A 288358-nucleotide genomic window follows, 5' to 3' on the forward strand; every position below is an offset into this window, starting at 1 on the left:
GCCCAATCCAGAATAGAGGGAGGCGAAGGCCCACCAGGGCGCACTATGGCCGTCCTCCGTCGCCTCGGGAGTGGGGGAGGGGGGCGTCCGGCGGCACCACACGATTCCACTCTCCACCCCACCGCCACTTAGGTTGGGTCCACAGCTCGGCCGGTGCCTCCGCAGCCGGACAACTACCAGTGTCCCTAGTGCCCCCCACTTGCGGGTCTCAGCACACGAGCTCCAGTGCCGATCACACAGAGGAGACCTGACGAGTCTCCCCCCGCCAATAGGATAGCCCACAGGGGTGCCGCCACTAACAGCGCGGCTTTCCCGATCAGTCCGTGCGGCCACACTGGGACGCGAACGGTAACTTCCGGGCAGCCACCCTGATGTTGTTGCGTTCCGGGTCGGCTGCGACGCCACCCGGGTCCCCGGCTTTCCAGCAACTGAAGGCCCAAATTCTACGCGCCTACAGCTCCGGCTCTCCTCACTCCCGCGGACTCGGAGTCAGACCGATCGCCGCCGCCACCCTTCTGCCGCAGATATTTATCCTCAGCGCCACAGGATACAGTCAGGATAGGTTAGGCGAGGCTCGGGTCGCACGGAGCTATAGGCTCACGAGTCCATATTGTCTGGTCCCGTAGCTCCTCCAGTGATTTTATATTACTTTAAAACTACAGTTGGTCCTTGAAGCGTCCAGGTTCATGGACTGTGGAACCTTGTTTAGCCTTAATAGTATAATTATTAAAATGTGGCTAGTGTGTAAAATAAAGTATTGAGTGAACTCCCCTTCTGTGGTAAACTGTGCAGGTTTGAGCATAGTATTTAGTTAAAAACTGATAATCATCCTGGGGTTCATAAAATTAGAAATGTTCCTGTATTTTTGAGAGAAGTGTCAGAAGCGTTAGACAAACTGGTCAAGTCTAACATTAACAAACAAATACAAGCATCCGATTGGCGTTCAGATTATGTATTAATCTTAACCATCTAAATAAGAACATCATAGTGAACTGAGGAAGGTTTTTAGCACTCTGGAGCACAAGTGAAATTTTCAACATTTTGTTTTGCGGAGACAGGTGTCACCTACCTGGGACAGGTGTTGTGTGAGGGAAGTGTTAGACCTAAACAGAGTTTAGTTCAGGTTATACAGTTGGTACCAGCACCGAAGTGTAAGGATAAAGTTCGATCTTCCTTCTGGCTGGCATAATTGTATTTGAGATATGTTACACACTTTTCTGACAAAACATTCAACATAATGCAGTAATCAAAGAATAAAGTAAAATGTAAGTGGCCTGAAGAATTTAAATGGGATTTTAATGCCATAAAAAAGCAACTGTTCATATTAATGCCCCCAAAGAGTTTGATCTTAGGTTGAAGAACGTGGTTATCACAGATGCAAGTAACGAAGGAATTGGAACAATGTTAACCAAGTAGGAAAGTGAAGTGGAGTATCCATAATTGCATATGCCTCTAAGCCATTATCACCATCCGAGTACAAATATTCTGTGACAGAAAGAGAGTCCCTGGCATGTGTTTGGGCATTAGAACCCTTCAGAATTTTTATTTGGGGGAAATCATTCACACTAGGATATGATCATCAGCCCGTGGGGAAAATTTTAACAACGAAGGATATAGAAATGCATCTGCAAGAATAGCAAGTTTCTCAACGTGCAAGCCAGATTTTTATTACAAATTGGTATACGTGCCTGGTAAGGAGAACTTGATCGCAGATTTTCTGCATAGTTTACCGCTTCAGTTAAAGGAATGTGAAGATAAGTGGCAAACATATCATGTTGCCGTTGATCATGATGCTGATTTACCAGCTGTTCGTAAGGAGTGGGACGATAGCTAGAGGCAGGATAGTTTTTTAGGGGGAAAAAAAGTAATTTATCAAACAGGGTTCGCCTTGCATAGAATTGTTGGAGGATAATAATAAACCTTTTGGGAAGATATATCAGAATTGTCTATAGACAATAAGAACTTAATGAAGACGTCATAGAGTAGTATCACCAGAAGTTATGAAGAAAGAAGTTGTTTCTTCTTGAAAACAAAGGGTCATTTTGGCATTGTGCGTACTAAACAGTCAGTTAAGAAAATTACTGGTTGCCAAAGATGGATTTAATGGTGGAAAGAGCAGTATGGAATTGTGTTCATTGCGCTATGACTGACAAAACTCCATAGATATACATTGGGAGTGCCACAAAAGTTTGTAATTTCTCTCATGCACATGAACAAGGGAGTACCACAAAAGTTTGTAATTTCTCTCATGGACATGTCTACACATTGGCCTGTTGTCAAAGTAGAGGAAAACATGGATACCGATGTAGTATTAGAATTTTTGGATGAAGTTCTTAGAAAGGAAGGTATCCCATCAATCCTATTAAGCAATAATGGGGAGAAATTCAGTTTAAAAAAAATAAAGCCAACACGTATTTAGAGAGATTAGGGATTACGCACAAGGCTACATCATTGTACAATCACATTGCGAGGTTTAATTGAGTAGTGAACGGTACCATTCAAATTGCGATGTGTAGTAACAGAGATTGGGAAGTACAATTAGCAAAAATTGTATGGGCCTAGAGAGTGACTGAGAATTAAGGTGGGTATGTTCACTGTTTGTGAGTACGAGAGGTTGTCATTTTAGGACAACAATAACCCTGGCTGGTTGTATGAAGAGGGGGCGATTCTTAAGAAACAAGGAGGAGAATAAGTAAATGTAATGAAAACTGTAATATATTATGATGCTAGAGAGAAAGTGAAACATGGGTGTTTGAGTGTTGAGCAATGAGTGTGTATGAAGAAAAGAGGTAAGGTGTGTAAAGGGTAGTGTATGTTCTATGAACCTAAGGATGTTGTTGAAGTCTTGTTGAATACTGTTCCTTTAATTGATGGAATGTCGCTATGGGCAATGATGATTACTGGGAAGAACATGTAGAGAAAGCAAAGGGTAACCACTGGGATGATGACGAGGATGTTACAGAAACTCCTAGTGTGTTGGAAAGTGAAAGGATGAATAGAAGTTAACCTACAGAAGAAGTTGTGGGTGATTCCCATAGTTTGGGTCCAGGCATAGCCCATGCAGGTAAGAGTGGTGGGGTTTCGACATACGACGAGGGAACTTACATTAAAGAAAAGAAAACCATGGTTTTCTGTTTTTAAATTTAAGTTTCCTTTGTCGTCGTATGTCAACCCCCCCCCCCCCCCACCCCATCCCCCACCGCTCTTACATGTACGGGCCGCGCCTGTTTGGGTCTGGAATCTAGCAAAGTATTGATGCAGAACTATTGTCAAATGCAATTTTTGAACTTACAGACTAGAAAAGGTGTTTTGGGGTCTTACAGGTAATGGAAAAAATGAGAGTTGGAATCCTTGATGATACACATCCTGAAGTAAAAAAAACAAATGACAACTTGAACGAGAACTCCAGAGTTGAATTTTTATGTGACTAATGAAATGAGTTACACAGACCACACGGTACTGTTGGACGAATACCAAAAGGTTCAGAGAGCATCAAAGATGGTTAAAAGAGTACATCTGTGGTGTGTGGCTGGACTGCCAAAGATGGCGGATGCAACAATGTGAGCTCTGCCAACCGCCCCACAATCCATTCATAATAATCCGACAGCGGACTGCAGAAATTACCAGCCAAAGAACAGCACTGGTAGAGGGGCACCAACTACACTGCCATTTGCCATCCACTGACCCTGGCAGCTGCGTTCCAATTGTCAAAACTAGAGCGCAGCCTGTGTGGGATGATCGGCATGGCCGAGGAGAGTGCTGCGTGAAGAGGGGCAGTGGGACCTGCGCACCTCAGGACTCCGGGCGGAAGAGCAACACAAAACTTCACCGATCCGGGAGAGTGCCTGGCCATGACCTACCTAAACAGGAGCAGCACCAGTGCGCCTGCATGCAGCGGTCGATGACGACTTTTGAAAGTAGTGGGGCACATTCAATTTAAATCATTTTATAAAGAATGGATATGCTTACAATTTGTATTGCAGAGGTGATCGGGTGCATTCTATTTACAGGTACGTTTTATTTATATAGAATGTGAATCGGTCATCTCTGCAATACAAATTTAATTTTGGAAGCATATTGGGTGTACTAGCATTAAATAAATAAACCTAAAATAATATATTCATACGTTGATCATCTGATCTTCGCGATGCCAAGCAAAGATGTGCATGCTGGGAAATAGCATCCCAGCCAAGCACTGCTGTCATGCTGCTTTTTTTGTGTGAAATCTGTTTATTGGCATTTTGTCTTTTTTTAAATTCAACAATACAAAAGGCACTGAAGTACAATCAAAATGACTTTGCGATTGTTCATGGGCGGCACTACACGAACATCACGATTAACAAGGGCGTAAAGGCGGAACACGTAATCAGTCCGTATGCAGGATGTAAGCGCCCAGGCATGTCCTCTGTTTAGGAACAAGAGATTAATACACTTCCCCCCCCCAGCAAGGAAGGGGACAAGGTTTGCCTTCCCAACCCAACCCTAGATAAGAAACACGTGCAAAGGAACAAAACAGGTAACTGCGACTCTGTCACCAAAATACATTATCATCGTTTGCCCCTATTCCCGACCCCATCCAGTCCATGTCCCCCCTTCCCTCCGTTCCCACCATTAAACGCGCATGGCTCCTCACAAGGTGTTGTCTCGCCGCTGTGTCGCGCAGTGCTCAGGAGAGTGTGTCTGGTGCGGGCTCCCTGCGTCCCCACCCCTCTCGCCGGACGCGCCAGCTGAGCGCCCACCGTCCCCTCCTCCTCAGCGGCTCCCACCTCCTGTAGGGTGTTCAGCATGTGTTCCCACCTCTCCGCCCGCTGTCATGCTGCTTTTCATACCAAACAGCATAAGAGCAGTGCCAGGATTGGCTGGGTCAGAGAAACACAACACTCTGTTGGTGACCGAAGGGTTGTATCTATGCTCTTCCAGCTCCCAGGTAGTGTTTTTTTTTTTTTTTTTTTTTTAATTTGTTTTTATTGCAGAATTAGAAACAAGCCCTCCGTATAAGCCAATCAGTACACTCACAACAGCCCCCCCCCCCAAAAGGCGACAGTTAAATTGTACACAGCCATTCAGCCCACATCCCGGAGGCTGGGCGGCGCATCAGGATCACCCTCCCCAGGGAGACGTTCCCGTGTACTCCTGTCCCAGGTATTCGACCAGCTGCACCGTTCAGTACCTGCTTTTACTCCCCTAAACTCCCCCCTCCCATGCCCCAACCAGTAATCCCATAACTCACATGTAGGGACCAGCTACTGCCCACCTTCTATTTGATGCAGTCCAATCTTCGTCCCGCCAGGGTCCTCCCCCCGGGTCCCGCTAATACGACTACTCTTGTGCCTACCCATCTCCCGGGGGATCCACATTTCCGAGATCAGTCCTGAGTACTGTCCTACCAGTAGTCTGTGATGCTGTATCGGGTTACCTCCCTCACAACTCCCCCCCCCTCTCCCCCTTGGACTGCTGCTAGTGCGGGTACTCTAGGTCCATACTAAGTCTTGGGATCGCCACCTCTCAGGAATTATTCGTAATTGTTAGAGGTACATGGAATCTCCACTGACTATTGTTCCCCTTCATCCTCTTCCACCATGTAGTCACGCAACGCCTGAACCACCATCTTCCAAGCTCTCGCCATTTCCATACAACTCTCCTTGCCAAGCCTAGTGGCCTGCCGCATTCTGATAATGCCCTCACAGCCGGACCATTTCAACAGTTCATTCATCCATCTCCTTACCGAGGGGCCTTCTCTAGACTTCTAGTGCCAAGTTATTTCTCTCTGCGCTAACATGAGTCCCAGATCTATAAATTTGCTTGTAATTTTCGTTTTTTTGGTGTGAGGGAACCAGAGCAATAAACATGCTGCCATATCAAAGTCCACCTCCCTATCTGTCACCGCATTCAGGAGTTCCCCCACCGCCGGCCAGTACGTCCCTAATTTCGGACAACCCGATAACAAGTGATCCAGATCAACTTCAGGCGCCAGGCATCGCGGGCACATTGCATCGAGCACCCGGAAATATCGCTTGATCCTTTCCGGAGTCAGGTACGTCCTATGTACTATAAAGAAATGCACCTGTTGAAATCGTGCATTTCTCGTACCCTTCCACGTCTGCCTCAAGACTTGGCCCCAGACCGTGTCTGGTATAGGCTTGCCTATGCTATCCTCCCATCGTGACTTCAATGCCTGCAATGGTACGAGCCCCTCATTCAACATTCTCGTGTGGAGGCACGTTACTGCCTTAGTAGTGCCTGCGGCCATCACCACGTATTGACATGCCATGGTTACTTCCGGCTCTGCAAGCCCTACCCCCCAATGTTTTTGCATTGCCGTCACCACCGCCGCATGCAACAGAAAGGTGCCATCCGGCAAGCCAAACTGCTCCTGCAATGTGTGATAAGGAACCAACGCTCCATCAACATATAGGTCCCCCACCATCTGTAAACCCAACTCCTCCCATTCCAGAAGCCGGGACCAATCGCCCCCGTGCGGCAGCGCCGTCAGCATCCCCAGCGGTATCTCCGGTGCATACGGCCGGACTCTCCTCGCTCTTTTCAGACTCCTTTGCCAGCACATTTTAAGTGTTCTTTCCTCCACCGTTAGATCCCTGGAGTCTAGTTTTTGTTGCATGATTATATAAGAGAGGATGCACTTCTGGATACCTGTACCGCGGCCACTCTCTGGACCCCTGAATTCTCTAGCAACGTTCTGCGTAAGGATCTGCAGTTGCGCCGCCAGGTAATACAGTTCAAAGTCGGGGACTGCCATCCCCCCCTCAACCTTGGGCCTAATCAGAGTATCCAACGCCACTCTACGTCGGCCAGGGCCCCACAGGAAGCTAGTCACAAGCATCTTCAGTTCCCTAAAGATCCGCTGAGGGATCCAGATCGGTAGTGTCCTGAAGTAATAAAGCAGCCGCGGAAGCGCCACCATTTTCAGCAGTGCTACGCGGCCCAACACCGACAGAGGAAGGGAGGCCCAAAACGCCATGCTGCCCTTCAGTGCCCGAATGCAACGCCCTATATTCCCCTCCAAGAGGTCTGCGGCCCTGTGGTAAATGTGCACTCCCAGGTAGGTGAAGCCAGCGGGCTCCCACACTACCTCCCTCGCTAATGGTGGACAGGGCGTGCCCGCCCGCAAAGGGAATACACAGGTTTTTGTCCAGTTCACCTTAAGGCCGGACAACCGACCGAAACCAGCTAGCATATCCACCGCGCCCTCCAGGGATCTTTCAGCGTCCGCCAGGTACAACAGCAGATTATCAGCGTATAATGATATATAGTGCGATCTGGCCCCTGCGCTATCCCCCTGTACATGGTGCCCAACCTCGCCTGTGCCGCCAACGGCTCCATCGCCAAGGCAAACAGCAGTGGAGACAACGAGCAGCCCTGTCTCGTCCCTCTACAAACAGGGTAGGCCAAAGACACCAGCCGACCCAGGCGCACCCTTGCTCTCGCTGACGTGTAAAGCACCCTCGTCCAGCTCCGGAATCCCTCCCCGATCCCGAACTTCAGCAGCACTTCGTCTAGATATTCCCACTCAAGGCTGTCGAAAGCTTTTTCGACATCAACCGCCAACACCACTGAGTCAAGAGCCGAGGTCCCGGCACCATCCAAAATCCCGACCAACCGCCGTATATTCATAGAGGTATTCCTAGTCGGGATAAATCCCGCTTGGTCTCTGTGCACTAGTGCGGTCATGTGCGGCAGTAACCTAGTGGCCAGGATACGACTCAAGATCTTATAGTCCACCGTCAGCATAGACAAGGGTCGATAAGATGTCACACTCAACGCATCTTTGCCTGGTTTCAACAGAGGTACCACTAGTGCTTCTCTCATCGATTCCGGCAGGCAACCCAACTGCTTGGCCTCTGAATATACCTCCAGTAGTTTAGGTGCTAGGGTGTCCACAAAGGTGGCATAAAATTCTATCGGCAGGCCGTCCACCCCTGGGGTTTTATTTCGAGCCATCTGTTTAATAGCTACTCTCACCTCCGCTAGCGTTATGGGACCCCCCAGTTCCTTAGCCTCTCCGCTGTCCAGTACCGGTAACGGGATCAGGGCCAGATGGTCGCCTATGTCAGACCTCCCTGCTTCCAGATGGCATTCATAAAGGCCCCTGTAATAGGACTGAAAACACGCCAGAACTGCTGATTGCGAGTAGACTACCTCCCCCCCCCTCCTCCCTTATACTCAAGATCTGGCTCCCCCTAGGCTCTGGATCGGCCAGCCTGGCAAGGAGAGTGCCCACCTTATCACGTTCCTCATGCACCTTGACGTTGTATAGCTTATAGTCATAGCACCGCAGCCGTTCGGTCTCAGTCGCCACCACCTCCTTAGCTTCCACCAATCTCTCCTGCAGATCCGGCCGCTCAGGCCTCTCTCTTTCCAAGACCCGCAACTTCTCTTCCGCTTTCGTCAGATCATTCAAAACAGCCGTCCTCGCTGTCGAGAACCTGCCCATGCACACACCTCTCACCACCACCTTCATCGCATCCCATTCCACTGACCGTGACGAGGCAGAGCCCTCATTCTCTGCAAAGTAACGGTTAATGCCCTGCTGAACCGCATCACTGAACACCAGATCCTCCAACGTATCAGGCCTCAGCCGCCATGACGGGACTGCCGACCTAGCCTGTTGCCATTGCACTGACACCAATAAAGGATTATGATCTGATATGGTCCTAGTCAGATACTCGGTATGAGTCACCACCGGCGCCACGGCACCACTACACAGTACTGCATCCAGCCTAACATGCAGTTCATGTATTGCAGAAAAGTAGGAGTAATCTCGCATCTCAGGATGCTGCTCCCTCCACACATCAAGCAGTCCCCACTTCTCCTGCCAATCTCTCCTATGGGCCGCCAGCCTGCGTACCGGGGAGTCGATTAATGGGGGATGCGACCTATCCAATACCACATCAGTGATCGAGTTAAAGTCTCCCCCTAATAAAACCGGACCAGCAAGGAAGTAGGCCAGCGAATTCGTCAAGCTGTCAAAAAAACGGGCCTGATCGGAGTTGGGGGCATACACGCTACACAGGACCACCTCCCTACCATAGAGTCGTCCCTCGACAGCCACGTACCTGCCCTCAGGATCAACCCGCTGTGTCATGACTTGGAATGGTGTCCCCGCCCTTATCCATATTAAGGCCCCTCTGGCAAACGCCGAATATGTTGTGCCAAACACCTGACCCCGCCACCTCCGTTGTAAGGCTCCACACTCTTTCTTAGTCAAATGAGTCTCTTGAAGCATTGCTATATGCACTCCCTGCCTCACCAAGTATGCGTGCACCTTATGGCGTTTCACCATTGTCTGAAGCCCCCGGACATTCCACGTTATACATTTCACATTAGGTAACGACCCCATTATATCCGTTTCTATACCATAGCAACATCCAACAGTTGTTCCCCGCACCGCAGCAGTAACTTTTCCCTCCCCAACCCCCCCACAAGACACCCCGAACCCCACTCCCCAGGACAGGACCTAATAACCCAGCTTCAGCCCCGTTCCAAACCATCAAAACCACACACGTACACTAGTCTGCGGTCGTCACCACAGACGGCCTTAAGGGCCCTAAGAGGGTGATAGAACCCCGAACCAGGGTAGGCCGAGCTCCCACCCGGCGCCCTCCGTCCCATGCTGCCTTCACAACCCCATACCTGACAGTTCACCAAAAGTCCGGAGAGCCTGACCCCGTAGGCACCTCGGAGTGACTAAGTCCACCGAAACATTACTCATTAAACAGACCATCCGAGGTCTGTGGGGTGACTGCAGGTCCCTTCCCACTCCCTGTTTCCGATTCATCTTCTCCCGTTTTCTCTCCATCGTCTTCCGAGTCCGACCCCCCCGATGTTCTCTCCGGCTGTGACCCTGTGATGCTAGCCGTTGCAGCCAATGCCCCTTTCCTGTCCTCCGCCATCTTGGCGTCTCGCACGGCCCGCTGAAGCTTGTTCCGTGAGCGAATGCGCTGCGACTTTCTAACCCGGACCGGTTTTGGTCTTTCCCTCTCACTTCTGTTTGTACGGTCCGTTCCAGCCCGGTACAGTTCAAGCCACGACCATGCTTCATCCGGGGTTTGGAAAAAATGTGTCCTACCATCGAGGATGACCCGTAGTTTGGCAGGGAAGAGCAAGGAATACTGAATCCCCTCTTCCCTCAGTTCTTTTTTAATCGCTAGAAAGGACGCCCTGTTCTTCTGCACTTCCTGCGTATAATCCGGGAAGATCGTGACCTTGCTATTGTCCACTTGAAAGGGACCCTGACCTCTTGCTCTTTGAATCAAAAGATCCCGGTCCTTGTAGTGCAGTAGCTTCACCACCATCGGTCGGGGTGGTCGGCCCTCCAGGGGTGGCCTAGCCGGAACCCTATGCGCTCTTTCCAAGGAGAAGAAGGGGGAAAGCCCCTCCGGTGCCACCACCGTTTTAAACCAGTCCTCCATGTACGCCACCGCATCATCCTTTTCAACCTTTTCCGGAAGGCCCACCACCCTCACGTTACTCCTCCTGTTACGACTTTCCGCATCCTCCGCCCTTCGCTCCAGAGTCGCCAAGCGGCCAAGAATGTCCGTCAGTTTGTGCTCCGCCGTGACCACTGCAGGTTTCAGCTCCTGGAGTAACTGGTCTTGTTCCTTCCCCCTGTCCGAGAGCTTGGTATGGTCCGCTCTCAGTAAGCCCAACCCCGTCGCAACCTGCGCTATATCATGGTGTAGCGACTCCTTAGTCGCAGTAATCGCCTCCAGGATGGCATCAAGTCGTAGGTTCAACCGCTGTTCCGGCGTAGAGCCCTCCTGCGGGGTCCGGGTGCCGCCATTGCGATCCAGGGTAGCTGCGTCATCCTGTCCTTGAGGAGCATGCAGATCCCTGCCAAGAGCGGCCATCTTGAACGCTGCAGCTTCTGCACCCAGGCCTCTACCTATGGTCTCGCTTCCACTGGCAGTCCCACACAGCACACCACCAGTTGCGGCACGGTCCGATATACAATGTCTATACTGTACAGGGCTCCGCACTCACCATCACAAATCGATCATACCCTGTCCTCCTGTCGTCCGTCGTCCCAGAGGGCACTTTCAGAGTCCAACCACCCCCGGGAGTGCACAGCTGCAAGCCACGTGTTCGTCACCGCACCAGCAGGGACCCGGGCCCCCACCAGATCCAGCTGCCCGGACCAACAGTGCTTCCCTCCGCCTGTAGGCGGGACCCCCCAGAGCCGATCACGTCGGCCGTCCGACCCACAATAACACGGCCGGGCAATGGCGCAGTTCCAGCCCTCGCCCCACCTGTACTCCGCCTCCACTCTTATGTTGGCCCAGGCGGGGGGTGTCCACCGATGCTGCAGATTCCCTGTGGCCCCCTCCGGTATGCAGGGCACCTCAGTCACTCATCCGCCCTCAGATGTCGCTCCTTCCCCCGCCGGTCAGGGCTCCCAGCTGTGCCCGTATCGCGCTCGGCAGCACCACGGCACCAATGTCCTCTGCCCCCCCGCACCGTCGGCTCCACGAGCGGCCGGGTCCTCCTGCCCGCGTGAGTCCCCGCCGATGGCTCAGTTCAGTGCTCCTCTGTTGCGCTCCTCGCCAGCTACAAGCGCCGCCGCCTTCACTCAGCCCAGCCCGGTCCAGTCTCCAGGTCGGGGAGCGGGGGGGGGGAGGGGAAGCCGCACTCACCACCGCCGATGCATGGCGTCTGCACCCCTCTCTGTCGGCACCGGAGCTGCCCTCATTCGAGCCCCAACTCTCCTCGCTCTACCCGTCAGCCATCGGAGCAGCTCCGGGCACAATCCTCCTCTGACTCGCGCCGGAGCTTCACGCCGCCATCTTTCCTTTGTCCGCAGCTCAGCTCTTCCAGGGTCCGGGATCCGATCACCGCTCGTCTCCAGAGGTCCCGCCAGCAGCCAAAACTCTCTGCCCCACTCTACGATCGTCTCAGGTAGGAATTCACACCAGCAAAGGCGCTGTGGGCGGCAATTACAGGATTATAAGCGGGACTCGGCGCGGAGCTGCACGCTCACACAGCCATCCCGGTCGGCGTTCAAACCACGCCCCTCCAGCTCCCAGGTAGTGTTGATTATGGAAGCCTGAACTGCAGGCCCGGCTCCAGGAATTTTGATTTGGGTGGGCCGAGGGGGAATTTGGGTGGGACACTGCAGGCTCGATTTGTCGCATATATGTCTGGGCAGGCCTGCTTCAGGGCCCTCCTTTATCTCTTCTTAGTCTTTCAAGGCCCAGTAAAACGCACTCTTTTCCAAATCTCTTTCTAGATATTATCACTCTCAAAAAGTGTTTTGTCCATGTAAACTTCCATTGATGGGAAGAGGAGGTTTCTGAGGTGGGACTATCAGGCAAGTGACACATCTCGGGCTCCCTCTGTGCAAGCCTTCAGGGAGAATCCCTCTTCATTACTACCTCCACCTGACCCCGCACTCTGCAACGCTCCCTTACTGACTTGATTATCCACTACTCCTCTCCAGTGCACCTTATCTCACAGCTGACCTTGGGCCCCAGGCCATATCAGGCACCATCGGGCTCCACTTTCATTATTCCCAGTAAAATCATTAGTAAAATCACCTTCAAACTTAAAACATTGAATATAGCAGTGAATATAATTAGCATGCACTTTAAAGTATGTTCCACAGTAGCCCTTATGACCCGACTGCTAATTAAATAAACAAAAACAGAAAGGCCATGACAGGGCCAGCGTTAGCGCTGATGCGAAAGTCTTTTTTGGCGCCACACCAATAACCTCTTTCTCCATAAATACCTTTACACTACCACCTTCTAACAGTGCCCCTCATCCCTCCATGGCCCCCCTATTGACCTCCTCCTCAGATTCCCTCACTGCCACACGTGCCCCTCATCTTCCCATAGCCCCTCCCCCTCATGACCTCCTCCTCGGATTCCCTCACTGCCACCCTCCACCAGTGTCCCTCATCTCTTTCAAGTCCCTCCCCCAATTACCCTCTCAGATTCCCTCACTGCTACCCTCCACCAGTGCCCCTCATCTCTCCATAGCACCCCCCCACCCCTTGACCTCCTCCTCGGACTCCCTCACTGCCACCCTCCACTAGTGCCCCTCATCTCTCTGTAGTTTTTACATTTATTTATTTTTTTCCCCTCCACCCCATGACCTCTTCCTCGGATTCCCACACTGCCACCCTCCCCCAGCACCCCTCATCTCTCCGTAGTTCCCCCCACCCCGTGACCTCCCCATCAGACTCCCTCACTGCCACCCTCCACCAGTGCCCCTCATCTCCCTGTAGCCCCCCATTGACCTCCTCCTCGGATTCCCTCACTGCCACCCTCCTCTAGTGCCCCTCATCTCTCCATAGCTCCACCCCCACCCGTGACCTCCTCCTCGGATTCCCTCACTGCCACCCTCCACAGCACCCCTCATCTCTCCATAGCCCCCACACCCCTTGACCTCCTCCTCAGACTCCCTCACTACCACCCTCCACCAGTGCCCCTCATCTCTCCCAAGCCCCCCCTCCAACCCATGACCTCTTCCTCTGATTCCCTCACTGTCACCCTCCAACAGCGCCCCTCATCGCTCCATAGCCCCTCCCCCTATTGACCTCCTCCTTGGATTCCCTCACTGCCACCCTTCAACAGTGCCCCTCATCTTTACGTAGCCCCTCTCTTATATGCATTTCATGCGTTGTACAGCGCTACTCATATCAGTGTAGGGTGTCACAGTACTTTACATCACGCACACATTACACAGAGACAATGAATCATACAAGTATGTAAATCAGTCTACAGGGAATGTCACAGAAGCCAATGAGGATTACAAGGTGTATGAATCACATCATCCATACTGGTGGGCAGTATATTTTAAGATGGTTTGGTCTGGGAAATACAACCTTAGGATTTAAAGAGTATTCCATGGGGGTCAGCTTTACTGATAAAACTGTATATCTGCCCAAACATACTCATTTTAACAACATTAGAATAATGAAAGACTGACGAAGTTCTAACTGTATCACAAAACACATAAAAAGCGAAGTTCTAACTATACTATTCATTGTTGTGTTTCTATCTAGGACCCTAATTAGATATTCCCAATTTATGCCCTTGTATGGTTATAATAAATAATATCCTTATAAAGGCATAAGAATCATACCCATATTTAGTAATAACCCATGCAGTCCAAATACGGCAAGGCTACTCCCCTAGACTCCTAGAAAGTACAACGCGTTCTTTAAACAAACCAAGCCTCCAGCAGCCCGGGAAATCCCCCTGCTCTTGTTTTGATTTGCACAAGAACTCCTAGAGTCCAGAAAGAACTGTTAGTTCTTAGTGACGTCTAATGTCCAACCTTACGTCAAACCCGGCACCTTTCAGGTATAAATATACCAACATTGCCTTAAGCAAATACACGGTGGTTTGGAGCAGAGCGGCTATCTACTTGCCCGGAAGCCCAGCTGATGCGAGAGGTGAAGGAAGCCACCCCTCCCTTTTTAACGCACTGAGAAAGATGCTGTCTTTTTCTCCAGCCGAGAAAATTCCAGCTCCGGTGTTTCCAGTCAATCTTGCGGGTTGCTGGGATATCGAGTCCTGAGAAAGAGATACAAGACCTCCTACATTCTATTACCAAGGTACGGAGCTGACTAAACCCTTAAGAGAATTCTTGATTCAGATTCCTTGGCAAAAAACCAACTCAACTTAAACTGCAGCTTATTTACTCCTTCCCACGTATTAGGCTTAAGTCAGGTGCACCGGGGTAGGCGTATCTTAGAAGCACCAGTTGAGTACGTTAGTCAATGTTTTTATGTATGTATATATTTTATCCGTTTTAAAGTATCATATGGCTAAGAAACCATATCAATGCTTTTACAGTATTATTTTATAATACTCCTTTTACTGTACGCACTTTACTTTATGATAAGTATTGCAATTGTGGCAATTCATTTCTCTTGCATGAGAAAGAAGACTGCTCAATAAATAACACCTTTTATTGAAAACGTCCGTCTCTCTATTTCTCTGCACTCTGGTGAAACTAAGTATGCACGATTGACTGAGTGAAATAACCGTCTATTGTTTTCACACGACTCTAGAGATACACTCTTTATTCTGAGGGAGCAAAGTTGTCATGTTTATGCGGTTGTCAGAAACTAATCCCTTCTTGTCTAAATCCGGAGAATTAACTCTTTCCTGAACATTCGAGAAAGTTTCTAGTGACCTCTGAGCTAGCTGGCAAAACTAATTAAGTCTAATATAGTCAGAAGAGACCTAGTCAACCTCAGTCCTATGTCTACACTGCTGTTTATATTATTCCAATGCGCAGAGCCTATTGGGAATATAGGAACTGCACTACATGGCTCCCAACGTTTGGTAAGGCGATAATCTAACGCAAGACATTAGAGTAACTCAGTCGTGCTTTTTCACACAGACCCCTTTTCCCGTAAAAACTCCAATAGACGTCTGGAGTGGGTAAAAGGTTAAAATCCGCCGGAACTTAGTAGGAAGAGATTCCTATGTATAGTTTTTGGTTTAGTCAACGTTGAAGGATACAGTGTTCCAAAATAGTGTGCACCTAATCTTTGTTTCCTTGAAAACCTGCTCTGCAAACTCTCATTAAAACAATGTCAACTAACGGCGACAGCAACGAAACCGGTGAAGCTGCAGTAGATGCGAATCAACCGGGTTTCGATGTTACAGGGTTTAATGAAAATGAACCGGGTGCAATTATCATCCCGGCAAATGTAAGAAGGACTATAACTCTTAAACTTATAGCAAACGGACTGTCACCAAGAAGTGGTACAGTCATATTCGTGGTAGAGGCCCATGAATATCGGCAGACAGAGGTATTCTATTCATGGATAAACTTTCTAGCAGCAAACGCTGTAACACAAGACTTCCACTATTACAAAATAGAGGAACCTCCGGATGAATACACTCCTTTTGAGGACGTTGAAATTCCACTAACATACCAAGAGCACCTGCTCTGGTTTAAAGGCGCCCTAAAACATCAAAATCACATCACCAGGCTCGGTCCACTAGGTAGACCAGAAGCCACGTGGCCGGTACTATCCAGCTACACACCACAATCTGACATAGAAAAAATGTCAAGCGAAGAACTTTTAGTTAAAATAAAAGAATTAACAAAGGCATATAGAAAATTAGTTTAATTGGCAATGGACGATATAACATATCTCCAGAAATTGAAAGAAACAGATATAGCAGAACAACCATTTGAACTTGCCAGAATCATAGAAAAATCCTATGAAGAACTAGGTAGAGATAGTTTGGGTGGGAAACCAGTAAAACCCCAACTAACTGAAAATCCTGAAAAAACCTTTATTAAAAATAATCTAAATACTCCAAAAAAGAGTTGGGATGGTAATAAACAATCCACTCCCAGAGAAAAACGATTCCAGTCCAGAGGAAGGTCTCCTCAACGGAGAGAAAGATCTCCGGACCGAGGAAACAAGTCTCCCCAGAGGGAGCCCTCTGAGAAAAGATACAACCTTAGAGATAGGGATAAATTGAGAAAACCTGATAGATATCAAGATATTGATACATGTCCCTCTCGATCTTTTCAGACTTCCTCACAGATATCGGAAAGAAGAGGACGGTCAGAACACAAGGAAGAGCACGTCAAGTCCAAAGACAAGGAACCTGCTCATCAAAGAAAAAAATTACAATTTCCAAAAAAGAAGGTAGCAAGTATTAGAATAAAACATGACGAGGATACTGAGGACACAACTGAAAAACGGAGAGTGGGCCCAGACAATGTTAGACAGTGCAGCAGAAGTGACAATAGCTCGCAAGATCCTAATGAATCTTCTGGAGACAGTGGACACGAATGAATACATTCAGGTGGAAACTGCAGACACCAGGGTTAGCAAACCCCATAAGTTATACGAAATAACATTGCGTATAGAGGGGGACAAGACTAGGAAAGTAAGGGGTCTCTTTTGGGACAACCTTTCGAAAGGCTATGACATCCTGTTAGCTGAGAAAGAATGGCCACCAGAGTTTGTCAGGGAGTGCCCTCATGGCAAAGAAATGATTATGCCTGCCTTCTCAAATCATATTCCAATTCATAAAAAATACACATTTGCAAGAAAATGGGCAGTAGCCCAAGCTTCTGCATTATATAAAAATCATGTAGGATGGGATGAGGATTCTCCTCCTCACAAAATCCAGTTAAAAAATCAACCCACTGCACAAAGGCAGTACCCAGTTAAACAAGAAGCTAAAAAGCAAGTCAGGGAGATCTTAGATCAACTTGAATATCAGGGGGTGATTGAAACATGCACCTCACAAATGAACAATCCTTTGTTTCCTGTCTCCAAGCCAGACGATTCATATCGTCTAGTTTTGGACTACAGACACCTAAACTTCTGTTGCAAAACATTTGCAGTACAAAACTCACACAGTGCAGCACTAATGAATAACATCGTGCGCAAAAAATATAAAACGACATTAGATATCTCTAATGGATTCTTTTGTCAAAACATTGCACCTGAAAGCAGGTATTTGACCGCTTTCTCAATATTGGGGTCACAAAAACACTTCTGTCGACTCCCACAGGGATTCAAGAACAGCCCAGGATTATTCTCAGCAAGGGTAACAGAGTTACTACAAATATATGATGATGAGGCATTATCTTATGTCGATGACATCTATCTCACAGATGATGACCTGGAGACACACTTGAAAAGAGTGAACACCATAATACTTGGGTTCGCAGCTGAAGGGTACAAATTCAACTTTAAAAAGTCACGAATTGCTCATCTAACTGTCCTGTTTTTAGGATATGAATTATCAAGTGAAGGCAAAAGCCTAGCAGACAACTTCTTAGAGAAGTGTGCTGTACTCCAAGCTCCAAAAACGCTGAAGAACTTACAATCAATACTAGGTTTCCCGAATTTCGGAAGAACATACATTCTAAATTATGCAGAGAGGGTTAAACCTCTCTATGAATTAATAAAACCTGATTTCAAACCAATCAATTGGACTCAGAAACACACAGAAATTTTAAGATCATTACAAACAGACATGTTAGCTAAAACAAAATTGCAAACTCGCGAAAACATACGCAACCTTGTAATCCGAGTCATCCCAGGAAGATGCGGATTCACGTACCTAACCTCTAATGAGGGAGAAACGGTACCAATAGCTTACAAATCTCACTTGTACACACAAGCTGAAATGAAATTCAGTTCTACTGAAAAAATTCTAATAGCGGTTCAAACTGCTGTAGCAAAAGAAAGAGCCCAAGGCAGGAAGATAACTGTTTTAACAGCAGAATCAGCCCTTGAGGCATTAACAAGCCCACGCAATTTGAATGCTGTGGCATTAGATCCAAAATGGATACAATGGGAAAATTCTCTTGCTGCAGAAGACGTGAAATACTATTTTGACCCAAAAATGAAAAAACTAGAAGATCTAGAATATGAAGAAGAATATCTTCTGCCAATCGAAATTCTGCCTCTCGAACAGTACACATGTGTAATCTACATGGACAGAATTGCACAACATTACGATGTGGATAAAAAATCCTACAACGCAGCGTGCACGATTGTTAAAGGTCGCTGGCGCTTTGGTAAATTCAGACCGATAGTCACCAAAACTGAATCACTCAGAAACTGTTCAGCTCAGCGAGCTGAAATCAGATCTTTAAAGATGGCGCTTGAAAATGCTGATCGTGAATTCCCAACACTAATAGTGTGCGATTCGCATTTCTGCGTCAAATCTTACAATCATGACTTGCAGAACTGGGTTCAAAACGATTACAAAGATGACACAGGTGCCACAATAAAGCATAAAAAGCTTTGGGAACAGGTAGTTCTTTTGCAGAAAGAACTACGAAAGACTCACGTGATACATACACTGAGTCATCAACGTGATGGCGTTCACGTTGCAGGGAATTCATTGGCTAACAGAGCCACAGCGGAGGCGGTTCAACCGGCTTCCGTAGCCACAAAAAAGCGTTCTAAAAAACACATAGACGGAGAAACCAAGCTGGCGGTAAAAGTCTCATTAAAAGGCAACTATTCAGCATTATCTCTCGACTATCCACTCAATAATACATACATAATTGATGCAAACTCTGTTCCTTTTGCTCAAATCCCTGGAGTGGGGGATAGAGTAATTCCAAACACGAACAGGAGAATCTTCTTGATTGAATCAGCACACATGGGATTGGGTCTAAGGCACCAAGAGATCGTGAAATCTCTAAAAGAATTACAATCTGAATACTGGTGGCCGGGGATGAACCTGCAAAATTACAAATTTGCAAAGGATTGTCCTGACTGCAACAGAGATCGCAGTTGTGAACCGGACCAGACTACTGTCAGGACTCCTTTATTAGAAAGCATCAGGCTATCTATACGCAGAAATCCAGCCGGAGAGATGCGTTCCCATAAATATTAAGAATAGATTCACTTAAAATGTAGACACCAGCGCTCGGCTGACGCCTGAACTGTTATAAAAGATTTGCGAGTCTTTATCGGCACATACGCAATTGGCATGCTACATTCTGACCAGGGTCCTGCGTTTAGCTCTCGGGCTTACAAGGAGGCCATGGCCAGCATGGGCATTGCATTGCGGTACTCTTCTCCATTCCATCCTGAGGGAAATGCGGTAGTGGAAAGAAAAAACCGTGACATAAAGCAATCTATAACGGCGAGGGTATTTGGTTCGGGCGATGGGTGGGTCAAACATTTAACAAGTGTCCAACGTAGTCTTAACAATCTACCAAGAAATTCTCTAAAAGGTCTCACTCCCTACGAACTATTGTTCGGTACTAGAATGCACATTCAGGACTTAGATAGTCACACTTCAGTGGTAGAAGAAAAAGCCTTTGATATCAAAGACCGTTTGGCTGTTTTACAGGACTTAAATGAAACAAGAAGAAGTCTGAGTAATATGAAGTTAAAGCCAACAGCCACTGAAGAAAAACCACCTGTCCCAGCAAGACCTGTCTGGATTCCAAAGATTGGGGATCTGGTCAGAGAGAAGATCGCGGTGAAGAAGGAATTTGGGCCTTCTTACAGAAAAGCAGTACCTGTCTTAGCTGTCAGCGGAACAAGATCAGTAGTACTACCGCCCCTTGCTGGTAAAAAGGAGAACCGAGTTATATCCATCGACCTGGTAAAACCACAATCATGTGGCCAATAATAAGTAGTAGGCCCAGTGGACTCCCAAGAAATAGCAGAAGACCAAATTTTGCTACAATCCAAGAGGTTCAAACTGAGAGACTAATCACATTTGATAAACCTGCAGTGAATAAAAAAGGACTATGCAACAAAGCCATGGAACTTGTGCCTCTTGAAACCCAAATTGCAACAGTTCGTCAAGAAACACCAATCTACAACGATGTAGCCTCAGACTATGCTGATAAAACAAAGAATGATCCAAAGGCAATTGAAAATCCTGAAGCAATTCCAACAATTGACAGAACTGCATCTGGCTACTTCATCAATTTCGATGACTTTTCTGAAGATCCAAGCGAGCATGAAGAAACGCCAGCAACAAAAACTTTCAAAGACAAAGTGACTGAACTTTTTCACCAACTAAAAGAAACATATCTGATTTCACCATGGATTGAATTTTGGATTGTGTTAGGTGTACTTTTCCTCCTGCTTTGGCTCATCATGGTTTTATGTTTGGGTAGATTTATTGATGGAAAATATAGTACAATGGACACAGCAAGTCAGAACATCAACTTGGTCCTAAAGCCTCACACATCCTCTCATATCGAGAAAAGAGAACTGTCATCAGTGAACATCACAGCCAATCCAATACCCGGTGGGGTAGCATGGGAGAGAACTGATTATGAAATCTATGGCCCGATTGAGCTCTTGAAATATCCACACCAGTTTAACGTTTCCTTAAGTGACTTTGTGACACCAAGTACTTTCTCTGATGATTGGGACTTTGAAAACATTAATAATATGATGTCAGATTTAGTAATGTCAGCTAAATTCACAGAACATGATTATTTGCAGGGTTCATCAAATTATGAAGAGTTATATTGTTATAATCATTTTGGTGATCACTATTTGCATAAAACTGCTCAGCCTAGAAATGTTTTAACTTATAACCAATGGGAATATTGTCCAACTCTGCCAAAAGGCAGCTCAAAAACATTTTATGAGAAATTCCAATACTTCTCAGGGTTTAACAACAGGGATCCAGAAACGTTAAATAAGACAGGAATGAAAACAATGTTGACAAATACTAAATTGATTTATTCTGAAAGATTTTATGACAAAATGTCTACATTTGGTTTCGAATTTTGGAAAAACAACATTGAAACAAAAACCATCTGGGGTTCAAAAGACTGGCAGGTACAAGGCCTAGAAGCATTATTTAGGGCCTGCATGATCCCAGAACAAATAATATTTCTGAATGACACAATTCAACAAACTACTTGTCTTGGCCTAGCTAAGATAAAAGACTTAAATAAACCGTCTATTCCAAAGCCCATACCTAATAGTAATAGCACTACAGATGTGGAAATAGACGTATCCCATATTTTATACCAAAACAGAACAAATCCTGATTGGAAAAAATGGTTGATCTGGCCCACAGACACTAATAACTGTCAAGATAGATTCCTGAACAAAACACAGGGGTTCAAACAGAACAGGCCAGACCCAAGATACTCCCAGAGACAACATCCAGGGATAGTTACAACATACAGTGTAGGGAAACTATGCCTCGAATGGCTACAGAAATCCACACTGGCTGAAATTAAGCAACACTTGACTTTACTTAAAGACGGTGCTGACTTGCGAGATTTCATTATGGGACCTCGCAAACAGCGTCAAAAACGTTTCATAGCGGCCGGTATATACGCTGCATACAACGAAGCTTGGAAAGAAACACAAATTGAAACAGCAGAAAAAATAGGAGAAATTGATCGTATTAATTTGGAAAAATCACTTTCTGTAGTGGACAATGGGTTAATAACTCTGTCCTCCAGAATATATTCACTGGACAGCATTGTATCATCTGCTATTGATATAATAGAGCAGGACTTGCTAATGTTACAACATGGTCAGTCCCAATTGCGTTCTATTGTACAGCTTGGCTGGACGTGGCAAAATCTGCGTTCAGGCTACGTGCCATGGCGTTTAATCAACACAACGTCCTTATTCTCTACCTTTAACCTTACTGATAAACAAATCAGTTTGGCACACAAAGGAGCAGACTATACGATTCTGAGCATTGAAAAACGTGAGAGATTACCATTGACAATGTCAGAAAGACCTGTCATTGAATGGATAATACACGGAACAATTACAATTCCGATAACAAATTTCCAGTTTAAATATTGCCAAGAGTATATACCAGCAGGCCAGTATGAAAGGTTAGGTAAAGGATACATCAAATCAACCTGGGATTTACCTTACACACAGAAATGTTATAGTGAAGGAAAAAAGGAAGTATTCTTTAGTGGTAACCATTGTAAAAAATCACTAAGTGGTACACTTCTGTGTCAAGGTATTAACTTGCATGGAGCCTTCGAAGGGTCTTCAAACAACCTTTCATGTCACCTGCATGGCACTCCTGCAAAACAGATAGAGCCATTTTTCAGACAGCTTTCCAACGGCAGTTATGTTCTAATAAGTGACCACAGCTGTTCTGGCATGGTGCCAGGAAAACCCTATCTCGTAACCGTCACTTCCAGGGTCATTTGCTGTATGCAAGTATTGTATCCACACAGCAATCCAGACATGGAGGCTGCGTTATGGCCTTCTTTGAATATCTCTTCTATTCGAATTGATACTTTAAGCAGAATGAAATCCATTCTTTTACAGACAACTGTGCCTTTAACCTCGTCCAAAAAGACGTAGGATCTGCAAGTTGCAAGGATAGCGGCAGAGATACATTCCCTTTTATCAACAAATTGCCCTGTCCATTTCGTAGAAATGTTAAGTCAAATCTTAAACATGTCTGATACCAGTGGCATCGCACATGTATTTAAGACAGTTTTTTCGGGACTGTTAGCACCCTTTGAAACAGCTCTGGGCATTTTCCCGAATTTTGTCCATTTATTATTTGGCGGCCTGCCTCTTATTTTGGGACTCGTAGCAGGAATTTTATTTTTGATCCTTCTGCTCCGATATGGCAAGCCAAGCCACAGACAAGACTCCAGCAACGATGGGAGAAACGATCCTAGCTATACGCTACCGGGACCGCATCACTAAAGTCCTCGGATTAGCCCGGCTAAGAGATCTAAGTACAACTTGATTTCTTTCATTCAGACCAATCTGGCAAGATTGCATCTTACCTGTGCTTCGATGTATGCTATGCGGAGAAGAATGCGTATTGGACGTCAGTCTTACACTACCATCAGCAATACCAATGGATATAGATACCTTGCTAGGTCCGGTAACGACTCATGCATCGTGTTGTCCCCAGCGGCTACCTATTCTGATGACGGCATTCGTTGAGACTTCACCACTACGAGTAGGTGGCGGTGGAGTACGAGATGAAGGCAGGCCCACACAGGTACAACCTTCTGTGAGCATTGCTGATCCTGACATCGATGATAGCAATCATTCTCACATATGCACAATTTCGGCATTTTCGAACTTGGTTGAACTTTCACCTGATGTTGTAGACCAATTTTTTGCCAGCCTGTCTGATATGATGTTCTCCCCTGAACAACGAGAATAACTTTTAAAACAACGAGCACACAGCGTTCCCTGAACTCTGAATTCGGCCTTCAGTTTTGATAAACAAAAGCTACTGAAAACATTTGGAACTATTTTTTCCCCTGAAAGCGAAATTATTATTTTTTTCACTTCCAAAATATTTAGCACAGAGCTTCTATTTTAGGAACTCTAGAGACAATATTTTACCTCAGCCTCTAGCACATGTACAGCATTTGTATAAATATGTGATGAAATGGTCTCGACCTTCTTCTCTGTATACAGAGCCATTTCATGTGTAATTTTCGCAATTCATTCAGCTGATATATATATATGCATTTAACTGAATGATGACACTGCTTGAAAAGCGTACAGTACCAATACTCATTTTCATGTATTTACCATATACCATTTCAAATGCGAATTATGTATTTTGGGGTGGGTTGGAAAACACACATGCATCGTTATGTTTAATATTGCTTAGTTTTTAGTAATGATGGACATTAGTACGTGGAGAGGGTGTTGTGTTTCTATCTAGGACCCTAATTAGATATTCCCGATTTATGCCCTTGTATGGTTATACTAAATAATATCCTTATAAAGTCATAAGAATCATATCCATATTTAGTAATAGCCCATGCTGTCCAAATACGGCAAGGCTACTCCCCTAGACTCCTAGAAAGTACAAAGCGTTCTTTAAACAAACCAAGCCTCCAGCAGCCCGGGAAATCCCCCTGCTCTTGTTTTGATTTGCACAAGAACTCCTAGAGTCCAGAAAGAACTGTTAGTTCTTAGTGACGTCTTATGTCCAACCTTACGTCAAACCCGGCACCTTTCAGGTATAAATATACCAACGTTGCCTTAAGCAAACACACAGTGGTTTGGAGAAGAGCGGCTATCTACTTGCCCGGAAGCCCAGCTGATGTGAGAGCCGAAGGAAGCCGCCCCTCCCTTTTTGACACACTGAGAAAGACGCTGTCTTTTTCTCCAGCCGAGAAAATTCCAGCTCCGGTGTTTCCAGTCACCCTTGCGGGTTGCTGGGATATCGAGTCCTCCTACATTCTATTACCAAGGTACGGAGCTGACTAAACCCTTAAGAGAATTCTTGATTCAGATTCCTTGGCAAAAAACCAACTTAACTTAAACTGCAACTTATTTTCTCCTTCCCACGTATTAGGCTTAGGTCAGGTACACCGGGGTAGGCGTAGCTTAGAAGCACCAGTTGAGTACGTTAGTCAATGTTTTTATGTATGTATATATTTTATCCATTTTAAAGTATCATATGGCTAAGAAACCATATCAATGCTTTTACAGTATTATTTTATAAGACTCCTTTTACTGTACGCACTTTACTTTATGATAAGTATTGCAATTGTGGCAATTCATTTCTCTTGCATGAGAAAGAAGACTGCTCAATAAATAACACCTTTTATTGAAAACGCCCGTCTCTCTATTTCTCTGCACTCTGGTGAAACTAAGTATGCACGATTGACTGAGTGAAATAACCGTCTATTGTTTTCACACGACTCTAGAGATACACTCTTAATTCTGAGGGAGCAAAGTTGTCATGTTTATGTGGTTGTCAGAAACTAATCCCTTCTTGTCTAAATCCGAAGAGTTAACTCTTTCCTGAACATTCGAGAAAGTTTCTAGTGACCTCTGAGCTAGCTGGCAAAACTAATTAAGTCTAATATAGTCAGTAGAGACCTATTCGACCTCAGTCCTACGTCTACACTGCTGTTTATATTATTCCAATGCGCAGAGCCTATTGGGAATATAGGAACTACACTACATCATGTTTGTATGCTTCTCTTTGGTCACTGTCCTATGTTAGGATTGTACCTTCTGAACTGCAAGTAACACAAGGGTCTCTGTGACAGGCAGTAACCCACTGAGCTATCCACATAAAATACAGTTCATCTGCATTCAAAAACTACTAACAGACAAATGATTGCTCTCCAGCAGGATCATTAATCACCAGCGTTATCTGGGCATTTTGTATTGTCTTATTGTTGTCCTGCACCAGCCATGGTAATGATAAAAACTGTTTAAGTGAAGCACACACAAAGTATGTGTCCTGCTGGGCCTGTGCAGATTTAAAAAATAGGAATAAACAAACTTCTTTTCGCCTGAGCTGCATAGAAAAAGAAATATCCACGCAGCAGAACAATGGGCAAAGATGATCATTGTCAAAGAAATGATTTGTTGCCTTTCTCCAGTGGAGATGAAGGGGTAAAAAAATAAACAAAGCCTCCTTAACATGTAAATGGTCTTTTAAAGACCTGTTAAGTACTCGGGTGCGGCTGCGATAATCTCAAAAACTGTCTGTGTGTGCGCGCGCCCCAGGAAGCTGTCTCAGCCCAGCCGCATGCACACACAGACAGCCATTTGAGCCCAATGGCTTTGCGCGCCTGCCTTCAAACCCTCACTGGGAGGGCCAAGGCTCCTGTTTGGGTGGGCCTGGCCCACCCGCTAGAACCGGGCCTGAACTGCGCATGTCAAGCTGGCCACATCAAAAACACCAGCCAATATGACATGCTCAGTTCATTAATGCAGCCTCTCATTCAATCTTCGCAAAATTGCTCCATAGACCTGCACCTACCGTATAGGAACCAAATGAATGGGTGTATGGAGTCTGTTTGGGGTGTAGTGGCTCGCACTAGTGGGTCAGCGCCGCAACGCTCCTATGGATGAGCCGTCTCTGCCCGCATGGTGAATGCAGTGGGGCAGAGAGGAGGAGGCACGGTATCCGGAGACCACAGCTGAGAGACCTGGAGGTTATAGACTGTTTGAGTGTGGGCCCAAGGACCATGGGTCGGTGCTGAACCTGACTCGCACCACTTCTGAGGCAACAGACTTGCGCAGGGGGGCTGAACTGGAGGTGGGTCCTCTGCTCCCATTGCTGACCCTGATTGCCTGTCCCCATAGTGGGCCTGGGACTTCTGATGCCGGGCTCTCTCTGGGTGGTTTGGGAGGCTCATGACCCTGTTGGACTCTTCAGGGGCAGGTCTGGCTCAGGTCAATTGGCAACTGCTCTCCGGCTCCCCACTAGATAAGCTGAAATGGTGGCATCGGGACATCTGCCAGATGCTGCTGGCAGTGAGGTGTGCTGGAGCAGTGGTGTGATGCAGTCCTGTTTGGCTGCCATCTGGACATTGGCGGAGGCACCGCCTGAAAACTGGTTGGCTGTGCACAGATGCTGCTCCTCACCTGGGGGCCAGCAGCACACCAAAGGGGCCCGGATGGAGAGGGGGCCCTCCGAGATAGTTGCTGAGCCAAGGCTGGTGTCATGGCTGGACAGCACCACTAACTCCACCACCACAAGATGCTGCACACAGGAGAGTGCAGTTCGAACCCACTTGGCCCACAGAGAATGTTTTTCTTTTTTTTTAAAAATAAAATGTTATTGAAAATAACAACAAACAACAGAACATCTTTCACAAGGCAAAAATACAGTAATGGTGATCTTGAGTCCATGCGGGAGCAGCTCCGAACAGTACAGTATGTGCAGTATGGTTAAAAGCAGTAGCGGGGAGGGGGGGGGCAGCGAGGAAACAATGCAATATATACAGTCAATGCAAAACACTGGGAATGCCATTTAGGGGGACAAGGGAACATCAAGGGTAAAATCATGTGGGGGAGTACATATATTTCCACGATAAGCATTCCACTGTGACCAAATTCTGTTCCATTTGCTGGGTCTGCCCCGAGACAAATACACAGTCTTTTCCCTAAACATGCACCAGTCCATGTTCTCCTTCCACGCCAATACAGTGGGCGGCCTGTGGGAGCCCCATAGCTGTGCAATATCTCTCTTAGCAATCATGTTGCCGAGGGTCGCCCAGCCGATCTGCGCAGCATTATAATCATTCGGTTCCCACACATTCAAGAGACAGCGCCGGACCTCGGGTAGAAGCGGAACCCCCGTGACCCTCTCCATAGTTGCATGCACTCGGGACCAAAAATCCGCCACCTCGGAACATTTCCACAAAATGTGAAGGAAGGTGCCAATCACGCCGCAGCCACGCTTACACAGCCCATCCAAAGAATAACCCATTCGAACCAGACTCGGACCAGTGACATACACACGATGAAGGATCTTAAGTTGGACGAACCGAAGGCGGGCAGGTATGGCAACCTCTTTAGGCGAGGACAATGCAGATTGCCAGTCCTCGTCATCCAATTCCAATCCGTCGGCAAACCATAAAGCCCTGAGGCGCACAAGCAGGTCAATTCTAGTATTGGTCAGCTTCTTATAGATCAATGAAATCGTACTATCAGGTACATAGCCGTCCAGGATACGGTCCTCGAGAGGCGAGGATTCGGGAATAGCAGTCCCCACAGCAAAGACTGACAGCAGGGCATGACGTATCTGAGCGTATCTAAAGAATTCCCTGTCCCCAAGCTCGTATTCCATCTTGAGTACCTCAAAGGTCTTCACATTTCCCTTAGACCAGAGGTCGCCCACCTTGCGCCCACAGAGAATGTTGACGCTTGTCTGAGCCCCTGGGGTTGGACATAGCAGGAGAAACTGTCTTCTGCCTTGGCCACGAGTTTGGTCTAGCCCCATGTAGTTAGACACAAGGAAGAGATTTTTTCTGCGTACCTTCAAGGCTGACGCCGCCCAGGCCTGAACCCGTGCCATCATTCCCTCACTTCCTAGTGCCTACTGCAGACACACACTGCGCCTCGAGCCTTGGTCATGGGAAAAGACAAGTCAATACCACAAACCAGCCAGGGCCAAATTGATAAGTTCACAAATCCCACCTGGGGTCCTAAGGAGGACCTGCTTACCCTATTGTCCAACCGCAGCCCCCAGCGTAGCCACCCTCGGACTCAGCAGCTGCAGTCCTTCAGCTGATCCAGGACCCAAGAACGTCTCTGAAGGGGAAAATTGGAGAACTCGGTGTCGACCTCTCCCTTCTCCGGTAGGTTCTGTGGAACACAGTAGATAGGGTTATGGAGGGTGAGGGCCGCATGTTTGAAATAGAAGACAACATCCAGGCACTGCAGGAGCATGTCACGTAAGTATAGAAAACAGTCCGCACACTTGAGAGGCAGGCGGAGGATGCCTAAGGTCACTCCCGGCACAACAACATTCGCCTGGTGGCCTTTCCCGAGGGAGCGGAAGGGCCTAATCCCATGCACTTCTGTGCATGGCTGCAATCCTTGGTCCTGGTAAAAGAACTGTCCCATGTTTTCTAGTGAAGCAAGCCCATAGGTCCCTTGCCCCTTGGCCACCAACAGGAGCCTGCCTTACAGTCATATTTGCTGTGAAAACCTTTGACAGCCCGGATAGTGCATGACATTGGATTGATGAGCACCCAGAATGGCAGAGATGGGCCACGGACGGGTGGGGGTACCTCACACGCGGCATACCCCCCAGGGGCCTTGTTGCAGATGCCACACAGGAGTTGGAGAAAGAAGAGACATTGTTTCAAGGAAGCGGCGACTGGAGGGCCTGAGCAAAGACGGCCTTCGCCCAGGGTCATTGATCCAATAGCAACTGTGTCTGACAACCTATAACACACAGGACCCCCACTGCTCTATCTTTTTAGACACATGAACTGCTGATTGCTTTATTGTCATGTTTCCTTCTTGGTGAGGATTACCCACCCTGACTAGTCGTGGTTTGTAGCTGGGTTGTTCTCAGGAGGTATTAAAAGGGGTGTTGGCAGATAGGGATGGATTCATAGTTCAATTGCCCTTTTAGCAGTTGTACCTACCATTATCCGCGACAAATACTTCTAGTTTTTGAAATATATGGTGGGGGGAGAAGGAATTTCCACCACAGTCCAGCTACTTTACATTCCTCAGACAATGCCCTCAAGATCCACATAGTAAGATGCTGCAGATCCCTTCTGCCCGCTCTGCTTCATTTCACGCTAATCCCCCCCCCCCCACCCTTCCTTATAATCCAAAGAGACCTCCATTGTGATCATGGTCAGATTTGGCTACTCACCTGGAACATAAATGGTATCCTGGACAAGATAAAGAGAGGGGGAGTCCCTAAAGCTGTACGATGTATAGACTGCTGTATTGATGCTTATCCTTCAGGAAACTCACCTAATGGGCAACCGCTGTCCCATCCTATCCCATTCAGAGTTTTTGCAAGTATTGCACACAGGCTTTTACCCGAGGCTCTCCCGGACTTGCCATTTTGTTCAGCTCTACTACCTTCTTTCAGCAGTCATGTGTCCAGAGGGACAAATGGGGGAGATCCATGGCAGTCTCCGGTCTATTCAAGGCATACACATTTTCTTCTTCAGCGTTTACGCTCCACCCCCACTATCTGCAGAATTTCTTACAATTTTAGGAGAGATCCTGCTACAGCTCCCCAGGATGCTGCAGGTCTTGTGGGAGATCTTAACGGGGTAGGTGACCTGATGATAGACAGTCATCAAAAGTGAGGATACACCCAACCCACCCGACACCCCTTGTCACTTTCCTTTACAATAGGAAATTGACAGATGCTTGGTATCTCCATCATCCAGATGCTCTGAGTTACACCTAATACTCAGGTGCACAGAAGGCCTTCTACCAATTCGATTCCTTACTACTCCCTACCTCTGATTCAGCTACAATAGCAGGCACGACAATTCTGGCCATGAACCTGTCCAACTTTTCCCCAGTCAAGCTTACTCTATGGGTTGGACCGCCGCAGTCTAGGTCTGGATGGCGCAGCCATGCTTGGTCGCTTAAAGACCCTTAGGCGAAAGATCACTTTAGGGCAGTAATAAACCTCTAATCACATAATAAGGGGACTGTAACTTCCCCTGAGACTCTCTGGGAGGCAATTAAAGTCACACTGAGAGCAGTTGTTACCAATTATCAAATGGGTCAGAAGGACAGTTACTCGAGGTGGAAAATATTTATGCAGCGACCCCAATTCCGACCCTCCTTTGTAATATATCCTGTTGCCCCATTTCCCTATTAATATGGACGTGAAGATCTGGGAAAACCCTGACCAATCAACTGCTAAAGTTTGTGGGGTCCCTGGTCCACCCTGAACAGTCTGGATTCAAGCCTGGTCGGGCCACGCAACACAATATCCACTGGTTTCAGAATGCCCTGGCATTGGCGGCGATTGACTATTCACTCTCCTTCTTATAAGGAACTTTGGCTCCCGCTATATCAGCTTTGTCATGCTCCTACACACCAAACTCATGGCCCGAGTCTGGCTGGGGGTTTAGTGTCCCAGGCTTTCCCAGTCCAGCGAGGAACCTGGCAGGGACGCCCTCTGTCTCCACTGATCTTTGTGCTGGCCATTGGTGGAGTTGATGCGATGAACATGCAGGTGCAGGGATTTGAGTCGGTCCTGGAGTGTGAGACAAGGTTGCATTGTATGTGGATGATGTACTCAGCTTTTTGTCAGACCGCTTTGGAGAGTGCACCTGCCTGCTCATTAACATAGCCAAATCCCCTCTGAACCCATTAGGGGGTCGGAATCAACCTTTAACCTGGGTGGGGGACTTGCAGGTGTACACGGCCGGCTTCCAGTGCCTGGGAGTCTATATTACTGAAGACAGCAGGAGGGCCTGCAACAAAACCTTCCAACCCCATCTAACTAGAATACACAAAGATTTCAACTTTTGGTCCATGCTTCAGCTTTCACATATGGGGAGATCGGCAATCTATAAAATGGTCAGGCTCCCTCGTCTACTGTATGATCTTCAAAATAATCCCTACCCCATACCTTGGATTTTCTTTACCCATAGGAACGGGAAATTGTGCCTTTTTCTTAGGAACAGCGACTGTCCTGAATTGTGCCTGTTAATTGTTTTGAGACTACTTTTGATGGGGGACTGGCATTCTCTCATACTTTAGAGGTGCACACTTCGTGGTACTTAACAAGTGGTGGTTTGGAGACTCTGACACCCCTATGTACACCTCTGAGAGATGGGTCATGCATAGTACCCTGATTATCCACATTCTGTATGGAGGCCCACTCCTCCTGAATGCTTCCGCCGGCAACTAGGCTTACAAGTCGTACCGAGGGAAGAATAAAAGAGGCCTCTGGGGAGCAGCTCTACAACAATCCTCCTCCTCTTCCTCTACTTCCCTTCCCGCCAGAGTTGGTACATCAGAAAAGAAGTTCTAGATCTCCCATCTTAGAACATGTTGGTCCGGTTGGAGCTCGGGTGTCCCACTTTCTACAAGAATGGAGACTGATCACGTCCGATCGTTGAGTCTTAAATCTGTAGAGAATGGGCACGCCCTTCCCTTTTTGGAGTTTCCTCCTCCTTACCCTCCGCGCCAGGGTTGGTGCTCAGAGGACCACTTACTGCTTTTACAGCAGGAGGTTCTTACCTTGCTACAGAAAGGTGCGATAGAGGTGGTTCCGGAGCAGGAAGGGTTGCTACTCCCGGTATTTCCTGATCCTCAAAAAGGACAGTCGCTTGAGACTAATCTTGGACCTCAGGATTTTGAACCTTTACCTCAGACAGGAGAAGTCCAAAATGTTGACCTTGGCTCAGGTTCTTCTTGCGCTGCAACAGGAAGACTGGATGATGTCCATCGATCTACAGGATGAGTATTTTCATCTTCCCATCCTGAGGTCGCATATGAAGTATCTCCGTTCACTGTAGGGTCGCAACATTATCAGTTTGCGGTTCTTCCGTTCGGTCTTACTTCCGCACCTCGAGTCTTTACAAAGGTGATGGCGGTAATAGTGGCTCATCTCAAAAGGTATGGGTTTCCTGTTTTTCCCTACCTGGACGACTGGCTGTTGAAAGCTCAGTCTCCAGAATTGGTGTCGCACCACTTGCAGGTGACAGCTCATCTGTTGTTCAGATTAGGTTTCTCAATAAATGTACCCAAATCTCACCTGGTGCCTTCTCAGCGCAGCCGGTTCATAGGGGCACAACTGGACACTTCTGTGTATCGAGCTTACCCTCCTCCGCAGAGGATTCTCGACATTCAGGAAATGATTCATTTATTTCACGATGGAGCGGTTGTTCCAGTCCTGAAGGTTTGCTTCCTGCACTCTGTTGGTCAACCATGCACGCTGGCACATGAGGGCACTCCAGTGGTGCCTCCGCAGGCAGTGGTAGCAGCACAACGGAGATCTCGGGGAAAAGATCAGAATTTCCAGAGAAACTGCAGCGGAACTGACTTGGTGGAGTGTGCAGGGCAACCTGTCTCAAGGCAAGCCCTTTCAACTTCCTCGACCGGTGGACACAGTGATCACGGATGCCTCAACTCTAGGGTGTGAGGTTCCGTGGTTTTCAGGACCGGACTCCATTTTGTTTTGCGTTGTTCGAGATGCCATTTTGTGTTGCCCTCACGTAGGCCCTGGAAGTAAACGAACGAACGAAGTTGCATGGGCCTCGTTGTTCACGTACATATTAACTTGGCCTTTTCGACTTGCGAGTGAACTGCAAGAGGCTGACCCCGTCACCTAAAACTGACCCTTCCACGAAGCCAATTTCTTTAGCTGATCGTAATCTGGAAATCCAATCATTGTTCAGGATATCGTTAACTTTTAGTTTTTTGCACATATCTTATCCTACTCTACATCTGAATTGCTCTTTTCCTTATGTCTTTTCATTACATGGGTAGTGCTTTCAATTATGGGTTTGTCCGGCTTTTGGTAATCGAATTTGGGACAGTCCTAATAATTAACTTGTGGGTTGGTACGATGTAAAGTGAGCTCCTTGGAATGTAATAATGTATGTAAAATGTACTTGATTGGTCAGAATTTGCCGCAATGGGTGTGCATTCGTAATGGGTTGAAATTGTGCATAAAAGAAGATGTCTTGCTCTACGAAAATTGAGCAGTTTCCTGGGTTGTACACCGTGTTGTATTGCTTGGTTTACTGTTACTAGCTGCAGCTAATAAATTTGATCCCTGACGCCACCTAGAAGTATTCCGTGTCTCTGTTTGCCAAGACAGGTGAATCCGAAGACATCGGGTGTGTCCCTGGCACCGCTGGGTTTTAAGAAAACCCGGTTCTTCAGTTGGCGCCCAACGTTGGGCGACATCAAGCGGTACCGGTCCAAGCACGAGGATCGTGAGGAGCCACGTGAGAAAATTCTGGAGGTAGGCCGCCACTTCATCGACCCCAGTATGTCGACGTGGACCGAAGGTTTTTGCTGCGAGGCTTCCCGCTTTCCGACGGCTACGAAGGACTGCTAACCTGACTGTCGCCCTGTCTTGGACCCTTGATTGATCCTTTGTAGAGCGAGACGATAGACGGTTTTCTGGTGGCGTACACCGTGTTGTATTGCTTGGTTTACTGTTACTAGCTGCAGCTAATAAATTTGATCCCTGACGCCACCTAGAAGTATTCCGTGTCTCTGTTTGCCAAGACAGGTGAATCCGAAGACATCGGGTGTGTCCCTGGCACCGCTGGGTTTTAAGAAAACCCGGTTCTTCAGTTGGCGCCCAACGTTGGGCGACATCAAGCGGTACCGGTCCAAGCACGAGGATCGTGAGGAGCCACGTGAGAAAATTCTGGAGGTAGGCCGCCACTTCATCGACCCCAGTATGTCGACGTGGACCGAAGGTTTTTGCTGCGAGGCTTCCCGCTTTCCGACGGCTACGAAGGACTGCTAACCTGACTGTCGCCCTGTCTTGGACCCTTGATTGATCCTTTGTAGAGCGAGACGATAGACGGTTTTCTGGTGGCGTGACAGATATTTTGGTTAAGTATAAGTGGGTCGCTCCCACGAATTTGTTTGGTTCTTGGTATTGGTTTGATTCGGTTACTGCAGCAATCGAAGTCGAGGGGCTCGTATATTTGCGAGAGTATCGATAGTCGATAACCCCTTGAAGTTGGAAGCTAGATTAGTGAGCTATAAGATGCCTGGTCTTAGCAAGATTAGAAAATGGTTTAGTTGTGGTTGCAACAAGGATTCCCGACTAGAGGATTCGTGTCCGATATCTCCAGTTGGAACTCCAACTTATGAGCTCTATTCTAAACACGGAGTGGGTCCTATTACTTATAACGAAGTGTGGGTCCGCTATACTAGGAAAGATGGTGTCTTACGATGGCCCCAACATGGTAGTTTTGAATTAAATATTTTAGATAATTTGGAAGTTGCGCTATTTAAGAAGAAAGCCCGGCCAGCAATGTTTGACTCTTTCCGTCTCTGGTGAAAGGTAACCAAACACCGAGAAATTAAGCAAGCAAAAAGATATAAGAAAGATAAGAATATGGAGGGAGGAGCTTCGCGCGCAACCAAGATGGTCGCGTGAGCACAGGGCTCCCGGACCCTCGCCACCTCCACCGACTATCCTGACTTCTATCCTGATTTGGACGACGGGTTGTTACTGGCACAGCCCCACTGATCAATTATCCGTTTACAGACTTTGCTTTGGACGTTGGGAGCCGAAGATACGGATCTCTGACTTTTTCAGGCCTGCTCCATGGCACTGCCCCGGGCTCTGTTTTTCTGCCATCCGGACGGCAATTGAACAACAACGGACCGCCCGAGTCATATCGGCTCGGTCGTCTACTTTCGGTTTCGTTTCTCACCCAGGGGCCTCATTACTCTGCCTGAGTGGCTTGTTCCGACTGCCTCCCACCCTATTACTTCTCGGAACAGTGGCTCTGGTTCATTTGGTTCACTGCCTGGTGGAAGGCCCGTACTTCATCCTTCTCACTGATGCGGGTGACTAGGTTGTAGCCATTTTTACCCGATATCAGGCTTCCCTCCGGGGCTCCAGATCTAAAATGGCCACCAAGCCTGAAGGTGAAAAACGCAAGACCAAGCCGGGTGTCCGGGGGAATTCCGTGCAATCGAATGTCATGGATAGATATACCCTCACTAAGGGCTCTCCTGGAGGACCGACTAAATCCCCGACTATTGCTGCAGAAGAATCCTCGATTGGTGAGGACCTGTCGCTACGGGACGTCATGGGCGCCATCACTGCGATGAAGGCCACATTGGGACAACAATATGAGGCCCTGTCCCACAAACTGGACACTGTCGCTATTGATGTTAACTTGATCAGGGCTGACCTTGCAAAGACCAATGAAAGGGTTAAGTCCCTCGATCTTAAGACATCTAGCCTCACGACCGACGTCTCCGACCTACAGGCTGAGGTCGGTAACCTACGGACCGCCCAGGCCTACTTCTCTCGACGCCTGGAAGATTTCGAGAGCCGGGCCCGGCGGAATAACGTCCGCCTGATTGGTGTCCCGGAAACATTGGGGGCCTCTCCGGTGGACTTACTGGTGGAAGATGTTGTATTGATGTTGTATTGAACCATCTAGCACCCAAGGGCCTTAGTAAGTTCTTTGCTGTGGAATGTGCGCATAGGATCCCTGGAGACACGCCTAAGCCGGACGCTGCTCCGCGTCCCATCATCGCTCAGATTTTTAATTTTCGGGACAGAGATGCGATCCTGCAAGCGTCACGCCAGTCGGGTCCGACTGCCTTCGAGAATACTACAGTCAGTTTCTACCCAGACTTTACCCAGCAGGTCCAGAAGCAGCGACTTGGTTTCCAAGGAGTGAAGAAGAGGCTGAGAGACAGAGATATGAAATATGCTATGCTTTTCCCGGCCCGTCTACGTGTGGTGTATAAAGAGCGGCCATTCTTCTTCGACCATCCTGAGGCCGCAAGTGACTGGCTGGACTCGCTGCCTACGGGGCAGGAACATTCTGAGAACTTTGGACATTCCGGAGGTGCGGAAGGCGGCCCGGTGGAACAAGAATAGAGATCGGGATCGGCCCCCTTTCCATTGAATTGACTTTCAGCTGTGGTTTGATGCCATGATATTATTGCTTGCAAACGTTTCTTCATTTTGGGGGTGGGCGGGGGGTGGGTGGCCCTTCCTCCTCTAGGGTTCTTTTTGTAGATTAGTTGGGTACTGGGGCGACAGGCACACTGCAAGTTGGGGTGGCTTTTTAGTCTCACGCAGGGGTGCGGGGAGGGGGGTGAGATGTATGGTTTGTTTTGCGGAAAGGGGGGTTGAAGTTTAGGTTTCATGTTTATTCACAAGGCACAGTAATGTCGAGCTTCTATTGTACAGCGTTGCGCTGGGAGTGGGATGTGGGCGGGGCTGCATACTGGGATGGGGGGTAGGGGACTTCGACTGTTGTGTTGGAACGTCAACGGGTTGGGGGATAGGATTAAACGGGGAGTGGTGTTGCAACTGTTGAGACGTTTATCCCCTGATGTTGTTCTGTTCCAGGAGACGCACTTGCTCGGTAATACGTGCCATGCGTTGAATAGGCGTGGCTATTGTCTCCTGGCACACTCAGGTTTCACTTCTGGATCCAGGGGGGCGGGCATTTTGGTCCGGAACTCCCTCCCTCTTGTTATTGATGAGACCATCCTTGACGATAGGGGACGATATGCCGCCATTGTTGGGCGTTGGGAGGGGACGGTGATAACCCTGCTCTCTGTCTACATACCACCTGGCCTCCAGACTACTACCTATGCTGACCTAGGAAGGGTTATCCTGGGGTTCCCGGAGGGTCTGTTGGTGGTGGGCGGGGATTTTAACTCCGTAGTTTCGGGGCTGTGTGATCGCTATTCTCCCCGGGAACTTACAAAGGCTCAATCATGGTTAAGTGACTTCCTTGAGACTTTGGGGCTCACCGATTGTTGGCGCTTGCTTCACCCCGGGACTTCGCAGTACACCTTTCATTCTGGGGCACACGGCAGTCTCTCGAGACTCGACTATGTTCTGATGCCCTCTTCCCAGGCCTCCGCAATACGGGAGGTAAAGCATCTTGCTAGAGGTATATCAGATCACTCCCCGATATAGTTGGTGGTAGATGCGCAGCTGGGGACGGTGGGTCGTGTGGCCCCGATTAACCCCTGGTACCTCCGTGATCCCAAAGTTAGAGTAGAATTGATCAAGACGCTCGACCATTATTTTGCGGAAAATGTTGGCTCTGTATCCTCCTCGGTTTCATTGTGGGAGGCGTATAAAGCTGTTATCCGAGGCCAGGCCCTCTCCCTGATTAGTAACGTTAAGAGGAGTAGTCGAGAGGACATCGTCCGTATTGAGGGTGAAATTATGGCTCTGGAGGGAGAACTGGAGTCCGAGGTCACCCCAGATGGGTTACACCTATTGGGTCTTAAGCAATTTGAATATAGAGCGTTGGTCACGGATGCTGCGAAAGTGATGAGCAGGGAACAGCAGGGACGCCTGTATGATGTTGGTGATAAAGCAGGGAAACTGCTTGCCTGGCTGGATAAAAGGGAGAGTGCGAGTCGAGTGGTTCCTGTTATTGTGGATGTGAATGGTGTGAGTCACACTGATCCGGTTGCAATAGTTGAATGTTTTGCTGATTATTTCCAGGAAGTGTATTCCCCTGTGTCCGATAGACCTGAACAGGACTCCCACTTGCTTTTGCGCGATATTGCGCTCCCCTGTCTGTCGGATCCCGAGAGGGAATTTCTTGATGCGCCGCCTACGGTGGAGGAGGTTGCGATCGCTATCCGCTCTGTTCGTTCCGGGAAGGCCGCGGGCCCCAACGGGCTTCCTATTGAGCTCTACAAACTCCGCCCAGATACGATAGCCCCACATTTACGTTCGATGTTTCTAGAATCACTAGAGACAGGTTCCCTCCCTCCTGACCAGAGACTGGCGTCTATAGTGGTGATTCCTAAGGAGGGTAAGCCTCGTGATCGCTGCGCCTCCTTCCGGCCTATATCTCTGATCAACGCTGAACCGAAGATCCTGGCTAAATTGCTTGCTAATAGATTGGTCACTGTTATAGGCGACCTGGTTCATCCGGACCAATCTGGCTTTATACCGCGTCGCAATACTGCGCTTAACCTCATGCGATTGCATGGCGTTCTCGCGCGAGCGGGAACGTTGCGTGAACCGGCCGTTTTGGCGTCTTTGGATGCCACTATGGCGTTTGATACGCTAGAATGGCCATACTTATGGGCGGTCCTTGCTAAATTTGGTTTCGGTTCGGCCTTCATTAACTGGGTGAAATTGCTTTACACCGACCCCTTGGCTCAAGTGGTTGTGAACGGTCGAGTTTCTGCTTCCTTTGCGCTTGGTAGGGGTACGCGCCAGGGCTGTCCTTTGTCTCCTCTTTTGTTTGCCCTTGCCTTGGAGGCACTGGCGGCCTGGTTAAGGTGGGAGCCGTCCTTGAAGGGCATTAGATGGACTCCGGAATTTGAAGACCGCATATCCTTATATGCGGATGATATTCTGCTATATCTTACTTCACCGCGAAAATCATTGATAGTCCTCTTTGACGTATTGACCTCGTTCCGCAAGAACTCTGGCCTCGTCATTAACTGGTCGAAGTCCTGTGTCTATGTTCTTTCGGGAGACACTCCTATTTTGCCCCGCGGCTGTCCCATTACAGTAGTGCGGGAGGGATTTCAATATCTGGGAATCTTTATTACCCTGAACCCAGGACTTCGATATGAACGCAATTTGCTACCTCCTCTCCAGCGCCTCCGTGCCGATGTCCTTGCTTGGAGTAGACTCCCTCTCTCTCCCCTCGGAAGGGCGGCGTTGTTCAAGATGATGTCGCTACCCCGATTCCTCTACGCGTTGCAAAACACACGAGACGCCGTGCCTGCTAGTTATTTCCGAGAGATTGAAAGTTTACAGAGACAATTGGTGTGGGGGGGCCGCTCTCGTATTGCTATTGCGAAACTGACGCTTCCGTGGTATGATGGCGGTGTCGCACTCCCTGATATTCGCCGATATTACTGGGCGTCTCAGTTAGGGGCTATTAATCACTGTACCTACGCTCCTTCGCCGAACCCGGCCTTTGAGATGGATAAATGGCTGCTGCCTGGCGGAGATTACAATAGGGCTCTCTATTCTAGATCTGCCGGTAGGACTCTCACGGGCCCGACTAGGACGGCAGTCCAGGTCTGGCATCGCACCACGGTGGCTCTAGGTTGGGCTGATAGGTTGACCCGTGCGACTCCGTTGTACGCATCGGATACACTTGGGTCCCTTTGGCGGTCGAAGGGTTTTGACAGGTGGGATGTGATCGGTATTAGCAGGGTGAATGACGTGTGGACCAAGGGGAGAGTTAAGACGTTTGATGAGCTGAGAACTGAATATGATTTGAATGATAGGGAATTTTTTCGGTACGTGCAAATTCGACATGCGGTCATGTCAGTCTTTCCCTTGGGTACGGATGTACCGGAGGCGTCCCCGCTCGAAGATAGGATATTGGATGGGTACGTTCCTGATAGCACGATCTCGCTTATATATAAAAAATTGATCAACTCCAGGGCTGATCTCTTGTGTCACCTTCGAGAGGTGTGGACTAGCGATGGGCTGGAACTTGATGATGAAGACTGGCAGGCTGCGATCTCCTCCCCTAAGGAAGTGGCGATCCCGGCGCGCCTCCGGTTTGTCCAGCTTAAGATTCTACACAGGGTGTATGTGACCGGTCCTCGTCTTGTACGCATGGGCTTTTCTGTTGATGGACTGTGCCGGCGTGGCTGTGGTCTCGTGGGAACGTTTCTCCACATCATTTGGGAGTGTCCTGTAGTGATGCGATACTGGTCTCGTGTGCATGAAGTTATGAGTGAGGTTACGGGTGTGCGGTCGAGGCCTGAGGCGAGGCGATGTTTGCTGAATGTTTGGGAACCGAATGATTACAGTGTGGCGCAAATTCGTTGGGTGACCTTAGGAAATATGATTGCCAAGAGAGACATTGCCCAACTATGGGGTGCCCAGAGATCGCCGACAGTTCCGCTATGGGAACAGAACTTGGACTGGTGTATGTTCAGGGAAAAAACGGTGTATATCTCCCGGGGCACGCCCCTGAAATGGGGGAAGATATGGACTCAATGGAATGTGTATCGTGGTGAGATATGTACTCACCCCCTTCCAGCACTTGATATTGAACCACTGTCTCCCCAACCCAATGTTTCCTCCACGCAGACTTGACATATTTGATTGCCTCTGGTCCCTCTGCCCCCCACTCATAAGAGATGTCGTTACCTCCTCTTTGAAATGTACTTCCCGCCCCCCCACACGCTGTAATGCTGTGATGTGAGTACTGCCTTGTGTCTGTTTTTTGTTTCTGTTTCTGTTTTTTGTAACTTTATATTTAATAAAAAGTTAAAAAAAAAAAAAAGAAAGATAAGAATATGTCAGTACTACAAGCTGCTAGGCAGTTTAAGGAAGATGCAGAAGAGCGTGTGAGTGAAGTCTCAGATAGACAGCGTTGCATGGCCATAGATAAATGTTATCCGGCCTTGCCGTCTTCTCCTCCGAAAGTGATTGAAGACCTTGAAAAAGATCCTTTGATCTCTCATTTACTGAGATTGCCACCTCCTTATGTGCAGGGTGCTACTGCGCCTCCATTACCCCCGGTTGTTCCACCCTTTGTTGTTCAACCTCCTGCTGTTGTTAAGCCACCCGTTGTTCCACAGATGGTTCTCCCTTCTACCGTGCAACCCACTCTAGGGTCGCCAGCCATGCTATCAGCTTTGCCTCAAACTCCTTTGTCTTCTACTTCTGAATCTTCGACTTCTACTGTTTTTGCTTCCTACACCTCTTTTGCCTTAGAATACTTATTCTCCTGTTCTTATGTCTACTTCTTCTCCTTCTGCTCGAAAACGAATGACTGAAACTGTTGTTAATTTGTTGTCTCCATTGTTTGGGTCACTGAATATGAATGACCCCTGTTTCGGAATGTAAGCAGAGTCGTAGTCAGCTTCCTAGTTCCGAGGAACGGACAGTGTTGGATTTGTTGGCTCGTAGGTGGATTATAAATGCTTCGAGGTATGATTTGCCAGCGGTTATGGATGTTTTCTTTCAGTGGGAACCGCCTAAGCAAAGGTATGTTTTTGATGTGATGTGTACTTTTCTGCGTCAGGAAAGGGAGGATAATGAGTTGGGTCCGATTCCGCAGGATGTGCTCGCTGTTCAGTCAGACTTTGCTAAAGGGATGATAGTGGAATCTGATATTACAGATGCCGTAGAGACGATACTTGCTTTCAGATCTAGACTTCCGTCTCAGACATTGTACGAACCCGATTCCTCTGTTAGGAGAAAAGCGAGACAGTATCCCATGAGAGAAGTTCCTCCTGTATGGAAGGAAGCAGTTCAGGCTGATGCCGGTCCTAATATTGTTGCCGCTCCGGCTCATTTTCAGCGAGTATGGGTACATGTCCCTTTGAAGAGAGCAGAGGTCTTGGCTCTTAAGCAGACCTTACCTGATCCTCGTAAGAATCCTGCTGGTTATTACAAAGAGTTGTCTCAGACAGTAGATGCGTGTATTATGAATTTAGCCAACATTGATATGTTGATGGGTAATGTAGTCCCTCAACCTTTGTGGGCGAAGATTCGTCATGAGAATCATGCGCAAGAGTTAGGAGATACGTGGGCGAATATTGTTGCTGCGGATGGTCGACAGGAGGGAGGTGCTAAACCTGATCCTTTAGTTGCAGAATTACCAGGTAGAATTATTAATTTAATGAAAACGATGATGCCCGTGTTACGAGTGAATTCGGATAAGTTAGCAGCATGTAAGCAGAAGAAAGACGAGAGTGTGTCTGACTTCTTCACTAGGTTTGAAGAGACGTTTATCGATCATAGTGGTCAGGATATGAGTACGGAAGGTGGGCAAAGATTATTTGTGGACAAATTTGTCTTTAATTTGCTTCCAGAAATATCGAATAAGTTGAAGGACTCTGTGAGCTCATGGGCTGTTTCTTCGTCGGCCCAGATATTGGCTACTGCACAATATTACGAGAATAGGGATAAAGACGAGAAGGATAAAGCGGAGAAGAAAACTAAAGATTTAATGACGAAAGTCCTTTTACAGCAAGCTTATCGGCCTCATACGAATCAGCCTCAGTTTCAGCAACCTCCACAATTTCAGAGATTGTTACAGAAGCCTGAGCCCTATGCTCCACGATTCTTTCCTGGTCCTAATCAGTGTGCTTATTGCAGAGAGGAAGGTCATTTCAAGAATAGTTGCCCGGCTTTGTTACAGCGTGCGAATGGTGCGTCTGGTCAGAGAGGTCGTGGTGGTTTCCAGCAAGCCCCTAGGGGTAGGGGACTTGGTGTGTTTCCCCAAAATGAGCGTTCCTCTTCCCTTCAGAATTCTGCGAATTATTTTGACAGACAGAATGCTTCGAGTGGTCAGTCTGCCCAGTACTATGTTGAGGATTATTGTGTTGAAGGTGAGTGTGTTGGTTATAATGATAACTAGGACAGCCATGGACAAAGCGAGGGAGTAGTGTCAGCTCCAGTAGATCAGAGTGGATCTTATGTCGAAGTGATTACATCAGGTGTGGTAGAACCTTTTCTTTTGGATACTGGTACGATGAAGAGTTCTATTATGCACTCTAAACTTCCTGGCGCACCTTTGTCTGGCTTGACCAATGTTTCAGTAGGATTTTTAGGCGCCCCAGTTCGTAATCCGGTTTCTAGTCCTTTGTCCCTTTCCATTGGCCCTTGTGAATTGGAAGCTCCACTTATTCTAACGACTGGTTGTGGTGAGAATCTGTTGGGTTTGGACTTGTTGAAAAGATTGTATGCAACACTACATTGTTCTCCTTCGGGAGTACATCTTACTTTAGGTAAGAAAGTGATTTCTCCAATGTATTTGTCTAAAGATTGTCTTCCACTGGAATTGCGTTCGCTTCCTGATACGCTTTGGGCTACGGATCCAAATGATGTTGGCCTTTTGCAAATTCCACCATATGTTGTTACACTCAAGTCGAATGCTAGGCTGCCTCGTATTCCACAATACAAGATCTCGAGCGATGGAGAGCGAGCTCTTTTGGCGATTGTCTATGATCTGGTTGAGAAGGGTGTAGTTGAAGAAACAAGAGGAAATGTGGGCAATAGCCCTGTTTTACCTGTCCTTAACCGTACTGATGTTTCTAAGCCACCTGTGTATAGGTTTGTGATCGACCTTCGAGAGGTTAACAAGATTGTTGTGCCACAGTTTCCTGTTGTCCCTGATATCACTGCTTTGTTGACGTTGATTCCTGCTTCGGCAGCTTGATTTTCTGTCATTGACCTGAAGAATGCTTTCTTCAGCATTCCGATTGCCGAGGAGAGTAGAGATATTTTTGGATTCTCTTTAGGAGGACGAAGCTTCCGGTTTGAGAGAGCTCCCCAAGGTTATTGTGAAAGTCCCTCAATCTATAGTCAGGCGTTGAAAACTCAGCTTGATGGTATTGTGTTGCCTTCTGGTGCGACTCTTATTCAGTATGTTGACGATCTTTTGGTTGCTGCTGATGATGAAGAAATTTGTAAAGAGGCTACTCTTTCTTTGTAATGTACTTGTCTGACCTTCATCATAAAGTGTCACCTTCGAAGCTACAATATTGCCGCCAAGAAGTGACCTACTTAGGTCATCTCTTGTCGAAGGAGGGACGGAGATTGACCCCAGAACGAATTCAAGCGATTGCTCAAATGAGTGTGCCAGCTACACAGAGAGAAGTACGTGCTTTTTTGGGTATTACTTCGTATTGTAGACAGTGGATCCTGAATTTTTCTCTTCTTGCGAAACCTCTGTTGGCATTGACTCTTAAGGATACCCCATATCCTCTTCCTTGGTCTGATGAATGTCAGAAAAGTTTTTCTGAATTACGTGATGCATTGTGTTCGGCTCCAGTGTTGGGTACTCCAGACTATAGCAAGCCTTTCACGTTGTATGTACACGAGAGAGAAGGTTGTGCGTTGTTAGTGTTGACACAGTGTTTTGGAGACAAGCAACGTCCATGTGCGTATTTTTCAGCGACGTTAGATCCGGTACCTAAAGCGTTGCCGAGTTGTCTGAGAGCTACAGCGGCAGCTTCTGTTTCTATCCGACAGTCTGCTGGTTTGGTATTGGATAATACGTTGATTGTGATGGTCCCACATGCAGTGGATACCTTATTAAACAGGACCAAAACACAGCATCTTACTAGTGCACGTCTGTCAGGTTATGAGCTGACACTGTTGGCTAGCCATGTTCATATCAAGAGATGTAATGTGTTGAATCCAGCTACGTTGTTGCCGATCTCTACAGAGACGGACGCTCAAGAACAGCATGATTGTTTTCTTCGTACAGAGGAAGAAATGAAGGCTAGAGTAGATCTAAAAGATACTCCTCTTACGAATGTTGATGGTACCCTATGGGTTGATGGTTCGTGCTTTAAGCTTCCGAATGGTGAAACGACTGCAGCGTATGCGGTTACAACTTTGCATACAGTTGTTGAGACAGCACGCATAGCACAGAATTCTGCACAAGCAGCAGAGTTGATTGCACTGACTAGAGCGTGTATATTGTCAGTAGGAAAGCGAGTGAATGTTTATACTGATAGCCAGTATGCGTTTGGTGTTGCCCATAGTTTTGGGCGTTTGTGGAGAGAACGAGGGTTCCTTACTTCCCATGGCACTAAAATTCAGCATGGGCAGTTAGTGAATGAACTTTTGGAATCGCTTACTCTCCCAAAGCAGATTGCAATTGTGAAGTGTAGTGCGCATAAGAAAGTTGTGGATGATGTAGGTCGTGGTAATGCATTTGCGGATGAAGTTGCGAAGGAAACGGCGAAAGACATGATGAGCTGTATGTATGTTGCAGGCCCCGCAAGATGGGTCATGGCAGGTGGAATGTGTGAAGACACAATAAAAAGCGTGAAGATTATTCAGGCTGAAGCGACTGAGAAAGAAGTGAGTACGTGGAGAGAGAGTATGGGTATGTTGGATTCGACAGGTTGTTGGGTTGAGTTGTCGGAGCACCAGCGATGGTTGTTGCCAGATGCGTATGTGCTCCTAGTGGTTACTATGGCTCATGGAATGGCTCACATAAGTTCGAAGGGAATATGCAAGTTGTTGGCTCCAGTATGGCAGAATGCTGGAATTCCGAAATGTGCTGAGAATGTGGTGAAGCATTGTATGATTTGTCTGAAATATAATCCTGGTAAGGGAACTCCAACTCCAGCTGGTCATTTTGCTCCTCCGACGTATGTGTTTGAGGTGATACAGTTAGATTACATTCACATGGAGAGATGCAACAATCTGAAGTACGTTCTTGTGGTTGTTTGCGCCTTTTCTAGATGGATAGAGGCTTACCCCCTAAAGGATAATACTGTCTTGTCTACAGCTAAGGTTTTGCTCAGAGAGTACTTCCCTAGATTTGGATTGCCGAGAATTGTATGGTCGGACAATGGAAGTGAATTTGTGGGTCGAATCATGAAGAATGTGTGTTCTGGATTGGGCATAAATCAGAAGTTTCACGCTGCGAATCACCCCCAGTCAGCTGGACTTGTTGAGTGCTATAATGGCACGCTTAAACTGAAGTTAGCTAAGATTTAAGCGAGCACTGGTCTTACATGGCCGGATGCCTTGCCGTTGGCTCTTTTGTCAACAAGGACGACTGTGTATTCTTGAGTGGGGCTTAGTCCGTATGAAATTGTGTTTGGTCGTCCAGCAAATGTGTGGAATGTGCCTCGTCCCAAGAAGTATAGTGAAATCGAGTACCCTATGTTGGTGGATTATTTACATGACTTGACTGCTAAATTGTGTGTTCTCCACCAACAGGTCTATGACAGTTTGCCGACAGCTACTACAGATCCAGGGCACGCGATCCAACCTGGACACTATATTTTGATAAAGAACTTTCAACGGACCAAGAATTTGGAACCAAAATGGACTGGTCCTTATTTGGTGTTGTTGGCAACTAGAACTGCTGTTAGAGTAGCCGGCAAAAAGAACTGGGTGCATGCCACCCACTGTAAAAAAGTTCCTTGGCCTTTACCATATGATCAGTGGGTAAGAGAGGGAATTGCTGATTCAGACTGGGAGAAAGTCCCTAGATTCGTACCATTTAGCGATGCTCATTGGATATGGACTCAGTCAGAATGTGCAGATGATAATGTTCTTCAAGCTGCTGTGCCGCCGCATCTGAGAATCGACACGACGAATCCAGAACTTTTGTTTCGAGATGAGACTGTGCCTGGTAAAGAACGCTACGATCTAAGACCACGAAAGACTGTACATATGGACAAATAAAGTGGAAACTGGATTTTTTTTTATATATAGTGAATTACACCTTGTCAGATCAAGAAACTTTTTTGCTTTTTCCTTTTTCGAGTCACCATCCGGACTCAGCTGCAGGGTCGCGGTACAGCCTTAAGGGGTGAACCGCGTATTGACACAAGGTCTGTGGTTCAGGGTCGTTAGTACGATCTTGGCGCACACTTAAGTGAAGAAGGTAATAACCGTGAGCAGCACGTTAGAGGATGGAGTTTTTTTAGTCTGATGAGAGTGTTAGGAAAGTTGATTCTAAAGTGAGAATATGTATATTGGTTCGTAGCAAATGTTTTTTGATACTGTGTTTTCTGATGCTTTTGAACATTACGTTAGCATGTGTGGGTTGGATTTTCTATGTCACACAACAGACGCTTGCATCTACGTCCCAACCTACTCTTTCTTTTCCTACTGTTTCTTCACATGAGTTTTATACGTTACCTGAACATGAACAGACACGAAGATCAGAATTTGTGAACAATTCGTTTATACAGATGTTGCACCAGCATCAGCTAGTCATAAATACTACGAATTGTTGAGTTTGTGGTCTTATGCCACATACAACAGATAAGGGAATGCCGTATTTGGTTTTGCCTTTTTCGTCTAATGGGTCAGTATGGGCACTCCAAGCAATGTTTATCTATGCGAATGAAGCATCTCCAGTGCGTTCCGTTAAGGATAACGTGAGTAATAATGCTTTGATACGGGGAATCGTCGATATGATTAGAGATATTGATGCGTATAATGCTATTCCCAAAGATGAGGTACGAGCATATGTTGGTTGGAACAAGACGAGATATAGTATTAGCTTGTCTGAGAAAGAGAGACAGAAAAGGTCTCCTCCGATTTGGATTGTACCCCATCGAGGTCATTTTTGTCTGCAAGGTAATGGCCAGAATCCGAGAGCTCAGCTTGGAAAGAGTGTGTGTATTCACACCTATATCTATACGTCCCAGAAATCTCCTCCGTTCGTGCCAGCCAAAGGCACGTATTTTGTTTGTTACGACAGAGCAAATACATGGTTGCCATCTGATTTTTCAGGCACATGTTATGTAGCATTTTTGCTTCCCCCTACATACACAGCTGCTTTCGATTACCATAGGACAAGATTTGGTAGAGGTATTATCGATGCGAAAGATACTGTCGCACAAGAAGTTGGAGACTTCAAGGGTTTCCTACCCTTTTGGGGTCCTATGGCTAATAGTAGAAATATTCGTCAGCTTACGAGAGTGGTTGAGGCCACTATAAATGAGACTGCAGGTGCCCTTAGTAATATTACAGCTGAGCTTCAAGCGGATCGCCTTATGACATTACAGAACTGTTTGTTTTAGATATTATACTCGCAGATAGAGGTGGGGTATGCAAATTGATCGGATCTAGTTGTTGCGTTTTCATACCAGATAATGCCCCGACAGTGTACCAAGCCATCTTGAAGTTGTATAAGTCTGCTGAATCTATACATGTAGACGAAGAGAACTGGTCGTTGATAGGATGGTTTTGGGAACTGCTGTCCAAATGGGGATGGAAGATTCTGATGTTTTTTGATATGGCTTTAGCGATCCTTTTCTCGTGTTGCTTATGCATCCAGTGTGGTCCGCCATTTGTGGCCTTTGTGCTACGATCTGTGTGAAGAGACCCATTCCGAGAGAAGTGATAGAGAATAAGATGATGTTACAGCAACACCTTGATGATCTGATGAGAATAGATATAGACCTGGATTCAGATTGACGTGAGTTTGGGTTATTGCCTACGTAATGGCAAAAGGAGGGGCTGAGGTTCCGTGGTTTTCGGGACCGGACTCCATTTTGTTTTGCGTTGTTCGAGACGCCATTTTGTGTTGCCCTCACGTAGGCCGTGGAAGTAAACGAACAAACGAAGTTGCATGGGCCTCGTTGTTCACGTACATATTAACTTGGCCTTTTCGACTTGCGAGTGAACTGCAAGATGCTGACCCCGTCACCTGAAACTGACCCTTCCACGAAGCCAATTTCTTTAGCTGATCGTAATCTGGAAATCCAATCATTGTTCAGGATATCGTTAACTTTTAGTTTTTTTCACATATCTTATCCTACTCTACATCTAAATTGCTCTTTTCCTTATGTCTTTTCATTACATGGGTAGTGCTTTCAATTATGGGTTTGTCCGGCTTTTGGTAATCGAATTTGGGACAGTCCTAATAATTAACTTGTGGGTTGGTACGATGTAAAGTGAGCTCCTTGGAATGTAATAATGTATGTAAAATGTACTTGATTGGTCAGAATTTGCCGCAATGGGTGTGCATTCGTAATGGGTTGAAATTGTGCATAAAAGAAGATGTCTTGCTCTACGAAAATTGAGCAATTTCCTGGGTTGTACACCGTGTTGTATTGCTTGGTTTACTGTTACTAGCTGCAGCTAATAAATTCGATCTCTGACGCCACCTAGAAGTATTCCGTGTCTCTGTTTGCCAAGACAGGTGAATCCGAAGACATCGGGTGTGTCCCTGGCACCGCTGGGTTTTAAGAAAACCCGGTTCTTCAGGTGGGGTGCTCATCTGGAGCACCTGGAGGTCAAAGGTCTTTGGTCTCCAGAGGAAAGGTTGCTTCATATCAACCTGTTGGAATTGTGGGCGATACGTTTGGCACTAAAGGCTTTCCTTCCTTCCCTTCGCGGTCCGTCGGTTCAGGTCATGACGGACAACACTACCGCGATGTGGTACATCAACAAACAGGGAGGTGTAGGGTCGTATCGTCTCTGTTGAGAGGCTCTGCGACTCTGGTCTTGGGCTCAGGGCCATCGGATTTGTGTGTTTGCAAATCATCTGGCCAATGTGCTGAACTTTCGTACAGACAGTTACTCGGCCGATCACAAGTGGTAGCTTCATCCGGATGTGGTCCATCGCATCTTTCAGATGTAGTGGTGTCCTCGGTTGGACCTGTTTGCCACTCACGAGAACGCACACTGCCCGTTGTTCCGCAATCTCCAGTATCCGATGCAGGGAGTGTTGGGGAATGCGTTTCAGATAGATTGGAGCTCACAACTCCTTTACTCATTTCCTCCCATACCCTTGATTCCTCGGGTTCTGAGGAAGATTCGCCAAGACCGGGCCCAAGTTATATTGATTGCACAGGATTGGCCAAGATGGGTAAGGTACACAGATCTTCTTCACCTCTCATCGCACCCTCTGCTCCGTCTCCCTCTCAGGGCAGACCTCCTCTCGCAGTCGGAGTGGCATGTTCTACACCCCACCTCCAGAGCTTGCACCTTCATTCCTGGAGATTGAACGGGGCAACCTGAGTTCTTTCTCTCTCCCTCTGGATATAGTGGATGTTATTTATCTTCCAGGCGACACGCCACTAAGTCTGTTTACTCTTCCAGATGGTCCAGGTTTGTTAAGTGGTGCGGAGAGAGAGACATTGACCCTTTGAAGGCCCGTTTGTCTAATATTCTGGAGTTTTCACTTTCTTTGGCACAGCAAGGTTGTACTGTAGCCACTGTTAAGGGCTATTTGTCTGCTTTGTCGGCCTTTCTATGTTTGCCGGACCATCGATCTTTATTTAAGTCCTCCATTGTCATGAGGTTCATTAAGGGCCTTACAAATAAGTTCCCTCTCACACCTTTTATTATCCCTCAGTGGGATTTGAATCTTGTTCTTACCTTTTTAATGGGTTCTCCGTTTGAGCCTCTTCATACTTGCCCGTTGAGGCTTCTTTCTTTTAAAACGTTTTTTAGGTTTCGCCTATTATCATTCGCTTGCGAATGTAATAGGCCAAAATTCAAGGGCTTGATCGACTAGTGAAACCACTGCGGTTTCTTCACAGTGCATGTGAGGTCACGTGACAACAAAAGCGGGTCACGTGACCACACAAGCACGCGCATCTCCCTAATCCGCCTGCCTCCCCTCGCTCGCATTCCCGCCCCCCCCCACCAGGCTCTCCCGCGCCCATCCGGCTTCCCTCCCACACTTCTCCTCCCCTCGCTCGCATTCCCAGGCTCTCCCGCCCCCATCTGGCTTCCCTCCCACACTTCTCCCCCTTACTTGCTACCTTTACCTTAACGCTATCTCCTGTGATTAGTTAAATAATACCCGCACATATATGCTATGTGTTTGTGCACGGCAAACACTACGCCACCAGACCCAGAGTCAATAGCATAGAAGTGGAAAGCTTTCGCTCCGGTGCGGGACGTCTTGAGCCCCAGCCCAGTGTACTCTGTCAGATTGCCCGCACTGAAAACATTGAAGTGTCTAACTCACCTAGACTCCCGACCCATCACTGCCACCGCAAACGCCTGTCGGACGTCTGCAACTCTTCCCTCAACTGCGGCGTGAAGCAACCAGGCTCACGGAAAAGAAGCTGCAAACCCCACAGTGAGAAATGTCGTCATTGCAGCGGCCATCTTGGAGTATGCTTTTAATTCGCCGCTCAAAGAGAACACGTTCCAACAGCATTTCCTATGTTAGTAATATAATATCAATTAGTTTGTATGCACATACCGAAATGTATACAAATCGTTCTCTTCCACCTAAAAGAAATTGAAAATGTGTTTCGCTTTCGTTTATTTTCTGTTGAAATAGACGGAATCACTTAATGCAATCGCTTTTGTATTATAGAATCATTTTTATCTTGAGGCTTATTAGTTCTTTATTCCAAAACACTATTGTATCATGGCAGCTAGAATTGCAGGAGACTTTTAGGCGTCATTTTTAGGTTGCGATTTTGTCTTTCTTTTATTTCCATAGGGACTGATTCCGTTCGAAAGATGGTCGCCACGCACCCTGCGTCAATACGTAATAGAAATTCTTTTAAAAAATATTAAGAGTGGGTCAAACTTGTTTTTCGAGTCTCTTTCTACCGCCTTTCCTTCCTTTATTTCTCCTCCATTCAACAAGTCCTTCTTTCCATTTCTTCCAGTATGCTATCTTCCCATGATTGTTTCCATTCTCCCATCTGCAATTAATTTCTTATTTTCTTCTCTTCATTATGTTGTTCATAATTTGGCTTCCTGATGTTTTTTCCTCTTATGATTTTAACTCAACCTTTTTTATTTGTTTCCTTTCTTTTTTCTTTGCACAATGCCTCCACTCTTTTTACATTATTACCTACTCCTTTAATTTATATATTTTCTTGTGCTTATTACTGTTTCTTTCGCCTGCGCTTGTTTGGGCGATCTTTTAGCGCCTTCCGTGTCCTGTTTTCTCGAGTGTGTTTGAGACAGTTTTCAGTTTTCTCCACCTCTCTAGTGCGGAGATAACCAGTTACCCAGACTTGTTAAAGAGACCGGATTGCCCTTGTGTGCGGCAGCACTGTGCCCTGAGCTGTCTGAAGTTCCAAGACACGTGACGTTGCACCCCTCAGCAGCCCCTGGAGGGAACGGAAGGGTATTTCTATACACGTATCTGTCGATCTGTCCATCACTTCTGCTTCCTGTCTATCCGTTTTATCTGTTACCGTCTCTCTGACGTATGTTTTTCTGACTGACGCTTGCTATATCGTTTTTCAAATTTTCTGCTTCTTTTGTGTCTGTCCCTTTAGCTCCCTGTTGTTTATCCTGTCTTTCAGTTTGTTCAATCTTTTAACTACCGGTCTTTTCATGTACCTGTCTGTCATTTATTTGTTTGTTGTTTTTCTTTTTCCTCTCAAGTGGCTGTTTACCTGCCGGGTATCTCACCGTTTGCATGCTTCTCTGTATAGGTGTTTACTTGTCTGACTGTTTACTAGGTTATCCGTCTAATTGTTTGCCTGCCCGTCATCCGACTGTCCGTCGGTCTGTCTGTTCCTGTTCCTCTACCCAGTTATGTTTGTCAACCCATGTATACTTGTCTGCCTTTCCAGTGAATTGTACTGTCTACACGTGTAACTGCTTGTCTAACGTACACTAATCAGTGTGACAGTCCGTTTATGTGCATTCACGGATAACCTAATATTTCTGCATATGAGTCCGATATCGCTTCATCTGCCTGTTCGCTGTGCACGCACCTGTGCCATTTCTCTCATGTAATTTTATTGTGCCGCTATAGCTCTACTGTGTCACCATCTATCTATTTGCAAACATTCAAAATTATAGATAGATAAAATGATAGAGACAAAAAGAAAGCTGTGTTTTATGTATTGACCCTGTACTTATATGTGCATTTGTTTGTGTAATCCATTTCTTCTTGGACTGTGTTGGTGGTATCGGAGCGAATCTTAAACCACCATACACCGAGCGATGTGCCTGTCACTGTTTACTATTTCATTTCGACACGTTGAAGCTCTGTGGTCCTGGGACCTGACCAGCATTCGTTTATCTTCGGCAGGCAGCTCCGTGACAGGGGACGGCTCCACTCCACCGCGTACCTCGTCCTTCCTCAGTTGAAAATGAAAACAAGCACTGGCGTTGCCAATAGGTTTCGCATTTGGAAAGTTGGAGCTATTGGTTTTGTAAATGACATTTTATATTTATATATCGTTATTGGCATTGTCAATAACAATATATAAATATAAAATGTCATTTACAAAACCAATAGATCCAACTTTCCAAATGCGAAACCTATTGGCAACGCCAGTGCTTGTCTTGATTGCCATTACCTCGGCTAGGAGGGTAAGTGAGCTTCAGGCTCTTAGTTACAAATCTCCTTTCCTGACCATTCATGCGGATAAGTTGGTTCTAAGGACCAACGCTGCTTTTCTTCCCAAGGTGGTTACCCCTTTTCATATGGGACAGTCCATTACTTTACCCACCTTCTATCCGCCCCCTCACCCTTCCAAGGAGGAGTAGAGACTGCATTGTTTGGACCCTAAGAGAGCTGTCAGCTTTTATTTGGATTGGGCAAGAGATCTGAGGCTGGACGATCAGCTCTATGTGGGCTATGTTGAGAAGATGAAAGGCAAGGCTGTGCACAAGAGGACTCTTTCCAGGTGGATTATCTTGTGCATCAAGATTTGATACGCCCTGGCCAAGAAGGACCCTCCTGAAGGTATCAGAGCTCATTCCACCAGAGCTAAGTCTACTTCTTCTGCTTTGGCTAAAGGTGTTCCTGTTCTTGATATCTGTAAAGCAGCAACGTGGGCCTCCCTCCACACCTTTGCAAAGCATTACTGCTTGGACTCTGAAGTTAGGAGTGATGGCCATTTTGCTCCTTTTGTTTTGCAAGATTTTTTTGGTCTAGTCAGGTGGACACCCTCCTCCAGGAGAGGTACGGCTTTGGGAGTCTATTCATAAGGTGAGGAATCCACAGGCAGAAGTATCCATCAGAAGAACAAGTTACTTACCTTCTGTAACGCTTTTTCTGGTGGATATAGTCTCTGGCTGTGGATTCCTCACTGTCCCGCCAGGCTCCCCGTTGTCCACCTGTTTCTACCATTTTTTTTAATTTTAATCATGTTTATATTTTAATAATGAGAAATGCTTATTCTGTTGCTATTCTTTATGCCTTTATTGATTATGCATTTGTGTGATTCAATATATGTGTATATATATTTGTTATGCTATGTATATATTTGAAAATGTGTTGGTCCGCCCGCACGGAAAAAGTGGGTGGAACTGACGTCAGCACGCCAACGAAGTCCTTTTGTGGCTCCGATGACGTCATAGGGTGTCGCAAGAGGAGCCTACCTATTGTGACGTCTTCGTCGACGTTGGAGAGCTAGGAAAGAAATTCCACCGAATGCTGGTGCAGGGGGTATTCATAAGGTGAGGAATCCACAGGCACATACTGTATCCACCAGAAAAAGCGTTACCAAAGGTAAGTAACTTGTTCCTCTGTGTCATAGTGGCATGAGGACCTAGGGCCCAAGACACCGCAATGACGACTAGAGGTTCTGACCCGTGTGCTGGCCGCCTGAAGCTCGGAAGTTCTGCGTCGGGGGAGAGTGTAGCCCATATCTAGTGCACTCTACTGCGACAGCTGCCCGCAGTCATGAGCAGTGACCGGTTACCATCTGGGCATGAGGTGAGCCCAGGGTAGACTAATGTGCAGCAGGCGAGAAAGACATCCGTAATGGGAGGTGAAGCATCACTATGAGCACAGAGCTAGAGCCTCGGGTTGACAACTTGCGCGACTTCTGCATTTGCAACAGCCACAGTGGGTGAGAAAATTGCACTCACGTCTCTGGCCCAAGCACTCACGAAAGCAGCCCCTGCAACTCATCAAGACAAGTCGACAGCGGTTCAGTGGCCTGGGAGAGACACGCTGACTGCTTGCACTAAAGGTAGTCTTCCCCTCAGGAGGTGAGCGTGGCACAGCCTGCCAAAAGCTGCGGGGCCTGTGAGAGGTGCCTGCAGGGTAAGAGAAGCAGTGACAGCTCCACCTAGAGTCCTCTTGAGGCACCGAGACCGGCAGAGGCAGTGTAAGGAAATAAATGAAGCGACCTCTACGAATTGTAACCGCAGAAATAAACAAAAGATAAATGCACACATGCCCACGCTAGCACAGCACAGAGCCCCGCATGGGAGAGGGACAGCAACGCCTATTTGGGCAGATCGGTGCTGCAGCCCCAACAGCTCCAGAACAACTGCAGAAGATCAGCGCCGAAGCCTTGTGCACTGCAGTGTCACCTAGTGTCCATGTGGAGTTACCACACCAGTGAACAGTGTTCATGGAAACAACCCGCAGCACAGGGAAGACTACTGCGGCCTACAGTTAATATGGAAGTATACCTGTTTGATGTGAAGGTGGCAGCCCCTACTGCAGTGTTCCCCCCGCCTGCAGTCTCAGCCCCTGCCTGTGTCCAAACAAATTGGAGGTACCCCTGTAATCTGTGGCAGGGAGGGGGGTATAGCAATAGGACAAAGTTGGAATCCCTGGCTTTGTGTGATCACTATCACCAATAACCAAGAGTTTTCTTAGTGGGCCAGGTCTAGTTTCAGGCAAACAATAGTATATGTTTTTCGCATATTGGACTAATTATTTCACTTTAGGCAAGATCTAAAAATAAACAGTTGAACCCATAAATTTTTCTACACAGACGAAAATATCAATCAAACAATTTTTTAAGTGATAAAAAAAGATCTTAAATTTTATTATTACACTCCCAAATTGGGTTACAATCTAAAAGGTTATACCACACATATAAAAACCATAATGAAATTCATAAGTCAAAGTTAAAACAGTAGTCGACGCAGCGTTTCGGTGCTTTTTTTCTTTGTGACACCTTCTTCAGGACTTTTAAAAACAATTGACTCCAATAGCTCTACAAATAAAATAAAGATATTTCAGTTTCATTTCTGTGCACAAAAATCAACCTACTTGCCTAGTCTCAAATGTCAGTTCATTATGTAGATATAATCTACGTGGCCACATTCATCAGAATTAGAACTATTACTTTATCTTCAAGAACACCAAATTACAAATATCTTGTGAATGCCCTGTGTAAAATTGTGCTTATATAAAGACTCAATAACAGAGTATTCCATTACGCTTCATGGTACATATATAAGGACCCAATGTATGGCTTATTCACTCTACCTGTTTTATGTAAGCGATTGGTTGCAAAAAGAATTGCTTTCCACGAAGTTTCAGCATATATTGTTAGTAGCCCAGGCACCTCAGGTTTCCTTGAGCTCTGTAATTAGTCAATATAGAACCAAGGTTCAGTAATGGTATTCTGAGTATAATTTCTAGTGCTACTAATGACCGGATCTACATTAGTATCCTGTTACCTTTCTTTTGGAACAATGTGCTCTTCTGGTTACACGGAGGAGCCACCGTAGAATGATGATAAAAAGGAGCTTTTTTTGATTTATGAGCCTGGAATATGCAAAGAATATTTGTTAAGTAAAATAACCAGTCTAAGTGGTTGTTATTCTACTCAGTGCATGATGCAATATACTAACCTTTTTTGTAGGTAAAGGTTACTTCATTGGCAGAGCTTAACTTCTGCTCGTTTGGTCTATAAAGGTTTCTTCACGTTTTGTTATGGAAGCCACTCTGTACCGGAGATAAAAGGACCATATCTGGTTTTAATTTTCTAACTTTTTAAGCATGAGGATATAAACATACTCATTTGTTTTGTTAACATTGCACGGGTGCGCAGATTATTGTTCAATAAATAAAACCACTATCCCGAATTATCATTGTTAATGCGTGTGCCCCTTCTTTCTATTGAGTCCAATTATATAGACTTGCTTGTTCCCTTTCACGCAGGCTGTTAGAGTTTAAAGGCTAAGGGTTTAAGTGCTCGATCCCTGCCTCGTGCTCAATCCCTAAGGTTGGGGTCTTTTAGTTGTAATTCCCTATCGCTGGGTTTGTTCTTACCTTTAGGTCGGGTTTCGGCCTCCCTGCTCCTCCGTGTTCGCGTCTTCTTTGGGATTCGAAGAGTCCCGTTTGGACGCTCTACCGGTACTTTTAAAGGTCTATGGTCACTTTTAACCCGGAAGTGATTTTCTTATTAATGATATCGAGTCTTGTAAACTCATGAAAAATAAATATATAAGTTTTATTAATTGTTAACATTGTTGAATGTTGAAACAACATCATTTTTTATATATAACGATGCTTGACACTAAAACGAGCACGAAGAAAACCGGAAGTTAATATCACTCGGTATTCTCATAAGTATACAATCATTTTTCGCGCCCCCCAATTATTTAGATTTATTATACATGGACCGTAACGTTTGATCTTCGCTTTCTAATTTAACCAAGTTCTATATTTATCATCTATGGTATTAATGAATACATTTTACGTGTCGGCCATCTTGGAATGGGCTAATGTTACCGAGTCGATCTCGAAGTGTCGGTTTGAATTTAGTTTCTAAATAACATTCCATGTATTCTCTGAATTACACTCATGTTTCTATTGGTGCCTCTCTACTCACTTGCAAAACATACACATGCTCGAGTAAATAAACACATTTTTAACAAAGTAATTCGCCATATATTGACATTTACAGATCTTGATACTTTTACAATGTCTGTTACTGGTACACGTCATCAATTCTCGAGTATCAGGAAAGAAATACATTTACATATAGTCACAATACCGTGTTTCATCATTATTCAGTGTATACACATTATATTATCACGTGCTTCATTTCAGCTTCATATTTGTACTGTGTATCATCTTAATTTTCCTAACCCCAGATCTTTATTAGTTTATGCACATGTGAAGATAGAGCCTCTATCTAGGTGTTTTTATGTTCTAACTCCCTGTTATATTGCGACATCGTATTCTTCAATATTTAACCCATGACATACAGATTTCTACAATCATGGGTTCTGTGCCATGAGGAGAAAACCCCTCGCAGTCTACTTGTTGAAGACTGACCCTGTATTTGTCATGGGGAAGAGTGGAAATCAAACAGAATCTGACATCAATACAGAAGTTCTAAATGATCAGAGGATTAATCTTTAATTTATAGAATTAATCTCTCCCATTCCTCCCTATTGTTTAAACCGGTGCGGAAAGAGTTGAATAGGGACATGTAGAACTGTTCTCTTTTCTTTCTTTTGTTATCTACATTCCCGCCTCGGGTATTGTGTGTGATGGCCTCTAATACACACCATTTTAAATCTTCTATTTTATGTTTGTGTGTTAGCCAATGTTCTACCAGGGGGGCCGATTTCTTTTGGGTTCTGATGGCAGATTTATGTTCAGTAATTCTGGTTCTTACTTCTCTCGCAGTTTCACCTACATATGCTTTATTACATGGGCATAGGATCATATAAATAAGATTTTTAGTTCTACAGTTCACAAAGTTATTAATTTTATGTTCTACTCCATTGTACCGGACAATTTTGTCTTTCATTAACGATTCACAGTTTGAACACATGTTGCAGGCAAAGTTCCCAACGGGGAACGGAGTATTATTAATGGTATTTTGATTGTTCCGGGTCTGTTCTTTGAACGTGTGGACCAAGCTGTTTCTGATTGTTTTATTTCTCCTGAAGCTAAACATAGGTTTAGGGATCTTTTCACCTGGTCTATCATTCAGTAACATCCAGTTCCTATTTATAATGTTTTTAATTTTATTGCTGGCTGTACTATAATTGGTTACGAAAATGAGTTTATCTCGAGTCTTGTCTTTGGTGTTTTTGTCATCACATTTCTCAAACAGTGAATCTCTATTAAAGTATTTTGCGCGTTTGTATGCTCGTTTGATAAGGCTCTTTGGATAGCCTCTCTGTCTAAGTTTGTCTGATAGGACATCCGCATGTTTATTAAAATCTCGCATACTTGTGCAGTTTCTTCTGATGCGCAAATACTGCCCAAAGGGTATATTATCCTTTTGGCTGCTAGGGTGGTTACTTTTATAGTGTAATAGTGTGTTTCGATCGGTCGGTTTTGTATAGAGATCAACTTCTAAGGTACCACCATTTGATCTTATATTGATGTCCAAGAATTCTATTACCTCTTTGTTATAATTAGATGTAAACCTCAGGTTTTTGTCTCCTAGGTTTAACCATGTAATGAAATCGTTGAGCAACTCTATTGTGCCAGACCAGATAAAAAAAATATCATCGATAAATCTCGACCAGTGTGCAATATTTTCGCTAAACGGAGCCAATTCATTAAAAATATGCTTATCTTCGAATGCCGCTACATAAAGGCAAGCTAGACTCGGGGCACAGGTGGCCCCCATGCTGGTGCCTTTGGTTTGTTTATAAAAATCATTTTTGAATAAAAAAATATTATTTTTTAAAATAATTTTAGCACAGTCTACAATAAATGTAGCATGATGATTTAAATCTGCCGAATCTGTTTTTAAGAGGCCCTCTAACATCTCGATGGTGTCGTCTTGCGGGATATGTGTATAGAGGGCCTCTATATCTAGAGTCACCAGCCATTGTGTGGTCCTATCGTATGCTAAGCCTTCAATTTTCTGAATCATACAGGTTGTATCTTTTATGTAAGCTTTCTGCCTAGTTACGATAGGTTGCAAAAATCTATCAATATATTTGCTCAAAGGTTCAGTCACAGAATTGATTGATGACACTATGGGCCTCATGGGTGGGTTGATCATACTCTTGTGAACTTTTGGAAGCCCATATAGGGCAGGAATTATTGGTGCTTCGTTCTTTAAAAATTTATATTCATCTGTGCAGATGATCTCATCTTCTCTGGCGTAATCAAGGAGAGTATTAACCTTCTTCACCAGGGTGTTCCATTCAGATCTACTGGAGGAACAATAGTGTTCTTTATTGTTAAGTAGAGCCCTCATTTTATTGTCATAATCGTCAGAATTCATAAGGACAATACTCCCTCCTTTGTCTCCTGGTTTGACTGTTAGGAGATCATTATTTTCAAGGTTTTTTAAGGCCGTTCTTTCAAGTGGACTTAGATTATTTATACCCCTTAAGGGGTGGGTTAAAAGTTCTGCAATATTGCTTTCAACTACTTTTTCAAAAAGGTCTACCTGTTTATTGACCATCCCGATATTGGGAGTCCAAGTGGATTTTGCTTTAAGCCCAGACTTGTTCAATACATTCTCCTTTGGAGGTTTATCTCTAAAAAAATCTTGTAATCTGATTTTCCTAAAAAACCCCTGTAGGTCTCTTTCTAGGTTGTATTTATTGATTTTACTACTGATTGCGAAACCTAAGCCCTTCTCTAAGACTTCTTTCTCTGTTTCTGTCAGGACAGTGTCAGAGAGATTAATAATAGCCGCCTTGTGGTTTAGTCCCATTTCGGTTGGCTTCTGGTATAGTACCTCTTCTGTTGTTGAGGTTGAGGGAAGGACTTCCCTCTCCCCCTGCCTCTCGATTGGTTTTGCTGATTTTGGTGGTTCCCTCGACCACGTTGGCCTAAAAAAGATAGTGATTCTCTACTCGGTGTTGATGTGGATTCACCTCCTTTTGTTCTGTCTGTTGTTTTGTCTTGTTCAGAATCTGTACTCATGTACGAAGAATCTGACCAAGTTACGCGTTTTTTTGGGTATGTGCGCCAAGCTTGTTGCCCCTGCTTTCTATATGGGTAGTTTTCTCTTGGTCGGTCAAAGAAATCTTTCTGGGTGTAAGGATAAACAGTTTCAGTGTTATAATTAGTAACATCTTTGTTGAATTTGGTCATTTTCTTACTGAATAGATAATCCTTATAACCTGAGACATCATTTTGAATTTCTTCTAATTTTTTCTTGGCGTCTTCTAATACTGTAGTGTCTAGTTTGGCTTCTAAATCTGCTATTTCTTGTCTCTCAATGATTAAGATGGAGTTCGCTGTTTCGATTATTAGCAACATCCAATCCCTGCTACATCTATTGGCAATCAGGGTCCAATTTTCTATAAAACCTGGGTGTCGAATAAATACACCGGGTTCATTCCTCACTTGGAGCCCACTAGGAATTATACCCTTTCTTAGGTAATCAATCAGAAAGTCAGCGTGTAACTCTGTGCGTATCAGTTTCTTCTTGTTATTCCATAATTCCCTCCATTGTTCCTCATCATTATTGGTACTTGAGGTTGCAGTGTAATTTTTAGATGTGCCATTCACAATCTTATTAAACTCTTCTTCTGAGAACCCTTTGGTTTTTAAGGCATCCATATTTGAGAATTAATTGGATGCACTCAATGGGCTAATACCCAAGACGTATAGGTCTGTAATCAGAACGAAGCCTCCCAGCTAACAAGCTGTACAGTAAATGTGTCCAAACAAATTGGAGGTACCCCTGTAATCTGTGGCAGGGAGGGGGGTATAGCAATAGGACAAAGTTGGAATCCCTGGCTTTGTGTGATCACTATCACCAATAACCGAGAGTTTTCTTAGTGGGCCAGGTCTAGTTTCAGACAAACAATAGTATATGTTTTTCGCATATTGGACTAATTATTTCACTTTAGGCAAGATCTAAAAATAAACAGTTGAACCCATAAATTTTTCTACACAGACGAAAATATCAATCAAACAATTTTTTAAGTGATAAAAAAAGATCTTAAATTTTATTATTACACTCCAAAATTGGGTTACAATCTAAAAGGTTATACCACACATATAAAAACCATAATGAAATTCATAAGTCAAAGTTAAAACAGTAGTCGACGCAGCGTTTCGGTGCTCTTTTTCTTTGTGACACCTTCTTCAGGACTTTTAAAAACAATTGACTCCAATAGCTCTACAAATAAAATAAAGATATTTCAGTTTCATTTCTGTGCACAAAAATCAACCTACTTGCCTAGTCTCAAATGTCAGTTCATTATGTAGATATAATCTACTTGGCCACATTCATCAGAATTAGAACTATTACTTTATCTTCAAGAACACCAAATTACAAATATCTTGTGAATGCCCTGTGTAAAATTGTGCTTATATAAAGACTCAATAACAGAGTATTCCATTACGCTTCATGGTACATATATAAGGACCCAATGTATGGCTTATTCACTCTACCTGTTTTATGTAAGCGATTGGTTGCAAAAAGAATTGCTTTCCACGAAGTTTCAGCATATATTGTTAGTAGCCCAGGCACCTCAGGTTTCCTTGAGCTCTGTAATTAGTCAATATAGAACCAAGGTTCAGTAATGGTATTCTGAGTATAATTTCTAGTGCTACTAATGACCGGATCTACATTAGTATCCTGTTACCTTTCTTTTGGAACAATGTGCTCTTCTGGTTACACGGAGGAGCCACCGTAGAATGATGATAAAAAGGAGCTTTTTTTGATTTATGAGCCTGGAATATGCAAAGAATATTTGTTAAGTAAAATAACCAGTCTAAGTGGTTGTTATTCTACTCAGTGCATGATGCAATATACTAACCTTTTTTGTAGGTAAAGGTTACTTCATTGGCAGAGCTTAACTTCTGCTCGTTTGGTCTATAAAGGTTTCTTCACGTTTTGTTATGGAAGCCACTCTGTACCGGAGATAAAAGGACCATATCTGGTTTTAATTTTCTAACTTTTTAAGCATGAGGATATAAACATACTCATTTGTTTTGTTAACATTGCACGGGTGCGCAGATTATTGTTCAATAAATAAAACCACTATCCCGAATTATCATTGTTAATGCGTGTGCCCCTTCTTTCTATTGAGTCCGATTATATAGACTTGCACACAATGGCTGGTGACTCTAGATATAGAGGCCCTCTATACAAATATCCCGCAAGACGACACCATCGAGATGTTAGAGGGCCTCTTAAAAACAGATTCGGCAGATTTAAATCATCATGCTACATTTATTGTAGACTGTGCTAAAATTATTTTAAAAAATAATATTTTTTTATTCAAAAATGATTTTTATAAACAAACCAAAGGCACCAGCATGGGGGCCACCTGTGCCCGAGTCTAGCTTGCCTTTATGTAGCGGCATTCGAAGATAAGCATATTTTTAATGAATTGGCTCCGTTTAGCGAAAATATTGCACACTGGTCGAGATTTATCGATGATATTTTTTTTATCTGGTCTGGCACAATAGAGTTGCTCAACGATTTCATTACATGGTTAAACCTAGGAGACAAAAACCTGAGGTTTACATCTAATTATAACAAAGAGGTAATAGAATTCTTGGACATCAATATAAGATCAAATGGTGGTACCTTAGAAGTTGATCTCTATACAAAACCGACCGATCGAAACACACTATTACACTATAAAAGTAACCACCCTAGCAGCCAAAAGGATAATATACCCTTTGGGCAGTATTTGCGCATCAGAAGAAACTGCACAAGTATGCGAGATTTTAATAAACATGCGGATGTCCTATCAGACAAACTTAGACAGAGAGGCTATCCAAAGAGCCTTATCAAACGAGCATACAAACGTGCAAAATACTTTAATAGAGATTCACTGTTTGAGAAATGTGATGACAAAAACACCAAAGACAAGACTCGAGATAAACTCATTTTCGTAACCAATTATAGTACAGCCAGCAATAAAATTAAAAACATTATAAATAGGAACTGGATGTTACTGAATGATAGACCAGGTGAAAAGATCCCTAAACCTATGTTTAGCTTCAGGAGAAATAAAACAATCAGAAACAGCTTGGTCCACACGTTCAAAGAACAGACCCGGAACAATCAAAATACCATTAATAATACTCCGTTCCCCGTTGGGAACTTTGCCTGCAACATGTGTTCAAACTGTGAATCGTTAATGAAAGACAAAATTGTCCGGTACAATGGAGTAGAACATAAAATTAATAACTTTGTGAACTGTAGAACTAAAAATCTTATTTATATGATCCTATGCCCATGTAATAAAGCATATGTAGGTGAAACTGCGAGAGAAGTAAGAACCAGAATTACTGAACATAAATCTGCCATCAGAACCCAAAAGAAATCGGCCCCCCTGGTAGAACATTGGCTAACACACAAACATAAAATAGAAGATTTAAAATGGTGTGTATTAGAGGCCATCACACACAATACCCGAGGCGGGAATGTAGATAACAAAAGAAAGAAAAGAGAACAGTTCTACATGTCCCTATTCAACTCTTTCCGCACCGGTTTAAACAATAGGGAGGAATGGGAGAGATTAATTCTATAAATTAAAGATTAATCCTCTGATCATTTAGAACTTCTGTATTGATGTCAGATTCTGTTTGATTTCCACTCTTCCCCATGACAAATACAGGGTCAGTCTTCAACAAGTAGACTGCGAGGGGTTTTCTCCTCATGGCACAGAACCCATGATTGTAGAAATCTGTATGTCATGGGTTAAATATTGAAGAATACGATGTCGCAATATAACAGGGAGTTAGAACATAAAAACACCTAGATAGAGGCTCTATCTTCACATGTGCATAAACTAATAAAGATCTGGGGTTAGGAAAATTAAGATGATACACAGTACAAATATGAAGCTGAAATGAAGCACGTGATAATATAATGTGTATACACTGAATAATGATGAAACACGGTATTGTGACTATATGTAAATGTATTTCTTTCCTGATACTCGAGAATTGATGACGTGTACCAGTAACAGACATTGTAAAAGTATCAAGATCTGTAAATGTCAATATATGGCGAATTACTTTGTTAAAAATGTGTTTATTTACTCGAGCATGTGTATGTTTTGCAAGTGAGTAGAGAGGCACCAATAGAAACATGAGTGTAATTCAGAGAATACATGGAATGTTATTTAGAAACTAAATTCAAACCGACACTTCGAGATCGACTCGGTAACATTAGCCCATTCCAAGATGGCCGACACGTAAAATGTATTCATTAATACCATAGATGATAAATATAGAACTTGGTTAAATTAGAAAGCGAAGATCAAACGTTACGGTCCATGTATAATAAATCTAAATAATTGGGGGGCGCGAAAAATGATTGTATACTTATGAGAATACCGAGTGATATTAACTTCCGGTTTTCTTCGTGCTCGTTTTAGTGTCAAGCATCGTTATATATAAAAAATGATGTTGTTTCAACATTCAACAATGTTAACAATTAATAAAACTTATATATTTATTTTTCATGAGTTTACAAGACTCGATATCATTAATAAGAAAATCACTTCCGGGTTAAAAGTGACCATAGACCTTTAAAAGTACCGGTAGAGCGTCCAAACGGGACTCTTCGAATCCCAAAGAAGACGCGAACACGGAGGAGCAGGGAGGCCGAAACCCGACCTAAAGGTAAGAACAAACCCAGCGATAGGGAATTACAACTAAAAGACCCCAACCTTAGGGATTGAGCACGAGGCAGGGATCGAGCACTTAAACCCTTAGCCTTTAAACTCTAACAGCCTGCGTGAAAGGGAACAAGCAAGTCTATATAATCGGACTCAATAGAAAGAAGGGGCACACGCATTAACAATGATAATTCGGGATAGTGGTTTTATTTATTGAACAATAATCTGCGCACCCGTGCAATGTTAACAAAACAAATGAGTATGTTTATATCCTCATGCTTAAAAAGTTAGAAAATTAAAACCAGATATGGTCCTTTTATCTCCGGTACAGAGTGGCTTCCATAACAAAACGTGAAGAAACCTTTATAGACCAAACGAGCAGAAGTTAAGCTCTGCCAATGAAGTAACCTTTACCTACAAAAAAGGTTAGTATATTGCATCATGCACTGAGTAGAATAACAACCACTTAGACTGGTTATTTTACTTAACAAATATTCTTTGCATATTCCAGGCTCATAAATCAAAAAAAGCTCCTTTTTATCATCATTCTACGGTGGCTCCTCCGTGTAACCAGAAGAGCACATTGTTCCAAAAGAAAGGTAACAGGATACTAATGTAGATCCGGTCATTAGTAGCACTAGAAATTATACTCAGAATACCATTACTGAACCTTGGTTCTATATTGACTAATTACAGAGCTCAAGGAAACCTGAGGTGCCTGGGCTACTAACAATATATGCTGAAACTTCGTGGAAAGCAATTCTTTTTGCAACCAATCGCTTACATAAAACAGGTAGAGTGAATAAGCCATACATTGGGTCCTTATATATGTACCATGAAGCGTAATGGAATACTCTGTTATTGAGTCTTTATATAAGCACAATTTTACACAGGGCATTCACAAGATATTTGTAATTTGGTGTTCTTGAAGATAAAGTAATAGTTCTAATTCTGATGAATGTGGCCAAGTAGATTATATCTACATAATGAACTGACATTTGAGACTAGGCAAGTAGGTTGATTTTTGTGCACAGAAATGAAACTGAAATATCTTTATTTTATTTGTAGAGCTATTGGAGTCAATTGTTTTTAAAAGTCCTGAAGAAGGTGTCACAAAGAAAAAAAGCACCGAAACGCTGCGTCGACTACTGTTTTAACTTTGACTTATGAATTTCATTATGGTTTTTATATGTGTGGTATAACCTTTTAGATTGTAACCCAATTTGGGAGTGTAATAATAAAATTTAAGATCTTTTTTTATCACTTAAAAAATTGTTTGATTGATATTTTCGTCTGTGTAGAAAAATTTATGGGTTCAACTGTTTATTTTTAGATCTTGCCTAAAGTGAAATAATTAGTCCAATATGCGAAAAACATATACTATTGTTTGTCTGAAACTAGACCTGGCCCACTAAGAAAACTCTCGGTTATTGGTGATAGTGATCACACAAAGCCAGGGATTCCAACTTTGTCCTATTGCTCAGCCCCTGCCTGGCCTGTGGGTGCAATAGGAGTGCCGCTGCAGGGCTAAAAGGATGATGCTACCAAAAGACTGTAGCGCATGGGAGGAGTAGCGCGGCCCCGCAGTGTCAGCAAAGCTACCTTGGACTGAGAGGAAGGGTGGCTGAGGAACCACCTAACAGCTGCCCTTTAAGATGCACAATTAAGTGCCCTGCGGGGTGCACCTGGGGTAAGAGAAGGAATCTCACTCAGCAGCCCGCCTGGGCGAAAGCTGTGGCCTGCTTTCAAAGAATGGAAAGTAGCTGCAGCGCTACTTAGTTGCAGTTACCCCACACGTCATGGCATTTCAGTGAAGCATAGCAAGTCTAAGGAAACTACCCCCACAATAGGCAAGCCTAGAGGAAAAGTGTGAAGTGCTTGAGAGGCTCTGCCGCACCGGACAAAACTAAGGAAATTATGGCCTGCAGTGCCCTAGTATGAACTGCCCTGCTCTAGGTTAAGGGGAGAGACTGTTAATCCCCGCACAGAGCTCCAAGGAGCCCAAAGCTGCCCCAGCCAAGGTAGCGACACTAAAAGGCAGCTGAACTCAAAGCAGCGAAGCATAAGGACAGGCATTGCCTAAGAAGAAAAGGAGTAGGGCAGAACAAGCTACTGAATGACAGGCTCCCAGAGAAGGCTCAAGATGCATTGGCCTGAGAAAAGAGGCCATCTGCAGAAAAAGACTGTTTGACAGCCCCTGAAAGTAGAGAGCCCTCAGAGAAAATGGAAAGGGGAAGGAACATGGTCACACCAGTCACCCACCCCAGCACCGAATGGCCACTGTTGACCCGTCATTGAGCATGTCACACGGAATGACCGACCCTGCCCAGCACGTCCGCACTTAGGCTGGACCAGGTGCTGCGATGGCGTAGCCTCAAGGTGCAAGCACTAAGCCCTCAAGCGAAGAAGGGAGGAAGGAAGAGACATGACCCTCCATCCATGGAGCAGAGCACCAAGCAGATCCCTGAGAGAGGGACAGGAGCTGTGACAGGTTCATGAGGAAGTGCAAGAGTCAAGTCCTATTATCTGGACCGGACCTGTGAAAGGCCATGGAGCAGATCCCTGAGATAGAGACAAGACCTGTGAGAGGTCCATGAGTAAGTGAAAGAGCAAAGTCTTATTGTCATGTCCGGAACTGTGAGAGACTGCAATGGAAGAAGTAAATCAGGACGTGACCTAGGAGGTCTCTGTGAAGAGAGCACCACAGCTTGGTCAGAAGAGCTGAGGTGAAGAGAGTGGCAAGAGGTCACATTACCACGTCACAAAGAAAAGAAAAGAGGAGGAGAAGAGAGTGTCATGATGCCACGTCACAAGAAACAATGATGAGCAGAAGAGTGTCATAATGCCACAGAACCACATTGGAAAGAAAATGAAAGAAGAGAGAAAAGTGTGTGATTAGACCCATCACACAGATTACTTACAGTCATCAGTGAGTGTCATTGTTGTCAAGTGCATCACTAGAACCACGTAAGGAGCACTGTACATCTAGAGTGGAGCCCGATGCCTGCGAAACACCCTGAGAGTAACAAGGCATCCCTGGCTCTGTTAGAGACTGGCCACTTTGAAACCATCTGTTCGACTCTGTGTACCTGAGACCTCCTGAAGAGAGAAAACTCGGCCATTGTACCATCCACCCATGGGGTTGCTTGAGTGACTTGGACGTGGCCCTGTTGGGAGTTCTGCTCGACCCCTTGCCGTAGCCTAAGTGAGCCCCACACAGCCCATGCAGTCCTATGGCAATGCAGGGGCAAGGTCCTTGAGGCAATTCGGGTGTGAGGGAATCCCGGCAAGAGAGATGCGTCTGCAGCCGCTCCACAACAGGCCACGGGAGGCACTGAGGTCACAGAGGGATATTGGTAGTCCAAAGACTAACTGGAAGATTCCTAGTGTATCCGAGTCCTGATAGCAAGAGCACACAGACCCTGAGACAACAACCCTTTGTGGCTAAACGAGTGACTTGTATGTGGTCCTGTTAGCAGTAAATGTAAATGTAGGTATACTTATATAGCGCAACCTGTCACCACAAAGGGCATCCTGGCGCTTGCCTAGGGAACCCGTCCTGGTATTCCCCTGTGAGAAGCCCCGACAGGGTGTCCACAGGGTGAAAGTCAGGCATCCCGCCGCGAGGGGCCGTTGTGGAGATTAAGCAAGCTATTGCCCAGAGTCGCAGAGTGTGAACCCGTGAGTCGAGGAGGCACCGGGACGAGAATTATCGAGTCCGTGGAATTTTTAGCCCAAGACCCGCCGGGGCGGGGAATTGAACCCTGGTCCAGGACCGATCTCAGATTCCAGGTCTGCCGCCTCTAACCCCTGAGCCACACTTCTCCTCCTCAACGACCCCTTTGCATGGCCTATGAGAGGCCCCAAACAGCCCACACAGTCCCGTGGCAGCTCAGTGAAAAGGACTTCAAGGAAATTCCCATTTGAGAGAGTCCTGGCATGATAGAGAATTCTGAAGCTGCCCCATCAATGAGTACCGGGCAGCATCAAGGCCTTCGAGGAAGACTCCCATCCATCGCAATGTCGTCCTCTGTCTTTGAGGGCTTGCCATCCATGGATCTAGGGCACCTTCAAAGAGTTCTCTGCAGTGGACTCCTCCTCTACCACTCCTGATGCATTGCTCAGTTTGAACTGTTTTGAATCCATTCAAAAACATGAGCGCAGGCGGAATCAAACAACGTTGCACAGAGGGACTGTGACCCCACAGACAGAGGAGTGAGAGAAGCTTAGACTTCATCCACATCGCACTCCTGCCCATCTGGCATCTGGCAGCGGTGTAACGAAACTTGAGGAACCTCCTCTGCAAAGTGCATGGAGGGGGGCCCCCACGCTCAGGACGCAGTCAGAAGCTCTCAGCTGCCACCCTTGCACAGTGCCTGAGGGGACTGTAAAGTGCTTACATTTAATTACATGTAACTTTTCTATGTCTATTGTGAAGCATCATATGTATTCCACGGCGCGCACCTCTTGAAGAGTGTTTCTCTTCAAAGGTGCATCGCTCGTGGTAAATGTTTCCTTGTGAGCTCCAACTGCTGAATATGATATTCAGCAGTTGGACTTCTGATGAAGCAGACGTGCTCCAGTATTTATGCTGCCATCTTACTAAGAATAAATTAACCTATTGAATTTCAACCTACGCTTCAACTTCTTCATTTCTTGGAACTTAATGAAAGTATATACTTCACATCTTGGCGACGAGGGAAAATGCAGCTTTTTACCAATTTTGTACGATCTGCAACAACGAAAACTGGAATCTCACCGCTTCTGAAGATCCAGCGGAGTAATACTCACGAAACTCCGGAGAAAATAAACTAATGGACAAATCAGAGGTGAATTTCTTACGTTTTCAAGCGTTTGGGAAAATTATTGGCTTGATTCACTGTCACTCATGACGCGCAGAGCAACGTCACATTGATAGGCTCGAACGCTGGAAGAGAACGTGCCGCGTCATCACGTATTGAAACGTGATCACGTCTAGGCGGCCATTTTAATGTCCATAAACAAGCTGTTTCCATAGCAACAGCTCTACGATCGAGATCGGATCAGAAGACAGCTGTTTTCTTCAACGAAACACATGTCCGTGTGTAAGTTTCTATTAAATTAACGGAGAGCGAAGTTAATTTACATAATAAGCTCCAATTTGAAAGAAATTATTCATTTTTTTTTTTAAAAAGAAGAAGTTTCTTAACATTTCATTAATTCTTATAAAATGATTTAACAGAAAAGAACAAGAAGGAGAACTTAACGAACAGAAACAAAGACTAGAGGTACAGTTATCACTTATCCTTATATTTATTTAACAGTAAAAAAAAAATCAATTTTATTGAATTTATTTTGGATAACATGGCAACGAGTCAGCAAATTATCAATTTAAATCACTTTCTTCCCACACCTGGTAAACCTAAGGAAGCATGGAAGTTGTGGTTTAAATTTTTTGAAAGTTACTTAATTGCAATAGGTGCAGATGAATACTCAACTAAAAGGAAATTAGCCATCTTATATAGTCACTTGGGAAGTGCAGGACGAGAAACATTTGATAATCTTCCGCCTTCTTTACCTCCTCCTGGAAATGGAGATGGATGGAATGAGTACACTGATGCAATTTTGAGACTTAATAAAAAGTTCCTAGAGCAACCCAGTGTCATGTTAGAGCGTTTCAAAATTATGAGAAGAAAACAGGAACAACATGAATCTGTGGAAGAATTCATATCTGCTCTCAGTAATTTAGCTGCAGACTGCAATTTTGGTTCATATCTAGATACTGTACTCAGAGATCAGTTTGTTTATAAATGCGATCATAAGAAGATTCAAAAGAGGATCTTGAGTTGCCGTGACCCTTCCCTGTCTGACATGGCAAAAAGTGTGGAAAGGTCTATTGTCTCATCGAGATGCATTTCTGAAGGGGTTGTTCCATCTGCACAAAATGATATACACGTCAATGCTATTTACTCCAAAAACAAAATTGCAAAACCTCTTCAAAAGAAGACTATTTCATTTAGCTAAAGATGTGGATCAAAAACACATCTTGGTAACAGCCCAGTTTGTCTTGCACTGGGCAAGAGGTGCACTTTTTGCAATAAAATGGGACACATGCATACTGTTTGTAGAAACAAAAGAACCCTTCAAGTTAGTGCCATATCCTCTTTGGAGAATGTTGATGTTGCTTCTCTTGATTCCTCCTTAGAAGATATTAACATGAATACTGTTGAATTTAATGCTCTTAATGTACATTCCAATGTTTTAGATAAGAAAGAGATACTATCCATTGACTTGGTTGAAACATCACCTAATAGTTGTCCTGTAAAAAATCCAACTTGTGAGGTTTTACTTGATCATTGTATCCTAGACATGATGGCGGATTCGGGAGCACCTGTTACTATTATTTCTGATATCCTATTCAATACACACTGGTCCTCGAATGTACATTTACTACCCTTAGACATTATCCCGAAAGCGTATGGTGGTAAAGACATTGAGATGTTGTGCTATTTTTTGACAAAAATGTCATGCTTGGGTAGATGTACGAATACAAAAGTCTATGTAGCCATTGATGGTAAGCCTATAGTTGGATGGCAGGATCTTGCGAATATGGGACTCAAATTAGTTCCGGGTTCGGATTCTCCTGTCCAGATAAGTGATGTTCCCATTTCAACTGTGGATAGTATTGAAAAAACAGTGATTCACAACATAATTTCTGAGTTTCCAGATGTTTTTACCAATTCTGTTCGAAAAATCTGGAATTTTGAACACCTCATTAGACTCAAGCCTAATGCCATTCCAGTGATTCATAAGTTAAGGAATATTCCACTCAATGTCAGAGATGATTTGAAAAAGGTTTTGGAAAACATGGTGTCTGAAGGCATCATTGAGTCAACAGATTCATCACTTTGGGTCAGTCCAATTGTAGTGGTTAAAAAAAAGGACTCCAGTATTCGCTAATGTGCGGATCTTCGTTCTTTAAATCAGAACATAATTGTTGACTGCCATCCATTACCGAAAATTCAGGACTTACTTACTGGTATTTCTGGGTCTGGATTCTTTACACTTCTTGACCTCAGAAGTGCCTATCACCAGATTCCACTCACTAAGTGCTCGTCAGAATTTACTACATTTATCACTCCGTTCTGAGCATTCAGATATTTAAGACTTTCCTTCGGATTGGCATCCGCAGCGAGTGTCTTTCAGAAATTTATGGACACCATTTTAGATAATATTGAATGTGTCCAAACATACCAGGATGATGTTTTGATACATTCCAAAACCAAAAGTGAACATCTCCAAACTCTGAGGAAAGTTTTATCACGCTTCAGAGATGTTGGAATAACCCCAGGAGAAAAGAAAGTACATTTTTTGTAAAATAATTAAATTATCTTGGATACTCAATTTCGGCTGAGGGAATTAAACCTAAGCTCTCTCTTACTCAGGCTATATCAAATGTTGCCGTTCCTAAAGATAAAGATTCCTTGAAATCTTTTTTAGGTGTGGCGGAATATTATTCCAGTTTCATTCAAAATTATTCTCATCTTGTCCAACCTCTCTGCGTCCTTTTAAAAAAAGATGTAAAGTTTTTGTGGTCCCAAGAGTCAGACTGTGCATTTAATCTTGTGAAGAGAGTTATTGTAGAGGCTCCAGCCCTATCTTCTTTTACTCCAGGATTAAAATGCACCATTTCTATGGAAGCTAGCCAGAAGGGTCTAGTAGCAGTACTCTGCCAATGGAATGGTTCTAAAGAAAACACCATTGGTTTTACATCGAGATCTTTGAGTGGTGCTGAGTCCAACTATAGCACCATTGAAAGAGAAGCCCTTGCCTGCTCTTGGGCTGTGGAAAAGTTTAAAACGTACATTTGGGGCTCACATTTTACACTCCTGAGTGATCATAAACCCTTGTTACATCTCCTTAATGGTAATGGCACAGGGAAGGCATCCTCCAGGCTTATAAGAATTCTTTCAAAGCTCCATGAATACAATTTTACCATACAACATATATCAGGAGGTAATAATTTGAGAGCTGATGCTCTTTCAAGATTGCCATTAGAAGATAATGATAATGAAAATATTGACGACATAGAATGTTTTGTAGCTTCAATAGAGGAGTTGGTTCTTTCACCTTTTTCCATTTCAGAATCTGATTGGGTCAAAAGTTACTCTGATGACACGATTTTGATGGCGGTTAAGAACATGGTCATTTCAGGCTGGCCAAAGCTAAGTTCTCTACCTGCATCCCTGAAACTTTATGCACACATATCTGATGAACTTTCCATTGTTAAGGATGTACTTTTATGGGGTGATCAATGTATTCCTCCTTTGAATTTAAAAAAGAAAATCTTTCAAGCAGCTCATCAAGGTCACCTTGGTGTTGGAGGCACATCAAGGAAATTGAAAGAACACTTTTGGTGGCCAGGCCTTGACAAGGATGTTGCACTGTGGATAAGTTCCTGTGACACATGTTTAGTATCAGACAAACACTGGAAGACTCAACATCTACCCTTAGATAATGTTCCTTTACCAGAAGAAGCTTGGGATAAATTAGCCATTGATTTTGCGGGACCATTTGAAATATTGTCTTCTGATAAACGTTATATCATTTTGCTTATTGATTATCACTCAAAATGGGTTGAGTTTGAATTCTGTGAAAGTCCTAATTCACTTACAGTTATTAATTTTTTGAAGAAAGTTTTTCTTTCAGAGGGTTCTCCAAAGGAAATTGTAAGTGACAATGCATCTCATTTTTGTTCTTCTATTGTGCAAGAATTTTTAAAGTTACATGATATAAAACATCTCAGAGTGGCACTCTACTCACCTTCATCTAACGGTTTAATTGAACGGATGAATAGATTCATCAAAGAAGGCATACAAACGGCTATTTCTTGTAATGCGAATGTAGAGGACTTTCTTAAAAATATATATGGTCTTATTTGGTTACCCCTCACTCCACAACAGGTATTTCCCCCTTTAGATTGCTTAAAAAAAGGAATCCCAACAGGAATATTTGTCCATCCTGGATTAAGGACTGAAGTGTAAACAATAAGCCATGCATAGCTTGTCCTGATAAAGACGTTATTAAGAACAATGTGTCACACCAACAAGAGGTTCAAAAGAGAAATTTTGATTCCAAAGTCATTCCTTCCTTACAAACCTTCAGGGTTGGTGATTGGGTCATGGTTAAAACTCATGACAGAGTCAACAAGCATTTACAATGCAATGGTTTTGCCTTTGTTTAAGTTAGAGCTATTGGCATTGCTTTTGACACTCTGCACTCTGAAGCTCCACTCTGAAGCTCCACTCTGAAGCTCCACTCTGCTATAGAACATAGAATGAGTGCATTTGTTGTACTTTGTTAAATTATATTTGCATAGTAACATTTATGTTGTTTGTAAATAATAATGCAAAGACAAGATAAGGTTTAACTTTTTTATTTAAGTAAACATATTTATTATTGTATGTAAGCAAATTAAACTGTACTGAAAATACTTTTACATTTTGTATGAAACGTAATTTAGTTATGTTTTTTTAGTTCCATTTACAGTAAAGTTTTGTGTACTTTTTTTCAACTTATGGAAATATATCTTGTACAAGCCACTTTTAGATGGATGCAGGCAGCTGCTTTGAAACTTCTTTAAACAACATATACAATGATGTGAAGGTCTTAGAATGCGATTGCATGTATTGTTGGATAACATCAATAAGGCACTTGAGGATGTCACACCGAACCATGCATAAGTACAATATTGCACAGTGACGTTACTAGTTTGTAAAAACCATAACTTCTGAAGAATCCGAAGATTGATGTATAAAATGTTGCATGGATGAATAATGTATGTGTGAAAAGGTGTGTGGATGTGTAAAGGATGGATGGATGTATGGAAGGATGAAAGTGTGGATGGATGCAGGATGGATTGTTGAAAGTGTGAATGGATGAAATGTTGGACGGAAGGACGGATAAAAGAGAATGTAGTTGTATGGATGTATAAAATGTTGCATGGATGAATGATGTATGGATGTGTGAAAAGGTGGTGTGATGAATGATGGGTGGATGGATGAAAGTGTGGGTGAATTGATGTATAGATGAAATGATGGATGTATGGAGGATGGGTGGAAGAATGAAAGGATGGATAGTTAAAGTTGCATGGATGTATGATGCATGTGTGAAAAGCTAGGTGGATAAATAATGTGTGGCTGGATGGATGTGTTGATGTGTGTATAGATTGTGGAATGAAATTTTAAGATGAATGTTGAAAATGTTGCATGGATGAATGATTGATAGTTGAGAAAGTTGTTGGACAAATGATGAGTGAATGGATAGAAGGGTGGATGTGTAAATGATGTATGGATGGAAAGCTGAAAGTGTGGATGGATGTATTGTTAGTAGAATGAAATGGTAGATGAATGTGATGGATGGATGTGTTGAATTTTATGTGGCTGTATGATGGGTGTATGGATTGAAGGGTGGTTGAGTAAAGGATGGATGTATGGAAATGTGGAAGTGTGGCTGGATGAAGGATGGATGAATAAAAGTGTGTATGAAAGGATGCATGGAAGGATAAAAGGGTGGTTGGAAGGACGGATGTAAGAAAAGGTGGATGTATGGATGTATAAAATGTTGCATGGATGAATGATGTATTGATGTATGAAAATGTGTTGTGATGAATGATGGGTGGGTGGATGAAAGTGTGGGTGGATGGATGTATAGATGAAACGTAGGATGGATGGTAGAGTGAAACTATGAATAGTTAAAATGTTGCATGTATGTATGATGTATGTGTGAAAATGTAGGATGCTAAATGATGTGTTGCTGGCTGGATGCGTTGATGTGTATATACATTGGAGACTGAAATTTCCAGATGGATGTTGAATCTGTTGCATGGATGAATGATGTATTGTTGAAAAGGTGGGTGGCCGAATGATGAGTGGATGGATGGGAGGGTGGATGTTTCAAGGATGGATGTATGGATGTAAAGCTGAAAGGGTGTGAATCTATTGTTATTAGAATGAAATGTTAGATTGATGTATTAATAAAAATGTTGCATGAATGATGAATGTATGTGTGAAATTGTAGGTGGCTGTATGATTGTTGGATGTATTGAAGTGTGGCTGAGAAAGTATGGATGGAAAGATGCAAGTGTGGATGGATGAATGAAAGTGTGGATGAAAGGATGTCTTGTAGCATAATAGGGTGGATGAATGGATTAAAACGTGGCTGGATGTATGGTTGGATAAAATATTGCATGGATGAATGATGTATGAAAAGGTGGTGGGATGAATGATGGGTGGCTGGATGTAAGTGTGGGCGTATGAGCATTATCACGTGAGTAGCAGTTGTAATGAATGTGGGATATGTTTTTATTTTCCCATTCTTTAAAAAGGAATAAGACAGATGAATTTGCTACAGAACATAGCATTGCATGTTCCAGCTTCTTAAAAAAAAAGAATATTGTGCACAGTAACATTTTGTGCATTTTCCTTAATTTGCTATAGAACATAGAATGAGTGCATTTGTTATCGTTTCTTTCAACTAAATTTGCACAGTAACATATTTTATGAATTTTGTAACTAATAATGCACAGAGAAGATACTGTTTGAAAATGTTATTTAAGTAAATATATTGACTATTATTGTATGAAAGCAAAATAAAATTTAATAAATACTGTTTCTTTTTTTATGAACCCTAATTTGAATATTTGTTTTTTTTACTTCCATTTACAGTAAAGTATTGTGTCCTTTTTTTCAACTTATGAAAATATATTTTGGACAAGGCACTGTTAGATGGATGCAGGCAGTTGCTTAGAAACTTCTTTAAACAACATATACAATGAAGTCAAGGTCTTAGAAAGTGATTTCACGTTTTGTTGTAAAACATCAATAAGGCATTTTAGGATGCCACAGAACTATGCATAGGAACTAGAGCAGGAGTAAATAAAATAGAAAGACTGCTGGCAAAATCATGAATGAGATGCAGAGTAAATGCAAGAGAGAGTAAATGCAAGAGAGAGGAAAGGCAAGAATGCAAAATTGAAAGGGAAGGCAAGAGAAGGAGATGTATATATGTTGCATGTGCTGTCTCAGTATCTAAGCATTTGCTGCAGGATGTGGAAGAAGATATAGGGTGTGTGCAGAGACGTATGAACAAAGTCTTGGTTATAAGTTTTCCTTTAGGTTTGACCTCTCTTGATTACGACCTCACCAGTGCAGCTTTCATCTCCAAACTAAATTAAATGTTGTTTATGAGGCAAACTTTTGTGTATAACTATCCAGCAAAGAATGCCCAGTACAGACAGGAAGAACAAAGTCTTAGTTATAAGTTTTCCTTTAGCTTTGACCTCTCTCCTGATTACGACCTCACCAGTGCTGCTTTCATCTCCAAACTAAATTAAATGTTGTTTATGAGGCAAAGTTTTGTGTATAACTATCTAGCAAAGAATGCCCAGTACAGACAGGAAGTACTACCCAAAAATGTCTAAAGTAAAATAAGTTTTAAGTATGAACGTACCGTGTTGAATGAACGAATTTGAAAGATGTGTCCTCGATGGGGCAGTTGCACCAAATGGCAAATTTTTTGTCCTGTAAAAGTAAAATATACTGTTAGCAAAAGATTGAAAGAGTGAGGACATTTGTGTGAAGTATATTAGAAGTTGTAAATAGAGAATTAGAAGCACTAAGAGAGAGCAGAAAGGAGAGAGATATAGAGGAGAGCGATAAAGTAATTGAAAAAAGGAAGAGAGAGTGCAAGAGAGAACGGGAGGAACTAGATTTTGCCAAAAGAACGTGAAGGGTATATAAAGAAGAAAAGCACAAGAGTGTGAAAGTAAGATGGGTAGAGTGTGCAAAATTGAGAGAAATAAAGAAGGAATACAAAAGAGCGAGATATAAGGAGGAGAGAAAGAAGGAGGGTGGAAAGTGTATGGAAGAAGAGAGGGGCAAAAGGTTAAGATATCAAGAGAGTGAGAGAAATAAAGATAGAAGGAATAGGAAAAGAGAAGGTAAAAGAGATAAGCATAATAGATAAGTCGGGAGATAGCAAGCAGAAGGGGGAGGACGCAAAAAATAGAGAGCAGGAGAGAGAAGAAAAGGATGGGTAAAAGTGAGAGCTGAATAGAGAGGGAGTAAAAGAAAGTGTGCATGATAGAAGGAAAGAAGATTAAAACAGGAGAGAGAAGGTATAAGAGAGGGCATGTAAAAAAGAGGGAGAAGAGAAGAAGAAAGAAAGTAGGTGTAATAGTGAGGGAAGAATAGAGCAGGAGTAAATAAAAGAGAAAGAGTGATGGCAAAATGGGAAAGGAGATGCAGAGTAAATGCAAAAGAGATAAAGGCAAAAATGCAAAATTGAACTGGAAGTCAAGAGAGTGAGATGTATGTATGTTGCATGTGCTAGCTTAGTATGTAAGCATTTGCTGCCGGGACCTGTAAAGAAGGTGGGGATGAATATATAGGGTGAGGGCAGAAGAGTGAGGATGCAGGAAAGAGAAAGAGAGCAAAAGAAAGAGAAAGTAGGAGAAAAGGAGAAGAATAATGCGAGAGTGAAAGAAAGTAAAATAAATAAAGTATTAACATACCGTGTTTATATAACGAATTTCAAATTGTGTAGTCGATGGGTCAGTTGCAACAAACGTCTACTTTTTTACCCTATAAAACAAAAATAGCATTAGCAAAATATTATGAGTGCAGGCAAAAAAAGCAGTGATTTTCTCATGCAAACTGTGCAAATTGAATCTTAGGTAAAGCTTTGCGTATTAGCGATTAATGCGTTGTAATGTAATAGTATGGCAATTATTTGCGTCACGTTACTGGTTTGTATGTGCCTTTAAAAATATAGAAATCCGCGTATGCACGTAGTGAAAATAAAACAAGGAATGTTGTCAGTGTTTGATTTAATTTCTCGCATCGTGCAAAGCAGTTTGTGAACTAAAGTTGTAACTGAACATATATATATATATATGTGTGTGTGAAAGATTAGTCTTACCTAAAGAACTGAAATAGATTAACCAAAAACATGGTGAAATTGGCCAAATGTATATACAACACAATTTAATTGTAAAGTGATACGTATTCTTACTGCAAATTAGTTTCACAGAAAGGCATACTTACATGCGCAAACATTTTCATCCTAAATGCACAGTTTGCAAACATTTATATCGTAAATGTACCTATTGGCGATGTATGAAAAAGAACTCAAAGGCATTAAACAAAAACATGGGGAAATTGGGGAAATTGGGCAAATGTATATGCAAGACAATTTAAATCTAAAGTGATACGTATTATTACTGATTTGTTTGCGCGTATAAAAACTGAAAAATGTGCTCGTAATACCGCTGCTCAAAAGAACAGATTACTTTCACAGAAAGGCCTGAACTTACATGCGCAAACATTTTCATCCTAAATGCACATTTTGCCCATGTATAACTTTGCACTGAAAGTCGTCGTGTCTCACCTTACCCTAACTGTTCTTTATGCTCTCAGTAAATGTAACGGGCCTTCATGCTCTGACTAAATCTAGTGTTGCGACAAACACATGCTTGTGCTCATCTAACTCTCATCCCTACGATTTGAGCATATTAAATAAAAAAGGAAACAAATTACTTTCACAGAAAGGGCTAAACTTACATGCGCAAACATTTTCCTCCTTTATGCAGTTTACCGATGTATAACTTTGCACTGAAAGTCGTCGTGTCTCACCTTATCCTAACTGTTCTTTATGCTCTCAGTAAATGTAACGGGCCTTCATGCAATGACTAAATCTAGTGTTGCGACAAACACATGCTTGTGCTCATCTAACTCTCAGCCCTACGATTTGAGCATATGAAATAAAATCTGGCATCGCACAAACAAGGCATCCAAAATGTACATAATGACGAATTGCATTAAACAGCAAGGCCTTACAAAGTAAGCATGTGTTCGAATTTTCAAAGGCCATGAATAAAGTAGACATGCGCAAACATTTATATCGTAAATCTACCTACATTTTTCTCCTAAATGCACAGTTTGCCGATGTATAACTTTGCACTGAAACTCGTCGGTCTCACCTTATCCTAACTGTTCTTTATGCTCTCAGTATAAAATCTGGGACAAATGACTTTCACAGAAATGGCGAAACTTACATGCGCAAACATTTTCCTCTTAAATGCTGAGTTTGCCGATGTATAACTTTGCACTGAAAGTCGTCGTGTCTCACCTTATCCTAACTGTTCTTTATGCTCTCAGTAAATGTAACGGGCCTTCATGCAATGACTAAATCTAGTGTTGCGACAAACACATGCTTGTGCTCAGCTAACTTTCAGCCCTACGATTTGAGCATATTAACTAAAAAAGGGGACAAATTACTTTCACAGAAAGGGCTAAACTTACATGCGCAAACATTTTCCTCATAAATGCAGTTTGCCGATGTATAACTTTGCACTGAAAGTCGTCGTGTCTCACCTTATCCTAACTGTTCTTTATGCTCTCAGTAAATGTAACGGCCCTTCATGCTCTGACTAAATCGAGTGTTGCGCCAAACACATGCTTGTGCTCAGTTAACTCTCAGCCCTACGATTTGAGCATATGAACTAAAATCTGGCATCGCACAAACAAGGCATCCAAAATGTACATAATGAGGAATTGGATTAAACAGCAAGGCCTTACAAAGTAAGCATGTGTTCTAATTTTCAAAGGCCATGAATAAAGTAGACATGCGCAAAAATTTATATCGTAAATCTACCTACATTTTTCTCCTAAATGCACAGTTTCCCGATGTATAACTTTGCACTGAAACTCGTCGGTCTCACCTTATCCTAACTGTTCTTTATGCTCTCAGTAAATGTAACAGGCCTTCATGCTTTGACTAAATGTAGTGTTGCGACAAATACATGCTTGTGGTCAGCTAACTCAGCCCCACGATTTCTGCATATAAAAAAAAATGTGGCATCGCACAAACAAGGCATCCAAAATGTACATAATGGCGAATTTGAATAAACAGAGGTCCTTACAATGTAAGCATTTGTTTGAATTTGAAAAGTTCATGAATAAAGGAGACATGCGACAACATTCATATCGTAAATGTACCTATTGGCGATGTACCAAAAAGTACTCAAACGCATTAAACAAAAACATGGTGAAATTGGACAAACGTATAGGCAACACAATTTAATTCTAAAGTCATTCATATTATTACTGCTTTGTTTGCGTGTGTAAAACTGCAAATTGTGGTCGTAATACCGCTGCTCAAAAGGACAAATTACTTTCACAGACAGGCAAGTAACTTACAGTTTATGTCGAAAGGCTCCAGTCCGCTGTCTCGAAGTATACCTCCTGAGATCGGTCGAGAAATCGAGAGGCTCCAGTCCACTGTCTCGAAGTATACCTTCTGAGCTCGCTCGAAGAAATGTTTCTTTCCGTGGCTGTAGTCCTTTACATACTGTGGAAGACAAAAAACGCAGTTAGTTCATTAAATAACAAAAGACTTGCAAAGTTTGTTGTTAAGAACATGTAGGTGAGATGTTGTTTAGGATGTTGCTGTCTCGACATATGTAAATTGCTGATAGGAGGCTGTCTGGCCGAATGAAAAGGTCGTGGATGCTGTGACTCGTTAGAGTACTTAGTGGCTATGTGCGACTTTAGCCGATCTTGAATATCAAAGCTTAGTGGTAGACGAGTTGGCGCCACGCTGCCTGCAAATACAAAAAGAAGTGCTGGTGAATATCATTTTGTTAAAGTAGAAAAACACGATAGCTCTTTGCAATAATTCCCTACACAGAAAGCACACGATATAAAATAAATATTAAAGTAAGCATAATAGAATTACGAGTGCCACCCATCCGTCTAATACCTGCAAGGAAAAGAAAATAGATGTATTTAAAAATATAGAGCATTCAAAGAAACAAAACAGTTTTATTTTACAAAAGACAAAATCTATTCAATCTCTTACATGAAAAGCCTTGCACCATGAAGACAGCGAGCCAAAGATCACAAAAGACACCAGCAAAGGCACCAAGCAGTTGAGGCGATACGAAAGTACGTACCTAAAAAAGAAGCCGAAAAGAGAGATTAATATCGAACATGTTAAATAGCTTACTTGCACCACGAACAAAGCGCACGTAGGCAACGTCCGAACATATAAAGGAAACACGAGAGAGCTGCAAAACAAAAATATATTCCAAGATTAGAAGCAAAGGAGCATGAAGTTACCTGTAACAAAACAGTAATTACATAACAAAGTATGTACTACGAGTCGCACTTACCTGAATAGTCAGGGCAAGATCACCATACAAAATGGCGAACAAATACACATGAGCTCCACTTATTACTTTGGAAAAAAAACAAAATCACCTACCTGAAAGTCCTTGCACCACGAAAACAGCGAGTCAAAGATGACAAAACAAAATGGCTAACGGAAATAGTTACCCCCACCACGCCGCCGACAGATTCCTGCAAATAAAGGAAAAGAAATGAAGTCAGAAATTACTTTTGAAACGTAAAAAACACTCCGGGTATTCGAAAGTGACAGTAATTGTTTAGTTACAAAACACATCGCTTACCTGAAAGTCGTCACGCCACGGATGAGACCAGACAGGGAAACACTAGAGAGAACAGGCCAAAAAAGAAACATCAGAAGAACATAAACCAAATAGCCCGAACACCTGTTACGTTAAATCTACAACACCTGTAAGAAAATACAAATTACATTCGAATCTATCTACACCGAGTCGCAGTAATACATGACCACAGCGCTTACCTTAAAGTCGTTCGTCCACGGGGAATGAAACCCGACACGTCACGGCAGGCTACACGGAAACACTAGAGAGAACAGCCCAAAAAAGAAACATTAAAAGAATATCAACCAAAAAGGCTGAACACCTGTAAAAGAAATACTAATTACATTACAATTTAAATCGCGTACCTGAAATCCCTTGGACCAAGGAGACGGAGACAGACAGCCAAAGATCCCATGACAAAATGGCGACCGGAAATCGTTCCCACGCCGCCGCCGTTCAATTCCTGCAAAGAAAGGAAGATACATAAACTCAAAAATACCTTTTCCAAGTTAAAAAACTCCCGGGCATTGAAAAGGGACAGTCATTTGTTACAAAACACAACATGGCTTACCTGCAAGTCGTCACGCCACGAATGAGACCCTACACAAAAACACAAAAGAGACAATCCCAAAAAAGAAATACATTACAATATAAACAAAACAGGCTGAACACATAAAAGAAATTACAATGACATACAAATGCCAATCGCATACCTGAAATTCATCGTACCACGGAGACAGACACCGAGCGAAGCAAGAATCCAAAGACAAAATGGCGACCGGAAACCGTGACCACGCCGCGACGCCGAAAAATACCTGCAAAGAAAGTTAGAAAAATTAATTCTAAAAAACGCTTTTCAAAGTTACAAAAACTCAGAGTCATTAAAAAGAGACAGTCATTTATTAATTACAAAACACACCATCGCTTACCTGTAAGTCGTCACGCCACGAAGGAGACCCGACACGGAAACATTAGAGAGAACAGGCCCAAAAAATAACTACATTACAATATAAACACAAGAGACTGAACACATATAAAAAATTACAATGACATAAAAATGTAAATTAAAAAACACACCATCGCTTACCTGCAAGTCGTCACGCCACGAAGGAGACCCGACACAAAAACACTAGAGAGAACAGGCCCCAAAAATAAATACATAACAATATAAACAAAATAGACTGAATACATATAAAATAAATTACAATGACATAAAAATGTAAATCGCATACCTGAAATCCATCGTACCACGAAGCCAGACACCGAGCGCAAAATGGCGACCGGAAACCGTGACCACGCCCAGATACCGGGACCACGCAGCGACGCCGAAAAAAACCTGCAAAAGAAGTGAGATAAATAAATTCTAAAAAAAGCTTTACAAAGTTACAAAAACTCAGTCATTAAAAAGAGACAGTCATTTATTAATTACAACACACACCATCGCTTACCTGCAAGTCGTCACGCCACGAAGGCGACCCAACACGGAAACATTAAAGAGAACAGGCCCAAAAAATAAATACATTACAATAAAAACAGAATAGGCTGAACACATAAAAGAAATTACAGCGACATAAAAATGTAAATTAAAAAACACACCATCGCTTACCTGCAAGTCGTCACGCCACGGAGGAGACCCGACACGGAAACATTAGAGAGAACAAGCGCAAAATATATAAAACAAATAGGCTAAAGACTGTAGAACACATAAAACAAATTACAATTACATACAAATTTAAATCGCGTACCTGAAATCCATCGTACCACGAAGCCAGACACCGAGCGCAAAATGGCGACCGGAAACCGTGACCACGCCCAAAACCGTGACCACGCCGCGACGCCGAAAAATACCTGCAACGAAATTGAGAAATTAATTTCTAAAACACTTTGCAAAGTTATAAAAAGTAGAACACATAAAACAAATTACAATTACATACAAATTTAAATCGCGTACCTGAAATCCATCGTACCACGAAGACAGACACCGAGCGCAAAATGGCGACCGGAAAGCGTGACCACGCCCAAAACCGGGACCACGCAGCGACGCCGAAAAAAACCTGCAAAAGTGAGATAAATTAATTCTAAAAAAAGCTTTACAAAGTTACAAAAACTCACAGTCATTAAAAAGAGACAGTCATTTATTAATTACAACACACACCATCGCTTACCTGCAAGTCGTCACGCCACGAAGGCGACCCGACACGGAAACATTAGAGAGAACAGGCCCAAAAAATAAATACATTACAATAAAAACAGAATAGGCTGAACACATAAAAGAAATTACAGCGACATAAAAATGTAAATTAAAAAACACACCATCGCTTACCTGCAAGTCGTCACGCCACGGAGGAGACCCGACACGGAAACATTAGAGAGAACAGGCGCAAAATATATAAAACAAATAAGACAGTCATTTATATTACAAAAGACCCCTTCGCTTACCTGCAAGAAATCCCTTGGAGCACGGAGACGGAGACAGACAGCGAGCCAAGGATCCCGACCGGAAATTGTTCCCCCCACCGGGCCGTCCCAAATACCTGCATAAAAGACCAACAAAAAATACGTGATTAAACATTTCGGATGGGGCATTGAAAAAAGACAGTCATTTATATTACAAAAGCCCCCATCGCTTACCTGCAAGAAATCCCTTGGAGCACGGAGACGGAGACAGACAGCGAGCCAAGGATCCCGACCGGAAATTGTTCCCCCCACCGGGCCGTCCCAAATACCTGCAGAAAAGAACAACAAAAAATACGTGATTAAACATTTCGGCTGGGGCATTCAAAAAAGACAGTCATTTACATTACAAAAGCACCCATCGCTTACCTGCAAGAAATCCCTTGGAGCACGGAGACGGAGACAGACAGCGAGCCAAGGATCCCGACCGGAAATTGTTCCCCCCACCGGGCCGTCGCAAAATACCTGCAGAGAACAACAACAAAAAAAAGTGATTAAACATTTCGGATGGGGCATTCAAAAGAGACAGTCATTTATTTTACAAAAGACACCATCGCTTACCTGCAATTTGTTCCGACACAGACAAACAAACCCGACACGTCAGCAAAACAGGTCCCGGCAACCTGCAGAGAACAACAAAAAAAAAAAACGTGATTAAACATTTCGGCTGGGGCATTCAAAACAGACAGTCATTTATTTTACAAAAGACACCATCGCTTACCTGCAATTTGTTCCGCCACACACAAAGAAACCCGACACGTCAGCAAAGGCAGGTCCCGGCAATGCCGGACCAGACTCGGGGGCGTTCCCGGCGTCGCGTGACGTCGGCAAAAGCCAAAGAATGTCGGGAACGCCCCCGTGTCTGGTCCGGCATTGACGGACAGGCCCCTCGTCCAATGGCAAGGCTCCATTTACGGAGCCAGCCAATCAATGACGAGGGCCGACCCAAAGCCACACTACAGTTCTCATCAGGTTTTCGCCTGCGCGAAAAAGCTGCGCAGAGCGCAGCTTTCGCCAGGCAAAACCTAAAAAGGGTACGTCAAAGTTTTCTCTTCGTACTCAAGTTCTCAAAGTTTCCAAGGGTACACTTTTTCTTGATAAAAAGGGGTAGTGGAACAAGCGAGTAATTGTCAAACTTACTCTTGAACAGGCCAACAGGGTGTTTAAAACTAAACACTTTGATGACAATTCTTCCTGTTCTTATTTTCCTTTGGGAACCTCTTCGGATGATATTTCTGAACCTGTTTCACAAACCATTCACACTTTAAATGACACATCCTCTATCTGTTTTGAGCATGAAGTTGATTCTCAGGTTGTTTCCAGCCAATCCACTTCCCCTTCTACCACTTCAACCAGAGTACATAGAAATTGTTCTTATCCTTCACGATTTAAGGATTACTATTTATCTTAATTTTATTTTTCTGTATTTCTTTATTTTCATTTCTATTTTCAATGTATCTTACTTGTTTGTATAAAAGGGGAGAAGAGGTAAAGTGCTTACATTTAATTACATGTAACTTTTCTATGTCTATTGTGAAGCATCATATGTATTCCACAGCGCGCACCTCTTGAAGAGTGTTTCTCTTCAAAGGTGCATCGCTCGTGGTAAATGTTTCCTTGTGAGCTCCAACTGCTGAATATGATATTCAGCAGTTGGACTTCTGATGAAGCAGACGTGCTCCAGTATTTTTGCTGCCATCTTACTAAGAATAAATTAACCTATTGAATTTCAACCTACGCTTCAACTTCTTCATTTCTTGGAACTTAATGAAAGTATATACTTCATAGGGACCCCCTGGATCTCAGGGTCCCCCCGCAACGTGGGAGTTTGGGGGGCCGCCTCACCACTGGAGGTGCGGGGCTGTTGTTACGCCACTGTCATCTGTGAAACCAAGGGTGCGTGCTGTGAGGCCAGGTGTGACCAGCTGCACCTATTTGCTGATCCTGTATGATCCTGAAGAGACTCAGTGGTGCTTTGTTTTGTTGTTTCTTCTTTACCACAGATTGACTTGTTTGTTTCCTTTCAATAAAGTTTAGGAGGGATGTAACATCCTGTGAGACACGTTCTAGTGTTCCGACATACGCCCTATGTATCCAGCCACACCCCGAGGGCTGGCTTCCATGACCCATCCATCACATATGTCGACGGGCAGGTGACCCTGCAAATAAAAGGGGCTGTGCGCACGTGCCCTGGGCCAGATCCAGTCACCATAACCAATGCCTCTGTGTCGTTATTGTAGTGGCATGAGGGCCTAGGGCCTAAGACACCTCAATGATGAGGGCCAGCAAGCACACTAGCAGAAGTGGGGTGCGGGAACCAGGCAACGATCGATCCGCAAAAGAGGGGGGCTGGTGCGATACTTGAGGAAGCTATTTATTTTTTGCCTTGTAACCAAGAAAAAGTATTTAGAGAAAGTTCAAGTTCAAGTTTAACATTTGTATAGCGCACTACTCACCCAGAGGGTCTCAAGGCGCTTGAGGGAGGGGGGAACTTTACTTATTGAATATCCAAGTTTTTAGTTGTTTTCTGAAGGATAGGTGGTTCTGTGTAAGGCGGAGGTGGGTGGGGAGAGAATTCCAGGTTTTGTCCGCTAAGTAGGAGAAGGATCTTCCCCCCATGGTGGATCTATGGATGCGTGGAATTGCCGCGAGGGCTTGATTGGACGATCGTAGTTGTCGGGTGGGGGTGTAAAAGGAAAGGCGAGTGTTGAGGCATTCGGGTCCTAGGTCGTAGAGGGCTTTGTGTGCGTGGGTGAGGAGACGGAATATTATTCTCTTGTTGACGGGGAGCCAGTGGAGGTCTTTCAGGTGGCCGGAAATGTGAGCTTGGCGGGGGATGTCTAGTATGAGTCTGGCTGAGGCGTTTTGGATGCGTTGGAGTTTTTTCTGTAGTTTGGCTGTGGTTCCGGCGTAAAGGGTGTTTCCGTAGTCCAGTCGGCTTGTGACCAGTGCGTGGGTGACCATCTTTCTTGTTTCGGTGGTGATCCAACGGAAGATTTTTTTGAGCATACGTAGGATGTTGAAGCATGATGATGAGACGGCGTTGACTTGTCTGGTCATCGAGAGGGAGGAGTCCAGGATGAAGCCTAGGTTACGAGCGTGGTCCGTGGGTATGGGTGCGTTTCCCAGGGCCGGTGGCCACCATGAGTCGTCCCAGGCGGAGGGGGATGATCCTAAGATGAGGACTTCCGTTTTGTCCGAGTTTAGTTTTAAACGGCTGATCTTCATCCACTCGGCTACTTCTTTCATTCCTTCGTGTAGGTTGGTTTTGGCGGTGTTTGGGTCTTTGGTGAGGGAGAGGATCAGCTGGGTGTCGTCTGCGTAGGAAATGATGTTGAGGTTGGGTTGGCGCGCGATGGATGCGAGGGGACTCATGTATACGTTGAAGAGGGTGGGACTGAGTGATGATCCTTGTGGTACGCCGCAGATAACTTCGGTGGCCTCTGATCTAAAAGGGGGGAGGCGGACTCTCTGGGTTCTTCCGGCGAGGAACGAGGTGATCCAGTCCAATGCTTTTCCTTGTATTCCGACGTTGCTGAGGCGTTGTATAAGGGTGCTATGACAGACTGTGTCGAAGGCTGCGGAGAGGTCAAGTAGGATGAGGGCAGTTGTTTCTCCGTTGTCCAGTAGTGTTCGAATGTCGTCTGTTGCTGCGATGAGTGCGGTTTCGGTGCTGTGTTTGGTTCGGAAGCCGGACTGTGAAGGGTCCAGGGATTTGTTGGATTCGAGGAAGGCGGCGAGCTGACTGTTGACGGCTTTCTCAATGACTTTGCCAGGGAATGGGAGGAGCGAAATGGGGCGGTAGTTCTTAAGTTCAGTGGGGTCTGCTGTGGGTTTCTTCAGGAGGGCGCTGAGTTCGGCATGTTTCCAGCTTTCCGGGAAGGTAGCGGAGTTGAGGGAGCAGTTGATGATGTCTCGGAGATGGGGTGCGATAATGGAGTTTGCTTTGTTGAAAATGTGGTGGGGACATGGGTCGGTTGGCGATCCTGAGTGGATGAAGTTCATCAGGCGGATGGTGTCTTCAGTGGTGATTGGGTTCCAGGCGCAAAGGTTGTTGGGGGGGGGGGGGTTTGGTTCGGAAGTGGGTGGGGTGGGCTGGTCTCCGGACTGGTTTTCAAAGCTGTTATGTATGTCGGCGATTTTGTTGTGGAAGAATGAGGCTAGGGAGTCGCAGAGGTCTTGAGAGGGAGTGATGTCGTTGGTGCCGGCGGTATGGTTGGTAAATTCTTTGACGATGTTGAATAGTTCCTTGCTGTTGTGTGCGTTGTTGTCTAGTCGATCCTTGAATGCTGATTTCTTGGTGGATCGGATCACTTGGTGGTGTTTGCGGGTAGCGTTTTTGAAGGTTGCCAGGTTGTCAATGGTTGGGTTTTTTCGCCAGGCTTTCTCGAGGGTGCGACAGATCTTCTTGGATTTCTTAAGGTCATCGTTGAACCAGGGGGCTTTTTTGCTACCTTGCATGATTTGATGGTTTTTCAAGGGTGCTAGTTCGTCAGCGCTGTGGGTGATCCAATGTGTGAGGTTGGTGGCTGCAAGGTTTGGGTCCGATGATATAGCAGGAGGGTTTTGGTGAAGCGATGTGAAGAGCTGGTCGGTGGTAATTTTGTTCCAGTTTCTGCGGGGGATTGGTTGAGGGTGGTTGTGGGTCGTAGTCTTTTTGTAGTTGAAGTGAACGCAGCTGTGGTCCGTCCAATGGAGAGCTGTGGTGTGATTGAAGGAGATGTGCTTGCTAGAGGTGAAGATTGGGTCGAGCGTGTGTCCGGCATAGTGGGTGGGGGTGTCGACAAGTTGTTTGAGTCCGAGAGTGGCGAGGTTGTCCAGAAGGGTGGTGGGGTTGTTGTCGTTTTTCTTTTCCAAGTGGAAGTTGAGGTCTCCCAGTAGAATGTAGTCCTCAGAGGGGAGGGCGTGTGGGCTGATGAAGTCAGTAATGTCTTCGCTGAATTGTGTGCGGGGTCCTGGTGGTCTGTAGATGAGGGTGCCTCTGAGTGTGGTCTTGGGGTTGGTGTGGATCTGGAAGTGAAGGTGTTAGGCGGCTGCGAGGTTATCGTCGGAACTGGACGTGATGCGGATGGTGTTCTTGTGGACGATGGCGATGCCTCCTCCTGTTTGGTTGATGCGGTCCTTTCGGATGATCTTGTAGCCGTCCGGGATGGCTATGGCGATGTCGGGCGCTGATGAGGCGTTCATCCAAGTTTCTGTAAGAAAGGCGACGTCTGGTGATGTTGTGTCGAGTAGGTTCCAAAGGTCAATGGCGTGTCTGTGGACCGAGCGGGTGTTGAGCAGGATGCACTTCAGGTGGTTAGTGTCGGAACTCTGTTTGGAGTTTGTGGATTTGGTGTGGGTTTTGGTGCAGTCGAACTTGCAAGAGTGGCAAGTGAAGGGTCCATGGGTGTGTCCTGGGGTGGCTTGGTGGCAGTTTGGGAGTCGGCCGGGGTTAAGTGTTGAGAGGGTTGCGGCGTCGTACGTTAAGCGGGTGGAGTTGGGATTGCGGGGACCAGGGGGCCTGGCGCTGGGCGCGGTCCAGGCGCGGACGGGCGTAGACGGGCTTACCTTTGGCGCGCCTTCGGCGCGCATGGGGCGCTTCCGCTGCGCGCAAGTGCATCTGACATAAGTGGATAGTGGGGGGGGTGGAGCGAGGGAGGGTCAGCTGGTAGGCGGGAGCGGGGAGGAGAGACTGGCCAATAGTCACAACAACAAAATGGCAGTACAAACAGAAAGCGAAACAGGGGCACAGCCGGAATAGCGCTATGATCCGGGCAGTGGTAGCGGCACAATCAGGCACAAATAATATTGCAGGTGATGCGAGCAGTCTAACAATGATTATTAAAAACCAATGAGCAAAGTACATTTAACAATTATCAGCAAAGCGCTACGATGCCAGGCACTACGAAAATGATTTCAGGCAATGCGAACTCAGTTAGTAATTATCACCAAGCGCTACGATACCAGGCTGCAAGGCGGAGTGTAAGGCGGAGTGTAGCGCTGCAAATTCTGGATGGTCAGGGAGCGTGGGGAGCGACCGCTTCGGAGCGAGCAAAGACGTTCACAGCGCTAGTCCAGATGGGACGAGCCTTCTGTATCAGTGGGAAAGCATCAACATGAAACCGTACTGTGTTTATTTTTATGGACAGTGCTTTATCCATGTCTTAAATGTTTAAATTCCAATAAAATATGTTATATTAAAAAAGTACATATTAAACGCCTCATCTGTTGTTTGCCACCCGGGAGAGGAGAGAAGAAGGACTCACGGACCCCCGGGCGGACCTGTTGCCCTTATCTTTCCAGATACCACTGCTCCCGTCACCCGTTACCGCTCGCTGCACCCGCTTCGCGGGTGCCGCTTCGCGGGTTGCAGCGAGGGGCCAGGCTGAAAGGCTGTCTGCTGATTGAGGAGGCGGCAAGGAGGAAGGCGTGCACAAGCAGGGACTCGAAAGACCAGGAGTCCCTGCGACGCTCAGGTGCGCACGGCCGCGCCCCCAGCGAGACACGCCCCCCGCCCAACCAAGAACTAAAAGGCGTGTGTTTCCTCTTGCCTGTGGGACGCCTCATCTGTTGTTTGCCACCCGGGAGAGGAGAGGAGAAGGACTCACGGACCCCCGGGCGGACCTGTTGCCCTTATCTTTCCAGATACCGCTGCTCCCGTCACCCGTTACCGCTCGCCGCACCCGCTTTGCGGGTGCCGCTTTGCGGGTGCCGCTTCGCGGGTTGCAGCGAGGGGCCAGGCTGAAAGGCTGTCTGCTGATTGAGGAGGCGGCAAGGAGGAAGGCGTGCACAAGCAGGGACTCGAAAGACCAGGAGTCCCTGCGACGCTCAGGTGCGCACGGCCGCGCCCCCAGCGAGACACGCCCCCCCGCCCACAACGGCCACTATTTAATTGGATCCTTGTCGCACAGCGGGACGCGTGCGGGACGCCGAGCGAAGCCCGGGCAAAGGGCGGGCAGTCCGTGGCAGTCAGGGGCTGACAGGGGCTGGGCTGGGCCAGGTCCCCAACATCTTCTATACTGGCCCTGAATGGTACCGTGACATTTAAAACAAGGCACAACACGACCATGTCCACTCGCTCAGGGAAACCTCTTAGGGCTGGAGGAGAAGGGGCTGGGGGGAATCCAATGATAGGAACTATGGATAGGTTTATAACAAGAGTAGCGGCAGTCATAGAGAAGGAGATTGCAATGACGGAACGTCGACTCTCCGGGGATCTTTTTCCAGCTAGACGATCCTCTCTTGGCCCCGCAGCCAAGGCCTTGTCACCCCCCACAGTTACGGCCCCACCACCACTCATTGTAGTAGTGCCTGAGCATTCCTGGGTGTCCGAAATAAGTGAAAGTATTGATAGGTTAGAGATTTTAGCAGCACAGTCAACACCAGGTGTTGTTAGTGATGAAGCTATGGGAGGGTCCGACTCACCTTCATTTTCTTTTGTCACTACCCAAAACTCCCCGTTGCCAGACCCTGCTCCTCCGGTGGGTACCACAAAGCCTTGCGTGTTTCAGGGTGCTTCGAAACGTGCCAAGAGGAAAAGAGTTGCGAGTACCGTAAAGGTAGCCACCCCACACTTTACAAGCGTTCCAGGAAACAATGGTTAAGGGCCACAGGTGCAAAATTAGGTAATGGTCAGAGCCCAGAGCATATGGATGGGTTAGGAGAACCCCTATCCCAGGAAACGGGACTCGACATTAATGACAAGCTACTACCAACCCAAGTCCCAGTTTCCTTGGAACAATTCGTCAATGCGCTTAACCACTCATTGACACCGCTCATACACCAAATAAAGAGGGTGGAGGATAGAGTAAATAGTCTTGAGCAGTCGACTCTCGATAACTTCTTTTCACTTAAATCTCTGATTAAACAACAGACTAGGAATAGTCAGGACCCCACAAGTGGCAAGTTGGGAAAAGGAGCAGCTGTTGCAGCTGCCCTGCCACAGGACCTAGTCCCGCAGAAGATGGTGTCTTTAACAGAACCAAGTGTGGCAGCAACTCTTATTAATATTGCCCCATCCACGGCCAAACCAGGTCCTGTCCCACATTCTAATCCACCGCAAGGGAACCTCACTAACGTCCCTAAAGTGCAAAAGTTAGCAACGCAACCAAAACCTCCAATGGGTGGGTGCAATCCTAATTCTAAACTTAAGCATTTACCCTTAAATAGCGCCAAAACAAAGGGAGACGGGGTAGTTCCATCAGTTAATCCTGCCAAAACCCAATCGGCAGTTTCTGCTTCAGCTGCACCTGCCCTGAAGAGATTGCCTCGTATTCCCAACACTGATCTCCCCCCGGATTGTCACCCTTATGTCGCTGTATTGGTGAAGGTTCCACCCTTGAAAGATAACCTACTGGAGACCCAACAGGCTTTAAAAAACAAATGCATCCACTGGCTAAAAACAAATAAACCCCTCCCTGCGGGCGTAGATGGACTAATCCTCGGTGTCCGTAGGGTGAGCTGGGTTGGGAAGAGCAAGAAGCAGCTGGAGGGGGACTGCGTCATTATCAACTTCCAGGATAATAGAGTGGCCAGATTGATTTGCAGCCAAGATCAAGCGGTGGGAGGCACTGGGGTTAGTGCAGTGGACTTGACTTATTTCTACCCGAGGCCTGTAAGCCACACCATTTTTAGGCCTGTGTCGGGGGAAATGAGCAATGGTGCTATTGGTGGAACAAATGGTATGCTCGAGCCCCTTTTCTATCCACAGACTGGGTGGCTTGGCCAAAATTGTGGCCTTATGAGCCACTGACTTGAGGCAGCGGGAGGCCTTGAAAGGGGGTATTTGGGCAAACCCTCACACGCTACTGCAATGTTATCTATCTCTCCCCCTCTTAATGAAACCCAAACTACACCACCGGCGACTTTGGACCATTTGGGGGACCAAGTCTCTAGTGATTATCGGGGAGTATTGCCAGGTTCGGATGGGGCGGCTCCATGCCAAGAGATAGTTTCCCGCGACGCTCTTGCTGTGACGGACCAACTCCTAAAGGTCCTCAGCTGGAACGTTGCAGGAATAACTAGAAAACTGGCATTACCCGACTGGAATGCACTAGTAGAAGAGTATTCCATATGCATTTTTCAGGAGACATGGAGCAGGGAGCCAGTACATAGGTGGGGTACTCCGCTTATGCCATTCCAGCTGTTTCCCCAGATTCAGGTCGAGGACGACCTTCGGGGGGACTTCTCATCTGGGTAGCTTCATCCCTTAATTGTAGGGTAGTAGAAACTAAGACCAATAGCCCAGACTTGCTTAACATCACATTGAAAGATGTCAGGGGCCGCGCTGTTTTGAATATATTTAATGTATATGCCCGCGGCACCAAGGGGGGGAGGCAGTCACCTACAATTGCACTGCTGGAGGACTTGTTAGGGGCAACGCCATATAAAACCTGCAGCTTGGTTGCAGGCGATGTCAATTGTACGTTCGAGCCTTTGGGCTCGGACGTCACCCAGGACCAGGATGAGGAGGATGGTAGAAGGGGGATACCAGTCCTAGAGCTGCCCCCGATCAAAAAATGGTCAGAGGTGGCATTGCAGCTAAATGCCCTCAGTATAGAGCATGGCCTTAGGGCAGAGGTCTTCAAACTTTTTGATGCCGAGACCCCCTTGTAAAACCTTTTTAGGCGTAAGGACCCCCTTCCGACAAAAGATTCTAGAAACTGGTACTGCTCATCATAAACAACTATCGACAACCATAAATGCGCCTGTTAGACCTCATCACATCCATCCATCCATCATTCATCCACCCACACTTCCACACATCCATCCATCCTTCATCCATCCACCCTTTCATCCTTCCATCCATACATCCATCCTTCCTTTCATCCTTCCATCCATACATCCATCCTTTACCTATCCACCCATCCATCCACACACCCACCTTTTCACACATCCATCCATCCATCATTCATCCATGAAACCTTTTATCCATCCATACATCCATCATCCATCCACCCTTTCATCCTTCCATCCATACATCCATCCTTTACCTATCCACCCGTCCATCCATCCACCCATCATTCTTCCACCCACCTTTTCACACATCCATCCATCATTCATCCATGCTTATCCATCCATCCATCCATACATCCATCCTTCATCCATCCACCTTTTCATCCTTCCATTCATCCTTCATCCATCCACCCTTTCATTATTCCATCCATATATCCATCCACCCTTTCATCCATACATCCATCCTTCATCCACCCACCCTTCCATCCATACATCCATCCTTTACCTATCCACCCATCCATCCACACACCCACCTTTTCACACATCCATCCATCCATCATTCATCCATGAAACCTTTTATCCATCCATACATCCATCATCCATCCACCCTTTCATCCTTCCATCCATACATCCATCTTTCATCCATCCACCCTTTTATCCTTCCATCCATACATCCATCCTTCATGCATCAACCCTTTCATTATTCCATCCATATATCCATCCACCCTTTCATCCATACATCCATCCTTCATCCACCCACCCACACTTTCATCCTTTCATCCTTACATCCATCCACCCTTACATCCATCCATTCACCCATCACTCATCCACCCACCTTTTCAAAAATCCATCCATCATTAATCCATGCAACCTTTTATCCATCCATACATCCATCCCTCATCCAAACTACCCTTTCATTCTTCCATCCACCCTTTCATCTTTACATCCATCCACTCATCATTCATCCACCCACCTTTTCACACATCCGTCCACCCTTTCATCCTTCCATCCGTCCATCCATACAGCCCCTTTCATCCATCCATACATCCTTCATCCGTCCACCCTTTCATCCATCCATCCACCCATCATTCATTCACCCACCTTGTCTGTGCATCTCTCATGGGGGGTCAGTATCTCTCTGCTTCGTCTTCCTTCTTCTTTCTCTCTCATGGCAGGGCATCCCTGTGCCTCCCTGCTTGGGGGGGATGGGGGGGGGGGGTGGCAGCCAGCTGTGAAAACATCTCCGCGAAGAACAGACTCTCAGCCACATTTCTCCTGCACAGGCGCCAGGTATGAGGGCTCGTGGGACTTGAACCAATGATTGTAATGTCCTTCTGCTGTCCTTCTGCTGTTTACTGTGTGTTTGTAAAGCGCTCGGATACCTACTAAACTAGTGCTATATAAAACGTTAAAAGTAAAAATAAACCCACAGCTAAGTCCATTGAACTCAAAGGGCTACAGCCTCCTCCCCCAGCCCCCCCCCCCAGCTCGTGTATGTCAGCCCGGCTGAAACAGCTTGGACACACACAAAGGCACACCAGAGTACTATCACAGGTCTTTAAAAGACCTTTACTTGTTAATGAGGCTTTGATGTGTTTCACACCTCGGTGTGAATTAGGCGGCCTCCGCCGTGAGCACCCTGCATCAGCCTGACGCCAGGAACTGCACTCTGGCAGAATCTGCGACCCCCTTCCCAGGACTCCACGACCCCCCTGGGGGTCGCGCCCCACAGATTGAAGACTCCTTAAATGGAAGGACAAGCTCGGATAAGGGGGGTGCCCATACTTATAATAGGCCCAATCACACATCAAGAATTGATTACATCTTGCTTGATGTGTGCTTATGGAGTTCACTGAGGGATATGGTAATAGTACCTTCAGTTGAAAGCGATCATAATCTGCTGTCCCTCACCCTAGCCCCTTGGTGGTCTGTTAGTAGTGGTGGTCCCGTACCTAGCTCCACAGTTGGGCTAGGCGAGTCGGAGGTATCCCTTTGCGGTAGACGCCTGAAGTGGCCAAAACTTCTTTTGTCTGCCGGCAAACTGGAGGCTGTGTCCCAACTTCTGGCCCTAGCCCATCAGAAACTGGGCACAGTTGATGGGGGTCTGGGGGAGATATGCGAAGTATTTTGCAACCTAACTGGGGCCTTGACAAATTTGCTTACTGTGCCCCAGAGGCATAGTGGGGCGAAAGTAAGGGCCAACACAAGAGACGGCTGGTACACCCACAACTGCAGGGAGGCGAAGAAAAATTTAGTTGAGGCGGTTAAAGCAAAATCCCAAGTTGGGATAAGGGAGGCAAGGAAGGTTTACTCCAAGTCAATCCAGTTAGCAAAGAAGGAATGGGAGGAGAAATTCTGGTCGGACTTGCTCGCTGCCAGTAAAGATAAAGATGCTAGGGGTTTTTGGAAATTGTTAGGCTCTCGTAATAGACCCGACGATACCCTGAGAACTTGCACTATTCCACCCCAGGCCTGGTTCCATCATTTCGGGGCCTTATATTCAGCGATAGAAGAGCCCCTAAGTGAGCCAGCTGTATTCTCCTTTTCAATGGAATATAGCACTTCTGACTTGTTTACACCACGGGAGGTTGAGAATGCCATCAAAACCGTGGTCCCACTGAAGGCTGCTGGCCCAGACGGGCTCCCAGGGGATTTGCTGCGTGCCTACCCATCTGATTGGGGCCTAATGATCTCGGCCCTCCTGAATGCCATCTTGGAGGACGGCCCGACCCCTGAGTCATGGAGAGGGGCAGTGGTAGTCCCCATCTACAAAAAGGGAAGTAGAGACATCCCAGGGAACTACAGGCCTATAAGCCTGATTGATTCTACCCAAAAAGTAGCTGGAAAGGTCATCCTGGGGAGAATCCTTCAATGGGCGGATGAGAATCAGGTTCTATCAGATTTCCAAGCAGGCTTTCGCTCAGGTACAGGCACAATTGAGCAGGTCTTCAGGCTTTTACTTCTGTACTGGAAGGTGGTGGAGCTAGGCAAGGGCAGTCTCTATTTGGCCTTCATTGATTTGAAGATTGCCTTTGACCTAGTTCCCAGGGAAGAACTTTGGAGGGTTCTCCATCGAATGGGCCTCCCCCTGTACATTTTGTTTCTTCTCAGGAAACTTCATATGAACAATTTTGCACAGGTCCGTTGGGGGAGAAACGGCGAAACAACAGATAGGATCCCGGTCTGTAGGGGTGTCAGGCAGGGGTGTGTGTTAGCTCCCACACTCTTTTCCTTGTATGTAAATGGTGTGGTGGAGCATCTGCTACAGGAACCTGCAGATGCACCATGTCTGGGGGGTGTACGCATCCCAACATTGTTGTTTGCGGACGACACTATCCTTATTTCAAAGACCCCCCAGGGGCTCCAAAAGTTGTTGACCCGTTTTCAGGACTTCTGTGTATCCAGAGGGCTGGTGATAAACGTAGAAAAAACTAAATACCTGGTACTACGTCCACCAAGGAAATTAGGTCGCCCTCCCATTTTGAACTTGTTCCCTTTGGAGAAAGTGACAGAATTTGATTACTTGGGTCTACGTTTGAATGATAAAATGAGCTGGTCTTCACATATCAATAAGATGGTCCTCTGTCACAAAAGGGTAGGGGGTGCTTTACTCAAGGAATATCACGCATCCCCCAGATCTACAGTGGCTCCTGCAATCGAGATCTACAAGGCAAGGGGGGTTACTTCTGCCCTGTATGGCGCGGAGCTATGGGGCCACTGCAATTTGGACTCCCTATCCAAGACTGAAAACAAGTTCCTGAAGGACCTCCTAGCTCTTCCCTCGAGCACCCCTACAGTCCCAGTGCTCTTGGATTTGGGCTGCAAAAGCATCAAAGACCAGGCCCGTCTTCGCCCATTGCTTTTATGGTCCCGCATATGGGGGGGTTCCGGAATTAAAATCCTATGCGGATGGACTGTCAGAAATAATAAACATGGGGAGCTGGAACAAGATCAAGTGGCTGAGGGACACTAAAACCCTTCTGGGGGAACTGGGCCTAGGAGACTGTTGGACTACGAGATCTGCTCCTCCTAAGGCAGTCCTTAAAAAACTATATTGGGACTGGGTCTCTTGCCAACTAAGTGGGAATCCACACCATTGCAACTCGACTGCAGCGTTCCTTAAAATAAAGGATGTGGCATTATATGAACCTTACATGGACTTAATTACTATGCCAACGGACAGGGCCCTCTACTTTAAGTTTAGAGTTGGTACCCTTCCGCTAAGAGGAACCATATCCAAGTGAAAGACCTACGCCCATTTATCCCCCTATTGTGCTTGCTGCCCAACCAGGTCGGAGACGGTGGCACATATACTTTTTGAGTGCCCAGACTATATCCATCCAAGGAGATACTGGTTGAAACCCCTTTTCAAACGCCTGGGAACACGCTTGCATTCGGTGGCTCTCCGAATTTTATTGACTGATACCTCTTCTCTCATAGTCTGTGGCGTCTCCAAATTCTTAAAACGTTCTTGGTTAATTCGTTGCAATAGATTGTCTATCTCGGTTTAATCCTTTTTTTTAGTTAATTTATATTAGGGTGATCTCTAAAATTTTATCTTTTTTAACAAAAAATGTATGACATAATTGTATCTTTTGTAAAGGTTGCTTTTTTAAATATATGTCATGCTTGTAAGATGTCTTTGCATATCGAATAAAGCTTTCAACAACAACATATTAAAGAGAACGGTCAAACTTAATTTCATATGTAAGACTATGGTAATTTAAAAGTTAGGAGTGGATTTCATACTTTATTGCAAGTCGACGTTTAGAGTTGGACTGTACACATACATGCCAACATTTAAACTTCGATAAGAGGGAGAAATATACGAGGGTGGAAAGTCCTGAATAACGCGTAACATGAAATGGATCGCTGGCAGTGGTTGCTGATGACATTTGAAAGTGGTGGGGTGTAAACATCTGTTGGAGTGGACTATTGCATGTGAGCTAAGTGAATAAGCCCGAACACCTTAACGAGGGCTCGGGAGGGATCTCCCCCTGAGAAAAGTTTGAAAAAAGAGTAGGTAAATGGTGCAATTCCAAGTAAATTTGTGAAGCAAGAAGGTTAATAAAGCAATTGTGAAAGTGCGGTTATTAGATTAATAAAGGGATGTCATTTAACAACATGTAGATAGAAATGTTTCTAAAGCTAGGCCCTGCCAGTGCCACGCACCTCTGAGCAATATACAGGCTGTGTGCCAGCAGGGCCTAGCATCAGAAACATTTCTATTGTTATGTTTTTGAAGCTAGGCCCAGTGCTGGCACTCAGTGCGTATGCTTCTCAGAGGTGCATCAAGCGTGGCAGGGCCTGTATCTTCAGAGTGAGAAACATTTTCTGCACCAGTCTGCTTTCTCACTCTATAAACACTAACACTCTTTGAAGTGCAGAGTCACTCTGAACTTCAAAGAGTGTTAGTGTTTAGAGTGGGAACGCGACCCGAAGGTAATTCAGAACTGCTTTGGATGAAGGCGCACATTTGCTTTGTGCGACTGTCCTTCAATTGTTCCAATTGCCTCTGACTGCCAATGATAAAATGTACGTTTGGGCCATAGAGACTACGACTGTAGCGTGTGTGAATGAAGACTGGCATCAACATTTTAATGATGGTAGCTTTACAAAGTGTTCAAGCAAAAACAGTTTAAAATACGTTTTTTTCTCACAAGGCTATTTCTCACTTTTACTAAATGTTTTTTTTTCCTTGCCTTTATTTAACCTGTGTTAGGAGCACGCCATAGCAAGCAGAGGGAACTTGACAATATTGTGCACTGGCCTGCAGGAACAGGTTACCGACAGTGCAGTACTTCGAGCCTCACTCTCAGCCTCAGGAGAGATACCTGCAGTGCTGAAGCCCGCCCAGAAATATTATTGCGCAGGGCGTAGGAATCGGATGCCGGAAAACACATTTATTTCCGAAGTTCTGAACCTTGGGCCTGCCCAGGCTCACTTCTAAACCAATAGCTTTTGGGCTGGCTCAGGTAATAATATATTCACAACTACGGGATGTGGAGAGGAAAACAAAGGCTGGGGTGCCAATGTAATTTTCAGCTCTCAGTTTAGCTCAACTTTGAGTTATTTTGAGCACCCGAAGCAGGTAATTCTGTAATTCCTGCTGTATCCTGTGGAATCGGGTTTCTGGATGCTTGAATCGGGAGGCGGGAGACTAGCCTTCAAATCAGTAGTTTCCCGCCTGAATCAGGAGGGTTGGCATGTCTGATTTATCTGTTTAACCCGGGCACTAAGAAAAAACTGGGACATTTCTTTAATTTGCAGCAAAGTGTCGGGACACTGCTCCAAAAACCGGGACCGTCCGTGGAAAACCGGGACGTCTGGTCATCCTACTTAATACCCTGAAAAGCCTTCCCTTTGCTGCTAATGGGAAAAGGAAAGGACAACGAGGCAAAACTACAGAAGATAAACACTGTTTAGTTTCTGTTCCTGTCACTGCCTTTATTGCCACTGAGATTAAGCGAAGTAAGGAGAAGGACAGAGGCCCGAAGTAGCTGCACCAGGGGCTGTGTGGCTGCTGTGCCTGCGATGCTCTATGTCATTCCTTCTTGTGGTTGCCAGAGATAGGCAACCCTCATTGATGTCATCATCAGAGTTTGATAGAGAGAGAGACAGGCAGCACTGGGGGAAAGAAGGATGTGCAGAAAGAGAGGAAAACAGGGATGGAGAAAGAAAGGAAGGATGAATACGAATCTGACAGTGTGAAATACAGAGAGTATCAGGTGTTAAAAGGAAGAAAACAAGATGAGGCACATTTACTGTTCAGCAACTCCAGCATTCCACAGGCCCCAAAGAAACATTTGGGTCCCTGCACTCACTTACTTATTTATGCATCTATCAATTTTAATAAATTAAACAGTGAGAGAAATCCAAACAATTACGTTGCTGTAATATATCAATGATGTTCTGGTCTTAGTGACAAGCCTGTGACGGAAAGGTCCTTCTACATAGCTCGATTTACAGACAACGTTAATTATGGCCGTGATATATTTGGCCACCTGCTACATTGTGAATGCATAGTGGATAATTTGGGCCGGTGGTGGGCACCATGCAGCACTCATTTGTTGGGAAAAGAGGTAAAAAAAGGCAAGCAACAAGAGGGAAAGAGAAAAGCTGGAAAACAGTGTTAAACAGAGAAAGCAGGGGCGAGCACGAACCTAAAGAATGCGATGAAGGGACAGGAAACGGCAAGCGGAGGAAGAAAACAGCTTTATGTGGAATAAGGTCATAGGCAGTTGGCAGCCCCAGCATTGTGCAGTTCTGGCGGCTGGCTCCTAAGACAAACCGTGGGCCCTGAACTTCTTTTCACAAGTTAAACACTACTGAGTACATTTACCAGTCGAGCTGCCTAGTCAATCTGGAATCGGGTTTCTGGATGCTTGAATCGGGATCGGGAGGGTTGGCATGTCTGCAGAATGGCGACCACCGCGTGCATAGTCTACGAGATATGTTAGCACTCTAGCTCTTTTTTCCACGTCGTACGAGAGCATTCTACATATGGGGGCTGGCCAATTCCCGCCTTGTCAATTCAGTTGTACGCTAACATTCCAGTTCCAAAATGTCCGCCGTGCACAATGACTGAAAAAAAAAAGATTCGAGCTGAGGCGAGGAGCGTTCTACTTCTTCGAGCGTGCGCAGTGCTTGCATCCTTCTCCGTCCTGAGCGCGGGAGTTTGACTGTGTGTCTGCATTATGGATTTGAGCGAGTTTGAAAAAGACAACAGCTGCAGCAGCAGGCTCAGCTCTGCTGTGCCTCCTTTGTGCGTCAGTGAGCCGTGTTGCCTGGGAATAGATGAAGCGGGCCGGGGCCCAGTCCTGGGTGAGCGAGCGGCTGGTTTTTGGGAATGAATTACGGGATTTATGTTAGGAGGGGGTGACAGACTGGTGGGATGTGCGAGTCCTCTTGAAGTGGGTGGGTTACGTGGTATGACAGACCTTTGCAGGCGTGTCCTCTTGTAGCTGAGCGGCTGGCTCTTAGAACCGAGCAGTGTTGTCATTCGTGCACCCAATATGTTATAATGGCTGCACAAAAACGGAGACAATGTGGAAGTTTTGGCAGTAGCATTACTGGTACCGTTACATATAATTTGTTTTCATAGATTAGTGTTTTCACATGCATTAGTCGAACTGGTGAGATTGAAGTGAATCAGGACTTTGACTCTCCGAATGCGCTGCGTTATTGCACGAAATCTTATGGTTGGAAACTAAGTGCTATATTACGTAAACAGGCGCACGGTCCAATCTATAATCTACCTCGCATACCGTTACTGTAAGTATACTGCTAGCTAGGAAAGGTACCGTTCTCCCTTTATATTCACTAGAACGTGCTTTGGAGTGCTTGTTTTGGGATAGCCCATTGGCTGAGGTTCTGGGTATTCTTAATTCCACAGTGTGCAGACCAGCTTGTTTTATAGGTAGCGTATTTGCAGGCTGGTGGTCGTGGCCCATGAGTCACTTGGCTCCTGTCCTGGGGCTTCAGTATCCTTAAATGCGCTGGGTCTGGGTGTACCGTTCTACAGGCAGAGAACAGATTGCACTTATGTGCACTGTTGGAACAGGCCAAAGGTACCCATCATTGGTTCGTGAGCTGGAGCACCCATGCAGTCCTTAACACTGGCCTTAGGTGGTACCTAATAAACTATCGTCTGTGGCCATTTGAAACCCCTTACCCCAGTATCGACAGGGCATCGTGCTTTTTGCATAACTCTGAAGGGAAGGGTTGCAGTGCATGTAGTGACAGGCCCTGGATGTTCTCGTACAGCAGTTGGTACAGGACTGAAGTGCTGCAAAGCTTGTATTGTCACAGGTCCCCTCAACTCTCAATTGATTTGGGTCTGCCATTGGTACAGGTCCATGGGCCTCACCAGAAAGGCAATGAAGCACCCCTGTACCTATTTGTTGGCCTGAATGCCCCCATACATTTATTGTTCCAGGCCTAGGCCTCACATTCAGATATCGGCGGACGCTGTGGGATGTGGCATGCATATGTTGCCACAGGCTTGGAGGCCCCATACTCCCTTTTCACATACTAGCATGCTTCCATGTATTGGCTAAACTGAGTGAGTTATTTGATTGGTGGGAATCCCCATACCCTCATGTTTTAAGTAGCACAGCTAGTTTCACGTTTTGGTTGCCTTCCATTGTACGGTTCAAGGATATTTCTTTTTACCGAATGTGTTGGGTTTAGTTACTCCATAGACTGCTTTATTTAACACAGTGTGCTGGCGTCTATCAATCATTATGCAAGGTGAATTTATTGTAGGTGTTATCTTCTAACATGTGACTTGTTTCCGTTGATGGCTGCACACACTCTTTATGTCCTATATCCGAACCATTTGACTATCTAGCACCATTTCTGCCTGTTTAGTGCTTGCTTCTGTATCTTCACAGGCCCTATGGTGTACGGCATATGTTACTGCCCGGTGTCCAAGAAGCAGGATTTGGTGGATCTGAAGGTCGCAGGTAAGTCATAAAACCAAGAGCTATGCTCTCCACACTATATTGCCCCTATTTTGTTTGTGTGAACTTAGGAGGAACCAGCAAACTGAATTAATCTGTGCAGGCAGTGGTGGGTTCTGTAGCCTTCTGAATTGACTTTTGCACAGCATTCACCACCCAAATCTCAGCTATTCCTTCTTGTTCTCTGTTGATACAGCAAAAAAGGGTGTTGGACTTTCAGTTGTAGGTTATTTTATAGAAATACTATTACTGAGAAACCTTGGCAAGCACTCTGGTGGCATAAAATCAGCAACAGTGTGAGCATTGCTTAATTGCACTGCTGTGCTGAAGCTCTGCCTGCAGAGACATCATGATGGCCTGCAAGCTGGGCCTGGGTGGGGGAAAGAACTTGCCTCACTTGTTGCTATGTTGACCCTGTCCCGGGCGGCGCAGTCCTTGATTTGATACATTGTATGTATCTATTGCTGGCCTGCGCCACGAAGCTACACAATTCAGTACGTCGCGCGCACAGCATGGCTCGGCTTGATTGGACAGTGCCTAACTACACGTACTGCAGCTAGCAGCACATATGTGTAAGTGCCAGTGTGCTCCTGCTGCACCCTACCCTAGCTGAGGACTTGTTGCCTGGTGCGGTTTGTGTACCACTGAGTTTGGGGCCGCTGAGCTTGTCCTAGGACTGTCATTCTGGAAGCGCCATCAGTAGTGATGGCCCTGGCAAAAATTATTTGCCAGCCCATCGCAGTAGTAAAAGCTGCGCTGATGCGGCTCGGAGTCAAGTAGGATTCATGAGTACTGGGTGTCAAGACTCTAGAGTGACTGTCTAGAATCAATACAAGTTCGAAACTGAGCTGTGAGTGACTTGCTTCACTTAATTGTCACTTTCTAAGTCTGACGATCGGACCTTGGGCGGGCTGCGGGGCAGCTGAGGTCGAGTGAGACTGACTGAGTTGTAACATCGACTCGACTAGAGTCTCGACTCTCCGACTCCCCTTGTGGTGGTGCCGGTCGTTGTGACTCGTGAGCTGCGGGCCCTGTGCAAACCTCTACTGGAAGCAACCAGTAAAGTAAGATAGGATTATTAGGTTTGGAGTTGACACAAGATTTTCAAATGCCCTGCAAAACTTCAGAAATGATCGTTAAAGAGCACACATTTCAAGTTAAATCCTTCTAGCAGTCTAGCCATTGTTTAGGTAATATGAATAACACATTAATTGCCCTTGTTTTATGTCGAACACAGCATCCATGCAGCCACAGCATGCTCACGGTCAGTGATTGTTGATGAACTGGCCAAGACATTGTCTGTTTTGAACACCACCAAGGTTGAAATGGCCGTACCGGGCATCAGATTACGGACGGCCGTTTCCCCGGGAGGCTGGATGGGTGGGGGACAGGGTTTGTTAGTGGGGACGGTTTGTGTAGCAGTTTTAAAAACACTGCAATGTTTCTTGTATATTCAGCAGTGTGAGAAGTTGGCCTGATAGGTGATGTTTCCAATTCTGGAACCACCTATTATCAGACCAAACAATCCCTTATGGTGTCTGGTTGTAAGTCAACCTTATTAGACAAGCTATCCTAGGGGTAGCATGGACTAAGCAGCCTAAAGGCTTAACTTAAGAGGTCGTGTTAAGCGAGCTGTTTTACCACATACAATCCTGTAATATCAAATGAAAGGACACCACACAAGTATATATTATAAAAATATATGTATTTATTACTAAAAACAATCCCCAGTATTCTTTATGAATAAAGGGGCACAAGCGTTAAATCAAAAGCACTGTTTAAACATACAAAGTTGCACAATTATGGATGAGGGCAGGGGGCCACTCAAACCATATACTAAACAAGTGGTATAAGAGATGCCACTCGAGCAGTGGTTAGGCCTAGGGCCTAGGGAATCGCTGGGAGCAGTCAGGACAAGCAATGCTGAAGTCGGGAATGGCCCTCGGGATTCGGGAGATGTGCGGAAAGCGCACGCATGCACCAATGTTAACCAATGGTGCGTAAAAGTTGTAAAGTTAAAGTTTAAGGACACTTCCGCTGAACCTAGAGGAACAAAACTTAAGACACAGACCCTAGAGATGTGTACCAGTGTGGGAACACCGGCAGAGCAAAGTTACCTCACCCACAGGAAGCGGGTGCACAGGGTCGAAGTGGCGTCGGGTTTTGACACGCAGGTTCTTGGCGCTTGAAGCTGAAGATGCTGCAGGCGATGTGAAGGAGAAGTGTCCCGTGGATCCAAGGGTGGATCTGAAGTGGTGAAGACCTGAAAGCAGAGGGGACAGTGTTCAAAGTCACTGACCAGTGACCACCGTGGAACCAGATTGGAACCAGGCAAAGTCGGGTGCAAACAGGTGATGAGGTGTTGCTTCTCTCTGCAGCCACGTGGACACGAAGAGGTCAAGGACATCCAGGAGTCGATCACGAGCTGTCCCTCGAAGGCTCTAGCTGATGGCGGTGTCGGCAACTCGATTGAAGCAAACAAGCCTTGGCTAATGCAAGCCACGGGGAAAGTGAAAAAGGCTTATTACTCGGACCAGCAAGGTCAGAGCGGGTACTCCTTTCTACAGGAGCGAGGGCAGGTCTGGAGCAACCAGACCCACAGTGTAAATTGTAGGTTTCGTCGCCAAGATGGCCGCTGACCACGTGACAAGCGGCCGGGATGGTGAGTCGAGTGGCACAAAGCAAAAGGGCCCCACGCAGATCGTGGAGATGCTGGAGGGCTGATCTTTGGTGCAGATGCTGCTCGATTGTGGGGCTTCTCAAACCCCAAAGCACAGAGTCGAGGGTGCCTCGGGTGCTGCGCAGTCAGCGTCTCGGGGTTTTTTCAAGATGTCCGCTCCCACGTCTCTCGGTGCCTCCACGGGTCCCTTCTTTGCAGGGACTGTGGATCGGGCTGGGAGAAGTCTGGGAAGCTGAGTCTTGTCAGGCTCTGCACTCGGGCTCCGGCGGGAGGCGGCGGCAAAGCAGACGTCGAGGTGCTGGGTGGTGCCTGTGTTCACAGGGTGGCCCCTCCTAGGCCACAAGGGAGATGCTCTTCAGTCTTCTGTTCATCAGAATGTCGAAGTCCAGTCGTCTTCTTAGTTTAAAGGTGATTTCAGGATGATCTAAAGTGCATTGGCACTGCTCCCAGTCTTATACTAATTTTGGGGGCTGGATTACCTGCTAGGTCCCCTCCTATGGGTGGGACCCAGGAAGTGGGTGGATACACCCCCTTCCTTTGATCCAGGCCGCCCTGGCACGAGGGCTGGAGTGCCCCAGAACCGGTTTGGCCGGATTATGCAAGGGGCAGCCTTGTGCTCCCCATGCAGTGTCTGGTTTCTTTCAAACCTCCCTGCTACAATCCACTATCTCCTGTCTGGAGGGCGGTGACACCCTCCTGTGACAGGAAACCCTTTGTCCAGGCCCCATTTGGCTGAGTTTCGGTCAGCTGCAGGGGTCCAGACTCTTGTCTGTGGCAGAGGCATCCATTTTGTGGATCTAAGGTCCTTTTTGAAATTAACCGCATTTAAGCAAAGTAACATGTCTTACCCCTCTAGAGGGGTGGAATGCTATCCCCGTCGCCAGAACTGGCGAGGGGATAGTATTCCAAATCGTATGACACCTTACACGACATGTTTTGATAAAGCCAAACCAAAGTTGCTATATAACCGCGAGGATTATAAGGCACTTAAGAGTATATGGTATGGCATTATTCTGAAACAGCTTAGGGAGTTGTTCCCGACAGCTGCAGACAGGCTCAGCTCATGCTAGAGCTCCATCTCACATGAAACCACGCACTCTGGAAGAGGTGTGGCGCCGCGGCCAGGGCGACTGACGCTGGAATCTGGGGATCACGGTTCGATCCCCGGCTCCGGCGGCAGGTTAGCCCAGCACCATGTGACTCTGGGCAATAGCTTGCTTAATCTTCCCGACGGCCCCCAGCGCCTAGAGACCCTAACGGGTGATTGTGCGCTTTACAAATGTGGATTATTATTATTATTATTACTCTGCCTCCAGGATTGATGAGGCCTTCCATAGGAGTGGCTCACAGGTTAATATGTGTCCAGATATAGGTTTAGATATAGGTATACTATACCTAAGCAAGGGGTGATTACACCACCTTACCCCAGCTGAGTGATCAGCCAGTTGTGTCAATTTAAGAACCAGCCAGGGGTGGCAAAAGATATGCTGCAGCCCCTGGTAGGCCTTGGTGGCTCCTATGCCCTGGGCACCTATAGTGCATTATACAGGGGCTGACAAGGAGTCCATTTCCAATTGTGGTATGTACCTAGGGTACATGGAATCCATTTTACAGAGAGAGCAGATGGCCTGGGGCCCTGATTAGCAGGGAACCAGGTCAACTAAGTCAAAAAACCAGCTAAACACAGGCATAAAATTCTGGGGTAACCATAGTCAGGTAGCCACCTTCCTACAAGCAGTTTTCGGGCAACAATAAAAGTGTCAAGTTAACCAAAAGTGATTTATTATTGTACCTGCTTGAGAGAGAGGGCAGTTTTGTCTAGTGTCAGTTTTCACTTTCTAGGGTAGCACAGAGGGTTAATATGCCTGCTGCAAAGAACGTGTACTGTACATATCAAAGAACAATATTTTATGTGGCTAGCTCAGTGGGTTACTGCTTTTGTTACAGAGATTCTGTTTTTACTGTGCAGTTCATAAGTAGACTTTCCGGTTTTCAGTTTACATTTTGGTAAATTCTGGTGTTTTTTTTCCAGTTGATTTCAATACCTTAAACAGTTGTTATCAGTGGTTACACATTTTTGCGCCACTAAAAACAAACGTTTTTCCGGTGTTTATGGAACAATTTGCTTTTATTATTGCTTGCTTTCTGCACTGATAGAACATGGTATATAGACAGTGTATATGAGGTCCAAATAGACTTTTGCAAATTAAGCTTATTGTAGTACACCATACAATATTTCTTCAGCGAGTCTTTGGTCATGTGCGCTTGGTCTTTCCTTCCCATATAAACTTCTGTGAAAAGGCCCCCTCAACATTGGCACTTGAAGCGGGCAAGGCCAAAACAGTCAGTACACAGATTGTTAACTCTGGCCACTGTCATAGCTTTCCATGCCAATACTGGTGCACTTGAAGATTGCGATTTTCAGGGCAGTTTCTGCAACATTGCATTGAGCTGGGCTCTTATGCCCTCAGAGTTATTGATTACAAAAACAACAGTTGATGGACAGAATGCAGAACAATGTCATACATTCACCCCAGTACAGAGATCTGGGCTCAAATCCATCGTTTTTTGCACTTCACACCACCCCAGTTCAGACATAGCCATATGCAAATCAGCCTAGACCCTGTGCTTCATGGGAACAGTCCAGCCCGAACTGCCAAGCCATGTCTTTCCTGGACCGGAATCACGCATCCTAGGACCGGTTTCTGGCTATCAGCCGTCTTCAGCCAGGATAGCTTGACTCCAGTGGACTGATTTTGCATATGGCTGGAAAGGCATGGTGAGCAAAAAAACTATGGATTTAGGCCCAGATCTCTGTACTGGGGTGAATCTATGACATTGTTCTGCATTCTGTCCATCACCTGTTGTTTTTGCTCAGAGTTATTGAAGCGGTCCGAAATGAAGCAGCACTTTTGAAACTACGGAGGAAATTCCCCTTAACTTAAGGGATCTAGAACTTGTTCAGAGTACCACAGTGAGGTTTCATTGACTTTAAATGCCATTGGTGGTGAAGGGACATTTCTGTGCATCATTGCAAGCCATTTCTCATACCTTGTCAAATAAACGTTCATGATTTGCTCTCCAACGTTGCTTTGCTTATCAAGTGGCAAGCACTCTAACATGGAACATGCTGCAGTGCCAAAGTCACTGAAGGTGTCGCCGAGCCTACTCTCAAGAAGATGTTTCACATCTACACAAATTATGCTGAACAGTTGGCAGATAAGGGTTTTTTTCAGACTCTAGTTTTTTATTATGTCCACTACAGCAGTTCTGTTTTCCTGTAAAAATGTAATAATGCAGTAAAGTCCACTTTTTTCACATCACTATCTTTATGCGACCAAAGATCCTCACATTTCTTGCCTTTGGCATCATCACTCCGTAACAATTCTGTAAAAGTTGCCACATGGATTGTTAGAAAGGCGGTCCCTGGGGAGGCAGAAGATGTCTGACTGACCACCCCGAGGCCCACCTCTCCTTATGGAATTGGCCGAGCGCCGTCGAGAGGCCTCCTGGGTGAGGGCCCTCTCCTAGAATCGTCACAGTAGAGTAATCACAACACTACAAAGGGACACCACACAAGAGAGTACTTCTTAGAATCTTTATCAACATCAACGATTGGTTCTTTCGGCAATATGTACAAGCGGATCGAGGGATCCTTAGAGTCTCGGTAACTGGAAGGAAAGGGGTAGCGGGACAGTCTTAATACCAGTCTGGTACAGGGATACCCTACGCTCAGCTTTCAATCCTCGAGCTGGGGGGCTCTGCGAGGTTCAGGCCGCGGCAGCGCCAGCAGGCTCCGAAGATGGTTTCAGCGAGAATGGGTCGCGGCAGCGCCAGCAGGCTCCGAAGATGGTTTCAGCGAGGTTGGGCCGCGGCAGCCCCAGTAGGACTCCAAAGATGGTTTCAGCGAGGTTGGGCCGCGGCAGCGCCAGCAGGCTCCGAAGATTGTTTCAGCGAGATTGGGCCGCGGCAGCGCCAGCAGGACTCCAAAGATGGTTTCAGTGAGGTTGGGCCGCGGCAGCGCCAGCAGGACTCCAAAGATGGTTTCAGCGAGGTTGGTCCGCGGCAGCGCCAGCAGGACTCCAGAGGTTCAGGGTTCAAAGTAGCGAGTTCTTCTCGGGGTCAGCCGCGACAGCGTCAGCAGGGCTCTCGACTCCAGGATACAACTACTGACTCATCCCAGAGCGGCCCCAGATATAGGTCTGGAGTTCTTTGATGTCCGGACCCTCGCGCCTGGGGGTCAGAGGGGCCGGGATGAGAGTGTCCAGACACCCAGCAGGGGGGTGGAGCCAGCGCCCAGGGAGGCCAGAGGGCGATCGAAACCAGGCGTCCGGGGACGGCTGGAGGCCCATCGAATCTCCCCTCCTCCTGGATCTGCCAAGTGGCCGCTCTACCACCTGGTTGGATCTTGGTGCCTCGATGTCGGGGCTTCGCTGGGGCTGTGGCCGAGGTCGGGCCGAGGCCACGTGGTCCGGACGTGGAGGGTCCAAGATGGAGTCGGGGCCTGAAATGGTGGGCCGGAGTTGGGGTCTGATCCGCAGAGTGGGGTGAGCAGGGGTCGCCGGGCTCCCGAGGGGGTCGCCGGGGGTGGCGGCTCTCGTGAAGGTTGGAGGGGATAGCTTTATTTATTTTATTTATTTATTCAAAGTTTTATATAGCGCGAACAGGATCCTTACAGATATCAGAGCGCTTTACAAAGACAGGGTAGGGGCAGTAGGAGTCAACAGAGATAATGGGAACAGCATAATAGTCAATAGCATGGTAATAACATGGTTAATAAAAACATACATAAAACCAATCCATATACAATCAGGTAAGGAAGTAATATAGGACAGCACAGGTCATTGATCCCACTACAGAGGTGTACAGGTGAATCAGTAAACCAACGTGTATCACATCTTGGTCGGTAGTAAGAGAGTAGCGTAGTGGTGCCCCCAACAAGTAGAGTATAGTGCCAGGGGATATTGCGCAGTGATACAAGCAATGAAGAGTCTCTGAACCAGCATCTATAACGATCAGGAGATCTTGGCCAGAAGGATGGTTTTCACCTCTTTCTTGAAGAGTGCAGTGGAGGGGATCAGCCTGATTTCAGGAGGGAGCGCATTCCAGATCCTGGGTGCCATTCCTGAGAAGGAGCGCTTGTAGGTTTTCACTTTCCGGAATCTACGAGGTTTCAGGAGTAGATTTTTTGTACTCCTATTGGATCTCGAACCTCCTGATATAGACAGCTTTTGAGCGAGGTAGTTGGGTGCCTTGTGGTGCACGGCCGCGTGTGTCATAACTGCAATTTTTAGATGTATTCTGGCCTCAAAAGGCAGCCATTTTAGAGTCTTTAAGTCTGGGGATATGTGCGAATGCTTTCTAGAGCCAGTAATGAGTCTCGCGGCAGCGTTCAGGGAGGCTCTTAAGGGTGCTGTTGTGGCTAGTGGGAGACCGCTGAGGGCCGCAATTCCGTAGTCTATTCGAGGGATGACTAAAGCTTGTACAGCAGTTTGGAAGTCTTTGGCCGGGAGAAAGGGTTTAATTTTCCTCAGCGTGTTAATTTGAAAATGAGCTGCTTTTGTGGCTTTGCTGACGTGTTGCTGCATGTTGAGCTTGGCGTCGAGTGTGATGCCTAGGGATTTCGCCGAGTCCACAATGGTAGGTTGGACATTGAGTGCTGTTAGGTTGTTGAGCCAGGTTTGGGTGGTGGAGATTTTCGCCGGGGGTGTGATGAGTAGGAACTCAGTTTTCAGAGCATTTAGTTTGAGGTGATTATCGGCCAGCCAAGATTGGGTGTTAATAAGCGTGGAATTCAGATGTTTGATATCTTCCGGGGATTGTAACTTTAGATAGAGTTGTGTGTCATCGGCGTACATATGGAATTGAACATTGGATGCTTGAAGCAAGGTGGCGAGCGGTTCCATAACGAGGTTGAACAGTGTAGGGGAGAGGGTGGACCCTTGTGGGACACCTAGATCTGCAGGCACAGGTGTAGATAGCACATTGTCGATCTTGAACCTCTGAGACCGATTGTGAAGGAAAGACGAAAACCACTTGAGAACAGTTCCCGATAGCCCCATTCTAGTACTTAGCAGCTCCAGCAAGTTCTCATGTTTGACCGTGTCAAATGCTGACGAGAGGTCAAGAAGGATGAGGAGGCAGGACTCATTGCGATCCAGAATTTGGAGGGCGTCATCAATTATGTGTGTCATAGCTGTTTCCGTGCTATGTTTCGCTCTGAAGCCTGATTGATGAGGGTTGAGGAGGTCAAATTGATCAATGTGTTTTGTTAGTTGGAGTTGGACACATTTCTCCAGCAGTTTGGCCAGGGTGGGGATATTGGTGATGGGCCGATAGTTGTTTAGGTCAGACGGATCAGCTGTAGGTTTCTTGAGTATGGGCGTGACTTGCCCCACCTTAAGGGAGTCTGGAATGTGGCCTTGTTGCAGAGAGCTGTTGATGATCTTGGTCCAGAGAGGGAGGAGCAAGGGGATAAAGTCTTTTACAGCATTAGCAGGTAGAGGGCCTGTGAGGTGATTAGAGGGCTTCAAGGTGCAGAGCAGTTTGTATATTGCTTCTTCTGAATAGGTATCGAAGTACTGCCAGGATGCCTTGTTTTTAGGTTGAGTGTCTGCCATTCTGGTGTGGTTGGGGTATCGGCTTACATCTATGATGAGGTCATTTTTTATGTTGTCAGTCTTTAGTTTGAAGAAAGCAGAGAAGGCTTCACAGTGTGGGGTGTCGTTTGTTGAGCTGTTTGATTGTGTGGGTTGTGCCTTTGTTTGGGTCTTGATTAGCTCGAACAGCTTTCTTGGCCTGTTCTTCGCTTGGTCCAACTGGCGGCTGAAGAAGTCCGACTTTGTGCGCTTTATTTTCCTAAAGTAGGCATTTCTCTTGTTCTTAAGCTTTTTGAGATGCAGCGCTGAAGGGTCCGATCTCCAGGTGCGCTCTGCCATTCGCATATTACGCCTTTCATCATTGAGTCTGTCATCGTACCAGGGGTTAGAGATTTTGGTGGAGACTCTCTTCAGTTGCAGAGGGGCGACTTCATTGACTATTGTGTTCATAGAGTCAAGGTAGTGGTCAGTCAGTGATTGAACATCTGAGGCCCCTGAAGGGGGAAGGAGGAGGTTGCCGATGTGGGGAGGTAGGGTAGAGGGATTCAGATTCTTCAAATCCCTTTTCCATGCTTTGGTTTTGATTGGTTGAGTAGGGTTAGGTTTAACTTTTTCGTTGATAAAGAAGGTGATAATGTGGTGATCTGACCAATCGCAGGGTAGAATCGCCTCCAGTTGAATAGCGTTCTCTTTGGCAATGATGAGATCGAGTATCGCGCCTTTGTCGTGTGTTGGTTTATCGCATAATTGGGTGAGGTCAAGCGCATTGAGGAAAGTTTTGAGACTATTCACCACGGTGTCTTTCTGATCGTTCCAATGGAGATTGAAGTCACCCAGGTAGACTTGAGTGGTCTGCCGACCGGCATTGGAAGTGATCAGGTCCATGAATTGTTGAGTGAATATGAGATTGTCACCAGGCGGGTGATAGATGAGATGTAAAGCACAGACTTGTTTGCCCTCACTGGTGATGTCGAGGCAGAGGAGTTCATAGGAGGAAAGGGAGGGGGAGGTGACTTGAGTAACGGAGAGGTTGCTCCTAAAAATGCATGCAATTCCCCCGCCCGTCTTGCCAGGAGACCTGTCCAGCCTGATGATGTGATAATTGGGGGGGACTAGTATGTCCATAATCGGGGTAGAGGCTTCAGTGAGCCACGTTTCCGTTAGAATGGCTAGGTCCAGATCCCTATCTGAGACGAGATCCGCGATGTCGGAGGAATGTCTCTGGGCCGATCTGCAGTTTAGTAGGATGCATTTGAGTTTGGGAGAGAGAAGGGTGGTCGAGCTTTCTAGTGTGAGGGGAACTTTTCTGAGGTTGTTAGGGACGGAGCCTCTGTTGTTGAGTGTTGGGGGCCTTAGAGGGTTTGTAAGAATTGTGGGTATGGGGATGTGTGAGTTGGAAAAGTCTTTTACCGGACCTGGGCCATAAGAGCGTAGCAGAGAGCATAGGTCGCGGTCCGACAAGGAGTTGAGAACACGACGGGGGCGGTGGGAATTATTGCGCACGGGGATAGTAGGCCATTGCTGGTGTCGTCGGGGGCGAGGGATAGTAGGCCATTGCTGGTGTCGTCGGGGGCGAGGGTATGCAGGGAGTGTGCGTCGTTTGTAGGGTAGTGGGATGGTGGGAGGTAGACTGGGCTGTGAGGAGAGAAGGTCTTTGATTGCGTGGATGTCTTTTTTGATTTGTAAGATTTCCTCTTTGACTTGTTGGAGGGTGGATAAAGTCAGGTCAGGAGGGTCATTGGGGAAGGTGTTGGTGGAGAGAGCCGTTGGTGAGTGGTTGAGTAGTGAGCTGGTGAGCAGGCAGGGTATCGGGGGGGGGGGGGGGGTATACTAGTGTTGTTGAGGGGTTCCGCGGAGCTAATGGGTGGGATGGTATTCCAGGAGTGGGCGTGTTTGTGGGCGAGGGGTGTGGGTGATGTAGGTGCGACAGGCGGTGGGTGGGAAGCATAGGTAGTGACTTCAGTGGGAGACGGTGCCGGTGAGTAGAATAGTGAGTGAAGGCTGAGGACAGTGGGGGAGACAGGAGGGTAGTGAGGGCTGAGAATAGGAGGTGGGAGAGAGGGGGATGCTAGGGTAAGGGAGGAGGTATGTTCTGTATCTTTTGTTGGGAGGGAGATGGAGTTGTGAGTGGGAGTGGTGAGGGAGCAGGGAAGGGAGAGGTGTCTGCCGTGGGGGAGATGGGGAGGATGGGTGGATAAACTCCGAGTGATGGTGTGTGCAGATGTAGGCGTGTTGTGGGCGGGAGTTGTTGTGTCAGGTGTGAGAGACTCGTGGGTGGGAGTGTGAAGGGAGATGGGGAGGGAGAGGTGTCTGTCGTGGAGGGGATGGGAGGGGGGGGTGGATAAACTTTGGGCGGTGGCTTGTTCAGATGATGGTGTGTTGTGGGTGGGGGATGTTCTGTCCGGGGGGGGAGGGATGGAGGGGATATGGGTGGGGATAAGAAGGGTAGAGGGGTTGCTAGTATGTGCGGTGGAGTTATTTGTGACTGTTCTTGGGGAGTGGGGGGCGTTAACAACAGGTGGGCCATTTACTGGGGTGCTAGGGGTAGAAGTGTAGTAGGTGGTGGCTGCGACGTCAGGGGTGATAGTGCCCGCGGAGTTCTGAGTGGGGGTCCGCAGCTTGGAGAGGTGCTCTTTGAACTTGGGGAACAGGTTGTCTAGTAATTCCAGGTTCTTGTCCGTGGATTGGATTAGGACAATCCCGTTATTGTAGATGGTAATGGTAGACCTGCCCGGGAAGAGGTGGGAAGGTGTGATGGTGAGACTTAGGCCATGAGTTGTTTTCCTGGTGGTGGAGACTGTGAGTAGGGATAGGAAAGTTTTCCTCCATTGGGCTCTGCGTGAGGTGTGGAAGATGATATCAGTATTCAGGGCTCCATTGCCCAGTGAGAAGTAAGTGTCAGCAAAGGGTGTTTCTGGGTGTGACCTCAAGAAGTTGTGTTTAAAACGTTTAGTGGCATTTTTGGAGAGAGGAGTGGAGGGGTAGTTAATTCTAAAAGTGTTCTTGCCGTTGAGCTCCATTTTATAGAGGCTGTGGTGATAGGGGTAGGAAATAGGCCGATAGTACAAACTGTCAGCCGCTAGTTACAGGGCCAAGGAAGACACTAGTGAGTGTCACTAGTGATAGCCTATAATGCCGGAGGACGGGGGTCGATGCTATCCAGGGCCCGCTATGCGGAAGAAGTGGGACCACGCCACGAGGCCGGGTCCAACATGGATAATAAAGCATTCATAGTCTCTTGAACTGAGAACCATCAGCTAAGGGACACAGTTGGGATGACTTTCTTTGCTGTCACACAAAGCACGAAATTATAAATATTTGGGTTTTCGTTCTTCTGCAAAAGAAAATAGTACACCAGAATGGACTACAAAGTCAATGGCATTCCTCATTAACTCTGGAGATTGTAAAGATGCTTTCAGCATACCATGTAACAAGTGGCAAGGATCTTCTACAGGGAATCCCTTCAGCTTGGGTATCAATTATGATAGATCATCACACAACTTTTTCATATACGTAGCTGAATCACTTCAAATACAAACAATATCACTCGAATCTTTGTTGAACTGGGAAAGAACCTTTTTTGCAGAGCATTCGAAGTGACGCTGCTTTCCATGTTTTCCAAAAGTCTGGTGTCATGTTTTCACCACTATCCCAGATGCTTGGTGATGGCACTCTTTGTACATATACTTGTCAATATACCTTGCATTGAATGTTTAAAGCCTGAGGTGTTGGCAATTCACCTACTATCAGTACTGACCCACAAGAAACTGTGGGCTGATGTATTAAGGGTTTTTACCCATTCTCTGTGGGTAAATGTGATGACACATATTAGGAATGATTCTTTGAAACCAGCCATTGTATCTATCAGTGAGAGAATCAAACGCAGCCAAAATATCAAATGATTTTGATATTTCCTGATTCTCTACAGTTTATAAAATAATTAAACAAGACCTATAACATGCTTCTAAACCCTGCGTCTTTAGACCAAAGAACACAAAACTGAAAAACGCAAAAGGAAGAAGAAACAATATTTTAATGGCATCCCTAAACAACAAAACTCAAGCAGAATAATGTAAGCCCAGTCTTTCTTACTGCTAGCTTGTATAACAAAGTTACATTGTATTGGCCCCTTCAGGAAGAAAAAAAAGTACTCTTTTACACTCTCCTTTCTTTGAATGGCATTTAGTTTGTGGCTGTGCAGGTGTTTTTTCAGTGTTTATATGTTTTCACTGGTGAGTGCTATTTCTCTTTCAGTTGGGTTTTATCAGTTATTAAAGGTTTAAACCTAAAACCCCACAGCCTATTCATAAGTTACATTTGTAATCCAGCACAGTGAGCTATGAACTGCCATCTAAGAGCTGTCTGTCAGAAAAGTTTGTTTGGGTAGAAATAAATTCTTATTATTAAAGTCAACCCTAACACTGTGTTCTGTTCTGAATCCTGAGTTTGTGCTTCTCCAGACCAAGCACTCAATGTGCTTACCAGTATGGATGACATGTGAATCCTACACCTCGTAGTATCCTTTGCCTTATGTAACATTTTCTATACACTGGTTCACACACATATGATTCATAGACTGTGTGGACAATGGATTTAAAAAAATGTGTAAAGTTTTGTTTTAGGAACCGTGGTTAATGGAGTCATTTTTAGATGTGGACTGTAACATCTGCATTCGTAAAGCAAGCTTTCCTGCCTTTCGGCATTCTGTCTGTTAGATGTTTATTGCTGGTAAAGTATGTTCCACACAAGATTTCCTATAAGGCACACTGTTATTCAGCCTTCAATTTTGATCTGCTTTTGAGGCACCATGTTTGTTGAAGAGACTTAGCGTGGCTGGACAGCACATAGAAAGAAGGTGGGGCAGTGTCTGACAAAGGTAGTTTATTGAAAATAGCCTGAAGAAAGTTTAATATCACGCATTTCGAATGAATGCTTGATGATGCAGAAAGTGCGATGATGTATGAGATGCATGAACTCTAGAGGGGTGATGCTCAGTAAACTAACTCTGGAATGTTATGTGGGTGCATGTTGACAGCTTGCTAAATATTAGAGTGGGATGTTGTAGTTTCACTGAAAAGGAATGTGTATCATGCAATAAAAGGGTGTACACTATTTCTGAATAAAATTGTATTTTCTAGTATAAATGGTTTAACAACTCCCAGAGTATAAAAAAGCTTTACCCTGCCTTATGTTGGTTGTATTTTCCATGCTTAGGCTAGGATTCATTTTGTGGTCTGTTTTTATCAAAAAAGGTCCTCGAGAAGGCACTAAGGATAAACTGCATCAATAAATAAGAAAAGTACAAGGATGAATTTTTCCACAGGGCCCTGTTGACCCCGCAAAGTCCAGGGCAGAGGTAGCCCACACGTGTACGGGTATTGAGTTCCTCAGAATGGCTAGAGCAGGTAGGGCAATGAGACTTACAGGTTGATCTGCTTTTTTGTTTTTACCGTAAAGTCCTGTAATTAGAACAGCAGCAGAACAGACTACAAGTATACATTGGGAATGCTAGAGGGCCACTTGTTTCACTTTAGCATGCACATTGAGTGTACATATGAAAGGTAGTAAAAACAGCAGATTGTGCTTTGAATCCATTAGGTAGGGCTGTTGAATATCCCAGGTTAATGATGGAGCTAATGTAGTAAATGCTATCTTTGCATGTTGGCACTCCCATTACATTGAGATTAACAGGACTTCAAGTGTAAATGCAAAGGGAAAAACAGGATGGGGTCTTCTCACAAACTTGAGCCTGGCATGAAAATTTGAGTAAGTATGAGTGGTAGTCCATTTACATACATAGATTTGTTGGTGATGTAATTAACCTGTTATTGCTTCACTATAAAAACAGTTTGAAAGCTAGAGCATACCTCTTAATTCACCCTGAATACAAGTGAGTCGCCTCCCTCTGGCTCTTCCTCTATTTCAAAGCATGACAAATTCCACTGAAAGACTCAATTGTGTCTGCCTTGGAAAAAAAGTACCTGTCCCAGCTTGGTGTCAACACCACTTTGTGTCTCCATTGATTTCACTTGTGGTGTGCCCCAAAATATGGAACTGATACCCTCAAAAAGTAGATGTGTGATACAGACCATTTGCAGTCCCATGGTTGTGTATAAAATAATATTCAATATTGCCATACAAAAAAAAATGCGATAATATCTGTTGTGTACTGTTTATTAACCAAACGCACATTCTTGTGTGTGAAAGGTTCCGTTTCCTCACTGTTATGTGCAGGGTACCATGCCCTGCCCTAAACATTTTTTTTGTATTTTTGCCATTTTAGCAGTAGAATTGCTGAGTTCAGATGCAAACAAGAGGAACACCGAAAAATATCTTTCACTACTATAAAACCCAAAGATAAAAACAAAAAGCAATAGTGGACTTTCACTAAAAATAAAAGGGGTACGAGTACCAGAGACCCTCCTACAGGTACATAAAGACGTAAGAGAACAAATGAGTTGTCTGATGCTGCTCTGTCAAGCAGTGAAGGCATATGTTCACATTCTTATGACTTCTCTGAAACATCTGCTGCTATTGCAGCTGCTTGTCATTGTTGATGTTAGTGATATTTCTTCACACGCTGACAGTGCTGAGTGAAAAAAAAAATCCACCCGTTCTTCAAAAGTGACTATCATCCAGTAGTTGTTGTTCTAATCAGGGAAAACGATAAGTTTTCTTAAAATAACTCTCACCCACCAAAAGGTCCCTTAGTGGCAGGCTTCATCATCTGGCTCTACCCGCCCGCTGCGGGACGGGCGTGTTATGACTGATTAAGACGTGGGAGCACTTTGTGAGGTGTTTGCTATATACAACTGTGAGAGTGGAAGGGTCAACAAAAAATGTTGTGGGTTAAAAAATACCTGGCTGTGTGGAACCTAAACATTATAAATTCCTGTGGCTGATATTGTTAAAAAAGGGGGGAGATTACACTATAATGGGTGTTTTTCTCCCTGGTCTACATGTTTCAAGCCTTCCCCTAAGGCTTTTCTACAGGACCAAACTAATTGATCCATTTCACCACTCTTAGATAACCTATTTGGTCTACTCGATGATTATCAAGGTGAAATGCACAAGTTGTCATGCAACATACAATACCTGGCTGGTATATTTCTTTTAGACTATATGCTTGGTGTCTACTTAAGGCTCAATGACTTTTCACGGGAGGGGCGCTTGTAGTCACACAGCCGTCAAAGCTGCACCATGACTCTGCCTCTAAATGCCTACCCACGGGCATTTAGAGGCACTTTTGAAGTACTGGTGGACTTTCTTTATTTTTTCATATAAGATAGGAGGCTTAGTTCACAGCAAACCGTACCCCCACCTTTTTTATTTCTGACAGTGCTGATTGTTCATTTCACACTGGTACAGAGCGGAAAATTGAGGTGAATAAACAACATGTGAAGCAGCTGCTTAAGGTAGTATGTTTCTTAAGTTGTCAAGGGCTTGCATTCCATGCCATGGATGAAACTGAGGATTCTCACAATAGGTGAAATGTCATTGAATTCTTAGCGATGATTCCTGATAAAGTGGAGAGGTTAAAAGCAAAAATGTCCTGAAAGTATGGGCACTTTCCAGCTCCTGATTACCATAATGACATGTCTGTGGTGGCAGCACTTGTTCGTGAGCGCATTGTCAAAAAAGTGACAAAATATTTTGCGGTTCTAGTTGATGATACCAAAGATGTTTCACATAAAGAGCAGCTTAGTTTTATTATCTCCTCTGTTGATGCTGATGGAAATGTTCAGGAGAATGCACTAGGCTGTTACTATATGGAGAATTTAGATGCCTTAAGCCTTGTTGCAAGCATTGTTGAAGCAGTACAGAAAGCTGGGCTTGACTGGAAGAAATGTGTTGCATCGTGCTACGATGGGGCATCACTTATGTGTGGCTGATTTAATGGTGTCCAAACAAAAATAAGGGCGATCACATCACAAGTAGTTTATATACACTGCCATGCCCATCGCCTAAACCTTGCGTTAATGCAGTAACTAACAATGCAGTAACACATGACGAACATACAACCTGTAAAACATTTCTTTTCAACATTGCAAGCAGTTCGTTTTTCTTTCACAAATTTCACCAAGGCATTAGCTCTTTCTGAAAGCTCAGAAGGAGAGTAATTTGTATATAATTGAGCTAGAAAGACTCTTCAGGTACAAGGTGGTTTTTCTGGTACTCCTGTGTTAGAAAAGTAAAGATGAAATTTGAGTCTATTATCGTTGTTCTTCATGTAATAGAATCGCAAACAGTTCAGAAGCCATAGGAATTCTTAAGAACATTGAAAACTTTGGTTTCTTACTTACTTTGCAGTGTATGGAACTCATTCTCCGAAAGATTTACAGTCCATCAGAAGAACTACAGAGAAAAGACCCTGACTTGCCGATGGCATGTGACCTAATTAAGTCAAGGAGAAATGATTTAGTGAAACAGTCAGTTGACTGTATTGTTAAGTCAGAGCTGTGTGGAATTGAGATTCAAGAAAAATCCATTCAAAGGGCTCTACCCCTGAGACGCCATAAATTGAGTAACAATCTTTTTTTTTTTTTTATTCAAATCTTTTTTATTGAAGATTGGAAAAAATTGAAAACAAAGACAATACAATAAGTCTTCCAATGCATAGATGGATGTAGTGATGGCACAAGGACTCTTACAATAATCAATAATCAAATCAAATGAAATGAACAAAGAGAAAAAAGGGGGAAAGGAAAGAGGAAAGGAGAGAGAAAGAAGGAAAAAGAGAAAAGGAGATAGAGAGGACAGGTGCATCAAATCATCAATAGCAATCGGTATACAGAGGCATAGGTCGCAGTGTAGGCGGTAACAAGGACACAGTAAAACATTCTATATAGACCGACAGTCCGTTAACGTGTGTATCATGGAGGGTCAAAGTGTGAGGATGACGCATCTAAGGAGGACCACAGTCTTTTGTTCGAAGGCTTCCATGTGGCTGACTGCAGTGCTGGATTATCCGCCCCTCTCAAGAAGGAAAGCCATTCCAACCATATTTTAAAGTTGACTTCAGCAAAGTTTTTCCATTTATACAGGATGACCTTGCACCTTAATGTTAACATGACGTCTAGCAGTTGTCGGTCATGGATGTCCGGTAGTTGTGTTTCTAAGGGTCCCAAAATGACATCTACAAATTCCTGTACAGGTGTGATGCCAAATATTCGATGGATATATGCAAATATTTTATTCCAAAATGATCTTAATAAAGCACAATCAAAAAGCATGTGCGCCAGGTCTCCAGGTGCTTCCTGGCAGTTCCAGCATGTAGGCGTATCCCTCAGCTTACATTTAAACAGTTTCTGAGGGGTCCAGAACACTCTGTTCAGCAACATGTATTTCGTTTGACATAGAATCGGGGATACCTTATTTGATAATGCAGTGTTGTGTATTACCTCCCAATCTATTGGTATACCTGTTGAGTTAGGTTCCGACTCCCACTTGCCTTCCGTTAGTTTATGTGGTTTCTTGGGCAGGGGGAGAAGCAATTTATATATTCTGGACACAAAGTGGTCAGTATGGTACAGTATTCGGAGACGGGTCAGCAGCCAGGGTAAGTCTGTAGTAAGGGCACGCTTAGAAATGGCGGCTTTCAATTTCAGGAATTGATAGAATTCTATGGGTGGCAAATTGAATTTCTCTTGCAGTGTCGAGAAGGGTAGGGGCCTGCCATTTTCATAAAGATCAATTACCATATGGATACCACATGTGGCCCAAAGTTCCCAGTAGAGAGTCTTCCCCTCTATTCGAAACATAGGGTTATGCCATAACGAGAGTAGGGTGGATTTCTTAATCATCAAATTGGTTTTATGGGACTGGTCAAGTCTGAGAAGCGCCCTTCTGGTATTTAATAGGATGTATTTGGAATGGGGGACATGGGACAAGTCCATGCTGAGTAGAGCCGATAGGGGTGCACCCGCCATTAGTGACTGCTCAATAGATAACCACACCGGAGTATAGGATGCAGAGTCAACCAGCCAGAGAGCCCCCTGCTTACAGAGGAAGGCTGTCTGGTAGTTCCTGAACGAGGGTAGGCCCAGGCCGCCTTTTACTTTTGCAAGTTGCAATTTTTTCAGTGATATCCTGGCTTTTTTTCCTTGCCACAGGAACTCACCATACAGTCTGTCCACTTTTTTGATAAATTCGTCCGAAAAAGTCATTGGGAGCATGCAAGCCAGGTAGTTAACCAGGGGTGTGCACATCATTTTGAGAGTCTCAGCCCTACCCCACCAGGATACAAATTTGGGTGACCAGCCATCCAACAACGTAGATATCTTTTTTAACGTTAATTCTTCATTCACTTTCAGGGTCGTTATCAAGTCTTTCTCGAAATCTAAGCCCAGGTATTTAAAAGCTTTTGGCTGCCAAGTGAGGCCAGATGAACCAAGTATGTCTTTACCCCCGATGTTGTTTAGTATCTTGACTTCTGTTTTGTCCTTATTCAGCCTGTACCCTGAGACTTCAGAAAACCCATTAATTGTGTCCATTAAGGCCGGGATAGCCTCGTCAGCTTTCTCCGTCAAAATCAGCACATCATCGGCGTATGCAGTTAATTTTACAGTACAGTCATCAAACGGGATACCAGCAATGGCCTCATTATGTCGAATATGATATAGAAAGGGTTCTATAGCTAGTAACAATAGAGATGGTGATAGTGGGCACCCTTGTCTTGTTCCCTGTTTCAAGCAGAAAGAAGAGGAGAAGGAGCCACCCGCTCTAACCTTAGCGGTAGGACCGGCATACAGAGCCATTACAAGTTTAGTGAATGTCTTCCCTAGATTAAATTTGTGTAAAACTGCCTCAAGGAAGGTCCAGTCCACCTTGTCGAAGGCTTTTTCAGCATCTAGTGTGACTGCTACCGTGGGGGTATTCAGAAGTTTTGCTTTTTCTAGGGCATGGGCTAGTACTCTGGTGTTATCGCTAGACAGTCTGTGTTTTAGGAAACCCGATTGAGATGGGTGTACGAGGGCAGGAAGAACTTTCTGTAAACGGGCTGATAAAATCATGGCTAGTAACTTACAATCTAAGTTAATCAGGGAAATCGATCTGTAATTTTTGGGTAGTGACGGGTCCTTGCCATCTTTTGGTAGAACCGCGATAGTCGCCTCTGCCAATGTGCCTCTCACTTCACCTGACTCCGTGAACTCGTGGAAGAGGTTCAGAAGAGGTTTGACTAGATCTGTGGCGAAACTTTTGTAAAATTTAGCCGTAAAGCCATCAGGGCCTGGTGCTTTCCCACAATTCAACCCCCTGATTGCTTTCTCCACTTCATTAGCCGAGACCGGTTCATTAAGGCTGTGTTGTTCTTCCGGCCCTAGCATTGGTAGGTCACATTCCTGCAAATACCCTTGAATTTTGTCCTCAGCAACCGAGTCATTCTTAGCATACAGGTCTTCATAGAAGTCTTTAAAGACTTCAGTTATTTTTTGGGGATCCGAATGGCCTACTCCCGCAGAGTCCCTTATGATATTAATTGTATTTTTCTGCACTTTGAACTTTAGGTATGCAGCCAGGCTTTTACCAGCCTTGTTAGATTCACAGAGCTTAAATCTTCGCCTTCTATCTAGCCATACTCCTGCTCTGTCGCTCACCAGCTTGTTATATTCATATTTTCTGTTGGTCATGGTATTGAGTGTCTCCCGATCCCTTGTCCTTTGGTGTCTGTTTTCTAGGTTAGCTATCTCAGCTTCTAACGCTTCCAATTTTGCATTGCAATCTCTGTTCATTGCTGAACGGATTTTGATGCACACCCCCCTTAAGGTACTTTTCAGAGCTTCCCAACGCGCAAGGTCTGAAGTGTCCCCTCTCTTGTTTATCTCTAAATACGAACGAATTGCCGTTTGGATGGCAGTTTTATTTTGTTCTTTATTTAAGATTTCCTCATTAAGTCTCCATGACGTTTGTTTGGGGGACGGTTTGATGTTGCTGATGGATAGAGAGATACATGAGTGGTCTGACAGCACTCTCGGTTCTATTGATGTATCCTCTATCCTTGCAATGCCATTTTGTGTGATGAGGATGTAATCAATGCGGGAGTATGAATCGTGAGGGGACGAGTAAAATGTGTAGTCCCTGTCGGTAGGGTTTTGTAATCTCCACGTATCAACCAGATTAAACCGTTGGCACAATTTAAGGAAAGCATTATGTGATTTGTTCGGTTTAAACACACACTTCGAATCTCTGTCTAGGGTAGGGTCAAATGGAAGGTTAAAATCACCCCCTAGTATATGTACTGCCGTGTCAGGTATCGTTGCAATCTGTTTGACTAAGTCCTGCCAGAAGTCTAGGTCATTGGTGTTAGGTGCGTATATATTAGTGACAAAGAATTCCGTGTTATCCCTGGCAAGCTTTACTGTGACCCAGCGCCCCTTTTCGTCAGATGAGGAAGACAGTAATTCTATCTTTGATCTTTTTGATAATATCAGAACTCCATTCTTTTTACCAAGTGCACTTGACCCCACGACCTCCGAATAAAACTTATTGCGTAGAGTATAGAACTGTTTGGCGTCTAGTTTGGTTTCCTGCAACATAACAATGTCTCCTTTCTGCCTGCGTACATAGTCTAATATCTTCTGTTTTTTTATGGGTTGGTTCAAACCTTTAACATTCATAGACAGAATTTTCAGTTGGTCAGGTGAGGTCGTTCCAAGTGGAGTGGAGAGTGTGGTATGTGACATTTATACTAGTGTGTGTAACATGAGTGCATTATGACTCCCAAAAAGTAACGTGCCACGTGGCACCTTATATGAGGGGCTCCTTGTTTGAGCAATATGAGGTAACACGGGTAGAAACCATGAGCAGACGCTTGGGCACACAGAGATAAAACATGGATGATTTGAGTATGATTATACAGATACAGCCTGTGAGTGATACAACTTGTCCAATCAAGAATAAAGGGATAGATTAGAAGAGAGAGGAAAAGCAGAGAAGAGAGAAAAGGAAAAGGAAAAAGAAAAAGAAAAAGAAGTAAGAAAGCAAACCCTAACACGTAACACACATCCCCCCCCTCTCCCCCATATCCCCCCACCCACCCCAACTGTAGTGCAGAAGCATGGCGACGCGAGGAAAACCGCAGTAACCCTCCCGTCCATACCAATCTAGCATAAACATTGGAACAACTATGCTTAATGCGTATAACCATCCACGTAAGCAGTAATGACATTTAAATGGTGCGATTTTACCATAAGGTACAATCTGGATAACAGGATGTAATCTGAATTACTTCTATTAGGTTATAGCAGTAGAACGGCAAATAAAAGCAACATGAAGTACATGAAGTACACTGAGGACCTTCTTAGGATATTATAGCATCATATCCATCGCCAGGGCACCCATAAGGGCCAGTAGATTCTAGGCCTATTCCATATTGATAAGTAGCAAAAACAAGAGCACTAAACTGCCAACTAGCGTTCTCTTTAGTCTAAACATCTCAGCACTGCCGTGCTGAGACCTGAGCAGCACCAAAGGCACATATCGGTGTACTGAAATATGGACATATTCAGATCATTCCGAGTTACGCCACTTCGGAACTAGTGACAATATACACCAAGCAGAACAAATCAAATCAAGTCAAAAGGTTAGATCAGCAACAGCAGATCGATATCAGTTCGATAACAAGAAGTGAAGAGCAAAGAAATTGTCAAAATGTGGGGCCAAACCCCTCCACCATAGTACAACTCACGGCATCACTTCCAATGTCAGAAGAAGACTGCGAGCATGGAGCCTGATCCGGCAGGTGACAAGCCTACCAGGCCTGTGATCCTATCAGGATAGAGATAAGCAACTGAAACAGCAACTCCCCGCTATGTTCATTTGTAACCTGAAGCCGAGGCCGCCATATTCTCTGGATTGTTGGTTTCCATGTCGCGTTCCATGTCACGACCTTCCATATCCTCGAGCATGCGTCTGAGTTTCATAGGATCTGTGAAATAGTGAGACGAGCCGCGTATTGTTACTCTGTATTTCGCCGGGCCCGCAAAGCCAAATTGATATCCCCTCGATTTTAGTTGTGGTCGCAGGGCTAAGAAGGCCTTCCTGATCTCTACAGTCTCCTTGCTATAGTCTTGGGAGATGTAGATCTTTGCATCCCTCCATAGAATATGATTGTGCTTCCGAACAAAGGCGAATATTTGCTCCACATGTTGGTAGCGCAACGGCTTACAGACGATGGGCCTAGGACCTTTTTGCGTCTTGGTGATTCTTCCGGGCACTCTGTGCGCTCTATCAAACTCTAGAGGATTGGCAAAAGTCATACTCGTGGCCTGAGCAAACCATGATTCCAAAAACTGGATGCACGACCCTTCAGAATCTTCGGACCCCTCTGGAACCCCAAAAATGCGCAGGTTCCCTCTTCTATTTCTATCCTCCAACTCAGCCAGCCTTCTAGTAGTTTGGTCAGAGGAGATGTGTAGGTGTTTCATGGCTGCACAGTTTTTAACTTCGATGTCTTCCAAACAGCTTATCCTGGATTCCGTTTCTGTCAGGCGCGCGTTGATGTCCCTAATATCTTGACGGATCGCCACCACTTCCTCCTTGGTGACCTTAGCTAAGTCTTTCACTTTGTCCAACCTATTTAAGATCATATCAAGTGCCTCCGTGGAGACTTTCTTTGGCTTGTTCGGCGATCCCGGGTTCGAACGTTCTGATTTGAGCCTTTTTAGGGTGCCTTGATCCTTGGTTTCCATTGTGATTTTATTTTTTGGAGCTTTGAGTGACACAGTTGCGCTGTTGTAAGTAAGAGAGTGGAGGTAAGTCAGTAGGAAAAATAGCCTTGGTGCGCCTAGTAGTTGTGGTGTGTCGCCAGGATGGTACTGAAGTGCGAGGCGTCCAAAGAGTTACTCAGGGATTGCACGTGGTATCATGGGAAAAGTCACCATGGACTGAGAGCAGGCATTACCTTTTTAATGCATTCCTATGGCATTCATATGGCCCCAATGCATAGATCCCTCGTTGCCCTCGTTGACAGATCGTGAATATATGCCCCTTATTCTCTTAGCAGTCCCAGTGGTGCCAGTACTGTATTTCAGACTTTCATCATGAAGATCCGAATCAATAATGGGCATTCGCGCTCATTTTCATGTTAGGCAAAGTGGCGGCCGCCATCTTGGTAAAGGTATCAGAAGCCCCGGGTCCCCTCATGGCCGATCGGACATTTACTCACACGTCCGTATCCAGGGTCGGACACCCCGTCGTCTTCCAGGACATCACCGCTTCGTTCTGTGTAGTCCCACCGCGTGATTGCACTCGGCAATATCTCGGCGGCGACGCTCTCTCAGCGCCTCCACGTTGCTCCCTCTTCAGTGGTGCGGCAGGGGACGTCCGGAGTCCCGCTCTGTGCAAGTTCGGTTCTGGTGCAGCCCCAGCCTTGGGAGTTGGTTCACTACATTCCCGGTGTATTCCGGTCAGTGAATCCGCCGTCGCATCGCCGTTTTAGGCTTGTTCAAACGTTCCAATTGCCTGCATGAACGTTCGTGACGGGAGGAGAGACGCTCTACACCGCCATCTTCCTCGGCGTCCAAGCCACGCCCCCCAATTGAGTAACAATCTTACAGATTATTTTGTCCGTACCTCTTTAGGGAAAAGATTCAGCCATTTTGATGTCTCAAAGTCGAACTTCACTGCCTGAGCGCTTAAAGCAGGAAATGTAATTTCTCTACTTTGTTTAGATTTTTAAATGAGTTTGATACTCGATTTACAGACATGGGTCTAATGTCTGCTGTCGGAATGTTGAATCCAAAAGCTGAAAATGTTGTGGGCTTTTTCTCTTCACTAGTTGTTGTTGACAAATATTTAGAGACGGCAGTAGACCGAAATGTTCTACAATCCGAACTGGAAACTGCAAAATCTTATCTGTCAGACAAGAATTTAACGGGTATTTACTCTCTCAGGCAATATCTCATGTGTATACTTGGAGCATTTCCTCAGATTTTGGATCTTTTAAATCTGGTTCTTACATTACCAAAAATGAGAGATCAATCTCCTGTAGGAAAATGGTAAAAAATGATTTGTGCAATAAGACAAGAGACTCAGTTATTTAATAATAATGGCTTGGGTACCTAATGAGGTTAAGCATCTAATTTTGAATGAAGCCATTGGTGGATTTGCTGACATGCGCCACCGGAGGTATCCTCTAAAAAAATGAGTCCTTTTCCCTCATTCAGAGATTGATTTATTATTTTATATAGCGCTCAAATGCCCTGAGGTGTCTTGGTGCTGCTGCTGTACTAATCAGAGGAGAAGATGATGCAGAAATATGATAACTCTTTATCGATTGAAAAGCCAGGTCTTTATTGATTTCTGGAATGATAGGAAATCTGGGCATTTCCTTAGGTTAGTGGAAAGGATGTTCTATAGCTTAGCGGTTCTCAGGACAAAACTTCTACCTCTCCATGTGGCACGTTTGACCTTCGGTAATACTAAGGGCTTTTCATCTGAGGATCGAAGTGTCCTCTGAGGGGTATATCATATCAGACCAATTTCTTGCGAAGGTAATGAGGTCTGATATTGTGTAGTGCCTTAAATACAATACAAAGTACAAAGAAGCAGCCTTACGCTTTGTAATCAATGTAATCTTCCCATGAAGGCAATCGAGCAGCATCTGTACTGCTGCAACCAATGCAGCACCTAGTGAATATTTAAACCACATGTCATACTCTGCCAGCCACTATTATCTTCCTTGATTTCCGGACCTGCAAAAGTTGCTTTAAAGTCCGTTTCCTCTCAAATGAAGGCATAAGCCACCTGTAAACATCTGCCAGTGATCACAGATGCCAGTGCCCGATGCAGGAGCACAAAGACAGCATCTACCATGCTGCTATTCAGTATCAGACTTCGCCTGATGGCTAGGCAAACAGATACTCATCAGTCAGTCTCGGTCCCCCTTGCGGCCTATGACACCTGATGAAATCTGCCAGTAAAATCTCAGAAACCAGTACCCTTTGCGAGGTAAAGTAGACAGAAGCTATCACGCTGCCAAACAGTATCCTCCTTCTCCTGATGGCTAGGCAAGCAACAGCTGTTTCTCAGTCAGTCTCTTCTCACCTATAGGCATATGCTGCCTAAAGATATCCACCGGTGATCGTAGAAGTCCAAAACCTATACAGGGGTGCACAGGCATCCGTTACCATGCTGCCTTCTCCTGATGGCATGGCAAACAACAGTTAAGTCCTCAATCATTCTCTATTCTTTTTGAGGCAATGCCACCTGAAGATATCTGCCAGTGATCGCAGAAGTCCGTAACCTATGCAGGGGCAAGACGAGAGCAGCCACCATGCTTCAAATTGGCAAAGCACCAACTTGCTGTCCATTTGCTTTCTTTCTGTTACAGTGAATATGCAGCCTCATCACATCCGCTCGTGTAGAAATATGGAAACCGTATTCTTTTTTAAAAAAAACAGATTTTATTGAAAGATTGCACATTAGGCGCAGTACTCCGACTTCCGGAGAACACTACGAGCATTTATACATCAGTAGTCAGTTGGAAATCTGTATAACTTTTAGAATAAGTAGCAATAACAAATCCCCTAACTCTACCCCCCCCACACCATATCCCCCCCCCATCCCCAAACTCCCCCCCCCCCCCACCCCCCCTCCCCACCCCACCGCAAGATAGCATCTCACAATCCAAACACCATATCCTATCAGAAGTGTACAGTCACCCACTTATATTATGCCTTCATGTCAACCCTGGGAAATCTTCCCGTTCCTCTGGGGGATCCAGCCACAGGCCTCTGTAGTCCGCCCATCTCTTCCACATTTTATAGTGTTTCCTAGGGCATCCCCGGGCCGCAAAAAGTGGAAACCGTATTCTAAAGCACCAGTTTCCACCTTGTTTTTCTTTCAGCCAAGCACTATTTGCACTCTCATCAAGACTGGCAATTATCAGTATAGTAACTATTCCTTTTTACCAGTCAGTATCCTATTCTGAGCTATGTATACAGTGTCTGTGGCAGCGTCGGCCTATTCTGGATTTCATATTAGCTAAGCATCAACTTGCCCTCAAGTCAGTCTTTACATAGGGAGATGCCCCAATCATCACTAGGCCCAGCTGCTGCTCATAGTAGATAGAATTCTAGATAGGGACTTGTGAACTGTTGTTCTCTTTCTATCCGCCCAGTCATCACCTTCTTCTTTTCAAGGAAGCTGAGCAGCAGCATTTCTCATCAGTAGTGCAGTATCAACATGACAGCCAGTATCTTCGTCCATGTGAGTAAAATCTGCCCACATTTTCTTAACACTCTAAACTATGCTGATGCAGAGCAAGCATATTATTGATAAACACAAGAACTGTACCAGTGACATGCATGTTTTCTGTCGAAGAAATTAACAATAGCAAACTTGTAATGGTTCTATAGCTCCACAGGTTTAGAAGTATGTATCAACAAATTTGAAATTTTGATTTGTTGATACTTAATTGGGAGGGCGTATCTCCTCCATTCCTCTTCCATTTGTGTGGAAGATCATCTCCACCCTTCAGGCCTCTGGCCATTATTTTGTACTTAGAAGTATGTATACCATGGCATGGAAAGGAGGGTTGCTGGGGGAACTTGGCCTGCATTAAATAGCACTGTTCTCTACGTTCCAAGACTGAGATTTAATAATCTGGTACTCTTAGTTTCTAAAGACCAATGATAAAGTGAACTTTTTTTAGGTTTAAAGTATTTTTTAGGTTTAAAGTATAAGTGAACTTTTTTTAACCTTATAGGCCCATCAACCTTCCAGTTTTTATAAGATATTCGTCATTGATCATGGTTGATCTCAACTAACGCATTTTCCATTGTTCTACACTGTTCGATAGGTTCTTAATCAATACTACATTGATATACAAGAAATTGTATATCTGAAGAAACTACCTGAAATTATGTATTTAGCTGCATTTTCAATAGGATTTGAAGTAATCTGTTTATAAGATACTTCTTTTGTATCTGTAGAGATTTTCTAGCCTCTTTGTAATGTAAGTAACCACAGGTTAAATGCATCACTTCCTGTGATCGCACCAAGCCAAAGGTCATGCAATGTTGCTTTCTTTGATTTCATGGAGTCCAAAGGTCACGTGATGTCACTTTGTGTGAAGTCATCGGGTCAAATGCCTGGCAATTTCACTTACTGTGACACTGGGGTGGGTGAAAGGGCAGGTGATGTCAGTTCCTGTGATGTCACAGGTCTAAGTTCGAGTGAAGTCACTTCCCATGAAATCAGGTGGGGGGGGGGGTGTCACATGGCCTTTGATATGTCACTTCTGTTACCCGTGGCATTTTGATGAATCGATGTCCATAAAACCATTTGCCCCAAACTGTTTAAGGGAAATTTACAGGCCAATTTTGAAATTTGCTAGCTATTTTAACAAAGTTTCAATTCATTTCTTCGCTTTATTATCATCAACAGCCATACATCATAACAATAACAAAACAAACTTCCCAGAAACACCTTGGAAAAGAAGACGAGTACTGTCCAGCCATGTGCCTGACTGCATCTTATTGTCTCTTGTCTCCATTTATTCCTCATTGTTCTTCGTGCTATCAATGCCATTCTATATCCCCAGCTTATTCCTGTTTGGAAGTTTCATTCCCTGTAATTAAAGGATCTAATAATAATAAATCCGTATTTGTAAAGCGCAAACTACTCGCTCTTACGGGTCTCGAGGCACTGGGGGCCGTTGTGGGAATAAGTGAGATATTACCCAGAGTCACATAGTGCTGAGCTGAGCTGCCGCCGGAGCCGGGGATCGAACCGTGAACCCTGTGCTCCGAAGTCAGCTGCCCTGGCTGCTGCACCACACCTCTCCACAAAGTAAACTCTTCATTCTATGAAACATACAATAAAAACAAAATTCAATTCCTTACATAGCCATTGTCTTTAAAACGTCCATATGTTTACAAATGAGTACACTAAAGATAATATTGTCATAAGTACACCTACCTACCAAGTACTCCGCCGTAGCAGCCCATAATAGTCATATCTTGTAACCAATCAGGGTGTATGATATCATTTTTGTTTGTTGGGTGGGGTATTCATGGAATCCATAATAGAATGGAAACTTCCCAATACAATTGCTAAGAAATTTTATATTGTAAGGACTTGTAGCGAGAATTATGCTTGTTCAAAGCTTTTTTTATAACAACCAATGAAATCATATCTAGACTGTTTAAAGTAAGACCATTTAAAGGTGGACCCTGATGACCACTTAGCTGTGTTTAATGTCTTCCAGCCGAGTTACCAACATAGAAGCCTTTGAGGCCATAGTCCCACAAGCTGAATGCACCACAAAAATGCTAGGGTCTATTCTTGCATGATCCAACAAACCTATTGTGAAATGGTGGGTGAAGCACCCTCTGTGTGGTTTACAAATGGAAATCGTCAATCTTCTTTCAGGTGGAGCAGGAAGGTTGTCGGTCATGCTTTGATAAATTTCACCACAGATCGTTTTGGAGTGCCATCAAAAGCTAGGTACGAGTTGACCCTAGAGTTAGGTTTAGCCATCCTGGAAATATGAAAGTGTCTCCATATGAGTTGAATACTTCACCTGTAATGTCCTGGGCTCTGACATCCAAGAGGATATGAAGCATAAATGCACAGCCAATATGCTTGACAGCTCTTTCCTGGGTAGATATTTACTACATTGTCAGGAGAGGAAAAGGTTAAGGACCTTATTGCCACCCCAAAGGGATGAATTTCTGGACTCTGGAGGAAGGGAGGGCCTCTTACAAGTGTTCTGACTAGTGGGTTTTAGCCCATGGGCGCTCCATAGATAGCAATCTGGCTTGATGATATGGCTGATTTAAACGTGTTTACAGACCTGTAAGCCATTCCTTCATATGTGATGGTAGGCAGAAAATGTGAGGTGCGTAGAATATCAGACCTCACTGTATTCATATCTCTGCAGGCATCGACCAATCCATGTCACCCAGGCTGACCTGTAGCGTTGGATCGATCTGTCTGCCCAGTGCTTGAAGAGAAGCATTTCAGTTTGTTGCAAAAGTCCATGTATTTTTTATCGCTCCCTTTTAATTCTCAATGCCATAACATGCCAGCCGACACCGCTGACCCCAACGACGCAGCCCACATCCTCGCACAGTGGATCACCAACTGCGCCAATGACCTTGCTCCACTGAAGAACCCCCAGGCAAGACCAGCAACAGGAAAACCTCATGGTTCACAGACGCCCTCAAAGAAATCCTGCCGAACCCTCGAAAAAACCTGGCGCCACGAACGGACAACAGAAAACCTGACCGCTCTCAAGAACGCCACCCACGAACACCACCAGCTGATCCGCACCACCAAAAGGGCATCGTTCAAAGAGCAACTAGACAACAATACCCACAACAGCAAGGAACTCTTCAGCATCGCCAAAGAGCTCTCCAACCCCAGCGCCAGCAACAACGACATCACCCCATCGCAAGACCTCTGCAACTCCTTCGCCACGTTCTTCCAACGTAAGATCGCAGATATACACGACCGCTTCAGACCCCAGACGCCGCCTCCAGCCACCGAAGCATCGACCCCTACCACCACCCTCAGCGCCTGAACCCCATCAGCACGAAAGACACCACCCACGTCATGAACACCATCCACTCTGGCTCCCCCTCTGACCCTTGCCCCCATCATATCTTCAACAAAGCCGCCATCATCATTGCACCCTACCTCCGGAACGTCATAAACAACTCCCTCACGTCAGTCACCTTCCCTGAGAGCTGGAAGCACGCAGAAATCAACGCCCTTCTGAAGAAACCCACAGCGGACCCCAAAGATCTCAAGAACTTCCGCCCCATCTCTCTCCTTCCCTTTCTGGCTAAAGTCATCGAAGACCGTCAATAAACAGCTGACTGCTTTCCTCGAGGCAAACAACTCGCTCGACCCGTCCCAGTCCGGATTTCGAGCCAACCACAGCACCGAGCCCGCCCTCATCGCAGCCACCGACGACATCAGGACCCTGATGGACAACGGAGAAACAACCGCCCTCCTCCTCCTAGACCTCTCGGCAGCCTTTGACACTGTATGCCACCGCACCCTAACAACCCGCCTCCTCAACACTGGGATCCAAGGAAAGGCTCTGGACTGGATCACCTCGTTCCTCTCCGACAGAACCCAGAGAGTCCGCCTCCCTCCCTTCCACTCAGCGGCCACCGAGATCATCTGCGGAGTACCCCAAGGCTCCTCGCTCAGCCCTACCCTCTTCAATATCTACATGAGCCCCCTCGCCGCCATCGCACGCAAACTCAACATCATCTCCTACGCCGATGACACCCAACTGATACTCTCCCTCACCAAAGACCCAGACACCACCAAAACCAATCTCCAGGAAGGCAATGAAAGACGTCGCAGAATGGATGATGCTCAGTCGCCTGAAGCTGAACTCAGACAAAACGGAGGTCCTCATCCTCGGACAATCCCCATCCGCCTGGGACGACTCCTGGTGGCCCACAGCACTGGGCTCCGCGCCAACACCCACGGACCACGCACGCAACCTGGGATTCATCCTGGACTCCTCCCTCATGATGACCAAGCAAGTCAACGCCGTCTCGTCATCTTGCTGCAACACCCTGCACATGCTCCGAAAAATCTTCAGATGGATCCCCACCGAAACCAGAAAAACAGTCACCCAGGCCCTCGTCACCAGCCGACTGGACTACGGAAACGCCCTATATGCAGGAACCACAGCCAAACTTCAGACACGACTTCAACGCATACAGAACGCCTCCGTACGACTCCTCCTCGACATCCCTCGCCACAGCCACATATCCGCCCACCTGAGAAACCTGCAGTGGCTCCCCGTCTGCAAGAGGATCACGTTCAGGCTCCTCACCCACGCACACAAAGCGCTACACGACAAGGGCCCCGAATACCTCAACAACCGCCTCTCGTTCTACATCCCCACCCGCCAGCTCCGCTCCGCCAGCCTCGCCCTCGCCACAGTCCCACGAATTCGTAGAACTACCACCGGAGGAAGATCCTTCTCCTACCTGGTAGCCAAAACATGGAACTCCCTCCCCGCGCACCTACGACTGACCCAGGACCATCTCGCCTTCAGAAAACACCTCAAAACCTGGCTATTTGAGCAGTAGCGACCCCCCCCCCCTCCCTTCAGCACCTTGAGACCCTCACAGGTGATTAGCGTGCTCTATAAATGTAATGATTGATTGAACATGTAGTGTGCCTTCTACCACCAGATGGTGTAGGTCCCTCACCGGATCCAGAAGGAGTTCTTGAAACGGCTAAAGATTTATTATAGAATCCCAAGAAAGTTCAATAAGAACTGGATACCATGTCGGTGTTACTAGGACCAGGTCTGCTTTCGGTCACCTGATCTGGGCAGAGAGTTGAATGATCATTAAGAATTGGGGGTATAGGGGTGGGAGAGAGCGTAACCCGTTTCCTGACTCTAGTCCTGAAAGAAGATGATTGACGCTGTTGCGTTTGGATCTGGTTTCCATCTGAAGTACCTTTCTAATTGGTGATCCAGTAATAAAGCAAAATCACCCACAAGGAAGAGACACCATCTGTTCAATATTTCTTTGAACACCCTCGAATCCATTTCCCCACAGGTTCATGTCCTGAGAGTGTCTTCAATTCCAGCCTGCTTTAAGGTTGGCTTTTCCTGAGAGGTGTTGCTCAGTCACTGATATTGGATTGTCGAGGAAGAAGCTCCAAAAGTACTTGGCCAGATAAGATCAGAACTGTAGTCTGTTGCCAATCCCTCTCCCCCAGCCTGCCCCTGCACCCTAGGTGGTTGATATAGAGCACCTTCGAGTTGTTTTCCAAATTTAGCAGGGCGCAGTATTTGATCCTACCCTTGGGCCTGCGTTGACCCTGTCAGTAGTTCCAGGCAGCTCTTGAACAGACCATTTTCCTCCTGTGGATAATTCTCCACACCTGGTGCCCCAGACATTTCTGCTGGAGTCTGATTTGATGGAGATCTGTGTTCGACTTGAATATTTCCCCCCTTCTCTCATGGATGACAAAACCAAGACTTACTTGCAAGTTCAGTCATATGGAGCTGGTCTGATAACTTCTTTGGACACTGATCCAACAAGAATAATTTTGTCCAGGTAGACTATCCAATGTAGTCCCCTGGATCCTGAATCTTGGGTGTTCCATGTCCGGCCAGAGCACCTTCGTAAAGCACCCTGATGCCAAGGATAGGTCAAACTCCAAGATCTGGAGCCTCCAGTTAAACTGCATGACTCTTTGAAGAGGCGAAAATAATGTAAACATGAGATACACGTTTTTCAGGCCCAGGTGGACCACCCAGTACTAGGATATAATGCCCCTGAAGAGGTCGAATACCCTCCAACTTAAAGTGGCAGTAAACTAGCCACTTGTTGAGCTCCTTGAGGTTTATAAACTGGGTGTTCTCCATCTCTCTCCTCAACCAGGAAGGATTACATAACAAACCTCTAGGATGAATAGTGGTCGGGTATATTACATCTTTTGAAAACAAGTCTGCCATCTCCGAGCCTATGAGGCAGGTGTTGTATTCTGAAAATGTAAGGGGGACATGATCTGTGATCTTCGTTTGGGGATGTGTGGAACCTTATCTGGAGCCCTGTACTGTTTGCCAGTCCAATGTGTCCACGGTGAGAGCATGCCAGTTGTGAACAAAGTTTGCCGGCCTCCCTCCTAGTTTTAGTTGGGAAGAAGGGACAACACAGAAGTAGCTTCTGCATTCCAGGTGGTGCTGAAGACTTCTGGAGGGGAAGAAACCCTCAAATGTAGATTGGTCTTGCCATTGACTGAGTTGGGAGGATTGGCCTCTCGACGGGGCTTGTGAGGACAAAATGCTGGTCGCGCTACGTTCTACTGATCGGTCCTGGGGTAAAACGTGGGGGCAGAAATTCTCATCATGGATGCTTGGGCCTTGTCAAGGGCCGTGAGTTAGATGTGGGTGAGCCCCTGGAAGCTCGAGCCTAAATCTGGCTAAGGCTCAGCTCAAGGTCCATTTGAAATCCCGAGCCCATAACGAACCGAGCTTTCATGTGGCGCCTGCCTGCCATTTTCACTTTACCCAGGATGTGGCGTTAAGGCCTGATCTGATTGTGGGCAAATCACATAATTTCCCTGTGTCTAAAGATTGAATGTGACCATGTGGAAATTAACTGGTCATGTAAAGCGTTCCAATAGCTTCAGGCGGAGTTTCTGCTGTTGAGAAATGTACAGAGGCAAAGAACAAAGCATCAACATAAAAAGGCAAAACTGATAGATACCCATTTAGTGGGAGTTTGGTACTAAGTTAAACCAGAAAACCTGAATAAATTGCAGCTTCACCACTTAAATTGTGTGATTTTAAGAAAATATTTTACTTCACCAAAACTCCTTTTTGCTCCTATTTGCCTATGAAAGTACTTTCAAATATGAGAGTTCAGAATATCAGCTGTACGATAATCTATTGTGTTTGGTTTAATAGACTATGGTTCACTAATGGCACTGTTGACAATGTGGGGATGGGGCAGGAATGGTTCGAAGTTCATGTTTAAAAACGTATCACTTTAAGAACTTCTAAGTACAGATCTGTAATGTGATTATTGTCCACGCTTCCGCATGTTAAAGAAATGCTTTTTTTTTGTGTAGGGTGAAGAGGCTAGATCATATTTTACATATTTGTTACAGGATTTCCTTAGCAAACATTTGCAGGGCTTGTCTCTTGCATAGGCTCCAGAAGCCAAGCCAGACCCTTTGTACGCCCTGGTAATTTGTTGGCTTGAGCACCCTCTGAGTAAAGGGGGGAGACCGCTTTCCCAAATCCTTAATAAGGGATCTCTAAAAAGGCTCCCCTTAGCTATGGGCCCTACCTCAGAGGTTACCAGTTCCCCTACTTGAGAGCTACCTTAATAAAGAGGGACTTTATAGAGCTCAGCTGGCATTGTCCGAGAAGGTTCCAGCTCTCTGAGTCGACCCTAATCGTTTATTGTGAGAAATAAGGGAACCAACTGCTTGGCCTCCTCACCCTTGCCCAGGATTTTCATAACGGGGCGGGTTTTGTCCAGGAGCTTGTTCTGGCATGAGCACCAGGAGCGGTTAGTACATTTTTTGCTGTCTCAAACATATTTTGCCAAGAATGTGGCCGTGTTGGTGTCAATTTTGGTGTCTGAGCTACTTTACCGTCCAATTCCTCCCAGAGGTGTTTGCATATCTCCTTGTCCTGGGGTTTCCTCAGGTGGCACACTGTGTATGTGGCTACCTGCTTTGCTTGAGCCCATTCGAGGGGGGTGGGGTGTAGAATGTCCTCTGGACATGGTGTTTTTAGGGTTCCTTGTACTGGGATCTGGCACCGGTGTCAGAAGAGGGACGCTGGGGCCTAGCATAACGGATATCGCCATCTGAATCACACTGGCAGTTCTGCCTGTAGAGGGGGTTTGAAGTAGGTGGGCTGTATGTGGTAGGCCAGATTTCATTCCCTCTAGAGTGAATGAAGGGGGACTTTGCTTCCCAAGGGAGGGGAAGTATTGGGAGAGAAACACCCTTTAACATTTTTTTTAAAGCCCGTCTGAGGCATCAAGGTCTACACCTAGATCGAATTGCTGTTCTTCATACGCGCTGGAGGGTAATTTGCCAGGCTGCCCTTGAGTTTGAGGTACACCAGAAGTCACAGGAAGGCCTTCGCTCGAACGGAGGGGTTCAACACAACTGTGGGCTTGTTGCAGGAATTTCTTCTTGAAGGCAGCCATACCAGAGGTGAAGGCCCTGTGAATAGAGACATTAACAGCCTTACAGAACTCATCTCGTAGAGGGAAGGAGAGTAATTCCTACTTAAAGTAAGAGTTATCTAACCTCTGCATGGTAGGTCTCTAAAGTACTGAAAGGCCAATTATGGGAGCCTGAGGGGCTCAATTGGTGGGTCAAAGCCTTGAGAAACTAAAACACCCTAACTTATGCTGTGGTACAATCAGTATTTCTTACTTTGCACAATAAAAAAACCACACACGCGACTTCTGGCAGTAGCAGAGTGAGAAGCAAAAAGGGTTCCACGGACGGATGGACTGCTACCTGCTGTCAGTAAGTATACTAGAGCTGCTGTACACTTACTTGGAGAATAAAGGGAGCGTCTTCTTGTCACTCCTCCTGTGTGGCGGAAGAATGTGGTCAGTAGACTACTCCAGGTGAACGTGGATCCGCTGTGATAATTAAAGGATTACAGCCACGTAAGGAATGTTGAATAAAGTTCTGTGCCATAATGACAGAAAACGCAAATGTAAGTACAAATTTCATTTGGTAACAGTAGCCCTGTCCCCATTTAATGTGGAAAGCTGGCTGTGCTTCTCTAAAAGGCTACTCTAAGAAAGAGGAGGCATGAAATAGTCCTAGACTATAAGGAGCAGTCGGGCACATGATTGGATAAGACTTTGTTCTTCCTTTCTAGGTGTTTATGGGAAAGTTAGTTTTGGTATTATGATCTATTGCTGGTAGTAAAGGGAAGCAAGAAGAGCATAATCCTAGTCTTTGGTCCCGACATAGAATGGCATTTATTGTTCCATCAACCACATCCAGGGAAACCATGCCAACATCTACGAGAGGCAGACAGATATGTCTCAGCGTTTTCCTGTGTGGTAATGCCACAGCTTTTCGTAATGCTGGACTCCTTGCTACGGAGGATTGTTCGAAGTCATCTCAATTGTTTAGGGGTGGTTACAGGCATCAATCCTGTCAGTATAGTGCCTGCAAGCAAGAAATATACGGTCATTAACTCATGGTAGAAACTTCTCCGGATGCAGCGACTAGTAATATGTGCACTGCTGTATATATTTCCCGGCTTATGTTGTATCCTCTGACATGTTGTGTTGCTGGATTTCACCATGATGTACTTTAATTGTTCCTAAAAAATTCAATTTAAATCTTCATCTATTGTGTATAAATTGTATATTCTTCGTTTTTTCATGGGCAAGAGTAAATCTGCTATTAAATCAAAAATAATCTGACAACTAAGCCTGTACTTCTCATAGATCTCCTCCTCAGTTTGCTTAGAAAGGGTTACCCTAACCCTAGAAAGCTTCTCCTGTCTCCAGGGTTACCCTATCCCTAGAAAGCCTCTCCTGTCTTCCTCCAGACCAGCCAAAATCCTCATCCTCGCCAGAACCTACAAGGCCACCATTGTGAAAGGGCCTGATGCATTTTGAGCCAGTTTATATAGCTTACACCAGATTTAATTTGGCGGTCATTGCATTCCCTAACACTTCATTTTGTGACTAGTCACAATTAGGAAATGCTTCATACATATCCTGAATAGCAATTTGAAAATCCCAGTTTGCAATTTCTCATTTGAAATTTCAAAAATGGCGATTACCAAAAGTATGAAATTGCAAATCATTACTAACAAATTGCCTTGCGTACAAAACAAAAGGGCGGGTTTGCCATTCCAAACAGCCTGAAATAGCGATTCACACCATTTGGCCTTTTGTTCTTCCATGTTGTCCATATTTGTCACTGCTAGAAATGGCAGGACTTTGGGCAACTTCTTTCTTTTAATAAGTTTGCATTCCTAGAGGTTACAGGAAGAAGTGGTGTGCTTCTGAAACATCACCTTTTGCAAAGTTATTTCAGGATGGTATAAAGTTACACATTTAAACCTTGGCACACCCATATTTTAGGGTGGCATAGCAGGCCTTTAATCGAACATAAGCAAAAAGAACAAGTGATGGACTGAATGCGGAACAATGCAAGCATTCACCCCCCAGTCACCTAGATCTGGATTTAACCCATCGTTCTTTTGCTCACCATTCCACCCCAGTTTGGACCCAGCCATATGCATATTGGTATTGACCCTGTTCCTCATGGGAACAGTCCAGCCTGAACTTTCAAGCCATGTCCTCCCTGAACATGACAGGAAACTAAATCGTGCTTCAAATAAAGGATGGCAGCATGACACATTTTTGCACTGTGCCTGCATGGATGGGCACTGTGAGTGTGTGGCAGGAGCAATGTTCAGTTCTGTCACGGTTGTACTGTGGGCCACCATTGAGTTAAACAATAGATTCTAGGATTCATGTATAAGTTGCAAGATGGTGAGGGGTGTGATTAGATGAAGGTGCATTGGCTCAAAATGTCTCTTACCTAAATGTTGATCTGCAGTTCCTTTAACAGAATGTGGTCAGGAGTTCCACATAAAGTCACTGGACAAATGGTCCATGGCCCTTATCTTCACATGCCTACTTATCTCTGGAGATCGACTTAAAATTTGAACAATCTATATCTAAAGGGAACATTTTACGACTTTATGTCATGGGGTAGGAAAATGCAGCTGTGCCCCAGAGCAGAGTTTGTGCTTCTGTGGTGACTTCAGAGCCTTACGAGGCTCCAGATTGCGAGCTCTTCTAGATTGCAGTTCTGCCACCTTTCCGATAGCTATATGTAAAACCCCAAACAAAGACATGATCTAGCATTTGTGAAAGCAGGAAAATTTGCAGGTGCCTGTTGCACATTTTTCAGAGCCCTTTGAGAGCATAATTTTTCTGTTTACGTTCTCTCACTTTCTCTCCAATAGACTCCAAAACTCTGTCCGAAGCGGAGAGGGAGCGTCTTTTTGAGAAGCTTGACAACGCCAAGGATTATGTGGGCTGGGCCCTGCAGGTTCTTTCACCCAACACCATCTCTACAAGCATGCAGCAAAGGTACAACCAGTCGTGAGCTTTACCTGGCCATTAATTCCCACTCTGCACTCATGGAGCCAGAGTACCTTTCCTGCAAATTTGGGAGGGGGGGGGGAGCGAGAACTGTGTAAAGCGAAAGTAACATAAACCGTTTTCATGATTTGTGACCATACCTTGCTTCTACCTTACTTTCACATCCAAAACTAGTGTTCTCCATTCCACTGGAGTCCAGCTAGCATGGCTGATGAGGGGTGAAACCCAGAAACCGGTCCCAGGATTCTTGATTCCGGTCCAGCACACCTGGCCTGGCAGCTGTGCTGGACTGTTCCCAGGGGGAACAGGGCCAAGTCTGATTTGCTTAATACTGGGTTTAAACTGGAATGGCATGGGGAGCAAAGAAATGATGGATTGAGGCTCAGATCTCTGTACTGGGGTGAATGTTTGACAATGTTCAACATTCTGTCCATCAATAGTTCTTTTTGCATTCAACATTATTGCCGTTGAAACCAGGCACAATGGGGTCTCCAAACCTGAAGTGAAAGTTTGGGCTAGCCGCAGTTCAATTCTACTTCCCACTGGTATTATTTATGCATGAATGTACGTTAGGGGTCGGATCCATGCCAGCTTGCCAGGATAACCACTGACTTAGTAAATTATTACCCTTTAGATTAATTGTATACAGATGTATTTTATGTGGCATGGATCCTGCTCTCCTTGGCATACTCCGTGAACCCTTTTTTATGGCCATCTCACTTTTTCACCCTTTAGCCCTGTATTATACCACGATGTAACCCGTATAATAAGAGATCATTCGAGGCTTCTCGATTACAAGTAGCAAAATGCCCTTTTTTGCACAAACACATACATAGACGTCAGCTGAAGCCACATTGATGCTTAGTTAGGTTGGTGTGGGGCAGACTAAGGCTACCTTAGGCCAGTCTGAAAGAGAATGGGTTTGAGTTGAGAGAACAGGAAGCAGTGGCGCTCTGAGCAATGTGATAACTGGACTTAAATGTTCGTGCAGTAGGCACGCGGTGCAAAGCAGGACAGGGGAACACAAACCCAAAAGGAAAAACAACCCCTGCAATGGTGTAGGGAAGCCTAAACCAAAATAGAAGAACAGATCCTGTGCACATGCTAATGAAGCCCGTGGTCCTAGTGTCAGAACTCAAAGTAACGTGCAGAATGAAAATTACGTGAAAGTTCAAATAAACGTCAAGCACATGGGTTCATGTAGGTGAAGAATGTTTAAGTCAATTGTTGGCCTTTACAGAAAATAATAGCCAGCCAACACGTGTTTCGTCACACCGTGAAGGAGATGGGACTCATCGGGGTTAGGAAGGACACAAGGTGAGACAATAAAAAAAGAAGGAAGTAAAATTAAAAGGGGGGTAAACGAAATATTTAATCAACAATTGATTGGGTGACTACGTGTGAAAATGAGAAAATGATAAGTAGCTGTGGAGACCCTATGGTGCGTAAAGACATAATGTGAAAAAAAAATCACGAAACATTATGTCCCAAAATATAAGTGAAGTGCACGAAATTGTGTTTTAAAACCACGGCCAGATGTATTATAGTCATCTGAGAATGGGAGACTCCGATCTGACCAAATACTGTAACAGGAAGACCTAAAAGAAGACAAAAAGCGAAACATCATCGCAGGTTGAACAACACGTGAAATGTATTACCGTGAATAGAAAGGTGCCGAACATGCGTACCACAACAAAGCTCGACTGTAAGCGTCACTTAAACTGGTAACGGAAACGACGTACAAAAGATAGCAAAAATAGACTATAGGTTGTGAGGAGTTGAAGATCATCTCGCATAACAAGTATAACTCAGGTACTGCATGGCAGGCGCGATCCAGGTGGTGTATGAAAAAGGAAAAAGTGGGTAACAATACAATAGTCGAGGTAAAGAAAAACATTAGGCATCATGCAGTAATAAGTAAAAATATAAACACAATCGATGGACGATCCCATAAGGACAATATCATATGTGTGAGCAATAACATTCCATGGCATCGGTCCGAGACAAATTGCAAGGTATTTAGGTAAGCGACACAGTTCGGGTACGTGGGGTATATGCGTGCAGGAGTAATTTACAATGAAAAGTTATGTGCCAAAGGGGGATGCAGGGTATAAAACTGTTATATTGTGACGGTTGGAAACAGAAGACATGTTAAAAAAGGACTGTGTGAGGATAATAGCAGTTACACAAACAAAGGTACTTTCAGTCTAGCGCAAACAAATAATTTCCGAAATCTGGCGGTGTCTAAAAGCGGCGGATGTAAGTGCAAAGTAAAACACAGCCGGAAAAGTTGCGCCTGAAAGGCGAAAGATACGAGATGAGGCAAAACAAAAGGCAAGGCGTAATGATAGAGTATGCAAGAGAACGAGTATTACCTGAAAGGCTACAGTGTAATCAAGATCTGTAATAAGAAAAGGGAGGACGAAGTGAATACACTAGATCTCTCGAACTACAAAATTGTTGTAGTACGATCGGATAATGGGAAAAGAGCGGGACAAGCCTTACCGTGGTGGCGGTATCTGGTATAATGCCGGCCACGTGTGTTTAAACTGAAGATATAAGTCACCAAGTACCCCGCTAATCAAAAGGGGAAATGAAGTCAAAAGACGTGTGCATCCAGAACTTCTTGGAGGTACCTGCAAGTAAAAGGGGGGATGCGATGAGTGGACGCCACAGTTGCTGCAGGAGGAGAGCGAGCAACGAGCCAACACAGACCGGACTCACCTAAGGCGGAGAAAACGCATCCAGTACGTGCGTCCGAAAAGGCGTGCGAGGTCCGGGTAGTGGTAGTGTGAAAGTAACTAGATGAAATACTAAACGCCAACGTGCTGCGTGGTGGGCGTGGCCAGAAACCTGGGATGGGAAACTAGACCGCGAACCTAATGCTATCTGGCAGGAAGTGAGGGAAAGTGATGCCGGTGACGTGACCAAGTCATCACCCAGAGGGCCAAGGCAGGTCATACGGGGATAATGTGCATCATGTGCAAAGGACAGCACGGGGTAATGTGGAGTGCTATGAGGGGAGGAACGTGCGATGCGTCAAACACCAGGGGTAATTGCAAATAAAAATAAATATAAAATTAATAATAAACGGTAGCAGGACATGCGTAAAAAGGTTGAGAGGGACAGATACGAGATGGAGGTGGTGAGTAACATGAGAATGAGTAGAAAATAGAGAAGTGAAATGTTTATGGATGTAGGAGGACAACACAGGTATGTAAACATGGGACATAGGGAAAATAACGGAGGTGAGAGTATACAAGTAAACAGCAGTAATGCAGTAAGGAATATGCTACAACAAATATTATTTAAGGGGTCAAATACTTCAAACGCTGACATTTCAAAAGCGAAAACATTGTTAAAATGTTTCGCATTCAATTAGGCCATTCAAACTTATTACATAAACACTGTACAGAAAATACAAGTGGTAATGTTCATGAGCCAAGGAAATATTGTAGCTCATGGTCTATGTTGAGCCCGTGCTTGACCGCTTGGAGGCGCATGATCCAGGTGGCTTCTAGTCTCCTGAGTTTTAGTTCACGGTTACCACCTCTGGCACATGGTTCCATGACGTCTATACCATAGTAGCTGAGACTCTTGCTCGGTCCTTGTGTGGCACAGTTGTTGATGTGTATGGCCATGGGGTATCTGGCATCTCCGTTGTACATTGCCCTCACATGCTCCATGATGCGTTCTTTCAAAGCTCTGATGGTGCTCCCTACATGGTATTTTTTGCAGGTGCATTCGATGATGTAAACAACATATTGGGTATTCCAATTAATGTTTCTTGTGGTTTGAAATTTGCGGTTTCTCCAATCCGTAAACTCCTTTGTTCCGTTACGTACCCATTTGCAAGCTCCGCAGGAGCCACATTTGTGGAAACCTTTGGTGTAGGTGTTGAGCCAGGGGGGAGTAACAGTAGTCTTTGGAACCGTGGGGCTCAGCCTGTTTCTCAAACTTCTGCCCTTTCTGAAAGTGAATTGTGGTCTGGTAGGGATATGATCTTTGAGGACGGTATCGTTAAGTAATGTGTTCCAGTGTTTGTTGCAGCTTTGTCTCATGTTTACACTGGTATAATTGTAGTCTTTAATGACCCTCACTGATTGTTTGTTAGGGGTAGTCCTAGATTTGGTGGCGAGCGTGTTGTCTCTTTTGACGGTTTTGATTCTGGTTGCCGCTTTCTCTATTGTGGCCTGTTAATAGCCTCGTTTGGCAAATCTTCTTTTCATGTCATCCAGGCAGACGTTAAATTCGGTGTTTTCACTGCAATTTCTTCTTACTCGTGTGAACTCTCCAAAAGGAATTGTCTCAATTTGATATATGGGATGGGAGCTGTCCCCATGCAGTAGTGCGTTGCACGGTGTCTCCTTTCAATAAAGCCTGCTTTGTAAGGTGTTAGTGACATATAACTCGATGTCCAAAAAGGAGATGCGAGAGAGGCTGGAATGGCACGTGAATTGTATCTCCATGTTGTTGGTGTTCAGGTATATACAAAAAGCATCCAGTTGGTTTTGTGACCCTGACAATAGTAGGAGGCAGTCGTCAATATACCTACCCCAGTATATGATATAGTCCGTCCATTCTGCGCCTTTAGGACCCCAGAGCCATTCAGTTTCCAAGGCACCCATTTAAAGGTTAGCGAAAGAAGGAGAAACTTTCGAGCCCATAGCGACTCCTTTGGTCTGTCTGTACCATTTCTGGTTGTAAATGAAGAAATTATTCTTGAGTATGATGTCCATCATGGCTATGAGCATGTCGGTGTGCGTCCAATAACTCGCTGGTCTATGTTGTAGAAGTTGTGTCATGGTACGTAATCCCAGGTCTGGGTTGATGGAAGTGTATAGTGACACCACGTTGAGAGTGGCCATGATGGTGTTGGGTTGCCATTGGATGTCAGAAAGGATACCCAGTAAATGCTTGGTGTCCTGGATTTATGATGGCAAGTTCTTGACCATAGGATTCAAAAACAGATCGACATATTGAGACAATCTTTCTGTAGGTCCCCCTATCCCTGAGATGATGGGTCTGCTAGGGGGAAGGGGGCTTGCTTGTGCATTTTAGGTAGTACGTATAGGCAAGGGTACGTGGGTCTCACGACCTTCATGTACAGCGTCTCATCTTCATCCAAAAGACATTTAGTATGCCAATCTTGGAGATTCTTGTTGATAAGGATGGTTAGAGGACCCATGGGGTTACTACTAACCGGTTCATAGCAGAGGGTGTCGTCAAGTTGTCTTGTGTTTTCTCCGTGGTAATCTGTTCGGTTCATGATAATAACATTCCCCCCTTTGTCAGCCTCTTTGATAATGATGTTTTCATTTTTGCTGAGAACATTGAGTGCACTCCTTTCACCTCTGGTGAGGTTGTCTTTGGTGTGTTTCGCTTTGCTGAGTGCTTTATGCTCATATTTATCCAGGTCATTGAGTACCAGGTTGTGAAAGACGTCAATGAAATTGCCACCTGACAAGGTAGGGGTCCACGTGGATTTGGATTTGAGGCCACTCTGGATCGTGGTCCTTGGGTCGATTTCTTGGTCCTGTAGCAGATAGCCTATGCTCCGGGGGTGGTCGTCATTATCTGTTATGGATAGAAGGAGATGTGTGGCTTTTATGTCGTTGATTGTCTGGAAACTTGGTGTGTTGGTGTTTTAGGCAATTCACGTGCCATTCCAGCCTCTCTTGCATCTCCTTTTTGGACATCGAGTTATATGTCACCAACAACACCTTACAAAGCAGGCTTTATCGAAAGGAGACTTTCGTGCAACGCACTACTACATGCGGACAGCTCGCGTCCCATACACAAATTGAGACAATTCCTTTTGGAGAGTTCACACGAGCGAGAAGAAATTGCAGTGAAAACACCGAATTTAACGTCTGCCTGGATGACATGAAAAGAAGATTTGCCAAACGAGGCAATAAACAGGCCACAATAGAGAAAGCGGCAACCAGAATCAAAACCGTGAAAAGAGACAACACGCTTGCCACCAAAACTAGGACTACCCCTAACAAACAATCAGTGAGGGTCATTACGGACTACAATGATACCAGTGTAATCATGAGACAAAGCTGCAACACACTGGAACACATTAATTAACGATACCGTCCTCAAAGATCATATCCCTACCAGACCACAATTCACTTTCAGAAAGGGCAGAAGTTTGAGAAACAGGCTGAGCCCCACGGTTCCAAAGACTACTGTTACTCCCCCCTGGCTCAACACCTAAACCAAAGGTTTCCACAAATTTGGCTCCTGCGGAGCTTGCAAATGGGCACGTAACGGAACAAAGGAGTTTACGGATTGGAGAAACCGCAAATTTCAAATCACCAGAAACATTAATTGCAATACCCGATATGATGTTTACATCATCGAATGCACCTGCAAAAAATACTATGTAGGGAGCACCATCAGGGCTTTGAAAGAACGCATCATGGAGCATGTGAGGGCAATGTACAACGGAGATGCCAGATACCCCATGGCCATACACATCAACAACTGTACCACACAAGGACCGAGTCTCAGCTACTATGGTATAGACGTCATGGAACCATGTGCCAGAGGTGGTAACCGTGAACTAAAACTCAGGAGACTAGAAGCTACCTGGATCATGCGCCTCCAAGCGGTCAAGCACGGGCTCAACATAGACCATGAGCTACAATATTTCCTTGGCTCATGAACATTACCACTTGTATTTTTGTACAGTGTTTATGTAATACGTTTGAATGCCCTAATTGAATCCGAAAAATGTTAACAATGTTTTCGCTTTTAAAACGTCCGCGTTTGAAGTATTTGACCCCTTAAATAATATTTGTTGTAGCATATTCCTTACTGCATTACTGCTGTTTACTTGTATGCTCTCACCTCTGTTATTTTCCCTACGTCCCATGTTTACATACCCTTGCCTGTGTTGTCCGCCTACATCCATAAACATTTCACTTCTCTATTTTCTACTCATTCTCATGTTACTCACCACCTCCACCTCGTATCTGTCACTCTCAACCTTTTTACGCATGTCCTGCTACCTTTATTATTCATTTTATATTTATTTTTATTTGCAATTACCCCGTATTACCCCTGGTGTTTTACGCATCGCACGTTCCTCCCCTCATAGCACTCCACATTACCCCATGCTGTCCTTTGCACGTGATGCACATTATCCCCGTATGACCTGCCTTGGCCCTCTGGGTGATGACTTGGTCACGTCACCGGCATCACTTTCCCTCACTTCCTGCCAGATAGCATTAGTTTCGCGGTCTAGTTTCCCATCCCGGGTTTCTGGCCACGCCACGTAGCACGTTGGCGTTTAGTATTTAATCTAGTTACTTCCACACTGGCGTTGGATCCACTACCCGGACCTCGCATGCCTTTTTATACGCACGTACTGGATGCGTTTTCTCCGCCTTAGGTAAGTCCGGTCTGTGTTCGCTCGTTGCTCGCTCTCCTCCCGCAGCAACTGTTGCGTCCACTCGCCGCATCCCCCCCTTTTACTTGCAGGTACCTCCAAGAAGTTCTGGACGCACATGTCTTTTGACTTCATTTCCCCTTTTGATGAGCGGGGTACTTGGCAACCTATATCTTCAGTTTAAACACACGTGGCAGGCATTATACCAGATACCGCCACCACGATAAGGCTCGTCCCGCTCTTTTCTCATTATCCGATCGCACTACAACAATTTTGTAGTTCCAGAGATCTAGTGTATTCACTTCGTCTTCCCTTTTCTTATTACAGATCTTGATTACACTGTAGCCTTTCAGGTAATACTCGTTCTCTTGCATACTCTATCATTACGCCTTGCCTTTTGTTTTGCCTTATCTCGTATCTCTTTCGCCTTTCAGGCACAACTTTTCCTGCTGTGTTTTACTTTGCACTTACATCGCCGCTTTTAGACACCGCCAGATTCCGGAAATTATTTGTTTGCGCTAAACTGAAAGTACCTTTGTTTGTGTAACTGCTATTATCCTCATGCAGTCCTTTTTCAACATGTCTTCTGTTTCCAACCGTAACACTATAACCGTTTTATACCCTGCATCCCCCTTTAGCACATAACGTTCCATTGTAAATTACTCATGCACGCATATACCCCACGTACCCTAACTGTGTCGCTTACCTGAATACCTTGCAATTTGTCTCGGACCGATGCCATGGAATGTTATTGCTCACACATATGATATTGTCCTTATGGGATCGTCCATCGATTGTGTTTATATTTTTACTTATTACTGCATGATGCCTAATGTTTTTCTTTACCTCGACTATCATATTGTTACCCACTTTTTCCTTTTTCTTACACCACCTGGATCCCGCCTGCCATGCAGTACCTGTGTTATACTTGTTATGCGAGATGATCTTCAACTCCTCACAACCTATTTTGCTATCTTTTGTACGTCGTTTCCGTTACCAGTTTAAGCGACGCTTACAGTGGAGCTTTATTGTGGTACGCTTGTTAGGCTTCTTTTTATTCACGGTGATACACTTCACGTGTTGTTCAACCTGCGACGATGCTTTGCTTTGTCTTCTTTTAGGTAATCCTGTTACAGTATTTGGTCAGATCTGAGTCTCCCATTCTCAGATTACTATAATACATCTGCCCGTGGTTTTAAAACACAATTTCGTGCACTTCACTTATATGTTGGGACATAATGTTTCGTGATTTTTTTTTCACATTGTCCACAGCCACTTATCATTTTCTCATTTTCAGACGTAGTCACCCAATCAATTGTTGATGAAATATTTTGTTTACCCCCCTTTTAATTTTACTTCCTTCTTTTTTTTATTGTCTCCCCTTGTGTCCTTCCTAGCCCTGATGAGTCACATCTCCTTCACGGTGTGACGAAACACGTGTCGGCTGGCTATTATTTTCTGTACTGACCAACAATTGACTTATAAAAATTCTTCACCTACATGAACCTTTGTGCTTGACGTTTATTTGAACTTTCATGTAATTTTCATTCTGCATGTTACTTTGAGTCCTGCGTGCTTTATTAGCGTGTGCACAGGATCTGTTCTTCACCTTAGGCCAGTATATCACATGTACCAGGGCTCCTTTCACAGTCCGTCTTTGGTCTTTCTACAGTGATAACTCCTTGCGTTTTCCTATTATGCTGGCTAAGTGGCCAGATGAAACTACCTTTGTAAACCGGGATTTAAAGCTTCTTCAGACTTGACATGCTGGGGCACGGACCACCCAGTTCTGGTATAAAAGCCAATAGGGAGGCTATAAGAGGTGGTAGTACCAAAGAGTAGAGAACTGTCACTTAATTTACTAAATTAGGCCTACGAAACCTCTGTTCGAGTGCCTTACCCCTTATCCCCCACACACACTATAATAAGCCTTGTTTCTTGTGAATCCCCAACATTTACATTACAGCTTTAGACAGCACTCTTTCTCTCTCTCTCGTTAACATGTATACCCGCCTTTGCTTATCCATCTGGAGTTCTGTTATTTTTCTGCACCATATATTTTTCACAACCACTTGCCCGTTACTTTTTATACCTGTTTTTTTCTTTACAGCTCTTTGGTACTTTGCTCAGCACCCAAGGAACTCTGAATGACGTTGTTGCTCTCTCATTGCAGTGGGTGGATGCCCTACAATCAATATTTTCCTTTAGATACATTTAGAATTGCCCTTCTGAGGTCAAGAAATAGCTTCATTCAGATTTCTGTGGGACATACCATATAAAATGGGGTTGCGTTGCTTGCTGCTTAGGCGTGTTGTTAATATATTGCAACTTTGTGTCATTTATTTTCTCCTTTCCCTACGTACAGGGCAAAGTACAATCTGAATGCCATGTCGCACGATACTGCTATTGGGCTGGTCCAGTTCGCACTGGACTCTGGGGTGAATTTGAAGGAGGTAAGCCATGCCCTCTGTTGACACCCTAAAAGTTCAGGATTTAGTGTGCCAGCCTCAACGTTGAGTGTGTGTTTAGGGTAAGAGCTTTGTCCTATAAAGTTGACAGCGAGATTAGTGTTTATGTACAGCACACAAAGGTGGGTCTGCTTCTTGATCTGATGCGCCTTGGCTAAAAAAGTTGTTCAATGCATTACTGTCTTTTTAGTAGACAATTTATTGCATCATCTATAGCCATATTTTCAATTAAGTAATCCTTTACTCTAGTAGTTTGCAAGTACGTGCTTGAGTCCAGCCGCTGCACGAGTTGGTGTCTGTTCACCAATCTGCTTATGTCGCCGTCTTTCCAGGTGTTTGTCGACACAGTGGGCCCAGCGGAGAAGTACGAGGAGAAACTGAAGGGCAGATTTCCGGAGCTGGAGGTGACTGTCAGGGCGAAGGCTGATTCTCTGTTTCCCGTGGTCAGTGCTGCCAGTATCTGTGCTAAGGTGAGCTTCTCCTGCACCCCAATTTACTTCGGGCCCTAGCTAAACTTCATCAATGCTTACAAGTTTTTATAACAACTTTCATGCATTTCTACAAACAAAATGGCGTGGTTTGCCAAAAGGTCATTGTATTTCAGGCAGAATGTACACCGCTGAGCACTGAGATACTTGCGTTTTAGCACCAGCATGTAGCTGCTTGTTATCCTGTTCAAAATGTATGTGGACTTCCATTATATGTCCTTCCATAGAGCCGGATTAAAGCTAATTAACATACGGATGGTGACTGTAAAGGCAAGCGAGCAGAGAAACGAAGGTTCGTAATGCTGCTCAGAAGAATTCCCTTTGCCTGAGATTAATTCGTATATCGGATCCATCGCTTTTTGTGTTTTTCTCGGTGAGGCACCTGATGTGTAACGCGTGGTTCCTGGGGCTCGAACTGCACCTCACTGAGGCTCTAAAGGCCGAGCCCTGTCAAGGGGTTGCCTGTGTTCCTGCTCGGAGGGGATGTGATGGACCCTTCTGATTGGACAGGAAACGAGGCGGAGTTGTGCGTGTTTTTCACTGTCTATAGTGGCATGTTGAGGGAACCTGATGGGCTGCCATTCATCTCATAATAATTGCAAGTGGATGAAGTGAACTCTAATATTTCAACCATCGCACCAGTCTGCTCTGAATAAAATCACTCGGCAGAGTAAGAGCTTTATTCGGTCATCAGATGTATACATCTTATTGGCCAATATCGCAATAGAGCACATGAAATCTCTGGTCGAACTCGAGATATATATATATATATATATATATATATCAATCACACAGTTCTTGGCGTGCTCAAGCCGCTTTACCAGCGGGCTCACGGCGGGGTCGCCGCCCCCTCGAAATTACTCACACTCCTGGTACAGATAGTCAATGTTAGATTAGAGAGACCAGAACCGGAGCCCCAATGTCGTTCAGTGCTATATTTATTGGCACACGGATAAACAAACCCTACGCGTTTCGAAGCGTTAAGCTTCTTGCTCACGGGTACATTTGTTAAAGCGGCCATTCTATTTAAAGTGACAGATTTAAAAACATTGCGTGCACGTGATTACAAAGACATAGAAAAGTTACTCTGTAGCGACTGCAATTCAAATCCATTTTAGCAAAGTTGCTTTTCAGAAAATAATATCTACCTTCCCAGTTGTCACTTTTCAAAAAAGTAAATAAGGCTGATAGCCTATATTTTGCACAGCTAGTATAGCATTTTGGCGATATTGCGCCCTAGTGGGCCAACAATACATCAGTTAGCAAAAAAACATAACTAAACAGTTTACATGTCCTGTAATTATTCAACCAAAATTGGTGTTCACATATTCAACGGAATTTAGCTGTTTCCGCAAAAGTTCGTTTTGAATGTTGTCATACCCAAGTGGGTTATTATAGTTCAAGCTGATCCGAGCTAAGCGGAACTGCAGTACACAAGCAGGTTATGACAAGGAGAAAAACATTATGTGTCACAGGTTTGAGGAAAGAGGTTATAGCAAGTCTGTAATCCATTTGCCCCTTTGATGCCACTTAGTTTAGTGACAAATTATGTCAGTTATCTCAGTATGTAAAAGCTCTGATACAAGCCTTCCTTATTATGCCTGGGCTCATACTATGTGTTACAGCAAACAAATGATGGACGGAATGCTGACAATGCAAACATTTTCCCCCAATCAAAAGATCTGGGTTAAACCCATCGTTCTTTTGCCCATTATGCCACCTCTGTTTGGACCCAGCCATATGCAAATCAGTCTTGACCCTGTGCCCCATGAAAACAGTCCAGACCGAACTGCCAGGCCAGGTCCTACCTGGACCGGAAACCAGCATCCTGGGACCAATTTCAGGGTATGTCCTGCTTCTTGAGCCAGGCTAGCTTGAATCCAGTAACACAGTGAGCAAGGGACCCACGTCTGGGCATACCCATCTGTTGGAAAACGAGGCAGCATCTGTGAGGCCTGCACAAATAACAGGACACATTTGTCCTTCACTGGGAACCAAACGCCCTAGGGCAGCGCCTGACTCTCGGAGGGTAGCGTTGCAATGCAGTCTGAGGCTTACTCAAGGGAGGTGGTGTGGGCTAGTAATGGCCATTTGCAGGTGCGCAAAAATAACACTCTATAATTGATAGTCCAGTCTGTACTTTGCTTTATAAAAGTAAGTGTACATTTATTAAACACACACACTACTCCATACTATGCACCACTTTACAAATATACATAAGCTGTTGGAATTACTTTGTGACATTGCATAACATCTCCACCCCTCCCGCAGGGGGGGGTGGGGTCTAGTACCACCACCCCCATGTATACACATCTTGCCCCCAATGCAGTGAATCGGTCTTAACCTGGCGCGAGGGCCCTGCGCACTGGCACCATCCCAGTGGCAACCCCCCCATTACCTCAACAAGCATTAAACAGACTACACCTGTCTTGGTGACACATGACCCTGACTGAGCATCTCCTACTGACCATACAGTATGCACCTCTACATCTTAAGGGCTAATAGTCAGGGGTCTTCACCTAAGCGCAGCAGCAAGAATACCTGTTTACGTACACTTTAGAATGACAGTACTCATAACATTTGGATATCATTAGAATGCATTGCAATTACAGCCCCTAAAGGCATCACAGACAAAATCACAGGTTTAAGTAAATACAGTCAGACACCCTTGCAGGAATGTGTAGCCACTTAAATCCACTTTGCTTATGACATCACCTTGTACCAATACTTCACATTGAGCCTCAGTCCCGCTAAAAGAAATAACCATTAATATTTGCATTTCAGTGCAATTACACCTCTTCACCTCCAGGGGATGCCCTTCTGCAGACATCCCTGACTCAGCCCTTCACTCCTTGATGCAATTATCAAAACACTCTCAGCTGAAAAACAAAAGTTCCAGCCCAGAAGGTGTTAATAGCAAGTTGAGCCCTGGAGGGATTATTCTTTCTAATTCCCCAAGAGACTTAGGGTGGACTTTTCTTCTTTGGGCTGGGGGAGGCTGCGTTGCTCCTGCAGCTCCCCTGCCCCTCTTTCAACAAATGAGGGTGACCCCCCTCCTCTGGGGGCCACCAGTAGCCAAGAGAGTAGAGTTCCTAATGCCTTGCAAGGCATTCTGGGGCGCTCCATGCCGACTTCCCCGCATATTAAATGAGCGGCTCCCCCTCTGTGCTGAGGAGAGCCGCGACGTGTGCCCCATGCTGCTGCGGACGTTGTTGGGAGGGTCCGGCCCCATCCGGACCCTCAGGTGAGTCATCGGCTCGGGGAGCCCACCCCCGGCCGATCCGCTGATTTTCTAGGGCCCGGGCCCCTGGCACCTCTCTCGCTCCTCTTGGGGGGGGTCCCGGCCCCCACCATGCCCAATCGTTGAAGGGCAGCCCACCTCCAGCTGCTCCTGCCGGCCAGCACCCTCGCGTGCTGCCGCGGGAGCCGGCCACTCCGTTCTGGCGGGCAGACGTGCAAGGCTTCTCCGGCCCTCGGGGGAGGGCGGCTGAACTCCTCCGTGTCGGGCCCGGGGATGGGGTCCTGGGTCCCTGTACATCTTCGGGGGAGTGCGGCGGCACTCCACCACCTCTGCTTCACTTCGGGGCCCAGGGATGGGGTCCCGGGCCCCCTCCATGACTCCAGGGACTGGGTCCTGGGCCCCTGTACATCTTCGGGGGGGCGCAACGGCGCTCCCCAGCATCCCGTGCCGGCGGGGGGCCAGGGTGGGCTCCTGGCACCCTCTGGGGCAATTTTCACGGGGGCGGCGCGACTGCCCTCCCCCGCCCCCTCCTTCACATCACCGGGGGCCAGAGTGGGCTCCTGGCCCCCTTAGGGCATCTTCACGGGGGGTGCGACTGCGCCCCCCCCTGGCTTTGCTTCCTCCTGGGGCAGCCCCCGGGACCTGACCCACCCCGGGGGCATCTCTGAGACTGGCGGCGGAGCCCCACGCGCTTCATCGTCGGTCTTCTTAGGGGTCAAAGGTCGCCTACCTTCCTGGGGCCATATCTCAGCCCCTGGGGGTCCGATCTGCCCCATTTTCGCGTTCTATCCTGGCGGCGTCCCTCAGCCACTGGGAGCACTCTCCTTCGCTTTCCCGGTCTCCAAGAGGGTGCATTCTGCAGGGAGCGGTCTTGTCTGGCTCCCTGCGCCAGCCTTTCGCCTGACTGTCCTCCTGGGCCTCTCTTCTCCTAGCGCAGAGGCCACTGCTTCTGTGCTCCGGTCCTGGGATCTTCTTCTGGCGCTGTTAGGGCCCTGGGGGGCAGTCAGGGGGTACCTCCTTCCAACTGCCCATTGCCAGGCTCCAGCGCCTTTCACCTCCGCAGACCACACCCCCAGAAAGAGCTTCTCTTCCTGTGCAAGTACTTTTAAAAGTTGAGATGGGGCTGGCAGGAGGTCTCTGTGTGTCCTATCAAACAGCGACACATCACTTCCCTGTCCCTGCTCCCCCCCTCCTTGTCCAGCCTCTGGGTTTGTTCAAAATGGCGTCGTCCAGTGTCTCTGGCCACATGGCCTCTGAAACCCAACTCCTTCCCCCTCACTGCCTTCCCTCCTTGGTGCCTGGCACCCAGTGACAGCAGTTGGTGGATTGGCTGGGAGCTCCACCTATCTTTTCTCCTTGGAGGGAAGATCTTTGCTCTGGGGAAAAAAAAGGTCATTAATATAACCTGTAGATTTATCAAGTGAAAAACGGACGTTAGTTACACCTTTTGACCATTGGTAAAAAGTGGTTATATTAGAGTATCCTCAAAAAACTCAATGCTTTAGTGATAGTGCGGTATATCTGTTTCATCCGCCAATGGGAATTAAAATATTAGATACTACTCATTAGATAGAGTTACTGGATCTAGCAGTATAATGCGTAAATCGTCGACATGTTTCAGCTCTCTGGGCCCTAGGGGTCTATGGAGCTTTCGTCAGGACTCATAAACAAAGAATTTTATACTCACACAATTTGTGTAGTATTATTTTGGTTGTTTTCTGATATATGTTTCTGAAAAACAACTCCTCCGGGGGCAGAGTCAGCACAAGGCAGGAAGCCTACCTACACGCGGCTCTGGGCTTAGAAATAGCGGGACCCCGATGAAGTAGAAGGTACCTCCAAAACAGATTTCCCATTGGAAATCACACCAACATTAAATGTTCTCACGGGTGATTTACCAGTTTTTAACATTTTTTCCTTTTTTCAACAATTTATTTTTCACACTTTTCTCATTCACTTCTCTGGACACTGCACCCAAGACCAGAGGCGCCTCGGGTTGAGGCTGGCAAAACCACTACTTTGGAGTATCCAATGATAACTGCCACAAACATCAATGTGGGGCGGATGAAACGGATATACCGCACTATCACTAAAGCATTGAGTTTTTTGAGGATACTCTAATATACCCACTTTTTACCAATGGTCAAAAGGTGTAACTAGTGTCCGTTTTTCACTTGATAAATCTACAGCTTACCCTGGGGAAAGAAACGGATGTTCCAATCCCTTATCCCTCCTTCTTGATCAACCATTAATATAACCTGCCAGGGCCAGACCCCAGCCAGGGACTCAGAAATATGACATTCCTGGACGACCCAAAAGCAGTACAAATATGACTTTGGACTTTGCAGAATACTCATTTTCACATCCGCTACACTGGACATTAGTGCTTGTCTGGAATCTGTAGGCTTTGTGGAAGTCATTTTAGCCATGGGCCCGCATCCCCTATGGGGAATAATGAAGTGAAAACACAGTAAAACACACTGACTTTCCCTGGCATGTTCCTTCCCAGGGTATAAAGCCTATTCCAGTCACCACCCAATTCTGCATAAGTCCTGCCACACCATTCACTCTGTAGCTGCTCCTGGACTGCGCACGCTAGCGATCTCCCCTGCGCAGCCCCTACACGTGTGCACACGCTTGTACACCTGTGTCTGCATGTAACCAGCACGGTGTCCCATACTCCAACTGCTGCGCAGCGGCCTAGTCAAGCCAGGGGTACCCCAGTAAAATCTCCATGCAGTCTCCTTCATTATGAGTTCACTGTGGGTGAGTCTCAGATTATGAAGCTCCCCCACAGTAAAAGCTCAACAATTAGGTGCTCAAAAAGTGAAAAAAAACGGGCGGCCCATAGTGTCAGAACCACCTTCTGACACCATCCCATAAAGCTCATACTATAGCAGGGTTTGAATTCTAGCAATTTCCTTCTTTCGCCAATCTTCCATAGATCTACATACTGGAAAAGTGGTTGGACAGAAAGTGAACTTGTAAATGCTCAACAGATTTTCGCAGGAGCAAATCTACACCTGCATATTTGTTTGTGCTTGAAAGCAGTTATCAATTTTTCCTAGCAGTGCAATTTCCCTGCCTGCTACTGTAAATTCTTTTGAATTCATGAAAACTGTAAATCTGCACTGCCATTAGTGCATTTTTTGACTATCTCTTACCTCTAATTATGTCTGGGGTTAACCAAGACTTTTGGTTTTTAGTAACATCCATCGACTGGCTTTTGCTGTTTCACTAGGAGCATATCCGCACACAAAAGTACTTTTGTTCAGTGCCAGGGACTACTGTGACAATGTTTTTTCTTTCTTAGTCATATGACATTGCTTTTTTGCCAACATTTGGTATAATGGTGAGGGCCTGGCAGCTTCCAAAAAGTTTTACAAAAACATCAAAACATTGACAAAACGAACAGGCTGATCACCAATATCAGGCCAATTGGCTTTGCCAGTGCTTGTTTATTTTCAAGTTCCCCATTCTCCTATTGAAACTGCTTGCTCTGATTTTAACATTATGAATATTTTTGGGGAAATACTAGCTAGCATGCACCAACACACTTTACTAAACGATGCTTCAAAAAAAGGTAACCTACAATTTAACTGGTTTTCTTCCTAGTTGCATTTTTTGTGACCATTTTATTTTGAAAGCAAAGGATAACTAATCTTGCTTTTAAGCTTCTGCAGATATTTGCGTCCAATTAGAGAGCATTCTGGGAGCATTGTATGTAGCCTCATAGTGTTACACTTTGGAAACGTGTACACATTTACACTGGAACCACTGCAGTCCAAGCTTACATTTCGTTAGAGCCCTCACCCTAATTAGAAAGGCTTTGTATTAATTAACCGCATTAACATGTGGACACAATTATTACCTTAACTGTGGACAATGCCCTTCCCTGATCTATGATATGGTACTGCAAACTGGCAGCCACAGGGTTTTTGCTGTAGGGTGTTGGGCCTTCGTGTCCCAAGTAGAAAATAAACATGGAAACTTGTCCTTGTCCCAAACAATATGCCCTGGGAGTCAGGCTATAGGAGGAATTCCACACCCCTGTTTTTGCTGGGAGTGAAAACCCTTTTTTTTATTTTTTATTATTATAAGACTTTATTGACATCCGTGTAGTTCACACAGCATTCGCCTACAACCCGGAGGCCGGCTGCTACTTGTTCAACATTTGGCTATATCATGACACATCATTCCTGCGGACAATTTGTAGTTAAGCAGCAACATATTAACAGTTATCAAAAAACTTAGCAGCCTGCACCAAAAGCTTCAGTGTACGTCTTACTTTTATGGTTTTATAAACTTAATTCAACTTGTGACTCTAGAAATCAAATATGCAGTTCACATCACTGTATCGTACGTTTCTAGATTCATATGAGTAAGTCCTCTCTGATACTTCCTTCCGCCCAGGGTTCCCACTTCCCAACTATCCTCCCACCACTCCTCCTGCCCCACCCCAACTGCTACCCCCTGCTCAGGTCTTAAACTACATCTTCCTCACCCTCCGAATCGTCCGTGTCCTCTTCTGATAATGGGTCACATATATCCCCACGATAGCTATTCCACGGAAGCCATATCTTGTTCCATTTCCGAGGATTAGCCCTCTGTTTATAGTGAAAACCCTTTTTAATCAAATCTGAGCTTGCTACCTCCAGGAATATCCTGAAGGGAGATCTTGATGTGACTTTAAAGGCAAATTCACAGTTTGGAGAACAACAATGATTTAATATCATCCCAAAGATGCACAGGTAACCAGCCCAGTGTTTGGGACCTGAGAAGGTCTCTCTGGGTCAGGATTTCTCAGCGCAAGGAACCTACTAAAACGTGGCTGGTGGAAGCCGGACTGCGTGAAGGGCAGTAGGGTTCCATGTAGGGGGCGGGAGCTTTCCAGGCATGCTGGAACCCCTGAAACGCCGGTAGACTTCACCTTACAGCTTTCACTGTACACCTGGTGCGTCTTTGCTAGAGGCTGCTGCTGTTTGACGTGTCTCTTGTCGTGTCTTAGGTTGCCCGAGACCAGGCTGTGAAGGGATGGAAGTTCTTGGAAGGTGTAGGGGATGTCGGCTTGGAATACGGCTCCGGATACCCGAACGGTAAGCATGGAGATGGTGCGGATTGAACCGGGGCTGGGCTTGCGATTCCTGACTGAAGTGCGCTCAGATGGGTTCCATCCTAAGCCAGGCAGGGTTTGGGAGGAGGGAGAAGTATTTACATAGCAGGTAACCGCGTGGTTTTCAAGTTTGTTTACATACCCAATGTCTTGATGATGAAATGGGGTATACGTTTGTCAAAATACCCCATATCTTGATGATGATATGGGATATAAGTTTGACAAAATACACCATATCTTGATGATGAGCAGGTCAGCCGGCATTTCCAGCCAACAGCCAGGACGGGTTTCGTTTTTCTCAGTTTGGGTGACTTTTTGGTAGCTTTCACCCCTCACCCCTGTCCTCTTTGCTGCAGACCGGAAAGTGCATGGGTGGTCTAATGTGTGTATTGATACAGGTAGTCTACGAGACAAGTTTTCATCTTTAATTCACATGCATGCTGTTATTGCTGTAATTCCAGTATTTTCTGATAGTCCATATTATTATAGGGGCCTTTGAGAGTGAACCAGGTCCTGTCCCCGATTTCCGAAGCTACGTTTTATGAGGTGCTCCTCTGTTGCAGACCTATGTTGGCTGAGTTGTCTGCTGACTGAAAAATGTAAAATAGATGGATTTCAGAGCTTGTCAGCATCCATCTCTGTGTTACATTATGTTCTGCGACAGTGATCCCTGGACTGTAGGTGGCGCCATTGGCTTATTTTTCACTGATACTGAAAGCCGCTAGTCCTGGTCTGGCTCATAGGTGGCGCAGTCTCTCCTCTTCAGTGTATGTCGACGAGTTGTGTAATTGTAAAATTATCAAGGAAAAACACCTTGCAGACGTTACTAGAAGAATACTCACATTAATGACCTTCACATTATTCTGAGCATACGCCTAGTTTATTATATGATGCGATCTATGGCCAACTATGTGAAATAAAAATATACAATCTAAATAGCGCAACATGTCAATATCCTATGTTAAATATTTCTGCAACGTGTTCCACATCTTATAACTGCTGTTTTAAATTGTATTCATCTCAAACGTTTCCACTGCATCTGAGCTTTGGGAAATACACACTTAATATTATATAAAAGGATTCTGAAATTCAAAGTGGTGGAGTTGTCCTAACCTTCAGGAGTGAAATATTTCCCTGCAACAAGCGATTGATATTAATCTAAAGAAGGGTATTGGCGAGCAGGTCAGAGCGTCGGACTGAAAAGTTACCTCATCCTGGTTGGTTATACATTTGCAAAGAAGAGTGGGGTAGTAGTGGCCCAAAATAAGGAAATATCGCACCTCGTGTTGACGCTTATATCCAAAGGCAATTTAACTGTGGGAATTAAAACACTCAGTACCAATGCTTAAGGTATACACAGAAAAATACACAGGTGCTAATACAGTTCCGGCAACCGAATACCCAAGGTTGCCCCTGCACATTAGTCACGCTAATGTGTAAAATATGAGCATATCTAGGAACTGCAACAAGCACTCTCCAAGAAAGTCACTTAATCCAGAACAATATTGGATACTTATTCATATAACGACGTGCTCTATATCCATCTTGTACTATTATTATATTGTTAGAACACAGTTGGTGCATATGAGTCCATACAATGATCTGTCGCCATAAGACACAATCCTGTTTGCATTTCAAGTTGATTTATTTTGAAGAAACAACGCCTCCAGAGAAAACTGTACTGTTGTACCGGAAGGACGGGATCGGGTACCCCTTATACGTCTTTCAGCTATTTAGACTGGCATTGGAGCTTACTACTTTGACGTCTATTAAGGCCGCCGGTTTCTTAATACTTGGCAAGTACTACTGACACTTTTTTGGATAGTGACTGTTCTCTATTGAAAGCCCCAGGTATGGACTCTAACTTTCAGTTTGTTTTGAACCGGACAACCGCTTACATGTGGGGTAGATACGTATCCCATAATTTCACATTGGAAATAGAGAGGAAACCAAGCATCATCAAGACTCACTGTTCATGGCTCCTCCAGACACATGACTTTGAATGGGAGATAAATGATCCACTTATTTTTTCTCTGATTGGAATTCACACATAGGAAATGTATATTATAGAAAATAACAGACTTTTTAAGACCTGAAGAAGTCCCATGAGGGCCGAAACTCGTTGGCAGTCTTGTTATTGTGCGTCTGTATTTTAAAGAACATGTTTATGGATTAAAAGAATAAAGACCTCCTCTTCTACAATCAAAAATACGATCCTTTTTTTTTTTTAGTTTGGGAAGTTATCCAAATAGTTTGAATTGCTTTAGATTATAGACAATAATTCCTTTCATACATTGGTTATTTGTGTTTTTCGGGTGCAAGACCACTTGTGTTGAATTGTATGTGGTGGTTTGCAAACCGCCTTTAGCGGATGCATGTAGGTCACATCCCAGGCCCAGTGCACAGAGTGATCATTATAATATTGAAGTCACACTACTTAGTAACGACTGGTGCTGAACTGCTGTGCTCTGACCTTCGATTTATGTTCTTATGGAGTCTAACTTGGCTATGTGTTTGCCTAGTTTTTTTTTTTTCTTGCTAGCCATTTTTTAATCCGGTATGTTCCATTTAATTCATGACACGGTTTAGTGACAGTAGAAGTTCCTTCACAGAAAGGGCATGGGACTGCCTTTTAGTAGGCTTAGTGGATGGAACATTGGTAATCGGGACGTAGGACCAAATGACCCTGATAATAGAGCTAAAAAAGAGCTGCTAACAAAGTTGAGGTCAATTTTGTCACTCTAGCAGGACGAAAATATTGATTTCGTTTTTAATTATGTAAGTGACATCAATGGCTCTTTCGAAACGCTCACATATGTGTTATGGGAACTATTGAAGGTTGTTATTGGGTAAAGATGTTCCTGTGATGCAGTGTTCCTGCCCGCACAGAAGTCATAGGGAGGGTGTGCGGTACTTTAATTGATAATCTGATACGACGAGCTTTATGCTTTTGTGTGTCAGGAAACCACGCCAATAGCATTGATAGTTTAAGTCCCCATGGCTCTTAGTTGACTGGATGTGCTAGAGAAGGGGGGTGGGTTATGTGGGGGGTTGAGAGGCGGATTTTCCGCTCACGGGCCCCTTTGCCCTCTGTCTGCAGATGTGTATATCTGAAGATTTCTAGGCCTGATGTTGGCAAAGACCTTTTTCCTTTGATTGTAATCAAATCTAATATATTTACATATAGGGGCTTTGGGCCAACTCCAGTTGTTCATTGTTCAGCTGTCATCCACATATTTCTATTGCCCGTCAAAGCCTGGGGCAGAGGTCACCCCCTCCAGCCATTGGGTAACGTCACCGAGGGTGAGCGCATTGTGCTCAATCAATTACAACAATTACGAGGCGCAAGGACATCCATACGAAGTAGTTCCGTTCAGTGACCGGGACTACTCTGGCAATATCTGCTTTTTTGAGGACAAAAATAATTTTGATTTTAGCCAGTTTTATTGGAGGGCCTGGCAGCTCCCACAAAAAAACGACAAAAACTGAAACAAAAATCTTGGGAAGACAAACATTGACAAAACCAAAAGGCTGGCAGCTAACACCAGATCTACTGGCATTGCCAGGACTTGTATTCTTTAGAAGAGAACAGCCTGGCAGTTGCCTATGAAAGCAAGCAACTCCAATTAGAAGGGAAACTATTACAGACTGAGGAGGCGTGTGAAGTGACCCTGTATTTCTTAGATGTTATGACCCCTTGCAACTGCATACAGTTAAAAACAAAAAAGGCAACTGTTATATATTGCAAACCTAAATTAATTTTTACTTTTTAGAAATGGGCCCTCCTCAGTCCAGAACAGAAAGAACAGCTGTGAACTTGTTATGTTTGTTTATGTGATGGTTCAATGCTCAGTTACCTTTCCCCAGCTGCCAAAAGCACATTGGTACGACTTCTGAAGCTGGGAAAGGTGATACCCCAAGCTGGGCAGAGGACATTGTGTCTTTCTGATGTAACTTGTATAACAGCAGGAAAACGCAAATCCCTGCAACGGTGCAAACTGATGTCCCACCCATGTTGATCAGGACAACTGGCCATTGGAATTGGCTGAGTTGAACTACCACAGCCTCAAATTTGGGAAACTTAGTACTTTTTCGTGAAGCGCTCAATATCCAGAATTCGTCTGATTTAGCAGGCATAATTAAAATGTTGCTTCCCCATTTTCTAGTGTTTGGTCTCGTAGAATAATGCATAAGCAGTCCAAAATGTAGATTTTTTTTATTTTTATATGGTCTTGTCCATGCCGTCCAGTGATAATATAGGGGTATGTAAATTCCCATAATTGCACTTTTCTAATATTTAATTTTTATTTTCTTCAGACCCCAAGACCAAAGATTGGCTGGCCAAGGTACTGGACCCCGTCTTCGGCTACCCCCAGTTCGTGCGCTTCAGCTGGAGTACCGCACAGACAATATTGGACAGCAGAGCAGTGCCCGTGCACTGGTAAGTGAGGACTAACATGGCCTTTGCATAAGATAAGTGGCCGAGCTGCCTGGCCAGGCCTTGTTCCATTAGCTCCCGTTCCAGGAGTGATAGCCACTTTGTTACAGCTAAATGGATGGTTTGGTCCTTTTAAGCCTTATTGTCACCCATCACCACCTCCGTATCTTCTTCACCCTCTGAAATGTCTGTCTGGGTTAGTGGCTGGTGAACTCTAAACTGGTCTTCAGTGCAAAACAGACTATCCCATCCCCTGCCTTTCCACCTCCAGGCTGTTTGTACCATGATCACAGGTGTGCCGAGCTATCCCAGACTCGAGGTCTCGAGTAGCCTCTGTGAGGTGTGGGTAATTCTGCTAATTTAGAGATCTCGAGTTGCCCATGTTAATTGTGTGTAGCTCAACACCACGTACCTTGTAAATAAAATATTTGAGGGAGTAAAGCTTGAACTCTGTCCACAAGGAAACGTCTACTAACAAAGTTGAACCCACAAGAGCAGGAAGGGCCGGAGCCTACTGTGGGAGAGTCAGACACACCAGGAACGCGCTGTTCAGTGAACCCCATGTCACCGAATGTCATCCTTCCTTGCATTGCAATCTTGACATTTTTCCTGGAGTCCTATGAACGCGATGCTTGCACACTCCCCAAGCCATCTATTTGTTCCATTCAGTTACAGCACTCAAACTTGTATCTTTTTTTGGCTCTCTTCTACACAGCTATTATCGTTAAGTGGATCTATAGACTCTCCTGACTGTTACAGTCCATGTCCTAGAGACTGCTAAAGTGACCTGATACCACCTGGGTCATCTGTGTTCAAGAAACTCTTCAAAGGAAACTCCTAGAGGCGGGGGCTTCCGTCCTCACTGCCTGGTTAACTCTAACAGAGACCCTTGTAATAGCAGAGCCGTGTGTGGTGCGCACCAGCACTGGAACATAAGGTGGACTTGAGATGCATTGGCAGAGCTGCACTGGCACAGCAGGGGGAGCTGTGGGACTCTCTACACAAACACTGGAGGCGCATTTGCAGAGCAGCACTGGCATAGGGGGAGCTGTGGGAGTCTACACAGGCACTGGAGTAGCGTACAGCACTGCAGGCCTGGATTGAGGTGCATTGGGAGAGCTGGGTGTGGATTCCTTACATAGTGGCACATGGTGCGGCTTGTTAGACTCCTTTACACTTGCACAGTGGTTCCTCAGTAGTGGCTTCAGGGGTGTGTTGCTGGTTAGGATTTCAGTTTACTCACACAGCAGCATATGTATCGGCCCCAGTACTGGAATAGCAAGGGTACAACTGGCCAAATTTAGGTTAATTACCCTGTGTGTTTTCGCTCTCCTGTGACAGCTAGAGGTGCCATGGCACTGCTCCACCCTGAAGGCCCAGACCTCCACGTGCCACCCTGGCAGCCAAGCTGTGCTGCCCTCGGCATGTTGCTGCTGTCTTGTCTCCACGGCCACGGCCTTGGAGCTTGGCCTCGCCACCCTGTGCGGGAAGGAACGCGGATACATTTTCGTAACACCACTCGCCCCCTAGAACAAGGCGCTGCTCAGTGCCGAGGCCATGGTCGCTTCTTTTGTTTCACTTGAGAACAGAGCATCGTCCGAACAAGGGGTGCTTCACAGCGCTGGAAACCCCCAGACGTGCCCCTCGGCTTGTGTGACCTTGTCTGCCAGCCTCCTAGCTGGAGCGAAGCCGGGCCATAGCCTCTCTGATGAGGGGACCTCGGTCGTCTCGCCCCTTCCGTTTGAACCACTCCGTAGTGTTGTAGCGCCCCGACTGCAGCGTCATCATTACAATGTTTTGTTCAAGAACACTGCCCTCCAGAGTCGCCACATTTCACTCCAAATATGCATTGTAGCGGTTTTATTCCTCATTTACAGAAATGCATTTTTCTTTTCTTTTTTTAGTCTCTAAAGCCTCGGTTTCTAATATTATAAGCGCTTACTGAGCAGGGACAAGGACCCTTGTTACCAGCAGAGAGGCTGCGCGCTGCGTCATATTTCGTACATGAAGGGCACGTGCGGCCTTGGAATCTTCTAGAAGAGACGCCAACGATCAGTGAGCACCGGGTGTAGTCGAAGGTGTAGCTAAAAACAAAGGGCCTCATGATTGGTGCAGTGGAGAATTGTGACCTGCATTTTTAGTGCTACGGGGTCACTGGCTATGACTGAAAGCATTGTGAATATGTAAGTCATTATTTTATACTTTCATTACACACAGTGTAAGATGGAGTGCTGCAGAACGTGCAAAAATTTTTTGCAATAAAATAGTGCTTCCAAAATGTAGATTTTAGTGATACTCGAGTGTATGTAATGCAATTTTTTTTTACATAACTGACCCTTCAACACCGCTTTAGGGGTACTAAGGGCTGTGCAAATGCACTTAAAATTAAAAGCAAACACTTCACAGCCCAGTTGTTAACTCTTAGCACTACCACTCAAGAAAACAAATCTTTGTCATCAAAAGCTTGGAGTGATTTGAACAATTAAAGCCAGAACCTGCTCCCAAGTACCCATTACGCTTGCAGATTAAGTAATAGTGCACATTTGCATTTCATCCAGGCAAGCAAGCTCCTTGGCATGAAAGCTTTTCACAGCACTAGAGACTGAATTGATAAAACTTCAGCTGATAACGATCTAAATTAGTGGTCCCAGGATAGCTGGCTTTTTCCTAAACGTTTTGGATTGCAGGCACAAGTCAAGCTGGGGAATCCAGGACCCCCTTCCCAGGACTCCACGGCCCCCGTGGGGGTCGCGCCCCACAGATTGAAGACCTGCTCTAGTGTAATGCGCGGGACTCCACCCCTCTGTGCTTGGAAGCCTGGTTTCTCTGCGCAGACACGGCTTTCCATGATGCCCCTTGTAGGTTGTTTGCCAACAGGATGCAGTGCTGTTAAATTGTTTAAAGCTTAAAACCGCACTATATAACGTAGTAACACAACTTCATTAATAATAGCACGTATGCCTAATTAATGCAACCTTACATGGCTAAATTGTGTGTGCCCTGTGGATTTTGCCTCCTGCTCATGTTTATGAACGGATGAGTTATCCCTGGTTTACACACAGTCAACCCTAGGCGACCATGACCTACCCTCCTTTTTACCCACCCGTTCAACAGCAGTGGAGCTGTAGTAATCAGATGCCAAACGTTTTTCTGAGCAGACTCTGAAGCGTCTGGAAGGTTTTCCTACAAAGAGATGTGCTATTGTGATGAGAATGACCGAAACACTCTTGGCCATTCTCAAATCCTGTCAGCCATTCTGTGGATAGTCCATCCAAAAGGCCTGCATGGAATGTGTTCCATTTTATTTATTTATTTATTCAAAGTTTTATATAGCGCGAACAAGATCCTTACAGATATCAGAGCGCTTCACAAAGACAGGGTAGGGGCAGTAGGAATGAACAGAGATAATGGGAGCAGTATAATAGTCACTAACATGGTAATAATAATAACATACATAAAACATATCAATATACAATCAGGTAAACAAGTAATATAAGACAGCACAAATCATTGATCCCACTACAGGGGTGTTCAGGTACACCTTGGGTGTGTGGATGGCTTATACCAGTGTTTTAGTATAGAGAGAACACTGAGTGGGGGCAACGGGAGAGTGGATCAGTAAACCAGCGTGTATCATATATTGGTCGTAGACGAGAGTAGCGTAGTAGTGTCCCCATCAAGTAGAAGTATAGTGCCAAAGGACAATGTGAACAGTGGTATAAAGCAATGCAGAGTCTCTGATCCAGCACCTATGATGTTCAGGAGATCTTGGCCAGAAGGATGCTTTTCACCTCTTTCTTGAAGAGTGCAGTGGAGGAGATAAGCCTGGTTTCAGGGGGGAGCGCATTCCAGATCCTGGGTGCCATTCCTGAAAAGGAGCGCTTGTATGTTTTCTCTTTCCGGAATCTACGAGGTTTCAGGAGTAGATTTTTTGTACTTCTATTGGATCTCGAACCTCCTGATATAGACAACTTTTGAGCGAGGTAGTTGGGTGCATTGTGGTGCACGGCCGCGTGTGTCATAACTGCAATTTTTAGCTGTATTCTGGCTTCAAAAGGCAGCCATTTTAGAGACTTTAAGTCTGGGGATATATGCGAATGCTTTCTTGATCCAGTAATGAGTCTCGCGGCACCCACAAGGGTGCTGTTGTGGATAGCGGGAGTCCGCTGAGGGCCACAAATCCGTAGTCTATTCGAGGGATGACTAAAGCTTGTACAGCAGTTTGGAAGTCTTCGGCAGGGAGGAAGGGTTTAATTTTCCTCAGTGTGTTGATTTGGAAATTAGCTGCTTTTGTGGCTTTGCTAACGTGCTGCTGCATGTTGAGCTTGGCGTCGAGTGATGCCTAGGGATTTCGCCGAGTCCACGATGGTAGGTTGGACATTGAGTGCTGTTAGGTTATTGAGCCAGGTTTGGGTGATGGAAATTTTCGCCGGTGGTAAGATGAGTAGGAACTCAGTTTTCAGAGCATTTAGTTTGAGGTGATTATCGGCCAGCCAAGATTGAGTGTTAATAAGCGTGGAATTCAGATGTTTGATATCTTCCGGGGATTGTAGTTTTAGGTAAAGTTGTGTGTCGTCGGCGTACATATGGAATTGGACATTGGAAGCTTGGAGCAAGGTGGCGAGCGGTTCCATGACGAGGTTGAACAGTGTGGGGGAGAGGGAGGATCCTTGTGCAACCCCTAGATCTGCAGGCACAGGTGTAGATAGCACATTGTCGATCTTGAACTTCTGAGACCGGTTGTGAAGGAAGGACGAAAACCATTTGAGAACAGTTCCCGATAGACCCATTCTAGTGCTTAGCAGCTCCAGCAAGTTCTCATGTTTGACCGTGTCAAATGCTGACGAGAGGTCAAGAAGGATGAGGAGGCAGGACTCATTGCGATCAAGAATTTGGACGGCGTCATCAATTATGTGTGTCATAGCTGTTTCCGTACTATGTTTCGCTCGGAAGCCTGATTGATGAGGGTTGAGGAGGTCAAATTGGTCAATGTGTTTTGTTAGTTGGAGTTGGACACATTTCTCCAGCAGTTTGGCCAGGGTGGGGATATTGGTGATGGGCAGATAATTGTTTAGGTCAGACGGATCAGCTGTAGGTTTCTTGAGTATGGGCGTGACTTGCCCCACCTTGAGGGAGTCTGGAATGAGGCCTTGTTGCAGAGAGCTGTTGATGATTTTGGTCCAGAGAGGGAGGAGCAAGGGGATGTAGTCTTTTACAGCATTAGCAGGTAGAGGGTCTGTGAGGTGATTAGAGGGCTTTAAGGTGCAGAGCAGTTTGTGTATTGCTTCTTCCGAATAGGTATCGAAGTACAGCCAAGTTGCCTTGTTTTTAGGTTGAGTGTTAGCCATTCTGGTGTGGTTGGGGAATCGGCTTACATCCATGATGAGGTCATTTCTTATGTTGTCAGTCTTTAGCTTAAAGAAAGCAGAGAAGGCTTCACAGTGTGGGGTGTCGCTTGTTGTGCTGTTTGATTGTAAGGGTTGTGTCTTTGTTTGGGTCTTGATTAGTTCGAACAGCTTTCTTGGCCTGTTTTTTGCTTGGTCCAGCTGGCGGCTAAAGAAGTCCGACTTTGTGCGCTTTATTTTCCTGAAGTAGGCATTTCTCTTGTTCTTAAGCCTTTTGAGGTGCAGTGCTGAAGGGTCAGATCTCCAGGAGCGCTCTGCCATTCGCATAGCACGCCTGTCGTCATTGAGTCTATCATCAAACCAGGGGTTAGAAATTTTGGTGGAGACTCTCTTCAGTTGCAGAGGGGCGACTTCATTGACTATTGTATTCATAGAGTCAAGGTAGTGGTCGATCAGTGATTGAACATCCGAGGCACCTGAAGGGGGAAGGAGGAGATTGCCGATGTGGGGAGGCAGGGTAGAGGGGTTAAGATTCTTCATGTCTCTTTTCCAAGTTTTGGATTTGATTGGTTGAGCCGGGTTAGGTTTAACTTTTTCATTGATAAAGAAGGTGATAATGTGGTGATCTGACCAATCGCAGGGTAGAATCGCCTCCAGTTGTGTAGAGTTCTCTTTGGCAATGATGAGATCGAGTATCGAGCCTTTGTCGTGTGTTGGTCTATCGCATATTTGGGTGAGGTCAAGCGCATTAAGGAGAGTTTTGAGACTATTCACCACTGTGTCTTTCTGATCATTCCAGTGGAGATTGAAGTCACCCAGGTAGACTTGGGTGGTCTGCCGACCGGCATTGGAAGTGATCATGTCCATGAGTTGTTGGGTGAATATGAGATTGTCACCAGGCGGGTGATAGATGAGATGTAAAGCACAAACTTGTTTGCCTTCGCTGGTGATGTCGAGGCAGAGGAGTTCACAGGAGGAAAGGGAGGGGGGCTGTGCCTTTAGTAACGGAGAGGTTGCTCCTAAAAATGCATGCAATTCCCCCGCCCGTCTTGCCAGGAGACCTGTCCAGCCTAATGATGTGATAATTGGGGGGGACAAGTATGTCCATAATCGGGGTAGAGGTTTCAGTAAGCCACGTTTCCGTTAGAAAGGCTAGGTCCAGATCCCTAGCTGAGACGAGATCAGCGATGTCGGAGGAGTGTCTCTGGGCTGATCTGCAGTTGAGTAGGATGCATTTGAGTTTGGGAGAGAGAAGGGTGGTCGAGCTTTCTAGTGTGAGGGGAACTTTTCTGAGGTTGTTAGGGATGGAACCTCTGTTGTTGAGTGTTGGGAGCCTCAGAGGGTTTGTAAGAATTGTGGGTATGGGGATGTGTGTGTTGGATATGTGTTTTACCGGACCTGGGCCATAAGAGCGTAGGAGAGAGCATAGGTCGCGGTCCAACAATGGGTTGAGGACACGACGGGGGCGGTGGGAGTTGTTGCGAACGGGGATAGTCGGCCAGCGCGGGTGTCGTCGGAGGCGAGGGTATGTAGGGAGGGTGCGTCGTTTGTAGGGTAGAGGGATGGTGGGAGGTAGACTGGGCTGTGAGGAGAGAAGGTCTTTGATTGCGTGGACATCTTTTTTGATTTGTAGAATGTCCTCTTTGACTTGTTGGAGGGTGGATAAGGTCAGGTCGGGAGGTGCATTGGGGATGGGGTTGGTGGTGAGAGCCATTGGTGAATGGTTGAGTAGTGAGCTGGAAAGCGGGCAGGGTATCGAGGGGGGGGATATACTAGCGTTGTTGGAAGGTTCTGCGGTGCTAATGAGTGGTATGGCATTCAAAGTGTGGGCGTGTTTGTGACAGAGGGGTGTGGGTGAAGTAGGTGAAGCAGGCGGTGGGTGGGAGGCATAGGTAGTGACGTCAGTGGGAGAGGGTGCCGGAGAGTAGAAGAGTGAGTGAAGGCTGAAGACAGTGGGGTAGACAGGAGGGTAGTGAGGGCTGAGAATAGGAGGTGGGAGAGAGGGGGATGCTAGGGTAAGGGAGGCGGTGTGTTCTGTATCTTTTGTTGGGAGGGTGAGAGTGTCGTGGATGGGGGTGGGGAGGGAGCTGGGGAGGGAGAGGTGTCTGCCGTGGGGGGGATGGGAGGGGGGGGTGGATAAACTCCGAATGGTGGTGTGTTCAGATGGTGGCGTGTTGTGGGTGAGAGTTGTTGTGTCAGGTGTGAGAGACTCGAGGGTGGGAGTGGGGAGGGAGCTGGGGAGGGAGAGGGGTCTGCCGTGGGGGGGAAGGGAGGGGGGGGGGTGGATAAACTCCGAGCGGTGGCGTGTTCAGATGGTGGCGTGTTGTGGGTGGGAGTTGTTATGTCAGGGGGGAGAGGGATGGAGGGGGTATGAGTGGGAATAAGAGGGGTCATGTTAGAGGGGCGGCTAGTATATGAGGTGGAGATATTTGTGACTGTCCTTGGGGAGTGTGGGGCGTTAACAGCAGGTGGGCCATTTACTGGGGTGCTGGGGGTAGAGGTGTTGTAGGTGGGGGCTGCGACGTCAGGGGTGATAGTGCTGGTGGAGTTCTGGGTGGGGGTCCGCAGCTTGGAAAGGTGCTCTTTGAACTTGGGGAACAGGTTGTCTAGTAGTTCCAAGTTCTTGTCCGTGGATTGAATTAGGACAATCCCGTTATTGTAGATAGTAATGGTAGTCCTGCCAGGGAAGAGGTGGGAAGGTGTGATAGAGAGGGTTAGGCCATGAGTTGTTTTCCTGGTGGTGGAGACGGTGAGTAGGGATAGGAACGTTTTTCTCCATTGGGCTCTGCGTGAGGTGTGGAAGATGATATCAGTATTCAGGGCTCCATTGCCCGGTGAGAAGTAGGTGTCGGCAAAGGGTGTCTCAGGGTGCGACCTCAAGAAGTTATTTTTAAAACGTTTAGTGGCTTTTTTGGTGAGAGTGGAGGGGTAGTTAATTCTAAAAGTGTGCTTGCCGTTGAGCTCCATTTTAGAAAGGCTGTGATGTTGGGTGTAGGAGATAGGACGACAATAAAAACTGTCAGCCGCTAGTTACAGGGCCAAGGAATGACACTAGTGAGTGACCAAAAGTATAAGAGGTAGAGGTCAGTGCAATCCACGAATAAACAGTGCGTAGGTGCAGCTTACCTAATGTATCCTATATGCGAGATGGCAGTCAGCTTACACCATGTACAAAATATGAGAGGTAGAACCGATTCGGTGGAATCAAATTTACACATCAGAATGTACGAGGTAACAGCAGTGTAGTTTAGGTGTAGAAAGTGGCTGGGCGCAGCTTACATGACTAAGCGAAGTGAATGAGGTAGTAATAATCAGTGCAGTATCGTGAGGTAGCTTACATCGAAGGACCAACAAATAAATGAGGTAGCGAACAGTGAATGATAGGGATAAAGGTGAGATAGGTGCAGCTTACCGCATATACAGTATAAAAATAGGGCTAAACTACTAATGCATTACTGAATCCAATATATGTGCATACAAATTACTGCAATAGCAAATATGACACTGGAATATGAGGTAGCAATCATTGCACTGTCGGTGGGTAAAAGTGAGGATGAGTGTATATTACATAAGATGTAGGAAACCAATAGTACTATAATACTGCAGTAGAAGGCAGATACTTAAGCACATCAAGAGCACCAGGTTACATAAAGTGTAAAATACAATAGTAATAAAGTACCGCAGTAAAGGACAGACACTTGGGAACAAAAAGATTTAAATACAGAGCTATGTGGAGTCTTTGGTGCCGATAGTAAATAAAAGTCAGAGGGACTAGTCCATGATGGCCACCAAAGAGAGCAAGAGTAGTTTAAAAATGGCCACCAAGTAGGGAGGATGAAGTCATTAGTCCTCTTTTAGTTGTTGCTGTTTTGATAGCAGGGCAGAGCAGTTTCACATTTAATTCCGGCAGGCTCAGGGTCCTGCATACCAGGGGAGTCTTATCTCAGATTTATTATCTAACAAGGAGCTACTGAGGGGCCTTGTGTGTTCAGGCGGGGATTGAGTGTGCAGTTTATGGCCCCGGCCATTTTGAGGAAGAGAGGTTTTTACAAAATGAGTCAGTAAGAGGTTTTTTACAAAATGAGTCAATAAGAAAAACGAGTGGGGCAAGATAAGTAACTAATCCCGCAAAAAGTATTGGGGCACCGTAAATACCTCAATCAGCCTTCACTTTAGCATGCGATCTGCAAACCGGGGCAAATACGGCCTTTTTTGCCAGCGTTTGCATATCACATCAGTAGATATCCCGCTCGCCTCAGGTTCCACTCTTGCTGCTCCTTGTGTGGTGGCGTCCCACCTCCGGTCGCCACCGGCTCCCGTCACAGGCGGTGCAGGCTAATTACGTGGGTCGACGTTCCTCCGGGTCCTTCCCGCCTCGGGGCTCCACTCCTTCAGCTGCCGCTCCTGAAGCGGCGCATCACGCCTCCTCTTGCCTCCCGCTTCCCGCCGGGCAATCTTACCAGCTCTTGCCGCTATCCCCCGTCACCTCGGCAGCAACAATCCACTCACGGGCAGCCCCATTTTGCCACAGTCATCTCGTCCAGTGGTCGTTGAATAAAGGTTTCCCCGTTATAATTTTTTTTAAAATTCTGGAACAAGTAGTGCTAGGAAAGCAGAGAGCTGGGAACAGGTAGTTGCTGTTATGAAATGCTTGTTTTTTTAATGAATATCAGACATAACATAAGCCTTTACATCTTTGCACATTACAACTTTTATTACAATGCATACGTTTACAACGGAAAGTATTGTACCACATGGTAAAGTAATTTTGTAATGCATACTTTTTACAACATGTAGTTTTTATTTTTTTAAAACATGATTATTCTTAATTTATTTTCTGTAATAATGTATATATATTTGTGTGTTTTTTACTTTTGACCTCTACTTACCTCTCAACTAATATTTTTTTTCATTTTTTTATTAAACAATAAACATATGCTTCAAATAAGCGCAATACAATGTGTATGTTTGGTGGATTGACCTGTACAGTGTATACATTAGGTTTCAGATATTAGATTTCCCATTAGCTTGTTATTGCAACTATTACGATCCAGGGTCCAACTAGCTGCATAGCCTCTCTAAAGATCCTTGAGTCGCTCCTCGTGGCATTATCCATTAACTTATACATTTCGTCCATGCTCCCCATATCTTTTCCCATTTATGTGGGCAGCCCCTGCTCTGGTATATTGATAGTTCCGCCCAGTGGCACCAGTCCAAACCTTTCTTCCAAGATTCTAATGACGAGTTCTCCCCTGCACCCCACTCACGGCCAATGTTTCTTTTAGCCACTCCTCCTGCCAAGGGAAGCCAGGTCTTGGCCCATTTCAGCCAGACCGTCTCGCCTGTCACTTCAAGGATGTGCCATCTCGCCTCGGCTGAGACCTGGGTACCCACCACCGTTGTCCTCACCCGGGCCAGGCCCTTCCAGTATATTTGAATTTTGGGGCATAACCACAATATATGGAAGAATGACCCCTTTTCACCACAGCCCCTCGCACACTCCTCAGACATACAATTTCCAATACGGTACTGCACCATTCTTGAAGCATATGATCAATGCAAAATACGGAGCTGAATTAGCCTAAATCGTGCCCTAATAACTATTTCTTTGGGGCTCTGCAAGGCTTCAGCCCAGTCATCATCCTCGAGTAGACCCACATCAGACTCCCAGGCCTCCCTCAAGGGACCCATGCACTCTGGGGAGTTGTTTACTAGCTTCCTGTATGTGAGGGATATAGCTCTGTCTGTCTGTCATGGGATCCAGCAGATGTCTGTCCTCAAGTGGTGTATATTCGGTAACGGATCCCCTTCCTTCAGATGGCAATGAAGTGCGTGTCGTAATTGCCGATATCTAAGATACTCTCCCTTCCCCATCTGAAAATCCACCCGTATGTTACCAAATTCAATCATCTTCCCTCCCTTACAGTTGTCTCTCAACAGGTTGATACCTATAATGATCCATCTCTTGATTCCTTCCAGGTGCTTCACTTCACCAAGGTAATCTCCCTCCCATAGTGGGGTTTGCTCTGTGAGTTTAGCCTCCCAGCCAGTCATTTTAGTTGCTTTCCGCCATGCTGCGACCACTGTCTGTGTGTGAATCGGGAGGGACGTGTTACCCTTCTTCTTCTTATAAAGCTCATCCAGGTAGCTATCTTTGCCCATTGCTAATCTGTCAACCCGATATGCCGGCTCCTTGAGCTTTGAGAAGACCCACCCATTGATGTTGATAAGTTGTGAGGCCTAGTAGCGTTTCCTAATATCTGGTAACAGCCAACCCCCCCCCCCCTCGTATACACCGTGCTGAAGCTTTTTAAGCGCTTTCCTTGGGCTGCCACCCCCCACAACAACGTTCGCTGCTTGGACTCGACAGCCCGAAAGAAACCCACTGGAATCTTATACAGGGTGTTCTGTATTGCATATATAGACGTGGCAGGGCCATCATTTTGAATAGAACTGCTCTACCAATAAGGGAGACAGGCTGTCGGCGCCAGTGGCCCACGTCGTCTCGCAACCTGTCCAGCTGTGCGTTTGTTTAACTGCATAAACTCCACCTCCGGCTTGGTAATCCATACGCCCAGGTATTTTAAACGATTCCTTCTGGACCAGTTCCTTACACGTCGACTTCTGGGCCGGGAGCTCGCCCACCAGGGAGAACACCATGGATTTATCCCAGTTTTTGCAGAATCCAGAGTATGTACCAAAAGTCTGTAATATATGGATGAGCCTATGGAATGTTTTTTGAGGTCTATGGGCATACAGCAGAGTATCGTCTGCATAGAGAGAGATGCACTTCTCATCCCCCACCTACATTGATACCTCACAACAGGTCCCCTCATACCCAAGCGGCCAGTGGTTGAAGTGCCAACGCAAAAAGCATCGGCGAGTGTGGGCAGCCCTGTCGCGTGCCCCTGTGAAGTATGAACGTTCTGGATATGACCCCATTAACTCTAACTCGCACCAGCGGGCAGTATATAATGGCCCTATCCACGCGATTAGGTTCAGACCAAGTCCCATCCTGGCTAAGACTGCAAACAAATATGTCCATTCGGTACTATTGAATGCCATCCGGGCATCAAGTGACAAAAGAGCTGCAGGTTCGTTCATTTGCTTTTAGACTATATGCATTATGCCATAGGGACGTCTGGTATTTAACCTAGTGCTCCTGTGCAGCATGAAGCCGGACTGATCCGGGTGGATCAGGGACTGTATCACTGGGCTCAAGCGATTTGCTATTACTTTTGCTAACACCTTAGCATCGAAATTCAGGAGGGAGATGGGTCTATAGGAACTACAGAGATCGTGGGGTTTACACTTCTTTGGGATGACCACTATGGTTGCACTCCTCAGATCTTCTGGAAGCTGACCCTCCGCCCTCGCCGCCTATAACATGTTGAGCATGTGCAGGGCAAGCTTTCCCGCCACACACTTGTATAACTCTGCGGGGAGCCCATTCGGGCCCGCCGCCTTCCCAGACTGCAAGTCCCTTATGGCACCTTCTACTTCTTCTATGGCCAGGTCCGAGTCCAGCGCCTCCCTATCCTCTGCCCCAAGCGTCGGCAACGCTATGTCCTTTAGTAATTCTTTGCAGACCTCGTTCCCCGTTGGGTCTGTGACTGATAAATGTCCTCATAATATCTTGTAAATACTTCTGCAATATCTGCACCAGTCCCCCTCTGCACGCCCTGTGTGGTCCGAATCTCAAAAACCCAGTTACGTCTTCTATCCCGTCTCTCTAGCCATTCAATTAACTTGTTGGCTTTATCACCCAAGTCATATATCTGCCTTTGCGCGGCTATCGTGTGTGTACGGGTGGCATTTTCTTCCAAGCCTCGAAGTTCTTTTTGCTTGATTTGGAGTGCGTGTTTATGCCAGGTGTCACCCCCAGGGACCGACCCAATTTCCAGTTCGAGATTCACTATCTCTAGTTGCAAATTGTCACACTGCGTGCATTTTTCTTTGCGCTTCGCCCCAGTTGTCGCCCACACAAAATCCCCGGCAACCACCTTGTATGCCTCCCAAAGTTTACAATCTGACTGCACAGAGTCTGTATTTTCTGCAAAGTACTGTTCAGTGCATTTCTCGAACCGGTCCTGAAACTCGTGATCCCTGAATAAGTAGGGGTACAGCCACGGCAGGAGAGACCAGTCCCACACCGGTCCATACATAGACTCCTCCACCGGTGATTGGTCCAATATCCCCCGGTGCCCCCTGGCACCCTCCCTGAAAGAGTCCCACCGAGGTGGTGTGTGTGAAAATGTAGTCTAGCCGCAACCCACATCAGTGCTCAGCTGAGATGCTTATATTGTCTCACATTGGGATTGTGACTTTTCCAAATATCTACCAGCCCCAATGCGTTTGCAAAAGTGCTAAGTGACCACAGTCCTCGAGCTCTAGGGGTATGTGTATCACAGTCTATGACCGACCTCTGAACTCTTTACCCCACCTGCGAACCCTACAAACTCCTTACCTCCCTTTACCCATCCCTGAACCCTAAAAACCCTATTCATCCCTTTACCAACCCCTGACCTCTAAAGTATTTACCACTACCCATCCCTTCAACTAAAAAAAGAAAGAAAAAAAGGTTGCTTATTACCTATGCCTGCGATGTAAAGGCTTGTGAGTTGTAAAAGATTTGTAGTAAAGCTAGGTTGTTGTAAAGATGCGTTGTAAATGTGAGATACCCTTTTATTCTTTCTGCATGTAAAATGTTTACAAAGCCTATCACTTTGCTGTAGTAGATGAAAACACAACTTCTTTTTGCACTTCCCTTTCACTTCTCACTGTGACTGACGGCCTCTTCTTTGGAATAGATACATCGATCATTCCTGGTTGGGGTAGACTCCGTGAGAATTCATCCTAAAAAGTCTGAAAAATGTTATTGGAAGAGTTGATTGAGCTTATTAAATTGTATGAACAAATCGGCCAGACTTTAAAGTTGCAGTTCCCTACTATGGTAGTATGACTGGTCTGGCCTTCCTCTTCTCGGCTGAGGATAGGGTAGAGTGGGATATTTCGAATCTGTGACCCTTTCTGAAGATGCTGGCAGTATGACCTATCACCGAGAGTGCCTAAAACCGCATAGATGAGCCGCGAGCGCTCAAGAACTTGTTTTCATGTCGTCAATTGGTCTCAACTTCTGCCCCTGGGTTGGTGGGAAGAGGAGAGTTCAGCAGAGCAGAGGGCTCCGGAGAGACCGAGGAAGGGCAGCCTGCTGTACCAGGGCCCTCGAGGGTTGTGATGAACATGTCACAGTAAGTGGCTGCGACAGCTCTGTTGTCCCGGGGAGAGAGACACCAGCCCCGGAGGGGCATGGAGCGGAGAGGAGCCGGGGCGGCGCTCGCCTCTATATTTAACCACTGTATAGGGTGAAATAATGAGCTCCGACACAGGCGCCACCAGTGTGACCTCCCCCTGAACGCGTTTCTCTTATTTAGACATTATTATTGTCTTGTTCTCAATAGTGGCGGTGTTTCCGGTGTTTGACTGCATACTTTGAGCTCGTACCCTTGCTCAGTGGAGCCAGTCGTGCGCATCAGCACAGATGTGTCTCCTCTTCAGCTCTACCAGTTCTCCGGCGCTGGGTCTTTTATATATGGCCGCACGGGTAAACCGCTTCCACAGTGTGAGACTTCAAGAAGCCTGGAAGGCTGGACACGGAACCATTTCAGTAGCACATTCACTGCGGTTGAAGAGCCCCAAGCTTCAGTTAGTGAGACATTGGTGCTCTGTATTCCGGCACCATACTTTAGAAGTCAAACGCCATGGTGTTTGAGGGGGTCCCTCATCGGAGCTCTGCGTGTTGGCACTTCAGTAAGGTTTTCTCGGAGACTATTTTTATTTTTTCCAGAAATGTGTCCCTGGATATCTTTTTCATGCCTAGCAGTGCCCTGCTATCCTCTAGAATGTTTACTATGAATTATGTATTTGTTTGTTTATTTAGGCAGAGAGATGCAACTGGATGATGGCCCCATGTCTCAGCTCTTGAGGGAAGACATAACGCTTATAAAATGATAATTGGCTGTAAAATCTGAAAAACCCTCCACTAATATCAGAATTTCCCTTAGGGATTCTGCCCATTATGATGGCCCTCTGAAGGTTACTTCTTACTGCAGATTCGTCCCCTTAAGAATATCCCAGGCACCTGACTGAATCTTGAGTTTTTCATCAGTGCTCCTCGTATTCCATTAGGTGCAGTGTATTGTATGGCTCCAAGGTAACTTAACACTGCCCTGGAAGGGACGGAGAGAAGCCGCAAATAAGCACCACCTTTGTGCGCCGACATCAGTTTGTTTCCACACTTCATGGGGATCCGAAGATCCACTCCCATCTTTTGTGGTTTTCCGACCACTGCAAATATTTTTGCATGAAATATCCTAGGCGCAACCAGTATCGCGACGAAAAGCATGTTGGCTTTGTGGCTAAGAACATTACAACTGAACAGCAGATTGAAAGAAATAAAAAAAAAAGTCAATTGTGTTTCTCTAGAACACATATGAATGAATTGCATAATTGTATATTAGCATGTGCTCGATGCTATGATTGCGCTCTCAAGAGAGGCTAAATCCCCCAGATTTTCTACCGCACGTTGTGTGAGGGGAGTCTCCTTGAGCTCAGCTCAAATGACAATTTGTCTCCGTTTTTCAAAGGAATTTACTTCCAAAAATCATCACTACTTCTACTACCTGCATATTCTGACTAGACACCAAGCCCCAACTCCCCAAAAAGGACTTTTCAGATCCTGTGACACTTGTGGGAGGAAGAGGCTTCATTCGGATGAACCACATAAGAAATGTATATATTGGCTCTATCCAAAGCATAAGATCTGTTGCGCTTTTTCTCAGAAGACCCTGAAAGACAGGGCAGTGGCGTCACTAGGGGGGTGCGGACCGCACCGGGTGACACCATCACATGGGTGACACCGTTAGGCTACAGCCTCGCCTCACCTCTGCTTTGCTTTATAATGAACCTTGAGCCTGGTGAAACGATGTGCCTCTCTGACAAGCAGAGAGGCTGCTCTCCCAGTCCCAGGCTCCTTGACGTCATCATCACTGAGTATCAGCCACACCCCCCTCTGTTGGTTGCGTTAATTGATGTTGATGATGGGCTCTCTCTGAGCGGGAACGGATCAACAGATTAGTGCAGGCGCAGTCAGTTTCTGCAGCCACCAGCGCGCTGTACGCACTGACACAGGGTCCTAGGAAGTTGCCCTGACTAGGCCTCAGATGTTAGCCTCTCTCCCAAGGACCCGTCTCTTTCTTTCTCCTGCTGCTGCCATGCCTGGTTTCCTCTTCGCAGCATCCATCCCATTGCTTCCTCCGCGCCGGAGGTCATTGAGCCCGGTGACGCCTTTGTGCGTTTGAAGAAGGCCGCTTTGCCTATGTTACATTTTACGAGTGCCGAGTGGATTTCTTCATGTCAGCCCAATGACGCCTGCCCACCCTGGACCCGGAGCCCCTCTAGCATGCTTGACAGCCAACTAATGTCGCCGCAGAACAAGCTGGTCGTTCCTGAGGTGAGAGCCGAGTGAGCAGTAAGGCAAACGCCTTACTCGGAATTATAATGCGAACTAAGTTTGACTTTTAGTTAATAAGCTTCTCCTGTGTTTATATCCACTGCAAGGCGCATGTTTTCTGGTCAGGTTTTCTCCGTAATACCCCCATTTTAGATGTTTTCTGCCCCCATCCTGGCCAGCCTCCCCCCACCTCCCTGCGTGTGCTCGAAGGTGAGGGCGTGTGTCTTCTGTGTCTATTTAAACTTTTTCATTCAGTGTTGTGCGCATGCATTCAAAGCGCATTTTATGAGTTTATTTCAATCACTTTGAGAAGAGCCAAGAACTGTGAGGGAGAAACCATGGGGAGGGGGAGGGGGAGGGGGGGTGGGAGAAGGCGACGAGGAAAGGGTTAAAAGAGCAGCAGGCGGGGGAGGGGGGTGCAGGCGGAGGGGGTGGATGGTGCAGGCAGAGAGGGAGATGGTGCAGGCAGAGGGTGAGACGGTGCAAGCAGAGGGTGAGACGGTGCAAGCAGAGGGTGAGATGGTGCAGGCAGGGGTGAGATGGTGCAGGCGGGGGTGAGATGGTGGTGCAGGCGGAGGGGAAATGGTGCGGACAGAGGGAGAGATGGTGCAGGCGGAGGGGAAATGGTGCAGGCAGAGGAAAAATGGTGCAGGCGGAGGGGGAGATGATGCAGGCAGAGGGATAGATGGTGCAGGCGGAGGGGAGATGGTGCGGGCGGAGGGGAGATGGTGCGGGCAGAGGGGGAGATGGTGCAGGCAGTGCAGGCAGAGGGAGAGCTGGTGCAGGCGGAGGGAGAGATGGTGCAGGCAGAGGAGAGATGGTGCAGGCAGAGGGAGAGATGGTGCAGGCAGAGGGAGAGATGGTGCAGGCAGAGGGAGAGATGGTGCAGGCAGAGGGAGAGATGGTGCAGGCAGAGGGAGAGATGGTGCAGGCAGAGGGAGAGATGGTGCAGGCAGAGGGCGAGATGGTGCAGGCGGAGGGAGAGATGGTGCAGGCGGAGGGCGAGATGGTACAGGCGGAGGGAGAGATGGTGCAGGCGGAGGGAGAGATGGTGCAGGCGGAGGGAGAGATGGTGCAGGCGGAGGGAGAGATGGTGCAGGCAGAGGGAGAGATGGTGCGGGCGGAGGGGAGATGATGCAGGCAGGGGGTGAGATGGTGCAGGCAGAGGGAGAGATGGTGCAGGCGGAGGGAGAGATGGTGCAGGCGGAGGGGAGATGGTGCAGGCAGAGGAGAGATGGTGCAGGCAGAGGAGAGATGGTGCAGGCAGAGGAGAGATGGTGCAGGCAGAGGGAGAGATGGTGCAGGCAGAGGGAGAGATGGTGCAGGCAGAGGGAGAGATGGTGCAGGCAGAGGGAGAGATGGTGCAGGCAGAGGGAGAGATGGTGCAGGCAGAGGGAGAGATGGTGCGGGCAGAGGGAGAGATGGTGCGGGCGGAGGGGAGATGGTGCGGGCGGAGGGCGAGATGGTGCAGGCAGAGGGCGAGATGGTGCAGGCAGAGGGCGAGATGGTGCAGGCAGAGGGCGAGATGGTACAGGCAGAGGGCGAGATGGTGCAGGCAGAGGGCGAGATGGTGCAGGCAGAGGGCGAGATGGTGCAGGCAGAGGGCGAGATGGTGCAGGCAGAGGGCGAGATGGTGCAGGCAGAGGGCGAGATGGTGCAGGCAGAGGGCGAGATGGTGCAGGCAGAGGGCGAGATGGTGCAGGCAGAGGGAGAGATGGTGCAGGCAGAGGGAGAGATGGTGCAGGCGGAGGGAGAGATGGTGCAGGCGGAGGGAGAGATGGTGCAGGCGGAGGGAGAGATGGTGCAGGCGGAGGGAGAGATGGTGCAGGCGGAGGGAGAGATGGTGCAGGCGGAGGGAGAGATGGTGCAGGCGGAGGGAGAGATGGTGCAGGCGGAGGGAGAGATGGTGCAGGCGGAGGGAGAGATGGTGCAGGCGGAGGGAGAGATGGTGCAGGCGGAGGGAGAGATGGTGCAGGCGGAGGGAGAGATGGTGCAGGCGGAGGGGGAGATGGTGCAGGCGGAGGGGGAGATGGCGGAAGAGAGATGGTGCAGGCAGAGGGAGAGATGGTGCAGGCGGAGGGCAGATGGTGCGGACAGAGGGAGAGATTGTGCAGGCAAAGAGGATATGGTGCAGGCAGAGGGAATATGGTGCAGGCAGAGGGTGAGATGGTCCATGCGGTAAGTCGTGACGGGGTAACACCATGAGTTACCCGCACCGGGTGACACCAACCCTAGTGACGCCACTGAGACAGGGAAGGTGGATTTTTGATGTGGCTGCAAAAGCTGAAAACTAAAGAGTACCCTTTATCTGAGGAGGGTAGAGATCAGTCTTCACAGACTTCATCTTCCTTCAAAAGACAGAAATATAAAGAAAAATTTGTCTCAGAGCCACCTTCAAAGGCCATTAAAAATCTAAACATACTACTACTGAGCACGAAAAGAGGCATGAGGACCTTCTTCCCCCCTCCAAAAAGGGAAAAATGACCTCACAAAAGGTTCACTCTGAGCCTACCACTCCTTCCCTGTAAGAAGCGCTTTCCAAAGGTGCTTCAGTCTGTTCTGTCGACAACCGAATCAATTAAGAAAGCGTCAAGCTCTGCAGTTATATTCTCGTGGTTGACGACAACTTCGTCTACCACTGCATCTTTGGTAACAAAGTCTACTTTTACCAGAGCATTATCTCCTATGATCATCTCCTCTTCAATGCTGTCATTGACTATCATAATGAGGATATTAAAATGCCCATCGACCTAAGATTCCGTCGACGGCGTCCCACCTAAACTTACTGATGAAGATCCCGTCGACGACACAGTCCTCGCTGGCGCAATAGTTGCAGCTTACACCACTGTCTATGGTAATACTGTCAGCGATGCTACAGTTGACGTTGCTGTCATTTGCATTACCGTCGACGAAGAGACCAACAGTGGAATAGTCAATGACGACAGCAAAGACCCCTGCAAATATGACATTTCCTCCATTGTCTTTGACCCCTGTAAGGGATACATCTTCTACATGTAACAAAGGGTAGGGGAGGATAAGGATCAACTGTGATCCAGTAGGGCTTTGATTACCATTCAGAGAAAAGAGAATGGAAGGTCCGGCCGCAGTCGTAGCCCCAGATATCAAGACAACAAGAGAGATGACTGGGCTGTTCCTAGGGGGAGAAAGAAAGAAGGAGAAGGTCACTAAGGTATAAGGGCTAGTGCTCAATGGAGGACCACCCCTGGGTATCTAATTTGTTGGATATAATGGCCTCACACACCCTTGCGAGTGTCATGCTTCATCATAGGCAATGCTCCTCGTCGGGCAGGCGGTGCAATGCCCAACGGGCTCACCTCAAAGAGGGGCTCTTTATCGGAGATCTTTTATCCAACTGCCTATGGGTGAAGTGGGGGTGAGGGGCCAAGACAGAGTAGATAGTGCGGGTGAGGATAAAATGTGGTACAAGGTACCGGAAAAATTTTTATTCTGGTGGTCCTCTACCACAATTAAAATCAAGGGCAGCCGGTGTTCATGGGAACTTTGGTTTCCCAGATTGGACCGGGTCCGGTAGTACAACTTATGTGCTGTATTTAACACTGATACTAATCATTAGGTCATGTTTTGTAGATTGTTACTAGGTCCTGAAGAATCGCAGTCAATGTACTAGAAGCGAGAAACATGTTGACCACACCATTTGCACTTTAGCCCCGGTCCAATCTGGGAAACCAAAGTTCCCATGAACACCGGCTGCCCTTGATTGTAATTGTGGTAGAGGACCACCAGAATAAAATTGTTTTCCGGTACCTTGTACCACATTTTATCCTCACCCGCACTATCTACTCTGTCTTGGCCCCTCACCCCCACTTCACCCATAGGCAGTTGGATAAAAGATCCCTGATAAAGAGCCCCTCTTTGAGGTGAGCCCGTTGGGCATTGCACCGCCTGCCCGACTAGGAGCATTGCCTAGGATGAAGCATGACACTCGCAAGGGTGTGTGAGGCCATTATATCCAACAAATTGGATACCCAGGGGTGGTCCTCCATTGAGCACTAGCCCTTATACCTTAGTGACCTTCTCCTTATTTCTTTCTCCCCCTAGGAACAGCCCAGACATCTCTCTTGTTGTCTCTATACATCTTCTGCAGCCATAATTCTGCCAGCCCACATATCTCAAAGTACGGTGTTGCCCTATCCACCTGCACACCTCTTAGATGAAGACTCCAATGATGAAGGGCCCTTTGGGGTAACTAGTAGTCCGTCCCAACTACATATCAAATGCCAAGACTTTGAGGATGATAAGTATCAGGAGGACTATTAGTCTGCGATACAGCACTCCGAACCATGCCAACATGAATATTCAATACAAGACCAACAGTAACCTTCTATTACAATGCCTTTGTCTCTGGTTACCAATTTGCAAACTTTGCTCCAACACTATTGTCGCAGATTTCTGCCACCTGCACCTCCCCATTAGGCCCCCCCCCCCAGCTGACAATGCTCCGTCTACGGACAAAAGACCGGTGCCCAATGAGTGGAATGACAACTCTCATCCCCACTCCATCCCCACCAGCGGGGCATCAGTAGACTCTGCCAGAAGATATTGGCTGCTTTCATAATTTGATGAAGAGGGCAACCAAACAATGTGAACTTCCAATGCTCACCAGACAAGCGGACTGTTTCCCCAGTGATTTTAAAGAACCTACCAAGAAATTGGTGAGGGCCATCTTGATTATAGATTTTTTTTTATTATTATTTTTTTTAAACAATGTTTATTATTTTCCAGTGTAACAAACATACACGTTGACAGTCAATACGACAATAGTACTGTGAAGATGTAAGTATACAGTCGTGCACAACCGAGGTTTAACATTACAACATCATGTGTGACATATCTCTACTCAGTTGTCTTAGGTCTGCAACCTTTTAATACCTGCCCTAATCCCCTTCTTCTTCTTCATCTGAACTGGTGACATCATCTTCCGGCAATGGATCACATATATCCCCCCTACATACATTCCAAGGAGTCTACACTTTGTTCCATTTACGAGGGCAAGCCCTAGTTACGTACACCGCTCGTTATGTTATCAATAGCATGTCCATGTTCCTGCACCACTGCGCTAAGGTGGGTAGTTCCGACGCACCCGACAACTGTGCTATATCTCTTTGCCACCATGATGCCCAATGTGCCCCACGTCTGACCATATCTGGATAAGTCATTCGGCTCCCACATATTCAAAATACATTTACGTGGCTCTGGTAGCAGGGAGACCTTAAGTGTTTGTGAAATAGTGCGCATCACCGGTCGCCAATATTCAGCTATCAATGGGCATTCCCAGAGGGTATGGATTAGCGTCCCTTCCTCTCCACAACCACGAAGACAATAGGGATGCGGGGCCCTCTGCAGCTTGTGTAGTGTGGTATATTCTATGTAGAAATTTGAGCTGTACCAGTCTGAACTTGGCCGAAATTCCCACCTCTCTTGGGGATGCTAGTGCCTCATTCCATTCCGTGTCATCCATTTCACCCAATTCTTCCACCCATCTCTCTCGTAACTTCAGTGTAGGGTCCGATAGGTTATTGGTCAGCTTTCGGTTGGTAAGTGAGGTAGCACCGTGTTGCATGTAATCAGTGAGCAGCCGGTCTTCTAATGGGGAGGATTCTGGAATGTGGGTTTCTGCCGGTATTGCCTGTAGCAATGCGTGCCTGATCTGCACGTACCTATAAGTTTCGTTCGGCCCCAAGTTGTATTGTCGCTGGAGCAGGGCGAACAGCACCATTGTTCCCTTGTCCCATAAGTCCCCTACCGTGGATATTCCGATGCTGTCCCATTGAGCAAACCCCTTGCTGCGCCTCAGTTGTCCCAGGGCCTTGGTGTCCCAGAGCGGGGTGAGCTTAGTGATTGTTCCCTTCCAACCCAATTTCGCTTGCGCAGTGTGCCATAGCGTGGCCGTGTGCTTCGGGGGCCCTATCAATTTTGTAGCCTGGCCTCTGTTATAGAGCACCAATAGCATGCTGTCTGTGCCTAATTGTCCTCTATCGGCCCTATAGGCCGGGTCATCCTGAGGCGCATGAATCCACTGGTTAATAGTTTTGAGCTGCGTTGCCCAGTAGTACATTTGCAGGTTGGGTAGTGCAATTCCTCCCCGTTCCAACTTCTGTTCAGTTTAACATGTGCAATGTGTGCCGGGCGGTTATTCCACAGTAGATTGGATACCAATGCCGTTACCTGTTGAAAGTATCGTGGCGAGACAGAGTATGGGGTGTTCTCTAGCGCGTACAGAAACCTCGGGAGAGCCATCATTTTGTAGAGTGCTGCTTGTCCGAGGAGTGTTAGGGGCAGAGACGCCCAATGCTTCACGTCGCTGCGCAGACGTTCCAGGGGTGGTTCCAGGTTTTTGGCAAAGAATTCCGTCGGACTGTCGGTGATATGTATGCCAAGGTATTCAAAGGAGCCCGTGGTGCGCAGAAGCGGGCAGTCCGCTGCCAGTGAGGGTTCCGGTCCCTTCAGGACGTATAGTACAGATTTCGACCAATTTAAAGTGTAGCCCGACGTTTTCCCGTGGGCATCACAGAGTGCGAGGAGTGCCGGTATGCTCCTGTCCGGGTCCGTCAAATACACCAACATATCGTCTGCGTTGAGCGATATACGATCTTCCCATCCCTCCTTCCAGCTAATCCCTTTCAGTAATGGAATTGACCTAATCCGCGTCGCCAGCGGTTCCAGAACCAGAGCAAACAGCAAGGGTGATAGGGGACAGCCCTGACGGGTTCCCCTTATCAGTTGGATCGTGTGTGAGATATGGCCATTAGCTATGATCCGAGCTATTGGATTGGCGTATAGGAGGCGTATCCAAGCTATATATTTAGGGCCAAATCTCATAAGCGATAGGACTGCGAAGAGGTGTCCCCACTCTACCATGTCGAACGCCATCTTAGCATCCAGTGAAAGGATCACCGCTGGCTCCAATAATAATGGGGCCCGAGCTAGGATCCCATGTAAACGCCTGAGATTTAGAGCAGTGTTTCTATTTGGCATGAAGCCCGATTGGTCTGGGTGTATCAATAGCAGGAGATGGGTCATTAATCTATTAGCTAGAAGTTTCGCTAGAATTTTCGCTTCCGCATTAAGAAGAGAAATCGGGCGATAAGATGAGCACTCCATCGGCGGCTTTCCGGGTTTCGGGATTGCTAATATCTTTGCGGTCCGTTGGTCCGACGGGAGTTCCGCGTTCGATAGGCTCTCCGTGTACATTGCCAGCAGTGGTGAGCTGAGCTTGTCAGACATGAGTTTGTACCATTCTATGGGGATCCCATTTGGGCCCAGGGCTTTTCCCAATTGTATCGCATGTATAGCTCGCTGTATTTCCTCGACCGTGAGGTCTGCGTGTAGGTCCTGGACCGCTTCCGGTGGAAGTGTCCGGGTCACGATGTGGCTGAGGGAGGTCCATGCTGCACTCTCCGTGACTTCACTTTCTGGGGTGTAAACTGTTTCAAAGTGTTCCGCTAAAGTGCGTATAATCTCCACGGGGTGCGTCTGAAGGGTCCCCTCCCATGTGTGTAATTGCTGTATGCCTCTAGTGCCTCCCCCTTTCTTGTCCAACCAAGCTAGCATTTTTCCGGCCTTATCTCCCACATCATAGATTCTATGTGCACTGACCGCGATACTGTCGACTACCTGTAGTCTGAGATGTTCCTTATACTGCTGCTGGCATATGTGCAGATTGTGTGCTGAGCTCGTCGTGGGATCTGCCATATGAGCCATGTTCGCTGTGTGCTATGACAATTCTAACTCCGTGAGTGCCTGGTGTCGTGCTTTTTTGTACCCAGCAATGGAAGCTATTGCTTGGCCTCGGAGGACCGTCTTGTAGGCTTTGCAAAGAATTGAGGGAGAGGTTACCGACGTTTCGTTTTCTTCAAAGAAATATTTAGTCTTTTTCTTGAGATCCTTGTTAATTTTGGGGATTTTCAGATAATTAGGGTATATGGGGTATATTCTTTTACGAGTCTTTTCCCTGCTGGAGAGAGTCAATAATAGCGGAGAGTGGTCAGATATTCGCCATGGCAATATATTTATGGTGTCTACGTTTTGCATTCAGTCACCAAGCATCAGGAAATAGTCTATACGGGACAGACTATTGTGTACCGTTGAATGATAGGTGTATTGTTTCGCGGTGGGGTGTTTGTGTCTCCATACGTCCGTCAGACCCATTGCCTCCAAAAAACCCTGGAAACTGGAATGGCCGGATGTGTGGGCCCGTATCGGGAATTTATCTATTGTCGAATCTACCACTGAATTAAAGTCACCCCCAATGATGGTGGTCCCCGCTGGGAGATTCAACAGAAATTCTCCCAGTGCCGGCAGGGCAACTGTGTGAAGTGCTGGAGGCACATAGACTGACACTATGTTTAGGAGTTGGCCTTCCCATTGTCCGTGGATCGCTGCGAAACGTCCCTGGTTATCCACCCTGGTCTGTAAAAGAATGAACGGGGAGGACTTCTTCACCAGGATACCTGTCCCCCTTGAGCCTGAGGTAAACTCTGAGTGTGCTGCCATTCTATAGCCTTGTCTGTCTAGTGCCTGGAATGCTTTCCCTGGGAGATGTGTTTCTTGTAATAAGACCAATGCTGGGCCTTGTTGCTTGATAGCCTGCAATACTAGCCCCCTTTTGATTTTGTCCCCTAACCCCCTTACGTTCCATGTTCATATCCGTAGAGGTGTAACCGTGGTCTGCTGCATTATGCCACTATGTGTGGTAGATTGTGAACAGTGTGTCATAGTGAGGTGTTCTGGGTGTGCCCTGCCATCGCTCCATTATCAGTACGATATGTTCGCATCCCTGTCGAGTGGTGTGTGTGTATGCTCTGTCGTAGCTTGTCGTAACGTGTGTAACACTAACAACTGAGTCCCTCTCCCCATCCCCCCTCCCTGCCTCCCTGCTCAATGGACATAGAACCGCCCACCTCCCCAACTTAGCAGAGTGCTCATCCCTGTCCCACACCATTGTACTTGCTTGCTGGGGTTAGGAGTCCCATGGAGGCAGCGGCCCCTCCTGCCCTCCTTAGCGTCTCCCTGTCCAGAACTCAAGGGCAACACGCCCGTCCTAGTAAAGGACAACTGTTATGGCTGCGAGAACCGGATCCTCAGGAGCCTGGTCGCTGTTCGCCTTCCACCGATCCCGTTTCCGACGGGTTGTCCTGATTGCTTCGTCCCGACGTCTGTGTTCCTGTGAGGTCCTCACCCTGCTGATTACGCTGACCTCTGTTGGTACGGCGAGGTGCTCCTACTTGTCGCCATCCTTCCAACCTATCTTGTGCAGGGTCCGGCGTGTCAAAAAACATGTCTTGTTATCGGCAACTACTCTCAGTCTTGCCTGGAATAACATAGAGTAAGGCAGGTCCTTCGCTCTCAATGCTTTCTTGACTTCCAGGAAAGTTTTCCGGCGCCGGGATACTTCTGCCGTGTAGTCTGGAAAGAAGGCAATTGTTGAGTTCTGTATCTTGATTGGCGGCGAAATCCTTGCTGCTTCGAGGATGGCATCCCTATCTCTGAAATTAAACAGTCTGGCTAGCACCGGTCTTGGTGCTGCTCCCGGCTTTAGTGCGCCGCCGGGTATTCTGTGCGCTCTCTCCACTTAGAAAAAATGCGACAATCCTTTGGGTTGCAGCCTGGTCTTGATCAGGTCTTCGACATATAGATCCATCGATCGCCTGCCCTCCGACTCCGGCACCCCAAGAATTCGAACGTTATTCCGTCTTGAGCGCCCCTCCTGATCATCCAGCTTCACTGTCAGATGTTTATTCACGGCTTCCAGACGTTCCACCGCCAATTGCAACTCTGAGGTGTCTTCCACCAGGGATTTCGTGACCACCTCTACTTGTTTATACCGTTCTGTCATCTTGTGAAGGTCCGCTCGTAGTAGGTTAACATCTGTGGAGATGGATCCCATCGTCGTTTGCACATTGGACAGAGTCTTCATTATGTCCTTCAGCGTTATTTTTTTTGCCCCCTCACTCTCTGGGCTTCTTCCTGTGGAGGTGCGACCTTCCGGCTGCGTCGGATTATTTTTTTCATAGGCGTACTGGTCTAGTTTCGCCTGCGTCGTGGTGTTCCTCGGTCCTCTGCCCGTCATGGCGTCTGCCGTCACGAATCTGCAGGAATCGGTCGATTCTTTACTGGCACGTGTACCGTTCTTGGCACCTAGATTCGTGTAGTTATGAGTGTCACAGCGCGAGGGCGCCCTTCAATTAGGTGCTGTTATGGCCTTATAGTGCGCGCTGCTGCCATGTCCTAGGCCCCCAGAGATGCTTTAATCTTGCCATCGTCGGGGGTAGCTGTTATGGGCTCGTTATAGGGAGGCACTTCCTTCTTATTGTCACTATACCTGAGTGTACTATGTCTTCCGTATCGGCTTATGCAGACAGGCCGCGTGGTGCGCCCGGCCCTGGCCCCTGATTCACGTTTGTCCCCTTCAAGAGCCCAAATCTCCAATTCTGTCCATGAGCCCCCCTGTTGCCCTCCTCTGGCAGTATCACTAACTGGCACCTGCACCTGGTGTCTTGTTCCCCTCCCGCGGCTCGTCTGCGGGGTGCGGGCTCAGTTGCCGGTCGCTTGTGTCCTTCTTTCCCTCTCCGAGGCTCACGCACCCTCTGACTCGCCGGTGCACTTTCAGTGAGTGGCGGTGTGGTGTTTGTTTGTCGGTGGCTTTCCGAGGGAGGGGGGGGAGAATGCGCTTGGCGGTAGACTTACGGCCAGGGATCTATTGCCGTCCAGTTCCCCGCAGCCAAGTCCGTCAGCCCAGGCACGACTGCGGAGCGCGATCTATGTCTTTGCCGCTCTTAAAGGCTCCAGCCTCTTGTAGGTGCCTCGGTCTCCTCCCGCGTGGTCCGCGTTTATATCTTCGCCCTTACTTCCTCTCTTTATCGGGTCGCGTTTCTCCGAAGGTTTTTCATGCCATCGATGTCGGGGCCGACTTCCGTTCGATGCTCCCGTTCTACCCCTATTTCCGGTCGGGCAAACGGGTACTCCAGATCGGTGCTGCCGTTCCGCGTGCAGGCAGCTGTCGGATACCTCTCGCCTCTCTTGGTTCTCGGTTCCGGATTTTTACCGGAGTTTCACCGGACGGTGCAGCTTGGTCCCCGACCTCGGGATCTGCCTTCAGAGGTGGAATTAAGCCGGATTATTGTACGGATTTATGGGATGGGGCCGCTTTACTCACAGGGCTCCTCCGCTACACAGCCACCATGCTTGGCTGCTAGCCATGCCCCCCCCCCCCATTTTTTTATTTTGGGCAAGGTGGTCCTAAAGCCATGAACAACTTGGCTACGGTTTCAGTAGTCATCCCAAGATTAGCCCAAAAATGCAAAGCCCCTGATTACTCTAACTTGTCTGATTGGGCAGCAGAAACCAGACTTTGGGGTATCCCAAGTGGCGCTCTAGAACCCGTCCACACCAATTTCCTCTCCTCCAGATAGGGATGATTGGCGGTTTGATAATATTGGGAGAAATTGTCCTCCAAGGCAGCCACGAGAGTAAGAGTGGGAACCTCCCTGGCTATCTTAGGCCCTTTTGACAGCCAAATGAAGTCAGATATGTCCACTTACATTGCCATGTTACCAGAAGACGCCAAGCTGGAAGCTCGCAAAAGTTTACAGGAGTGTGAAAGCATATTGGCAGAGATGATCAACTGCGCCATTGACCTCTCTTACTGGGTTTGGCAACTTGCTGGAGTGGCTGTTCTCCGCAAACCAGGATGGTTAAAATCCACTTCCTTCCGCCCAGAGATCCAAAGTAAGATACTCAACATGCCCTTTGATGGTGAATCGTTGTGTGGCAAACATGTTGATAATCTGCTACGGTCCATCAAGGCTGACACAGATACAGCGAAGTCCCTGGGGACTCTCCAGTATAGGAAGCAGCCCTTTCAAGGAGCAAAAGGAGCTTATTCCTTTAGAGGTGGTGACCAATCCTACAGGCAACAATATCAGTCCAGCCTGACACATTACCGTCCCCATTATGCACAACAGCTACAACACAGACTACCGCCAGTGGCTGCATATAAGCACTCAGACAGAGAAAAATGGTCTGCCAGCGGCAGAGATTCTAACAGAAAACAATGACCATAATTTAGTGGAGACTACCCCACACTCTTCACTAACCCGTATTGGTGGTTGAATTTCAAACCACCTTCATCAGTGGTTCAGCATAACATCTGACAAGCGAATGCTCAAAGTGAGGACACACCCTGGAGTTTCTCTTATGACCTCCAAAATACCCCACTAACAGGACCACCTCTCCCTCACTTAAAACAACCCTTGAATCCGATCTCAATCTTGCTGAAGAAGGGAGCTATAGAAGTGGTTCCAAAACTTCAGAAAGGATTTGTATTCGACACATTTCTTTCTGATCAAAAAACCCTTTTTATTAATATGCTGGCCCCAGTAGCAGCCCATCCTGGGCAAAACGGAGCCCAAGTCTTTCCAAAGTTGTACGATTGGCTCATAAGAGCTTTCTCACACCCACAAGCAGCAACAGCCACTTCCACATGCCTCCCATTGTTCACCACACTGTCTCACCGTCAACCATCAAAAATCTCACAATAAAGTTGACGTTCTTGGGAGAATTCCTAGACACTGTGCAAAACCAAGCCTTCCCCTCCCAAGACAGGCAGGTAAAGATTTGACAATTCGCTCACAGACTGTCTACAACGTCAGCTTCTGTCCGGATCTACAATTCTTCATGGGAATGATTTCTTCCTGCATCACTCTTATTCTGAATTACAGACAACAAATGCGCCCACTTAAAGAGGAACTGGACAAGCAGTGGCTGCAGGCGCGGGAGTCCTCGACCTCATTCAAATAACTTCAAGAATTAAAACAGCCATGTCTTGTTGAACACAAACTTTACATCTGTCCAGAGGTATCTCATATCCAAATCAAATTCCAGACTATATCATAACAATGGATGCCTCCCTGAAAGTTTGGGGTACCCATCTCAGGACTTATAAATAAGCTGCAAATGGAGTCCAGACGAAACAAAGCTGCACATCAATCAGCTGGAGCTCAAGGCTATCGCCTTAGCGCTAAAATTAATTCTCATCCAAGCAGTCATTGGTGCTCATATGCACTGACAATGCCACTAGTATGTTTTATCTCAACAAGCGCGGGGGAACACGCTCACCAGCACTATCTCGTCAGGTGTAAGACATCTGGATCTGGGCTCTACAACATTGGATATTGCTCAAAGCAGAACATGTGCCAGGAGTTTTCCAACATCCTCGCAGACTCTCTATGCAGGACCAGTATCCCTTACCACGAGTGGGAGCTAGTCCAGTACATTCTGGACAGTCTTTTCCACCGGTAGGGCAAGCCAAACTTGGACCTAATTGTTACGAAGGAGAACAAGACAAGGACATCTTTTGCACCCATTCTTTGCAAGTTGCCATCCCCAAGAGGGATCGTGGGGGGATCTTTTTCAATGAGTTGGTCAGGAATCTATGCTTAAGCTCTTCCCTTGATTCCAAGGGTGCTCAGCAAACTGAAGAGAGAACCTCGCCGACTTCTCCTTATAGCTCCCAAGTGGCCTAGACAGTTGTGGTTCACGGAGCTCCTGCTTTTCTGGGAACAACCTGATGTCAAGCTCAAACTGATACCAATGTTGCTGACCATGAGCCATCATCCCACCCCGCTATCCCAACACTCATCGGCCTGCTTCAATGAGTCCTCCATGGTAGACATTCCGTCAACCTGCAGGGAAATCTTGGCTAAAGCAAGAGTGGACACACACAGCGGGATTTGTAAACTCAAGTGGAAATGCTTCTGCCATTGGGGTGTGGGCTCTAAGGTCCACCCGCTCTCATCACCGCCGGAGCACATCCTCCCATATCTACTCCACCTAGCAAGATCCGGCTTGACTCATTATTCCATCAGAGTGCACTTGGCAGCAGTTTCCAGGTTTCGGTGATCCAGTAAAGCATCTTCTTTGTGGTCAAGTCGAATTGTAAAACAATTTCTCAAGGGCCTATTTAGGACTTTTCCTCCAGTAAGAAAAGCTCCGCCATAGTGATATCTGAATGTGGTGCTGGGACAGCTCATGAAATCGCCATTAGAGCCCATTCACAAGGCAGAATTGAAGTACCTTACTTGGAAGACTGCACTTCTAGTTACTCTCACATCTGCCAAAAGAGTAAGTGGCTTTCAGGCATTTACCATTAAGGAACCTTTCCTTCAATTAAAGTCAGTCAGTGTAATACTTCCGACAAATCATAAGTTAGTTCCTAAGGTGCCGTCAGACATCCACTTGAACGAGCTAGTGATTCTAGGGGCATTCTTCCCAAATCCTCAAACAGTTGCAGAAAAATCCTACGTTTTCTAGACGTCCAACGATGTCTCAAATTTCTCTTACAGAGAACCCATCAAATCTGCAAAGGGGGCAAATTGTTTTTGGCTTATGGTGGTATCAGAAAAGGTCTCCTTTCTGAGCATCTTTCACAGACATCTGTTTGTGCCCGTGAATACACAGCTTGAACCCTGCTGTCTTTGGAGGTGAAATATTTCCTGGTAAAACTTCCACAAAAAAGGCTCTTCAAAAGTCCAAGGAGTAGCTGTGGATCTGCATCTGAAGGTGTGGAAAAGAACCAACGCCAGCTTCCTACAATCCTCCTTTCCTATCGTTATGTGGAGGGTGGCAGAAGTACTAGGTCAACAACTCCCTACTAAGTAGATGAAGACTAATGTTCTGACCAGGATACTCCAGCCTTATCAAATGCCTACAGAACTTGTATTACCACTCAATGAGGCTCTCAAGGACAGCCTGTTGGGTACTTGGGCAAAATCATGTTCGTGACCACCAGGTAATGAGCAGGCCGCTCAGCACTGTAGACTGACCCTGGGCGGCTGACTTTCTTACACAACATCCCACGCCAGAGAGTTTCGTGGTGTAAGTGTCCACCGGTAAGTTTAATACCAACTCCTTTCCCACCACTCTGCATGATTGGGAGTCCAAGAGAACAGACTTTTGGGCATCTTTTCCTTCACGACTCCTGCCCAGCAATCCTAGAATGCCAGCTGGCTCCTAAGCTGCTATTCCATTGCCCTAGGGGGCGCAGTGGCACAAATCTTACTAATAGACCCAGACGACTTCTGGGTGTGCTTGACCTAAGCTATACAGGATGGCAATGGGTCAGCTAAATTTATATTTGCTCAGGCATGAACATGACAGATTGCTCAGTCCAAGTGATGAGTCCAAGTGTGACACTTCAGGGCCACTCCTGGTGAGGTCTCTGGGCTTCTCTGAAGATGTTCAAGCATCCCTGATGCAATGCCATGTGATGGCTCTCACTTTTTTTTGCAAGAAAGCAGACTTCCCCTGGCCCATTTTATGGAAGCAGGACCACAGCACATTCCATAGGCCGGTTAGCCCCACCGAGACAGTTACAGCAGCAATTTCACTGCTTTCCGAGTTACGGTAGGCGTTTCCAATACTACCAACGTCCTGCTCCGCCACCAGCCCAACAGGTCTCCCAGCCTTCTGTGATCCAATATTTGCTGTATAGCCCACAGATGCCTACCTGTCTGTTTTGCAGCTAGAAGTACATGCCCTTTTAGCATAAAGGACCTTAGAGAGGGGTTCGGCTTCAGAAGTAGAAGCTGGGTGTTACTCCAGCTCCTTCCTGGTGTTGAAGGAGGACATATGCCTTCATCCTATTTTAGATCTCCGCACTTTCAACTTCTCCCCATGGAAGGACAAATTCAAGATATTTATGCTACCCCATGTCCTGTAGCGATAGACCCCAGAAATGTAATGACGACATTGGACATGCTGGACGTTTATTTCCATATCCCGTCTTGCCGGCCCATAGGCACTACCTGTGATCCGCAGTGTGCCAGGAGTATTTTCAGTTTGCAGTGCTCCCTTTCGGACTCGCCAGAGCCCCTCGAGTGCTCACCAAAGTGATGGTCACAGCAAACCAATGGAGGTTTTTTGGGGGGCCTTCTTTCATTACATCGATGGAAGGCTGTTCAATACAGGCTCCAGTTGTAAATCACCTCCAGAAGAAGGCAAACCTCCTATCATTAGTGTTCGCTATCAACATGCAGGCAAATGCAGGAAATTCAGGCTATGATCCCAATATATCTGCCTCTGTGCTGGTTCTCCGTGCAGAGGCCTGGGAGGCTCCTAAATTGCTAGCCGCCTGCATCATGCAGGTTAAATATTCTAGTTGGCATTTGACGGCCCTGTAGTATGATCTGAAGTCCCCATGGCATGGCCTTGTTAAAGATGTTAATGTGTACATTTTTCTTTGAGAAGTGATGGAGTTTCCTAATGTGTAACCTGCACCCATGTGTCTGAATATTGTAGGCGGGTCTCTGATAAGACAACTTACCGTTGTCTTTGGTCTAGCCCAGTTCTTCTCAATGTTGCCCTTAATAGGTCGAAGGTACTCAGCTCAAAGGCTGTACCATAGTCTACAAAATAGCAAAAATAGACTGTCCCTTCACTTTAAATGCTTTAGTTGTCATACTAGATTAAATGGAAAAATTGGTAACCGAATAAGTACCTGTTCTTAATCCATTCAGTACACTGAGTTTGGCCTGTCTTATTTGCTGAAGGTTCTAGGTGTAAGAGAAGCCCTCAAACAATTTTTTTTTCGAATAGTCTGTAAGGTCATCAGCCTGTAATTCAAAAGGGTCCTTGTGCTTCTCCTTTTTCATTATTAGACAAATATTGGGTTCATTGCAACACCATGAAAGAGGGCATTTGAATCACCAACCAGTCTCTGTTCCACTTTAAGTGTAGCCCAGAAACTGCCACCCTTCAAATTATTATTGAAGCCCTTCGAATGATGAAGGGTGTCTGATGTGCTGCTTAACTTGTCCGAAGCTTTCAACACAATACACTACCCAACTCTCACAAAATTACTCTAATCAGGAATGGGAATAGAGGTACCAGTCCTCATGGTTCCAGTCCTTCCTCACTTCCATATCTGTTTGTGAAAATGTACGAATTTAGCCCCCACTTCCTCCCACTTTATTTCAATGGGTGATCTATCTTATCTCTTCTATTTACTCTCTACATGGAACCCCTTGGTCCTTTGCCTCACAGAGGGGCAGTTTCATTCCACCTCTAAGCTGACAACCAAACATGTATCCGAATATCAAACCATTACTCCATCCTCAAGTTTATTCATGGAAAACCTTCTCCCTTAAACTTAATCCCTCTAAAATTGAATTCCTCCTGCTTCACAACATTCCTACCACAATTCAACTCTAGCTTCAGAATCTTACTGACCTCATCTTCACATCAACTCTGGTACCCTGTGCTAAATCTTTAGGCTTCACTCTTGACTAGCCTAAATCCATGGAAAAATGTATCTCCAATCGAACCAAAACTGCATGTTTGCAACTATGCCTTCTTTGGATAATCCAGCCCTATATCTCACCCGATGATCTTGATACCACGGTCCAAACCTCGTTGGCTTCAGTGACATACTTGAAGGCCTTCCTGAGGATAATCATGTCCATAGCCAGGCACATATGGCTGCACAACTTGTTCAAGGTACAGAAAAAAAGATCACACCCGAAAGACCTCAGTTTGTTACTTTAGATGCTAGGTTTCCTTTTAAAATGGCTTGCATCACCCACAAAGCCATACTCCTCTCTGTCTACCGATCTGAAAACCAAACTCGGGGCCTGCAGAGTGAAGAGAAGTACTAGGAATCAACCGCCTGATTCTGGAAATTCTGAAAATAAAATCTAAGACATTGATCCGGTCCTTCTTGTGCTTGGCCTCTAGACTATGGAATGTCCTTCCTGAAGACCTGAGGACCAATGAACACTGTCTGCTTCAGAAGGAACTTGAAAATGCTTATCTTTAGGTTATCAATAAATTCTTTCTCCCGGACAGTCTCTGCTCTTCTCGATTCAATGCTGACCATGTTTTTCCCCTGTTAACCTAACTCATTCATTCATTGTACTGTAATCTGGTTTCCTGTAAAAAGCTCTACTGCCCATGTGGGTAGGTCTGTACTGTTTACTTATATCTTAATCGTCAAAATCGAAATGTAGCCCAGGTGAGAGGATTTAACTGTACCTAAAAGTTCTAAATATTGTAATACAGAGGTCAGTTGTACCCAGTTGATTGTTTTGATACCTATCTAATTTGGAATTAAACGATAATTGGGGAGGCAGGTATCTATTCTTTTTGTCAAAATATATGGCAAGCAAGTAGGTTTCTTGCTTGTTAGTTGAAGTATGTTTAGTTTGCTCCAGGTCAATATACTTTTATGCTCTCAATCCTGTACCAGTAAAGAGTGAAGAAACGTGTGCATCGAAGCATTAAAGCCGATCTCTGGCATTTTTTAGCGCTGGACTATAATGATCTTTTGTTTTCGACCAGAAAACTGGACCTTGATTTGTTGAAAACAACTTCTGAGTTGTGCTCCTCTGGCCAGCTATGTGATAACTGCCCTTCTCATACTGGTTCTAAATGACATAGCAAATAATCTTGCAAGATTCTCCCACTTTGTTAAAGCTACATCTTTCAACCAGTGGCGCTTGGCTTATCAACCCTGGAAGAATTAATGCCTGCGTCTGCTGGTAAATTTTAACCTGCATGTTACATGGTGAGTAGCGCAGCCAGGTCATTACCCTCAAACCTATTTAACCAGGTCATATCGGCCCTGTAGGATTTTTTCTTTTTTGCAATTTGTATCTTGTCCATAATGGCAAAATTCATATTTCCTGTCTCCTGCAGTTTTACACAAGTTATATTAGAATTATGCAGGTTTTTGGTCAAAAAGAATGAGGCACCTTTGTGTAATACGAGATGGATTGTTTTCTTGAATGAACCACCAAATAGCGGAACTGTGTACCAGTCTAGCACCCCTTCCTTTTTCTTTTAGTTAAAAATGTCAAGTGTTAGGACCTTCTGAATTATTCTTAAATGTTTGTGGGGTGAGATGGGAGGGCCTTTGGTTAGTTGTGGCTTTCTGTGGTGATTTACATCATGTCTGGTTTTACACATTGGTGGTCAGTTTGAAAAGGCCAGTACTTAAAGTCTACATGTTCCACCTGCCCCACATCCAGCACCCCCATTTTCTGAAGGGCTCAAAGAGATATTCTTTCCCATAGTTGAGTGCACATTCACACCCTCAGGAGTGCATATGCTTTCAGCATCTGCCTATGTGTTTTTTTGACTTGGCTTTTTTTCCGGTCTCTGGGCAGGGATGACAGCGACGAGGAAGACGATAGGGAGACCAAGAAGAAGGCTGCTGCCATGCTCTCGTACTTTGGTAAGAAGGACACTGGGAAACGCCAGCCACACCGCTTCTTTCATGAGAGGAAGTTGGAGGCAGTGTCTGATCTGTGATTGTCCACTGTCCCCTTCACTACATCACTGACCCATGCATCCTGGAGCGGAAGAATTTGGTATTACAGTGCTGTGTCATCAACTGCTGCACTTGGACGACTGTAATACTGGAAGATGTTTGGTCATCAAAGCATAAGCCAGTGCTTCCCTTTGAAATGGGTGTGCATCCAGGACTTTGGCATTGACATGTAGGACTTTCATAAGCAAAATGCATATGACCCAAATGTTAAATGAACTGTTTGAGGTGGTCTGTCAGCAGTGTGGTCTAAGAACCACCAACCTGAAGGGCGAGACATGATTTTATTGTATGCCGATGCAGATACGGACATCTTCCTGTCAAGATTCTCATTAAAATTGTACCTATTCACTGGTTTTATGTGCTTTTGAACTAAAATTGTCATTTGCATATCCTTGTTATGGGGGGCACTTTGCTGTGCCAATCAATTTATTTAATTGCTGGGAAAAAGATAAATAAAATGTTCCTATACATGTGCTTCTCTGAAGATAGTTTTGGAAGCAAGGGACAGTGGTGCTGTATGATCAGTTCCTCCTAGCTGATGTTTAAGCTCTTTGGAATTTCCTAGCAATATCAGTAATACTCTGCATAGTTTGCTTGTTTTAATAATTTCTTTCCACCATGTAAGTATTTTGAACTTGTTGAGTGGCGCATCCATCTTGATTCATAAAACATTTCCCCGATGTAGTGCTTAAGACTTTGGTAGATGTGGAGGGTTGTTATGTGTTCTCCAAATTAAAGATTAACAGAAAGGTAATATGCATAGGTTCAGTGTATGCGCCCACTGGTTCAAAGCGTGGCTTCCTTCAACTCACCTGAGTATTGACAGAGATAGATATCATCAACATCCTGGTAGGCGGGGATTGGAACCTGGCCAGGGATGTGGTCTTAGACCATGCCGGTCCAATTAATGTATCAAATAATGCGGATAGAGGCCTCCTAGGAGATTTTGGGGCTGATCATGGCCTTTGCTACATATAGCACCTATTACATTAGACGGTCCGAGATTAAACTTTTTGGTCCCCGGTTCATGGTAGGCAATCACAATTAGATATTTTTCCTGTTGGCCCATCCTTTACTTCCCATTCTCTACAAGACCTCAATATTAGAGGTTGCACTTTCTGATCATTCCCCTAGAGGTTGATCTGGGTCTGTCGCAGCCAATTCGCAAGCTCTGGTGTCTCATCATATCCCAATACAACCACCCAGTGGGCAAGTCTCCGCTTAAAGCAATGTGTATACTTATCTGGAGAACAATGATAGGTCAGTTGCCTCTGCCCTGACAATGTTGGCGGGGAAGGGGACCGTCCGGGGGCAGCTGATGAGAGATGTAGCCCTTTCCAGCAAGCAGAGGGGGGAGCGTCCGGCACTACAGGCAGATGTAGCCTGTCTCACGTGTGCTTACAAAACCTGCCCTTCCGATACACGCCTTGAGAAGACACGCATAGCCCTCAGGACCCTCTTTACCGCCAATACAGAGTATGCGTTACAGAAGTTGAAATGCATGCTTTATGAACAGGGAGAAATGACGGGACGGCTACTAGCTGCGCAACTCTGACAGAGATGGGAAGGCCATTCCTGCTGAAGAAATATAAACCTCCTAATGGGTTCACAGATACACTTGGTTCTTTTAAACCAACAAAGAAGAGATTGGCACAGAAGCTGTAATATAAAGAAATCATATTTATTAACCTCAGATGAGGGGGTCTACGTCACACAGTACCCTCAGGCCACTGTAGGAGGCATTCTAAGTACAGAGAACAGGGGCCTTATATATGCATAGGTTTACATAGTCCGCATAAAACCAAGGGGAGGTCCTAGCTCATAACAGCATGCTTACTGACTAATATGACTATACAAAATGCGCTTGCTCAAAGTGGGAGGAGAGACATCTCCTTACATCAGCAAGAATAGCCTGACAGTTATATACTAGGTGGTACAAAAGGGGGTGGTGATGGACTGAGCATCTGAACCAATCAAACACTCACACTCAGTCAACAGATCTGGGTATAATCCATCACCGTTCTTTAGCCCACTCTGCCACCCCAGTTCAGACATGGCCATATGCAAATCAGTCTGACTCTGTGCCTCATGGGAACAGTCCAGCCCGAACTGCCAAGCCATGCCTTCCCTGGACCGGAAACAAGCTTCAGAGGACCGGTTTCTGGCATTTCAGCCGTCTTCAGCCCGGCTTGCTTGAATCCAGTGGCAAAGTGTGCAAGGGATTCACATCTGAGCATACCCTGCCAACTTATGGCGAACAAAGTGGTACAAAATGGGGTGGTGATGGACTGAGCATCTGAACCAATCAAACACTCACACCCAGTCAACCGATCTATTATCACAAACTGAATTATACATTTTCTCCAGCCCTAAGCAAAAAGCAAATCCTAGGACCATGTAGTCCAGTTCTATGTAAAGAACATTTTCAGGGCTCCTATGCGTTTCAGTGACCATCCATTTCAATTTCAGAATAGCCAACAGTACATATCTAATAAAAACATTTTCAATAGACTTTTGCAGTGTTCCTTTTATAAGGGCTAGAGTATAAATTAATATTTTCAAAAATAATCCTGGCTCCAGGAGGACCAAACAGGGTCATAGGAATTAGGACGAGGAGCTGCAAAGGGCTGCTCCTCCTCAAAAATTGGACGTCCAAAGGGCTACATTATTTACAAAAAAGAAGTCCTTGGGGAAATTGGAGCTGCTGTACAACCAGCCAGAGGGGAGTCTTCTCCCTGTGTCCGTTTGAGCCTCACAGGCAGGCTCTTGTTGTTTCCACTGTGGAGCTGCACAACTCGCAACTCAAGAATCACAGCCCAGTTTCAAGGGAAACTTCTCTTCTTTCAGGATAGGGCAATCACCCCCAGGGCAAATGCCCTCAGCGATCCCGTCCAGTGTCTCAGGCAGTCCACCAGTTTTCTTCACTTCAGTCTCATAGGCACCAGAGACACAGCACCTGTACCCTAAACTCAATTCCTTCCCTAACTCCTGTATTGCTCTATTGGCGCACTGTTCTTTTGTTGGGGCCTCACATTATCCAGTATGCCCAGGCACTCTTGATCAACAAACAAAGGTTCAAACTTGAATTCACTTTGGGACCAGGATTCAGAGGCCTGATGCTTGGATCTCTGAAGCCAACCCCAAGGGGTCACCTCAAGCAAAAAAAAAAACTCCTCACCGTTCTGGTCGGTCTGTGACTTTCAGCTGGGCATCAAAAACTTGACCCACGATTTCTCCTTTCTGATTTGTGACCCCGTCTTTTGCCCAAGACAGTGGCAGGTGTACACACTTCACATACCAGTGCTTCCGCCTTCACTGAGGTCCTAGTTGACAGTAACGCCTGTGCTGGTCACCTTCACCTTGGCTACAAGCTGGACTGGTGCTGACTCCCCAGGCTGGATCTGATGTCCGGGCCCCTCTGGCAATGGTTGTAAGGCAACAAATATCTATTGGTTGACAGAACAAAATGTCTTTGGACAAGGCACAGAAATAATCTATCAACAGAGAGGATAGTCTCAGAATTCTTCCTAGTCTTGGGACACCCCATATATTAGCAAGGTATCCAAGAACCACTTCATCTATCTAAGAGTAAAAAACCCTGGACCTATTACTCTTATTTGAAGCAGCTAAGGAAGTCTGTGTTCATTTACTAAATTCTGAGGAAAAGAGAAAACTAATACAGCCATACCCTAAATCCTTACATCTGTGTATTCCTACATTACTAATCTGAAGACCCTCAAGAAAAAGGAAATGTTCTACATTTTTACTCATAGACTTTGCATTACTTGTACAAGACTGCAGACACTTCTAAAATGATTTCTCTTAATAAAAGCACCTACATTGTACGCTTAGGACCATGCTCTCATATTATAGGTGCAGCAGGAAAATCTAAAACTGCTAATTTAACAGGGATTCTTATTACATAAAGAACTAAAAACTTCAATATAGTGGGTACATTTTCTCCAGCAGAACATGTTGTGACAAACAAACTTCTATAGAACAATATTTTCTTCAAAAATGTTTGCTAAGGATCACATGGGCGTCTTTCCTGCCTTCTACTTTTCACGATTTAAACTATGCAACATCAGCTCTAATAAGGACTTTCAGTTTATTTGCACAGACTAGCTAGTAATAATGGTGTTATCACCTGAGAATTTTAGAACAAAAACTACCCACATCTAGTTCCCCTTAAAGGTCAAATAAGGGAACAGCAATCTAGACTACTCATCCTTTCATAATTTCATCAGACAGTATGGGCAGTAGCGTAGCATATTTATATATTCATTTTATTAATGCTGACAATTTTAAAACCGTATTACTGAATAGCCAATTAAATGTGTCATGGCTGTTTCACAGACAGCTTAGACAGGCTCAAAAGAGATTGAGATAGAGAGAGAAAACATAAATTTGCCTACCCTTAATTTGTAGAGGAGCTAGCCTCCTTCCCCCATTTCGACAATAGGAAAACCTGAAACAGGTTTTACTTCTGTCGACACTATCCACTTCTATTTGTGGCAGCGGGGCACCGACACACTTCTGGGAGGTAAATAGCACATGTAGCTAGCTATAAAAACATCAATAACCAATCCCTTTAGCAAGTATACTAGTTGTAACAGGAGGGTGAATGAATTCAAACTAAATCCCATTGCCTTATTATCTCAGCCGTTGCACAATAATCTTTAAACTAAAAGCATTAGTGCTGTATACAGGGCAGATCTATTCTCTTAATCAGAGCTCACATATACCATTATATTTCCTTCTGTTCATATGAGTGCACAAAAACTTGCTTTTGCCCAAAAAAAAAATAGGAAGCAAAACTTCTCTTTCTCTCCCTGCGCTGTAAAAAAAAGTGTCAAAGCAAACCTTGCTCTGAGCCCTGCTAGACTTCTAAATGCAGAACTCGACCTTTAACCCTTTACCAGCTGTCCTATTTTGTGTGCAAGGTTTTCCATGCGTCTTTTCCAATTCAAAGTGACCCTGGAGACTGATAGCTGAAACGCAGTCCTATTCCATTCCTGTTTGCCAGTAATTTAGAAATAACTTATGCTGGGTTTTTATATTTATTAACATTTGTAAGCAGTGTGCTTGTCTAGCAGTATAGAGGTCAGCGATTTGTGTTATACTTAATGTGTGCATTTACTGAAGCCTAAGAGCAGTTTGAAAGCTGCTCTGAATGGCAGAACTGCTTTTAAATAGTGAATTTTGCCCAATTTCTACTTTGGTGTTTGGGGCACTTAAAAATGAATATCCTACAATGTTTTGGCATATTAGTCATCCCCAGAATGTCCTCTACATATCCCAGAGATAGGGGATCAGAAATGTATAAGGTACACCCTTATAAAAATGAGTTTTGTACGCCTGGGTGAAGTGACATTTTCCATCTTAGTCCCCCCATTGCAGTAAAACGCTGCTTAAATTCAACTTTAATGCTAGGAGTTCACAGTATGATTATTAGCCATAATAAAGTTTAAAAAACGAATTTAATGCACTTATTTTTTAAAACATATTTTTTCATATACTCAAAAGATATTTAATAACTCCAACCCTTTTGATAGTTCCACGTATGAAAAGCAAGCTTCATTCCTTCCATATCATATTTAAACGCATTCATTTAGAACCCTAAGCACAGAAGCCTAATTTGAAAAATTAAAAAACAGTTATTATTTAACATCAGAACCACGGATGTGCTTAGGCAAAAAGGCATTAAGAAAGGAAATCCCTACTTTCAATCTATTCTCTGTTATTCAAAATAATGAAACTGTATTTTGTAACTTTTTAAAAATTAACAGTCTGTAATGCAAGCTTTTATACCAAGTTGGCACTAGGTCAGCATTTTGCTACTGTGGCCTGCGGTCAGGAACAGCCATGTGCTATTTACACAGCTTTTACTCTGACCAGCAGGTGTTAAATTCTGCACCTTTCTCAGAAAACCAAAAAAAACCCCCTTTTTTAGGTTTCGCCTGGCGTCCGCTGCGCAGCAGCGTTCGCGTAGGGCGAAAACATTTGAGAAGACTATGTGGCTTGGTCACCGCCTCTCACTTCCATTGGCTAGCTCCATAAATGGAGGCTAGCCATTAGAAGTGAGATCTGTCCGTCACGATCCGAGGCGATTCGTGGGCGTTCCCGCGATCTTTTTCTCATCCTGCCCCTTTTCGCACGTCATGCGGCTGTGGGCGGTGCTTTTTTTGTTTGTTTGGGAGAGGTTTGTTTTGGTCATTTCTGCTGGAAGGCACCGCAACGAGGGACGTCTGCCTGGCATCGGTTAGCAGGTAAGCGGCATATTTTACTTGTGTTTCCGCCCCCTCTCCCGCTGTCCGTGAGCCCGCCCCCCCCTCCCGCTGTCTGTGTGCCCGTCCCCCCCCACCCCCTCCCGCTGTCCGTGAGCCCGTCTGTAAATGCATCGTAAATGCTTGTTTGCTTTTCCACTGGTTGTCTCTCTGAGCAGCTCAATGTGTAAACAGTACGAAAAAGTGGCTGTGCTGGCATCTGGTGTGCGACGATTCACAGCTCCTGGTTAGCACAGTGGAGCGTCTTGGACTGGGAAATGCCTGATCAGCTCACCAGTACCAACATCAATGGAGTTCACACACAAGAAGGGGGCTCTTCGGTGGGTAGAATCTCATGGGGAAATGACTGGGAAATGCCTGATCAGCTCACCAGTACCAACATCAATGGAGTTCACACACAAGAAGGGGGCTCTTCGGTGGGTAGAATCTCATGGGGAAATGTTAGCATATGCCGATTTGCACATTGTATGCTTTCCCGCGTTCTTCATTTTGTTAGGTATTAACATTTACATTGGCAGTGGTGGTGTGGCCTGAAGAGAACGGCGGAGAGCAGTGTGGCAGGGAGTAGGGATCCCTGCTTTCCTGTGTTGACATGAACCATCTGTCTTACCAATCAGCGTTAGAGGGCTGATGCGAAACCGCCGGGCAAATGACTGCTTAACCACTGCCGTGAAGGAGACAGGCTAGAATTGCCATGGGGTATTTAAGCCCAGACGACCGTCTGCTCGGATTCCCATTTTCTGCCTTTAATTGGTCTCAATTGGGGCACGAACAGAGAATAAATAGCACGGTAGCTTGCTAAAAAGTAGAACATTTGTTTCCCATAATGCTAACTCTCTTATGGTCTCTGTTTGAAGTGTGTCTGTACATCAAACCATAGAAGAATAAAAATAACACAGCCGTGCTATACTTTAAGGCCAGAGTGCGATGCTGACTATCGGCTTTGGTAATTTTTATTTATTTATTTAAAAGTTTTGTAGAGCGCGTAGTAACCCTAGAGCATCCCAGCGCTGGAACCTGAGTTCGGGAAGGAACAGCAGCGGAAGGGGGAGGGTTTTTAGGGGAAGAGAAGAGTTTTCAGTGCCTTCCTGAATTGAAGGAGATTAGGTTCGGTTCTCAGTCTCCGGGGGAGACTGTTCCACTGTTTGGCAGTGTGTACCGAAAAGCGACGTCCTCCAGACCGCGCTTTTTTTACTCTGGGAACGGTGATAAAGTTCTCTTCGCTTGACCGAAGAGCTCTTGTAGCTTTATAGGGAACGATGAGATTCTTGAGGATTGGTGGTCCTTTGTTATGGAGAAGTTTGTGAGCCAGACAGAGGGCCTTGAAAGCCACCCTCTCTCTGACTGGAAGCCAGTGAAGGGACTTCAGAGCTGGCTTAGCTGAGGATCTAGCTGGGGTAAGAGTGAGTAGACGGGCCGCGGCGTTTTGGGTTCTCTGCAGGGTGTTGAATGTGGCTTCCGGGGCGCCCAGGTAGATTGCATTGCTGTAGTCTAACCTCGCCAAGATGAGGCCCTGGATCAGAAGTTTCCGAGAGGTGGCAGGGAGCAGGGGGAAGACCTTCCTACAAGCCCTGAGGAGTCCAAAGCAGATTCCTGCCGTCTTTTTTGCCTGAGTTCTGAAGCTCAGGTCCTTTTCGAGCCATACGCCCAGACTCTTGACCTCCTCCTTGGGGGCTGGGGGGACACCCAAGCAGTCAGGCCAGATGTTAGGCGGCAAGGAGGGTCCTTTGTGTCCGAGCAGCAGGATCTCTGTCTTGGACCCATTCAGTTTGAGCACTGAGGAGTTCATCCAGTTGTAGATTTCGGTGAGGCAACCGTGAAGATTGGAAGAGTCTTGGTGAGGGTGTGAGAGGGTCACCACCAGCTGGGTATCATCGGCGTAATTGATGATCGTCAAGCCGAATGGGGTGACCAGTTCCTCCAGCGGGGACGTGTAGACGTTAAATAACGTCGGGCTAAGAGATGAGCCCTGCGGTACACCACAGCGAAGGGGGATCGCGGGGGAGTGGCTGTTATTCTCCCAGACTTGGAAGGAGCGGCCGTCTAGGAAGGACGTAAGCCACTCCAGGGCCATGCCCCTTACTCCCATGTCACTCAGACGTTGGATCAGAGTCTGGTGATTTACAGTGTCGAAGGCCGCACTGAGGTCCAGGAGGATCACTGCCACTGATCCTCCTGTGTCCAGAATGCTTCTGGCCTTCTCCACTGCAGCCAGGAGGGCGGTATCGGTGCCCTGACCTGGGCGGAAACCTGTCTGGGAGTTCCTGAGCAAGTTGTTACTTTCTAGGAATAGTGATCGTTTTTTATTCACTAGCTTTTCCGTGATCTTACTGTTTCCCGGAAGGAGGGAGATTGGCCTATAGTTGGCTAGGTCCTGGGGGTCCAGTGAAGGTTTCTTCAGAAGACCCTTGACCACCGCCGCTTTCCAGCTGGAGGGGGACTACTCCCTGTGTAAGGGAGGCGTTGATGAGGGAAGTGAGAGGGGAATGATGGTGCTGGACACTTTTTTCAGGAAACGAAGCGGAGCAGGGTCGCTTGGAGAACCACTTTTAATTGTGGCCAGCGTCGCTGCTACTTCTTCCATGGATACTGGGCCGAAAGTGTCGAGCCAGGGTGTGGGGACATCGGTGGGCTGGGTGGGGCAGTGAGGGGGGGTGGAGAGGCCCCCATCTTTGTGGCCAGCGTCGGGGGGGGGGGTACGGAAGCAAGAATAGTTTGAATTTTCTCATCGAAAAAAGTGGCGAGTTTAATACATTTGCTTTCCGCGGCTATGGGGTCCAAGGGTTTCACAGGAGGGTCAGGGGCATGAAGAAGCTCTTTAAGGATGACAAAAGTTTCTTGGGCAGAGCAGGACGCATTTTCCATTCTTTCTTCGTAGAAAGTGCACTTGGTTTTATGGAGCTCCTGTTAGTAAATTTTTATGGAAGTGCGAAATAGGTCTTTCTTGTCTGCTGTCTTGTCTTTCCTCCATGTGCGTTCGTTTCTCTTGCATTCTTTCCGTAAGAGATTCAATTCAGGGGTGTACCAGGGGGAGGGATTGACTCTCTTGGCACATTTAAGGGTGCTGGATCTGGGTAAAAGGCAATCCAAAGATTGAGAAAGCCAGGTGTTGAATTCAATGTCTTCGGTGATGGGGTTTTGTGAGGGGGGGGGGGGATATCTTCCCTCAGTTTAGCAGCCCATTCATCGAGGATCAATTTGTGCCAGCGTCTGATGAGGGATCTGATTTTTGGCATATGCGTAGGGGGAGTCTTGAAGTGCCAATCGAAAGGGACCAGAAAGTGGTCGGTCCAGGGAAGAGGGAGATGTGCACGGGAGCTAAGGTTTTGAATGTTTGTGAATATGGGGTCAAGCAACTGCCCTTTGTCATGAGTGGCCTGTGGATTCTTTAGGTGCAGACCGGTGGAGGAGATATCCAGTAGGAGGTCGGCTGCCTGAATATCGCTAGGGTCGAGAAAGTGAAGATTAAAATCTCCTAATAGGAGAAAGTTAGATGAAGTTGTCGCTTCAAGAGTGACATGATCCATGAGTTTGCTGGGGAATTCGGCAAGATGGCCGGGGGGCGATACACTAGCAACCCCGACAAGGATGTTACAGGCGAGATTTGGATGGTGAAGTGGCAGCTTTCACAATCTTTAATATTACCATCTAGGATTCTGCAGGTAAGGGAGTCCTTTATAATTATGGCTAGGCCGCCTCCTCTGCCCCGCGGTCTATTCAGAGAACAGATTTGGTAGCCCGGGGGGAGAGCGTTGACAGTGTCAGGACCGTTGTTGGGAGTGAGCCATGTTTCAGTGAGAAACAGAATGTCCATGGCGTAGTTTGAGATCAAAAGGTTTATTTAATGGGCGTGTTTAACCAGAGACCTGCAGTTGAGTAGGCCAAGGTGAAGGCCGCCGCGTTCAGTATCTACATCGTCGGGCTTGCAGATACTACAGCCGGTAAATGGGTTCTCGCCCATATGGATATAGTTGCAAGAAGGGTGTTTTTGGGTGTTCAGGGCCAGAAGTCTATCTCGAGTATAGGCCGGACCTTTCTTGGCGGGAATTGGCATAGTGGCTGGGCCTGGGACCGGACGGGCCCAGACGGGCTTGCCTTTGGCGCGCCTTCGGCGCGCCCGCTGCGCCCGTCCGCTGCGCGTCCGAGTGCTGCACATGGTTTTATGCCGGCAGGGGGGGGCGTGGCCGGAAGAAGTGGGCGTGGCCTGTGAGCAGGCTCGCTCGCTAATGGCGGTGATGGTGATTTTTCTTCCCCGTGGCAGCGTTGAGATCGGCTGCACAGGTGTTTTTAAGATGCTAGGTGAGTGCCCCAACCAGGCTAGGGAAGGTGTACAATTATAAAATCAATTTACACACAGTTTTAAAAAATACACAATTTTCCAACAGAGCTCCCGGCTGTGCCTCAGGAGTACAGGTTCGGTGATGGTAGTTTACATAACTATTTTTTGCTTGCGGATTGAGGACAGCAGAGTTGTATAACCGTGCGTATGCCTTGTAGAGCCCCCCACTCTTTTGCTGAATGATAATACTTAAGATGTATGGGAAATTTTAGGAAGTATAGGTTGCTCCTAGGAGCACCAGCTATCTGTTGAAGTGGCTCTATTTTTAGGTGTAAGAGACCACAGGGATCGAGGTGTTCGCTCAGAGTGGTAGGAAATGACAATTACGTAACAACGTTGTCTGTGTAAGGATCTGCCTCCATCGTCTTGTTTCCCTCCAGTTCCAGCCTCTTCTATGTTCCTCTTCTTCTCAAATACAGCAGGGCTCCTAAGTGGGCCTCGATGTTATCCCTCAGGCTCTCTTGATCAGTGCGCTGTTCTGTAGACACCTGAAACAGCAGACTGGTCTTGGGACATCAGATGACTGATGCAAAAAGGTGCTGCAATTTATGTGTTACGTCTGACTCAGCAGTTGTACGTACAAAAGTTATAGTAACTGTGATTGTGAGTGCAATGGGAGCAGGAGAAGTGCTTTCAAAATATATTGTTTTGCAATACGCAATTACACAGTACTTAATGCAAACCTTTTAGGTTTCCATTAGAAGAACGCACTCCAGAACTCAGCTGGTAACATCCTTGTGTTGCCTCATAAAAAGAATACATCTTTGTCACCATGAAGCCTCAAATGACTCCATCAGTGAAAGGAATACACTGGCTCCCAAGGAGCATTTAGATTTGATGATTAACAGTAGCACACATTTACATTTCTTTCAGGTAGTAGGCACTCTAGCGAGAAGGCTTGTTTCTTCTTTAGCTGCCTGTCCCTCCCTTGGCTTCAAAGTGTAGGAAACCCATTCCCTTTCAGACAGCAGTGTCTCAGGGTCGGCATTAACCATCATAGGAGCCTCACTTCACTGCCTCTGTTCTCCCCTACACACCTGTCCTTCCGCTTCTAGGTCTCCCATACCTCAGTGGGTCCTCTGCACTCTTAGACCTGCGACAATGACACATGGCAGACATAACCTCAACTGGGGATCTTTTTTCTAAAACGGCACACTCAGTCATTTAAGGACCTGGCGAAACAGAGTGCCATATGCAGCAGGCCGTTTTTGTCATATCAGGCATTGACCCATGTGCTGCGCACAAGCTGGAACTTCGCTGCAGCAGAATCTACCACAAGCAATGAGGCAATACCGCCACACAATGGGAAATGGCCACGCACTCATTAGCGGGCTCACTAAGGCCACAGGTGAAAACTCTCTGCCTTCCCAACCCAACCCTTACTGCAGTGCGATCTAGGTAGGAGCTTGTCCGTAGGGTACAATAGGTCTCACATTTGCGAGAGATTAAGCTAATGGCAATGTAAATGACAATGCCATTTATTTATCTGTTTTCAAAACCAACACATAAATACAACATTTGTCATTTACAATGCCAATAGCTCTAACTTTTCCAAAGGCGAAACCATTGCATTGTAAATACTTGTCTGTATTTGTAATGCCCTGACAAAGTGTAATCTCCGTTGGTCGTGTAAGACAGCTTCTTCTCAGTGAGACAGTTTAAACACAGCTGTACGAAAGAATTTGTTTTTAACATTGAAATGTAAATCAATGTGAACAACAAGGACCCCCTGTTCAAATACTGGATTTGTAATGCAGGGAAATGAACAATGTGTAAAGAGAAAAACGCATTTGATAATACAACTAGGGAACAGACCAATATGTGAAGCACAAAAATCAATTAAAAATTTAACAAATTCAATTTATTAATAAAATTACAGTTTCAAATTTTAAAAAACATAATCACTACAATGTTATTAAAAGATACACAAAATTATGTATGAAAGAAATATTCGTGACACAATTATACAAGAAAAATACATAAGACGTAGGTGGCAAACAATACAATTTATCGTAGGTGGCAAACAATACAATTTATCAAACAATATTTTAAAACATCTCATTGTGCTTACATAACAAGGAAATCCCTACAAGAAGCAGTTACCATATGTAGCTGCAACTGATACAAACTAGTTAATGTATATTTGAGCAGTAATTCAACCCCACAATTATGTTTGGGGGGAAGAGGGGGGGGTTTTAGGTGTTTTCAAGGTCTAAATGACATCAGACTATCTGTCGTTTATCAACTGGTAAGTATCAAGTGTGTGCACTATGCCATTGTTAAGGTTATTACATCCGTTAGATGGTAATAGTTTAGACATAACTTCTTCTCTGTCTTCTTACCTAGTGAACACTGGATGGGTGCTCTCTATTGGTTCTGGATAAAATCCAACATCTGTTTTCTTAACGGTACTCTGAGTCACCTGGTTAAAAAGTTTTGGTCTGAAAAAGATATATTAATTAACCATATGTACCCCTATGATCAAAAAGTTGTTCTTGGGGGGGGGGAAATTGAAATCAGTTTGCTGCACTTCTAGATACAAGCATATTTTTATAATTTCAGTGCTTATTTTGTAAAGGATCATTTAACAGGTAGCTCTTCTACTCAGTCTCTCATTATGTCTGGTTTTTTCTGGGAATTTACAGAAAAAATGAACACCCTTATTTCACGTTTTCAGAGAAGAGGGAGGTATCGAGGATCTCTCCTACGTTAGGTGAATAGTCACGCATAACACCCAAATATCTGGGATGGCACATGCTTACCATATATATTAAAAAGTGTCGGTGTCGACGCGATCACAACCCAAAATTCTGCTGTAATACCGATATGATTACAACGTGCTAAAGATAAAAGGTATATACCATTACTATCAAGCGAGTCATTGATGGTAGATAACATCAAAGCAACATCACGTATTGCTTACCAAAAACACTGGCAAGGCGAGCCGTGGCTTCAACCTGTCAAGAGCCAAATAGGTCACAATCTGTGGTGTTTTAGTAGCGTCTCGCAGCCGTTGGTATCTATGTGTCAATTCCTAAGAGGGTTGTAAAGCGTAAATAATTATTGTGCTTCAAATTATTGCTGTGGATCATGTAACTGGTTTAACGGCTACATTGTGTACTGCCCATTTACTAGCTTACCCGGGATATAAGGAATGCAAGCCGCAACTTCAGCCTGTGAAGCCCCAGGGAAGTATCCGTCTCTTTAGATCTATAGCTGCGTATCACAGCCGTTGATTTACACGTCTTTCTTCCTAAGATGAATATAAAGCCTGACTCAATTATTCAAAATTATGACGCCGGCACTTCAAGCTAAGCAATATCAAGGCGGCGAGGTATATCCCAACCGGTTGCTTACCGAAAAAGATAAGATTCGGTCCGTGTCTTCAACCTGCGCCAGGGAAATCTCAGTCTCTTTAGATCTATAGCGGCGTGTAACAGCCGTTGATTTGCACGTGTTTCTTCCTAAGATGAATATAGAACCGGATTCAGTTATTCAAAATTACGGCGCCGGCACTACAAGCTAAGCAATAACAAGGCGGCAAGGCGTCTCCCAGCAGGTAGCTTACCGAAAAAGATAAAGTTCGGTCCGTGTCTTCAACCTGCGGGCGCCGCGCAAAAGGTCTCGATCGGCGTCCCGCAGCCGTTGGAAAAGGATGGTTGACCAGCCGGGTGGGCGGTCTCACTTTAAATACCCGGATTTGGTTCTTAAAGGGCAAGTGACCGTTACCGTGACGTGTCAGGAAAACCGGTGGCAAAGTATACATAAACTGAATTTCGAAAGAGAATGGAATATTAAAAAATAGCATTCTCCCACGGAATTTCATTATTTAAACCCTTCTTAAAGGTATTCAAAATAAATATCCAAAAAACTTCACGTTTCTTACGAATAGCACATCCACCTTTGTTTTCTGCAAGTTTAATTTTTTCTAGCATTGAAATGTAAGCAGGTCACAGTCTATTTCAAAGTCAGTCTATTTAATAGTCAGACATTTCAAGGCAATCAAAATAAATCGTTCTATTATGTTGTGTTTAGTTCAGCAACAGCCTATTTACTCATGATGTGAATGCCTTTTAATATCTAATACAATGTATCTAAGGAAAATGCTGTAACCTTTTGTATTTTAGTCATTATTATTACAAAGTACACAATTTCGTTTTTGAGGCCTAATTTATTCCTATTGGATGTGAATTCTAATTTTATCTTTAGCATTGTGGCAATTTGCACACATGTATAGTGTCTTACTCTGTCAATTTACTAGTAACATGCAGCTATTTAGCATAGGTTATATAATTCTTTTCTGGATTTTTATTTAATATGGAATTAATTAAATGACATTTTGCATAACCGCATGATGACACAAAAAAAAACATTGCGCTCATTCCAGACATTTACAGAAGGGGGTCATACACTCGGAACACACAATACAGCGCGCTTAAGGGTAGCCATTCTTACATATAGAGTGCAATTGCTATTTACTCACGCAAGTACCACCGATGTCAAACCACATAGACATTTAAACACACATTTAACCCATAAATCAACTCTTAGGACAGAAACAAAAGACAGCCCACAGACTGTACTTAAACCAAACCATTTGTAAATACTAGTTGTAAGTCATATTTACAAGAAAAGTTGCTCGAAAGTAGTCCAGAGAACTGCACCAAACCAGCCCAAAGACTGTTCCATTTTCAAGAAACCAAAATACACCAAATTCACTAGTTTTGGCTGGCAGAACACTCAAAAAGTGCTGTGCATATCACTACCTATAAAAGTGAAAGTGCACAAATCAGGATCCTTTTTGTTTTATGTACATATTTTAAATCCATGGGGTTCTGAGTCACCAAGGAAGGAATACGTTTTTTATACCTAAACCTATTTAAGTATTCCCTCTAGGGGAGGTGGCTGATTCCGTTCAAATTCCAAATGGTACCTCCAAAAAGCAACACATTCTTCGATGTGTGCTTGAAACAGGCATGCCAAAAATATTGCAGCGTATACAATCTTATACAGCAGTGGCACTTAACACCAAATGTGCCGTTCTCCAGTATTAGGGTGTCTTTCATAGATTCACATGCTTGAATAATTCCCCGTCGTCGAAGTGGGAGTCCCACGGTTCCTAAAATAGTAGTAAGAAACATATATACATAGAGAATATATATATATATATATATATATATATATATATATATACACATATTTATTTATATAAAAAAACACCTTAAAGTACCATAGAACAACATTGGCCCATAGAAGACAGAGGGAGAGTTCCCTTTAGTAACATATCCATGTCATTATAATAGTCCACATTCCAGCCAATCAGGCTGTAGCACCCTCTAGAACCTTCTCCTCAGAAGCTCAAGCCTTCAGATTTTCTACCGCACGTCGTGTGAAGGGAGTCTCCCTGAGCTCTGCTCAGTTTTTCTTCATCTACAAACATTCAGAACTTCAAGAACATTTCTTCAACTAAAAAATCTTTATTCAGGCCCTGTACTGCCTGTGGAAAACTTCGCCTTTTCTCTGAGGACCCTCATAAAAAATGCATCTACTGCTTGTACCTGGACCATGAGGTGAGGAGTTGCAAAATTTGCAGAACTTTTTCTTCAAAGATCCTAAAAGATAAAGAGGCCCGTCTCCTTCTGTGGCTACAGAGGTTGAAGACCTCAGACAACCCTGTGTCTGATATAGAGTGTGTGTCTTCTCGCCATTCTAAGACCTCTCTGAAGCGTGGGTCTGACACTGAAATGCCTTCTCCTTTTCTAAAAAAGAAGAAGCTGGTAGACGCTCCAAAATCAGTCTCCCCATGGGATCTGCCGGCCTCTACGCCTGCGGGACCTAGTTCTCTGGTGTCGCAGATGCACACTGTGCCCTCGTCCTCTAAAGCGAGTGCCAGCTCGTCGACTGCGACGAGATCCGTCGACGTTATATCTACTTCGACGACGACCAGCACTCTATCGACGATGACGTCTCCTTTGTTCACGATGTCCCAGGAGGTATGGCCTATCTCGTTCATTGTAAAGATTTTGTCGACAGCGAAAAAATCTGTCTCGTCGACGATCCCTCCTAAGCGTCATTTGTCGACGAAGACTTCGTCGACGCGTCATGTCTCGTTGACGCAACCTCTTCCGTCGACGGTGGCCTCGTCGACGACAAGTACCTCGTCAACGATGGCATCGTCGACGATGGCTCTGTCGACGATGAAAGCTTCGACGAAATCAACATCTTCGATGCCAGTGCTCTCGTCGACGAGAACCTCAGCTTCGTCGGCGGCAAACACATCTTCGTCGGCGCCAAGGACATCGACGGCGCCCTCGATGACTGATTCGAGGACGAGCTCGTCGACGGCGCAATTTTCTCTGGCAACTGCAACCACCTTCACAGTGGTGTCCGCTACTACTGTTAAACGCCCAGCTCCGCTGGTTTTGAGCCCTTTACAACATCGCTCAGGTCCACCTGCTCAACTATTTGTCTCTGCAGAGGAGGACTCTTCTGATGAATCATATGCAGATGACACCTTTCGTGCTGCAAGTAGCCCGTCTGAGCTACATATCAAATGCTAAGACTATGATGATGATGATGTTGAACGGGAGTCTCACATCTATGTTCCAGATGACACACGTGATGAGGACCAGGGTGTTCCCATGGCTCAATTACCAATGACTTTGATCTCAAATCTTCAACATATGCTGGAGGACTATAATCGTCGCTTTCCCCCTTCTTCACAGGCCTCTCCACCGCCTCCTTCAATACAAGCGTCCCTTCAGGTGGCGCCATCCCGGTCACCAGTTCCTCAGTACCCTGATAATAATGATGATGACTATCATAACGATTCAGACCAGGATGATGATGCTGCCCTAGCAGATTGGGACAATTTCCAAGCTCAGACTCTGTCCCCTCCTCCTACATCACCTCTGGCATCTCCTCCAGTGGACTTTGGAGGTTTTCACCTTCTGATGGCGAGGGTTGCGAAGCGTTTCCATTTGCCTATGGTCATCAGGCAAGAGGACCGTTTTCTATATGATTTTAAAGATCAACCTCTAAAACAAGTGCATACCATTCCTATTATTGAATTCATTTGGAAGGAAGGCCTCAAACTCATGGAGCGGCCTAATTCTGTTCCGCTGTACTCCCTCGCATAGACAAAAAGTATAAGGCACCCGCAGATTCGCCTGCCTGCCTTGTTGCACAACCAAAGCCAGACTCTGTCATTACGCAGGCTGCCCAGAAGAGATCGCGGAATCCGGCTTCTCCTTTAACATCTCTGCCGGACCAGGAGGGTCCACGCCTGGATACCATCGGCAAGAAATTCTCCATGATGGCTGCGACTACGGTAAGGGCGGCAAATTCCTTAGCCATCCTCGTCGGTTACGACTGACAAATGTGGTCTGAGATTGCAGCTTTGGTCGACCTGATTCCTGAACCCTCGATGGCGGAGGCACTAAAGATCCTGCAGGTGGGTGAGAAAATTTCATCGGAAATTATAGACTGCGCAATTGATATTTCATCTATGGGTTTCAGACAACTGGCAGACGTTGCAGTCTTAAGAAGACAGGGCTGGCTTAAGGCTACATCCTTTTGGCCGGAGGTGCAAGCAAAAATACTCGACTTGCCCTTCGATGAAGAGTCCCTATTCGGCAAGCATGTAGACGATGCTTTGGAGTCCATCAAAAAGGATACGGACACTGCTCGCTCCCTAGGCTCTCTCCAATATAGGAAGCGACCATTTCGTGGAGCGCGTGGCCGGGGCGCATCCTCCACTTTTTGAGGCTTTTCCCAGTACTGCTCCTATGGTGACAACAGACAGCGTTACACCAACCAGAATCAGACTCAACAGACTGATTCCAGGCCATATAGGAGAAAATCCACCTACAGAGGAAATTCCTCCAAAAAACAATGACTTTCTAAACACCAAGTCTTATCCTGCTCTGAAGATTGTAGGTCGAATCTCCCGAACCTTTTACAATTGGTCAAAAATAACATTGGATCGTTGGGTCGTGGATGTGATTTCAAGAGGCCACACTCTGGAATTTCTCAAGTTTCCTCCCAACCGCCCTCCAACTGGTCCTCCTCCAGCACACTTGAAAGAACTGTTCGCACAAGTTGCAGTTATGATTCAAAAAGGAGCAGTCAAAGTGGTCCCTCGATTACCACAAGGGACGGGCTTTTATTCCCGATTTTTTTTTTTTCTCATCAAAGAGAAATCAGGAGAGTGGCGCCCAATATTAGACCTTCGAGCCTTCAACCAGTACATCAAGTCCCAAACATTTAGAATGCTGACTTTGTTGGAAATCTTACAGTTCCTAAACCCCGAGGAGTACCTCTTCACAATCTACCTCCAAGATGCCTACTTTCATGTGCCAATCCATCACAGACACAGAAAGTACCTCCGTTTTAAAGTAGGATCAAAGCACTTTCAATTCAAGGTTCTGCCTTTTGGCCTTAGTTCCGCTCCGAGGGTCTTCACAGAGATCATGGCTCCGGTAGCGGCTTATCTACGCCTACAGGGCATACAAATTTACCCCTATTTAGACGACTGCCTAATCAAGGCCCCAACCTTTCACGCAGCACAACACCACACTCAGACTTGCCTGTCCGTCTTCCAAAACTTGGGTCTTTCCACCAACGACGAGAAGTCGTGTGTCCTTCCGGCACAGCAAAGAGTCTTTCTGGGAGCATTAATGGACACACATCTAGCAAGGGTGTTTGTTTCACTAGAGCGCCAAACTCGCATTTCCAAATTGGTGGCGCTTCTGCAATCAAGAAAGTCTGTTTCTGTCCGAATATTGAAATCCATTCTGGGCATGACCTCGTCCTGCATACCGTTGATCCCCAACTGCAGGTTGCACATGAGAGTAATCCAAGAAGAATTGGACAACCGATGGTGGCAAGTCTCAGGAACATTCAACGACAAGGTCTTACTGACACCTCGAATTCGGGAAGCGTTGAAATGGTGGGCTCACCCTCCCAACATCTCAAAAGGAAGAATGTTTCAGGACACAGCCCCCATGCTTACCCTTACAACGGACGCTTCCTTAGAGGGTTGGGGCGCGCACCTCGAAGGGTTTGCAGTCAACGGCAAATGGACTGTGGACCAACGCAGTTGGCACATCAATCACCTAGAACTCTTGGCCATTTTTTTCGCCCTGAAATCCTTCCATCGGCTGGTGGAAGGAGAGTCTCTGTTGGTGCGTACGGACAACCTCACCAGTAAGCACTACCTCAACAAGCAAGGGGGTACGAAATCTCTTCTGGTCGCCAGACGGGCACAGCAGATCTGGGAATGGGCAATTCAACATAGAGTCCAGTTGACTGCAATTCACATACCGGGCGTCTCCAACGCTCTTGCAGACTCTCTCAGCAGATCTGCCACAGACAACCACGAGTGGGAACTCCATCAGCCAACTCTGGAATATGTCTTTCGCATGTGGGGCCAGTCGAAACTGGATCTATTTGCGACTCCACTAAATCGCAAATGCCTACGCTACGCAAGTTGGCATCCCCACAAAGGGTCGAGCGGGAATGCATTTTCGATCAACTGGTTGAAAGAATTCGCATACGCTTTTCAGCCAATCCCTCTTATACCTCGCCTCCCACACAGAATGAGAGCGCAACCATGTCACATCCTATTAATTGCGCCCAGGTGGCCGCGTCACCCATGGTTCACGGATCTTCTTCTTTCCCAGTGCGATCCAATCCCTCTTCGCCCCCTGCCTCACCTTCTTACCATGAACCACGGACAGATCTGCCATCCAGACCCGGCATCTCTCCAACTGGACGCTTGGAACCTGAGCACCATGAGTTCGCCCATCTAAATATCGATCCTGACTGTAGATAGGTCCTTGCTCATGCACGTGCTCCTTCAACCATCAAAACCTATAAATTAAAATGGACACACGGAAAACATTGTTTGGGGCCACACGGAAAACATTGATCCTATGCTCGCCACCCCTGAGCAAATCTTGCCTTTCTTCCTCCTTTTGGCGAAGTCGGGACTTTCACATTCCACTCTCAAAGTTTTCCTGGCTGCGCTTTCTCGCTTTCGCCATGATGGTTCAACATCTCTGTATTCCTCTCGAATCATTCGCTAGTTCTTTAAAGGTCTGTTCCGGATGTTTCCACCTATCCTGCATCCTCCACCTTCTTGGCGCATGAATCTTGTCTTAGCCCAGCTTCTCAAGCCTCCATTCGAACCAATCCACTCAGCGGATTTTAAATTCCTTACCTGGAAGGTTTTCCTCCTCCTCGCACTTACGTCCTCCAGGCGAGTAAGCGACATGCAAGTCTTTCCCATCCAGCCACCTTTTCTTCAGTTTTCAAAGGACGCTGTTGTACTACGTACAAACCCTACGTTTATACCAAAGGTTCCATCTGACTTCCACCTTAGCGAACCTGTCATTCTCAAGACTTTTTCCCTAACCCTCAGTCTGAGCGTTCTCTTCATTCCCTAGACCTGAAGCGATGCCTCAAATTCTACATCCAACGCACTGCTGCCTTTCGAAGGTCAGACCAACTCTTTGTGGCCTATGGGCGGATGCTCAAGGGACATCCGGTCACTACACAGACCATCACTCGTTGGATTTCTTCTGCCATCAACGAGCTGGCAAACCTCTTTCTGCTTCGGTGCGAGCACATTCGACGAGAGCAGTAGCATCCTCTACTGCCCTGTTTGCTGGAGTGCCTCTACATCAGATCTGCAGGGCGGCAACGTGGTCCAGCAGGCACACATTCACAAGGCATTACTGTCTGGAGACAGCTAACGCTGCGGACACTGCTGTGGGTCAAGCGGTGCTACGAAATCTCTTCAAATAAAGGTGAGCCTCTGTTGCTTCCGGCCTCCTGTCATAAGGTTGTCTTGGACATATAATGCCATGTTCGAAGGTGTATTTATGTGCTTGCATTTTTCATTATTGCCTTTTATGACTGTACTTATTATGGCTTACTGCTTTCTATTCTTATTCAAGCATGTGAATCTATGAAAGACATCCTAATACTGGAGAAGAACAAAAGTTACTTACCTGTAAACTGTGGATCTCCAGTATTGGTGTCTTTCATAGATTCACATGCGACCCACCCTTCCTCCCCTCAGAGGCTCTTATCCTCATGCACTCTTGTGCTACGAAATTCTGAGAGCTTGAGCTTCGGAGGAGAAGGTTCTAGAGGGTGCTATTGGCTGGAATGTGGACTATTATAATGACATGGATATGTTACTAAAGTGAACTCTCCCTCTGTCTTCTATGGGCCAATGTTGTTCTATGGTACTTTAAGGTGTTTTTTAATATGTGTATATATATATATATATTCACTGAAAAAACCATAGACCATATATAGTTAGGAATTAGCATTTACAAAACCTTGAAAATTCACTGAAAAAACCATAGGTTATAGACCATATATAGTTAGGAATTAGCATTTAAAAAAACTTTTTTTACTCGCACAAAACCATTGAAATTCCATATATAGTTAGTTGTACTAACTATATATCGCGCACCCGCAATCCACTGCTGATCATGTCACATATTACATCATTCATGACATGGTCAGTGACATCACTGATGACATCACTGATGACATCTCAAATGACATCACTGATGACATCACTGATGACATCTCAAATGACATCACTGATGACATCTCATTTGACATCATCCAGTGACTGTGTTTTTCTGTAAAGTTTAAATATGTTTTACATATTGAAAAATGAGTAGATGTAGAAGTGTCTGGATGAAGGATTTAGTAGGTGCGTGACTGACTGTATGAGTGAGTGATTAAATGTGTCTCACTGAATGCATGGGTTAGTGACTAAACTGTCTTAATTTGTGCATCATTATGTCTGTTGTTCTGTAAACTGCTGCATGTGTTGATCAGTACCTATATGAGTAACTATATCGGTTATTGGTTCATTGCCTAAGTATTTGTATGGGAGACTGAGTGTGTGTGTGGGTGGCTGGGAGGTGTATAACTCTGTGCATAGATGTGTGAGCAGTTGATTCACTAGATGTATGGGTTCAAAAGTGCATGTGGAAACACCTGTATGGGCGGTTGACTGAGTGCATTAATGAGTGAATGGATATCTCAGTGCTACATGTGAAAGTAAGTACATATGTAAAACACAGTACATGTGAGAGTTGACATATATAAATAACTGTGCATAAGAGCCAGTGAATGTGTGAGTGGCTGTATGGATGATTGTGAACTTGTATCAGGGATTGTATAAGAGAGTAGATATGTGTTAGTATATGTTTGAATAAGTAAGGTGTGTATAACTGTATAGTTGAGGAAATGGAGGTGTGATTGATTCTTTGCATGACTGACTAGGTGTGTAACTCCATGGATGAGTGACAGTCTGTGAGTGTCTGTTTACACTGAGTGTATCTTAGGTTATATTAGAGTCTGAAGAGGTTCATCGTATTATCACATGAGTGATGTCATCAGTGATGTGATCAGTAATGTCAAATGAGATGTCATCAGTGATGTCATTTGAGATGTCATCAGTGATGTCATTTGAGATGTCATCAGTGATGTCATCAGTGATGTCATTTGAGATGTCATCAGTGATGTCACTGACCATGTCATGAATGATGTAATATGTGACATGATCAGCAGTGGATTGCGGGTGCGCGATATATAGTTAGTACAACTAACTATATATGGAATTTCAATGGTTTTGTGTGAGTAAAAAAAGGTTTTTTAAATGCTAATTCCTAACTATATATGGTCTATAACCTATGGTTTTTTCAGTGAATTTTCAAGGTTTTGTAAATGCTAATTCCTAACTATATATGGTCTATAACCTATGGTTTTTTCAGTGAATTTCATTGTTTTTTTAAAAGCTAATATCTATAGCTGTAAAATGTATTTTTCTTTAAATCAAAAAATTTATTTTATACGTTTATTAATATTTTTTTTAATTATTATGCTTTGGTTCGCGAACCGGGAAGCTTCCCGTTAGCTTAATTTGGTGCCGCGACCCGGTCCGCGAACCAGTAAACGTTCCGTTTGCGCAACTGCCGCGTTAGAAATCAACATCGTGACGCGTCGCGGAAGCGCGACGTATCACGTTGTCGCGTAATGCGTCTTATGACGCGCCGCGTTAGCGCACCCGGAAATGCTCCGGTACGCGAACTGAGACGCGGGGCGCGTCGCGAAAGCGTGACGTATCGCGTTGCCGCGTAATGCGTCTTATGACGCGCCGCGTTAGCGCACCCGGAAGTGCTCCGGAGCGCGAACCGAGGCGCGAAGCGCAGCTCCCCGGAAGCGATCCGGGGCGCGTTCCGCAGCGCGTAACATAAGCGTAACAGGTCATGTGACTTGGTAATAAAACTTTTCATTGGTTCATTTCACTTTTGGTTTCCTAATGATGTAAGGCTAGGTCATGTGATCTAAAAATAACACTTTTCATTGGTTTAGACCTATTTTTTTTTCCAAAAAACCCCTGATGAAAACCCCTTCTTCTTTCCTCACTCTGACTTTCATCTTTGTGAGAGGAAGACCCTTTGTGATCACTGAGCAATGGCTTCATTGGTAGCTTCAGCTGGTGCACCCCCACCACCACCACCACCACCACCTCCTCCTCATAGGAAGAGAGGACCACCTCCACAGTTCATTACCAACACAGAGGAGGAAGAGGATGAACAAGAGGAAGAGGAGATACAGGCACCACAGTTTTTACAAGATGAGCCCCGGGTTTCTCATCATAAAACTAGTTTCATTTGGCAGTTTTTTTCAATCCCTGAAGGGCAGAAAAAAGTTAATGCTTGATATGTGACGTGCCTGATATGTAAAGAGGACTTATCTAGAGGCACCTTAAAGAAGTATAGCTTCGGCAACTACACCATGCACCGTCACATGCAGAGGTGGCATCCACTAAACTACAGCTGGGCAGAGATGCGTGACCTTCAGGACAATCCACGAACTCCTGTGGCCAGGACATCGGCACAGGTATCTTTGTCAGGGCGACAAACACGGGAAACCGTGCCAAACATTCAGGACAACTTTGTCCATATGAAGATTACCTGTTTATATTGCGGTACATTACTCTCATGTGCCAATATGAGCATTAACTTAATCAACAGAGCATTTGAAAACCACAAGTGCTCTAAACGCCCCAGAAAGTAAATTTTTTTTTTGCTCCTGTTGAGCCCTTTCCAATGCCTGTTTTTTGTTGTTTCCCCTCCAAAAAAAACATAAAACTGTTCAAAAAATACAAAAAAAACAAAAAATGTTCAGAAAAATAAAAAAAAAATATAAAACAATAAAAACATTAAAAAAAAAGTTCTTTTCAGAACTACCTCCCCTTTCAAAAAAAATTGCTAGAATGTTTAGTACTCTGGCAAGCTGTATTTCTTTTGGTTCGCTTCCTGGTTCGCTCGCCGGTACGCGAACCGGGAGCGAACCAAAAATTTTTTTTTTTTTAAAAAAAGAAGAGTAAGTATAAGGGAAGTAAACAGAGAGTAATGTTAAAACAAAGACAGCTATAGGGTCTAAACCAGAGATACTGTTTAATAGATTTATTTACCAAAGAAAAGAGGGAAGAGGATATAATTGTGAAAAACAAAATAGATAAGGAAGTGAAAGAAAAAAGGAGAGTAGAAGAATAACAAACAAGAGTTTCTTAGAGAATATGAGTGAATGTTCAAAATAAGATTAAAACATGTGGAATAACAGAGAGAAAAAATAGAAAGCAGAAAAGAAGAAGTAACAGAAAAAGAATAATTGAAACAGCAAAGAAATGTAAATAACATAGGGCCATATTATCAACATAGGCAATAAAAGTTTTGCAGCTTTTATCGGCAGAAATGTGTTGCTAAAGCCGCTTTTGCGGCAGAAAAGTGCCGCTAAAACCACTTTTGCAGCAGTTTTCTGCCGATAAAAACATCAATAATTTTATTGGCTGTGTTCATAATATGCACCTTAGTGTGCTTCAACTACACAGAAAAAGCATAATGAACAAGTAGTGAAAGAGTGATCAGTCAAAGACACTAAGAGTAATAGAGATGGAGTGAGTGAACAAGAGTGAGGAACTATGAGAAGAGAGGGACTGAGAAAAGGAGTGGAAGGAGTAGAGTAAGTAGGTAATAGAGAAAGTAATGAGGGAAGTAGCAAAGGCAGGAAACTGAGGGTTAAAGAAATGAAGCTGTGGAACTAATAGTAGGTGAATGTGATAGAAATGTAACGAAAAGAGTGCAAAACATTTACCTTATAATTGTCGTTAACTTACTCACTTGTTATTTTTATACTTTCAATCTGTGAAAGAGATAACAAACATTTGAAAAATATTAAAACATGTATTTAAAAATTAGAAAAGACAAGGGAAAAGATTGAAGGACAAACAGTTTTTCAACAACTTTGACACTTACAGAAGCTTCTGCTTCTCCAGGCCCCCTACACAGTCCTTAAGATATACATTTTAAACTAACAGTATCTTGATGCAGATGAAGTGAGGCCTATCTTGGAACATGGTGCATCTTTTGCACTGCTGTTGTCTCACAAAAGTGACGCAATGGCAGCGCAAAAGAGGTGCACAATCATCATAAAACTGTTCCTAACATTTTAAATGATTGTTTCATGATGGCAATAAGGTGTGTCCTATCCAGACGTTTGTTTCAGGTGAGGCCTACTCAGGGTTGTTATTTTAAAAAACTGAAGTATATTGTGCACTTTAAGTTAATATGGTAAACTTTTTCTGTTAGTTATATACTATCCCTCTGTAGTACTTATAAATTTAGATAGACTTCTCTGTTATAGTTGTGGATGGAGTTAGGCTTCTCTTGTATAATTATGAATTTACTTACATTAAATCACATACACTTTTTTATATTCCTACTTCCACTCTGATACTATACACTGCCCAAAGATAAATTCACTGTTAAAAACTGCCTATCGAGGGGCGTGGCCAAGATGGCGAGCTAGGAGGACGCGACCCTCTTGTGCTCCTGAAGCCCCGGAGCCCGCGCGCCGCCCGTTACCGCTGATCTCCCCCGGATCAAGCGGAATCTGGCGCAGGGAACACTCGGAGACGCAGCGACGCTGCCTGTGGGGTCCCGGAACCCCCCGGTGACCATCGGGAGCCTGTCCGACGTTCCCCGGCGGCGGGGACTGCTGCTGCAGCGGGGGCCCGGGCGGTCCGCCCGACGAAGCAGACCAGCGGGACGTGTGGGGGCACTGGCGGGACCACCGGAGTGCCCGGGAGGGCTGCGCACCTTGCCTCGAGCTCCCTGAGGAGCGGCGGAGGGGCGGGCCGGGCCGTGCTGGGCTCGCGGCCCACCAGCTGACCTACGGAGTGCCGGACCCGGGGTGCGAGACTACGCGACCCCGGGGATTTGAGGAGCGGTGGGGCCTACCCCAGAATCCGGACTTCTGCGACCCGCCGCGGCGCCTCGCTCTGAGGGGGGGGCTGGCGAAACGGGCTGCCGGGATTTGGCGCTGCCCTGGACTGCTTGAAAGGCCTGTGGGGGCCTGGGCACCTCTCCCCCCTCTTGGAAATCGGCTGGTGGGCCTTCAGAAGCGCGGCTGCGCCCGGACTCAGAGCCCTGCAGGGGGAGGGGCCCTCCCTCCTTCGCTGACCCCGCGCCGGTCCAGAGCTGGGACCTCCGGGCGCTGACACGGGAGGTGTGGGGTTGTTGGCCGAGGGGGTCACTGACGCAGTTGCGGTGAGGAGCCTGCCTGCATATCACGAACTGGTGACGCCTTGACTAGCGGCGGGGGACCGCCCGGGCCCTTTCGGACAAGCCTCCTCCCTTCGGGCGCTGCGAGACCGACGAGACGGTGTGGCTTGCCTGCCTTCCTCCCCTGCCACACTCCCCCTTGTGTTGACTCCGGGGGGTACTCCACGCTCGGAGCGAGCGCTGCCGCCCTCCTAGAGACGGGGACGAGGAGGTGGGTCCGCGGCTGCTCCCGACCCACGACCTGCAGCACCGAGAAGAGCTGACGGACACCTCGTTGCCCGCCCTTCACAGTACCTTCAGTGTCGCGATCTGTGCCTGGCACCGCGATGTCGGGCAACCGTGGGGGAAAGAAGGGTGAACGCACCCTACCTGACATGCTGAGCAGAGCCGCTCCCCGGCAAGATAGAACCCAGCCTGCCCCGAGTCCCCCGTCTGGCTCCCGGGGGGCCGAGGGAGGGGAACCTCCGGTGACTCGTTCCTTTCTGGAGTCGTTGTTCGGCACACTCAGGGAGGACTTCCAGGCGCTGAAACAGGGGGTGGCGGGTGAGGTCCGTGAGGTGCGGCGAGAGGTCGATTCCCTGGGAGAAAGAGTGACCGTTGTGGAGGAATCCAGCCAGGCTCGAGATGAAGAAATAACGCATCTGCAGCAGGAGGTTCTGCGGCTCAGGGACCAGCAGATTGACCTCCAGGCCCACGCGGAGGACCTTGAGAACAGGTCCAGGCGCAACAACATCAGGGTTCGTGGCGTTCCATCCGGAGAGGAAGGGGAGGACGTGGCTGCGTACCTGGCCGACATGTTCCGCGCGATTTTGGAAGAGCCTGGGGACTTCCAAGTGCGAATCGACAGAGCGCACAGAGTGGGACCGCGTCGCCGGGCCTCTGCACCGGCCCCTGATATCTTGGCCTACTTGCCGGACTTCCCCCTGAAGGAGCGAATCCTGCGTGAGGCTCGACGTCGGCAGCCGCTCACTTTCCGTGATTGCCCAGTGGCGCTGTTTCAGGACTTGTCGACTATCACCCTCCAAAAGCGCAAATCCTTCAAGATAGCCACGGACTTCTTGAGAGAGCATGGCACGCAGTACTCCTGGGGTCACCCCTTTCGGCTCATATGGAGCCGTTCGCCCAGCGGGTCCGACAGAACCCGAGAGTGACTGGCATCCGGATGGGTGGCTATGTTCACACCATCAGCCTGTACGCGGATGACGTGATCCTTCTGCTTGAAAACCCAAGAGAGGCACTCCCAGCCTGCGTCGCCGAGTTGGATGCCTTCGCCAGAGTAGCGGGTTTTAAAATGAACATGGGGAAGTCGTCGGCCCTGGACCTCTCCCTTTCTACCGCGACGCGACTCGACTTACAGGGGCGCTTCCCCATGTGCTGGTCCAAGGACCTAATCCCCTATTTAGGTGTCTTACTGGCGCCTTCCCTGCCCGCTATGGTGGCGGCGAACTACACGGCATTGAGCAGTAAGATGAAAGAGGAGTTGTCCCGCTGGAGCAAAGGCACGCTGTCGCTGCTGGGTCGGGTGGCTGCCGTCAAGATGACTCTTCTACCACAAGTCTCGTACTTGTTTCGGGCGCTACCGCTTCAACCACCAAAGGGTTGGCTCCGTCAGGCACAGGCGGATATAGCCCGCTTTGTCTGGCAGGGTCGCAAACCCAGGCTGAAGAGAACCTTGTCTACTCTGGCTCCGGAGTCTGGCGGCCTTGGTATCCCCGATCTCCAGAAGTACTTTCAGGCGGCGCAATTGCGGTACTTGGTGGAATGGAGCAAGTGGGAATCTGACCGGCACTGGCTTTTTCAAGATCAGGCTGTGGCCGGCAGGACTCTGCAGGAGGTACCCTTCATGCGTAGGGCGCACAGGCCCCCCAACCTCTACGCGTCCTTGGTCACTCGTGTCCCGCTTAGAGTGTGGGACGCGGTGCCCATCACACGGGAACTTACCACCTTCCCGTCGCCGCTTACGCCGTTGATAGGGAATCCTGACTTCCAACCTGGGATGGAGCCTGGCGCGTTCGCACACTGGCAGGCAGCCAGGTGCTGCGCTTTGTTTCGCATGTATGGCCCGGACGGGATCGTGTCGTTTCAGGACCTCAGACGGGATTATTGCCTACCTGAGACTGAACGTATGCGATATTTCCAGGTTCGTCACTGGGCATTGCAACCGCAGGTGAGGGAACTGGCAGACCGGAAACTTACGCCTTATGAGATGTGGTTGGCGACTCGCTCCTCTGATGTCAAGCTCGTCTCCGACCTTTATAAGCTTCTGCAACCCCCCACCTTCCACATCCATAACCCGGGGAGGGAACGCTGGGAACGCGAATTGGGGAGAGCACTGAGCCACAGGGAATGGGACGACATATCTTATCGGGCGCGTCACTCCGCATACCACACCGGGCTCACTGAGACTTTCACTAAAATAACTACATATTGGTACTACACGCCTCAGAGACTGCACGACATGAATCATGGTCTCCCTGACACCTGTTGGCGCGAATGCAGCCAGACCGGTACCCTCACACACATCTTATGGGACTGTCCGTTATTAGGCCCATACTGGAAAAACATCCTAGATGAGATTGACCAATGTTTCGACATCGAACTGCCTCGCCTGCCGGCCTATGTCCTATTAGGGCTGCCCAACAGGTTGATGTACCCCCTGAGATCCAGGAAAGGCAGACAGATCGCAATTGCTCTAGGCTCGGCGATACAAAACATACTCATATTCTGGCGTACCACCACCATTCCCGACATTTCAGGTTGGCTACGTAGGCTATGGCATGTTCTGGGTATGGAGAAGCTGTCCCTCACGGTGGCGGGGGAGGTAGATAAATTTGAGGAGCTGTGGCACCCCTTTCTCGCTCTGTTGCAATCGGAGTTCAAGGAGATTACTTGCCCCAGGTACCTCAGGCTCCTGCGTTTGACTTCCCGGCCTGGTCCGCAATCTTGATCACCCTAGTGGTTACCTGCACGATGGGAGGCGGGTCTATTGCACTGTTAATGAGGGGATGTGACGTTGACCTAGCACATCACCACCCGGGGGAGGGGGGAGGGGTCTCCAAGGGAGACAGGGGGGTTGTTTTGTTGAGGGGGGGGGAGTTTTTGCGTCACCGCTTGAGTGCCTAGCTTGTGGCCCTGCCGCTTGTTATGTATGTACAGTTTGCATTTTTGATGGCGCTCGTGCTGTGGGGTCCCTGAATGGCATCTTTGTGACGCTGAGTTTCTGTTGTTTGTCTTGTTTTATATTTCTGCAATAAAATGCTTTAACCCTAAAAACTGCCTATCTAAAATTAATCCCAACAGTGCCCTACCTCTACTAATATATTTTTTTTTTATGCAAATTTCAGGCAAAATGGAAGGCGAACAGAAAATTTCATTTGAAATTGTCCTTCCAGAGTCCAACCAAGAAATCATTGATCCAAATGAGATTGAATTTATGGATGAAACTTGGGACCAAGAACTACTGCAATGTGCGGAATCAGTAGATGCCCTCCTTGAAAATGAGGACATTTTACACACTCAAACATTACAAGCTATGTTCAATGAAAATAACGACATTTCAGACTGTGAAATGTTAGACATTTTATTAAATTTTGAAACACAATCACAATAATAAATAATTGCTTAAAAAATAAAGAAATAAAAAAAAATCAACAAAACAAACAATCAATTAACATACAATATTTGAAAAGTCTATCATTCTTTTTTCCTTATAGTACGCTCCCCAGACCGCTTCCCGGTTCGCGAACCGGGCGCTACCCACGCAAAACCTCATCACATCAAACCTAGGGGGTCAGGGAGGATCTACTATGCCCCCTTATGGTCATTTCCCCCTTTGTTTTGGCCTCCTCTTGTCTCTCGATCCTACCGAGAGACAAGATGGCGGCCGCTCCGGACTGTTTAGAATGTTGACAGAAACCGGAGAGCCAATCAGCTTCGCTTCGCGAAGTTCCGTTACGCGTCAAGTACGCGAACCGGAGCGCTACCCGGAGCGCTGTCACAGATATATATCTTTTTTTGAACGTTAATTTCTCAAAATCCACTGGAGCACATATATTGAGACCTAGCAAAGGCACATCGGGCTAACAGTCCCTACAATTTTGCCAAGTTTCGTGCAAATCCATTCAGCCGTTCGGGCTAAAAGTGAGGCCAACCGCCCTATGGAAATTAACATTGGAAAAGCGCGTTTTGGGACCCCCCTTTTTTCTCGGCCCCCCCTTGACAAACCCCCCCAAATTTTCAGGGGCTGCTCAGAAACAAAATGTTCCATTTTCCTGAAAATTTCAGCCAATTCCGTCCACAAACGCCAAAGTTATTAGACATAGAATTTTCAAAAATCCCATAGAGAAAAAATCCTAACTATATATACCTACTGGCGACCGCCAGTAGGTAATATATATATATATATATATATATACACAGAATTCGTCCACCAACCACGCTCCAAGGTAGGAAAATTAGATGAGGCAAACCCAGATAGATGGTGCAATTATTTTATTTCGTTAAGCCCAACAACACCACCGCCACGACGCGTTTCAGCCCGCGTAGGGCCTTGATCACATGACATGTGTGTGGGGTCACCTCCCTTTTAAAGTGCCAGTGAAATAAGTACTTCCCCTTTTCCCCTATGCCTCATTTATAGATATAGAAACAATACTTCAATTTTATAACTGCATAAATGCTGACATTTTTCAAGAGCTAATAAGTCTGTGCAAAACATATAATGGAAATTGCATACAATTTCAAATTGTATTAAATAAATTTTGAGATAGATACACGAAATAAATATCTAAATTACTAAACAAATAAATATCCATCCAGCTATCAAAAATAAATATATTACCTACTGGCGGTCGCCAGTAGGTAGTTATAGTTAGGACCTAGTTTCCATAGGAAATCCACAACATTCTATTTGGAATAACTTTGGCGTCGATTGATGGAATTTGCTGAATTTCTCAAAGAAAATGGCCAGCTCCGCTCCGCTCCTTCCCTGAAAGTTTGGGGGGGATTCGTCAAGCGGGGGCCGAGATAAAAGGGGGGTCCCAAAACGTGTTTTCCCCATGTTATTTTCCATAGGGCGGTTGGACTCACTTTTAGCCCGAACGGCTGAATGGATTTCCACCAAACTTGGCAAAATTGTAGGGACTGGTAGCCCGATGTGCCATTGCTATGTCTCAAGATATGTGCTCCAGTGGATTTTGAGTAATTTAGGTTCAAAAAAATATATATATCTATATGCGCGCCCCGGTACGCGCACCGGGGTGCCATACGCGAGTTCGTGAGTGGAAAGCTGATTGGCTCTCGGGTGTCTGTCAACATTCCAAACAGTCCGGAGCGGCCGCCATCTTGTCTCGGTAGGATCGAGACACAAGAGGTGGCAAAAACAAAGGGGGAAATGACCAAAAGGGGGCAGGGTAGATCCCCCCTCCCCCTGACCCCCTAGGTTTGATGTGGGGGCAATAAAAGGGCACCGCGGGGCAAAACAAAACAAAAAAAATTCGATTTACGCGGGGGGAGCGCCCGGTACACGTACCGAGGAGCGTATTTTGGTGAAAAATAGTGAAAAAAGTTAGAGTAAAATAATCATTTTGAGTGATCAGAGGTAGGGTAGCCCTGAAAAGAGCTTTTGCGTTCTGTAGCTGATTTAGGTACCTACAAGTAGGTTCCAATGCACAGTCTTAAATTCAGGAGGAATATTCTATTCCCCTCATCTGAGAAGTGCACACCATCTCCTCTGTAGATATCTTGCATGTTGTAACGCAAGTTATTGTTGTACATTGAACCCATTCCATAGTCTCTCATGTAAGCAGAAACAGATTTATTCACATGTTTCCGTGCTTTCTCAAATTGTGGACAAAATTGGTTGGACCACTTCCATTTCTGTCTTTGGCATATATTGGAATATACCAAGGCAGTTTGTGGAAAAAGTGCCATCAATTGCCCAAAAGTGTCCTTTAAAAGCATTTCCAGACCTACCCCAGTCAAATTGCCTAGGTCTTTTCCACCACAGTGCATAATTATGAGGTCAGGGTGTGGCAGATGCAAAAAGGTTTTCACCAATGGTATCAATTGGTGACATCTCAATCCTCTCTGGCCAATCCACTTGATGCCCACATTTGGTAAATCAAGGTTGTGAAAATTTCTGATAGCTGCGTACCTTTGAGCCCAGTGGATGTAGCTATGTCCAATAATCCAGACAGAATACATGGTGAGAGGAGGGTCTGGTGCAGTCAGATGAAGTGTGGGAATGAAATGGCAGTTGGAACAGTAGGAGTTTGCAAAAAAAAAACTGGAGTTTCAGTGCTCTTGAATCACAAGCAATGATTGGTGGATTCAGATAGTTGAAAACTGAAAGTTAGGGTGCATGGTTTTGTTATGTGAGAAGTAATTTGAATGGTTAAGAAAAAGTCATTTAAAGAAACATTGCACCGGATAAGCTGGTGTATTGAGAGGTCAAACATCCTTGTTGAGTTCATTTGCAACATTGTAGAATAAACTTTTAAACCTGAGAGCTCAGTGAGGAGGGAGTTGCTATGGTAACAGGCAGTAAGGGCTATTTTTTTTTCGATTTACGCGGGGGGAGCGCCCGGCACGTGCACCGGGGAGCGTACCGGGGAGCGTACCATGGAGAAAAAAGAATGACAGTTTTTCAAAAATGTAGCATTTTTTTATAAATTGGAGGTAGTTCTAAAAAGAACTGTTTTTTTTAAATTCTTTTTGTTGTTTTATATTTTTTTATTGTTTTTTGAACATTTTTTACTTTTTTTGGCTTTTATGAACAATTTTATATTTTTTTTGTAATTTTTATGGGGACAAACAAAAAACAGGGAATTGTAAACGGCTCAACTGGAGCAAAAAAAAGCAGGAAACAATTAAGGTTTCTTTTTGCAGTTGTGGTTGTCTCCAGCACGGTTGATCAGTTTGATACTTTGCTCTCCATAGGAAATTGTAGTCCCGCAAAATATACAAAGTATTTTAAAATCTCCAAACGGGTTGGATATTTGGGACCATCTCCCTTGTCTCTGGACCCGATGGAGTGGGTTGTTTTCTTTTGGAGGTGCTGGGAGAAGATTGGGGAGGGTTTCTTGTCAGTTCTCTGACCTCTGCCGCAGCATAGTTGTTTGGGTGCCTGCGTTGCATATGGCGAAGCATTGTATTGTTGCCAAATAAATACTTTTTTGCAGGGTTCTCCCTGGAAAGTACAGTGCCACAGATGAGACATGTGACTTTTGGAGCATTTACTTTCTTTAGTCCCCTTGGGATTTTAAAAAACTCCCACACAAAGTGCTCTTTGGGTTTATATGGGGGATTATCTTCAGGCAGGAACTGCCTCTCCTCCTCCTCCTCCTCCACCTCTTCCTCCTCCTCCTCCTCCTCCTCCTCTTCTTCTTCACCACCACTGTGGTGTTGTGGTGGTCCTTGTGGTGGTGGTGGTGGTTGAGATGCTCCTGCTGCTGCTGCTGCTGCTACTGTAGCAATTTCTCACTTACAAAAACAGGCCCGCAAACAGGTCTTCCTCAGTCAAAGTACAAAGTGAGAATGAGGAAAAAAGGTGGGGGCTTTCATCATTTGGAAAAAAAAACAGTTCTGAACCAATGAAAAGTGTTATTTTCAGGTCACATGACCCGACGCGCTTACGCTACGTGCCCCGGTGCGCGCCCGGGGGTGCTTACGTAGCGCGATCGTATGCGCTCGGGCGCTTCCGGGTGCGCTTACGCCGTGCGTCATAAGACGCATCACGCGGCTACGCGATACGTCACGATGATGTTTTCGTTCGCGGCAATAGCGCTAACGGGACGCTCACCGGTACGCGCACCGGGGTGCGCCGCAAGACTGCGCTTACCGGTGTGCTCACCGGTACGCGCACCGGGAGCGCTCCAGGGCAAAAAAAATAAAAAATAAATAAACATGAACAATATACATAAAAAAATAGTATTACATAAATATACAATATAGGATTCATTATAAAAAATATTATATTTCATAGCTATAGAAATTTGCTATTAAAAAACCTTTGAAATTCACTGAAGAAAACATAGGTTTGAGGCCCTATATATAGTTAGGAATTAGCATTTACAAAACCTATGAAATTCACTGAAAAAAACATAGGTTTCACACCAGTTATAGTTAGGAATTAGCATTTAAAAAACCTATTAAATTCACTGAAAAAACCATAGGTTTGACACCAGTTATAGTTAGCTGGAAATTTTACTGACATAAAACCATTGAAATTCCCACGTTATAGTTAGTTGGACTCACTATAACTCGCGCGCCCGCAATCCACTGCTGATGATGTCACATATTACATCATTCATGACATGGTCAGTGACATCACTGATGACATCTCAAATGGCATCACTGATGACATCACTGATGACACCATCCATGTGATAATACGACGCACCTCCTCACACTCTAATCTAACCTTTGATACACCCAGTGTTAAATACAAACTACCATTCCTGAAATTATTGACACACCAATACCAGTAACTACATACGCACTCACTGATTTCTAGGTCTACACACACATCCACTCATTCACCCATACAATCACTCATACATACGGTCACTCATCAATAGAACACTATCATATCCACTCATACACCTATACAGACACTTACACACTGACACTCATCCACAGAGTTACTCAAACACCTAGTCAGTTATGCAGAGAATCAATCACACTCCCATTTCCTCAACTACACAGTTGTACACACTAAACCTTACTTATTCAAACATATACTAACACATACTTACTCTCTTTTACAATCACTGATACAAGTACACATTGATCCATACAGTCACTTACGCAATCACAGGCTCTCATGTATAGTCATTTATATATGCCAACTCTCACATGCACTGTGTTTTACATATGTACTTACTTGGACATGGAGCACTGAGATAGCCATTCACTCACCAACACATCCATGCAGACAGTCAACCCCCAATACAGCTCTTTCCACATGCACTCTTGAACCCATATACCAAGTGAATCAACTGCTCACACATATATGCACAGTCACACACCTCCCAGCCACCCACACACACACTCACCCTCACATACAAATACTTGAACAACCAATCAATAACCCATATAGCCACTCGTATAGCTACTGATCAACACATGCAGCAGCTTACACAACAACAGACATACTGATGCACACATTCAGACAGTTTAGTCACTAACCAATGCATTCAGTAAGACACATTTAATCACTCACTCATACAGTCAGTCACGCACCTACTAAATCCTTCATCCAGACACTCATACATCCACTCATTCTTCAATATGTAAAACATATTTTAACTTTACAGAAACACAGTCACTGGATGATGTCCTCAGTGATGTCATTTGAGATGTCATCAGTGATGTCACTGACCATGTCATGAATGATGTAATATGTGACATCATCAGCAGTGGATTGTGGCCGCGCGAGTTATAGTGAGTCCAACTAACTATAACGTGGGAATTTCAAAGGTTTTACGTCAGTAAAATTTCCAGCTAACTATCACTGGTGTCAAACCTATGGTTTTTTCAGTGAATATATATATATATATATATATATATATATATATATATATATACTTCAACATTTCACAAAAATATATAAACATATATCTATATACATTCTATATACATAAACTGTACATTTATAAATGTAATTAATCCATACACAATTTTTTTTAAAATTCGCATAGAAAAATATATACTCAGAACTAATTCTAATCTCTCTATTTATGATATCCATCATTGTATTATGTTGCGCAGAACAAAATCACAAAAAGCTCTACATTGCTATAGTTTCGAATGGATCTAATTTTTGTGTGTATTTACACATGTGTAGAATCCTTACATGTGGTCATTTAGTATTTGTTACATTTGACCAGTTCCCTACACAGTCTTCACTTACAATTTATAAGAGAAAATCCATTGCTGAAACCAGCAAATGTCATTGTACGGGGACTACTTAAAAAATTAAATGTGTGGATGTGTGTTTACCCTGTGTGAATTATAATAATAAAAAGATTAGTAAGATTAAAATCATGAAATCCTTCTATTCAATAGAGAGAGGGAGAGGCAGCTGGATTCAATGTTAATCCTATTCTCTGATTAGAATCACTGTTAATGAAGATACGTATAAAAATCCTCACTGGTGTTCAATCCATTAGGCATCTTGCAATCTGATAAAATTATGTGCCTAGTTTCCAGTTTTCTCAATTCAGCCTCCCGGTTACCGCCTCTTCTCCGCGGTGGGACCGTATCTATGACAAAATATCTCAGGCCTGAGACATTGCCATCATAAACTTCTCCAAAGTGCCTCGCCACAGGGTACGCCTCATTACCGTAGTTTATGGCCCTAATGTGCTGGAGCACCCGTTTGTGCACCTGCAACTTAGTGCTTCCCACATAGCGCAGGCCACAAGGGCACTCCAGCACACATACGGCGTACTCTGTTTTGCAGGTTAACTTGCTTTTTATAGTTATTGGATTAGTACTTAGAGGAATTGTGTACTGAGTTCTACTCTCTCCAAATTTGCAGGCTTTGCAAGTTGAGCATTTTATAAAACCTTTGCTGCTGTTCAACCAGTTCTTATTCACTCTCACTTCCGGACTACTGGTTACCAAATGATCAGCAAGAGACTTTGCTTTCCTGTACGCAATACTGGGTGAAGTTGTCATTGAACCACCCAGTACTGGATCACTGGTAATAAGACCTGAATGCTTGGTAATTATCTTGCGAATGCTTTTGTGTTGGCTGCTATACTTAACAATCAGACGGGTCACATTACTTTTTACTTTCTTTTGCTCAAGATAGGTTTTTCTGATTGAAGAGCTATTTGGATCATTGGCTTTTTAAATAGCTTCTTCAACCGCTCTTGATCGATAGCCTCGTCTCAGTAATCGCGCCTTGCACTGATCTTGTGCCTGTGCACAGTTTATATCACTGCTGCAAATGCGTTTGATACGGAGCATTTCCCCGTAAGGAATACTCCTAATCAAATGCGCCGTATGATGACTTGTGGCATGCAATATCGCATTGCCTGCACTAGGCTTCCGGTATAGTTTGGTTCGCAAGTCATTGTCAATAACATAAATCTCTACGTCCAGAAAGTATATCGAGATACTACTAATCTCACTGGTCAGTTTTATATTCAGGTTATTTTCATTCAAACTTGCAACAAAATCTACAGCATCCTTCATTGGACCCTTCCAAATGATAAAAAGGTAATCAATAAACCTAAACCATCTGATGATATTGTTCTGCATAATGTCAGGGAATGTCGGTATGAGGACCTGTTCCTCCCAGTAGCCCATATGCAAACAGGCATAACTGGGGGAGAAACAGGCCCCCATAGCGACTCCCCTTATTTGCTGGAACACTTGACACGAAAACATGAATAAATTGTTCTCTAAGCATAATTTAATCATACTTAGAAGCATTTTGTTATGTTCATAAAATTTCATTGGCCTCCTATTAAGGAAGTACTCTACTGCACGCAACCCATCTATGTGATTGATACTAGTGTATAATGTAGAGACGTCCATACCTTTCAATTTCTCCAACAAATCACCTGTGTCTAGAATGAATGATGACAGGCCTCGGACATGTTCTTGTAAAAAGAAGTCTACGTATTTAATCGTGTTCTCCATTATTGAATTAACATGCCGAGATAATGGGCCTTCCTGGCGGTCTCACACTGTCTTTGTGGATTTTGGGAGTGAAATAAATCGGGGGCATCACTAGATGTTAATTTTAAAAAAAGGCAAATTCTTCCATAGTGATTAATCCCATACTTCTCCAACCCATTAAATGTGTATATATAGTGTTCCAGGCACCCTTTGCTTCTCCACTGTTAGATTTTTTATAACCGCTCCTGTCATTCAATTGTCCCAAAGCTTCATTCATATACAATTCTCTGGGCCATAGGACGACATTTCCGCCTTTGTCGGATTGCCGTACTATCACATTGATGTTGCTGCGAATTTTACCGATAAGTTGATGGTATGCTCTATCCCGGTATTGCATTTTTTTGTGAACATTAATTTCTTTCATATGTAGATGTTTTAGTTCCGATGCCACCTTTTCATGAAAAGCATCAAGATTATCTTTATTCATCAGAGGACAAAAAGTAGATTTAGGTTTGAAGTTTGTAGGAGCTGTGGCCATAACACCTTCCATTGGTAGATTTTCAGTTGTTTGTATACGTTCCGCCTGCATTTCCAAAAGGTTAGAGTACAATTCCGCATCTCCTGCTTGCAAAGGTGAAGAGCCAGAGTCGGGCACAGCCTTAGTCCTTAAAGCTTCTACTGTCAGGTTCAGGTCAGTGCGCCTGCCTAATAAACTACATTTCCCAGTAACCTAGGGCTCTCAACTACTGTTCCCAGAATTCCCTGCGGTGTTGCAGGATATCACTGGGCGAAGCCTGGCGATCGGGGCTCCTGATTCCTGTTTGACGGAGGTAGCGGCTGCTCCTCTGTGTCCGGAGGATTCCTGTGATTACTTCGCTGTCCTATCTTCTAAGGTTTGAGACTGTGCCCGGTATTTGTGAAACACGCTGGCTAGCGTGTTTGTAATTGCTGTCCTGCGAACAATTTGCGGAGCGGAGCAACTCTGTGTTTTGTCTTGCCTTGCGGCGGCGAGGAAACATTCCTTTCTAGGCTTTCAGAGTCCGGATGTACACGCGCTGTGATAGCAAACAGTTATTCAATACTGTTTTTAGTTTAGCAAGTGGCGGAGTGCAGGGGGGGATGAGGACCTCCGCACTACCGTCATGAATCAGTGACGTTTATTTTGCTCAGACCGGATTTGGATTACTAAATACCAAAGCGGATGGCAGTAGTGAGGGAACTACGCCATGCCGTGTTTGGGTTAACCCTTGTGTGTACACAGCGTAAAGGAGACATTTGCGCTATCGAAGTAAAGGAGGATTTCTGTCACCATAAAGGGGATATCCTTACTTTCTTTTAGCACTGGCGTGCTGCATATTTCATGGTGCATTTCTTGATTATTATGGAACTATTCTTCAGAGCTTGCTGAGTAGTGGCTATGGGGTATGTTAATAGCTAGAATTAATGCTTTATGCAGATGGTATTTATGCCTCATGTTTTATACGTTCTCTTGTGTTATACAGGATAGAAGGAAGGCAGAAGAAACAGCAGTATGGTGTCTGTGTGCATTTTACTACAGGTGAATCTACTGGTTGTGGTCTAGTGAGAATTAAATGAGTGTAGGGTTAAGAATTGTATTAACCTTTGTACTTTTGTCTTACAGTTTCTTTTTCCCTGCTGCCCCTTCCTTCTTCTCTTTATTCTTTTGGGTTTTTTCCCCTTTTTGGGGTTTTTCCCTCACCGTATCGTCTGAACACCCTGTGTTTATACTTCAGGGTGTTCGGAGGGTCCAGAGGTGGAGCATTGTTGCTGCATGCGGATCCTGCGGAGTGCAATCCTGACATCTACTTTGTTGGTCATATGGTACTTCCGAAGCTTTAATTTTCGAACATACTGGTATACGTCCACCCTGGTTCCAGCATAATCAAAATCACTTTTTGCACTGTACGATAGACCCAGGGTCAGTACATTTGTTTCATTGTTTGTAAGTTTCATATTGGTTAGATTAATAACAGTTTTTGAATCAACAGATGATATGCCATTTACTTCCGTTTCCATTGTTTGCGCGGCTTCTTCTGCACCACCTTTTGCTGTTCCCCACTTCTGTTTGTGGCACTTGCGCCTTGCACTGCGTTTGAAGTTTGCATTTTGTTTGAATTGGCATTTCTGGCACTTGAGCGCAGGGTCTGTTTCCGATCCTGGCACACGCAATCCAACTCCTGCGCCAGGGTAAACTTGCGAAACCCCACTCTCTGGGCTCTTTGTTGGTCTCCGTCCGATTCACTTTCTAGATTAGAGCTTAAATCAGAAGCTGATGAAGCTGACAATGCCTCAGCTACTGCGCCCATAACTCTTGATTCAGCGTTAGATGATGGCGCATGGATTTTTGTTTTTGCCTTTACGTTGTCGTATTTTCTGGCAAACGTAAAAACTTATCCATGCTCATAATCTAATCTATCCCTTTTGAAATTTAAACGTTTTCCTTTTCTTTATAATTTCTTCTTCTTTTTGAAGCCTCGCTCTCATTTCATCTCGATATTTGGGCAAAAGAGGATCTTCTGATAGCTTTTTTATCTCCCCATTCAGTTCCTCAATTTGACTGAGCAATTTGACCCTGTCCCTCGGCATACTTGACTAAAATTTCCATCAAATGCCGCGAGGACTCTAGGTTGCGTTCCCCCACTCTGAGAGCATTTCAGGATCTGGGTCTTCGTATGACAGTGCTAGCATTATGCGGAGTCCTCTGGGTACCCGACCCACCTCCAGATATATGCTTAAAGAGCGATGTTCCCACCACTTTGCCTGCTCTGCTTTACTAGCCTTCTCCAATGCTTTGAATAATTCTTTCAATTTGGGCTGGCTCATTTGAGAATTATTCACAGTCAATTGCTGAGTAGATTCTGTAATTGCTGAATCTAAAAACATGCCTGCAGCCGCCTCCTCTCTAATCTTCAACATATCGACAGACATGGTATGCGGCAGGCTAATTCGAATAAATTATTTTAAAAATACACTCTCGGCGAGTAATGCCAAATGCTACTTGCCCGAGGCTTGCACTCTTCCCAACGGGGCTCTCGGCGGCGTCCGCGCTGCAAACGAAGAGATTACGGCCAGTTCAGTTAATCTTCGTCAGCCGACTTCCGATCTTGCTCCGACTCAGTCTCTCCTCCCAGCTTGCACACTTCCGCTGCCCCAGGGTATCCACGGCAACTTCTCCTCGAAGATTTTTTAAATAACTCTGTGAACAGAGTTGCTTCTTCTCGCCGCTCGACCCAAGTCTGAGAAGGGGTATTGCCAAATTTCGAGGAAGCAAACTCGAAAAGTATTTCTCCAGAATTCGTCCATATATATATATTCTATGTATATATGTTTCTTACTACTATTTTATGTACCGTGGGACTCCCACTTCGACGACGGGGAATTATTCAAGCATGTGAATCTATGAAAGACACCAATACTGGAGAACCACAGTTTACAGGTAAGTAACTTTTGTTCTTTACTATTATTCAAAAGTTAGAGAAGTCTCTTCATTACCTGCCTACACAAATTGCAATTCATATATATCCATACATTTCCATATATTGGCCAATTTCCATATAAATATTGTCGTATCAAACGACCTTACCAAGCAAAAGTCTCCAGATTCCAACTGCCAATTTCTGAGTGACGTAACGGTAGTTTATAATACTCACGCCAAAAGGTTCTCAGTCAGGAGCGGTAAACATTTGGAGGAGTCGAATCGGGAAGACCAGAAATATACTCGGCCGCAGAGACCGAGAATATCCGTGCAGGGTACCTCCTTAGTAAAGTCCTGTCCTGTCCTCCTCAGTAGATTCCTGTCTCCTGTCAAGACCACTCCCTTGGATAGCCACTTCTCTGATGAGGTCCACGCTGGGCGCCATTTGAAGAAATCTAAACCACCTAAGGGGTTCACAGATACACCTAGTTTTTTTTAAACCAGCAAAGAAGAGATTGGCACAGAAGCTGTAATATAAAGAAAACATATTTATTAACCTCAGATGGGGGAGACTATGTCACACAGTACCCTCAGGCCACTGTAGGAGGCATTCTAAGGAGTACAGAGAGGCCTTATATATGCATAGGTTTACATAGTCAGCATAAAACCAAGGGGAGGTCCTGGCTCATAACAGCATGCTTACTTACTAACATTACTATACAAAATTTGCTTGCTCAACAAAGTGGGAGGGGACATTACTCCTTGCATCCGCAAGAATAGCCTGACAATTATATACTAGGAGCAGGTGCATTCTACTAGTTAGGCCCCTCTGAGCATGTGCAAGGCTCTGGAAGAGGGAAAAAACACATGGCAAGCACATGGCTAACTAAGATGGCTGCCAAGGTCAAAATGGCGTTCAGCTCATGCCAATAGTGATCCCTGTAATCTTTAACACAGCTATCATCACTGATTCAGGGCCGCTGGCCACCAAGTTGCAGAAATTGCAGATGTATTTGCCTCCTATTGTGGGACCATCTAATCTCCGAAAATTGTCTTGGGAACAGAGCAGATAAGTGCCTTCTTGGATGGTATTTGCTTACTGTGCCTCTCGGAGCACAGCAGACAGCTGCTTTAGGGCAGGATAAACAAGGAGGAGATGGAGCAGGCCATCTCCAATCTACTCTTCTCTCAAAGCCCCAGATGAAGATGGATTCCCAGCAGAATTCTATAAATGGACCAAATCCGAGGTGGTGGATCTTTTCCATGAGGCCTTCGCCGAGGCTGATCGCTTGGGCTCCTTGGGTTTATTGTTCAGTAGGGCACTGATTTTGGTCCTCTCAAAACCAGGAAAAGATCCTCTTCTTCGTGGCAATTATCACCCCATATCCCTGCTCAATGGGTATGTCAAGATACTGGCAAACATTCTAGCAGCCCACCTTAAGCGAGTCCTCCCCTCTCATATTCACCATTCGCAAGTGGGATTTGTCTCAGGCCGCTCATTATGTAATCATCTTTGCACATTAGCTCATGCGGTCTGGCTACTAGTGGTCCTTCTTGATGAGGCTTTATGACTGTTGGACGCCGAAAAGGCCTTTGATAGAATATTACTATCTGTTTCCCGCCCTTTGGAAATTTTGCCATCGTGAGGACTTCATCTCCACAGTGAGATAGCTCTACAATTCCCTCTTGGCGCTGGTCAATTGTGAGGGTTTTCTTTATGACTCTTCCCAGTCTTCAGGTGAACCTGTCAAGGTTGCCCACTCCCCCCGCCATTTCTCCTTATTATGGAGCATTGAGCAGTGTCCATTCGCCAGTCCGACCAGATTATAGGTTTTCCTATGCCCAAGGTTCCCTCGACACTGTATCTATATGCAGATGACATTTTACTCACCATGTCATACTTGCTCTCCATCCCCACTGTGTTGGAGTCCATGAATGCTTTTGTGGCAATATCTGGTTGCAAGGTGAACAGGGGAAAGCGCAAGGCCTTGCTGCTGTCCCGGATTACCTCCTGCGCCGCCATCACCAGTTACCCATTTCAGTGGAAGAACTCCCGCCTTGGGTATTTGGGCATTCTAGTAAACCGAGGTCTGGAGCACGTTTTGGTGGATAACCTGGACCCACTAATAGATCAAATGCGATTAGACTGAGCAAATTGGTCCCACCTGTAAATCTCTCTGGACTCAAGTGGTGAAAATGGTTACCCTTCCCCGACTCACGTACGTGTTCGGCATGCTTCCCCAATTAGTACCCTTCTCGACCCTACATTAGATAGATAAGACCAATAAGGCCTTCGCTGGTGTTCAGCAACACCATGTTTGGCAATTCGGAAGCTTATCGCCCACAGTTCAGCAGGGGACCAGGTTATCCACCAAAAATGCGCTCCAGGCCCCTGTTTACTAGAATGCCCAAATACCTGAGGCAGGAGTTCTTTCTCTGAAATGGGTAACCAGCGATGGCGGCGTAGGTGGTGTTCCATGACAGAGGCAAGGGCTTGCTCTTTCCCCAGTTCACCTTCCCGCGGTCTTCTGTGGAACATTACTGTTTAGCCCTACATTTGACTCAAACAGCGTATATGCATGTGTCCCAAGACCCTCCATTGTAGGTCTTAATCAAACGCAGACTCCACAAGGCCTCGTTGGGACTACAAGCCCTCTATTTTCCTTCCCCCGCCCACAACAATTCCTCCAATCTCATGCTGAAAGCCATGTACGCTGCCTGGATGTGAGCTCATAAGCTATTTTTGATGGATGCGCACCTTCATGACAGAGCCCCCATATGGAGCAATACTGGCATTCGCATGTGGAGGGGCATGCTTGATTGACGCCCTTGATACAGAGCTGGGATCCTGACTCTTATGCACCTGATCTCTGGCTGAGTACTACAGTCCTTTGAGATGCTACAAGACGAATTTTGCTTGTATACTCCACAATGGTGATATACACAATTACATCCATGTCTTCTGAGCAAATTGGGTCCCCAACACTGGACCATCACCGGTTTCCTCCTGACCCCCTATACTCTTACCTCAATGATGTCCGGAATCTATAATCCCCTGATTCGACATTTTTACTCCTAGCCACAATTGGCTAGCTTCAGGACGACCTGGCAGGCTCATCTGCAGGTGGAATATGATGAGGAAGAATGGACTGACCTTTTGAAGGCCCTAGAACGAGAAGTCCGTGAGGCATGGATTAAGCTCGGTCTTTTTAAGATCATTCAGGGCTAGCATTTGACCCCGGCACGACTTCAGGCTGCAGGGTTGCTCCTTCACTCTGCCTGCTGGTGATGTGATCATGCAGCCTGTGATATTGTTCATATCTTAATGGAATGTCCCACCATTCGCCCCTTCTGAACGGCAGTAGGGTCTACTCTCAGTGAATCTATGATTTGCCCATGCCATTTTCAGACCCCCTAGTTCTCCTCCATGACTTATTAGATATTATCCAGTATTATGGGTGTCTTTCATAGATTCACATGCCTGAATCATTCCCGGTCGTCGAGACGGGAGTCTCCGGTACATAAAAAAGTAATGTCCTATAGACCTATATAGAGAGAAGTAGGCCTAAGGGCCTCACCTTAGTAGCCTATCTATGTCCTTTTGTAAAAAAGGACCAAACTCTAGAAGAGAGCCAATCAGCTAACACCTCCCTCTAGAACCTTCCTGTCAGGAGCCTCAGTCTCTCAGATTTTCGACCGCACGTTGTGCTAAGGGAGTCTCCACCTGAGTTCTCCTCAGGTTTTCATTTCTAAAGGTTATTTCTCTACATTTTGGATTACTTTTCTTCAATATCGATATGTCTGATGCTCAGAAGAAGAGGGGTCTCTTCAGAGCATGTTCTTCTTGCGGAAAGAAGAGATTACATATGGAAGACCAGCACCAGACCTGCTTGTATTGCTTATATCCGGACCATACAGCAAAAGACTGCAAAATTTGTAGAACTTTTTCTACAAAAACACTGAAAGACAGGGAAGGTCGTCTTTTACTTTGGCTGAACAAACTCAAAACCAGAGAAAATCTGGAATCTTCGGAGGATTATTCTTCGGTCTCCTCACAACTGTCTTTGAAAAGGCCAAGGGTGGCTTCCCCTAGCCCTACACACGCTCCTCCAAAGAAGACTGCGAAAAAGTCTTCAGAGGGCAAGTCATCAGCGTCTGAGAAGGAGGTTCATACCTTCAAAAAGCCAGCGCCGTTGTCGACGTTGATATAGTCGGCGCCTTCATCTGCGCAAAAGAAAACTGTGTCTAACGTCTGTCTCGACAACGACAGTATCGACGACGTCCGCATCGTCTGCTTTTTCATCATCGACGACACCTTCGTCGGCGGGTAAGCCTCTGTCTTCGATTATCATTATCATTATCAAAAATAGTCATCGTCGACGACGGCGTCGTCCTCTGTGTCGATGACGAGACCAGTACCGACGACGAAACCAGTGCCGTCGACGCCCGTACCTTCGACGAAGGCACCGTCGTCGACGGGTTCATCATCGTCGTCGACTGGTTTGCCGACGACGAAAGCAATACTGTCGACAAAAACATCGTCGTCGACGGGTGTACCGTCGACTGTGCCATCGTCGACGAGAGTTTAGTCCACGAAGTCATCGTCGATGCCGGCGACGAAAGCAACAACGACGATGGCCATACCGTCGTCAGCTGCACCGTCGACGATGATGTCGTCGGCGCCACTATGGAAACAATCACCGACGATTCCACCATCGATGAGACAGTCAAGACCTACGCACCGTCGACGATAAATCTTCTCGAATCCTGTCGTCGACGAGTCCTTCAATGGATATTACACCTGAGTTAACTTCCCCAAGTAGGGTACAAAAACTGCCTCCAGCGCAACTTTTACAAGATGAGGGGTCGGATGAAGAAGACGATAGCTGGCAAGCTACAAGTCCGTCTCATCTAGTGGTCAAGTGCCAAAGTACAGATGAGGATGACCATGAGGTTGAAATTACCGAGGAGCATAATGTTCAGACTCGCATACAGACTCAAGTTACGCCCATGGTATGTTTACCAGCGGCCATAGTCTCTGACTTGAGATTCTTAATACAGGACTATAAGCAACGCTTTCCTGAGTCCTCAGCTCCAGCGGATAGGCAGACGCCTCTACCAGCAAGGTCGGCTGTGTCTCCACGGCCCAGACCATCACCATTGGTGCTTCATCAGGAAAGGGAGCACGTTCAAGATCCTCCATCATCTGAGGAGGAGGAAGAACCTCAAGAAGAGGGGGAGATTCACGATGACGTCTCCCATCATGATGACGGGGATGATTATATTATTTCTTCTCCAGCTTCCCCGGAGCCCACAACATCAGGTTCTCCTCCGGCGGACATAGGAGGATTCCACAGTTTGATGGAGAGGGCAGCCAAAAGGTTCCACATAACGATGGAGTCTCAGGAAACGGATTGTTTCCTTTATGATTTTAAGGAGCCACTTAGGAGGACAACCAAATCTATTCCGATCATCGAATACATTTGGAATGAGGGCCTACAATTAATGCAGACACCAGCCTCAGTTTCAGCGGTTGTTCCAAGACTGGACAAGAAGTACAAGGCCCCGGCATCCGCGCCAGCTTGTCTTACAGGACACCCCAAACCAGACTCTGTGGTTACACAAGCGGCGCAGAAAAATTCCAGAAATCCTTCCTCACCGTTAACAGCCCCACCAGATAAGGAAGGCAGGAAACTAGATAATATCGGAAAACGATTCTCCACCACATCGGCAATGACAATAAAGGCGGCAAATTCAATAGCGCTGCTAGGAAGATATAACTGACAATTATGGGCAGACATTGCTCCTTACCTTTCTGACCTGCTGGAAGACACAAAAGAAGAGGTTCAAGCTTTGCTTCTAGAAGGTCAGTCTTCGGCCTCTGAATTAATATACTGTGCTCTAGACGTTGCCATGACTGGCTTCAGACAACTAGCAGGAGCAGCTTTATTGCAAAGGCAGGGGTGGCTCAAGTCTACCTCCTTCAGGCAGGAGGTGCAATCTAAGATCCTGGACATGCCATACGATGGGCAACAACTGTTTGGCGCTAAAATTGATGAAGCGCTACAAACAATAAAGAAGGACACAGATACAGCGAGAGCACTTGGCACGCTGCAATTTAAGAACCAGTTCTTTCGTGGGAACAGGGGCAGAGGCCAGCCCTCTTACAGAGGCAATTATCAAAATAGATCCTCGTATTCGTATGTACAAAACAAGTCTCAATACCAACCACGCCAACAACAACAGAACAGGCAGTCCTCTTTTGGAAAGTCCAATTTTCGTGGAAAGCCCCAGCGAAAACCCACTGGCGGACGCCAATGACCTATTACTACAGCCGGTCTATCCTTCACCTCCTTCTTTCAAACTTGGAGGAAAACTGACCCATTTCCTCAACAATTGGAGGAGGATAACAACGGACCGGTGGGTCCTCCAGTTAATTCAATTCGGCCATTCTCTAGAATTCAAACTTATACCTCCTACAACCCCTCCTCGCCCTCTGCCCCACAAACACCTACGATTGCTCCTTCAAGAAATCTCAATCATGCTCCAAAAAGGGGCAATAGAGCGAGTCCCATCAAGCCAAAAAGGAAAAGGATTTTACTCCCATTTTTTTCCTCATTCAAAAGGAGAAGAAATGGAGGCCCATTCTAGACCTCAGGGCGCTCAACACATTCTTAAAGAAGCAATCGTTCTGCATGGTCACGATTCAGGAGATCCTGGGCCTGCTGGAGGAGAGAGACTTCATGACGTCTTTGGACCTACAGGACGCATACTTTCACGTCCCAATCGACAAGAATCACAGGAAATTCCTACGATTTGCAGTGGCAGGCCATCACTATCAGTTCTGTGTCCTCCCTTTTGGTCTCAAGTCTGCGCCCCGTATCTTCACCGAGTGTCTCTCCCCGGTGGCAGCTTTCCTCAGACAGCATGGCCATCAAGTCTTCCCATACTTGGACGACTGGCTGGTAAAGGCACCATCCTTGTCAGGCGCGATCACATCCTCCAATGCCTGTCTCAATCTCTTCGAGAACTTGGGTCTTACGCTCAACCAAGACAAGTCCACCTTGCATCCCTCTCGGACCATTACCTTCCTCGGAGCGACACTAGATACGACAGCGGCGAAGGCTTTCCCTTCTCATGAGAGGACACGCAAGCTTATCTCTCTGGCCGCATCAGTGTCTTCGAAGAAGACTTTGACAGTCCGGACCTTCAAATCCCTTTTGGGGATGATGTCCTCATGTATTCTACTCATACCACACTGTCTACTACGGATGCGTCCGCTCCAGGAAACTTTGTCCAGGCAGTGGACACAATGCATGGGATCGTTTGACGACCGCATAAAGATCACACGGCAGATCGTCGAGGCATTACTGTGGTGGAGGTCGCTCAAGAACCTCTCACAAGGGCTGTCGTTCCTCCTTCTGGCGGCGCCCCACGTCATTACTACGGACGCCTCTCTGGAGGGTTGGGGTGCAGTCCTACAAGAATTGAGGATCAGCGGCAGATGGTCACCGCAAGAGACACAACTCCATATCAACCTACTTGAGTTGAGGGCAGTCTTCCTAGCCTTGCAGTCCTTCTTGCCAAGGATCAAGAACTCCCTAGTGCTCGTCAGGACCGACAACACTACGATGGTGCACTACCTGAACAAACAGGGAGGAACGCGTTCGCTAACACTCTCTTGCGAATCGCAGAAAATCTGGAACTGGCTCATTCTCCACAGCGTTTCGTTGAGAGTGGAGTACGTCCCAGGCAAGGACAATGTCATCACAGACGCCCAAAGCAGCCAGAAGTCTTCCTTACACGAATGGGAGCTAGATATGGCGACTGCTGCTCAGGTCTTCACAAGATGGGGGAACACCGCCAATCGACTTATTTGCGACCAAGGAGAACGCCAAATGCCTAAACTTCGCAAGCTGGCATCCCCAACCAGGGTCTCTCGAAAATGCATTTTCCATCGCATGGCGCAACATCTTTGCGTACGCATTTCCTCCATTTCCGATGATACCCAGAACCCTCAGGAAAATAAAGGCGGAGCCCTGCACGTTAATCCTGATAGCCCCATTCTGGCCGAGACAACATTGGTTCACGGACCTCCATCGCCTGTCACTGCAGCCGCCAATACGGCTTCGTCAGCATCCCTCTCTACTCACGATGAGCAACAAACCGATTCAGCACCCGGATCTGAGATCTTTCAGGTTATCGGCTTGGCTCCTGAGTACCTAGAGTTCAGCAAGTTAAACATCCCGCAGGACTGTAAGGATGTCTGGCCAGAGCACGAGCGGACAGCACTAATAAGACTTATTCCCTGAAGTGGAAACGCTTCTGCGTCTGGTGTGCGGACAAGGGTTTACGTCCTTTTGCCACCTCCCCAGAACAAATTTTACCATACTTGCTTCATTTGGCGCAGTCGGGCCTAGCCCACTCCTCCATAAAGGTACATTTGGAGGCTATCTCACGGTTCAAAATGACACCTAAAGAACCCTCTCTCTGGTCCAGTAGACTGGTGAAGCAATTCCTTAAAGGTCTCTATAGATCTTTTCCTCGACCACGGATGGTCCCTCCAACATGGCATCTAAATGTGGTTCTTAACCAACTAATGAAACACCCTTTCGAACCCATTCACAGGGCAGACTTGAAGTACATTTCGTGGAAGACGGCTCTACTCCTGGCACTTACTTCAGCAAGGAGGGTCAGTGAACTGCAGACTCTTTCCATCCAAGACCCCTTCCTGCAGTTTAGAGATGACAGAGTTATTTTGATGACCAATCCGAGGTTTATACCTAAGGTTCCCTCGGACTTCCACTTGAATGAGCCTGTGATCCTCAAATCATTCTTTCCTAATCCCAGTACTGCAGCTGAGAGATCGCTGCACTCATTGGACCTTAAAAGGTGTCTGAAATTTTATATTGATAAAACGAAACATTTCAGAAAATCTAACCAGCTCTTCATTGCCTTCAGTAGGCCTAGAAAGGGTCTACCGATTGCCAAACAAAGCATCTCAAGATCGATCTTTTCGGCAATTGCCTTCTGCCACGACAAAGCCGGACATCCATTGCACTCTAAAATCAGAGCGCACTCTACAAGAGCCATTTCGACTTCTACGGCACTGTTTTCAGGAGTGCCAGTCCTCGACATCTGCAGGGCGGCTACGTGGAAATCGCCGCATACCTTCACCAGGCACTACTGCCTGGATACAGAGCTGATGAAGGATGCACCATTGGGACAAGGAGTGCTACGCCATCTATTCCAATAAGGTGAGCCTTCCTCCATCCCTCCATCCTTTTCTAGTATGCACATTTCTCTGTTACTACTTCTGGTAGATGTCTCTTGATGGTTCATAGTCGCATGATATGTATTATCCAATGACTTGTTTGTGATGCTCCATCAGAAATGTGCATGAGGTATTGCTTGCTACTCTGATTCAGGCATGTGAATCTATGAAAGACACCCATAATACTGGATAAGAAATGCGTTACTTACCTGTAACTGCAGTTATCCAGTATTGGTGTCTTTCATAGATTCACATGCAACCCTCCCGCCTCCCTTGGAAGGACTCACCTATCTCTCGAAAATCTGAGAGACTGAGGCTCCTGACAGAAAGGTTCTAGAGGGAGGTGTTAGCTGATTGGCTCTCTTCTAGAGTTTGGTCCTTTTTTACAAAAGGACATAGATAGGCTACTAAGGTGAGGCCCTTAGGCCTACTTCTCTCTATATATGTCTATAGGACATTATTTTTTTATGTACCGGAGACTCCCGTCTCGACGACTGGGAATGATTCAGGCATGTGAATCTATGAAAGACACCAATACCGGATAACTGCATTTACAGGTAAGTAGCGCATTTCTTCCCGAGCTAACCTGCCATGTTCATTGCTTGCTAGTCACTACCCTTTCAGCTGCCAAGGTCTGTATTTTGCGTCATCGGCGTTCTCCACAGTTGCCGTCACACAAGTAATGACTCTCAAAGTTGTACAAGACCACGTCCTATGAAAAGGTCATTTACAATTTAATGGACAGAGCAGATGTTTTTTTTCTTATATCGTCCCCCTTTTTGCAGGATGCTCCCCTCACCTATAATTTGCTTTGACTCTTGATTCATCCTCATTGCACCCCCCTTTGTTTTTAGATGGCGAGATTTTATGTTTCAAGTAGTGGGGCTTATACCCGCCCCTCTTCTCCATTGGCTAGCTTCCTAAACGGCGGCCAGCCATTGGAGAAGAGGTTTGTCTTTCAATTTAAGCCCCGTCTTTTCCGGATTGGGGGGCGTTTTTTTCGGTTCTTTCTCTCTGTGATGTCCTCAATCCAAAACACGCCCCCCAGTCTGAAAAGGACCGGGCTTGTTTGTTCTGTATTTTGGTGCGTGGCTACCGCTTCAGGCACACTGCGCACTGTTTCTTTACTTATTTGCCTGTTTTTTTGTTCTGTATTTCGGAGCGCAGCGCCCGCATCAGGCGTACTGCGCTCCGTTTCTTTACTTACTTGCCTGGAGGTCTGTGGCTGCACGGTGGGGGAGGGGGTGAGTGTTGCGTGGCTCCCTCCATGACTATTCGGTGAGTTGGAAGTGCTCTTTGCCTCGGGCCGTGCCGTTTGCACGCTCAGATGTTCTCCGTTCCAATGCTTGCAAAGTAATCAATAGTAACATTTAACAGCAGCCACTTTTGTTTATGATAAATAAACCCGGCTTGATGTGTGTTTACACCGGGTCCTCCTCTCCAGGCTTTGTGTCTTTCCATGACCCGACTCTGCGCAATAGTAACTTTTTGTGGAAACACTGCGAGACGTGGCAGCACTTCAGTCACCTAATGTTCGATATTGTCATTAGCTGCATCCGTGACTCTAACCCTGGAGGGTTCTGCTGGTAGCTTTCTGTTTTTTTTTCTCCCTTTCTTCTGCACATTCCTGTGATGTGGAGCTCGCTTTACAGGTGTGAGCGATTGAGAGAGAGGAGGGGAACGGCGGTGGAGGAGAGCGTGGGATGGTTTATCCAGAAACAGAGTTGCCTCTGGCAGAGTAAAAGAAACTTGCAGCTTTCACCGGTAGACTGTGAGAGCCAAAGAGCAATGTAATTAACGTGCTCCTCAGTTTGCAATATTAAGGGGCCTATTAGGATGGCGGACGGACCTGCATCCGTCCGCCACCCCCGAGGTGGAGGGACCGTCCGCAGGGGCAGCTGCAGTCCCTACGGTACAATTAGGATGTGACTGCCAACCTGGCGTCACATCCCATATCTTTAACCTTGCGGTGGGTGCTGCTTGAAGCAGCACCCGCCGCAAGGTTAAAAATGCATGTTTTGCAGTTACATGCACAAAGCGGCAGGCACCGCGCGGTGCCTGCCGCTTTGTGTATGCAACTGCAGGGGGGTACCATAGGTACCCCCCATGTGCACCCCCACCCCCCTTCACTTTAGGGGCCACTGCGGGCCCCCAGATGCAAAGGACCACATGCTTTTCCACAGCGGAAAAAACGCAGCGGAAAAGCATGTTTGAACACGCATCCTAATATGGCTGGCGGTGTCTGATAGACACCGCCACCATATTAGAGCTTCCCGTCCACCGATGACCCCCCCCAGCCATCCTAATCTGGCGGGGGGGTCTTTGAAGGCACCGCAGCGGTGAATCCGCATCCTCCGGGCCGGCGGTGGCTTCCGCCGGCCCGGAGGATGCGGATTCACCGCAATCCTAATCGGCCCCTAAGTTAGTACCGGATAATTCAAGGCTGCCAAGCTGCGCACAAATTGTTGAATCTTTTGGCTGAAGGACAAAATTGTGAGCAGTGGGCAATAAGTGATGTCATTTTCTGAGCGACCTGTGTTCCAGACACTTCAGCGAGGCGCAATTTGTCTGCTCTCTTAATTCAGCTGTTCAAACAGGAACGGAAGTCTGAAGGGTCACGGGGCCATTACATCAGGCAGGGGGATGTGGATTCCGACTGTCTAGCAGAGAATAACTTCTTTTAACTTCTCATACCTTGTGTTTTCCACGGCATTTACTACCAAGGCTGTGTAGTTTCGAAACGGCTGTAAATAATAGCTGTAATTTTGAACTTGTTTAAGGGTGCACAATGAATCGACAAAGGAAGTGTCAAAGACTGAGCTCTTCGTTCTGGTATTCGGACTCGTGACCTGCAAGTCACCCCAGATTTCAGCAGCGAGCGCTTAACTCCCTGATCACCCTGCTTGGTTATGAGGAACCGGTACAAAAGGGGGTGGTGATGGATGGAGCATCTGAATCAATCAAACACTCACACCCAGTCAAAAGATCTGGGTTTAATCCATCACCGTTCTTTAGCCCACTCTGCCACCCCAGTTCAGACATGGCTATATACAAATCAGTCTGACCCTGTGCCTCATGGGAACAGTCCAGCCCGAACTGCCAAGCCATGTCTTCCATGGACCGGAAACAAGCTTCCGAGGACCGGTTCCTGGCATTCCAGCCGTCTTCAGCCCGGCTTGCTTGAATCCAGTGGCAAAGTGAGCAAGGGACTCACGTCTGAGCATACCCTGCTACACTTATGGTGGCCAGGGTCAGACTGATTTGAATATAGCCATGTCTGAACTGGGGTGGCAGAGTGGGCTAAAGAACGGTTATGGATTAAACCCGGATCTTTTGACTGGGTGTGACTGATTGATTCAGATGCTCCGTCCATCACCACCCCCTTTTGTACCGCTTTTGGCCGCCATAAGTGTGGCAGGGTATGCTTACATAGCGCGATCGTATGCGCTCGGGCGCTTCCGGGTGCGCTTACGCCGTGCGTCATAAGACGCATCACGCGGCTACGCGATACGTCACGATGATGTTTTTGTTCGCGGCAATAGCGCTAACGGGACGCTCACCGGTACGCGCACCGGGGTGCGCCGCAAGACTGCGCTTACCGGTGTGCTCACCGGTACGCGCACCGGGAGCGCTCCAGGGCAAAAAAAAAAAAATAAATAAATAAACATGAACAATATACATAAAAAAAATAGTATTACATAAATATACAATATAGGATTCATTATAAAAAATATTATATTTCATAGCTATAGAAATTTGCTATTAAAAAATCTTTGAAATTCACTGAAAAAAACATAGGTTTGAGGCCCTATATATAGTTAGGAATTAACATTTACAAAACCTATGAAATTCACTGAAAAAAACATAGGTTTCACACCAGTTATAGTTAGGAATTAGCATTTAAAAAACCTATTAAATTCACTGAAAAAACCATAGGTTTGACACCAGTTATAGTTAGCTGGAAATTTTACTGACATAAAACCATTGAAATTCCCACGTTATAGTTAGTTGGACTCACTATAACTCGCGCGCCCGCAATCCACTGCTGATGATGTCACATATTACATCATTCATGACATGGTCAGTGACATCACTGATGACATCACTGATGACACCATCCATGTGATAATACGATGCACCTCCTCACACTCTAATCTAACCTTTGATACACCCAGTGTTAAATACAAACTACCATTCCTGAAATTATTGACACACCAATACCAGTAACTACATACGCACTCACTGATTTCTAGGTCTACACACACATCCACTCATTCACCCATACAATCACTCATACATACGGTCACTCATCAATAGAACACTATCATATCCACTCATACACCTATACAGACACTTACACACTGACACTCATCCACAGAGTTACTCAAACACCTAGTCAGTTATGCAGAGAATCAATCACACTCCCATTTCCTCAACTACACAGTTATACACACTAAACCTTACTTATTCAAACATATACTAACACATACTTACTCTCTTTTACAATCACTGATACAAGTACACATTGATACAGGGTACGCCTCATTACCGTTGTTTATGGCCCTAATGTGCTGGAGCACCCGTTTGTGCACCTGCAACTTAGTGCTTCCCACATAGCGCAGGCCACAAGGGCACTCCAGCTCACATACGGTGTACTCTGTTTTGCAGGTTAACTTGCTTTTTATAGTTATTGGATTAGTACTTAGAGGAATTGTGTACTGAGTTCTACTCTCTCCAAATTTGCAGGCTTTGCAAGTTGAGCATTTTATAAAACCTTTGCTGCTGTTCAACCAGTTCTTATTCACTCTCACTTCCGGACTACTGGTTACCAAATGATCAGCAAGAGACTTTGCTTTCCTGTACGCAATACTGGGTGAAGTTGTCATTGAACCACCCAGTACTGGATCACTGGTAATAAGACCCGAATGCTTGGTAATTATCTTGCGAATGCTTTTGTGTTGGCTGCTATACTTAACAATCAGACGGGTCACATTACTTTTTACTTTCTTTTGCTCAAGATAGGTTTTTCTGATTGAAGATCTATTTGGATCATTGGCTTTTTAAATAGCTTCTTCAACCGCTCTTGATCGATAGCCTCGTCTCAGTAATCGCGCCTTGCACTGATCTCGTGCCTGTGCACAGTTTATATCACTGTTGCAAATGCGTTTGATACAGAGCATTTCCCCGTAAGGAATACTCCTAATCAAATGCGCCGTATGATGACTTGTGGCATGCAATATCGCATTGCCTGCACTAGGCTTCCGGTATAGTTTGGTTCGCAAGTCATTGTCAATAACATAAATCTCTACGTCCAGAAAGTATATCGAGATACTACTAATCTCACTGGTCAGTTTTATATTCAGGTTATTTTCATTCAAACTTGCAACAAAATCTACAGCATCCTTCATTGGACCCTTCCAAATGATAAAAAGGTCATCAATAAACCTAAACCATCTGATGATATTGTTCTGCATAATGTCAGGGAATGTCGGTATGAGGACCTGTTCCTCCCAGTAGCCCATATGCAAACAGGCATAACTGGGGGAGAAACAGGCCCCCATAGCGACTCCCCTTATTTGCTGGAACACTTGACACGAAAACATGAAGAAATTGTTCTCTAAGCATAATTTAATCATACTTAGAAGCATTTTGTTATGTTCATAAAATTTCATTGGCCTCCTATTAAGGAAGTACTCTACTGCACGCAACCCATCTATGTGATTGATACTAGTGTATAATGTAGAGACGTCCATACCTTTCAATTTCTCCAACAAATCACCTGTGTCTAGAATGAATGATGACAGGCCTCGGACATGTTCTTGTAAAAAGAAGTCTACGTATTTACTCGTGTTCTCCATTATTGAATTACATGCCGAGATAATGGGCCTTCCTGGCGGTCTCACACTGTCTTTGTGGATTTTGGGAATGAAATAAATCGGGGGCATCACTGGATGTTAATTTAAAAAAAAGGCAAATTCTTCCATAGTGATTAATCCCATACTTCTCCAACCCATCAAATGTGTATATATAGTGTTCCAGGCACCCTTTGCTTCTCCACTGTTAGATTTTTTATAACAGCTCCTGTCATTCAATTGTCCCAAAGCTTCATTCATATACAATTCTCTGGGCCATAGGACGACATTTCCGCCTTTGTCGGATTGCCGTACTATCACATTGATGTTGCTGCGAATTTTACCGATAAGTTGATGGTATGCTCTATCCCGGTATTGCATTATTTTTTGTGAACATTAATTTCTTTCATATGTAGATGTTTTAGTTCCGATGCCACCTTTTCATGAAAAGCATCAAGATTATCTTTAATCATCAGAGGACAAAAAGTAGATTTAGGTTTGAAGTTTGTAGGAGCTGTGGCCATAACACCTTCCATTGGTAGATTTTCAGTTGTTTGTATACGTTCCGCCTGCATTTCCAAAAGGTTAGAGTAGAATTCCGCATCTCCTGCTTGCAAAGGTGAAGAGCCAGAGTCGGGCACAGCCTTAGTCCTTAAAGCTTCTACTGTCAGGTTCAGGTCAGCACGCCTGCCTAATAAACTACATTTCCCAGTAACCTAGGGCTCTCAACTACTGTTTCCAGAATTCCCTGCGGTGTTGCAGGATATCACTGGGCGGAGCCTGGCGATCGGGGCTCGTGATTCCTGTTTGACGGAGGTAGCGGCTGCTCCTCTGTGTCCGGAGGATTCCTGTGATTACTTCGCTGTCCTATCTTCTAAGGTTTGAGACTGTGCCCGGTATTTGTGAAACGCGCTGGCTAGCGCGTTTGTAATTGCTGTCCTACGAACAATTTGCGGAGCGGAGCAACTCTGTGTTTTGTCTTGCCTCGCGGCGGCGAGGAAACATTCCTTTCTAGGCTTTCAGAGTCCGGATGTACACGCGCTGTGATAGCAAATAGTTGTGTGTTATTCAATACTGTTTTTGGTTTAGCAAGTGGCGGAGTGCAGGGGGGGATGAGGACCTCCGCACTACCGTCATGAATCAGTGACGTTTATTTTGCTCAGACCGGATTTGGATTACTAAATACCAAAGCGGATGGCAGTAGTGAGGGAACTACGCCATGCCGTGTTTGGGTTAACCCTTGTGTGTACACAGCGTAAAAGAGACATTTGCGCTATCGAAGTAAAGAGGATTTCTGTCACCATAAAGTGGATATCCTTACTTTCTTTTAGCACTGGCATGCTGCATATTTCATGGTGAATTTCTTGATTATTATTGAACTATTCTTCAGAGCTTGCTGAGTAGTGGCTATGGGATATGTTAATAGCTAGAATTAATGCTTTAGGCAGATGGTATTTATGCCTCATGTTTTATACGTTCTCTTGTTTTATACAGGATAGAAGGAAGGCAGAAGAAACAGCAGTATGGTGTCTGTGCGCATTTTACTACAGGTGAATCTACTGGTTGTGGTCTAGTGAGAATTAAATGAGTGTAGGGTTAAGAATTGTATTAACCTTTGTACTTTTGTCTTACAGTTTCTTTTTCCCTGCTGCCCCTTCCTTCTTCTCTTTATTCTTTTGGGTTTTTCCCCTTTTTGGGGTTTTTCCCTCACCGTATCGTCTGAACACCCTGTGTTTATACTTCAGGGTGTTCGGAGGGTCCAGAGGTGGAGCATTGTTGCTGCATGCGGATCCTGCGGAGTGCAATCCTGACAGAATCATGAGCCCAAGAATTTCACTCTGCCCGGTCCGCATGTAGAGACAATGGCGTCTATGGAGGATGTGTTACATGCCTTGGTATTGGTACAGCAGGAGTTGGCCTCCTCTAAAGCGGAAACCGCTGCTTTACGGGAAAAGGTGGAACGTTTGAGTGGTAATCCTTTTAATGCTTCAGCCCCGTCCTCTAATGTCCAAGTCACTGTGCCTCCACCCATTCCACTGGCTACTCCTGAAAGGTTCTCAGGGGACCCCCGCAAGGTACACGTTTTTATGACTCAAGTCCTCATGCATTTCTCATGTAAACCTTCATCATTCCCCACAAACCATTCGAGGGTGGCTTTTCTGATTTCATATTTGGTGGGAGATGCGACTGATTGGGCAGTACCCTTAGTAAAACGTGACGATGCTGTCCTGTCCGATTGGACGGCATTTAAGACCGAATTTGAGAGGGTTTTTGACCGAAGAGTTACGACGTTCAGTGCTGATCGAGAGCTATTAGCATTGAGACAAGGCAGGGGAGAACTAATTACGTATCTAACTGCTTTCAACAGATTAGTGGCCGAAGCAGAATGGCCGGAGGAAAAAAGAATGTCCCTTTTTTATCAGGGGTTACATGACGACTGAAATAATGTAGTGGCCCAGGTTGATCCTCAGCCTACTACTTTTGTTGACATGGTGAATTTGGTGTTAAGGCTGGATAGCCGTCTGTCTGACAGAGGGAGCAATAGGAGAAGATGGGAAAAAGGGTTTTACGGTGGTGAACGTAAGGCAACTGGGGGAACTGAAAACCCTCCTGAACCAATGGAGATAGGAGCACTCAGAGCGCCTTTGTCGAGAGAAGAGAGGGAAGCAAGAAGAGTACAGGGCTTATGCATGTACTGTGGGAAGAAGGGGCATTACGTCCGGGAATGTCCTTCTAAACCCAAGTCTTCAGGGAACGTCAGTAGGATCAAGAAGGTTGCTGTATCTAAGACAGTGCAGGAAAGAGAGCAGAAGGAGGACAACACGTCTGGTGTGGAAGGGGGGCATGCGTGGAAACTCACATCTTTGTCCTCTCTGGGTGACGATGAAACAGAGCCGCACTTGGTGATTGTAATGACGCTGGAACACAAACTAGAAAGATATCAGGTGATGGTAATGTTAGTCTCCGGAGCGACTGGTAATTTTGTGGATGAAGGCCTGGTGAGACGTTTAGCTTTACCTCGTGTCCCTAGGGAGAATCCTGAGGACGTTTTAGCGGTTGATGGGCAGCCTTTAACGTCAGGCCAGATTACCGAAAGAACCAGCGAGTTGGGGTTGTCTGTGGTGGTACAGGGCTCTGTGCATTCTGAGGTTGTGTCCCTGAACATCATCGCTGCACCTCAGTACGAAATCATTTTGGGTATGCCTTGGTTACGTAAACACAACCCTGTGGTGGATTGGCAGACGAAAACGTTTCGTTTTGTATCTGAGCATTGTAAGGATCATCTGGTGCCATGTGTTTCTGCGAATGTCACGGTGTTAGCCACCCCTTTTTTGGCAGCTACTGCTGTGGAAAAATTTTTTAGACTACCTGTTGAATACTCGGCCTATAGAGATGTGTTTAGCGAGTCAAAGGCAGAAACTCTACCCCCTCACAGGGAATATGACTGCCGCATAGATTTGGTGGAGGGGGCCACGATACCGTCTTGCAGAGTATATGCTTTGTCTGTACCTGAGACCACTCATTTGAAAGAGTACATAGAGCATTATTCTCGTTTGGGATTCATCCGACCATCCCGCTCTCCAGCTGCTTCCCCTCTTTTCTTTATAGCGAAGGCCAACGGGGACTTGAGGGTGTGTGTGGACTATCGCGTCTTGAACAAGAATACCATCCGTAACCGTTACCCTCTTCCCCTCATCTCGGTCTTGCTGGATCAGGTGAGGGAGGCCAAGATCTATACTCGTTTGGACCTACGTGGGGCGTATCACCTGGTCAGAGTGAGAGAGGGGGACGAGTGGAAGAAGGCGTTCAAGACGCGATATGGTCTGTACGAATATCTGGTGATGCCTTTTGGGCTGTGTAATGCTCCTGCAGCGTTTCAGTTTTTTATAAACGACGTCCTGAAAGAATACGTGGACCGATTTGTTGTGATGTATATAGATGACATCTTGATTTACTCACAGGACGGATCTTGTCATACAAACCATGTATGCAAGGTATTGGACAAATTACGGGAACATCGTTTATACGTGAAACTGAGTAAATGCGAGTTTGGGGTACAAGAGGTGGAATTCCTGGGTGTGAACCTCAGTCCAAGCGGTTTGCAGATGTCCGAAAGGAAGGTACAGGCAGTACGGGATTGGCCAGCCCCAAAGAATGTGAGGGAGGGGCAGAACTTTTTGGGGTTCGCCAATTATTACCGTCGGTTCATTTTGCATTTTTCTCAGACTGCTGTCCCCATTATCCGGTTGTTAAGGAAAGGCTTTTGTATGGACCGGGGAGGCTGAGGAGGCGTTTACAGCTCTGAAAAGAGCTTTCACCACAGCACCAGTGTTGGCACATCCTGTTTTGGAACATCCTTTCATAGTCGAGGCAGATGCCTCGGATGAAGCCATAGGAGCAGTCCTATCCCAGAGGGATTCACACACGGGTCAGCTTCATCCTGTTGCTTACCTATCAAGGAAGTTGAGTTCGACTGAGGTCAACTATTCCATAGCAGAGAAAGAACTCTTGGCTATAAAAAGGGCGTTTCAGGAGTGGAGGCCTTACCTGTGGGGGGCTTGTCAGGCGGTTACGGTGTATACCGATCACCGGAATCTCCAATACATGGCCTCCGCTAGACATCTGGCGCGAAGACAAATGCGGTGGATGCTTTTTTTTTCCGAGTACAACTTTGTGGTAACCTTTCGTCCTGGCTCGGAGAACAGGAAGGCGGATGCTCTGTCCAGACAGGAGATCCCCCTAAAACAGTGCGAGGAGGAGCTATCCATCATCCCTTCAGCTAAAGTGGTGTGTGTGATTAGGGCCGAAAAGTTTCTGGACGACGTCAAGGGCTCCAGGTCTTTGGGGTCTTGGGTCCGTTGGGCGGCTGCCAAACCAGGTCGGATGGTGAGACAGGGCTTGCCTTTCCAGGGGGAGAGCTTGTTTCTACCTAATGAGGAGATTCGGAAGAAAGCCTTCAGGTGGTGTCACGAAGCTCCGGCGGCTGGACATCCTGGGGTTACCAAGACCGTGAGTCTGCTTCGAAGACATTTCTGGTGGGAGTCTTTGGTCAGAGACGCTAACCGGTGGGTAGAGAGATGTGATACATGTGCCAGAGCAAAAGGGGAAACCACCAAAAAGAAAGGTCTGTTGATGCCTATGCCCACACCTGATCGGCCATGGCAGAACATAAGTTTAGACTTCATCACAGGACTACCTTCTGACCAGGGAAAAACCGCGGTATTGGTGGTAGTGGACAACCTAACCAAAATGGGACATTTCATACAGTGTGTGAACCTTCCCACTGCTAGTCAAACAGCACAGTTACTGGCCTCTCAAGTCATACGATTGCATGGCATTCCAAGAGTCATTGTGTCTGATAGGGGGCCACAATTCATCGCTCGTTTTTGGCGTATGTGGTGCAAGGCATTGGGTATAGAGTCAGCGCTCTCTACCAGCTTCCATCCTCAAACAGATGGACAAACAGAACGTCTGAACCAGACCTTAAAGAAGTATTTGCGCTGCTACTCCAAGGAAGCACACGAATCATGGGTGGAATTGTTGTGGATGGCGGAGTTGGCATACAACAATGCCTGGCACAGTTCAATAGGCATGTCACCATTCAAGGCCAATTTTGGTTACGATGCTAACACTTTGCCGATTCATATCCCTGCTGATTTGGTTAACCAGCCCTCTGTGAGGGAGCGTGTACAGACCTTGAAGGGTGCATAAAGGGGTGCAAAAACATTTGCTAAAGGCCAAAGAGGTGTACAAACGAAGGGAGGACAGGGACCGAACACCTGGTCCTCAGTTCAAGGTAGGGGATAAGGTGTGGCTCTCGACCAAGTACATTCGTTTCAAGCTGAGGAGCATATTCCATCCGCGTTTCATTGGGCCCTACCCAGTTGTGCGACAAATCAACCCTGTAGCGTATAAGTTGAAGTTGCCTACCGCGTTGAGAATCCATCCTGTGTTTCATGTACAGTTGTTGAAGAGAGCCCTTTCTTCGTGCCGAACGGCGCCTCCTGCCATTGCAGGTGATGGGAATCTGGAGTACGAGGTGAAGTCTATCCGTGACTCCAAATTCCGCAGAGGGGTGCTTTGGTATCTGATTTCATGGAAGGGGTACGGTTCCAAGGAGGATTCGTGGGAGCCGGTGCAACACATCAATGCTCCTAGGGCAGTACGGTCATTCCACAATAGGTTTCCTGCGAAGCCTGGGCCTAGGAGGCGCTAGGGAGGAGGGCGTACTGTCAGGTTCAGGTCAGCGCGCCTGCCTAATAAACTACATTTCCCAGTAACCTAGGGCTCTCAACTACTGTTCCCAGAATTCCCTGCGGTGTTGCAGGATATCACTGGGCAGAGCCTGGCGATCGGGGCTCGTGATTCCTGTTTGACGGAGGTAGCGGCTGCTCCTCTGTGTCCGGAGGATTCCTGTGATTACTTCGCTGTCCTATCTTCTAAGGTTTGAGACTGTGCCCGGTATTTGTGAAACGCGCTGGCTAGCGCGTTCGTAATTGCTGTCCTACGAACAATTTGCGGGGCGGAGCAACTCTGTGTTTTGTCTTGCCTCGCGGCGGCGAGAAAACATTCCTTTCTAGGCTTTCAGAGTCCGGATGTACACGCGCTGTGATAGCAAACAGTTGTGTGTTATTCAATACTGTTTTTGGTTTAGCAAGTGGCGAAGTGCAGGGGGGGATGAGGACCTCCGCACTACCGTCATGAATCAGTGACGTTTATTTTGCTCAGACCGGATTTGGATTACTAAATACCAAAGCGGATGGCAGTAGTGAGGGAACTACGCCATGCCGTGTTTGGGTTAACCCTTGTGTGTACACAGCGTAAAGGAGACATTTGCGCTATCGAAGTAAAGGAGGATTTCTGTCACCATAAAGTAGATATCCTTACTTTCTTTTAGCACTGGCGTGCTACATATTTCATGGTGCATTTCTTGATTATTATGGAACTATTCTTCAGAGCTTGCTGAGTATGGGGTATGTTAATAGCTAGAATTAATGCTTTAGGCAGATGGTATTTATGCCTCATGTTTTATACGTTCTCTTGTGTTATACAGGATAGAAGGAAGGCAGAAGAAACCGCAGTATGGTGTCTGTGCGCATTTTACTACAGGTGAATCTACTGGTTGTGGTCTAGTGAGAATTAAATGAGTGTAGGGTTAAGAATTGTATTAACCTTTGTACTTTTGTCTTACAGTTTCTTTTTCCCTGCTGCCCCTTCCTTCTTCTCTTTATTCTTTTGGGTTTTTTCCCCTTTTTGGGGTTTTTCCCTCACCGTATCGTCTGAACACCCTGTGTTTATACTTCAGGGTGTTCGGAGGGTCCGGAGGTGGAGCATTGTTGCTGCATGCGGATCCTGCGGAGTGCAATCCTGACATCTACTTTGTTGGTCATATGGTACTTCCGAAGCTTTAATTTTCGAAGATACTGGTATACGTCCACCCTGGTTCCAGCATAATCAAAATCACTTTTTGCACTGTACGATAGACCCAGGGTCAGTACATTTGTTTCATTGTTTGTAAGTTTCATATTGGTTAGATTAATAACAGTTTTTGAATCAACAGATGATATGCCATTTACTTCCGTTTCCATTGTTTGCGCGGCTTCTTCTGCACCACCTTTTGCTGTTCCCCACTTCTGTTTGTGGCACTTGCGCCTTGCGCTGCGTTTGAAGTTTGCATTTTGTTTGAATTGGCATTTCTGGCACTTGAGCGCAGGGTCTGTTTCCGATCCTGGCGCACGCAATCCAACAACTGCGCCAGGGTAAACTTGCGAAACCCCACTCTCTGGGCTCTTTGTTGGTCTCCGTCCAAATCACTTTCTAGATTAGAGCTTAAATCAGAAGCTGATGAAGCTGACAATGCCTCAGCTACTGCGCCCATAACTCTTGATTCAGCGTTAGATGATGGCGCATTGATTTTTGTTTTTGCCTTTACGTTGTCGTATTTTCTGGCAAACGTAAAAACTTGTCCATGCTCATAATCTTATCTATCCCTTTTGAAATTTAAACGTTTTCCTTTTCTTTATAATTTCTTCTTATTTTTGAAGCCTCGCTCTCATTTCATCTCGATATTTGGGCAAAAGAGGATCTTCTGATAGCTTTTTTATCTCCCCATTCAGTTCCTCAATTTGACTGAGCAATTTGACCCTGTTCCTCTCGGCATACTTGACTAAAATTTCCATCAAATGCCGCGATGACTCTAGGTTGCGTTCCGCCCACTCTGAGAGCATTTCAGGATCTGGGTCTTCGTATGACGGTGCTAGCATTATGCGGAGTCCTCTGGGTACCCGACTCACCTCCAGATATATGCTTAAAGAGCGATGTTCCCACCACTTTGCCTGCTCTGCTTTACTAGACTTCTCCAATGCTTTGAATAATTCTTTCAATTTGGGCTTGCTCATTTGAGAATTATTCACAGTCAATTGCTGAGTATATTCTGTAATTGCTGAATCTAAAAACATGCCTGCAGCCGCCTCCTCTCTAATCTTCAACATGTCGGCAGACATGGTATGCGGCAGGCTAATTCGAATAAATTATTTTAAAAATACACTCTCAGCAAGTAATGCCAAATGCTACTTGCCCGAGGCTTGCACTCTTCCCAACGGGGCTCTCGGCGGCGTCCGCGCTGCAAACGAAGAGATTACGGCCAGTTCAGTTAATCTTCGTCAGCCGACTTCCGATCTTGCTCCGACTCCGTCTCTCCTCCCAGCTTGCACACTTCCGCTGCCCCAGGGTATCCACGGCAACTTCTCCTCGAAGATTTTTGAAATAACTCTGTGAACAGAGTTGCTGCTTCTCGCCGCTCGACTCAAGTCTGAGAAGGGGTATTGCCAAATTTCGAGGAAGCAAACTCGAAAAGTATTTCTCCAGAATTCGTCCATATATATATATTCTATGTATATATGTTTCTTACTACTATTTTATGTACCGTGGGACTCCCACTTCGACGACGGGGAATTATTCAAGCATGTGAATCTATGAAAGACACCAATACTGGAGAACCACAGTTTACAGGTAAGTAACTTTTGTTCTTTACTATTATTCAAAAGTTTGAGAAGTCTCTTCATTACCTGCCTACACAAATTGCAATTCATATATATCCATACATTTCCATATATTGGCCAATTTCCATATAAATATTGTCGTATCAAACGACCTTACCAAGCAAAAGTCTCCAGATTCCAACTGCCAATTTCTGAGTGACGTAACGCTAGTTTATAATACTCACGCCAAAAGGTTCTCAGTCAGGAGCGGTAAACATTTGGAGGAGTCGAATCGGGAAGACCAGAAATATACTCGGCCGCAGAGACCGAGAATATCCGTGCAGGGTACCTCCTTAGTAGAGTCCTGTCCTGTCCTCCTCAGTAGATTCCTGTCTCCTGTCAAGACCACTCCCTTGGATAGCCACTTCTCTGATGAGGTCCACGTTGGGCACCATTTGAAGAAATCTAAACCTCCTAAGGGGTTCACAGATACACCTAGTTTTTTTTAAACCAGCAAAGAAGAGATTGGCACAGAAGCTGTAATATAAAGAAAACATTTATTAACCTCAGATGGGGGAGACTATGTCACACAGTACCCACAGGCCACTGTAGGAGGCATTCTAAGGAGTACAGAGAGGCCTTATATATGCATAGGTTTACATAGTCAGCATAAAACCAAGGGGAGGTCCTGGCTCATAACAGCATGCTTACTTACTAACATTACTATACAAAATTTACTTGCTCAACAAAGTGGGAGGGGACATTACTCCTTTCATCCGCAAGAATAGCCTGACAATTATATACTAGGAGCAGGTGCATTCTACTAGTTAGGCCCCTCTGAGCATGTGCAAGGCTGTGGAAGAGGGAAAAAACACATGGCAAGCACATGGCTAACTAAGATGGCTGCCAAGGTCAAAATGGCTTTCAGCTCATGCCAACAGTGATCCCTGTAATCTTTAACACAGCTATCATCACTGATTCAGGGCCGCTGGCCACCAAGTTGCAGAAATTGCAGATGTATTTGCATCCTATTGTGGGACCATCTAATCTCCGAAAATTGTCTTGGGAACAGAGCAGATAAATGCCTTCTTGGATGGTATTTGCTTACCGTGCCTCTCGGAGCACAGCAGACAGCTGCTTCAGAGCAGGATAAACAAGCAGGCCATCTCAAATCTACTCTTCTCTCAAAGCCCCAGATGAAGGTGGATTCCCAGCAGAATTCTATAAATGGACCAAATCCGAGGTGGTGGATCTTCTCCGTGAGGCCTTCGCCGAGGCTGATCGCTTGGGCTCCTTGGGTTTATTGTTCAGTAGGGCACTGATTTTGGTCCTCTCAAAACCAGGAAAAGATCCTCTTCTTCGTGGCAATTATCACCCCATATCCCTGCTCAATGGGTATGTCAAGATACTGGCAAACATTCTAGCAGCCCACCTTAAGCGAGTCCTCCCCTCTCATATTCACCATTCCCAAGTGGGATTTGTCTCAGGCCGCTCATTATGTAATCACCTTTGCACATTAGCTCATGCGGTCTGGCTACTAGTGGTCCTTCTTGATGAGGCTTTATGACTGTCGGACGCCGAAAAGGCCTTTAATAGAATATTACTATCTGTTTCCCACCCTTTGGAAATTTTGCCATCGTGAGGAATTCATCTCCACAGTGAGATAGCTCTACAATTCCCTCATGGCGCAGGTCAATTGTGAGGGTTTTCTTTATGACTCTTCCCAGTCTTCAGGTGAACCTGTCAAGGTTGCCCACTCCCCCCGCTATTTCTCCTTATTATGGAGCCTTGAGCAGTGTCCATGCGCCAGTCGGACCAGATTATAGGTTTTCCTATGCCCAGGGTTCCCTCGACACTGTATCTATATGCAGATGACATTTTACTCACCATGTCATACTTGCTCTCCATCCCCACTGTGTTGGAGTCCATGAATGCTTTTGTGGCAATATCTGGTTGCAAGGTGAACAGGGGAAAGCGCAAGGCCTTGCTGCTGGCCCGGATTACCTCCTGCGCCGCCATCACCAGTTACCCATTTCAGTGGAAGAACTCCCGCCTTGGGTATTTGGGCATTCTAGTAAACCGAGGTCTGGAGCACGTTTTGGTGGATAACCTGGACCCACTAATAGATCAAATGCGATTAGACTGAGCAAATTGGTCCCACCTGTAAATCTCTCTGGACTCAAGTGGTGAAAATTGTTACCCTTCCCCGACTCACGTACGTGTTCGGCATGCTTCCCCAATTAGTACCCTTCTCGACCCTACATCAGATAGATAAGACCAATAAGGCCTTCACTGGGGTTCAGCAACACCATGTTTGGCAATTCGGAAGCTTATCGCCCACAGTTCAGCAGGGGACCAGGTTATCCACCAAAAATGCGCTCCTGGCCCCTGTTTACTAGAATGCCCAAATACCTGAGGCAGGAGTTCTTTCTCTGGAATGGGTAACCAGCGATGGCCGCGTAGGTGGTGTTCCATGACAGAGGCAAGGGATTGCTCTTTCCCCAGTTCACCTTCCCGCGGTCTTCTGTGGAACATTACTGTTTAGCCCTACATTTGACTCAAACAGCGTATATGCATGTGTCCCAAGACCCTCCATTGTAGGGCTTAATCAAACGCAGACTCCACGAGGCCTCGTTGGGACTACAAGCCCTCTATTTTCCTTCCCCCGCCCACAACAATTCCTCCAATCTCATGCTGAAAGCCATGTACGCTGCCTGGATGTGAGCTCATAAGCTATTTTTGATGGATGCACACCTTCATGACAGAGCCCCCATGTGGAGCAATACTGGCATTCGCATGTGGAGGGGCACGCTTGATTGAGGCCCTTGATACAGAGCTGGGATCCTGACTCTTATGCACCTGATCTCTGGCTGAGTACTCCAGTCCTTTGAGATGCTACAAGACAAATTTTGCTTGTATACTCCACAATGGTGATATACACAATTACATCCTTGTCTTCTGAGCAAATTGGGTCCCCAACACTGGACCATCACCGGTTTCCCCCTGACCCCCTATACTCTTACCTCAATGATGTCCGGATTCTATAATCCCCTGATTCGACATTTTTACTCCTAGCCACAATTGGCTAGCTTCAGGACGACCTGGCAGGCTCATCTGCAGGTGGAATATGATGAGGAAGAATGGACTGACCTTTTGAAGGCCCTAGAACGAGAAGTCCGTGAGGCATGGATTAAGCTCGGACTTTTTAAGATCATTCAGGGCTAGCATTGGACCCCGGCACAACTTCAGGCTGCAGGGTTGCTTCTTCACTCTGCCTGCTGGTGATGTGATCATGCAGCCTGTGATATTGTTCATATCTTAATGGAATGTCCCACCATTCGCCCCTTCTGAACGGCAGTAGGGTCTACTCTCAGTCAATCTATGATTTGCCCATGCCATTTTCAGACCGCCTAGTTCTCCTCCATGACTTATCAGACATTATCCAGTATTATGGGTGTCTTTCATAGATTCACATGCCTGAATCATTCCCTGTCGTCGAGACGGGAGTCTCCGGTACATAAAAAAGTAATGTCCTATAGACATATATAGAGAGAAGTAGGCCTAAGGGCCTCACCTTAGTAGCCTATCTATGTCCTTTTGTAAAAAAGGACCAAACTCTAGAAGAGAGCCAATCAGCTAACACCTCCCTCTAGAACCTTCCTGTCAGGAGCTTTAGTCTCTCAGATTTTCTACCGCACGTTGTGCTAAGGGAGTCTCCACCTGAGTTCTCCTCAGGTTTTCATTTCTAAAGCTTATTTCTCTACATTTTGGATTACTTTTCTTCAATATCGATATGTCTGATGCTCAGAAGAAGAGGGGTCTCTTCAGAGCATGTTCTTCTTGCGGAAAGAAGAGATTACATATGGAAGACCAGCACCAGACCTGCTTGTATTGCTTATATCCGGACCATACAGCAAAAGACTGCAAAATTTGTAGAACTTTTTCTACAAAAACGCTGAAAGACAGGGAAGGTCGTCTTTTACTTTGGCTGAACAAACTCAAAACCAGAGAAAATCTGGAATCTTCGGAGGAGGAGGATTATTCTTCGGTCTCCTCACAACTGTCTTTGAAAAGGCCAAGGGTGGCTTCCCCTAGCCCTACATACGCTCCTCCAAAGAAGACTGCGAAAAAGTCTTCAGAGGGCAAGTCATCAGCGTCTGAGAAGGAGGTTCATACCTTCAAAAAGCCAGCGCCGTTGTCGACGACGATATCGTTGGCGCCTTCACCTGCGCAAAAGAAAACTGTGTCTAACGTCTGTCTCGACGACGACAGTATCGACGACGTCCGCATCGTCGGCTTTTTCATCATCGACGACGACACCTTCGTCGGCGGGTAAGCCTCTGTCTTCGATTATCATTATCAAAAAATCGTCGTCGACGACGGCGTCGTCCTCTGTGTCGACGAAGAGACCAGTACCGACGACGAAACCAGTGCCGTCGACGAAGGCACCGTCGTCGACGGGTTCATCATCGTCGTCGACGGGTTTGCCGACGACGAAAGCAATACTGTCGACAAAAACATCGTCGTCGACGGGTGTGCCGTCGACGAAGGAATCGTCGACGAGAAAGGTACCGTCGACTGTGCCATCGTCGACGAGAGTTTCGTCCACGAAGTCATCGTCGATGCCGGCGACGAAAGCAACAACGACGATGGCCATACCGTCGTCAGCTGCACCGTCGACGAAGATGTCGTCGGCGCCACTATGGAAACAATCACCGACGATTCCACCATCGATGGGACAGTCACAAGACCTACGCACCGTCGACGATAAATCTTCTCGAATCCTGTCGTCGACGAGTCCTTCAATGGATATTACACCTGAGTTAACTTCCCCAAGTAGGGTACAAAAACTGCCTCCAGCGCAACTTTTACAAGATGAGGGGTCGGATGAAGAAGACGATAGCTGGCAAGCTACAAGTCCATCTCATCTAGTGGTCAAGTGCCAAAGTACAGATGAGGATGACCATGAGGTTGAAATTACCGAGGAGCATAATGTTCAGACTCGCATACAGACTCAAGTTACGCCCATGGTATGTTTACCAGCTGCCATAGTCTCTGACTTGAGATTCTTAATACAGGACTATAAGCAACTCTTTCCTGAGTCCTCGGCTCCAGCGGATAGGCAGACGCCTCTACCAGCAAGGTCGGCTGTGTCTCCACGGCCCAGACCATCACCATTGGTGCTTCATCAGGAAAGGGAGCACGTTCAAGATCCTCCATCATCTGAGGAGGAGGAAGAACCTCAAGAAGAGGGGGAGATTCACGATGACGTCTCCCATCATGATGACAGGGATGATTATATTATTTCTTCTCCAGCTTCCCCGGAGCCCACAACATCAGGTTCTCCTCCGGCGGACATAGGAGGATTCCACAGTTTGATGGAGAGGGCAGCCAAAAGGTTTCACATAACGATGGAGTCTCACGAAACGGATTGTTTCCTTTATGATTTTAAGGAGCCACTTAGGAGGACAACCAAATCTATTCCGATCATCGAATACATTTGGAATGAGGGCCTACAATTAATGCAGACACCAGCCTCAGTTTCAGCGGTTGTTCCAAGACTGGACAAGAAGTACAAGGCCCCGGCAATCGCGCCAGCTTGTCTTACAGGACACCCCAAACCAGACTCTGTGGTTACACAAGCGGCGCAGAAAAATTCCAGAAATCCTTCCTCACCGTTAACAGCCCCGCCAGATAAGGAAGGCAGGAAACTCGATAATATCGGAAAACGATTCTCCACCACATCGGCAGTGACAATAAAGGCGACAAATTCAATAGCGCTGCTAGGAAGATATCACTGACAATTATGGGCAGACATTGCTCCTTACCTTTCTGACCTGCTGGAAGACACAAAAGAAGAGGTTCAAGCTTTGCTTCTAGAAGGTCAGTCTTCGGCCTCTGAATTAATATACTGTGCTCTAGACGGTGCCATGACTGGCTTCAGACAACTAGCAGGAGCAGCTTTATTGCAAAGGCAGGGGTGGCTCAAGTCTACCTCCTTCAGGCAGGAGGTGCAATCTAAGATCCTGGACATGCCATACGATGGGCAACAACTGTTTGGCGCTAAAATTGATGAAGCGCTACAAACAATAAAGAAGGACACAGATACAGCGAGAGCACTCGGCACGCTGCAATTTAAGAACCAGTCCGTCCGTGGGAACAGGGACAGAGGCCAGCCCTCTTACAGAGGCAATTATCAAAATAGATCCTCGTATTCGTATGTACAAAACAAGTCTCAATACCAACCACGCCAACAACAATAGAACCGGCAGTCCTCTTTTGGAAAGTCCAATTTTCGTGGAAAGCCCCAGCGAAAACCCACTGGTGGACGCCAATGACCTATTACTACAGTCAGTCCATCCTTCACCTCCTTCTTTCAAACTTGGAGGAAAACTGACCCATTTCCTCAACAATTGGAGGAGGATAACAACGGACCGGTGGGTCCTCCAGTTAATTGAATTCGGCCATTCTCTAGAATTCAAACTTATACCTCCTACAACCCCTCCTCGCCCTCTGCCCCACAAACACCTAGGATTGCTCCTTCAAGAAATCTCAATCATGCTCCAAAAAGGGGCAATAGAGCGAGTCCCATCAAGCCAAAAAGGAAAAGGATTTTACTCCCGTTTTTTTCCTCATTCAAAAGGAGAAGAAATGGAGGCCCATTCTAGACCTCAGGGCGCTCAACACATTCTTAAAGAAGCAATCGTTCCGCATGGTCACGATTCAGGAGATCCTGGCCCTGCTGGAGGAGAGAGACTTCATGACGTCTTTGGACCTACAGGACGCATACTTTCATGTCCCAATCGACAAGAATCACAGGAAATTCCTACGATTTGCAGTGGCAGGCCATCACTATCAGTTCTGTGTCCTCCCTTTTGGTCTCAAGTCTGCGCCCTGGATCTTCACCAAGTGTCTCTCCCCGGTGGCAGCTTTCCTCAGACAGCATGGCCATCAAGTCTTCCCATACTTGGACAACTGGCTGGTAAAGGCACCATACTTGTGAGGCGCGATCACATCCTCCAATGCCTGTCTCAATCTCTTTGAGAACTTGGGTCTTACGCTCAACCAAGACAAGTCCACCTTGCATCCCTCTCGGACCATTACCTTCCTCGGAGCAACACTAGATACGACAGCGGCGAAGGCTTTCCCTTCTCATGAGAGGACACGCAAGCTTATCTCTCTGGCCGCATCAGTGTCTTCGAAGAAGACTTTGACAGTCCGGACCTTCAAATCCCTTTTGGGGATGATGTCCTCATGTATTCTACTCATACCACACTGTCTACTACGGATGCGTCCGCTCCAGGAAACTTTGTCCAGGCAGTGGACACAATGCATGGGATCGTTTGACGACCGCATAAAGATCACACGGCAGATCGTCGAGGCATTACTGTGGTGGAGGTCGCTCAAGAACCTCTCGCAAGGGCTGTCGTTCCTCCTTCCGGCGGCGCCCCACGTCATTACTACGGACGCCTCTCTGGAGGGTTGGGGTGCAGTCCTACAAGAATTGAGGATCAGCGGCAGATGGTCACCGCAAGAGACACAACTCCATATCAACCTACTGGAGTTGAGGGCAGTCTTCCTAGCCTTGCAGTCCTTCTTGCCAAGGATCAAGAACTCCCTAGTGCTTGTCAGGACCGACAACACTACGACGGTGCACTACCTGAACAAACAGGGAGGAACGCGTTCGCTAACACTCTCTTGCGAATCGCAGAAAATCTGGAACTGGCTCATTCTCCACAAAGTTTCGTTGAGAGTGGAGTACGTCCCAGGCAAGGACAATGTCATCACAGACGCCCAAAGCAGGCAGAAGTCTTCCTTACACGAATGGGAGCTAGATATGGCGACTGCTGCTCAGGTCTTCACAAGATGGGGAACACCGCCAATCGACTTATTTGCGACCAGGGAGAACGCCAAATGCCTAAACTTCGCAAGCTGGCATCCCCAACCAGGGTCTCTCAGAAATGCATTTTCCATCGCATGGCGCAACATATTTGCGTACGCATTTCCTCCATTTCCGATGATACCCAGAACCCTCAGGAAAATGAAGGCGGAGCCCTGCACGTTAATCCTGATAGCCCCATTCTGGCTGAGACAACATTGGTTCATGGACCTCCATCGCCTGTCACTGCAGCCGCCAATACGGCTTCGTCAGCATCCCTCTCTACTCACGATGAGCAACAAACCGATTCAGCACCCGGATCTGAGATCTCTCAGGTTATCGGCTTGGCTCCTTAGTACCGAGAGTTCAGCAAGTTAAACATCCCGCAGGACTGTAAGGATGTCTGGCCAGAGCACGAGCGGACAGCACTAATAAGACTTATTCCCTGAAGTGGAAACGCTTCTGCGTCTGGTGTGCGGACAAGGGTTTACGTCCTTTTGCCACCTCCCCAGAACAAATTTTACCATACTTGCTTCATTTGGCGCAGTCGGGCCTAGCCCACTCCTCCATAAAGGTACATTTGGAGGCTATCTCATGGTTCAAAAGGACACCTAAAGAACCCTCTCTCTGGTCCAGTAGACTGGTGAAGCAATTCCTTAAAGGTCTCTATAGATCTTTTCCTCGACCACGGATGGTCCCTCCAACATGGCATCTAAATGTGGTTCTTAACCAACTAATGAAACACCCTTTCGAACCCATTCACAGGGCAGACTTGAAGTACATTTCGTGGAAGACGGCTCTACTCCTGGCACTTACTTCAGCAAGGAGGGTCAGTGAATTGCAGACTCTTTCCATCCAAGACCCCTTCCTGCAGTTTAGAGATGACAAAGTTATTTTGAGGACCAATCCGAGGTTTATACCTAAGGTTCCCTCGGACTTCCACTTGAATGAGCCTGTGATCCTCAAATCATTCTTTCTTAATCCCAGTACTGCAGCTGAGAGATCGCTGCACTCATTGGACCTTAAAAGGTGTCTGAAATTTTATATTGATAAAACAAAACATTTCAGAAAATCTAACCAGCTCTTCATTGCCTTCAGTAGGCCTAGAAAGGGTCTACCGATTGCCAAACAAAGCATCTCAAGATGGATCTCTTCGGCAATTGCCTTCTGCCATGACAAAGCCGGACATCCATTGCACTCTAAAATCAGAGCGCACTCTACAAGAGCCATTTCGACTTCTACTGCACTGTTTTCAGGAGTGCCAGTCCTCAACATCTGCAGGGCGGCTACGTGGAAATCGCTGCATACCTTCACCAGGCACTACTGCCTGGATACAGAGCTGATGAAGGATGCACCATTGGGACAAGGAGTGCTACGCCATCTATTCCAATAAGGTGAGCCTTCCTCCATCCCTCCATCCTTTTCTAGTATGCACATTTCTCTGTTACTACTTCTGGTAGATGTCTCTTGATGGTTCATAGTCGCATGATATGTATTATCCAATGACTTGTTTGTGATGCTCCATCAGAAATGTGCATGAGGTATTGCTTGCTACTCTGATTCAGGCATGTGAATCTATGAAAGACACCCATAATACTGGATACGAAATGCGTTACTTACCTGTAACTGCAGTTATCCAGTATTGGTGTCTTTCATAGATTCACATGCAACCCTCCCGCCTCCCTTGGAAGGACTCACCTATCTCTCGAAAATCTGAGAGACTGAGGCTCCTGACAGGAAGGTTCTAGAGGGAGGTGTTAGCTGATTGGCTCTCTTCTAGAGTTTGATCCTTTTTTACAAAAGGACATAGATAGGCTACTAAGGTGAGGCCCTTAGGCCTACTTCTCTCTATATATGTCTATAGGACATTATTTTTTTATGTACCGGAGACTCCCGTCTCGACGACTGGGAATGATTCAGGCATGTGAATCTATGAAAGACACCAATACTGGATAACTGCAGTTACAGGTAAGTAACGCATTTCTTCCCGAGCTAACCTGCCATGTTCATTGCTTGCTAGTCACTACCCTTTCAGCTGCCAAGGTCTGTATTTTGCGTCATCGGCGTTCTCCACAGTTGCCGTCACACAAGTAATGACTCTCAAAGTTGTACAAGGCCACGTCCTATGAAAAGGTCATTTACAATTTAATGGACAGAGCAGATGTTTTTTTTTCTTATATCGTCCCCCTTTTTGCAGGATGCTCCCCTCACCTGTAATTTGCTTTGACTCTTGATTCATCCTCATTGCACCCCCCTTTGTTTTTAGATGGCGAGATTTTATGTTTCTAGTAGTGGGGCTTATACCCGCCCCTCTTCTCCATTGGCTAGCTTCCTAAACGGCGGCCAGCCATTGGAGAAGAGGTTTGTCTTTCAATTTAAACCCCGTCTTTTCTGGATTGGGGGGGCGTTTTTTTTCGGTTCTTTCTCTCTGTGATGTCCTCAATCCAAAACACGCCCCCCAGTCTGAAAAGGACCGGGCTTGTTTGTACTGTATTTCGGTGCGTGGCTCCCGCTTCAGGCACACTGCGCTCCGTTTCTTTACTTATTTGCCTGTTTTTTTGTTCTGTATTTCGGAGCGCAGCGCCCGCATCAGGCGTTCTGCGCTCCGTTTCTTTACTTACTTGCCTGGAGGTCTGTGGCTGCACGGTGGGGGAGGGGGTGAGTGTTGCGTGGCTCCCTCCATGACTATTCCGTGAGTTGGAAGTGCTCTTTGCCTCGGGCCGTGCCGTTTGGACGCTCAGATGTTCTCCGTTCCAATGCTTGCAAAGTAATCAATAGTAACATTTAACAGCAGCCGCTTTTGTTTAGGATAAATAAACCCGGCATGATGTGTGTTTACACCGGGTCCTCCTCTCCAGGCTTTGTGTCTTTCCATGACCCGACTCTGCGCAATAGTAACTTTTTGTGGAAACACTGCGAGACGTGGCAGCACTTCAGTCACCTAATGTTCGATATTGTCATTAGCTGCATCCGTGACTCTAACCCTGGAGGGTTCTGCTGGTAGCTTCCTGTTTTTTTTTCTCCCTTTCTTCTGCACATTCCTGTGATGTGGAGCTCGCTTTACAGGCGTGAGCGATTGAGAGAGAGAGGAGGGGAACGGCGGTGGAGGAGAGCGTGAGCTGGTTTGTCCAGAAACAGAGTTGCCTCTGGCAGAGTAAAAGAAAGTTGCAGCTTTCACCGGTAGACTGTGAGAGCCAAAGAGCAATGTAATTGACGTGCTCCTCAGTTTGCAATATTAAGGGGCCTATTAGGATGGCGGACGGACCTGCGTCCGTCAGCCACCCCCGAGGTGGAGGGACCGTCCGCAGGGGCCACTGCAGTCCCTCCGGTGCAATTAGGATGTGACCGCCAACCTGGTGGTCACATCCCATATCTTTAACCTTGCGGTGGGTGCTGCTTGAAGCAGCACCCGCCGCAAGGTTAAAAATGCATGTTTTGCAGTTACATGCACAAAGCGGCAGGCACCGCGCGGTGCCTGCCGCTTTGTGTATGCAACTGCAGGGGGGTACCGTAGGTACCCCCCATGTGCACCCCCACCCCCCTTCACTTTAGGGGCCACTGCGGGCCCCCAGATGCAAAGGACCACATGCTTTTCCACGGCGGAAAAAACGCAGCGGAAAAGCATGTTTGAACACGCATCCTAATATGGCTGGCGGTGTCTGATAGACACCGCCACCATATTAGAGCTTCCCGTCCACCGATGACCCCCAGCCATCCTAATCTGGCGGGGGGTCTTTGAAGGCACCGCAGCGGTGAATCCGCATCCTCCGGGCCGGCGGTGGCTTCCGCCGGCCCGGAGGATGCGGATTCACCGCAATCCTAATCGGCCCCTAAGTTAGTACCGGATAATTCAAGGCTGCCAAGCTGCGCACAAATTGTTGAATCTTATGACAAAATTGTGAGCAGTGGGCAATAAGTGATGTCATTTTCTGAGCGACCTGTGTTGCAGACACTTCAGCGAGGCGCAATTCGTCTGCTCTCTTAATTCATACAGGCAGCAGCGGTTTGGCAGCTGTTCAAACAGGAACGGAAGTCTGAAGGGTCACGGGGCCATTACATCAGGCAGGGGGATGTGGATTCCGACTGTCTAGCAGAGAATAACTTCTTTTAACTTCTCATACCTTGTGTTTTCCACGGCATTTACTACCAAGGCTGTGTAGTTTCGAAACGGCTGTAAATAATAGCTGTAATTTTGAACTTGTTTAAGGGTGCACAATGTATCGACAAAGGAAGTGTCAAAGACTGAGCTCTTCATTCTGGTATTCGGACTCGTGACCTGCAAGTCACCCCAGATTTCAGCAGCGAGCGCTTAACTCCCCGATCACCCTGCTTGGTTATGAGGAACCGGTACAAAAGGGGGTGGTGATGGATGGAGCATCTGAATCAATCAAACACTCACACCCAGTCAAAAGATCTGGGTTTAATCCAACACCGTTCTTTAGCCCACTCTGCCACCCCAGTTCAGACATGGCTATATACAAATCAGTCTGACCCTGTGCCTCATGGGAACAGTCCAGCCCGAACTGCCAAGCCATGTCTTCCCTGGACCGGAAACAAGCTTCCGAGGACTGGTTTCTGGCATTCCAGCCGTCTTCAGCCGGCTTGCTTGAATCCAGTGGCAAAGTGAGCAAGGGACTCACGTCTGAGCATACCCTGCTACACTTATGGTGGCCAAAAGCGGTACAAAAGGGGTGGTGATGGACGGAGCATCTGAATCAATCAAACACTCACACCCAGTCAAAAGATCTGGGTTTAATCCATCACCGTTCTTTAGCCCACTCTGCCACCCCAGTTCAGACATGGCTATATACAAATCAGTCTGGCCCTGTGCCTCATGGGAACAGTCCAGCCCGAACTGCCAAGCATGTCTTCCCTGGACCGGAAACAAGCTTCCGAGGACCGGTTTCTGGCATTCCAGCCGTCTTCCCATGAGGCACAGGGTCAGACTGATACACATAGTGACATATAGAACTTTGCGGCTATTTCTATGGCATATTTGTAAACACAATCATATTACGTATGGGATACATTAATGAGAATTAAACTATGAGATCATTTCATAACATAGCAAATACTATTCCTTTAATTGCTAAGGTCATATTCTAGATAGCTAGACATTTCATATGAACCAATAAAATATATAAACATTAGAGAAAAATATTTTTTCATGTAAAACAGTGCAACAATCACATACATACAAAACAAAATACATCAATCATATGTATATACACTATAGATCCACCAAGTGTCTAAATATTATTCCAAAAAAGGTGGTCATATCCTAAGAAATATATACAACACAATATTGCTCGTGTTATAGAAAACAAGAGGAAAGAAAGATTCAAAAGAAGAAGATAAAGAAAGTCAAGATTAGAAAAGGATCTACCCATTGTTGACCTACAATATTACTTCAAAAATGCTCTACTTTCAGCAATATCTTATAAATATTATATCGGCATCTATTGAATGGTCCAGACGATGCATTCAATATTATAAAGTATCTATTAGAGAGGGGACATAAACAAGGTACAATGACCCATATATCCACAATGACTTACGAGTGCTTTTTTAATCGTAAAAAATAATCTTAGCAGTTACCGCTTACATAAATCGGATGGATTTCTTTGAAATATGGCGGAGAAAGTGCGCCGCGAGCTAAGAACCTTCGATTGTCTCTATTTCAATGGACTTGAAGCTTCAATTAAGTCTTTAGTTTCTGCAAAAAATATAAGCAGAAAACACGAAGTATGTAAATTAATCCAAGCTATGTTAAATGGTACCTAACGCGCAATATCGACATCGGGCTTTTACCTTAGATATGGAAACACGGAGCCATCACGTGGCCTCTACCCTCAATTCACGCCAAACAAGATTGTTTCCAGAGCTGGCCTTTCATACGGCTCTATATATACACATATTAGTCCTGCGCTTTTGCTTTAATTGCATAAAGCATTAACAGATGAGGGTTCGCGGTCGCACTCCTTAAGACGTCATCTGAGACCCGCGAACAAAGTCATAAAAATAAACGACGGGCTAACTTGGAGTTTAACAAAAGTCTTCTTCCAGAGATGCCTAATCGAACGTAATAGCCGCCATATTGGTAAAGCATACCTGATATTCTGCAACAGCGCAATAGAAACCTCATCGTTTCAAAGATGGGTTAGCTAGCTGCACGTCGCAAATAAAGACTGACAAAGACACCAAAGTGCATACAAAAATTAAAGAGAATCGATATTAAAGATTATGTATATCCTCGGATTATGTTACAAAAAGCAGTCATTATATCTCTATCCACTGCAATGTTAAGCGATCAAATGCCCTCTTATTTTGAAGAAGAATTTTTCCTAGAATATCTCTGCTAAATGGGCCATAGGTCGAAAATATCTATCTTATATTGAATATGCAGCAAATAGTTTGAATATAAATAATTTGAATATTATTTATTAGGTAGCCGTAAACGGGGAACCATATATCACAGTATCAAAACTGATTGCCAGAACTTCAGGAAAAACAGAATTTAAAATGTATTGTATTTATAGCTACCTTTACTATTGTCACCAATAAGAAGAGATAGTTTTACCAAAACATACCTTGTGGTTGCTATCTTGTTTTCTTCATGGCATTCTTATGCACAAATATGGATTATAAGATAGCTTGCTCCCATGGAATTTCTAGATTCAATCCCTTACAAACAGTATCCAGGCTAAAAATGCCAAACAAAAACACGTTTTTTTCGAATCTTATCTGGACATTGACCTTCTTTAACTTAAACTTTTTCTAAAATTATCCAACGGATATCTTCAGGTAAGTGAATATTCTCAACAAAATGTGGAACTAAAGGTGCATTAATTTTTCTAGTCCTGATGGCTGATTTATGTTCAGTCACTCTAATATAGAGTGATCGAGATGTCTCGCCCACATATCCTTTATCACATGGGCATAAAATCAAATAGACAATATTCTTAGTTTTGTAGTTTGTCATGCCTTTTATCTTGATTGTGGTACCATTGAACTGTATTTCTTTAGTTTCTATAGCCTGTGGGCACACTTTACGGATACCACATTTAAAATTGCCATCTATAGGGTTCATGCCTATAATACTTCTCTGTATTGGCTCTTTTTGTGAAGGCATGCGTGATCTAACAACTAAATCCTGGATGTTCTTATTTTTTCGATATGCAAATAATGGTTTTGGTATTTTTTCTTGTTCTGACTTATTTACATTAAGTAAATGCCAGTTAGAATACATTATTTGCCGAACTAGTTCGTTAAGTAATGAGTGCCTGGTTACAAAAACTAATTTAGTGTCTTGTTTTGATCGAGAACCCTGCAAGAGGTGTTGGCGGTCAAAAAATCTTGCACGCTTGAACGACTCTCTAACGAGTCTATGAGGATATCCTAGGTCTTCAAATTTTTTCTTCATTTCAACAGCTCTTTTATCATAGTCTTCCAACTTCATACAGTTTTGTCTCAACCTTAGATACTGTTTTTTTGTATGGTGGGGTGAAAGCTGTTGTAATGGAGAAGAGTATTACGGGAAGTGGGTTTGATGAAGAGATCCACAATTAATTAACCATTTACAATGCCAATAGCTCTAACTTTTCCGTAGGCAAGACCGTTGCATTGTAAATGCTGGTTTTCTTCTCCCACCAGTATTACTATATTTGGACTTTGCCTGACATGTCTCTCTTCCCTGCTCTGTAGTTCCGTCTTTCCTCCTTTATTATCTGTTCTTCCTCTATATACTTTCTTCCTTCTATAACTTAATCTTTCACCCCGCTTCTTTTTTCTACCTCTCCTAAATAGTATATATAAGTATTGTTGGTTATTGGCGCATGTATCACAATTAACATTTGTATCTCGATATGGATATATGCTGGACTTAAATGTCTTTGCATCTGCAGTTATTTCTCAATATTTAATTTTGCCAGTAAAATAATTGGTGCCAAAAAAGGGAGGAGCACCTCCACTAAATATATATATCAAACTCCTGATCAACAGTGACCCTTCTGTAACTATCCCTCACCATATTTAAAACTGCAGTTTCCTTAGTGTCATCCAGCGGTGTTGAAAGAAGACCTGGAAAGGGAGTTGAACCAGAATTCCGAGTGCGGTTTCTTTCTTTCCTGGCTAGCTCTGCTTTCCTCACGAGGTTTTAAGAAGCGGATGTGTTAACATTAAAGTTCCCCATGTCCTACTTTTATATGCCATCCATGGGCACTTTACAACTGATTAGCAGGGTTAAAGTGCACAGTTTGAACACCAACAACGTTATAAGGTTCAGCAAAAGGTGAACAATTAGGGGTGACCAAGCAGATTGTTAGAATTGTTTATTATCTCAAATTACTAGTGTGCTTTCCAATCTCCAACCGAAATGATTTTAGTGAGGTCTGTTTTGCATCCTTCCACCTATACCAGAGAGTGCTGTGTGTGATGCTTGCAATACAGACTGGTTAGTGGAATTATATTGTAGCCAGATCTTGGTCTGAGAAGTGAAGGCAGGGAGTGTAAAAAGCTGCCTAAACAAATTACATTGGATACTGATCAGCCACTTGATCATTGACTCAAACGTCTAACAGCCACTAGAGAGTGACGGATATGTCCCTGTACAGTGCTCAGCTGCCTTTTGGCTAGGTTTGTGCTATAGAAAGACTATTTACATTCATAGTCTATACAGACTATATATATTTACCTGCAGGACAGCCAGAAAAGGTTCACCTAATGAACCACTTCGGTTATTTTCCAGTTTGAGAAAGCGGATATGAAAGATGATGCCCTAGATTTCAGTTGGGCCTGACGCAGGGCAAAACTGCTTGCTCTTTTGAGCCTGTTCATAAGTTGTTAGAATAGGAGGCCTGGACTTTCCGCTCTACATTAATTTTCCAGCTACATTTTAGGGATGTTTGTTTGCTGAACATGAGCACATTTGATTGTTCATAGTGCACCATTATATGATTATTGGTACGGTAGGATTCAAGGCCTCTAAGACTATTCTGCAAACCTATGCTGCTTTTGGCAAAGAGTACCATATCTTCTGCATGCAGCAGCATTAGTATGCGTGTACCTCCTATTTTTTGAGGGTAGGCTTTCGGGTTTTCTAAGGCTTTGACTATATCTGAAGTGTAGAGGTTAAATAAGATTGGGGTTAGAAAACATCTCTTTTCACGGCGTGCATTGTTGAAGATTTTCTTGGTAAGGGAAGTTATCGCCAAGTGTAGCCTGAATCCAGCTACCAGTGTATAGTGCTTGAGTGACTTTTAATAAAATGGGCTCGAATTCCCCCCCCAAAACGTAACTTATTCTAAAGCTTGTTTCGGTCTGTGGTATCAAAAGCAATCTTGAAATCAATATAGCAGACTTAAGATTTTGATGATCTTGATGTTGCTTGCATGTTTATTAGTATTAACAGTTTTATGAGGTTGCCAGTAGTGCTGCTACTGCCCCTAAATCCTGTTTGATATCAGAGTTTGAAGTTAACATCTGCCTATCTGGAAAGATCATTTAAAAGTAAGACATTTGATTTTGGTTATGTGTCAACGCCTGCTGGTTCTACTTTATGTAGCGGACACAGTATAGAACCTTTCCATGAGGTTGACAGCAGGCCTGTTAAATAACAGGCATTAAAGCCAGAAGGTCCAGTTATCTTAGTCTGACCTATATAATGAAGTGCGGGTACCATCAGATCTTGATTTACGCGTGCTTGTTAATACACATTTTACTGTGCACCATTGTGCAACTTGTGCCTTTGATGGAGGTATGATTTTTGATGGTGCGGAGATGTTTGCTGCCTCACATCTTCTTTGGCAGTATGGACTTACGACATGGTGTTCCCATTCAGTTGCTCAGATATTATTTCCTAGGTTTCTTAGGGTGGATTTTCCCAAAGAGTTTACTCAAGTAGAGTTTCTTTGGGTTGTTGCATGTACAGAGTGTATGTAAAGAGACCCATTCTTCTTCGTCCTTTTTCTGTTTCGCTTCACATTCTAGTTTCTTATAACTTTTTCAAAGGCCTCTGTTTTCTTCCTGATAAATTGCATCATAATTGTCTGCTTTCCATGTTTTTGATCTTATCTGGTGTGAGAGCCTGGCTAACTCCCTTTTTTGCAATCTGAGTTCCATGTTAAGCCATGTTTTTTGGGTCTTTCTTTGATAGATCTTCAATGATCTCCGGGAGCTATGTTCTATCTTGTAAATAAAAACAAAATGAATGTCCGTGCACATCCTCCTGTTTAAATGAATGTATTAAATCAAGATAGTTAAACTCGATATGCTCCTGGGGTAACGCTCTCTGGTCGTGAGCGTGACTGATATATTATCGATCGTTCAGCCCTAAAGACTGGGTTTAATCCCCCTGGGCACAATCCTTCACCCTATTGAAAGGGTTTATGTCATGTTATATTTTGTAGTAAAAAAGACAGTAGTCGAGATTTGTAATCCAATAATTTTGTATAATGGACTTAGTTTCAATCCATCATGTTAATTCAATGGCGATAATCATAATCCATTTATCTTTTCAACTGTGCTCCAATGCATTTCAGGCATGGTACCCTTCATCAGGGATCACTCTACAATTACACAAATATGCAATGATGCAGCGAGGAAACCATCCTTCTATTTAAAATAAGTACTTGAACGTGTTGTTAACTTAATCATGAATCTACAACCTCACGTTATGTGTATGGTGATGATGAACGATGTCGGAAAAAGATTTGCAATTACAAGGGGTGAGATCGGTGGAGTAAAGTGGACGTCAGAGTGAGTCAATGCACCAAAAGTAATCACGGTGTACTCAGTGTGAGGAGTCGGGTAAATAAAGTTGAGTTATAGTGAAACAAGGAGGTGACCGATCAGAAATTGAATAAAAGCGTGCTCTGAAAGACCAGCATGACTCTGTTAAAGCGTTATTGTTCCCGTAACCTGGTTATGGTTGAAAGTTTAATCGTCAATACAACATGCTTGCAAGCCGTTAGTGAAAATAAATCTCACAAATCTAAACATACTCTGTGTATTATGAGTATCGAAAAGACGTGCAGGGAGGATTTCAGGAATCTCCGTGAATTAGATCATAAGAACGCCGGGACCGACGCTTGTATTTGAAAAGGTACGTGTGTCCCAAATGGACAGCAGAATAGGACTAGGTTAGACGCGCCTATGGGCAGTGTCGGCCATCTTGTAAGAGGTTTGATGAAAGTAAAACCACCTATAAAAAGTGCTCAATAGCGTATGAACAACAATAAATAATAACCAATCTTATATTTACAACTATTATAATTCTGTTCAACACGGAAAACAATAAGGAATGTTCGATGTATGGATTTTCAATTATGATCGCAATCTAGTTGCGTCTGTAAGATAGTTCAGTGGATGTTCTATGTAAAGATTGCCAATTATAATCGCAAGCTAGTTGCATCAGTGTGATCGTTCAATTCATACAATTATATGAATGCAATGTTGGATGCAACGCGTGAACAGATCAATGAAGATCATTAAAAAAATCCAGTGTGAATCAAAACCATAAAAATACATAGAAAAGATTTAGTCATGAAATCTGGTTGCGACAGTGATATCATTCAGTTCATGCGAATATATAAATGCATTGTAGGGGGC

General features: G+C 45.7%; 2 protein-coding genes and 2 long non-coding RNA genes across 4 annotated transcripts; 2 read left to right on the plus strand and 2 right to left on the minus strand.

Moving 5' to 3' along the window:
* Window positions 1-55506: 55506 nt before the first annotated feature.
* Window positions 55507-56428, minus strand: LOC144834306 (uncharacterized). Its single transcript, XR_013610970.1, has 4 exons — window positions 56325-56428; window positions 56151-56238; window positions 55957-56053; window positions 55507-55681 (listed from the first exon to the last, which is right to left on the minus strand). It is a non-coding gene; the product is annotated as an uncharacterized LOC144834306 (long non-coding RNA).
* Window positions 56429-61809: 5381 nt separating this feature from the next.
* On the minus strand, window positions 61810-102373 carry LOC144765201 (uncharacterized). Its single transcript, XM_078650317.1, has 21 exons — window positions 102329-102373; window positions 102020-102141; window positions 85522-85583; window positions 85330-85425; window positions 85138-85232; window positions 84946-85040; window positions 84458-84560; window positions 84252-84354; window positions 83739-83842; window positions 83594-83635; window positions 83220-83321; window positions 83078-83106; window positions 82872-82969; window positions 82707-82768; window positions 82510-82551; window positions 81239-82399; window positions 78553-78622; window positions 77490-77560; window positions 62178-62271; window positions 62004-62091; window positions 61810-61906 (listed from the first exon to the last, which is right to left on the minus strand). Exons 1-13 carry the CDS (start codon window positions 102371-102373, stop codon window positions 82963-82965), a joined length of 1005 nt encoding a protein of 334 aa, XP_078506443.1. The 3' UTR covers window positions 61810-61906; window positions 62004-62091; window positions 62178-62271; window positions 77490-77560; window positions 78553-78622; window positions 81239-82399; window positions 82510-82551; window positions 82707-82768; window positions 82872-82962.
* On the plus strand, window positions 65322-66238 carry LOC144774317 (uncharacterized). Its single transcript, XR_013600188.1, has 4 exons — window positions 65322-65425; window positions 65512-65599; window positions 65697-65793; window positions 66069-66238. It is a non-coding gene; the product is annotated as an uncharacterized LOC144774317 (long non-coding RNA).
* Window positions 102251-202875, plus strand: RNASEH2A (ribonuclease H2 subunit A). The gene is made up of 8 exons (XM_078689232.1): window positions 102251-102501; window positions 104073-104144; window positions 142897-143023; window positions 152800-152887; window positions 153235-153372; window positions 161640-161727; window positions 166062-166185; window positions 202242-202875. Exons 1-8 carry the CDS (start codon window positions 102375-102377, stop codon window positions 202384-202386), a joined length of 909 nt encoding a protein of 302 aa, XP_078545358.1. The 5' UTR covers window positions 102251-102374; the 3' UTR covers window positions 202387-202875.
* The last annotated feature ends 85483 nt before the right edge of the window (window positions 202876-288358 follow it).

Source organism: Lissotriton helveticus, chromosome 1_1 (assembly GCF_964261635.1).
Source record: "Lissotriton helveticus chromosome 1_1, aLisHel1.1, whole genome shotgun sequence".
NCBI classification, from domain to species: Eukaryota; Metazoa; Chordata; class Amphibia; order Caudata; family Salamandridae; genus Lissotriton; species Lissotriton helveticus.

Bases quoted from the DNA above. Each gene is read 5' to 3' on its own strand.
- RNASEH2A (XM_078689232.1), top strand. From the start codon at position 102,375: ATGGATTTGAGCGAGTTTGAAAAAGACAACAGCTGCAGCAGCAGGCTC. The intron at 152,888-153,234 runs GTAAGCCATGCC...CCGTCTTTCCAG, and splicing joins CTGGGGTGAATTTGAAGGAG to GTGTTTGTCGACACAGTGGG. The intron at 166,186-202,241 runs GTAAGTGAGGAC...GTCTCTGGGCAG, and splicing joins AGAGCAGTGCCCGTGCACTG to GGATGACAGCGACGAGGAAG.
- LOC144765201 (XM_078650317.1), bottom strand. From the start codon at position 102,373: ATGCAGACACACAGTCAAACTCCCGCGCTCAGGACGGAGAAGGAT. The intron at 84,561-84,945 runs GTAAGCGAAGGG...TCACTTTTGCAG, and splicing joins CTCCAAGGGATTTCTTGCAG to GTTTTTTTCGGCGTCGCTGC. The intron at 83,107-83,219 runs GTATGCGATTGG...GTTTTTGTGTAG, and splicing joins CGTGGTACGATGAATTTCAG to GGTCTCATTCGTGGCGTGAC.